Raw genomic sequence first — 246721 nt, 5'->3', positions numbered from 1 at the left:
CAGAAAAAGTTCTTTGTAAGCAGAATGAGAGCTTCACTCTCAGAGACCTGCTCCATCCTTTCCATAACAAACCAATTACTGGTTAGAAGCTCCAGTTGAAAACCAGAGTGGTGTGGACAAAGGGGGTTGAAGTGCCCGTGTACGTTTCTAAGCCCTCTTGACAGATGTAACATTATTCACAAAGCGATGTGGCTTTTGGGTGCTTGTGAGTAATGAGTAGATGTGATTGTTTAGTGTCCCTGTCCCCCAAGGGCACTGCCCTTTGAAGGGAACAGTGTGTACCACTGTGTTTGGCAGCCACGCTCCCAACCTGACGCAGCCGTTTTGGGGGGGCACGGAGCTGGCAGAGATGACTCATTCCGCCTCAGTGGCTCATTGAGGAGCTGCAGGGAGAAGCTATTTATAACCAGACCTTTCAGGTTCAGTGCAGCAGCATCTTCAGCAGGAAGAGGACAAGAATGGGGATGGCACATAAGACTTCTCGGATAAAGTTCAACCTTCACCCCAATATTGTCCCTAGAACCACACAGCCACTAGCTTACTTCAGCCAGCATCTTTTCCAAGTCTTTTGCTCAGCTACCTGGCTGCTGTCGTCCTGGTGCAAGATTCTGGTGATAACTCATCAGCTTCTCAGAGAGCAGGGAGACAACTGTGAATATCATCAGCATGAACAAAACACAAACTCTTTCTCCTGTAGCTTCGAAGCTGACACTTGTTAATTCTTTCTGACTCATGGCCTTAGCATTATCACCTTTATCTTTTCTTCATCTGTGTTTGTCCCTGGCTCACCATTAAGATAAACTCTTGTCATGGGTGTTTTCAAACAGGCTTTATGCTGCCAGCAAATCCCATTTAAACCTCCTGAGGTTTCTCTTTTATACAACCCAACACTATAAAACTGCACTTGGTTTTGTGATCTTGCCATGGACTCATTTCATCTTTAGGTGCTTCCATGACTCCACATGTAAAACAGAGATAATGATACCTCCTGCGTTAAGCACAGTGGGATATATAGTGATGAAACACCACCTAAGTGCTAGTGTTATTATCAGAGTCACAGTACAATAGGAAAGCATTTTACACAACGGTAGAGGACAGCATGTGTTAAAGAAAATATTTACTACAAACACATATGTCTTTGTATCTAGGTAACTGTGGACTTTATCTTGAAGCATAATAGCACACATAAAAATTTTATGTCAAATTAAACGTCTTTGAATTGTCTGTTCTCTTAACTGGCTTGTGAATTTAAAGCCATAGAGCACCAGGGATCCTGTTGTATAAATTCTTACCTTGTTCTTTTTCTACCTCTGTCCTATTTTTAAACCAGTTTGCATGCATGTCTGGAACTGGGCTGGGGTTAGATGGCTCCTTGTCTCCAGTTTCTTCTTCCCATAATTTAAATGCTGCATATCTGAGCTTTCATCTTCCCTTCTTTTCCTCTTTACTTCTTTCTTCCTCTCTGTTCTTCATTCAGTAGACAATTGGCTCAACAATATGCAGCTGTTGCACAGTTTGATCAGTGTAAACACTCTGTGTTAAGGCTATTTGGTTGATCCATGTGGGTTTCCTTGGTGGTCTCTCTTTTGGCTGCCCTGCATCCCTGTGCTATGCACCCAAGGTTATAGTAGTCTTTTTACGGTGGGTTGTGTTGATTATCTTCATACAGAAGCTTTGCTGTAAATAGTTCTTGCCTTCAGCTTTGGCAACCAGTGAAAGAAGTCTACCTTGCATAAACCAAACAATGCTGTTATGGTAATTTATTTCTCCAAGACTGCAGAGATATGTGAATGTGACATGCACCTCATGACCCGGGCTGGAGGTTGCCTCTGCACAGTGGTCCAAACTCTTCCTAGCTGCCACATTATTTTCTGTAATGTCTGTTTCATTTTGGAAAAAGTAGACATTTGGCTTTTATGATTGCAAATAAACCTCCGAAAACATTGACAAAATGTAACTGGTGCAGAGATATTTGTACCAGTGTTGAGAAAAAGAAACCATATTTCAGTGACATGAGGTGCAGTTTTTGGGGTTTTTTTTGAAGCGTAAACGAAGGTGCTTATAACTAGAATGTCAACTTTGTTCCACGTCTTCAGCAAATTTTACACAGTAGATGAAATGGTTCTTAGAGCTGTTGGTTTATCTTTTTAGCAGCTGCCCTGTCTTCCCTTTGGCACTTTAGGTAGCCATGAGTACACGAGTATGGAAGTGCAGCTGGCTCCCCTGAGTGTCTCGTCTTTCCATTTGGCCTGAGGCTTGCAACATTCTTGAGCAGATCCCTGGAAGGGGATCCCAAGGATGGTCAGTTTGATCAGAGAGTGCACAAGGAGCTATGTCCAGGTTTGACTTCATGAACCCAGAACCAAGAGGACTGGGAGGGGAAACCAAGAATGTGCATACATGTCAGAGCCTGAAAGGATTTACTTCCCTGCATTTCCAATTGCTTGTTTTCTATCTGGGGAAAATCCCTTTTGACAGCCCAGGCGGTGAGCTTCTAATTCCTGTCTCCGGCTCATTTTTCACTTCAATCCCTCAGCGAACGGATTTTAATGCTTGATGGATTCAAACAAAATTATTTCCGTTCCTGTGGCTTTGCAAAAGCCTCTAGGGTGTGTGTATGTGCGCACAGGGGAGGAGGGCTGGGGCTTGTTTTCGTTACACTCCAGTAAGCCTCCTCTCCAAGGGAGACCTATTTCATTTCTTCATTAAGGGCTCTCTTGCTGACGGTTCCTCCCATGCTCTCCTCCTGGCTCTTGGGTCACAGGAGGACCTGGAAAACATTTGCTGTTCCAAGGGGTACAGGATGCAATGTTCCAGATCAGTGTTTCTGCAGCAAATGGGGATTCAGATAATATGACCATACTGTGCTCCCAGGAATAGCACTGGGCTGGGGGGAATAACTGCGGGAAAACTTTCATACTCCCCAGCTCTCACTGGGAGTGAGACAACACCACAGGCTGAGGGATGGGGTTAGTGACTGAAGCATTATCTGGGTAATCAGTAGTGTTTCGCATTGACATCTTGTTTGAACATGTGTACAATTCACCCTGCTGCCATTGTAATGGACGAGTGTTACTTTTTATTATAATTTCCAGGCTCTCTTGCCAGCAGAAATCACTGCAGGGAGCTGTGCAGGGGCTCTGCTTGCATAACATTCAGTAATCAGTCAGGATTTCAGCTGCTCAACCACCATGTGTTTCTGCTGGGCTTCTTCCACAGAGTTCCTGTGTCTGGGAGGCTAAACTATTTAAATGGTTAGTATCTCACCCTTCTTTTCAAACCAGGTCATCATAATCATCAAAATGTACAAAACAATCATGCTGTGATACACAGCTCTAATAAGGATTTATAACTAATAAAAGCTAAATATCCTCATTATTCTCAGAAGAATTTAGAGTGTGGCATGAAGTTGACGATATCTGCCAATGTATAAAACTACTGTTGTTAGGGTGTGCTAAGCCCACTTGGTGATACCATATCTAGATTAAGTTGTTTCAACTTATTATAACTGCTCCCAAGCTGTCACTTTGTCAGTCAAGGCAAAAATCTTGTTCCTGGAGTTGGAAATCTATTCTGTGTTTCTCTACAGCATATGCCTATCTTCTAGGACAACCCCCTCTGTTCACAGCCTCCTGTGAGTATTTGTTTAGAGTTACTGATCATCATAAATAATGACACATGTTGTGTCATGTTTGTAAAGCTGGTGGATCTGGTACTGATACACTACAAGGTGTACCTTGTGAGTTTGCTCCTTTTTATGTCTCTTTAAATTATTTCAAACCCTCAGTTTCTCTAACCTCAGTTCTTTTCAGTATAAGTGTTCTAATTCTCATTTTTTATTTTGTTAAATACATTGTCTAGGTAAGATAGGGTAAGAATCCCTATTAGTGTAGTTTCCTAATATGTTCTATCAGAGACTATTATTTTGCATTATAAATACTCAAAATTATATATAAAGTATGTGTTGAAGTTTTAGTTGTAAATACAGTAATAGTACTTCAAGAATTATTTATCTAGTTAATATAGTCTTGCCTGTAATTGTATTTTTATTTCAACTTTGTCGATAATCCTCAAGATTTCAGGCCAAGGATAATAAATTGAAGTGGTAATGAACTTTGGAACTTCATTAATAAAATGATGCAAAGTCTGTTAGATAGAAGAGGACACTAATTTATGAACCAATGGATACTACTGGCCTGAAAGCTTCAGCTAATTGTGACAGCAATGGTACAGACAAGTCTCATTTTGCAAATCTTTAGATTGCAAAAAAGAAATAAATCTAACTGACACTTTCGTAAGGATCAATTAGAATTTGAATTCATTGTAAGTAATTTGGTTTTACTTCCCTCACATCAAATTATCTGATATTAAATACGTATTAGCATCTGTCTGCAACAGTTTTATCAACAGGATTTGCCAATAAATGAGAACTTATTTTAATACTGATTTCCACCACATCATTGAAGTGAGGATAATGGAGACTGAAGGTTATCCACAGTGACAGAATACAGTGTCAGTACCACTGAGAAAGCAGCACGTTGGGTTTTCTCTGTCACTTGTCTTTTTAACTTAGTTAGTGACTGAGACCAATAAACCTTTCCATCTTGGGAAGTCTGAGAGATACAACTGGTGTCTTTCAGCTGGAAAAATCAGTATGAAGCTTTTCTTTGCATTCCATGTAGTGCCAACTTTCCTACCTGTGCTGTCAATGGCTCAAGGCTAGGGCTCGCTGTGCCTCTGGCACACTAAACAGTACTCTTGCCACTACCCTCAAATGCTTTTCAGTCTCCTATTTATCATATGTCTAGTCTCTCTAGCCCTTTAACAGGCTTAGCAGGGTCATCTCTGAATTCTACCGGGATATCCCTTGCTCTATTTGTTGTTTTATTTTTAAATTGCATGTAAGACTGCATCTAGCATGGTGGTCGTGTGCCATTGCCCAGTGTGATAAATATTTTATTTCCTTTAAAGCTGATAGCACGTTCATTTCCCACTGCAACACTGAGCTTTCCCCTATGAACAGTCCACTGGAGGTGGCACTGCAGAGATCTTGTCCGTGTTGTGCAAGCTCTGCTGCTGCTGGCAAAATGTGCAAAGCTGATCCATGACATTTCTGGTTTCTTCTTCTTCTGCATGCCAAATATTTTCTCAGTTCATCATAGACCATGTGTGGTTCTCCACAATTTGATCTTTGAGCTTACATCTCTCAGAACTTTTGTATGGATATTTTGTGTTTTCATGGAGTTTAGATCTGACTTGCACTTAATTCTGGACTGGATGACTGCCAGAGGCTGGTTCTTTGACCTTCTATCAGCTTTAAAACTTTTGAGGGTGAATCGATTTCCTATTAAGAGGACAGACCTTAATTTGAATTTTCTGAAAAAATCTTGGGACAGACACCCCTTAGTAATCTTTGGAAAGGTAAGACTCAGCCAGACACATGCATTTCTTCAGCTTCACTTTCTTTTTTTTAATATTTTCCTAAAGAAAATAAATCTTAACATTTAATTTTTAATGTTAAGTGCACTATTTCATTGTGTATATGGATTTCTAAGGAGTTTTCACTGCCAGAATTGACTGGAACCTCTTAAGCATTTCAAATGCATCAAAATTGAGTATTAAGAAAAATAAACCTTCTGATTGTCTTCCTTTTTACTGGCATACATGGCTTTTAAATAAACATGGATTCATAGCACATACACATGCAATTTACGTTTTCCCAATTGCCTTCTGCATTTCCAAACTTTCAGCTCTTCTGGACATCTCAGTAGCTTCTTTTTTTCCCTTGAAGTTACACTGCTTGACATCTTTTTTATTCCTGATACCATATGGCATTCCTTAATCCCTCTGTACCCAAACTGCTTTCAAAGTTATTCCTTATTAGTGACGCATTTCCAGCTGTCTCTGCTTAACCCAATGAAGGCTTTTGCTGTGTCCTGAGCCTGAGCAATGGAACCATTTACAGCCACAGTGGCCAAGGCTGTGCCTTGGGAGGGAACCTGCTACAGGCAGTCCCTGCAGTAGAAGTCATGGTGTGGGAATGACACACTGGCAGAGGGGGTCAGTCTCCAGACTCTTTCAAGAGGAGGATACCTTGTAAGTAAGAAATATATTCAAAATGCAGCTGATACTATTTGCCTGATTCCAGTGTACTACAACCTGATATTTCAGTAGAACACAATGAAACTATTAGAGCAATTGTTCCCATGAGATTCACAGAGAAATGGCCCAGGCTCTCAAAATAAATACCCTTTAGGGGACTTCCTTGAGATATTGTTTTTGGAAAATATTATCAATCTCCAGAAAATAAATCTAATAAACCTCAGTTTGTTTATGTAGCATTGAGCCCTGTAAACATCCATGCTCATTTCTCTTGGCTGCTGCTCTGGTGTGAGGAGCTGACATCACCAGTGAGTGACAAAAGTACTGAGTGGAATTCTGTTCTCGCATGCTCTTCCCAGGACAGCCAGTACAGCCCCAGGGGTGTAAATGAGCAGATGCTTTTCCCTTCTTGTGCAGGTACCTTCCGTCAGAGGGCACATTGCTGAGCAAGAGTCTCTAGGCTCCACTCCTAAGTTTTGTCTTTCTTCTTCTGCACAAGTAGTTGCTGGTGCTGTTATTATTGTTATTATTAATCATCAGTATTGTTATGTGATGCTGCAGCTCTGTTCCCCTTCTTCTAAGATGTTGTTTCTGCCACAGCCTTCTCTGCCTTTGATCACAACCAAGAAAATGGCTTTGACATTGTATGTATTCCCCTAGCCCACTGCAAAGTCCTAATCCTTCTAATAGCTGGAGGTTTTCGGTTTAAGTCTTTTTATTAATATTCAATCTTAATTGTAAAGCACTTCAGTGATATCCAAAAGCCTGTCTTACATAAGAGTCTTATCCACATTTGAGTTCTTCAGAGATGGAGTGTCAGAAAAAGCCTCTGTTTGATCTGCCTCGTCTGTCATTAGTCCTCACGCCTTTAATGCACAAACCCATTAACAATATATTTCAACTGTCTAAGATCAGACAATGTTTTTTTTTAAATATTTGATATTATTGGAAAGAATTAACTTGCTGTCATGTACATATTTAAGTGGCGTTGTGAGCAGAGTCTCTATAAAGGCTCTTTTCTGGGAGCCTTGTTTGCAGTTCTAAATCATCTGGAAAGTAAAAGAAGCTATAGGAAATTGAGGTAATTAAGACATTTCATAAAGTGCTAGTGTTGATAAGATCCTACTATGCCTTAGGTTTTCCTCAGCAGGGTAAACAGACAAGAGCACCTGGAAACTGGGAACTACTTGTTTCCTGGCAGTGGATATCCCAGAAAGCTGCTGAAAAGTAATAAAAGAGAGACGTTTTTGCTAATCAATAAATTTTTGAATTATGGTTTTTAAGATTTTAATTCACTGTAATTGATAATTCACTTTCCTCTTACAATGATTCAGCTATTTTAGGCAATTTCCAGCTTTTCCCAATCTTTATATATTTTAGTAAAGACTAGGACTGAGCTTGCACACTAAAACTGGCATATTTAGAATATGAACTCCTCATGTTTACTTAAGGAGATGTTTTTCAGAGGATTGATTCAGCTCAGAGATATATTGTTCAGATTGAACAAAGCCCAAAGTGTAAAGATAGCCCAAGTAAACAGAAAGTTTACTGTTTCTTGCATAGTAAACTAATGCAGGAAACAGTTTTAAAACAGTTTATGTTATTAATAAGCAGATAAAAGACACATGTAAACTTGGATTTGAGACAGCAAATACTAACATCTCCTTAAAGCCCACCTAGAAAGACAAAGGACATAACAGCACATGTCCACAGTTTACATTTAGAAGTCATCCAGAGGCAGATTTCTGTTTCCTCCAGCTTCTGTCCATGCTACGTTGAAAGATTTTTAGAAGCCTGCAACACTTGCTCCTTTGCATCTGAACAGAGAATCTTAAGTCCAAAAGCCTGAGAATCCCTTTGGAAAGCAGACATTACTACCTGTGCTTCACATGGAAAGGAACTAAACCACAGTGCAGTAAAGCTGAAATTCCTGTAGAAACTCTTCACTGGTGGGGAAATACCAGAATTTATCATTTGTGATTCAAGCAAAATCATGGGTAGTCAGGGTGGTCATTAACTCATCATTTGAGAGAGCAGTTCCCTGCTTACACACTGGTGTTTGTTGACTACCTGAAAACTGCAAAGCTGATTTTTGCCACTGCACAGATAAAACTACTTATTCTGCATGAGTTAATTTGATCCTTTAATAATTATGAAATAGAAATATTTTCTAGATGTTTAAAGGAATTGTTGGAAATTACTAAAAACTTACATTATTCAATATAACTTGATAATTGTACTAATGAGATGTTGTTAGATCTACTACCAAAACATAGCACCCCTCTGAAATGAGGAAATACAAAGCATTCTGCAACAAACTTATTTATTTATAGTGGACAAAATACTTTATCTGAAATTGAAAAGTAATTTAGGCAGGGTGATACTACCTAAGCTGTAATTTTGTTCAGGACATCAGGTCCTCTATTTAATTATTGAAAAAAAAAATTAGATCCTTCAAGGTAAGGAATTCTCAGTGCCTTTGTCTAGTTTCCTGTCCAGTGACACTGGTAGCAGCATCTCGCCCGTCTCCCTCCATGAGGCTGCTGGCCCAGCAGGGAGGTGGACATGTGTGCCCAGGAGCTGTTCCAGCTGATGCTCAAACAAGGTGTCCTTCCTCCACTGCCATCCTAGGGCTGTTTGTCATCTGAAAGGAACTCTTGCCTGCTAACAAACCTGACCACACTTTGTAACTCAGATTCCTTTGTAACAGCTTTTCTTTCTGGTTATAAACCAGATGTGCCAAACCCTGTCTCTCCCTGGAGCTGTATTCTACTTATAATTGTGCTGGTTATGTACCAGTATCAATGTTCATTAAATAAAAAACTTGAGAGAGAGCAGCTCTATGGAGAGAGAACAGCTGCCCTGGAGATAATGAGTGATTCACTCCAGTTGATCCCAAATGAATTTCAACTCACTATAGTTATTTCATACTCTTGCCTGTTAGTTGTATAACTGAGTTTATGTTGTATAATGGAGTTGTTCCATGACACATTGAGTTGTTTAGCTCATATCTTAGTTGTTGGTGTTGAAAGAGTCAGGGGATGAAAGAAGTATCTACTTTTATTCTGATTTCCCAGGTGCATCAAAAGTGGCAGAATAAAATATGAAGACTGATGTATGATAGTCTTGACACACCTTAATACTCTGCCCACTGGAAAATATCCCTTTCCCAAAATAAATACAAGAGGTCTTCTTTGCCAGGAGACTGGCCTGAGATCAGGCTGCCAGGCAATGAGCAAGCAATAGCAATTTATTCAGGTTTGTCCCTAAACCACTTCCGACCCAAATTGCAAGTATCTGGCCTTCAGTGTTGCTCTCTTTCCATTCCCTGAACTAATTCTTTAGGCACTTGATAAATAACCTTTTTTCTTTTCTTTTCTTTTCTTTTCTTTTCTTTTCTTTTCTTTTCTTTTTTTTTTTTTTTTTAAACTGGCGAAGATTAATGTTCCTAGTTGGAAAAAATGCAGCTGAAGAGTCCACCTGTCACTCTGAAAAGCAGCCGTAATCCTGTAGTCCAGATCACATTTCAGAAAGAGATGACTCCATCACATATGTAGTTTATTGTGCTTGTAAAACATCTGCATGAGCTTGTGAAACACTTTGCTCTTACCAAAGAGCTTTGCTCAGGTCTTCTGCAAAGTGGAAAACTATAAAGTGATTTAATTTTCTCCCTCCTAAGTTAATTGTTGCTCTCAGTGTAAACCAAAGACAAGCTGACCAATTGAGTATCCCTTTGTTATTTACTTTTTGTCACATTATCATTTTATGCCTCAAGACTGTGTCAAATGGAGTGGAAGATCACTGCCACTGTTAAAACCACATCAGTTTTGCTTCAGTGATTTTCAATGTTTGGGTTTTTTTCCTGGAACCTGTACTCAGACCTCTCCTTTGATGTTCTTCCTGCCTGCCTTATGGTTCACTCCACTTGCACAGCAGTGCTTTCTAAGAGATGTGACTGTGAAGTTGACTGTAGTTTGGCAACAGAGATGTCTGATATGAAAGAGGTGACATTTGCCAGCCGTGGGCTCTACAGCTGCAAAGCTGAGCCAGCTATATCAGCTTAATTAATTGCATTCCTAGCTGTGTGAACTGAGACTGAGACTCTAAAAGGTGTGTAGGAAGGAGGTAGGGTGAGGAGTAATTCCAGGAAAATTATTTACTTTTGTTACATTCCTGGAGTAGGAAAGGTTGGATCCCCTCATAGGAGTCTGGCTAAAGTTAGGCCACACATGATAGCTCAGGGAGCCCAGTTGTATCTGCCCCATTGAAAAGCAGAATTTCTGTTACATCTTCTTTCATGTTATTTGTTTTTACAAGCTAAGAAAGGGTTGAGGCATCTCTCTGTGTGAAATGATTTCTCTGATTGGCCTCTCATCCAATGTATCTGCCACTGTCCTGACAAATACAAAGAGAAGTTCTCTCTTTGCAATCTGGATGCAAGTAACCCGAAGGATGGATTTGAGCACAGGGATTACAGCTGGAACAATAATGGCTTTGTAATACTGTCAGGATTATTCTCCTCCTGTGGAGAAAAACTTGAAGAGCAATACTGAATCTTCAGGCAAACAGAATCTCCAGCTGTCAGTGCTTTTGCTTCCTCTGGAGGAGGAGACACAAGCCTGTCCAAATACAATATGCCTGAAGACCAACATTTGGCATCTATATGACTATTGAAACATAATGTGTTTCTTAAAACATCTAAAAGCAATGGAGGGGAAAGGGAAAGGCCATAAATGAAGGCTAGGCAGTTCATCTTCTGTTACAGGACAGATTCCTGATTAGTATCCTGATTCTCAGCCCAGACCAGCTTAGAATTTAATTTGCTTTAGCAAATTGTTTGTATGATATCATACTTATCCTAGATGATTATGTTCTTGAAAATGCAGGTGTGAGAAATAATAAAGACTAGAAAACTAGAACCAAGAGAATTGCAAAACATCCCATTTTGTGCCTTCCCATCAACAGCTTGCTGGAGAGGTTTTTTGTTCTGGTGTGGGGTGTTTTTTTTTTTTTTTTTTTTTTTTTTTAATGGGCAGTGCTCACACATTTTATTCTTCAACTCCGTTTCTAAGCCTTTAACTGAAATGGAATTCAGGGCAGGCAATGCAGCCCTTGTTTATTTTAACAGCATTCCCATTTTTGTCAAAAATTTGCTCTATGCACAAGTGAAGCCAAAAAGAATTGACCAAACCCTTCCCCCAAAAACGCTTATGCATTTGCTTACAGGCATGCTTTTTGATAAGCACTCTTACAGAAAGGCACGATTTTACACTTGCAGGCAGTGCTATTTGTCATTGCACGCTGCAATTGGATCTACCTTCCCCCGCCAGCCTCAGGCTACTCACTTGCTCCAGAAGCCCCCAGGTTTGGGGGAGAAGTGCAGCTCCTCTGGCTGGCCTTGGACTGAATCACACGGATAGTTTAACTTAGCTCTGTCTCAGGAAGCAGCGAGCGTGCATGTTACATAATATAATCTTCATGTCTTGAGGATTCAGGCCTGTCCTCTTTTGTGCTGCCAGATGGAAGAGGAGCCACGGTCTCTCTGGAGAGATGTCCCTGCACATCTCGCTGCTCAGCTGTGCTGGAATTAATGTGCTTCTCTCTGCAGCGGGGCACTGTTGTTCCCTGGCATTTGGCTCCAGAATAACTAGCTCTTTAGTATGCAGTAGATGCTATGCAGCCACTGGGATCCCAAGATTAATTTGTCTAGAAAAAGAGATACACGAAGAACCTCCAAAAGGAATTTGTGGGAGGATGTACTCCAGATTCTCTTCACAGCTGGGGTTTGTTCCCAGCTGACACCCAGATACAGGTGTTGTGGGCAGCCAGATTTCTGCTTTGTGCTCTCACTCTGTCCCATTACACAGTTTTTTCCAGCCGCTGCTGCTGTTTTGTTACTCAGTTCTGCAACATGGCCCCTGCCTGCATTGTTACTGCCTCTGTTAGTCAAGCCGTTTCATGCCCTGATCCCTGACGTGCTCTCCAAAGTGATGAATCACACCTGCACTAGTGAGTCCCTTCTCACTAATGAGGCATATGCTCCAAATTCTGCAGTGCTCAGTTGATTGAGGCAAGGAGCTACAACCCACCTGTAGACAGAAATGGCACTACAGTCCTCAGGAATAGCTCGAAAGACCCCAAGGAGGGTGAGGGCAGTGTTAGTCAGACTAGCGAGGAATCTTAGCTGTGAGACTTCCTCACAATAATGCCTCATCAGCACCAGCTGTAACTCCAAAAATGGCAGCTTCTCTAGGAGCAATGTTACATCCTGATGGAATTAACTTCCCAAGACATGGAGCTATTGAGAAATATTTATTTCAGCCTCCATCTGAGATTCCTGGCAGAAGGACCCCTGTAGTAGCCATGGCTCCAGCAATGCAGGTGTGGTTGGGAAAGCCAGGAGTCATATTCATCCAGCCATGCATAGTGATTATGCACTGCTGACAACAAACAGGAGCAGCCTGTTCTGAAATAAAAATCAGCCCACAACAAAACCCCAAAAGGTACCTTGACTATAAATAGGAGCCATAAAGTGGAGAAATGACACTGCAGGTCTGAGTGAAAAGTTGGTGCTTGACAAACATCCCTGCCATGAACCCCTTCAACAGCCCATTTAGCCACCACAACAGCTGCTGTCAAGTGTCCTAATCTGGAAAGGGGCAGAGGGGCTGGCCTCTCCTGCTCCCTGCCATCCCTAGGATGGATGGAGGGCACCTTGGGCAGGAATTGCACATGGCTGCTGCACATCTAGTGCTGATAGCACAGCTGAGGAGATGAAGCAATGCTCACCCAGGGCTGCAGCATCTTCCTCTTTCCATGGCAGCTTTGCCCTGACCAGCACATGTGTCTGTAGTGATGGGGGCACAGCAGCACAGGCTGCAATGGGACCCCAGGCTGAAGAGAAGTTGCACTTGGATTGTTGCAGAGAAGACTGTCATCACATAGTAACTGCTGTGCATGTGCCAGCAAGAGCAGAGTGAGCATGAGTAAGCTTATTATGCGATAATCACACCTTCATCTTTCTGGGTAGATAAACTGCTGAGGTATCCAAGTCTGGCAGTGAGGCACAATCACTGTCTGAGGATGAGCAAGAAGCAACTGGGACCTTTCCCCATTGGAAACATGTGTCTGATTTGATGCCATTATCTCTTTCTGTTTTTAAACAGAACATCGTTATTGAAGCACCTGTTGCCACTTAATTATTCCCTGTGTTTGATTACAAAGATGTTAAGTAATCGGCTTTTTAGGTACAAACTCCTTCGTTTTTATATCCTTGCATGATGTCCCCTAGCAAAGCTTTTATGCCCATTTCAAAGGCTGCATCAAAACTCCTGTGAGCTGTCAGGGACAACAGAGCAGCCCAGCCTTCTCTCCTGAACTTTGTGATATCTGGATCAAGACTTTGAATCCTCTCTGTTACAGTGATCAGACCTATAGGTGCCGACCTATGGGGCAGTGTCCACCGCGGCCCCGTTACGGGTAGGCTGAGCACACAGGCGGAGCACTCAAGTGGGCCACGGCCCCCAAACCGTGCTGGGTCCTGGTTGCGGCGCGGAGGAGCTGTCCGAGGGGCACACATGGGGGCAGATGGGTCACCCCGTGGGGCAGGGGTGCTCGCCTTCCCGTCTCTGCCCTCGGAGGCACTCAGCTCCTTCCCTGGGAGCTGAGGGAGACTCGGCAGTCAGGCCTCCCCCACCGCCGCCCCCGGGACGCCGCCAACCTCGCTTTCCGCGCCGCCGGGGGCGATGGTCCCGCGGCTCCCGCCCGCCGCCGCGCCGGGGGCTGCGGCCCGGCAGCTCCCACCGCCGTGCCCGGGGCTGCCGGGCCCTGCCCGCCCGCCGCGCTGCGGGAGCGCCGCCCGCCGCCTCCCGCACCCCTCGGCGGCGCCGCTTCGCCTGCGGCGCGCCCCGGCCCGAGCCGGCCCCCGGCGGGGGGAGGCCCCGGCTCACCTGGAGAGGCTGCGGCGGCACTGGGGTGGGGGGTGGGGGTGGGGGGGGGGGCGGCGGGAGAGCCCTGGAGGGGGAGACCGTGCCCGCCAGCCCCCGCCGGAGCGCCCCTGCCGCGGCCTTTGTGTGCGCTGTCACATGGGCCGCGGTGCGGGATTTAAGCGGGTCTCCGCAGGACATGCCGTGAGCGGCGCGCCGCAGCCCTGCCCGCAGCGGTAGCGCTCCGCCCGGCCGGGGATGCGGCTCTAGCGGCCCCGCGATGAGCGGCTCCTCCATGGCGAAGAGCGAGTCCCGCACTTCGCTGCTGAAGGCGGCGGGGAGCCGGCGGGCGGCGGGCGGCCAACCCCAGCCCCGCGGCAGCCGCGTCCGGGACGGCAAAGGACAAGGCGGGCAGATGGGGAGGGAGCTGAGCCAGGAGCAGCTCCCCGGGGAGCCCAGTGCCCGCAGGCCGCTCTGCCACCCGGGCGCCCGGGAGGACGGAGCGAGGGGCGCGGGGAAGCTGTCACATGGACGGGGGGAGAGCCAGCCCGAGCCGGCGGAAGGAGGTCCAAGGAGAGGCAGCGGCAAGGAACCGGTGCGGACATCTAGGCAGCATCACCACCTCCCGCCGCACGCCAGCCACGGTCACCCCCAGGACCAGCATCAGCTCTCAGACAGGGATGGGGAGGAGGCAGAGGAGGACTTTTTCTTCAGTCACAGGCAGAGGTCCAGCAGAGAGTCCCTGAAGCTCTCGGAAGGCGCTTCACCTCTGTCCAAATCCAGCAGCAAGTGCTCCACCAAGTCCAGCGGCAGCGATCGGTCAGTGGAAGCGGATCCCCTCATCCAGCAGCTGCACCCCATGCTCAGCTCGGTCTTCGGCCAGGTAAGGGGCAAAATGCGCCCCTCGCCACCCACCCCCCCCTCTCTTCCCACCCCCTTTCCCTTCGCGCCCCCTCCTCCTGCGGCTCACGGACCTTCGGCTCCTCTCTCCGGAGCCCCCCGGGCGCAACCCGCAGCTGTAAATGCACTGCTTCCTGGCCGCCCCAGCCGAACTTGTGGCGGTGCTGCAGCACGGCCGGGGCGCTGCGGGGTCGGCCCCGAGGAGGGCTCGGCGCCGGGGACGGGGCGCGGGTCAGAATCCCCGGCCCCGCCGGGCGCTGCGGAGGGCGCTCTCGGTGGTGCTGACGGGGGAAGTGCCGGTGCTTTCCCTGTCGCCGGGGGAAGTTGTGGCTCTGCCTGCTGAGGGTGAGAGTCAGAGAAGCGGATTTTTAAAAGCTATTTACTTATTAGATTCCATCTCTCTGGCTTCCCGCCTTGCTTTGCTGTATTTGTTTACATCTCCTTATGGTACATTTCTGTACAATCAGCATATGAATCATTTCTGATGGCAGAAGCTGTCAGGAGAAGGTAGTGGGGAGGACGACAAAAAAAAAAAAAATCCTGACCCAATTCCGAAGCCTTCCCAGTCACTATGTTAGAATGGAACAGATGCTTTTGGTGTTTGCAAGCTCTTTTGGTACAAAGCTGTCGCTTTTAGCTTTTGGTAGTGAAATTACCCAACAGGGTTACCCTCCAAAACTGAAAAGGCAGAGGGAGACTAGCTTAAAATTTTCTTTTAGAGACATCTAGGGATGTTACTGGAAAATGTAATCTCTGGGAAGATTAATGTAACTGCAATCTTCCAGAAACACAATTATAGGTATAAGCCAGTAGCCTGGGTGGCTAAGTTCCATCCAGCCCTGGAAATGATCGATTAGACCAGAGTTATGATTTCTGGAGTTTGTTGTCGTTGAGTTTTTTCTTGCCTTTTTTTTTTTTTTTTTTTTTTTTTTTTTTTTAATGTGTGTTTGGGAGGCTTTACAGGGAGCTGATTCAGACTGAGATTATGGAGAGAATTAGAAAAATTTTTGTAATTGGGTGGAAGGAGGTGATACACCTGTATGTTTAATAAGGGAGTGTTGGCTGCTTCTGTTCATCTTGACTTCTCCAGATAAAAGTCAAAGCACATCTGTTCTCTCCAAAGCACAACACTTCTCCATCGTAACTGACAGTCTGCTGTTTAGGAATGTTACAGTTGTGTTTAACTCAAAACGAGTATTACCTTCCCTGTGCCAATAGTGCACCTGAAGTCTACATTAAAATTTTGCTGTAACAATGAGGAAGAGCCTGGTCAGTGGATTGATGCTCAACCAGGTTATAAAAAGCAATATTCCAGCACCAGGCTTTGAAGTGCGTGGTTTTGGCTCTGATTTACACTGTGGTTCTGAGAGAAGTGCAGATGTATCCAGGAAAAGATTTTAAGTCTATGGGGCTGTATGTCCCCAAAGCATCAGAAATACAAACAAATCCATGTCAAGTCTCCCACTCACAGAAACCCCTCTAGTTTTGAACTCAGTCCTTACCTGAAGAGCATCTTTATTTTGTCCATTCTGCTGCTCGCATTCCAGTGTCAAAAGACACTTCTGAAAGCCGTAAATGTAGCAAAATTTATCTGTGGTGTTGAACAGTGCCCTTCACTGAAACGAGAGAGATACAATTCTAATTTTCACTTTTGCACTGAGTACATTGCACCAGTGTTTACATGCACACACCAGCATCTTTCTTTTGGAGTGTAGTGTTATTTATTCAATTTTCTCTTTGTATTCATCTCTCACTTGCTTTCTTTGAAGTAACTATGACAGAGTGAAAATTTACTGGAGGTTTTAGGACTAGCTTTAAGGGCTGGGCTGTAGTAGATCCCCCTGTACAGGGTCAAGATTGGGAACTATAATTTTTCAATAATTTAGGATACACAAAGAGCTGATTACACAAAGACATACATGAAGGTGTTGGGGTGTTTTAGTTTTTCTCTTTTTTTTAGTGATATCAAAATCCTGGGATGGATAAAGGCCCAGGGGTAAGATGTATGGAAATTCTGTCATGGCACAAAATGATACAATTTTTTTTCTGCTAATGAAGAAATAAATGCTCAGCATTGTGTAAAAATGTGTGTGAAGGTTTGAGACAGGCAAGGACTTGCACCTGCAAGAGCCCAGACTGCAGCCATAGGTGCAGACATGTCCAGGGTTGCAGTCTGAGGCTGCAGGTGCTGTAACACCAGTCTGCTCCACATTGTGATTAGAAGACAGCAACAGCTCAGCAGATAATTCATTTAATATGAGAACTTCTTTCTAGCCCACACAGACCACTGTGAAACAGTTAAAACGGTAATTTTGCAGTACATAGGAGAGGAGCACAGTGATGCATATCACAGCAGCAGAGCACTGTGGTCCAGCAGCACCACAGTATATCTTGTTCCAGCTCCACAGATGTGGAACATCATCACCCTGTTCCATGGTGGTGCGGTGATGTGGTCGCAGATGCAGACACTACGGTGGTAAAATCAGATACACAGAAAAGATTGCAGGGACGACTCCATGGAGAATGTCATTATTGCAGTAACAGCAAAAAGGAGCAGTTCAGGACTAGAGGGTTGTGTCTGAGGGAGACAGATTTGTAGCTGTGCAGAAAAAAAGACAGAGTGAAGGAAGAAGCGCCGTGTTTATATAACCAGCACAGCAATATAGTGCACTGTGGGTGTGTACTCCAGGAGAATGCTAAGATACTGCCAGGATACAGGATGCAGTGATATTTTATTAATTAGGCTTGTGCTATATTGGTGCAGTGATCTTCTAATACCATTAAGCAGTAATACTCTTTCAGGATATTTTACCATTTTGTAATTGAGTGGTACGTGAATTAACAAAAGTAGGGTAGTGTAATGATGCATTAAGTATAAGCCAGGATGTCATCTTAGCCTAATGTCATGTTTGCACACTGGCTCAGCACGGCAGCTGCAGGAGAGACTCTGCTGTGGACTTTATTGTGCCTTGGGATGCAGTGGGGGCAGCTCCGAGTGCCTGGAGAGCACGGCACTGACAATGCAGTGGTGTGGTAACGCAATCCCGGGGCAGAGCAGAGATCTGATACCGGTGCCATGTGGTAGGAGTTTGGCAGTGCACGGGTGTGATAATTGTGGAGTGTTGTAGCCTGACAGAAGAGTTTAGCAGTCTACTGATGTAGTAATACAATATTCCAGACAAGAGCCATTCTGTACAGCAGTGATCACTTCTGGTGTGATATTTGCAAAGGGCTGCACTGATCTGACAGCACCATCCCGCTGTAGCAGAAGGCAGCAAGTGAAGTGTTACCCCCGTGGCAGTTCTGGAAGCGTGGCTGTGAGTTAGCAAGAGGACAACGCCACAGACTTACCTGGTGAGAGTGCAGTGTGAGTATGGGCTGGTTTTATGCGGGACGGTGGGATAGCAGTGTTTGAAAGTGGCCCTGCAGCGGCAGGAGCTCGGTGCAGTGCAAAAGCAGTGCTGTGACTCATGGGTGTAGTTGGTAAGGGGTGTGTGTATGATAATGCAGCAAATTGGGAAAGTGGCAAGAAAAGGGAGCATAAGGGGGATGTTTCATATGATTTTGACCTTATAGGATAGTGTTGGAGGGGCCAGGTGGCTAAAGTGTGTTGTGAAGCATAAGGGAGCATGCTTATTACCCCTGCAGAGCAGAAGAGCATGAGGGTCTTGTGGTGTCTCTGGCGTGGCTACAGATCACAGGTGAGGAGTGGTGACCCGTCAGCAGCTGGTGTAGTGGTGAGGTGGCAGCCTGGCAGCAAGACACAGTTTATTAATGTGACAACAGTAGCAACAGCAGCACAGAGACCGGGACAGCAGTGCGGTGGCAGCAGGACCGCAGTGCAAGTTTTGTGGCATTCCTGGGGCAGCGGTGATGTGGCTGCAGTGCCTACGGTGCAGCAGCCGCTTGGCACCTGGCTCACCGCAGCTCTGAACGGGGACTGCGGCACAGGCAGCCACCGCTCCTCATGGCTTCATTCCTCCCGTGCCTCAGCCCTGGCCTAGCTGGCACCTTCAAGAAGAGCTTTTTCCGGGCATTTGCTATGCAATATTAATTTGTAAGCGATCCCGTCATGTGAGACCTGAACGTCTTCAGAGCCGTTTAGCTTTCACACCCTACCTGACTGTTAAATTTTTCAGTGAAGTGATTCCCCAACAGTTTTCTGTCAATTGCCTCTGGTAGCATGGGGATCAAAGGGGTCAAACAATTGCCGTAGAGAATCATGAAATATTTACAGGGTTCTGCTGTTAGCACTGTGGCCAAAGGAGCTTTTGTATTTCTATTTGTACAGGGAGTTTAAAGCCTCTCCTGCACCATCTCCCATTCTCACTTTAATGTCCGTGTCCACATTACCATTAAAATAGTGAATCTTTCTGCATTTCCTGTGAAAATTTTCTTTTTGTGTCCTGCTCCATGCCCCTTTATTCTTGAGCTTTAGTTCTTAACATGTTTTAATGGACCCTAGAGCAAACTGGGGTGACAGAAGTAGCCTCATTTTGGGGCAGGAGGTTGACCCCAGGCTGCCTGTGTGGAAAGCGTGTGTCGAGAAAATTCTTCTCTGACCAGCCGAGAGCGTGTAGGGAAAAGGTGCCCTGTCCACACTCTCACCTTTCTGGTCTTCTCATCTGCCAGATGACTTTGGCTTCAGTTGATTCTAACGGGCGTTTTGCCCAAGAGCAGTCACTGCATCAGGACCATTCTTGGAGATCCACCCGTGGAGAACTAGGAAGCCCTGGCCAGTCCTGCCAGGGTAGAGTGGCTCCTGGCTTAGTAATGGAAGTTTTCAGCTGGCCCTGTGTATTAGCAGGGAAGGCTGCACCGTGTTGGGCTGCTCTGGAGCAGTGACCCAGCAACGGAAACTTTCCTGTGTCACGCCGTGCCGTGGCGAGGTGAAGGTGAAAGGTCTGTGTTTCCAGGTGCTCACGTGCTGTGTTGTGCTGTAAGGCAGGTGAAGCAGTGGCGTGTCAGGGCTCGTGACAAACCCAGACAGTCTCTAACTAAAATGCTCATTAACACTGTTAAATAGGCACAGTAATTTGGGGTGATCTGACTTCTGGCTTAGCATGACTGACCGCCGAAGTGATGCTGGTCCCGTGGCACGGTCTTGGCTCGCTTGGAGTATGGAGCGTGGATGCACAGATTAGAAGGCAGAAAAAAAACCGGAGAAATGCCGAATGCACCGGGTTTTCCTCCCTGTTTTATGGCACCTCTGAAGGCTTATACCGGCCCCAAAAGGGACCTTAAGGTCGCGGGAGGAGAGGGAAGGGGACACTCCCGCGGACAGCAGTACTCCCTCTGCTGCTGCCCGTCCCGCCGGGGCTCCCCGGGATCGGCGCTACGGGCACTCCGCCGCGGGCTACCGGGACAGCGGGGCGGCGGCGGGCCCGGCCCGGGCTCCGGCGGCCCCGGCGCGCCCCCCCGCGGCCCGGGGCCCTTCCCCGTCCGGCGGAGCCGCCTTGACACGGACCCGCCGCGCTCTGGGCTCCCGGGGCTGCCCTGTCCCCGCGCTGCCCGGTGAGTGTGTCGCACCCGGGGACAGCCCCGCTGCTGCCGTGAAAGAGGCGAGAGCCGCTCCCAACTGCGTGTTCACAGGGGTCCGGATGCCTGCGTGCGGCCCGTACTGCTTCCATGCTTCCATCCCTGCATGAGTTGCCACAGCCCATGTCCATGCATGTAGATTGACATTAAAAGCCTTCATATACATGTCTTGTCTGTGTACACACAGCCCGCTCGTGCAGCCTCTGCTAAATCTTCTACACAACACGCTTATGCATTCCTGTGCTTAAAACATCGCTCGGCGTTTGTGTGCACACCTGCCTGCTGACACCTGCCACACCTCCCAAGGTACGTCTCATGTTTTTATATGTAATGAACTCAGACACAGAGAAACATTGTTCCACTTGAGCGTATCCACTCAGATCCCCCCTTGCTCAGCTTGGAGAAAAGTTCATCACATTTATTGCTTGTAAAGAGCTTGAGGGATGTGAGCCAGACATACAGAATCACTAAGGGGCAATGGATAAGCCTCCTGCCTGCAGTGGGTCTGCCAGCAAACATTAATCTTCGTCAGTGATTTACTTTTTAAACAAATCTGTTTAAAAAGGCTATAGAAAGACATCAAAATAAAACCAAGCTAAAAGAACATTCATTAAATATTCTGTTCATCAAATATACAGCAGTATGATCTAATGCACTGAAATACACAAACCTTCTGGTTAGATTCAGCTTGTCTTTGGAGAGAAAAAAAAAGCACTGATAAATTAACCATCAGTTTTATAAATCCATTTTCCATTTTGTTAAGCTTTACCACCTTGATTTTTGTTTGATGCAATCCTGGGTTTCAACACAATGTCAGGGAAGTTTAGCTTTAGATGTAGTGGCTGGGCTGCAGGTTGTCATCTGAATTAGCTGTGATCCTTTGTAACATTCCAGCTTCAGTAGCTGTTTTTCCCTGATGAGTCCATGAGTGGTATTGATTTCCGATAACAAGCAGCTATATGGTGTGCATTCAGTAAAAGATGCCTAGCTAACTTTGGGCTCCCTTTCAATAATCCTCTGACATTCCTGTGACCTTAGAGAGCAGCAGCAGTGCTCATGAACCTGAGTAATCCTCAAATTTCAATCAAATGCCCCACTTAAAAATGAAGAAAAAGAACTGTCCTAGCTATGGTCATACTTAGATTTTTTGTAGCTTTCTGCAGCAGCATAAGACCATGAACTCAGTGCTATCCACGAATGAAGACATTAGCAATATTCTAATATTTCTTCCACCCATTCCTCCCCTAGAGTACTTTGAATCTTGCAACCATCTTTGGAAAGAATACACAGCATTGTTTCGTCCCACTCAGACAAAATACATTCTCTGCTCTTGGAAGGAAACAGGCAACCATGTAATGTTGTGAGGCATCCTGTCGCAACAGCTGAAGGCAGGAAGTAGAAAACCACCAGCAACCCCAGTGTCTTCTGCTGAAATAAGACACAAAGGGTTTAGATACTTTGGGACCAGCTGTTCTGAGATATAGACCTGGGACACACAGTTTGGCCCTTTTAAAGGTGCTGTCAGATCCTTACTCAAATTAGAAGTGAGGCAGATCTCTGTTTTAGTGTGGCAAATCTCACATAACACTGCAGGGTTGGTTCAGAGTATTTGGCTGATATTTGTTTTCAGGCCTCTGCTCATCTGATGATCAGCCACATTTTCAGTAGCACCTCAGTAAACCAGCTAAACAGTAACTCCCTGTCCCTCTTATTTCCGAAGAGGTGAGAGAGCCAGGCAGAATTAACTACTTTTGCAGTAGTCACAGTTGGACAGAGTGGCACAAAATTCCCATATTCTGGAGCAAAGGGGAGGAACTACGTAAAGTTTATTTTAAACAAACTCCATGCTCCATATACATGACAAGTCCTCCCAGCAGTTGCTGAGCTGTCAAGTTTGTATTTGTCTTTTTGTAGCCCATTGATGATCTTTAGGATCATCATCAGCAAAAATCCACAGTACATTGTGCTCTGGCCAACACATCTCCTGCGTAGGAACTTGGAAGTTGGAGTAATGCGAAATACTTGGATCAGATCTACAGGGAAGGTGTCAGGAGAAGGCACATTCCCATCTATTTTCATCTAATGCAAAAGGAAGCCAGCTATTTACAGACAGAGCTGTTCTAAACAGAAGTTGACAGGCAGTCCAGGCTTTGTTACCTTGAGAGGGATAGAAAATATCCTTGGTCTTTTTAATAAACATTCTGTTGTTTGTGATTGATTATGATCCAATTGCTCTAATGGAGCAGAATATTATGCACAGCATGAGTCAGCAACACTTTCCTCCTGGAACAGCTGACAGCAAAGAAAGTTCCCAAACTCTCTGCAGAATTCCTCTCCCTAGATGAGAATCTGGACTGCATCCACCAATACCTACTGGTGCCTCCCCTTGAGATGGACCTGTGCTTGTCTGACTGGCATATGGAACCATCCAAGGTTCATTTGAGGTTAGAAGACACAACTCAATGTGCAGCAAAAAACACTTGGGAGCTGATGCAGAAGAAGAAAGGAAAATCAGTCCCAGAAGATCAGTGTGCCAGTGCATCTTCCAGTGGTTGGGAACTTGAAAATGAGGTCCTTGACAGAACTGGCAACAGGAAGATGTTACTTAATCCAAATGCTTAGGCTCATCTGTGGTCATTCAGTAAACAAGACAGTTTGTGTAAAACTGTATGTTTCCTGTAAAATAGAGATCTATAGACACCAGATAAAGGGTTATTGGTAGCAGATTTGAAAGCTACTAATCCATATGTGCACTCTCCAGTCTAGAGTAGAGAGATAAGGATAGTAAAAAGTTCAACAAAAAATCCTGCCCTATTAGGATAAATTAAGTAAGGGGATGTATTTTAATATATTAAATGTTTGAAGCATTTAAGGGGCTCTTGGTAGAACTATGGACTTCAGTGAAAAGCTACTGGGAAAGAGTTTTCCCTCCTTTACTGTACAATACTCTCTGCCTACTGACATTGACCTTTAGCAGTATTTATGTTGTGTTGAGAACAATCATGTCATGTTCCAGCACATGAAGGACTGTGCACTGAAACAGGCCTAACATCTGAACAGTCCCCATACAAGTCCATACTTCCACTGAAATTTTTTGCCAATCAAAGCTACAATTTGATAAGCAATCACATGTTTTGGATTGATTTTGTTCTTTCTGTTGTGTCTGTTGGATATTTGCTGCCACTGGATAAAATTTCTGGAGCTGCCAAGTGATTAGCTATGAGGAGTTCCGACATTTTCCTATGAAATGAGCATTTCTGCCAAAGGTGCCAACCCAAAGCACAGCACTGCTGCTTTTTAAAATATCCAAACATATTAAACCACTTAAATCATTCCTTGTTCATTACCAAGTCAGCCAGCCTTCTCCCTCCCCTGTGCTCAGGTCAGTCCGTGTGCCAAATGCTTCTTTCCCGTGAGCTGAGACCTTGCTCTGTGCCAGGCTGCATCCCCTGAGGTCTTTGCTCTCCACCCTGGACCTCGGGAGAAAGGGAGGGATCAGGAACAGCAGCAAAACTTGCATTTCACAAAGTTCTTACAGATTTTTAGAAAGTTTACAACAGAGACTCAGACCTTAAAAGAACAGTGTGATTGCCACAAAGAACAGTGTGGGAAAACCAGTATACATGCATGTGCAGCCCTCCCACATGCATACTGACTACCCCAGATATAGGCATACCCACAGATCAGCACCTACACAGAAATGTTTCTGACACACTTATTCTCAGCATCCTGTTCTCTTACAGCAGCCTCAGTCAGAGGAAGGGAGAAAATATATTCCTTCTAACCTAATCTTTTAATGACCTTTCAGCCAACTCCACTTTCCTGCCTATCTCTAAGCTACCTGTGGTGGTGATGGGAACAAGATCCCACTGTAGCGAGATTTTCCTCCTCAGAGCTCTAGCTGTCTGCTAGATTGTGGTGTCCTGTCCAGTTGCTCTTAAGAGAGTCAGGGTAAATAAGGAGATTAAAAAAATATTTATGATCACATCTCTTGGGCCTCTTGCAGCTCCACTAGAGTTCTTACAGAGTTGAAGGATTGTGACTGTGCTGCAAACCTGGTGAACGTGGGCTCCCATTCCCTCTTCCCTTCCTGGATTACGAACTGCCTGCCAAGCCTGGCAGCAGGTCTCATCCCTCTCACTCTGCCCTGCACATTTCCTACAACTGCCTGTAACTGCAGGGAAGAAAAGCTGGAGAGTAGGCAAACACAGTGTTGTACTACAGTGGCTGGCTCTGAATGCTCTGGTACAAGCCAGTATTTAAAGGGTGACCCTCTTGCTGAGGGGCTTTTTGAGCTCAGTAAGATACACTCCACAGATGTATTCCAAAGCTGTCCTGCAATAGTCTGGGAACAGGGATGGATTTTTCTGGCAGGAGATGTCTGACTCCCTTTCTTTCCCTCCCTCTCTCTGGACAATGTGGGAGATGGGCACTTCTCAGTTGCAGGGCATGCTTCCTGGCCTCCATGCTTCCTGTCAGAGAGAGATTCATTAGCAGCAGAAAGGCAATTCTCCCTCCCCTCTGCTCTGGAATCGAAGTCGTTTGTCTCGGGAAGGAGCCCAGGCGCCTCACTCGCTGTGTGGCAGCTTCTGCTCAAGGGAGACAAGCACTTCGTCAATAAACAAGGAGCCTGGGGAATGGCTGCAGCTGACAGAGGACATTATTAATGACTAGCACTTTGTCAGAGGGTAGATCAGCCTCCCATTAGCTGCTTTAAGAGGGGAAAGAGAAATAGGGCTAAAGATGGAAGCCTGAGAGCAGCTGGGAGTTTCAGAATTCTCCTGCAAAGTCCCCACTGCAAGGCCCAGGGCTGGCACAGCCCCCAGGGAGTGACTGTATTTTTCTTCAGCAGCTCCTGTGACAGCAGGAGACAGGCCCAGCTCAGGAAGAGTTTTGCTGTCCAGCCTACCATGGGTGGGCTCTGCTATGGAGATCTTCCCCTCTGTCCCCCTCTCAGTCAGCCCTGGGTACAAGGGGTAGGCAAGGAGTGTCTTCCAGCATCTCCTGCTGCAGCTTCTTGTTTTGGAGAGCCTGTGGACCTTTGTGCAGCTCCTACCCATGTCATTCAATGAAGAAGGCATTGAGGAAATCTGAGAGGAGGCTGTCCCACTGCCTTCACTCTTGGGAAGCCATTAGTACAATGAAGAGCAAGAAACAGCATTCCCTACAGCTGTGCACTCCTGTCTGTGACTATAACTGGAGAAGCTGTGGACTTTTGTCATGCTTGTACTCCTAAACTCATCTCCTTAGGTGGAAGAAGCCTCTAAGCTCTAAAGCAACTGTTGAGTCACCTTAGAATCATACTTGATTTGCCACAGCACAATCAGGGTGGAAGGAGAAATCCCTGCTTTGTTGTGACATTGGCAATTCATCCTTCTCTGCCCTACAGCCCTGGAGCTGCCAGGAGAGTGAGTCCTTGGCTCCTTCACAAAAAGCATGTGGTGCAAATACTCAGCCTATGGAGCAGGTCCTTGTAGAAGCTTTTGTTTGGAACCACACTTGTGAAGATATATGTCAAATCTTTCATCTCAACACCTGAGTGAGTGTCCAACCAGTCTGCTGCATAGCAGGGTGTAAGATCAGTGTCATCCTGGTCTCCAAGGTATTTGAAGGAGGTAGCTCTTCATACTTCTTATCACTGTGGAGCTGCAGCTGTGGTGCCTTCATAGCTAAAGGTGCATTCACTGTCCTGCTCAGGTCCTGTTGCCTGGGTGTGATGATGTGTTTTTTATGCAATTTAAATCTCTTTTCAGACTGAATGCTCTTATGCTCAGCCTGAGGTCAAGAGAAAAATGTATTGGGGACTCATACTTTTACTTTCAGAGATTATTGTACACTACAGGCATAAAGTTGAAAGTTTAGAGCCAGCTCTAGGTTCAGGTGTCCCTTATTTATTCCAGGATTTAGGCTCTTGCAAATCGAATGGATGGATATGACATCAAAATTCTTTGATTCACCTTATCTAACCTGAGGCTGTTTAGATTTAAGATTCAGGTGTGAGCCCATCTTTGGCAGACTTGTGTGGGTTAAAGTGCCAATTGATTTTTACTTGCAGAAAGCTGGAAAAACTTTAATGCAAGAGTGGCTCAAGGTCTCTCCCTTGTGGTTAAATATGACTGTCCTGGGGCTGAGAGTGTTGTAGGGTCCCAGGACTGCTGTCTCCAGGTTTTCTTCCACCATGACAGGACAAAAATCAGACACTTCTAGGTCTGTTGGTATTTATAAGCTGCAACAGGTCCCACCCAGATAAATGGTCCATTTCTGCTCTGAAACGAGCTGTGGTCTGCTCCAAGCCCCTAAGTGGATTGCCTTCTGGCCAGCCTGGCGCTGAGGTGATTGAAAAGCTGAGAGGAGTTAGAAGGGGGGTGGGTAGGGATGCAGTGTTCAGAGGCCATGTGGACCCAAACTAGCTAGATTCATGGAACTCATCACTGAAATCACTTCTTGCACTGCCTCTCTGTTTTAATTCTCCCTGAAACAGCCCTCTCCTATGAGTGAAACGATCTTGCCTGCAGATTGAGGGGGGTGGGAGGGATTTGAACATTAATCTGATGTAGATTATACATCCGCCTCCCTCTCTCCCCCCTTCTCACTCACTCTCTCTCTCTCCCTCTCTTTCTGTCTGTTTCTCTCCCCTCCCTCTCCTTTCTGCTTCATCTCTTCAAGAAAGTGAACATAAAGTAAAATATGGAGAGAGAGAGGCAGAGAGAGAAAAAGCTCCCTGAAGAGGGAAAGCCCCAGCAGCCAGTAGCTGTTTGGATTTGCCTGGTGCTGCCTTTCTTGCTTTGCTCCCAAGGAATACCTTTAATGGGATCAATTGCTTCAGTTCCTTTATAACCAAGTCCACCGGAAAGGCAGCCTCAACATATTATGGGCAACTGTGTGAAGTCTCCTCTGAGAAACCTCTCTAAAAAGGTATGTTCCCTGAATCCAAGTGCGCTGTGCATTCCAGCCCTGCTTCTTGAGATGGGTGACCTTGTGGGCAGATGAGCATGGGAGGTGGGAGAAACACAGAGATGAGTATGAAGGGTTCAGCTTCTTCACCAGACTTTTTCTGTAAGAGCTGCTCATGCAAGTGCAGCCAGTAGAGCCCAGGATGCTGAGCCATAATATGTATAAATAAATGTGTGTGTAGGCTCATGTCCTGCTCACTGTGTGTGTACAGCTCTCCTCTGGGTATGTGCAAGCATGTGGTTGTCAATGTGCACAGTGTGCTGGCACACTCCTGTCAGGGCATCTCGATGTGCGGGTGTATGTGTGAGCTTGTGTGTGTGCACGTGCTTCACTGCAGAGTGACCTGCCTGAGTAATCACGTGTGTCAGGGCTGTATGGACATAGATGCATGTGTACATGAAGGGTCATGTGTTGCCATTGCTGGGCAAGAGTGTGCACACCTATGGGCCCATCTGAGCTACATGTGTGTCCTTAGCTCTTTGTCTCTGCACAGGCATCCCGAGTGCCTGAGCAGGTTTGCCATGAGTGCAGAAAGAGGGAATTTCTGTGCATCACACACATGCCCTTGCTTGTATGGGGCTGTGTGTGCTCACCTGCTGGTTCATGTCCTCACAGAAGTCTGTGTGACATGCATGTGTTTTTATGTCTATTCATCCATGCATATGCACACAATTAGTTTTGTTGGTATGTGTTTGGGTACAGAAGCATGTTTTTCTCTCTGTTCTGCTTGTCCATGCATCTGTTTGTGAGTGGACACACTGGGCCCTGGCTGTGTGTTTGTGCATCATGTTGCACGTCAGTGTGGCCCATGTTTGGGCCCAGCTGGACTTCATCTGCAAGCTGCCACATGAATCTGTTAGGCTTCAGCCCACAGTCTACTCTGTGCTGAGGGTTTGCAGTGGTCCAGGGACAAATTAGATTCAGGAATAGTTCTGCTGTTATGGTCTGGGTTGAAATGGGAATGACATGCCCCAGAAACATTTCTTATTTGACTGAGGAAGATCTTACGGCACTGTGTACCTGTCAGCCACACTGTTCTCACTTGGCATTCCTGCAAATCTAATAGCTCAGCAAAAAGCTATGCAGTTCATTCTCCCTAAATGATAAAGTTATGCTGATCATCCAAAGTATTGCAATGAGACGCTGCCTCTGTGGAGACCTTGACAACAGTGAAGTGCCACTGCCATCAAAATGCTCCATCCAGGAGACCTTGCCAGCTGGGAAAGCTTCTCTGGGGGGAAGCTGTCTGGGAGAGGACCTCCATCGTAGAGTGTTTCTTTTGGCTGCATTTTGGCCTCTTCTGTATAGAAACACAATTTGCTTGTTATCTTGGCTGCTGTAAACAAAGCCAGTAATGGCACAATGCTTCTGTGAGGGAGCTGGGATACTTGATGAGGGAATTCATCACCAAGCAATTAGGCAGTGCTGAGACCAGTCCTTAGGTCAGGGTGACCTGCAGGGAGATGTAGAAGTAGCTGAGGTTCACCCAAATGTTGCACATATGAAAAACCAACTTGGATTCTTGTAGATTGCCTCCAGCTTGGCATAAAAGGAGTTGGCTGCAGCTGTGCAAGGCGATTGCAATTAAAGTCTGACATGTAGCCAGGCTGCTTGAATCAAAATAGATTCAAGAACCTGTAAATTCCGTGTTGTCAGTCTTTGAGGTAATTGATGCTTTCTTTCCTAAAAGCTGCTTCGAATAACTCACTTTGCGCCTAGTTACAAGACTTGGGACTGAAGAGAAGAAGTTGCAAAGCTGAATTAGAGATTTTCTCAGACATCAGTCTAGTGACCCATGAAATAAGGCACTCATCCTGACAGGTCCTGGTACTCTGCCATCCTTTTGATTGCAACACACGTGATTGTGGAGATAGTGGAGACTTTGCAGATCAGTCTTAGCATTGGCCAGCTTCATTTGGCTGTTATATGATCCCAGTCGTTTTTCTCTGATTTTACTTTGGGCAAACTCATTTTGCTGAAATATTAAAGAGGAGAGACTGCAGACAACATGTGTGGAAGCTGCTCTAGAGTGACAGTCTCAACTCTTGAATACATGATTTCAACCCAAAATTTGGGATTCACTCCCAGGCACCAGCTAGCTTGGTCTGGGTCTGGATGACACCAGGGTACCTTGCTTGTTCAGGCTTTGACCCCATGTCTGTTGTTGGAAGCTCCAGTTTCCTGTTGTCACAATGTCCTCCCCAGTAATTGTGGGAGCCATCCTGCTGCTTTTCCCTCCAAGAGATACTGCAGTTGGGATCGAGACCCCTCTTGGCTTGCTGTTCTGCAAAGTCCCTCTGACACTCAGGCAGGAAAATGAAGTGAATCCTGGTGTGCTTCTGCTGTGCAGAAATTAAAAGCCTTGGCATCCAGGTCCCTCACTTTATCACACCTCTCCACCACTTTGGCCATCTCTAAATCAACCAGGTCTCCTCCCACTCCATAATCTGCTGGTCTGACACAGCCAAGGGCCAGACTTGGCCAGGAAGGTTAGTGGTCCTTGGCTCAGGGAAGGGACTGGGAAAGCCTGATCTCTCCAGTCCTATCCTTGTATTTTCTTTGTCATGCACACTGCTGTTTCCCCTGTAATGGGTGGCGGATGTTTCTTTGCCCCATACCAATATCATAGCTCCCTTGCCCTCTCTTCTGGGATATAGAAGGAACATAGTAAAGGAAACTTGAGTGCATATTTGCAGGAGAACCTATGAAACTGCTGGCAGAGGGAACACTGAATGCCATAAATCCTGCCTACAGTGGCAGGGCAGGGAGCCTCGCTGAGCTGTTTGCCTTGGTATTCTGGCACTGCAGCAGTTTGTCTGGTCACAGTCCTCAGTGGCTCTTGGCAACTGTTTTTTGTCAAACTGGCAACCTCTATTGAGACACAAAAATAATGGGATGACTATTATGGGGTACTGCTGTATAGCTTGGTAATAAACTATTGACTGGAAGTGTCAGCAAGCAAACATTTGGGGCTGTGGGGCTTTGCATCTTTCACATGGCTTCACTGGAATTAAACACAGAACTGATGTGGGGTGTTCTAGTGATTCATATTATTTGGTATATTAAACTGAAAAATGTGCCAGGAAATAAATCTGATAATTTTGAAAATACATTGCACTGATGTCACAAAGCTGTGTAGCTCAACACAGATGTCTTGACATTTAGCTGAGCTAGTAATATGCCATTCGTGGATGGATGTTCATCATCAGTTTTTTTAAGGACAAGTGTCCTATGTGTCAGAATTAATCAGAGACAGATTCCATTCTCATCCATGACTGCAACGAAAATGCTTTTCTGCTTCATCATTTTCTTTCTCCATGGCTTGCTTTTTGAGTTTTTTTTTTGTTTTGACGCTTGATGTTCACATGACATTATACAAGAGCAGATTGGTGTAAGACTGTGTACAAAAAGGCAAATTACAAACCATGCATGCAATGTAATAGCACATGGCAGACACAGCTAGTAGATACAATAGTCTCAGACAAGTGTGAATGGGGGGTGTTTGTGTCTGGTCTTTTAGCCTGAAAATATACCTCAGGCTTTAAGGAAAGGGTTAATGGAGACAATGACAAGTGGCAGAGCTTCTCTGATCACCCCTGGGAACATTGGCTGTAAAAGTAGAATCATTCCTGAAGAGGAATCTGATGTATGATTAATGTTTATTCTGTAAAACCAAGGGTCCTGTGGGTTGTGTCGGCTTTTTATAGCTGCATGGGAATATCAGGATAAGAGGTTTTTTGCAGAGCCAGGGAAATGCATTTCTATAAAAGGAAAGCAGTGCCTCCTTATAAAATCCAGTGCTGGATTCTGTTCTGGAGCCTTAGCTTAGCAGGACGTGTGCACTTAGGAAAATGTGCAAATGCAAACTCAAAAATGTTGTGCCCGTGCCTGATCTCCACTTTGTGACTGTCGGTGATTAAAAGAGGCCAGGGCAGTAAGTGCCTCAAACCCAGAGGATGTAACTAATTAGTAGCTGCACAAGGCAGCGTGAGCCTGCAGTTGGCAGGGCCACCTGATGCTGTAAACGGTCTTCTCATAACGTGATAAAGCGTGTGATGCTGTGTTGCTGAAAAGTAACGTGGAGCCCGTGCAGTGGCTTTGTGCCGGCTCTGCCTGGTCTCCTGGGGCTGCCCTGGCCAAGGCGGCTCCGCCGGCAGCTCTGCCCGGGGCACGGGCTGGCACACGTACTGTTAACTTGGGATGTGCTTGTCCTTTGCAGCTCGTTCAAGGCAGTGTTAACTCCAGGGCTGATTGTGGGAGTGTGGCACTTCGGGCTGTGTCTGGGTAGATGTGAACAGTGCGGAGAGTTTGATGTCATTTCAAAGTGAAATTCTCGTGGTTGGCTGTTCCTCTTTTAGTTTTTGAAAGTGAACTCCTGGACTTACTGCTTCTGTACAAATCCTAATAGGCTGGTGGGGGGGACGCAGCGTGCACCAGATGAAAGAAATTTAGCAATTATGTCTCTGCGAGGCGGTTCAGTAGAACTTCAGAGGAACGAGATGGGGAGGTAACATCCTCTGTTGTGTTGTTTGCTTGCTGCTGGTTGGCTGGGAAGATCCGCCATGACGAGAAGACGAGCTATAAAGCTGTCCAGACGAGCGAAGAGGGGTCGTCGGCTGGCGAGTACCAGGGTCCGCTCATGGTGCTGGCCCAGAACTGCGCCGTCATGCACAACCTGCTGGGGCCAGCATGCATCTTCCTGAGGAAGGGCTTCGCAGAAAACAGGCAGCCTGTACGTAAGTTACACCCAGCGGGGCGAGACACGCACAAAGCCACGCGGACGCGAGTCGGGGATGCGGAGCCGCCCCCGTGCTCCGTCTGCGTGGAGCTCTGTGACTCCCAGCCCTGGATCTCGAGCATCCCGGCTCCAGCTCCAAGTGCAGATACAGTCACAGGCAAATGTCTAACCTGAAGGATGTGTAGATACCCTTGTGCCTAAACACCAAGGAAGGAGGATTCTAAACTTGCGGCTATGGAAGATAGATCCAAGCCTACACTGAAGTAGCCGTAATCATATCAATTCAGGAAAAGGTTTTGACTTCAGGACATGTATAATCATATGAACTCAGGAAGAGTCCAGTGCTCAAAGCTGTTATTCCAGCAAGACACCGACCTCCCATTCCCAGGCTCAGATTAGCATTTAAAGCCTAAATAGCCAGTTAAATGCAGATCAGGGCGTCTGTATTGGGAACAAGGTGTCCATATTTGATACTGTTCCTATCAGTTCACGGTGAGCACACTAGTACCAGCAGAAATAAGCAGACACCTCCTCCTCCCAGATACCCAAACAAAATCTCTTGTGCCCTGGCATACTCAGCCTGACACTGCAGCCATCCCAGCCAGTTAAACTGAGGAACATCAGGCTGTCCTTATATTTGCAAATAGTGCCAGGCTACCAAATGCTATTAGCCTCCCACGTGGAGAGAGAGAAATAGCAAAACCACATCTATTCATTCAGTCACACCTATTGTAACTAAGTGTTCGTATGCATCCAACATATGCATTTATATATAAACAATAAGAATATATGCTTGTATGTATGCACCCCAATATTGTCTTTACAAGAACTAAAACGTATTTTTGCCCCCAGACCTTCTACTCCTGCAACAACATGAATTTAAAGACAAACAGGAACATATGATTAACACATCTTTTATGGATATATATGAGTGAATATGTGAATTGTTAGATATTCACCCAGTGCCTTCCATGTTCCTGGGGTGAAAAAAAGCTCACCCCAATTGCCTCAGAACCAGATGTTTATTGCCTCTGTAAGGAACCTCTGTTTCACTTGTATGTTGATATGGTCATCTACAGCTGTAGGAGATGTGTAGGTCTTTATTTCTGAAACCTCTGCTTCAACCAACAACTCAAAAAGTAGTAATTATGTGTCATTTTGATCAAAGGGCTTTTGTTCTTCCTAACCTACAGCCACTAAGTAATCACATAGTCCCTGTCCCAGGTCACTAAAACATGAAACACACTTGCTGACCTGCGCAGAGCCACCTGTCACAGGAGATAGGTCCACCTCCCCAGTGGACAGCTGGACAAGTGTCCATCCTGCTTAGGCCATGGAAGATCACTGTATCCTAGGAGGTCTCAAAAATAGGATTAGTGATGTCTCTAAGTACCCTGATGTAGAATAAGAGCATCTAATACACAGCTTTACTTTTACTGACTCTCTAGACCAACAGGATTTATTGTGCATAGAACAGAAATAAATGAGAGTAAGATCATTAAGTATAATGGATTTTCTGGGGGCCATGTCTGCTCATATCTAGGATCTAAACTCTTGGAATAGTTTTATTCCTCTTTCTATAGGTTCTCTGAAAGCTTTAGAGTGATTCAGCCCATTTTATCCCAAACAATTTTACTCTGTAATCATTTTAGCAGATCTTTCAAATTTAAAACAGAAAACCTTTTCATGAAGTTAGTTATCACTCGAGTCAGATTTTTGGAGGGACATAAACCCTTCCCCCTCCTTCTTCATTTGCAGTCTGTGGCAAACGCAAACTCTTTGGTGTGCAAAATTAGAGCCAGTGCTGAAGCCCCCACTTCTGACAAGTGTCACCGATGTCAGTTGCAATGTGGTCTTCAGTGAGGGAGGAGGAGGAGGAGGATGGTCTTGTGAGGGCTGTGCTGGAGGGGGGTCCAGGTCCTGCCCTGGCCACTCTCACAAGACAGCAGCTGCCGCGGGTGAGTCACAGCACCCTTTGCACCGCGGCACTGGCGCTCACAGCCCGGCACCTGCTGTGCACCCAGCCTCTATCTCCAGGGATCAGTGCTTGCAGTCTCTGGAATAAAGTGCACAAGGTGCAGGAACTGATCATGGCTGGGTTTCTTCCGTTATTTTATCTAAGGCAGGAGGGCAATTACACCTCCTGCATCCGGTCTAAGGAGTTTGAATTGTTTTATTACTTGGTGTTGATGAAGGCAGAACAAATGGGATGACATGTTTGAAAATACCAGGTCTGTGAAGGATGAAACAGCCGAGCCAGCACGCTCCGACAGTTCCATCCAGCACAGAGATGCCTCTGGGAAGGTTACAAGTGGCAAGCTGGTCATTTCTCTGGCACAGCCCACTTCTGCACAGACGTAAACCAATGTGTGTCCTAGTTTGCTATGCACTCTGAGCAGCTGCCATTAGAGTTTCCAGAGGAGCCTGTGGTTAAATAGCAAAGGATCATCCTTCTCAAATTGATCAAAGGCACCATCTCCAGGCACGTGTGGTGAGGCTGGAGGACACCTGGAAGGCAAGGAGAAACTCCCCACAGTTGAGGGGAAAAGCCAAGAGTGAGACGACAAAAGAGATCGCGTTTCTGTGTTTCCAAATTCTCAGATGTTTTGGATTTGCCTGGGAGCCATGAGACGAATTAGAAAGGGCATTTAAACCAGAAAGCAGTGCATTTCCATGCTCATCTCTTCTTCCTGGTGCAGTGTTGGAACTTTCCTATACTCTTATATCCTCCCCCTTCTTCCAAGAAATTCAAATTGGATGTTTGAAGTTGCAGTGTTTCCTGAACATGGTGAATCCTTGTCCTCTTTCATTTGTAGATGACCTTGATGATGTGTATGTTGTGTATCTGCCTTCATGACTAGTTTCAAAATGCTTGTATATGGAGTTGAGGCTGGGGGTAAGGGGGAAGTTCCTACCTTTTTGTGGGGACAGATTGTAGGAGATGTCACTGAGACATTGACTGTGAGAGACCTCACGGCTGTTGCTGTCCTGCCAGAAGGACAGAGATCAAGCAGTGATCTGAGCAGATGATGGTCTAGACCTGCTGGTTACAAGGACTGCTTCCAGCTGCTTTGATCTGTGTGTGTCAGCGGGAGTGGCAATAGAAATACAATCAGAGCTCCAGAGGAGATTATAACTGCTGCAGGGACAGTCTCTGCTCCAGAACTTGGTGCTGGGGAATGATGAAGCAGCTTTGTGGAGGTGCCAGCAGTAGTACCGTGAGTGGGGAGGCCACAAATGCTGTGTTGGTCCAGGTCTGCTCTGTTCAGGGACCATCTGTCATCCTCCCCATCCACCAGATGAGAGAGAGGGGCTTCCAGAGAAATGTGTGCAGGTTAACACCCCTCTCTTTGGGAAGGAAAGCTGGGAAGCCTTCCTAGGTAGATGGTATTAAACATGTCATCACCTTCTTGTTTCTTCTCTCACTTTCTGGCTTGTTCAAGAACGCTTTGTACCAACAAGTGCTATTTTGAAACTATGTCTGTGGCCAACAAATGTCTTTAACATGATATGTTCTCTTTTTGCAGGATAGAGAACTGCGTCCGGAAGAAATTGAAGGTAAAATTTGTTGCTCCTTCTTTGTCCTTTCTCCCTGCCCAGTGAAAACCTATTGGCTGGCCCTTTCATGTTGGCCCCCATGGGTTAAAATAATTTGGGGTAAATCAAGGGAAATGATTATTGGAATAATTCCTGGAGGTCCCAGCAAAAGAAATAATGTATAAAACTGAAAGAGTTCTGATGGCAGAGGAATTTGCATCCATTCCATATTCTTCAGGGTGAGAGGATAAGTAAGTGATGGGATATTGGCTGTTAGGGAACTGCTGTCCCTCCATCTCCCACAGAAACTGTTGTGGAGCATGATACTATAGTATGGCTCCAAGGAAGCTGTTTTACCTGCTAATTCCTACAGTGAGGGGTATATAATAGAGGGCAGAGGTGAAAGTTACTGGTTGCAGTTTCTTTAGGGAGCACAGTTTAGCAATGAAGAGTTTGTGACACTCGTAGTCCAAGCAAGCTTTCCTGTAAGGAATGGGTCACAGCTCTGCTGACAGAAGAGCTTCATTTTGCTTCAGTCATTACCTCATGCAGGGAAATCTGGTGGGAAAATACTGAGTATCTTAGAGAGTCTGGCTTCATAAAGTGCTGTTGATTCTGGGGAGTTTATTTGGAAAAGGTATTTCAAGCTGTCACTGACAATATTGTTCTTTTATTCTTACAGAATTAAGAGAAGCCTTTAAGGAGTTTGATAAGGACAAGGATGGGTTTATTAACTGCAGGGATCTGGGGAACTGCATGCGGACAATGGGCTACATGCCTACTGAGATGGAGCTAATAGAGCTCTCTCAGCAGATCAACATGAACTGTGAGTAATACACACCCAGCTGTACCTGCCTGTTGCTGCTGCGCCCTGCATCATTGCCTCAGGCTCTCTTGGTCTCTGGCTGCCTCTTTTCCTTTGGATTTTTTCCCCTCTCCTCTTTGGTTCTGATTTTCACTCCTTATCATCTCTGCTGCTTGTTTGTGGTCCCTAGAAGTTGATGCCTTTGTTTTTGCTTATCAAAGGGACTGTGTGGACTGTGGTGTATATGGGAACAGTGGGTGGAAGAGTTGTCCTTCATGCTTATGTTGTCAGGTATAAAACTGCTCTTAATGTTGGCAGTCAGGCACTGGGGCACAGGTTCTGTGTGCTGTCACATTGAAGCTGTTGTCAGACTGAAGAGTAAGCATGGGAAGATGGGGATGCTTTGATCAGATGGGTGATGGATGGGCTGCTGTTCTGTGCTGGTTTTTTTGTGTATCTGCTGTGTGCCTGTGGATGGGCTGTGAGCAAGCTATGCTGGCAGCATCGGATGAGAGCATCTGCTGCAGTCATGGAAAGATGTGACAAATGCATCTGATTCACTGTAACTGTGTTTGTGGCCCTTGTCTTTCACCATTGTTTTTGTCACTTCTCATCTGTGGCAGGGCAGGGTATCACCCTCAGCCAGGTGGGGAGAGGCATATTTAGTGCATGTTATTTCTGACACAGGATTATGTGAAAAGAACAAATTACTTGGTCAAGGGAAGGAAAACAGCTGTGACATATGCAACCAGTCACACACTAAAGCAGCTGATAACCCTGGCACACAAATGCTTGGGAATTTGAGAGTGTTGCTGACAGCTCTCAGGGCACTAACAAGTAAAAGAACTACTACAATGAATAAACAGTTGGACATACATTAGCTGCTGTAATGGAGCAGGACTGCACCACTGCTGCAGGGCACTGCCCAGGCTTTGCAGGAACATCATGCTGTGCCCTTGCCGTGCCCTTTGGCACAGGCGCAGCAGAGAGTTGCTATAAGCACTAGAACGATCAAGCCTCTGATATTGTGTGATGCAATAAGGGTGTGACAGTTCATGGCAGCCTAGGATGGAATAGCTTGGGCTCATTCTGCCCAGCCCATAATCCAGAAAACACAGGGTAAAACTACTTCTCCTTTTGCATCCACTGTCCCACACCCTCCGTGCTTGTGCTTCTGGAGGGCCAAGTGCTCTCTGGGGCACACAGAAATGCAAAATGAGTGCTGATCTTGGCTAACATATGGAGTTCTTACACACAATCTTTCATCTTGTTCCAAGTGGGTGGCCATGTGGATTTTGAAGATTTTGTTGAGCTGATGGGACCAAAACTTCTAGCAGAGACTGCAGACATGATTGGTGTAAAAGAACTCCGTGATGCCTTCAGAGAGGTGAGTGATCCATTCCGCGTGCCCCCAGAGAGGTGAGCAACACAAGACAGGATAGAGAGAAGACCCAATGGAGAAGAGAAGAGGAGGAGGAGAGAGCAGCACAGTGGAAGACCTAGAAAGAGCCCAGTCAGGCATGGAATAAGGGAGGAGCAGAGAACATTGCTAAGATAAGGAAACTCTTGAGGCAAGGAAGAGAAAAGCTGGTGCAGACACAGCATTTGCAAGGGTTTTCTGAGGAGAAAAGACAGGCTGGATCCAAAAGACACCCAAAGGAGGGACTTGGAGAAGATGGAGAAAATATAGGGCACTCAGGATCGGGACAATACAAAAACCAAGCCAGAGCAAGATCTATTTCTATTAACTGTATTTCCCCTGCTGGTATTTTTCATGTGCTTGCAGTTTGACACCAATGGTGATGGGGAGATCAGCACCAGTGAGCTGCGAGAAGCCATGAAGAAACTTCTAGGGCAGCAGGTGGGTCACCGGGACATTGAGGAGATCATCCGGGACGTGGATCTGAATGGAGACGGGCGTGTTGATTTTGAAGGTGAGAAGGGATCAACGCTTGTGTCCATCTGCTCTGCTGTGAGTCAGGGTTTCAGATCAGAAGCTGAAGTGGAAGATTTGCAGACTCAGGGCCCAGGGTTCTGAAGTATGGAGAAAAAAGAATTTCATTTTTTTTTCACTCAGATGAATTGTTCATTTGTGTATCATCTCTTGCTGCATCTCAGTTTTGATTAGGTCTCCATAATTCTAGCATGGTAAGAAATAGAACCTGTCATACAGAAGCTGATCCTGGTGCACACATGCTGTGCCTGCTATTGTTTTATGGGGCATTTTCTTTTCTTTAAATCTACTGCAAGAGCTGTGAGGTGGCTGGATTACTTTGGAGACTGCATTGCACCTTCCATTTCCTCTGGCTCACCTTTGTTATATTGGTTTATAGAGAATTTGTTTCTGTGCCTTTATGCCAGAAGATGGTCACATGTCAGCTGTGCTCACTAAGACTGCACATATCTGATCTATAGGAGTCATGTTAAATCCTAGAGAGAATTAATTTCTTCTAACACTTTCCATGCCAGAAGGACTTTGAAAAAATAAGAGTGGTTAGGCTACTATCCTAGCCATTAGCTGTGGCAGGAGCAATGTTAATAGAGCCCAGGGTTTCTGGCAAGGAAGCAGTAGATATCAGACAGCTAAGAAGATATAAGAGCTGGAAGGTGTGAGAGTGTGTCAGGCTGCTTTTTTCCCTGGTGGAAATCCAGGTGTCCCTTTGCAGTAAGGGTGAAGTACAGGAACTATAAAATTAAAGTAAAATTGACATAATTTTTTTTGGCTCAGCAGCATTCCTGGGTCTCCTGCATGACAAGGCATCTCAGTCCTCAGGATTACTGCAGCCTCTGTGGGCTTTGAAAATATTAGAATACCACCAGTATCTTCCTAGAAAGTATCTGGTAGCTGCAGTTGTTCTAATGCACTGGCTGATTACATGACAGTAGCTCTATTTGTTTCCCACAGCTAAATTATGTTAGACAGCTAAAATACATGAAATGTTATCCCAGTATCAATTTCTCTGTGGGTTACCACTTTAGTTGTCAAAGGACACCTCCATCAATGGAAAAGGAGAAGTCAAGGGGGTAATTTCCACTGCCCTCCTCTTTGCAGAGTCATTACTTCCTCAGGAATTCAAGTGCAGAATGAAAACGCATTTATATTTGATGGCATTTACACTCAATATGAACAATTGCAATTGACTTCACAAAGTGCAGGGGGGTAGTCAAGAAATAGATACAGAGTATCCTTATAGTTCACATATATCTTTAAAAACAAGAAGTCCCTTAAAGTAAACCTTTCTCTACAAGAATGCCACTAACTAGCAAAACTCGTGCTTTCCCACACTGGTATCTCTGTGAAGTGGCAAGTTTACTAAGAAATCATACCGTGTTCCCAAAACTGTAAATCAATGTTCCCTGAAGTTACAGTGAAGGGAGACAATGCTCGCTGTAGTGTTGCACAAAGAGTTGCTTGTGCAAACAAGACCGTAGGTGGCTGGGAAGGAGTCCAAGGCAATGAACCGACCTGCTAGAGGGACCTTATCACCATATCTAATTTGAGGATTAAAGCCCATGCTGTGTGAGCTCTCAGGGCCAGTCTGGGAGTGCACACACTTTGCTGGCAGCCTGGGGACTCCCAGTCTCACCCTGGCTGCTTGCTGTCCCCAGTGAATGAGAGCTGGGTTGGGGACCATGGATGCCTTCTGGTTCAGGGCTCTCTTGTGTTGTTGGTTGCAGAGTTTGTTCGCATGATGTCCCGTTGAAGATTATTCTCAGCTAAAGAAGAATCAGCACCTTAGAGAGGGCAGAAGAGGACCTAGATGGAGCATCTAGCCCCGATGTTCCTACATGAAGGTTTATCGGCTGGCTGCAATTAGGACATTGCAAGATGACCTGCTGCTCCTCCCTCATGGTGGTCCCCATGCCCCTCCACCCTTTCACACTGTGAAAGACTTGCAACTTCCTACAACTGGAACCATTCCTTGAAGATGATTGCAGGAAACTGCAAAGCCAGGACTTGCCATGATGCTTTCATGGGATATTTGCAACTTTAGACTCCTCCTCCCCAGCTTTATTCTCCCACCAGCTGCTGCAGAGCAAAAGCAGGAGAAATCCTCTTGGCTTGGTGGATGAGAGCAAAGCCATTGGGACTGGTGGCAGCCTCAGGGCGTGCTCTGCACTTCTTGATTTCCCTTGGTGAACCGTGTCTGTGTTTGCTGTCTCAGTGTGTGTCTATCTGTGTGAAGTTATTTATGCTTCCCCAATTTATTTGCATCTCCTGTGGTTATGTTTACCAAGAGTAAATTCAAATATATGTCTTGCGGGGGGAAAGTGATAAATATGCACGTTGAAATGATGTGGAGCCTGGATGTCCCTGTGAGAGGTGGTGGCCGGGCTGGGAGAGAAGGGCTTGGGCAGATACACACCCCAGTGTCTGCACCAGGATCCAGAGGCAAGCCCTTGCCACAGAAAGGGGAGTCAGTGCTGGCCACTAAGTGTGTGTCAGGACTCTGCCCTCCCTCCCACTGTCCCCGTGGCCAAGGGGCCTGGAGCTGCCTCACACTGAGGGCAGTGCAAAGGGTCCCCATCTCTGCATCCCCTCCACTGGCACGGGCACAGGTGAGAGCCCCTGCAGTATTGTGGGAAGGAGAAATGGGAGAAAGGGCCCAGAGGGGAACTAGGAGATGGGATGGGGAGAAGGGCATAGTAAGAGCCAACCTCACCCCTTTCAGATCATTTAAAACACAACTGTGAGCACATGTACTGTGGGGCCATGCTGTGGGAGCTGAGCTGTAACTCCACTGGTGCTGGGGATTGGCTGGGAGCCTCTTTGTGTGGCAGTGCCCTGCTCTCCAACCTCTTCACACTGAGAAATGCTGCACATGTCTGCAGCAGTAACAACAGCAGCTTCCATACCCTACCAGCTGCTTCCAGACACATCAGATCTTATCCTCCTTTCTTCAAGATGCTCACAACCTACCACTTCCTTCCCCTACTCTACCAGACATACAGTTGTCTCCTTTCCCTATGCAAAGGTTCAGTCACAAGTTGCCAGGATTGATTTCTGCTTGGCTTCAAAGGGCACCATCATCATTGTGTGTTTCTTGGTGTGACTGGGAGCTGTTCCTCTTGGTTGCCTCCTTACTCAAACTGGGAGGTCAAGGACCAGTGTTTTCCTGCCTCGTGCATCTCAAATCTTTCACTTCTGAGGTTCTCTTTCAGATTCTTGGGATCCACAAATCCATGTCCCAAAGGAGGAATTTCTCTTCTGCTTTCCTGTTGCTGTGCCAACCAGCATAGCTGTAGTGATGGCTGATGCTCCAGTGATGGAAAAACTATGTTGCTCCTTACATTTGTGTGTGTGTGCATGTTTACTTGTGTTTGCACAGGTGTGTGCACTAGGAAGGGTTTGTGTGTGTGCCCATAAAAGCAAGAAGTGCAAATAGGTGCCTGGGAGTGCAGCAGTAGAAGAGTTTGTATGCAAATGGGTGTATGCAAACTGTGTGTGTTTATCTATGGAGCTGGTCCCATCTTGGAAATGTCGGTGTGAGCCAAGAAATTGGAACATGGATATTTACAGATCTCCACATTTACTGGCTCAACAGCTGTATTGTTGAGGGTGATATTGGAGATGAGGGTGATAAACTGAACAGAGTCCAGAGTCCTGGTAGGTTATAAATGTGGTTAGGGTAATACTGGAGGGGGAGCTGTGTGCAGGCTTTTGTCTGCCAAAGGGAGTGCTGGTACAAAATGTGCTTCACTTACAGTGGAGCCTGTTGAGGAAGGAGCTGCCTGTGCCTGTGGAGCAGGACAGCTGTGCTGCTGCCTATGTGCTGCAGGGTGCTGTGCCTGCCTGTGGGCACTGGGAATGGCTCGGGGCATATGCCTTGTGCCACAGCCAGCCTGCAGGAGCCCTATGCATAGTCAGAGGCCACAAGTGTGGTGGCTACCTCTGCCTGTTCCTTCCCAGACCTTGCCCTGAGCAGTTGCATCTTGTGCCCGCAGCATCAGATAGCAGGACTGTCTTTGTTTTAAATGGTTACTGCATGTCTGTGGGCTGGACTGATCCACAGTGCAGCATCACACTGGCTGGGCATCTTCCCTACCAAGTACAGCCACTTTTGCTTAAGCAGGTCCCTGTGTTTGTAGTATGGTGGAGCTGTGCCTGTTATCCCAAGAGTACTAGGCAAAGGCTGGCTGCAGGACACCTTTGTGTCATTGCAGAGGCAGTGCTGGAACCACAGCTACTTCTGAGGAAAGCTGAGTCTGCCAAATCATCTGTAGCTCTTTTCTGCCAGGTCTCACCATGATACAGGTCAGACAGGGCAGGTCTCAAAAGCCTTCATTTTTTTTTCTTCCAGCAGAAACTCTTGAGCTCCTGCTGCTAGCCTGATTTTACTTTCACAACAAACCCCAAATAATCCCAAGGAGTTTTACTATTTTCTTGTGTTTACAGGGGCAGAAATTAAAGATCCAATCTAAATAATCTAATTCCAGAGATAATCCTTTTGCTCTCATCTCCAATTTGGTACCAGTGAGGCTTCCAAAGAGCTCTACATGGCAGGGCACAGCTGGTCCCTTGTGAGCATTTGAGCCTTGTAGCCCTGTGCCATTTGGGAGGGCTATGGGGCAGTGGGGCTGGCTCACGCTGATTTCTTAGATGTCTCATTAGCCATGAGGCCTCCTTCTGATCCACACATCTTTGCTGTTCCTTTTGGACCTCCCAAATCTTGATCCCATTTTCCAGCAGGAAATGGTTAATACCCTAAACACATGCCCTTCATTGCTTGTGAACCATCAGGGTGGTAGGATAGACCAGGCAGGACTGATTCAAGACAGTCATTTTGGCACAGCTGCCAGGGGACAGGGAGAGATCAAGGGATTGAGAAAATGACCCTGAGCCTTTCACTTGTAGGTTACTGGTGTAAATCCAGCCTGCATCAAGGGACTGACTGATGGCTCAGTGGATTAGTAATAGGATGGAGCCTTTGACATCTGGGGCACAAACTGGCATCAAGTTGCTGATGTGACAGCAAATATTGATTTGGGGCAGCAGTGTAGGACACCACGGACACAGGTCAAACAGCATCTGCCATCCTCTGCCAGGAGCTGTGACCAGCCTGTGAGCCAGGGCGAGGGCTCCTCCTGCCCCCAGATGAGCACAGCCACTGTCCCTCCTCACTGTTGCTCACTTAATCCCTATTGCTTTGTGATGCACTACTGATTCTTGGGAAACGATCACCCAAACTGGTTTTTCGAAACCAGTTTTTTTTTTTCCCTGGGGACACCTGGTAAAACTTCAAGTGTTTATGTGCTTCAAAGTTGTGTTCTTGACCCACACATCACTGTTTAAAGTGTAGGATTAGGGAGGATCATTTGTAATCAGCACAAATGAGCTCTAATGAGGCCTCCCTCGGCCTCACCAATTGGACAGCATTGTCCTGGCCACGGCTGCTTGCACTCCTTTGGAAACAGAACTTGGGGGACACCCAAGAGGTCACAAACACAGCAGGGATACAGGAGATTAGCCTGGATTTGATCAGATGCTGCCAGGACTGGGGTCTGTAACGCTGAGATGATTTACCAGCAACCAGCGTGAGGTGGCTGAATCTGGAGAGGTGCTAAGCCATACACATTTCATGCCATAATCTGGATGTGGTTTCCTAAGGCACCCTGTAGTTTAGGAACCCCTTCCTGGCAGCAGTGCTGATGTGGGAGTCCAGCAGTGCCGTATCTGTCCTGGCCCAGTTACACCATGAGCCCAAGAACTGATGTCGCAGCAGCAGGAACATGCTTTGGGGTCCACTCCAACCTGGGCAGAGCAGACTGGAGAGCAGGGGCTGGGTCCTTGCACATTCCCCCACACAGTTCACTTCTCCAAGACTGTGTCTGGTTAAGAAGCCCACAGGTGCATTACAAACACGACGAATGCATTTAATTCTCAGTCTGCAGCACCGAGTCTTTATTTATAAAAGCAAATACTTTGTGAGAGACTTGAATTAATAAAACATCGCTGGCACTTAGAAACAGCCGCTGCTAATGCAGCCGGTGCCAGGAGCAGAGCCCTGAGGCCTGGCCGGTATCTGATGCCTCAAGGAACACCGTGTCAGACTGAAGGGCAAACATTAAGTTATTTGTTCCCCCTTTGTGTAGGGAGTGAGTTTCATTCGACCTCCACCTGGGATATCTCACTCCAGCCACCCAAGACCTTGCCAAAGTCCTCCAGAAAACAAACCCAGGATTTTACATTCCTCTACGAAGCGGAAGGCAGGGATCAGCCTGCTGGCAGTGTCACGGTCACCTCCCCGCCTTCCCCTTCATTGGCCGCTGTGCTTCTCAGGCAGATTTCTGTGCTGCAAGGTGCCTGCACGCCCCGGCCGCTCCGCTCCTCACCGGGCGGGCGGCAGCTGCCTGTTCCCTCACCCCACGGCAGGGGAGAGCCAGAACCGTGTTCTGCCAAGGCAGCGCCCCGGGCTTGGCCGCTGCTGTTCAGAGCACAGCGGGCACGGAGCGCCCGGGACGTGGCCAGGAGCCGCCCCCGACGGCGGTGGAGCTCCCGCTGCCCCAGCTCCGCTTCCAGCCCCTTCCCCGAGCACACCGGGTCCGTTCCGGTCCGCGCTGCCGCAGCGCCGTCCGTTGCCCCGGCAACCCTCCGTCTGCGCTTCCCGCCGCCGCCCCGCCGCGCTCCGCGTTCCGCCGCGCTGGAGCCCCGCCATTGGCGGCGCGGAGGGGCGGGCTCTGCCCACCAGCAGCCGGCGCTCAGGCCGGTTCACCGGGCTGTCCCCGCTCCGGACACGGCGCTGGGGAGCCTCGTCCGTCCCCGCCGCTCCCGCCCGGGGGAGCCGGTTCCACACCCGCCCCGCTCCCTGCGCGGGCGGCCCCGGCGCCGCTCGCCCCGGCCCGCAGGGACCCCGCTCCCCGCGCCGCTCCCGCCGCTGTCCCCGCGCCGCTCGGCCCAGCCCGCCCATCGCCGCCGCTCATTGGCCCGCCGCCTCATGAATATGCAAATAGAGACCCGCGGCCGTCTAATGGCAGGCGGGCAGGTAATTAATATTCTCGTTCAGGCGCGCGGATTGGCCGGCGCCGGTCCCGCCCCGGCAGCGGGGTAAGCCGCCCCCTGTCGGCGGCAGGAAGGGGCGGGCGCGGCGCCGGGAGCGCGACATGGTGGGCGCCGGTGCGCGCGGGGCGCCGCTGCTGCCGCCCGTGCTGCTGCTGCCGCTGCTGCTGCGGGGCGCGGCGGGCGGCATCGCCGACAGCGTCGTCTGGGCCGTCAACGCGGGCGGCGATGCCCATGTGGACGTGAACGGCATCCACTTCCGCAAGGACCCGCTGGAGGGCCGCGTGGGCCGAGGTGAGGGCGGGGGACACGCCGCGGCCGGGGGGCTCGGCGGGACAGCCCGCGGGGTCCCGCTCGGCTCCGCTCCGGCTGCGGGGCCCCGCTGTGCCGGCGGGCTCCGGACCCGCGCCCCCGCGCCGTCCTGCCCGCTGCAGCCCCGGGTGTCCGTGGCTGTCCCCGCAGGACGGCGGGGCTCCTCTCCCCCCGCCGCCCGGGGACGGTCCTGGCCCGAAGCAGCGCCAGCGGAGCCGCGGCCACGCTCCTCCCGCGCTCCTCCCGCCGGGCCCGGCCGGGGCCGCATCTCCCGTCCCCGTGGCGGTGCGGCCCGGGGCCCCGAGGCGGCGGGACGAGCCCTGCGGGATGGTGCTCCTGCCCTCGGCCCGCGGGGCTGTGTAATGCCGGGGAAGGGGCTCCGCGAGGGCTGGACGGGGATTGGGGCTGGAAAGGCGGCGGGAGCGGTCAGGCTGCCAGCCCTGCCGCGTGCGCCCGCCGCTCTCTTTTTCTTTCCCGTTTGCGCTGAAGAGTCCGTGTTCCACAGCAGGGTCCGCCGGTTCGCAGCCCTGTGCGCAGCGTGCTCGGTGCAGCGGGAGCGAGCTTTCCCAGCCCTCTGCAGCCGGATCTGGGTCGCGCACGGTGTGGGTGATGCTTGCAGCATTCCGGTCCCGGCCGCCGAGAGCACACGCTGCTGGCTGGGGCCCGAGCTGGGCCCGGCCGGGAGAAGGGGCAGCCGCTGCTCTGCTCCGTGCCCGGCCATGGCTGGGGGTTCAAGGGCACGGACACGAGCAGGAGTAGAGGCAGATGGGAAATCATCGGCTGCTCTAACTACCAAGTCGGTAAAATCTTCAGCCTACTATTTAGGACAGGATGGAGAACTAATTGCACTGGGGTTATCTTTTCCTACTTCCCCCAAGACCACCACACGGTTTGAATTGTGCACGTTTCTGCTAATTGGTGTACTAAAACTTAGTGGATTCACTAATATGTTGAAAAGCTAGCTATGCTGAGCTGCTCTGCTGTCAGTTACAGGTGAGTGGTGGAATGTGGAGAAGATGAGCTCTCTGTTGACTTTTGAGTCTAACCTTTGCTGTTTCAATGTAGGATGGTGAGGATTTTCCTGTGCTATACAGCTGGAACTGCTATTGCTTACCCTGCATGAGTGCTGTCCCAAATGGAGAGCCTTTTGGGCACACTGGATACAGTGGAGGTCACATTTAAATTCTAATACAGTTTTTCACACCCATGAAGTTGCTGCTCCACTTGCACAGGGTGCCCTGGTCACTGTAGGTCAGCTTCCCTTAATAGACCTCTCACATTTGTGAGTTGAATGTCTTTGTGGACTTGAACAATTTATTTTTGAGTTGAGGAGAAAAAAGGGTCTTTTTCAAGCACATTGTGACATGCACTTCCTTTGTGGAAAGCCTGTGGTGTTTCCTCTGAGCAGCAGGCTGTTAAAGTAATCCTGCTTCAGCCAGTGGTGCCAGGCACAGTGGAGACTTTACCCCTTTGAGCTCTCAGCTGCCTTTCCCTCAATGGCTTTTTATTGCACCATTGTTCGTTTACTCTGGGCTCCTCTCTGTGTTGATGGACATGTAAGGGCTATAGCAGAAATGTATGGCTGGCTGGGAGGAAATGACCTAGGGATAGTAACTCTGGGCTGTGCTGCCTCTGGGCATTTTAAAACCTTTTTTTTTTTTTTTTTTTTTTTTCAAGCCTCTGTTCAGCTGCTGTGCCCTAAAGGACTGACTGTGCTGATGCCAATTACAGAATAGGCAGGTGCCAAACATAGTTGAGTTACAGCTTGGTGTGTACTGCTGGCTCCCAGGGAGGACCCAGTGTGCTGTAAAATCCATCTAGCTTCCACAGCTCTGTCAACAGAGCTCTGACATGCAGGTGACAGGTCTTCCTCTCCAGTTACCTTCTTGGCTATTAAAGGACTTTCTTCCTGTGCAGGCTTTCCTTTAATAGGAGCTGACTTCTGTGGAGTCCTTGGTTTGCTATCACTATAATCTGTAGCTGGCCAGAAATACCTGTGTGGGAGGACAGGGTAAACTTTTCACCCTCTGTATTTCTGGTGGTTAGAGTCTTCAGTCTTTCTGCCCAAGCTCGGGTAGTAAAGAGAAGTGGAAGATTGTCTGAGCAGCTCTGTGTGAAATAGGAGACTAAGAACTGGCATTAATTTCCTCTCACTCGTTTGCATTGGCTCTGTCTTTGGCAATGTGTGCTGGGTTAGTAGTTCTTGCTTTGTCTTGGCCAGTGCAGTGTCTGTTCCCATGGAAATGGGGGTGGGAGAGGTAAGTGCCAGCAGAGAACTTCATCTGGATCAACTTCTGCCTGAAGTGCCAGTGGACAGATGGTGTCCACGGTCTTCCCTCCTGCCTCTGCTTCGCTGGGGAATTGTTTGATGTGCAGCTCTGGAGGCATTGCATCAGTTTGCATTTTTACAAGAACCCTGATGCAGTAGGATACCAAGTGGGGTTAAAGTTTTTGGGGGCTGGTGTAGAGATGGTGAAACACTGAAAAGGTGCAAATTTTGTTATTTCTCTTATTTTGTCAGTTATTGTTGTATTTGGGCATGATGTTTGTGCCCTTCTTGGGGGCTCCTCAGACGCCTGCAGACAACACCCATTTCAGCTGGGTGGCTTTGAGAATATCAGTTGTTGGAGCTGCTGGTGCTCTTGAAATACTTGTGTATCTTTTTTGCTTCCTTCATCCTGTCTTCATGCTGACAGGTATTGTGGGGCTGTGGTGAGAAGAAAGGGCTTTGTAAGATGCCGAATGTTTCTCACCCTTCTCCCATTCCCCAGGTTCTTAGTTGAGTCTCTAAACCCCAATCCTGTCAACTGCTAACTTCAAATCTGTTATGTCAATAAGCCAAGTCAGTCGTATGCTAACTGTTTTAGTTTTGTACTTGGAGTTTGAAATTTGAAAATATTGTAAAAATATTCTAGGTGTTTTCACTCTTTAAAGCAAGAGTCAATGGCCAAGTCCTTTGGCTTTGTGTAATGCTTTTAAAATGGGCTTTTCTTTCAGAAATGGTGCAAGTGAGCTTACTGTGTCAGACTGCAGCAGGTCTCCAGACTTGTTTTCCTACATTTCTTGGGTTTTGGGGCTTTGACTTCTTGTGCTTCTGCTCTGGTAGTGCCTCCAGCCGGTCACAGCAAGCAGGGGATGGGTCTGATGGGTTGTAAGTGCTAATGCCACTTATGGAGTTAAGTGCTTCAGGGGTGTGTGAAGTGTTTCTTCCTCAGAATGTAACCCTTCCTCTCACTGTTCTGTGCTCCAAACCCAGCTTCTGACTATGGTATGAAACTGCCAATCCTGCGCTCCAACGCGGAGGACCAGATTCTGTACCAGACTGAGCGTTACAATGAGGAAACCTTTGGCTATGAAGTTCCCATCAAAGAGGAGGGTGACTACGTGCTGGTGTTGAAGTTTGCAGAGGTCTATTTTGCACAGTCTCAACAGAAGGTAAGCAATAGCTCCTTGTGTGTCTCTGATGTGAGCTCCTGGCTAAGAGTGCGTGTGCTCAGGTTGCCTCTGCTGCTCCACATGCTGGAGGAAGGAATAAGGCACTAATTGTTAACTTAAGTCCCAACCTCTCCCAGGATCTGAACCTTTAGAGCTCTCTTCCACATTCCAGCTATACAATTGGACTGGAAAATTTAATTTCAAAGTATTCAAACAAATACGTGCAGCTAAACATAACTAGCAATAGTTTTATGACCTGTTTAGGCTTTGAGAAGTTTTTTTTTTTCCTTTTTCTTGAGCACTTGCTTCTGACTTGACAGTATAGTTACGCTGGAGGAAATATTGCATAGATTGAAGCAGGGAGGTGGTCTGGGTTAAATAGCCTACTCAAAACATTTTTTACAAATGTAATAAGACTTGATACTGGCTCTGTTTGATCCTGAACATGGAGGTAAATTCAACTGCTTTTTGCTTTTAGAGAAGAGTAATCCTTGTCCACTTTTGAAATCCCTCATGTACAGAAGTGGAAACAAGCAAGCAGAACTCAGAGCCCTGTACTAAACTGGGGTAGGAGTGGTTTGTGTTCTAGTCTGGCTTTCCTCTGATTCCATCAGCTTCTTTAGGGCTGATCTCGTTAAACACTGTGCTGCCTTCCTGCCAGAGAAGTATTTCAGGGAGCAGAACTGGTGGGGCTGGCTTACAGAACGGATGCAAAATGCAGCCACAGATTAAACTGAAGGGCTGAGGCATCTTTGGTTCCTCTTCCTTCATGTGGTTCTGCTGGGATTCCCCAGGTGCCGCGTGAAGCTTGAGTCATTACAGCCCTGAGGAGGACTTTCACTCTGAATTCACAGATGTGGTTAGCAGTTAAACATTTTACCTCCTTCAAACCCTGTGTTCTTCACCAGCTTGTTTCCTCTTCCCTCTTCTGCTGCAGGCTGTTAGTTAGAAATGGCTTAATTCCCTAGGGTGTGGTGTGTCAGCCACCTCAGGGTGGTAAGAGCAGATTTTCAGGCAGGAGAAAAGTTGTGAAAGAGGAGCATGAATAAACAAGAATAAAACTGTGCTGTCCTCCTCAGGTCTGAACAACAGATGTAGGGGCTGTTTTAAAAGGAGAAGGCAGATTTCAGGGTATTTGAAAGCATTGTTAAGGCTTTGGTGTCTTTACCTGGCTGCTTTTGGGCTCTGAATCCTTCCCAAAGGAGTGAGCCAGGACATGTTACAATGCTTTCTGGTCCTGTGTGCATAAAAAGCAGAGACCTTTCCTGTTGTGTTCCCATTTCAACTGTCACGTGCCTGAATGTGCTCTGACTCTCTGTCATTTCTTCCACCCTGAAGGTATTTGATGTTCGCTTGAATGGCCACGTGGTGGTGAAAGACTTGGACATTTTTGACAGAGTTGGACACAGCACAGCTCACGATGAGATCATTCCCATGAGTATCAAAAAGGGAAAACTGAGTGTCCAGGGAGAGGTTTCAACATTCACAGGAAAGCTCCACATTGAGTTTGTAAAGGTAAATAAGCTTTTCAGGGCAGAGCCTTGATCGTGTGCTGGAGGAGGAGAGGTGTTGGTAGGTGGGGAGACCATTCCTTGTCTCAGAGCACTGACTGCTGCCTTTGCTTTTTCTAGGGCTACTATGACAATCCAAAAATCTGTGCCCTATACATCCTGCAAGGAACAGTGGAAGGTAAGCACAGTCTCTGAGCCAGAAGGTTCTTCCCTCTTGGAGAGCAGCCTGTTGCTTCTCAGACTATGAGATCATAGCTCTTGCTGAACCACATCTGCCAAAATTGTTTCTCTTTCACTGAGTTCCCACAGAGTGCAGTTGCAGAGTGAAGTAGGTGTGTACTGTCCTCATTTTCCTCTAAGTCGCAAAGCTTGTGTCATTTTGGAGTGAGAAAAATCAATTTGTTTTGGAATTTCCTGTGTATGGGGTAGAGGAGAAGAGAACATGTCTGGTCAGTCTCAGCATATAGCTACAGATAAATACCCTCTGGCCTTGGATGTCAGCAGCAACCCTGCAGACAAATAATTTACAGTTATTTTAGCTAGTGCTGAGGTATTTCTTACCTGGAGCTTTGTTTTGCCTTCTCAGCTTGAGGACAAGGCAGTGTTTTTTTCCAGATACCAGTTCTTCTGGATAGCTCTGGGGAGTGCTGGAAAGGTCATTGTTCTTTCATCACCCTTTTTATAAGTGAGCTGCAATTGAAGCCCCTCTAGCTTGTGAACTAGGAGGGTTTAGGATCCCTCTGACCAAAACATCCATTTGCTTTACCATGGGATGGTCAGGAGCTGCTGAAGATTTGGTAAGAAATCTTGTGGCTAGGTGGCACCTTGCAGCTCAGGCCCCAGGCTCAGAAGGCTGGATTTGAATGGGGCTTGGCCATGCTGCTCTCACAGCTCTAGCTTTGAGGGGTGCAGTGATATGGAGTAGGACTGATTATGGAAAGGATTGTTCCCATTCCTGTTTGCACCTGTATCTGCTGGTCCTGCAGGCAGCAGGTGCTTGTTCTTAACTAGATCTTACTGAGCAGCTGCTGTATCTGAATGAGTGCTCTACATGTGCTTTGGTGCATTAACTTGTCCACGTGACATGTTGATGGTGTGGAAGGATGTAGTTTTTCTTCAGGCTGGATCCTTGCATGCTCTTATCTTGCAAAGAAAAGGAGTAGTGGTGTGCTCCTCTGTGGTAGAAGATATTCCTGTCTTTTGGGGTGTTCTGGTTGTGGTTTTGATGGAGTGGAGTCTCAGGTGCCCTCTTGCCGAAGTTCATGTTGGATCGGGGAGAGGGGAAGGAAGTGTCTTGAGTGATCTCCCAATTTACATCCTGTCTGCTTGCAACCTTTTGTCTTGTTCAACAGATGTTCCAAAGCTGCAGCCACACCCAGGTCTGGAGAAAAAAGAGGAAGAAGATGATGAAGATGACTATGATGATGGCTCCAGTGTCAAAAAACAGGCAAATAAGAACCGGGTTCAGTCAGGCCCACGCACACCAAACCCCTATGCCTCGGACAACAGCAGCCTCATGTTTCCCATATTGGTGGCCTTTGGTGTCTTCATTCCTACCCTCTTCTGCCTCTGCCGATTGTGAGAGCAAGCCCCACAGTGCATCAGCCCAGGGGCTGGGAGGGAAGGAGTTGGACCAAATATGGTTGCTTTCAATTTCTCCATATTGTTCATAATTTAAAGGAAAAAAAAAAAAAAAAAGAAAAAAAAAAAAAGAGGTGATTCATTTGGAATGAATAGCAATGAATAGCAGGTCCAGGTAAGAGGGAGCTTACCTTCCCTCTACCAGCAGCAAGGCCCTCGCCTTCCCCTTCGCACCATGTGCAGCCTCTGATTCTCCCTGGGGCATCCAAGAGTGAACTGAGTCCTGGCTGGGTGTGTATTGGGCCACTGAAAGCTGATGCTACGAGTCCTGGGCCATGTCCCACACTGAGAGAAAGCCATGTGCTGTAGGATCTCTGCCTTTACTGGTGGAATACAGTTCCTTAAGCAGGAAAGCAGTTCTTGAAACAAGGCCGGGGTACACACTTTGTCCAGGAGTGTCGAAGTGTCGTGGTGCTGTTTGGTGTCAAGCGCCCGCAGAGGACAGAGCCTGGCTCAGCGTTTCCCCGAGTGTGTGCAACACGATGTATGGTACTCGCCTGCAGAAAGATACCAAGGCTCCAGACCAGCCTCCGTGGAGACAGCCCCCTCCTAAGACTGCAAGCTGCGCCAGGAGCAGAGGGATTTATCTGGCCTGATTTGCTGCACCAGTTGGGAGAGACTTTCCTAGTCTGGCAGTTGCAATGTTTGTTCCATCGCAGAGGGATTCTGCTGTAGCCTGCGAGAGGCTGACGTTGTTAGCGTCTGATCAGATGCACTTGTTTTCTGTATTATGGCTTTTGTTTCCTTTAATATCCTTTTCTTTTCAAAGGTTTTGTTTTAAGCCTAGCTCCTTTTTTTTGCCTTTCCTAACAAGTGACCTCTTCTTTGGAAGAAGCTGAGAATCAGGTGAACTAGAGAGGAGGTTCAGGTCTTGTTCCTTAACCTTAGTAATGGTGAGCTCCCTTCTCCATGACTCTGAACAACCTGTGCTGTAGGACAGAGCAGAGCAACCTGGTGGATGCTCCCTGTGGTCTCTCATTCCCTCTGGAGGGACCAGCCCTGGCTGTGGCAGTGGGAAGTGGAGCTGGTCAGTGTTTGCAGTGAGTGAGTTTAGCCTTTTGCATATCCAGGCCCTGTAGTGAAGGGGCAGATGTCAAACATTTCAGTCCTGCAGAGCAGGGTGGTTTGTTGCCATCCAGGGATCTGTAAGTGAGCAATGCACTGGAGACAAGGTCACCTGCTTCCCCCAGGGATATTTCTGCAAGAGGCTTCTGTTTCCACATGCAGAGCCTGTGCCTGCCTGGCAGAGGCTGAACAGAGCAAAAGCTGCTGCTGCGCCTTCTGGTCCAGAGTTGCAGGCCCTGATGAGCTGCCTTCTCACAATCTTGGCCTCCAACGTGTTGAGCATTTCTGGTTGACCAGGAGGGAGATGTTCTGTGCTGGAGCAGGATCTGTCCCAGGCAGGGTTGGGTTTTTGCAGATCAGCTTTGTTGCTGCTGAGCTCTGGGCTCACAGAGCGCTTTACCTCATGGTCTCTCTGTTGTCCTCAGAAGTGTTCTGTCTTTCCCCAGAGCAGTGGCATTGAGTGGTGACCTCTGTGCTGCTCTGCCTCTCTGGGCCTGCATTTTCCTAGCAGTTGTTCCTGGGCCTGATCCCCTGCAGTGGCTCAGCCTTTCTTTGAGCTGAGCAGGGTCAGCAGAATTACTGAGTTTCTGGCAAGGGAACTGGAGGAGCCTTTTCTGTTCTGCTGGGCCCAGGCAGCTGAAGCCTTTGCTTCCTCTAAACCCTCAAGCTGTGACAGGAGCTGTCAGCTCAGGGGCTCCAGAGTGGAAGCTGGGGGAGGTGACAAAACACTGCTCTCTGCAGCAGTGCCACTGAACCTTGCCTTTCTGATCACATCACTGCTACAGGCCTGACCCTAATTCTGTATTGTGAGCTGAAAAACAAGCAGGACCTTAATTACCTTCTCTCCAACTGCACAAGGGGTAGTTTGAGAGAGAAGGAAGAGAGTCCCTGCCCCAGTTAAAGGAGAATACAGGCTTTAGAGAGAGCAGATCTTGAAGAACAAACCTTAGCATGAAAGGTGGTAAGCTTGAAGTTGTCTGCTTCAACTTCTAGCTACTGTTAAAATCCTAATATTTACAAAACTATTATAAAATATGAGCTCTGATACATTCAGTGACAGTGCCTGCAGGGATTCTCCAGCATTTTTGGGATTGCTCTAACTGGATCGAGGAGACATTTAGATCTTTATCAGTATTGAGAACCATGAACTGTGCTGATTTGTTAAGTAAAGAACCTGGAGTTGAAAGCAGGCATCTCTCTGAGGAGCTGCTCTCCTCCAGGCCTTTTAGGGTGCATTTTATTTGAGCATCCTTGAAGCAAGGAACCATTCAGCTTCTTGTATCTCACCCAGTAATCTCAGCACCTTGCCTACCAGGGAGAAAGAGTGTGTGTTTAGATGTGCAGAAGGTGGAGACAAGTCTTCTAGGATAGTTTATCCTGGCCTCTCCTAGCAGCCAGGGCACCCCTTTGGTGCCATAGCTGCCCCAAGGCAGAGCTGTACAGGGTGTGATCTAGTTTGTTCCAGTTGCTCAGTTCAAATGAATTTGTCCTATTTGAGTAAGAATAGGGAGGATAAATAGTTCATCCTTCATGACTTCAATTTAGTTGTTTTGACTCTGGTTTGACATCTCTCACTACAAAGCTGATTTCTGGGGGGGTTCCTGACCCTGTTACTGTCCTATGAGCAGTTTCCTTCCTGGTCCATCCCCTCCTGACAGGTTTGCTTTGGAAGGAGCCTTCAAACAAAGCATGTGGGAGCACTGAGAGTGGTGGGGGATGGCCAGTCAGCACCTTGCTGGGAGTGGAGTACTCCAGCTCCTCTGGCCATCTCTGTCTAGTATCTGCAAGCCAGACTCAGGGGTGTAGTGAGGTACCTGGTCCTGACCAGGGAAAGAAAACGTTTGGGCTGGCTGTAGCTTACCAGAATGGGTGTTTGAGGGAATATCCAAGACACTGTTTAGCTGAGGCAGGTCAGAGACAAGCCTGTTTGTGCTGATTCCTCTGCCAGCACAGGCAGATGGAGTGCAGCAGTGTGGAGAGCTGGGTCAGAACAGACCCTGGATTGATTCATGTTGTGTAGAGAGGGGCAGATATGGCAATTTTAATAAAGCTTCCACTTAATAAAAGGAAAATCACCGTCTATGACGTTTCAGGCCTGGATCCAGCCTCAGCATAGTGGTTTCAAAGCTTATTTTAATTGTCCCATCAGCCCCTCCTTTAAGCCAGTCTATTGAAGTCTTCTGTGTGTGTGACTAAACATCTCTGACCCTTTTGAGTGTCCCAGGTGGCAGTGAACAGAAAGCCAAATGAATTCCCTTCTCTTTTTGGTGCCTTTGTCTCAGGCTTTGAATAAAAGTCTATTTGAGGGAGCTTCTTTTTTTTTAAGGAGCTTCTGAGTTTTTTCTTTTTTCTTCAAGGGACAGGCATTCCCTGCCCTTGAGATCAGATGGGGACTGTCTCCCTGTCCCCATATGCCAGCTCTGGATGTCACAGAAGAGGTCACAACTGAAGTAGAGAACTGTGAGCAAGTATCTTTATTTTCAGCCCTTAAAGTCAATGGAAGAAAAGTCTAGCAGGGGATAGAAGAACTGGAAGAGCTCCTTCAGGTCTGGTCTCCCCCAGAAATCTCCTGAAGGCAGGATGGAGAACTCCCAGACAGTCTGGTGCCTGGGTGTCTGCAGTTCAGGGGTGAGTGAGTCACTCTGGGTCCTGGTAGCTGTGTGGCACTTGCAGCTCTGGGTGCAGAGTGGGGCTTGGGGCCTCCTGCACCCCTAATTTACTCACTGAGGGCTTGCCCTATCCTGCTTAGGTCTGAACAGAGCAGGGACCTGTGCCTTGTCCCTTGGCCTTTTAAGTTGAAACAGGATCGGAATGGCCAGGGAAATGTCTTGCTACAGGAGCTCTGGGCTGAACGAGCCTGTTGCTGGTAGAAAACAGCAGGAGAGGGCCATGAGAGCAGCTTCAGCCTTGATGTGAGACAGATTCTGAGCAGCTGCGAAGTACCAAGTGTTTCAGGCTCTGTTTGGTGCTCAAATGTGGGAGAGATCCGTCTGCTTCTTGCACGTATGGTGGGGAGGGAAATATCCTTGCTGGGAATCCAAGGGGAATGGGAACTGGGCCAGCACTGAGCTAATTTACCTACTGGCACTTCTGCATCTCCACAACAAATGCCAAAGCCTAATACAATTTGAGGATGCTATTTTAACGCCGGCCTGGTTCCACCAGTCTGTCTCCACCGGCTGGTCCCAAACAGGCTCACACAAGTGTTCTCACAATGGCACAAACACACCAGGCTGGAGCTCTGAGCGCTCAGAAACGTGATCACACGGATGGGCCTCCTGTGCTGCACCCCTGCTTCGTGCTGCCCAGCGGGTCTGGGGCACATGCATTCACCTTGGATCCAAATGGATTTGACCCAGGAGTATTGTAGCATTGAAAGGTGCTGGGATGGACGGGAGAGGTGAAAGCAGGTCCATGTCTTCCGGGACTCTGGCTTGCTCAGAGTTTATTGCTGTATATTAAATACTATTTTTGGAGATTGAGGGGAAGATGAGGGTGGGGAGGGATGTGACGATGCTGTCCCCAGTCTGATTGGTGGGATGCTACTGCAGGTTATTGATAGGTTTTGATTTTTTTTTTTCCCCAAAAAGTGCTTTATTTAAAAAAAACAATATCAACAGAACAAGTGCTTTCCACCCTCCTAGAAACTGTGCTGGCTGATTAGAAAATGTGAATAATCTTTTGCAAACATCAAAGGTTTCTGTTTAAGAGTTTGTGTGATGGAGATTTGACGGCAAGGGACAAAGTACAGCTTGAACCAGTTTAGCTGGGAAGAGCGTGAATCCAGGAAATGCAGGATCTCTGCCCTGGAGTTGTTCCCAGTCACACATAATGGGGATGTGCTCTCCTGTGCTACCGTGGCTGTTCTGTCACACCGTGGCAGTTCCTGAGCTGGTGTTCTGGAGCAGAGCAGTGGCTGGAAACTGGCTAACAAGTGGGGGCTTGAATTTTTTGTGGTTTCCTCGGGGGCTTTGTCCATTGAAGGCTTTCCCACTTGAGAAGCAGCTGGGTTGGTAAAGCAGCCCTTTGAGAGCAGAGGCAGGATCTGTGTTCGATGCCAGGAGGCAGCAGCCAGGACTGTCAGAGGTGGTGGTGTTTGTTTCCTGTTGGGATAGCAGAGTCAGCATTGGCACACGGTCCCACTGCTCCATAGTGCCTGGCTGTGGATGTGTGGAAGTGACCTGTGCCACTGGCATGAAGGACACATCACAAACTATGTAAAGCTGCAGGTCTGAGTTGTCTGTAAAGGCTGAAGCAGTGTGGGGAGAAATCTCCCATCTCTACGTGTCACCAGTACAAAGGTTTTTTGAGGAGGATTTTTTTTATTTTACTGCCCATTGCTTTGTGTTATAACAACTTGCAGTGACATTTTTTAGTTTGTTTTGCCGCAAGCTTGGGCCCTAGGTGAAAAGCACAGATACCTATTTCTGATTGCATTGGCTTTGCAGGGACTAGTTTGGGGGAGATGGGCACAGGGGTGGGTTATTTTATTTTTGGTACACGGTAGCAGTTTTATTTTTTAATTTTCCCAGGATGTTCGGTTGAGGGAATGTTCTGAAATCTACTGTCTGGCAGTTTAACCAGCAGTGTGCTAAAGGAAAATAAACAAAATTATATTGTCACTTGGATGAGATGGTTGCTCTTTTCTGGAGGTGGGGGGCAGAGGAGCCCCCTCTGGTTTACACCCACTCGAGGAGGGCTGAGCCTGGCTGACTGCCAGGTGACACCGTGCTGCTGCTTCCAGTACGGCCCTGGTGATCTCTTGCCCCTTGTTTTGAGCGATTAAGTGCAAATCGAATGGTACAACATCCTCTTAAAAGTGCTGGTGTACTTGTCGCTTCCTGCTCAGAGCCGGAGCACCAGAGAGATGTAATCTGCCTGCTGGGGCTTTGCGGGCTGCCCCGCTTTCAGCTTGGAACCGTGTCAGAGGCGGATGGGGCTGGAGCAGAGAGAAAGCAGCACCTTGTGCTCTGGGTGCCGCCTGCTCCTGGGGACAAGGGACCCTGGCCCCACGCAGAGAAGGTGCTTTTCCGGGGGGCCTGTGTCTGTCCTTCCTTAGGGCACAGGATGGAGGCACCAAGCTCGGGCAGTGAGGAGGATTTAGGAGCACTGCTGTGGGCGGGTTTTTTTGAAACAACGTCTGGCTGGCAGCAGGAGTGTGCTGCTCACAAGCCACAGCAAGTGTCACAAACCACTACTCAAAATCTGGTTCTGGTCATCATGAGCTTGTTCAGAGTTGGCTGGATTTTGAAAAGAGGGTGCAGATGTTTATTGTTCGTGCCCCAGTTCCCCAGAGGGCTGGAGGTGACTCTGGGCAGCTCTTGCGTGCCTGCTGGGGCTGGTGGCTGCCCCTCTTTGGGAAGAAACACATTCTTTCCTCCCTGTGTGTTGCTCCTGTGAGTCCCTCCAAGTGGGACCTCCCCAGTTCCTGCCACCAGGCTGGGGGGACTCGTCCTCTGTCTGCCACTGCCCCCGCGCTGTGTGCTGATGGAACTGGCAGCCCCGGGGGCACACGAGCACACGGTGCTGTCGCTGTCCCCTCCCCACGGGCAGAGCATGGTGTGTGTGCCCTCCATGGCATCCTCCTGCTGACAGTGCTGCTCTCCGAAACGTGCTTACCACCGTCCCCTGAACAGAGCGGGGCTCTCGGGGAACACCTGCTCTCTGTGTCACCAGCTGGGCTGCGGTTCAGGCCGTGCCTTCAGGACCGGGAGCCCAGCGAGGGGCGACCACCGGCTCCCCGGTCGATGGAGCGGGAGCGGGATGCGGGCTGGCAGCCGCCCGGGGCAGCGGGAGTGGGGCCGGTTTTGTTTGTTCCTTGTGTAGTTTTCCCTCAGGTAACTCAGCTGTCCAGCCGGCCCGTCCCGCTCCATCCCCGGAGGGAGCGGCCGGCGGTGCCGTGCGGGGTCTCGGGTCACCCATCCGGGAGCGACCGGGGCGGGCCCCGCTGAGCTTCGGGCGCGGCGTTGCCGGGCAACGGCCCCCGCCCCGCCCCGCGCTCCCATAGCTACCGAGGCGGGCGGCGGCCATCTTGGCATCGGCCATGAGCGGCTCCAGGGCGCGGGCGGCGGCGGCGGCGCCGGGGCCGGACAAGAAGCTGCCGCCGGGGTCCGCGGGGCCGCTCGGCCGCCTGCGGGGCCGGCGCGGATCGGCCGAAGCGCCGCCACGGCAGCCCTGGACCGAGTCCGAGCTGTTGGCGCTGGAGACCGTCCGGCCCGAGCACGTCCTGGGGCTGTGCCGGGTGACGGAGAGTGAGTGCGGCCGGTCCCGGGGCGGCGGGGGCTCCCCCGGCGGGGCCGGGCCGGGCCTGGGGCCTGCGGAGCGCCGGGGACGCGGCGGCTCGGGGCGCGCCTGCCGGGAACTCCCGCACGACTTACAGAAACTTTGGGGGCTTTTGTGTTCTTTGTGCGTTTTGATTTGTTTTGTTAGAGGCTTTTTCTTTTTTTGATTTTTTTTTCCTCTGGGCTGCTGGTCTCTGCTTTTCTGTCCCGATCTCATCCCTTTCTTGCTCTGCTACCTGGCACCTACCGTGCCTTTGTTTCTCACATCCTTAATTTTGTGCTGCTTTCATGAAGCTTCTGCAAAACAACGAGCAGTCCATATCTTATCGGGCTGGGGCTAACAAAAAAGGAAATTGATTTGCTAAGTGGTCACAGGTGTTTTGAAATGTTACTATATTTTTTCTCTTTCTTCTAGATTATTTATGCAAACCTGAGGACAACATTTACAACATTGACTTCACCAGGTTTAAAATCCGAGACCTTGAAACTGGAACGGTACTATTTGAAATTGCCAAGCCATCTGCTTCAGGTACAGCATGCAAACGTTGCAAGGATAGAGAGACTCAGAGAGCTGAGAGGTTGCAATGCACGACCCATGCAAACCGAGCAGAAGGGTCCTTTGGTACATGTCCTGATGACCAAATTCCTCTCCTTTAAGCATAGGACTGAGTTTATCTCTGCTGAGAAACTTGTGATAAAAATATGATTATTGTTGGATGCGAGAGAACTATCGACTGGCAATCTTCCTTTTTTGGGCTGGTTATAACAGAGATTAGTTCATGTGCATTGGCAGTTGTGAGTGGGGATATCCTGTGAGATGGAGGGAAGGGTGGATCCAGTTCTGGAGCCACCAAGGCTGGGCCAACTGTCATGGCAAGTCTTTTCTCTTTTACTTTGTGCCAGTAAAAGTCTCAGGCCAATTATTAAATGTGTTTACATTCAGTACCTAAGCAGTAGGCAGCTTGTCCTGATACACCCACTAGGCAGCATCACCTCACGTGTACTCTACAAGCAGAGTAACTCCAGGCTGGTGCATTTTCCAGAGCACGATGATGAGGATGAGGACGAGAGCAGTGAACTGGACACGAGTGCAGGTCGCTTTGTCCGGTACCAGTTCACCCCAGCCTTCCTCCGGCTTCGGACTGTTGGTGCAACGTGAGTATGAGCTCATGGAAGAGGGGAAAATTGGATGTTTACAAAGTGTTACTTGACAGTTTATAACAAAACTGGGTTGAAGACTCGGGAGAGCCTATCTTAGACTACAAATATCAAACTCTCTGTAGAGGACTCTTGTGTAGCCTCATGCCTAAGGCTCTGCTCTTCCCAATAGCTGTTTCTTTCCTGATTCTTTCATGCAGAGTGGAATTCACAGTGGGAGAAAAGCCAGTGTCAAACTTCCGAATGATTGAGAGACATTACTTCCGAGATCGCTTGCTGAAGAACTTTGATTTTGATTTTGGCTTCTGCATCCCCAGTAGTAGGAACACATGTGAACACATTTATGAATTCCCTCAGCTCTCAGAAGACCTTAGTAAGTACCTCCTTTGCCACAATGAGTGATGTTTTGTTTGTGTGTGCATCTGCTCATTCTCTCTCTCTACTTGTGAAAGAAGTTGTGACTGGGATTAAGGGGACAGGAACAAACAGATACAGGTTTCCAGTTTAGCAATATGTAATCTTGTCTGAATTAGAGATTTATGCTGCAAAGTCTCGTCCTTTGAAAATGAAAGCATAAGACAACCTGTGCTAAGTTACAGGCTGCAAGAACTTACCAAAGTCACAGGGCTGACGTGCCTGATGTAGCCTCGTGTAGCCCAGAAGAAAACAAAACACCAAAGAAGGGGATTTTTTTATAGCCATCCATCTGTTTTCTGCACTTGCTTGTTAGGGCTAGAGCCTCCTGCTTTGAAACAGAACTGGCTCTCCCTGAGGTCTGTTTTTAAGCCTGCTAAGATCTGTGCAAATACAAGATTGCACAGGGTACGTTTGTCCTCGGGGGGTGTACAGAGCAGAGGCACAGGGGCCCTACTGGGGCTGCCTGGCTGTGGGGTAGGTTTGGGGTTTTCATCTTGCCTGTGTACCTGTGGGGAGTGCCACAAACAAGCTCCTTCTGCCTACAGATGTGATGGCTGCTTGGCTCCACTCAGTTTCTAAGGTAATTTTGAGTGAGGTTACTTGATTCCCCCCTCTGTTTGCTTTTGACAGCACTTACCCTGTGAACAGGAAGAAAGGAAAGGGCAGGCTGCAGCCTTTGAAGTGTGCTCAGCAGAGCAATTTGCTTCTCTTCCTTGGGAAGGGCAGAGCATCAGCCTTGTAAATCCAGTGGAGCTGGCAGAGTCCTTTTTATCCTGACTGTGGCTGGCTGTTGAATGTAATGGAGCTTTCTCTTTCACAGTCCGTCTGATGGTTGAAAACCCGTACGAGACGCGCTCGGACAGCTTTTACTTTGTGGACAACAAATTGATAATGCACAACAAGGCCGACTATGCTTACAATGGAGGACAGTAATCCTTCTGTCTGCTGGATGCTGTGATGCCCTTAACCGTTCCAGATGTGCAGGAGTGGACTGGAGTTGCTGTCTGGTGCAAAAAGGCTTCTTGCCAAACTTTTTCTCTGTGCATGAGGCTGAGAACATGAAGCAAAGACGACAGCTCCTGGAAGGAAATCTCCCTGCAACACCTCTCTGTCTGACACTCAGCATATCCTGCCTCTCCTTCTCTGTTCCTGGCTGTCTTCTGATAACCTTGGTTAGGTCAGTGATCAGAGGCACTCTTAGACAATTCTTGCTCTTAGTCTTTCTAGTTAGGTTGCACCTTTAGTGCTTCTGATGTTTCATCTCTTGGGTGAATATCCTTTTTCAGCAGGTCAGCGTGTTTATGTTAAGCTATTTTTATCAGGAGAATCTTAACCCCTTCAAGTAGTCAGTGATGCTTGAAGAGCTGATCTTTGGTTCAGTTGGATAGATCATCTCTTCAGTGGCAGTGGTTTTGTTTGTGGCATGACTGACACTGTATTTTAGGATGCATCCCAATATTCTTCAGTGGGAAAGAGACTAGTTCAGCTTCTAAGCAGTGCAGGAATATTCCATCTGCCTCTGGGGACCTGAGCTGCCCCTAAGAACATTTAATCTCTGTTTTGCCAGAGATTTCACTAGAGATATGAGATAGGGGAAAAAGGGGGCTATCCCTCTGATAGCATTCCTGTTTGAGCTATTGTGAGCTAACTGTTGAATATTGGAGCTCAGGTGTCAACCTTAGAGCTGAAGATAATCTCTCTATATTTACCATTTCTCCTTCTTCCCTTTGTAGGAATTTTGGCCCTTGCTGCAGAATGTATTGTTTTTTAGATGGACAGCACATTGTCAGCCTGACTGGGGTGGAGATATCACTCTAGTGGGGCTTAGAGGAAAAAGGGAGAATGTGGAAAATCACTTGAAAAATGAGTAGGAAGCAGAGCTTCCTAGGCTTCAGTCTATACTTGTAAACCTGACTGGTCTGTCAGAGTTGCTGTGAGCAGCACCAGCTCATTTTCTTTGTTGCAGTGGAGATATTAGTAGCTAAAAGCTTCCCAGGTCAGATTACTCAGAGTGGGATCCTTGGAAAGTGAGGATGTACATGGTTCTCTTTTTCATTGTTCCCATCATTGCTCTGCCGGCTCAGCTGCTTATTTATGGTTTAGGAAGTCACGCTGCCAAGGTTGATACCACAGCTGTGTTTGTGATCTGGCAGTGAGATAGCATCATGCAGTGGGAAGAGAAGGACCTGTGTCTTGCCAGTAGCAATGCTGGGGCCCAGCTCGAACTGTGCAAAATCTCAGCTATCAAAACCCTTTTTTGCCAGTTTTGCTGGCTCTCAAGACTGGTACTTTTCCCGTCTCTTGTTAGGGGAGTTAGGTTGTGTCTAGACTGGAGAGCTTTCCTGATACTAATTCCATTTGTTCTTGAGACAGTTAAAACCTAACTCTTTGATGGTTACCTGTTGTGTTAAGAGGGATTCAGCATAGTTTGTTTTAGCAGGATTGAGTGGGGTGGACATCAGAGCCTAGAGCCTGTTAATGCAGACAGCAACGGGAAACCACTGCCTTTACTTCCAGATTAGTGAAAGCAGCTTTGGCATGGAACATCAGCTGGCATCAGAGTAAGCAGTGAGAGTGTGTGGGGTAGCAGCCCTGAAAGAATCTCCAGCTCTTAGGAAGATGTTTAATTATGATTAACCACAACAAATGACCTGTTCTGGGTGGAGCATTAATCATGAGCAACCACAACAAATGTCTTGGGAATGTGGAGGGGCAAGGTCTGCCTGATGGAAAGATGAAGAACAATTCTGCCACCATCGATCCCCTCCAGCATCTCCACAGGCACTAACGCAATCTTGTTTAGGATCTTCAGGATTTGTTAAAGCTGCTGTTGAGGTGGAGCTCGAGATGCCTCTTGCAGTGAACACCCTCAGCAGCCCTCATGCTGTGCCTCTGAGTTGGGAAGCATTTTCTTTGCTCTAACTTACTCAGCACAAGGCAGAACTGCCTGGAAGTGTGCTTTTCATCCTGAAGTGTTCAGAAATAGCGTCTGAAGATCCTATTAGTTACTCCCTGGCAAGTTTTAGCATATTGAGCTGAATTTTGTATGTGGTATAAATCCAGGTGCCTTTAAACGTTACTTTATCACACTTTCTAGGTGAAGCAACCTCTCGCTTTTCTTACGAGTGTGACGATTCCCATCTGTTTCTCTTGTCGCTGTAAAGGTTCCACAGAGGCGGATGGGCTCGTGACCAGGGCGGGCGGACACCGCCGGGGGCGCGCATGGGGATGGGAGCGCGCACGGGGCGCGCGCGCCATCTAGCGGCTGCTGGCGGCGGGAGCGCGCTGCCGGTGCTGGGTCCCGGTAGGAAAAGGGAATTCCTGTCCTCGGCCATCAGCAGAGACGAGGAAACGGCACTGCAGCGGTTGCTTTCACTCCGGTGAACGTGTCAGCTATTCAGCAATAAAAGGGAGAGCTGGAGGAGAACCGGGAGACTCGCAGGCAGCAGCAGCATCCTGCGGTTTTTAGCTGGGTTTGTTTGCTTTGCTAAATCAGAAGGTCTTTGCCCTAAAAGCATGCTGCAGGAAAAATAAAGTCCCTACAAGAGGGCAACCCAGCACTGAAGAAGTTGATTGTAATCCAGAAAGTCAGGGATTTCCAAACTTCTGTCCCTACTTTAGTAGCTTCCCTAGGATTCATTTTCTCTTAGGTACTTTCTATAAAGCCTCTTATCTTTGTGGCAGGGATGATGTCTTTGGTAAATGTGGTTTAGCAGACCAGTTTTCTTCTGGAGTGTGTGCTCTGTTTTTTTAGTGATGGGTCAAAGCTACTCATGCCAGTGAGCTTGGAAGAAATTCCACTGGGATCACATCCTTGACATGTGGATGGTCAGTCCTAGCCTGGTGCTGCAGGCAAAGGAGATGCTTTCAGTGTCAGTTGGAGTTTGAGCAAGGGAAAAGGTATCAAAAACTGTGCTCAGGTTGAGTTGGAAAAAGAAAAAGTTGGGACCATACTGAGTTCTGCTCAAAACTTCAAAAAGAAAGGGACCAAATCCACAAACTCATAGTAATTTTTTTTCCAGTATTTGTCCTCTTCGTACCAGGACCTCTTTTTCCCATTTTTGAAGTAAGGGCTTTGGATCCATGCCAGCAAACTTCCTGGAGAGCTATTTTCATACCTTGAGTGTGGAATACATACTGCACCTTGTGAAGGAAGGTCATCTCTCGTTGTATGGACTGGGCACTTCTGTCCTTGTCCTGTGTTTCTTGTAGGAAATGTCTTCCTTTGTGTGTGTACTTGAGGATTTTCAATGTCTCTTGTTGCAGAGAAGCAGCAGCCTCTTCTCTGGTGCTTGGGGATGCTTATTGCATTATCTGAGGGTTCAGGAAGAATAAAACAAGTGTTCAGTAGTCAGAAATGAAGGAGGAAGGTGGTGAAGCAGTGAGCTCCAAATGTAGCAACTCTACTTCTCAGCTGTGTTTCATCACATTGTCTTCAGCCGTTTCCCAGTTTTCTGCCCTGCTGTCCTGTGACGTGGAGCTACTTCGTGCTACCCCAGAGTCTGGCTCGCTGTTGGGTGTGACCCTCGGACATGAACACTGCCGTCCCCTGTCCTTGCGGAGGACAAGGCTGAGTGATGGCAGCCTGGCGGAGCCAGCACCTCTTCCTCTGCAGCAGCAGGAAAATGAACACCAGCAAACGCCCTCTCTGCCTGCCTGGATCCCAGTGCTGTTACAGGACATGTATTTATATTTCTCACAGTGTGGCCTTGGGGCTGCTGGCACACGGACTCCTCTGTGCTGTCCCCTTCGGACCCTGCTCCCGTGGCCGTGGCAGCGCCGCGGGGCTGTCCTCGTGGCGGAGGTGTCCCCGCGGTGCCGCAGTGTTTGTACCCCCATGGTTTTGTCACCAGCAGTAGGAATAAAGGACCTTCCTTTCCTTTTCTTTCCTTCTCTTTCCTTCCGTCTCCTCGCAGCGCAGGGGGCCCTGCAGGGGCGGAGCGGGGCCGCCAGGGGGCGGTGGCTGCAGGGGCGGGGCGGGGCCCTCAGGGGGCGGGGCGGGGCCCTCAGGGGGCGTGGCGCTCCCACAGGCGGCGCGATGGCGGCGGCGGCGATGGCGGCGGCCATGTCCCGCTGTGGCGGCGGAGCCCGCCGGGGTGAGGGCGGCGGGAGCGGCTTCGCTTTGCTGCGGCTGCTCCGGGGAGCTGCGGGGCACGCGGGAGGGGCGGGAAGGGGCCGCGGCCCGCGCGGAAGGTGGCGTCCCGGTGCCCTTCAGGGCCTGCCTGAGGCGAGTGCCCTGAGGCGGGGAGTGGCGCCGCCCTTGAGCCGGGCCGTGTCCCGGGGCCGTGTCCCGGGGCCGTGTCCCGGGGCCGTGTCCCGGGGCCGTGTCCGGGGCGGGGGGCGCTCCGAGCCCCTCACGGGCCGGCGCCCACCCCTGGCCCGCTCTGAGGGGCAGCAGCGGCGGCGCTGAGTCCCCTCCCCGCTTGCAGCGCTGGCCCTGCGGTGCCGCCGGCTGCACACCGTGTACCAGAGCGCCGAGCTGCCCGAGACGCACCAGATGCTGCGGGAGACGGTCCGCGACTTCGCGGAGAAGGAGCTGATGCCGCTTGCAGCGCAGCTGGACAAGGAGCACCGCTTCCCGGCCGAGCAGGTGGGTGCCAGGGGTGGGATGGCACCCTTCCTGCTGCTCTGGGGCAGCACCATTCGGACCCAGGCAAAATGTACATCCAGCTCCGGTTTAGAGGAAAACTGAAGTTTAGATCAACTCGTTGTTCTGAATGTGGATGTTGTAATTCCCACAGGGCATTTCGAGCTCTTCACCTTTACTTGTGTTTCTCTGTATCTGGCTTTAGTACCACTGACTTTTTAGTTCTCTTACCGACTTACCTCTGAGCTGTAATAGGAATGATAAAATTGATTTGTAAGATTAAATACTTTTACAGACTGCACATAGTGGTTTATGGTGAGGAAGTATAGATGATGTAAATGCATTTCAGATGGTGGAAACAAGTGATCAGGAGGTACATGCTGCTCATCCTCTGGGCCTGTGAATAAATTGAAATTCCAGCCAAACCAGTGATTTCTCTTGTGGAAAGACACACCAGTGCATGTTAAGCAATGAAATACAAAGCTCCAGCAAAACAGATCCTGTTACTTAGCCAAGAGATTCCAAGAGGCAAACGTTGGAGGCATGAGAGTTTTGTCACATTTCTCTTTCTAGTAATGTATAAGGATGATAGCAAGGAAAGTCACACTTACCTGAGGAAGAAAATAACTTTACTTCTTTACTGTTCTCATCTGAGAATTTTATGTTTAATTCTGAGTCTTTTGAATGTGTAGGGGAAAATTCAAGATGCAAACAAGTGTTTAATAAGATGAAGCAACATCCATAGAATCAGTGGGTGCCTTGTTCATCTTCTGGATTTAATGAGGAGAATTGGTGTTTTGAGTGCCCGCATAGGAGGGAAATTATGTATCTCCCTGGGAAATTAAAATTCTCCCTGGTTGCTCTAAAAGCAAGCAGAGGCTTATGATTGTGAAGCAAGGAGTCTAGCTGGGGAACTTGGGGTAGATTGCAATGTAACTAATAAAAAAATTCTCTGGGAAGCAAGATTTGGCTTTATTGGGAATGAAAAAAATCACCTTGAACCACTGTTTTCTGCAGTCATTCATTCTGTAAAATTCTTCCTTTGTGCAGTCCTAGACTGCAGCCTCAGCAGACTGAAAGGTAAAGTTCTGATGATTTTTATCAGCTGGATTTCCCATTTCTACTGACAGGTGACATGCAAGGGTAGGGCTTTGGTGGGAGGCTGAGGAAATGCTGGTGGAGTTCTGTCTCCCTATTTCCCCTTCAGAAGGCTCTCCTCTTCCCAGTACTGAAGAGAGCTCTTTAAACAGGCAAGAGCCTAAACAACAGTGACTGTGTACAGCTCCTGCTGAAGGACCTGGGGACACTTACCCTTTTGTTCAGGTTCCCATTTCACCAGGAGCTGTGTGATCTTTCCCTCTCACGGCGTGTCCTGCTCTCCACGTATGTGTCAGTGTTTGCTGGTGCTGCAGAGGCCGTGACCTGTCTGTTCCCTGTGGGCAGGTGAGGAAGATGGGAGCCTTGGGGCTGCTGGCCATGGATGTGCCAGAGAAGTACAAGGGAGCAGGGCTGGACTACCTGGCCTATTCCATCGCAGTGGAGGAGATCAGCAGGGGCTGCGCCTCCACCGGCGTCATCGTCAGCGTCAACAACGTGAGTGTGAGGGGCAGGCATGGGGTGAGGCACAGGGGGGCTGGGAGAAGTGGGTCTGCTCCTCTGGAGGGTTCTGCTGTGTTGGAGAGCACACATGGGAGTTACCTTGTTGGTTGTACCTTCAAGAAGCACTAACAACGCTAAATTCTTAAAGTCCCTGTATTTAGGGCCAATACTCAAGTTTGGCTCTGAAGAGCAGAAGCACCAGTGGATCGCTCCTTTCACCAGTGGAGAGAAAATTGGATGCTTTGCCCTCAGTGAACCAGGTGATGATGTGACTGTTACCATCCCTGTTGCAAAGCCTGTGGTGTAGCTTCTTTCCTTAGTCAGGTTTAGGATGGACTTTTGGTCTTTGGAACTGGAAGAGTTTGTAGAAGGGTGGTTTATAGCAATTCTGTGTGAGTGAAGTCTCAGTACCCAAGGTATGAACTGCCATCCTATGGTCCCTGCTGAAAATACTCATTCCCTGTGTGAGCAGAGCTCTGGACACATCCTGCAGACATAGGCCTTTCCCTGTCCTGTGGGAGGGACAGTGAGGACACTGGCACAGTTGAGGAGGTGCCGTGAGCTGATGGGGTGCAGGCAGGGCTGGGTTTGCCCCAGGTGTCACAGATCACCGGAGGTTTGGCTGCTCCTCCCAGGGAACGGCAGCGACGCGGGCGCCGCCTCCACCGTGGCGCGCCTGGACGGGGACCAGTGGGTCCTGAACGGCACCAAGGCCTGGATCACCAACGCCTGGGACGCCTCGGCCACTGTCGTCTTTGCTACCACCGATAAATCCCTGAAGCACAAGGTGTGATAGTTTGTATCAGTTTGTATCACAAAAAAGGGGTGGGAGTGAAGGAGCTGTGGAGAAGCACTTTGCCACAGCTGGGCCTCTGTTTTTAAAGCTGTGCAGGCACTGAGCAGAGGAGGGCCTGATGGGTGCTGGTTTTGTTCTGTCTCAGCTCTGCCCTCCCTCCTCCTGGTTACCTGGACACGTGGCTTTTATGTAAAATGGAGGGAGCCCATTGACAGGCAAGGAAGTGGGAAGGTAAGAAGACACCATTCCTAAGAGTTTGGGTCTTGTTGCAGGGCATTAGTGCATTCCTGGTTCCCATGCCAACTCCTGGGCTGTCACTGGGGAAGAAAGAAGACAAACTGGGAATCCGAGCCTCTTCCACTGCCAACCTGATATTTGAGGACTGCCGGATACCCAAGGCCAACCTCCTGGGGCAGCCAGGGATGGGCTTCAAGATCGCCATGGTAAGAGAGGGATGGAGGCAGCCGTGGGTGTACAGTCATAGCTTCCAAGCTTACTGTGTGGTAAACCATTTCCAGAGGCAGTCACTTCAGTCAGGATTGCTTGCATAAGCTCTTCTGTGTCATGTTAAACTGTTGACCCTTCTTGCCAACGTGGGAGGAATCATTCCCAGAGCCTGATGAATGTTTAATTTACACAGATCTTTGACAGCACTTTTATTGTGGCAGTTCTCAGCTGGAGCAGTGCTGATGCCACTGAGCTGCTGTGTCAACAGGGGCAGTATATTTTAATTTTTCTTCTTTCCCAATCCTCTGTTCCCCTAGTTGTACCTATAGATAAAGGGAAAATATGGCATTTCCCCATGTGAATACTGTGGCAGAGGAAAGTTGTCCTGGAGGCCCATGACAACTTCTGAAGTGTCTCAAGGTGAATGACAGCTGAGTTACTGTATTCATGTGACTTCTGAGGAGGAGCAAGGCAGCTGGGAACAGCTTTGTTTTCTACAGTGAAGCACTGTCCTGTGAGAGTGGTCATTGCTCTCTCTGGAGGGGCAAGACACCCTTTGTTGGCCTGACACTTTAGGCCAACCAGAGCCTATTCCATAATGTCCAGAACTAAAAGTGGTTGGTGACTGAGGGATTCTTTTAAAGACCTTCAGCCTAGGGTTGGGAACATGAAGCCTTTTCTCCCTGTGCTACAATTTCTTCCTGTGCACAGAGGGGCAGAGTAGGTGTTTGAGCTAAGTCAGGTAATTGACTGGGTTCACTAATCAGTTTGAAAAGTACTTTCATGTGTGTATCCTAACCATGAGGGTAAAAAAGGAAAACTGACGAGATTTCCAAAGGAAAATCAGCTGTAGAGTGTGTTGGGTCTGCTTGAAGAGTTCTTTCCAGCTCCTTCCAGAGCAGATCCTTGTGCTGTTTCCCCTATTTTGCACCCTCTCATTTTCTCCCAGCTAATAAGGAATTCCTCTCCTTTCTCCTTCTATTGTTGAACTCTTGCCTTCTCTCTGCAGTGGCAGTGCCTGTTATAGCTCTCTATTCCTGCATTACTGGGAACATTCCAAATCAAGGAAGTTTCTGAGGATTCTAAAGCTACAGCAGCTTTCCAGCAACACCAGAAATGTGCATGTACTATTCTTGATCAAGTATGACTTGACTTACACATATTTCGTGTCTTTTTCAGCAAACTCTGGATGGAGGAAGGATTGGTATTGCCTCTCAGGCACTTGGAATAGCACAGGCAGCTCTGGACTGTGCTGTGGATTATGCTGAGAAGAGAATGGCCTTTGGGTCACCCATCACAAAGCTCCAGGCAGTGCAGGTATGAGCTGGGCACACGGGGCAGTTCCACAAGGGGCTGGTGGAAAGTCCTTGTGTGCTCTTGGGCATGGTATCAGGCACACAGTGCACTTTGTACTGACTGGGATAAACAGGGTGATAATTCTGTCTTCAGATGCTGTTAAAACTAATTACAGAGGTTCCTTGTCTTTAGATGGCCCCGGGGGTGGGAGAATTCAGCTGTCCCCTTGTGCAGGCAGAGGCCCTGGACCAAAGGCAGTGTTTGTGTTTGTCATTGCAGTTCAAGCTGGCAGACATGGCTGTGGCCTTGGAGGGTGCACGCCTGCTGACCTGGAGAGCTGCTATGCTGAAGGACAATGGCAAGCCCTTCACTAAGGTATTTGCAGCCCTGCCTTTGTCCAGCAGCCACAGCACAGGACATGGGCTCAAGGCCAGGGAACCCCAATCCTCTATAGTGCTCAGTGCCGGCCCAGCCAGCGCTGCTGGTGTGTGATCCCTGGGGCAGCCCCTGAGTTCAAGCTGTAGCCCATGGGAGGGGGTGGCTGCTCTCATGGCACCATCAGCAGGCCTGTCTCTCTGCTCTGTGAGCATTCAAGCCCCTCGTGCAGACGAGGGTTCCTCTTTGTGACAGCTGCACCCTCAGTGATGTTTTCCTTCCCCAAAGGAAGCGGCAATGGCCAAACTGGCTGCATCAGAAGCTGCAACGTCCATCGCTCATCAGGTAACTGTCAGTTGACAGCTCTGACGTACATCGTGTGCGAAGGAACTTTGGGTGTCTCACAAGTGCTTTAGTAAGGTGGGATGGAATTTACTAATTTATATTTGAAACACACCAACCAACCAAGCAACCAGCCCTATGGCTGAAGCTGATGAGCACAACCATCTTCACAGGTTGTGGGGAAGCAGGAGGATGGTGGGGGTTTGTACTGGCCTGTGGCAGCTGTATTATTAAAGTGCCTGTGTCTGCTGCTGTCCAGAGCAGTGGCAGTTTTAAGAAAGAGCAGCAATGTGGGAGAGAGCATGAGGCCACCATTCATCACCACTGCACCTGGATGGGATCCTCTGTTCCTCTGTTAATTGTCCCCTGTCTTTAAGAAAAGCATCTTAGAATACAGATCACAGATACCAGATACCTCTGAAGCAATAATTGCCCATCTGGAATATCCATATTGCTGTTACACAGATCAGTCCTGTGTATTCCTGTGATCACAGATGAGCTGCAGCCATCCCCATGTGTGTCCCACTCTCCCATTATGCTTGTAGCAGGCTCAATTCCCCTTTAAATGGCCGTGTGTATTCTGTAGAAAAGAGATTCCATTCTAAGCTGCTGCCCTTGTTCCAGGCTATCCAGATCCTGGGCGGGATGGGCTACGTGACAGAGATGCCGGCGGAGCGGCACTACCGCGACGCACGGATCACCGAGATCTACGAGGGGACCAGTGAGATCCAGAGACTGGTGATCGCAGGCCAGCTGCTCAAGGCCTACCGAGGCTGAGGAGCTGCCTGCAGCAGCACACCGCCCCTAGTGCCTCAGAACGGTGCACGGTGATGGAGTTTGACCCTCTTGAATGAGCCTTTTGATGGAGGTTTTCCTCACCAATGAGTAACTGACCCTCTAGTTAAAACGTGCTGATTCTTCTTTGGACAAAGTGTGGCACAGAGAGGCTGGACTGAGCTTTTTTTAAGTGATGGCTATGAGTGCAGGAGGGAGGAGGCAGCCTGTGCTCATAAGGTGGCCTGGGGCTTTTCCTAAGCTGGACTGCTGGAAGCAGTAGTTTGGTAGTGGCAAAATAACAGCACTTGCCAGCCACTGCCTGTTTTGCTAAATTTGTCACTATGTGGCACTGGATAACCAGTGCCAGAGTGAGAGGTGCTGAGAGCCATGACCCCTGTGCCCTCCTTCAGGCTGCTGGTAACGTGCCTCTGCAGATCAGACTTCACTGGAGTTCAGGTGTGGGATGCAGCTGTGTGTGAGCTCCTAATGGGACTTCCAGCAGGAGAGGAGCCAGACAGGAGGACATGCAGGGACAACCCACACCCAGAGAGGGCTCTGAGCACAAACTGTGGTTGCTGTCTGCATAGATGTGAAGACACAAATCAGAAAGAATCCCTCGATCTGGGCCAGCAGAGGCCAGCACCTGCTCACTCAGCTGCTCTGGGATGTAGGGATAGAAGCAGAGGACAGCAAAGCTGCAATACCTAGGACTACTTTGTAAAAAAAAAAAAAAAAAAAACAACACCCAAGAAACCCCTCTGCTCCCAAGTCTGCTTCTGCAAGATAGGGAAAAAAAAATTTCCCTGCAGGAAAGGAAGTGCCTGGTAGGGCAGGAACAGCTTTTAATCTCTACATGTTTTGGGCAGTGAGGGAATGATGAGATGACACACAAACCTCAGCAGTAGCACATCTTCAATCAGTGTTCATTGGTAAGACATTAACTTTAGAAGTGTCAAAAGCCAAAGGAAAAGCTCTAAACTCAGGAGAAGAGCGAGAGGATCCAGTCCGCCTCCTTGTCCAAACAAGTACACTAGAGGGAAATGGTTATTTTCCTGTGGTGCCTTTTATTTAGACTTGTGTGCAGAGAAGAGCTTCTGTTACACGAGAGAGCAGAGAAGACAAATAAAACCTGATTTTAAAGGACCACCATTCCCTCACCGTTTGTTTAATGCAGGTGTGAATTAATTTAGAGTAATTTCTTCCAGTCATAAGACACACGAGCAAAAGGCAGCAGGGCCTGAATGCACCAGTGAGACCAGTTCCAGTGCTGTCAGTCATCCCTGTGCAGGGCGCTGGAGGGCAACAGCGTGTTGGGGCAAGGGCCTCAACTGCTGAGCTGCTTCTCCTTGTTCTCCCATGCTGAAGGATGGACAGAACTTGCCAGGCAGTGCCTTCAACAGGAGCATTCTTACTGGAAAACCATTCCAACGATGATGAATGTGTTTTATTATGGAGGGCTTCTCTGAATGAAGCTTGATTTCAGCCTGTGTCACCACTTTGATTGCTGCAGGCTCACTTCTATGATGGATGGCACCTGAAGATGTGGGGATACTATTTTACACTGACTTCTTGCAGCCACTCAGGCAGAACAGGAGCTGCAGGGATATGAGGACTTCAGCAGTGCAGAGTTCCTGTTATGCTGTGCTCCAGCTGAACCCCCAGTGAGCCAGCACAGTCAGTCACACTGCCCAGCCCATCTCCCCTCTCATCCAGGTGCTTCTGTGAACTCTGCTGTGCTGTCAGTGCTTGCTGGCTGCCCCTCTTCACCCTCACTCTCCCTCATTACCAGCTCTAATTTGCTCCAGTACAGAATGAAACCATCCCTGTTAGCCCCTGTGGTGGCTGTGACCCTCACAGCTGACAGAGAGAGAGAAAACCTACAACCTTGAGGTAGGAGGAAAAACAAAGGGGGTGCAAAAGCTTTCAAACAAAAGGTTTCTGCAAGTTTTCCCCTGCTGCTGTAAGTTCAGAGAGCAAGCTCAGTGCCCTGTGACACTACACTGCTTTGGGGGTACAGCATGGTTACACACAAAGGCCCAGAGCTCCCTGAGCAAAGCAGTGGCTTTTCTCAGAGCAAGATACTTCAAGTTTACTCCTTGCTGCTGCTGGATGAGAGAACTTGGTGTGCTGAGTGTGTGCTGCTCCTCAGGGCTGTTGCAGAGGAACTGCTGAAAGGGCAAAACCCAAACGAGTTTTGCAGCATTAAATCAGCCCTCACCAAGCCACCCCCAGACAGCACAAACCCAGGTGTGGGCAGGGCCAGGCTCTCCTTGGAGAAAAGGGTCTGCTCACACATGAAGCCACAACTTCTTGTCAATTGACAAACTCAGCCAAAGCTGGGGCACAGAGATGGGAAAATCATGTTACATGTAAATCAGAAACAAGTTAGGAAGGAGGTAAGTCACTCTTCAAGAACAAAAGCTACACTTCTCAAAGACTTCGTGATTTTTGCCCCACAGTGCTCTCAGAGTACATGAAACTTGTTTGAGGCATGGAGCAGGTGGAGCCTGAACTAGAATCCTACCTTAGGAAACTCAGTAACAGTAACTAAGAGTTACTTCCTGCCCCTAATAGTTTTTACATCATGGAGCTCAGAATATACCTTGAGAGTTCCCAACAGACCAAAGGAGATGAGCTGTTCTGAAAAAAGGACAAATTTATTCCAATTTTAAATTAGATCTTTGTTGTGCCTAAGTTGAGAGCCCTCACTATCAACACAGACTTGGCAACAGCCACACATGCAGGTTATGTTGGGAATTTGGAAAAGATGGAAAATACTGTATTTGAAAGACATCCTGAAGTAAAAAAACAAAGTACCTGGAAGAGTAATTGAATGAAGATGTGGAATAGTGGTAAGAAAATGTGACAGTGCTGTAACTTGAATGAAAAAATTATTTTCAAATTCAAATTTTGGGACTCATCATGTTTGCAAGGTGAAGTGTGACCTTAGGGAAATGTCAGCATACAAACAGTACCATTTCTAAGCTGACTGTTCTCAAAGATGCAGCAGACAACCAGACCTGTCAGCAGATTTGTACACTATAGTTCTGGTCCGTGTCCTGACAACTGCTATAAGCACACCCTACTGTATCACTTTTTGCCAGCATTTTACCTCTTGCAAGAAGGTTTATGTTAGTCAATTATTAAAATAGTTATTTTTGACAACAGGTGGTTGGGAAATCTCACTGTAAGACTTTGTGTCCAGTTTATTAAGGCGTTCAATAGAGAAGGCATCGGCAACTGTACAGGAATCCAGGTCCTAACACACTCTCCCAAAATCCAGAGGACCCAAAGCACCCTGCACAGCTTCATCCTCAAGCAGAAGAGACACATCAGACTGGAAAGAGAAGGACCAAATGTCCATCTGTGCAGGGAGGGCCCACAGCTCAACAGCCAGGTAGGATCCATTTCTAATCCCCCTAAATGGTTTGAGGAGGGAGAGCTGTGGGACAAAGCTTTGCAGCTTTAACTTAAACACTTCCTCTTAGAACAGTTAAATTTTCAGTGAACCTCTGCCAAGCACCAGAATCATTTCCCTGCAGCTGAAGGGGCAGCAAACCCCTTCCAGTGCAGTGGGTGCTCACCTGGGCAGGGCCCCAGCACAACCTGAGGGGCAGAGACAGAGGGCTCAGTAACAGCTCACTCTTGGTGCAAGAGAAGGGCACAGAGTGCAGGGAGGCAAGACAGATTAACAAGGAAGGCCAAGCTTTTTTTGGTAAAGCTAAATTGATTCTCATTATTTATCAATTAGCACTTCTAGAACTTTCTCCAGGAATTGTTCATAAGGACACTGCAGGCATGGCCTAAAAATGCTGCTGCAAAACAGAGAAAGACCTTGTATTTTAATTCCAGAGGAATTCCAAAGAAATAATTCCAAAGGAGGGAACTTTATCAGCTGTGAAGCTGATGGCACCTGAGCTGTGCACAATTGTCAGGTAGGTGCAAAGGCTGGAGCAACGAGGATCTGAAGTTGTTATTCCACCTCTTGGAACCTCTCAGCAAAACAGAAGTTACCAAAAAAGTAGTTTTTATTTGAAAATCTCCTCGATATTTTATTCACCTTATGTTTGAGGTATAGCTCTACACTGATGCCTTTTTACTGTCCCAAGCAAGTCTGGTACCTAGCACCTGCCATGAACAGAAAAAGCAGATTCTCAATGAAAAACTATTAATTTCATTAAAAAGTGACAGTTATCTGAGGATGAGCACTGCAGGCACATGGTAGAGGGAATGCTTTCAGCTAAGGCAAATAAAAGAACTCAGGGGGTGTGTGTGTGTGTGAGAGAGAGAAAGTCCCAAGGTCCCCCTGCCACACCCACCCACATTTGCTGATCTAAGCCCCTTGCCCCCACCAGAAGGGCTGAGCTGTGTCTTACTGTTTTTCCTGGGACGTCTCAGCTGTCTTGGAAGTGCATCCCAGCCAGCTCAGAGGCATCAGCCCCTCTGCCACCTGTGCCAGACCTGCCTGAGAACAGAGGAAGGGGTTAATTAATGGCATTAATGACAGTCCACACATGTGGGTGGACAAAATTTCCTGCCATGTCCAATATGCTCTTCTTGTACCACCCGACAGTGCTGAGAGCTTCAGGTGTTTGACCTTCCCTTACCTGGAACAAAACGAGTCCCAAAGTCACCTCCCTGCTGAGTCACAGTCACTCCTCCTCCTCCCCTGCCACTGACACTTCCCAGCATCTGTCAACTGACAAGAGCTGTGAGCTCTCAGGAGAGCTCCCCAAACCCTGCTTGGCACAGTGCTTGCAAGAAAAAAGTTTAGTTACCTCAGGGGAGCTTTTCAGTCAATAAAATAACAACTGGAACAGCTGGTTTTAAAAAAGAAAGAATAAAATCCACATTTTAACAGGCTACAGGTACAAAGCAGTCAACACACAAACTCCAACCAGTCACAACAGTAAAGGACAGTTTTTTTCTTTTTTTTTCTTTGAGGGGCAGGGGCATGGAAAAATACAGCACACTAATGAAACAAAATGCAAAAAATACAAAAAAATAGAAAATAGAAAAAATGTATTTACAAGTGATACATTACTATGATCAGAAAGCACAAAGACATTTGCTGCTATAATACATGCACTGGTCAAGAAGGAACTACTAAAAACCTGCAAGGGAGCTGTTTGTAAAAAAAAAAAAAAAAAGTCAAAAAAGGAGAAAAAAAAGAAAAAAGACACCCCCGACCTCCTCCCCCCTCAGACACACAGGGCTGGGTTTGAACTTTTTTCTTCCCTAGTTTGCTACATTGATCAAATCAAGTATCCCCTAAAGTCCATGGTACAACCAGTACAAATACTACACTTGGTTTTAAACTGCAGGTTCAGTTGTAGGAGGGGAGGAAAAACAGCAGCTCATTGTAGATCCATATACATAAAGCCAGAGTAACTGCGCTACATGCTAAAAATTACAGCAAGCCCCTGTCTGCTACACAGCATGATCTTAGCAAGTTTTCCTTTTTATTTATTCATATATATATCTATATGTGTGTGTATATATATGTATAAAAATCGTGCCCTTTTTCACTGCAATATGACATCTGGGTGGAAATGTAACTTGTTACAACAAATTTTTATATGTATACTGCAAGAAGTCACTCAATGTCTGTGGATTTAATAAGTAACCTCACACCACAGGAAATATTTAATAAATCAAAAAAACCCAATATTGTGACAGAAGACCTTCTGTCTCAGTTCTTTTCAAAACCGAAGTCCCGCAGGAAACTGGTCCCAATGTCCACGAGGGGTTCACTGAAGAAGCCTCAGTTTGCTTAACTGTTTTTGTGTTTAGTGTTCACAAGTTTTTGAACGACTTCAAGCCGTTTTTAGTTTCAAGTCTGTCTCTTCCTCTCTCACAAAGGTAATAGTCTGGTGCTAATCCATCCGAGCGAGGAAAAGAGGAAAGTGGCTGCAGTTGCACAAAGGGTCCCGAATTCCACATCTGCAGGGAGATACGGAGTCACACGGAGCTCTGTGATTTTAGCTTTTGTTTCTTTCCCTCCTTTAAGACAAAGTCCTTTCATACATGTTCCATCACTGGTACCTTCCCAAGTACCAGTCAGTCCAGCTTTAGGTGACAACAAAGCCACAAGTTAAAGTGAAAAGGACCAAGGCAGAAGTTCAGGTCACTTCCTGTCCGCTCCATCATACTTCCAGGAAACGGGAGCTGCTGGACTTGGAGTGGAAAGGCTCAGACCACATGCGACGTAGATCGCCCTAGACAGGGAAACAGCACAAAGACCATGTCCTCAGAAACTCTCAGCTCTGCTTAGAATTCACATTTTAAAATGCACACAGAATTGCAAACATGTCTTAGAGCAAATCTATTCTTCACCAGTTTTGCAAATTACAATAAAGGCAGTAAAAATAAATCCTTTCCCTGTCAGGCCAGAGTGTCTTACTTTTAGAGCAGATATACCCAAAATAGGTTTCTGATGGGAAGGAAATAATTACTCAGGTTGAAAATCCTGCCCTTTCTTAAGTTCTGCTCTGCAGAGTGTTAGATGTGTGCTTCAACAACAGCCTTGGAACAGGAAAGGTAAATTTTACAACTTCTGTTCAGAGCAGGTGACTCGGAAAAGGCAAGCAAGGTTCTGCCTCTCCAATCACTTCTCAAACTTTATGCATGTGCTATTTCATGAGCAACTGGACAAGGAGAAACTCACTTATTCAATTAAAGCAGAATTTAATATTTTGGAATTTATTTAGTTTAGAATTACTGTTACTTTATGTGCATTAATGATCTTCTATTTCAGGAACTCATCTCTCAGTTGCTCAGTCCCATGAAATGAAGATTGACCTGACAGCAGTGGCTGCTCTGTCCTGGGCCAGGGCTGCCAGGGACACACATCACCCCTGAGAGCTGCAAGGACACTGACCCTGCTGCCAGCTGGCCAGAGCTCCCTGCTGCCCACGTGTCCTCCCCTCTTACCTTTAAATAGGCCATGGTGAGGAGTGGCAATAAAGTGAATGGTACCAAATAGAGCAGGGCAGGCTGGGCTGCCCGATGAATACGAGAAGCTACTGTTGCAGTTAATAAACCTGTAAGAGAAAGAAGTTCACTATAAATATCTTCAGGTTGCAGGTGGATGTTCTCAGCATTTCATTCACCCCCATTCTGAGAGACAGGTGAGGATAAGTTCCTTCTCTGTGCTTTGTTTTCCCTGAGTGCAGTTGAAACAAACAAAACAGTGAAAAAAATATTCTATTTTAGTATTAGGCTGTGTTGAGCCACTTGATCCAGTTTTGAATCTCAAGACTAAGCCAAGAATGATTCAGACAAAAGACAACAAAAGGTGATGGGGAAGGCGACTGCCCTGCACTGAAATGCTGCTCTTGAGACTGTTGTTCTGTGGCCCTGGGCTGAGCAGTCAGGGTTCAGAGCAAGGCCTGTACCCTGGACACTTGCCAAAAGGGAATGTAGCAGGGGAAAACCGAGGTGTGGGGGAAGGAAGGCTATGGGTAGGAAATGATCTTTCCTTTTCAGCCTCAGAAGGGCTGTGGGAGGTCAGGATAGGCACACCCATGCCCTGACTGGAGGGAAAAGCCTATTTTATATTATGCAGGAAAGGGCTGGCTACAGCAAATTATAAACAGCATTCCAGTTGTAACCATTGATGATTTTCTGTACGTACCATTATGTCAGGATCAGAATATAAAAATGCAGGAATTGCTTAGGTGAATTGCTTAAATTTGCTCTGTACTATGCACAGCATAATTCATCTGGACTCTTCCCTCTTTTTCTCATCACTCAGGTATGAGCTACAACACTTTTTAAGCCAGTGAAGCAAAGTACAAGTGCTAACAAAAACACACTGATATTGTCTTTCATCCTCTAAATAAAATACAACAACTATAAAAAAAATCTTGAAGACTGTAGAAAAGCTTTTGTCCCTAGACCATGCCAATGAACACAAAGAGAGGAGGATTAAAAAGGACAGAACCAAGCATCCTCTCAAAGCCTCTTTACACTTGCTTTCATCATCTTTTAAACCTACTACAATAATCCCACATCTGCTCACTTAGGCAGCTCTTAATGTTGAACTCATTACTCACCTACAAAATAGCCAATAAGTGTGCAGTGAAAGTACGAGACCTTCTGCATACGGCCAGAGATGTTCCCTGGTCCTGGGGCACTGCAGGAATCGCTGTTGGCTTGTTTTTTGTAGTTATCGTAACGCAGGACAAAGCAGAGCAGAAGCCCTGGCATCACAATATCTCCAATCCCCAGCATGGAGAAGTGGCTGCCTGTGGAACTGAAGAGCAACTGGAATTGGGTTCATGGCCAAAACAAAAGGTGACAAGCTCTTAGACTCCACCACTGTGGTTTTGAGCTTCATTTGGCACTGCCCCTCTTTCTACCAGCAAACTTGCACATTGCAGAACCCAGTGCTGGCTAATGAGGTTTTCCTCAGTGATTTCTTCACCACCTCAGCTTTACACAAACCCATTTGGGCAGGGATGACATCGCTACAAACCGGTTTCCTTCTCTCAGTAGTGCTTAAGCTGCTTTAGCCCTTAAATCTCTCAGTGAAACAGATCCATTTTGCCAGTATTTCAGTCCTCTCCCTCCTCAGCACTGATGGGAGGGACCAACTGGCCCTTTGATCTGACTCTTGATTACCACTGAAGTGCATCTTCATCCCTGTGCACGCAGATCTAAAACAAGGCAGCACACCCATTTTGGACATTCAGACAAAACAGAAAACTACAGTCTTGCCAGATTCCCAGAAGAGAGCCAATTGTGAAAAAGATTGGAAACTAAAATCATCCATTATATTAAATCTGAGGTATTTTTCATGAAAATGAAGGCAAATTAAGTTATCACAAAGTTGACAAAGGGAACAATTTTGGCTTTATTGCTGCAGACAATCAACTTCTAATCTCTATAATTTCAGCATCCCAACACAGAAACAAGAACAGAGTAATACCCTGACAAAACTTACTGCCTGATGGCTGCTGCACTGAGCTTACTGCCCCACCAGGCCCTGGGTGTGTCTGCTCACACATCTGAGCCACCAAGGAACCCCTGGAGCAGGGAGGGACATGTGGAATAATCTCCCTTCAGCACTGCTTGCCTGGTTAAGCCGACCTTGCTTAGGTCAGTTTCCAACCCCTTCCCAATCACCTGCATTTATGCAGTAATCCAGACTACTCTGATGTTATAATAAACCTCAGATCTTTTGCTTTTAAGTGTGAGGTCACACCAGCAATCATCAGGCTGCAGAACTCTCACAAATGTCGAGAAACATGTCCTGTTCTGAACAGGGCACTTTCACCCCAGCCAGGGTCGTTTTGCTATGAATGAGCAAAGTGTCCAGTCCTCACTGCTCATTACATTCTCCTCTAGCATGAAGAGGGAAAGACTAAACAGGGATTCTCCAACAGAATTAATACTACTAAGAATATGGAGGGCATATGTTTCTCATGAAGCAGAGTAGAAGAAGCTCTTACCTTGGGAATACAAGTTTGCCAGGCAGGGACAGACGGGGAACATCTCTGCCCACGTTTGGTCCCAGGTGAAGTTTCCGGGATAACACGTCCAGGGGATTATCAGCTGGTTGTGTGGCCACTTTCACCATAACATTGCTGTTAAATATGTAGGCAGAAAAAAAGACCTGCAGAACAAGGTAAATAGAAGTTGCAAACTGCAATTACACAGCAACTCAAGCTGAATGTATTTTTGCTTTGCTGTTCAAGAAAAGAAAGGATATTTTCCTTATACATACATTGTATATATGATGATAAAAGGCAAAATGTATTTCAAAAATTCAGATAGAGCTTTTTACACTATTAATCCTCAAGCGTAACTTGAATATACTTTCTGATATCAAGATATTGATTAATATCTTGAGATCCTTTGACAAGGGATCTGTGTGGACAACAAGAAGACAGTATGGGGCGACAAATGCAGATACCAGCACCCTGAAAATAGAAGAAAGCTGCAGAACAGAGAAGAGGTAAGCACAGTCTCACTCACAAATGGAATGAGGCAGCCCTTGTCTCCAACAGACTTTTATGCTACAGCCCATCCCACTGGAATTGTGGCTGCCAGAGCTGTCAGTGGCTGCTGCCCTGGCTCAGTGTTATGCAAAGGTAAAACAAAACTTTCTTGCTATTTCAGAACACATCAAGTCATGTTTCTTGTAGAAGTGCCCTAAGATTTTATGCCAATCTGTCTGGTTGTCCTGTAAGTGCATTTGCATTCCTGTTCTGCAGATTTCACTGCTAATCAGAAGCAGCACATGTGCTCTGTGCCAGTGTGGACATAGCTCTGTGTGTGGGGGAAATGCTTGTTCTCATCTTCAGCCAGCTTTCAAAATCTGAGGTCCAAATTCCTTTTTCTTTAATAATACGCAAAAGTCAAAATATTCTAATCTTATTTCTGCTTTATTTCAAGTAATTAGTAAGGAAGTAATTCTGTATCCTGTTGTAGAATTCAGCACCTCAGAATGGAGTGGTGGAACCCATCTTCTGGCTTTGCCAGATTTCCTCAACTTCATACCATGAATTCATGTAAAACTGGCCCAAGGCCGATTACAAATCCAAAGCATAAAACCAGTTTTAGCAAAACCAAACCAAACACTTACCCAGAAGACATCATAAATTAGTAACCCAGAGAGCAGCAAGCAGGAAACCTTCAGGCTCGGCAGCCGAACAAAGGCTATCATTGCAACACACAGGCCCATAGCCAGAGCTACAAAATGCAAGACATCATTAGTTCATTAAAAATAGCAAAACAAACAAAAAAATCACCAATCCCAAGCCAGTATCTCCCCCTCCAGGACCCCAAAGAAGCCTCTGTTTGCACCTGTGCAGCTCTGCATGCACTAGATGACTGCCTATCATTTGCAGACAGTGACATTCTTCTTCCCAGGGTTAAGCACAGTCAAAATGCATTCAGTAGCCAACTGCAAACACATCCCCATGAGATCCCTCTGTAGGCACAACTGCCTGTTCCACTCCCACCACAACAAAATGTTTCCATGTCCTCTGTCCTACAGACTCCATCTCCTCTGTACAACTCTGACTACACAACTTAAAACAGAAGCAACAAAACAACTTAGAACTCTCTGTGCCCCAAACACAAACATCTACTTTTCCTCAAATGTTTTTTCTAAGAAATGCCTAAAATAAATAAGATCCTTGACTCTTAATTCAGAAAGGGCATGGTTACATGACTTGTTAGAACTTGGTCTGACAAAAACCCACTCAAACCAAACTTCTGCTTGGGCAAGACTGTGCAAGACTGCCTGAATACTATGAAACATTGTCATTTAGATATCCAGGGATTTCCCAATAACCAAATGTGTGTGAAAGCTTAGGGGAAAAAATATGGGTAAGTTTTTTCCTAATTCCTCCTACAGGTGAGTTTTCAGCCAGATCAATGAGCTGAACAACATGACACAGCTCAGATTTTCACTCTGTACCACAGGGAATTTTGTCAGGATAGAAAGGTAAGATTTTAAACATAAACCCAGCCTTCACATTTGTGTCATTGCCTGCTTCTCTGAGCCCAGCCTCCTCTACCAAGGATACTCAACTGACAACTAAATGTACTTCTACTGGTAATAAGTAAATCCCCAAAGAAATAAACTTACAATAAAACAAATTTTAAAAATACTTAAAAAGCAAATCAGCTTTCATCTATGATATCAGTCTATTTGCAAGGAATAATGGAGCCCTGTTGGGATTAGATTACAGTCAGTCATGCAGACATTTGTCAACAAAATGTCTTTGTCTTACATGAGACAGAATTTGTAAGAAGTTACAATCCCATTTTTGCCAACTGGAACTGCAGGGGAAGCCAATTCATTACACACATGCCCAGCAGTGTGACAGCTGGACTCAGCCAAAAGGGACAAATTCACCTCTGGATTCTCAGGCTGTGAAGCCACCTTCCACTTGCATTTCACTTGGAAGCTGGGGAGATCTTCCATCCACTCACTAAGGAAACACACTCATGGGATAAATGTGCCCTGGGCCTCCTGCCTGTGGCTGCCTGCAGTGCCCAGGGGCTGCATCCCAGCAATCCTGCCAAGCCCACCTGATCTCCGGGAACTGGCAGCTGCAGCACAACCCCAAGGGTCCCAGCAGCCACTTTTAACAAAGCTGTGAGATCACTGACATAAAAATGTGCCCTGACTCATGCTGCACAACTGCAACTAGCTACAAAATGTGAGCAAATTATTGAGGTTTAAAGAATTTGACAGAGCAAAGCAGCAGGAAGAAGAACTGCATTCAGTAATTCAGTATAGCCCTGAGTTACAGACTCTCTCAGCAGAAGAGCAAATACAAGGGAACAGACTGTTTTAAATCAAAGAGGTTTCTCTAAAGCCAGTGTTAATAATAGCTCAAGTAAAGCTATATTTAGGAGAGGATTTCCAGGTTATAATTAATGAGAAATGGAAGTACCGTAACCAGGATGAGTTTTATCTATTGTTCACACACTCCATTTCTCTCTCACTGAAATTAACACAGGCACAGGCACAAGACATCAAACTAAGCAAATACTGTGTAGAAAAGAAGATGGAAAAAATCCTTCAGCTGGCAGTGAAATACATATGCTAACAATTACCCAGTTTTGCAGATGCTTTAAGAAACACCGGTAAAATTTAAAAACAAGCAGGAATGCCCCAGAGCAAGTACAAGTAATATGGGCCAAAGTGCAGGCAATGGACTTCTCTAAATAGAAACCAGCTTTCCTATTCAAGCTCATGCATAGTGTTGACAAACTATGTAAGGCAGATCTTCACCGAAATATACTTCAAATCATTTTAAAAAATAGCCAAAGATGAGAGGAAGTCAGAAAGAGGTAGAGCAGCCACACAGCCAGCAGCTCTGGTTTGGAATTGCTGGGCAATGGGTTAACAAGGCTGAATAAGGAAACACTGGAAGAGTTAACCACCAATTAACAGAACAAATTAACTCCAGAGTCGCTGCAAACACACTCTTTATGGAACATAGATATTCTGAGGATTAAGAATATTCTTGCATATGTGATTAGACCCTCAGCAGCTTTCCAGCTCTCCTGCATCCAGAGCAAGTGAAAGCTCTAAGCAGCTGCTGGTGCAGGGTCTGGTTTACAAAGCACTGCGTAAGCTGGGGAGATTTAAGTTCCCCCACAGGCCACCAGGTGAAGCTCTGATCTGATCAAAGTGTATTTTAAAAGAGGGAATATGAACACAGGCCCAATTGCTGCAGCAGCTCCTGGGGTATCCATGACCATGCAGTTCACTCTGTAGCTACAGATATTCCACACATCTACAGCATTCCAGCTCTGTCCACTGTTTAGGAAAGCTTTTATTTTAACCAGGCTTCACCAGGGCACAGTGACTATCCTTGTGATTCTGTCATCCAACAATCACCTCTGAGAAATTAACATTTCAATACCTATAGAGGTGCATCATCACATGCCAGAACAACCCCTCACTGCCACCAGAGGCTCACTGTGTCCTGTAACACATCCCTGCTTTTAGAAGCACTTCAGCCACAGGCTGTGCAGGCAGGGGCAGGGCAGGATTTGGGCACTGAGAGCTGTTCCAGCAGGAACCGCCACACCTCGATTTCGTAAGGACCGGCAATTACCAAGAATCATTTCCCATGTTCTCCTCAGCTCTCGAGCAGCAAAGCTCTTCCGCACTGACAGAGCCGACTGCACAGCTCGGAGCGAGCGCCCGGAGCTCTCCATGTGCTGCAGCTCAGAAGGAACACCCGGCCCGTCCCAGCCCCGCCCGGCCGGGCAGGAGCAGCACCTCCACAGCGTCTGGTGCCTCCTCTGCCCACGGCCGAACACGGGACCCCCGGGCCGGGCCGGAGCCTCTGGCGTCTCCAGGGCTCAGCCGCAGGGAAGGCAGAGATGATGGGATCCCACATGCAGCAGCACAGGATGAGGACTAAAGCTCCCGGCTGTTTTCCTGACAAAGGCCAACAGAAGCCATTCCCTGTTTAGTGTCACTGGCAAACACTGATTTAATTGGATCTGAACAAATGACAGGAGGATCACCTATACAGTTCAAGCTCCCTTAATAAACTGCATAAAATAATTCCAAGTGAGACAGCAGCAACACAATTCAGTAAATCATAAAAAACCTCGAAGAGAAATAAAAGGCAGACACCACTTTGCACCAGCAGCTCAGAGCTCTGTAGATGAATTACTGCAAAGTCCACCATATCAGACTGAAACAATCACAAAAATAACTATTTTTAACTAAATGCTTCTGCTGATACCTCAGTGTAGACAACTCTTCAGATTCTGCCAAAATCCACACTTGACATTCCTTTTAGCTTTGCAGCTACTGCAGATCAAATGTCCCTTGATTTCATGGTGGGCTGCTCTGCTTATCACAAAACAGACTTTGTCTGCATTTTTTCATTTACCATCTGCTATTTTAAAAGGTATTTCCCTTCCATTCAAGAGGTGGAACTTTTAAAGCAGTTCACACCATGAATGAAGCACAGTGCCCAAATACAAAAGAAAGAATGATGGTGCCAGGAGAGGTTTCGGTGCTAAGGGTGTGCTGCTGCTGCTGCCTCATTTAGGAGGAGTGTGCTGGAAGCTGATGGGATGAATGTTTTCTACTGTAACAATTTCAAGGGTAGGTAATGTTGTTGCAGTTATTTTTCTTCAAGCAATCCCAACCTCAGGGTGCCATTACATGTCCTAAGCCAATTTAGCTGCCTGACAAGCAGAGGTCCTGCTCCTGGCTACCCCTTCATGCCTTTGCTATTACATCCTCTCCATCCCCTCAGATCCCATCATGCTGCCACTTCTGCCAAATTTAGCACATACCTGACTACACAATAATCCAATTCATCTCCCTGCAGCAGCAGAAAAATCTGCTGGCAAAACCCAAGTATGCTGCCATTCTAGTGAGCTGCATCAGTTTACCATGTGATTAAATGAGTGCCAGAGGTAGCACAAGAGATCTGGAAGGCAGGAGGGAAGGACGAAGGCTCCTTTTTGGAACAGTAAGCTCTGAATTCAGGTCAACCACCATGAAAATAACCTAATAAATCACAGCCTCAAGCCAGCTGGCTGACTGCCAGTTTTGCCCATCTCACCACACAAGGTAAAGCATCACAGAGATCAAAGACAACCAGCTACTGTGAGCTGCCTCACAACAAATTACTTCAGCATCAGAACCAATAAACAAGATGTACAGCAAAAATGAACCAGATTTTTAGGATCAAGCTATGAATCATAAACAACCACTGTCTCCACACATCTTTATCTCAATCTGGCATTTACTCTACACCACAGAGGTGCAGAATATCTTTCATGAGTGTTCTGGCACTTCCTTGGAAGCTTTTACAAACCAGAAAAACAAGTGTTCCAAGCACTCCCCTGGCATGTTCCTGGCAGTGGCTCTTCAGAGAGTCTGTCACACAGGCCAGCAGCCAAGCCATTAATATTAGCAAGTATCATCCATCCTCACCAGGCAAAGGATGTGTCAGAACAGGCACAAACCAGTAGTAAAACCCCTTAACTCACATACTCACCATCCATTAGGAGCCAGTGGCCAGTCAGGACCCAGATAAGGACAAGCATCACAGACAGAGAAAATGAGAGCAACTCAGCAGCAGTGAAACGCCCACAGCAGCCAAAGGAAATCCTAGAACAACACACAAACATCAGCTGGAAGACTTTGTGCTTCCATTTAAAGAACAGAAAATGGACACTGTTGGAACAAGGCTCAACTGCTGATGAAAGATGCCAAGAACAACTGAAGGGAAGTTCCTTTGCCACAAATAGGTACCAAAACAGCAACAAAATAAAAAGTCGCCTCACATTCAAATAACTGTGTGTAAAGCATGAACTGCAGAGATGGAAAAAACCCTGTAAATCTTGGCACCTCTCTTGAAATTGCCACCATTCCTAGCACCACCTAAGATAGTGCTTTTAGCAACATGAACTCCAATCACAAGGTTAAAAATAAAATTAGTTTCAAAACATGACATTAACAACTGTAATTTCCATTGGTTTAACTACACTCTTCAAAAGAGCCAGTAATAAAATCCAGAGTCCAACGTTAACAAACATTAAAATCCAGTGCCAAATCCCAAACTCTAAAATCCCAGCCAAAACAAGCCAAACTTATTAAAAATCACTGTTGGGAAATCCAGTTCCTTGTAATGGTATTGCATTTCCCAGGCTGGCAAGTGTCAGTGACTTGTAGAAACTGTGCTTCCTACTTTGAAAGTGGGAACATGATGTTGGCACAAAAAATATGCACAAACATCAGCCCTGAGGTTAATGCTTATTAAAGAACTCTCATTAAAAGAAAGAAATACAACACACAAGAAGAGGAGCAAAGGATTGCTCAAGTCCTTACTTGTTTTGAGGTGAGCAAGGCCGTGTCAAGTACTGGCACATCGGGAGCAGAAGGAAAGCAAAAGCTATTGTTGCAAGGACTATGAAAAGAAGAAAAGGTAATATTAGGACATTCAGACCTAATTTCTACAGTACACAAACAGGCTTCTCCAATTTGAAAAAGCTCTTGCAACAATGTCCTATTATCATATGCTCAGCATTATTCCAGCATGAGCAGCTCAAAGCTCTGAGGTTTTCTGCACAACAGTGAGCTTTCAAACTAAAATAAAATGAAAGCTCTCAAAGGAATGCAACACCCCATCCCCAAACCTTAAAAAAAGTCTTAAATCTATTCATGATCATGTCAGCAAGAAAAACAGTTTTCACATATTCTGAGTAAAAAAAAAAAATCTAGTACAAACTGGTTGTGAGATTTTCTTTTTTCTTAAATTTTTCAACATACAACACAGACTAACTCAGCATAATAAAGGGTTTTTTCCACTTTTCAACTCAGATAGTAATTTTTTCCCCCATCTCACTCAAAACTCTTTATTCATTACTAAAACACAGTACAACTTCAAATAACTTATAGCCAGTAGCTACAATCTCACTTTTTTTAAAAATACAAAGTACTTAAAAGTTTTTGAAAACAGAATGTTGAAAATACATAAATATCCAAACAGACTATTTCCATAAACATTTTCAAGCAGCATACTTATCCCACCCACACATTTGTAAAAATGTTTAGTAACTGCTGGTAGCTATAATCATTTTTCCTTCCAGCTTTTTTAAAGGCCTGTTTAAAAGGCTGGAGCATGAGGGCGTGGAGACACAGACATGTCAGCAGCTCACATCCAAAACTGTGCAGCAAGAACAGACTGCAGTGAAAATGGAAGTCACTTGGAAATCCTTGCATGCTGCAATTCAGATCGTTGTGCTGTCCTCTACTTATTCCTTTTATATTTTTTGTTGCTGGTTTTTAAAAGGGATTGTTCTTCTCTTCTCAAATGAAGATAATGAAGATAAAGAATCAAACACTCTCTTACAGTTTAAGCAATTTTCTACACAGTTTAAGTCAACTGGAGAAAAATTTGTTTTGTCAAACCACATCTTTCCTTCTGGTGGGAGGAAGATTTGAAACAAAACAAAGAGAACTCAAATGATCTAAAAAGAAAATTAAAGAAGTGTCTGCATACAAACAGCACCACAGAAACTCACAGTTCTATCAATATTTCAGAGTGGGGAAGAAAACCAGAAGCGGTGGGGAAAGGAGGAACAGTGTGGAAACTGCACAAACTGAACTCAGAACTTCTCTGGAGGTACTTGGCAAAGAACACTGCCCAAATCCCTGTGCCCCTGCTGCCCCAAGTCCTGCTTCCACCAGCACAGGCTCAGCCCCCTTTGCCCCTGGAATCTCTCCTCCCCTTTCCTCCCATGCAGTTCTGGCCAGCAGGGAACCCTGCACCGCCTGCCCCGGGGCCGGGCTGGTTCATTGTGGGAGTTAAACTGCAATGATCCCAAAGCAGAGCCCACGAGGAGCTGCTTCCAGCGAGCTCCTGACTGTGGAGGCCTCCAGCCCCAAGCCTCAATCCCGATGATTCAGTGGGGAATCCCCTGGCTTAGCTCCTGTCTGCAGGCAATGCCAGCTCTGGGCTCTGCCCTCCGCCGAGCACTGGGTCCTGGCCTTGGCTGCTTGCTGCACCTAGGCTTGCTCCTGACTCTTCCCTGAAAGGCAAATCTCTGTGGGAGGAAGATTTGAGAGGGGTTTAAGAAACCAGACATCAGCTGTAATTTAGCAGTCCCCCACATCAGCCCCTACCAGCTACAAGAGCATGACCTGAGCCTGGTCTGTCCCCCCCAAGGGACAGAGGCACCAAGCTCCACAGCCCCAGGACTGCAGCTCCAGCAGGGTCCCCATCCTGCTGCACAGCCTCTGAGGAAGCTTTGCACTGCAGAGGTTCTGGGCTTGATGACAGCCTCTGATGCAAGCCCAAGGAAAAGCACAAATACACCATAAAACCAGGTTCAAGAATAAAGATACCCAAGAGCACTCACCCCCAGTCCCCTGAGAACTGCAACAAGCCGCAAAGGACACAGTTACACACAAATAAATTTATAAATCCCAAGGTCATTTTAAAAATAAATGGACCAAGAACCCAAACAAATTAAACTTACTCTCTTGTCATAAATCTTTCCTTTTAATATATTATATATTTATGTGGATGTATCTCCCTGATATCTGGCATATACTAGAATCTATCTGAAGTATTTTTTTTTAATAGGAAAGAACATATGTGTCATAGGTCAAAGTTATAAAAGCAGAATTCAACAGGCCTGCAGGAGGTAGAATTAGACAGGAGTCTCAAGACTAGAGATTTAGATTTCACCCATCAACATCAGCCCTCTTTAAGAGGTTGGCACAGCCCAGTAATTAAACCATAAGGGCAAAGCCTGCAGTGAAGTAGAAGATGAGAGGTATTTAGGAGTTTAAAAATCTTCACAGACTCAGTATGTGGACTGAGTACAATTTTTAGAAGCTGCTGTGTATCTGGAACAGTAGGAAGAATCTTACAACTCTCAATAGCAGCTGGTCTCTTGAAGAAATGCAAAAAGATCAAAAGGCCAAAATTTTCCAGAAAGCAATGCCCTGGCATTTATTTAAAAGACAAAATGTAAATGCTAAACAGGACTGGAGGATCTGCAATTTATTTGCAGGTAAGCTTCAATTTTGTTCTAAATTCAAGCAGTGCATAAGACTAATATTCAAATGCTAGTAAGACCAGAAATAGAAAAATTGCATGAAAGCAAAATCAAAATTAAAGTAGGAAGGAAGTCTCTGGACAAGATCCCCAAAGATATTTCCCATGAAGTACTTGAATTATGAAATACCATGTACAGTTCTGAGCTCTATAAACAAGCAAACTTCATGCAAACTAACACATCTGGGCATGTTTAGACCTCTGGCAATTTATAGTTCAGTAGGTTGAGCACATCTCTAAGTGGAAAATACTTCTCAAATAATACCTGTCACTTTATTTATAGCTACACAGACATGAAAATACAACTGTGAAACTTGACGATGCTTTTTTTAATGTACTCTGACACGTATCATAATTGTTACAAACAATATCTAATCATATCAACACTTTCTATTCTATTCCAAGTCTTACAAAGAGAAGAAAACTTAGTCACCTGCTGTGCATATTGTAAAGACAACTTGAACTGAGTCGAAGAAGAAGAACATAACTAGGAGAGACACGGAGGCTCCGATGGGCAGGAACAACGCCTGGGTGGAATCGATGGTTTGAATACCTGCAGGAGAGAGGGAGGGGACACTGAGCTGGGGTTTGGTGGCACACAGGGCACCGGGCTGCTGTTTGGTGGCACACAGGGCACTGGGCTGCTGTTTGGTGGCACACAGGGGCACTGGGCTGCTGTTTGGTGGCACACAGGGACATGGGCCCTGCCAGCACAGGGCAAGGCTGTGGCAGCACATTGCACTGACTTGGTGCCCCCTGAGCCCAGCACAGCTGCCTGTGCAGGAACACTCTGAGTGGGCCCTGCAACAGCCCCATGTGAGAAACACAGGAACTGAAAGTTCAGCTTCACCTCATGCCATAGACAGAAATAATGACAAGTTATGAAAATGAACATTATTTAGGGATTAGAATCACTTTACACTGAGACACTTTATGAACACATTAAATGTGTTGAACAGAGCATATATAAGGTTTATTTAATCTCTGAACACAAGGTGAAAAGCCTGACCAGTGTTAGGCTGACCCAGCGCATGCAAAGAGTGCCACAGCTTCAAATTCCACTTGGGTGAAGGCCACCAAGCTCTTAAATTTCATCACAGCCTGCAATAATGAGATAGTATCAAGCCTAACAATAAAGGGCAGTTTTCAAAAAATACCCCAAGTCATTTACCTGTTTATGAAACCACCAGGTCAGTGAAGTGCACTGTAATTGCCTTTTTGCTAAAAACCAACATGAATTCAGGCTCACATTTCATAGCTGGCAGTAATTTTAAACAGAGCAGAGATCCTGAATTGTTTTATTCTTAGTATTTCCCTCACCTCACCCATGCAGTGTGAATACCAGGGATGTTAATCATGGGAGAGGACAACTTTTACTGTATTTCTGAGTTTTCACCTAACCCCACAAATTCCAAGACTTAACCAGACTCTGTAGCTTTATTTACATTTGATCTCTGGGGGGGAAAGAAGCCACAAGCAGTAAACCAATTAAAAATACGAGACACACTTCTACTTGTGGAGCACTAAAGTAACAATAGGGAACATTTGAAGTAGTCACTTGGTAAGTGACCAATGGAAAATAATACAAGACTAAGACCTAGAAGAGATGTAAAACCAGCTTGACCTCAACTGTGTTATCCCAAAACAATTAAACACTTCTGTATGAAGGAGGTTTTACCAATCCCAGGATTTGAAGGATAAACTTTTAGGACTGTGAGACAAACCCAAGTGTGATAGTTTTGGCTGTAAACATATACACAGATTGTGTGTCTGTGTTTCTGTGTGAAAATGTGTCTCATTTTATTTTTTCCTGTCAAGAGTGGCAAGTCATATAAATAACAGGGTACCTGTACAACTCAGTTGCCAATGTATCTGATTATGTTTATAAACTTCAAACACACATGGAATACACTCACTACAACTTGGTATGTGTTATAAATATTCAATCATTTTCATAAAAGAAAAGCTGAACAAAAAGCATGGAAGTCATGACACTTGCACATGCTCATGTCACTTACTAGTTCACGTTGTGATCTATTACTTTTAAACATAACTAGCACAATAAATTTTAAAAATAAAAAGCAGAAGAACTCAGTCACTTGGTATTTCTACACTGCTGAGGTCTGGTACATTAAGGTCAAGTGCAATGTAGATAGTCCAGTGATGGCAGCATGAAGATATCAAAGTTCTATTCTGTGACTTAGATCTAATTCGTCCTGCTCTGAGAAAGCACATTTATTCACATACCCTACAACTTCCCCAGGAAAAAACCCAACACAACAAAAACCCAGAAATTATACTCTCCACACCACCTTGGAATCTGGGAATTAGTGTCAGCAGCATTAAGTGTCCGAGTTCTTAATTTCATTTCTGATCATTTTGACAGCTAATCCCCTTAATGTGCTTATTCCCCAGCCCCAGACTGTCTCCTCTTCCTTCCCAGATGCCAAAAGCCTCAACTGCTCATTGCTGTATCACCAAGCACAGCAACCTCTTTGCTCTGTGCTGCCAACAGAAGCAGTGCTCTGACAACTATTTAAATTCAAGGAGTCTACATTAAAAAAAGGCAAAACCAGCAAGAGACACACACAACATGTGTTATTTCATTTACCATTTTAAAGCTATACTTCTTGCTTTAAACACAACAAGAAAAGGGGTTCATGCACAGGGCTTCTCACTCCTGTCTTCTATACTCTGGAAAATTATTTCACTCTAGAGCCTTTTCTCAAAATATGGCAATATAAATTGCCTTAAGTTAAACTCATGTATGAATTTACAAAACAATGTGGACACTTAACTGATTGGTTCCATATTTTTACCTGCAAAACTGTGCCTGTCAGATGGCCAAGCTGCCTGGAATCTATTTATAGATTACAGAAGGCACAGTCACCACACAGGAGCTGACATGTTAATCCCACTCTGAATAGACAGTGTGCAGACACATATTTTGTTGTGTATTATAAATGAGCTGCCCAGAGCCATGTGAACTCTCTACTTCGGTTTCTTTACTGATAAGGTGAATCCTCCTTAGGGACTTGTCAGCACACCTCCAATCTCTCCCTGCTTACAGACTGGCCAACAGGCCAAGCAATGAGCTCCAGACAAAAAAGGAATTACACTCCTAATTGTGGGGTGGTTTTTTTAAAGTAAAGCTGTTCCCATTTGCAGTCAAACCTGACAAACTGTGCCACATGCAATGTCTGTGCATTATGGAAATGCTGATGTTTTAAATTCAGCTGGCAGGGGCATGACCCAGACATGGAGAGCAGTGTCAGAGCTCAGTGAGGTGGGGAGTGCCCAGACACAGCCTGGGGACAGGTGAATCGGCAAGGCAGCAGCTCACACACAGCTGAAGCAGGAGGTGCAGCACTGAGGTGAAGCAAAAAGGGTAAGGAGTAAAGCTGACCCTTACTGTTATTGGTGCTGTTGCCATTAAAAGACCCAGCAGTGCTGCTGTTGTCCTTCTCTTTGTCTTGGTTCTCAAAGTCCATGTTCAGAGACCTGCAGGGAACAAAGCAAATGTGACAGGTGAGTTCTAAACTCCTGGTTAGGCTCATTCCCACTGCCACAGCACCCTCCCCCTGGAAAAGCCCTGTAATGCTGGTTATTAGAAGCAACACCAGACAGAGTGGGAAATTAAAATAACTGAAGTGCTCAGCTCTTAATGAGGCCCCACATCCCAGATTGTGACAGTGAGATCAGTCACCACAGTGTCTACACTGGGGAGTGTTGAAGATCTGTGCTGCTGTTTGTTGTTACCTGATTTCTGGGAAGTGTAGAACATGATGGAAGCACAATAAACATTTCAATTCTCTTGTGAATTTGAACTCTTTCCAAGCTCTCATTTTTGTTCCTTTTCATTGAAATTTCACTATCAGGTTTCATTTTTAAGACAATAGTATTTCCTTCCTCGCAATGTTGTAATGAATGACCTGAACTAACTTTTAAGTATTTGCTTAATGTAAGGTCTTACTTCACTGAAAAAAAATTCAGCAAAGCCTAGAAAATAACCAGACATGCACACAGAACAGATGACTAGAGGAAGCTCTAAATAAATAGTACAAATTGATGCACTTTTATTAATCCACAGAGGCTGACAACACTCCCCTGAGTACCCAGCTCAGCTGTTACTGATTAATTGTTTCATGTTGATATAAACCCTTTAAAAAGTTCCAATTTAGCACAAAAGTTCCAATTTAGTATTCTACCCCTTTTGCCACAGTCCTTCATTTTGATACAACTTCCAAATTATATTCTGATACATTTGGCATAACTTTCTGAAAAGGGGAAATTTCACTTACGGTCTGCTTTGACCAGTAATAATTTCTATTGTTAAATTCAACGTGCAGCAATCAAGTTTACCATGACACTTTCTCATTCTGATCCATGTGTGGTATCCACAATTTAGCCGCATATTGATTTATTCAAACAAGCTACAGAGAACCACCAGAAGCACTGTGCATCTCCTCTTGTACAGCTCCTGTCTTCAGCTTACAGCAGCATCCAAGTATTTCAATAAAACCTCCAGGTCAACAGGCATTAAACTTTTCAAGTTTAGCTTAACTGAGTTACACAAAGTAAACAAATTTTATTCCTTTATCAGACCAGTAACAAATGCACCACCAACTTCTAAACCATTCTAGAGGTGTCACAGATATTTTATTGCAGTGCACTGATCATCAGCTGCAATGCACAGGTGAGCAAGTCTGTGCTGCAGTCCCAGAACTTGGAATTACACACAATCAGGTCTATAGGATCAAAATACATGTGGTGTATTAAAGACAGAGGGGTTGAGCAGCTTCACTCCATAAAACAAAACCAATAAAAAGGCTCTTCCAGCACAGAACTGGTTTGTTTCCTTTGCTTCTATTAAGCAAGTGCTCCCCAACAGAGTTATGAGACTAAAACAGCTTTTGGTCTCAGGCAAAACACGAGGAGGCTTCCACCTCAGACCCACAGTGCTTCTACACAGATCATGGATCATCAGCTAAAGAGTTATGGAAAATACAAAGAGGCCATGGAGAACACTAAAACTCTAACAAATTAATCTGTTGTTCTTTGCTTGTTCTTCTAAAGATCTCTCTGCTCTGCCCTTTGTTTGGAGGGCCTCCATCCTTCACTCACACTCCCTTTTCCCCATTATGCATTGTAACTTTGTAATTTTCCTCTCAAGCTATAAAAATCTAGGAGGAGGCTGACAGTCCTCTAGGACTTGGTCCAAGATTCAGGAAAACAAGATAATTCTTTTCTCAGTGCAGTCTTTTGTTCCCCTCTGAATTAGCACAGTTTAGCAAGAACCTCACACCATCATTCTCCCTTTGGCATCAGGCAACTCATAACTTAAGGGATTGCTATCAGCAGAGAAAACTGGAAATAAAACCTATTAGATATACTGCTCATAAACAACCTCAGCCCCTCTCCTTTCACTGCCATAGTGTCAGCAATTATTATTACCTATAAATATCCCTGCCTCCAAAGTAAGCATAAACTAGGAAATTACTTTCACTTAACAACACAGCTGCTCTTCCAAGCCAACCTCTGAATAATCTCCAACTGTTTTATGATTTGGCTCTTCCCTCTGCTACAAATTATCACTAACATAATAAAAAAAATGAAAAGTGATCACTAAAACACCTTTCAAGAACATTCAAAATCATACTGTAAAACAAGATAAACTCAAAACGACTGGGCTGTAGAGAACTGGCCAGCTGGGAAACATTTGCTGTTTTGTTCAAGTTTCTCCTGGGCTCCCAAAGGGAATGTTGAGTCAGCATCTCCCCTGGGGCACTGAACTGCTCCATTGTTTCCTCTGTGGGTCCTCAGAGCTCCAGCTGGTTGCATTTCCAGCGCAGGGTTTCAAAGCAGGAGTCACCCTCCCACAGGGAGCCCCTTGGGAGGGTTACACTGAGGCCAGAGGAATGAGTAAGCTGCTGGCAGGGCACTGCCTGCAAAGTTCAGATTCAACCATGGATCACTCCACTGCAGAAATGCCTCAGGAAAATCCTGCACGAGATGTTCTTATAAACAATGGAGAAAACAGGAGTGCAAGGATCTATCTATAGACAGATGAAATTTATTGAGAAGTTCCTTCTGGCTTTACCAGTAAGAACAGTCACCCATCTGAGAGCTCTGGGAGCAGGGGAATGCCAGGCTGGAAAGCCAACCCTCAGCACACCAGGTTCACATGGCTCTGGGTTCACAGTGTGAGCTACTTTCTACTCACACTCACATTTTGGATACCCAAAGCCCCAGGGGACAGAAGGCCCCAGGGTCATCCCACATTTCTTGGTTTGGCTCAAAAGCAGGTATTGGAACAGGTAGATTCTGGGTTAAACCTGGCTTTACATAAGCTGAGAGCCCATGTCTGGGGATGTGATAGGATAGAGAAAGATTTAGCTGCTACCTGCAAAGTAACCCCAACATTTAAGTCACAGAGAAGCATTTGGACAAGAACAGGTGGCTGTCCTGCCCTTGGAGACAACCTGTTCCAAGCTGAGCTGACCTCTTTAAAAATCCACAACTCACACATCAACTGCATGCTCCAGTTTACAGCTCGTAATGGTTTAAAGGATTAGACTTGCCCCTTTGGCAGCCAATAATAAAAGTATGTCAAGCTCAAGGGCTGAGAGCAGTCAGAATGCACATGAGAGAGTTCACAAGGGCTGGGAGCTAAAACTCCTGACCCGGCCCAAATGTGGGCAGGAAATGCTCGTTCATGCACGGTCAGAGAAGGGGAACTCTGTCATTGCACTTTGTTCTGCTTCTGGGCTTTACCCACGATTTATCAGACATTCTTCTGAGCATACTGGAGGTTTGAGATTCTTTCATTTGTTTTGGACAAATGCTACTTCTATTAATAAGGACAGTGGACCGAGGCTTTCCTTTGTTCCCCTTAGGTTAGATCCACCACACGAGGATTTTATCCTAGTAACTCACCCACCCAATTCTTTCTGATCCTATTACTGCACTTCTGTTTCAGCCATTTGCCAGGAGCACTACAATAACTCTACCTCCTTCTTTTCAGTTGAAAATCAGAAACCAAAGCCACCTTCTGCAACACAAAGGTTAAATAAGGAGTGCTATTATTATCTTTTTGTCTTACAACAGCTCTGCAGGAGACCAGCCCTCAACTCCAGATGAACACACCACTGCTGACAGATGAGAATGAGCAGCCTAAGCTGTAACTTTTATCTTTCCAGCACATCAGTTTTCTAAGAAAATTCATCTACTTTGCCAGAAGTTTTCATTTCACTACTTTAAGAATTTCCAGATTAATATCATTTTGTAACTTAATACCCCATTTCAATTTCTTAAATAACTTACTGTATTTCAGACCACTTTGTTAACACCACTGCAGAATTTTCTGTAAAAAACTGCTTTTGACCTCGCTCACTGATCAAAAACAATCAGAGTTCATCCAAGCCACCAGCACAACTGTGGGTTTCAGGTCAGACACTTTCTAAAGAAACCACATATAGAATTTTTAGGAAAGTAATTTTAAAACTCTGGGACCCTATTTTGGTCTGTAACTCACTTCAGGATACACACGAAGGCAAAAGACTAAAAGAGGACCTTTCCTCAATGGATTTGTGTCCATCACCATCCCACTACTCCATCCAGTGAGTCACATTGCTCTGGAGTTAGCAGTCCTTGTTAGGTGAGTAGTTTTAAATGTAAACTATAGGACAAAGTGCTAAGAGTATCTGTAGGTATCAATAGGAATAGGATGGCAAACAGCAGGGGAAAATTTTGAAGGGCAAGGAGCTCCAAGAAAGACAAGCAATTTAAGTTCACACACTCCTGCTGTTTTATACTGCACTACATTTTCATAATTGAATTCTAATAAACGCTATGGCTTCTTGCAGCCAGATGCACAGTTCCTTTTTACACTATTTCATAAATTCAAATAGTTAAAAATTTAATTAGTCCCTCAACTATATGCTAATCTGACTAAAAACTTGAAGAAAAAAAAAAATACAAGCTCTGATTACTTTTTTATTCCGATCATCTCTAGATTGTTTTCCCAAAGCCTTCTATTTTAATTTCACCAGCAGTGCTGTTACCTAACACTTGCTAACAACAACAGACAGCTCTTGCAAAAAAATTGGCTCTTTCATTACATGCCTTTATTAACTTACAGTAGTGATATAAAACCTCTTATCCTAAAACAGCTGCAGCTGACATCATACGGATGAGCACAGCTATCATCTATTTCAGGAATACTCACAGCAGTTCAGAAACTCTGTAGTGAGTATAAGGTCTTTTATCACAGAGCTGTGAAATGAAGCAATGTTCTTCATGAAGCAGAAATAAAAACATGCTGTATTTAAGTTTAAAAGAAAACCACTTCCATATTGTGGTTATATTGTTTTAATACGTCAGTATGAGCCTCATTCCTTAGGTGCCACTACAGTAAAACAAACTGTATAATACAGCATGCAAGTCTAAAAGGATAAGTGTGTTTGCTCTACATTATACTCAAGTCTCCTAAAATGAGGCAAATTTGATTTTTGAAGACTCAAACTCATCCTGCAGCAGTTCTTAGCAGTGTTTCCCACTTCTCTGTGAGGCTGTTACTGACACTGGAGCAGTGGGACCCGGGGTTGCTGTTCTAAGGACAGGTTTGAAATCACAGGAAAACATTCTCAATCCACCACCACTGGCTAATGCACAGAAAATTCTGCCATTGAGAACATTACCTTCCATCTGTCTCAACAATCCTTTTTTACTCTCTAAAATATGATTTTAGGGAGTTGTCCTCAAGGACTGACTTTTAAGTTATCTTATATGTGCTTGTACCATGACAAACAATTACATTTTTCAGAAACCCCAGCTCGCTATTATTTCTTCCTTTTCCATTTCCTTCTCAGAAGCAAATAATTTTTTTTATGTTGCCTATGTCTGACAAAGATACAATGAAACAAAAAGGCATAAACTGTATTCAGTCACTTGCAATATTTTTACTTGAAAAACAAAACCTCTGTAGAACCTTAAAAAAAAAAATTTCTTACCTGAAACTGCCATAGACGATGAGGAGAATGGAAATCAGGAAGGTGGACACTTGACTGGAATCCACAAGGGAATATGCCCTGGAAATAGGAAAAAGAAGGCAGGTTTGTCATTGTGAGTGTCCATTTCTCCAGTGTCATTTGCTAATTCTTTTTCTTATTTTAATACAAATAAAAAACTGGATGACAAATCATAGCTGCTCCCTCTGAAGTTCTTGTCTCACCTAGAACACAAAACCTGTAGCTTGTGAAGTAACTTATTAAATTCAAGGCTGCACCATGAAAAATCGGTACAACCACCAAAGGACAATTCAGAAACCTTGTGGTAATTTATTCTGAACTCATCAGATTTAGTTTTTTTCATCAAACTCATTAAAATTGCTTCAATTGCAGCTACTGCAAACCTGGATGTCAATAACAGTAACCTGTTTTCCATAACATTTCTTACATCTTCAAAGTGACAGTATGGCAGTTAAGGCTCACTTAGCTGGGGAAAAAGCCCCAAAGAAAATAAACCCCCCAAAAACCAAAGCCCAAACCTGACAACAAGCTGCAACATGCATTTTTCAAACCACACACAGTCACTTCCCTATTCCATCCTGCAGATCACTCAGAGCAGGATTACTGATGGACATTTCAGCAGGAAGCTTAAGCCCAGCTTTACCTGATTGATTTCCTAACGTAACACACTGTGTTTAAAGCATGGAAATATGAACATTAACACAGCAGAGGCCACTGTGCTGGCAGGGGCACAGGGGGCAAGGAGAGGCTCTGGGAGTCACTCTGCAACTCCCAAAAGGTTTTCCATGACTTGTGCTAAAGTAATGGAAAAGAACAAGAATAATACTCGATGTTAATTGCATTAGTCTTATCCTACAAAAGACATAACTGAATATTTCTGAAACCAACCAAAAAGCCTAATTTCAGCAAGGCTATGGATATGGAACAAAGTTAATTGAATTACATGATTGTTCCAAATTAAGTATCACTGAGCAAATAAAAACTGAAGATACGAGACAGTTAAAGAAACACTCATCCTGTTCCCAATTCAAAAGCAATTTAGAGATAATTACCAAACCACTAGACACACAATTTAAAATACTTTCTTTTAATATATAAACACAAATGTGAATCTTCTACTACAGAAATTCAATATTAAACATCACCGACAAACAGACTGCCTCTTTTAGATGAAATTATATACTTGTGCAATAAGCTTTTAAGAAATTAGAAACTACTTTGGTTAATTACCATGAAAAATTTCCACATTATCTCCACACTAAAAGTGAAAAACAGGTATCTGATTTGCTCATAATTTTGGCCAACACATAAAGAAAATCTTGAGCTTTAAGTATCTGATTTTTTTTGTACATATGACCTTTAGTTACCAGGCTATGGAACAGAGGCCTAAAAAGCATCCATGAAGATCAATACAGTGAATTACAAATACATAGAATGTATTATCTCAGCACTTACATCCAGTGCACATATAAATGTTCAGGTTATACACAATTTGGTTCACAGCACATTATTTTCATGCCTTGGTTACAGCTAAACTCCCACCAAAGGAAACAGCCTGAGGACAATCACTCAGGTTTCTGTGATGTTTGTAACTCTGATTTCAGAGAGGAGCATTCCCTCATCCAGCCTTGAGCAAAGGGAAAGGAAAGCTTTGTATTGTTTGGATTTGAGAATAAATAGTGGAACTCGTCTGTTAAAAGAACACTCAGAAAAGTCCACATCTATGAGAAAAACAAAATTAATGGAATTTCAGAATGGATTAAACATGGCCAGGATTATGAACTGAATTTTATTAACTTATGTTCATAAAATTTTATCTTCACAAATTGGCAAATACTTTTGAGATGAGCAATGTTTTCTACATAATTCTTCACTTAGTGACAACACTGGAGGCTATGATAATTAAAATGCCATTTTGTCATAATTTTAAACATTATTCAAAACAATGCTGTAAATGTTAGAAAGATTCATGAAACAGATAAAACAGAGATGATACATGGACCATGGATCAGCCCTATGCATAATCCATAACTTTTGTATTAAAACTGAGAGCTCTGGTTTGATGAAAGAAACTGAAGAAAGGTAAACCCATATTAAACACTCATCCAGCACATCCCAGCCCTGCAGTGGTGCTCAGGACAGCAACTGCTGATTCTGTGCAAGGCACAAATGAGAACTGAAGTCCTTCCATTCTGCACAAGAGAAGTGCAACAGAATAATTAGAAACTTGTCACAGACCAGTGATGTTCCCTGACACTCCCCACAGAGATCTTGTAACGGGACAACCTAAAAGTTGCTACCAGGATAATGGTCTGGGGAAATTCATATTCACTGATATTCCAGCAAACAGGGCCAGGGAGATACAGTCACACTTTCCTTCTTCCTGAGGCAGATGGAAAAAGAACAAGGCAAAACACAGAGTGTGACAGGCCGAACCAAGAGAGCAGCTTGGGCATGTCCAGATTCCATCCAAAGTTTCCAACACAAGTAACCCACAACCAAACTTGAAGAATAATTTTACAATGCCAGGGTGAATCTCACTGTAATAAAACCTCCCATCTTTTAAACATTAAATTTCCCTACAACATTGCACAAGACCTGAAACCAGAACTGCTTCCTAAAATCCTAACCACTGACTGGATGGACAGTTGGTTAAGAGACTAAAAATCCTTGATCCCAAATAAATCCTTCCTAACACATTAATCTGGGTTAGAGGTAACAAGCAAATGGCTGTCACATGAAAGAATCAAAAATTAAGACTACTTCCAAATTTTTAGCATTATTGAAAATGACAGTGTCTTGCAAACCAATGTGTAATTTTAACTGAAATTTAAATAACCTTCTACAAGCCCAGCAGATTCCACATGCACATAATAGGATTCTCCTACAGGCATATTTCAAGCATGCAAGTTCATATATTCTCACAGCCAAACAGCATCAGTGCCATGTTCTTCTCAAATGGCATCAGCCAAAACCAGAATCCACACCAAAGACAGTTTTCAGAAGGTGCGGTCACATTTAACCAGCCTTCCATTGTACATATAAAAATGAAACCAGCTTCCTTCTAACAAGGTATTTCTGTAAAACTGTTCAATCTTGGAATAAGTGATGGAAACTTATGTACAGAAAATGGCTGTAACAAGCTTGTGCACAGTTGTCCTTTGACTTAAATACTGATTTTAGATGTCATTCTCAGTAGTTACAACATGACAATCTACAAAGAAAATATTATTCTTCATCCTCAGTCTGAAAATTAATACTGGATAAGGCCATGCTAAAGGCTCCTTTGAAGACTGACTTCAGTAGTTCACCTGTGTGCCATGTTATAAGAAGTCCCAACTCATTTCCAAACTCTAGCACATGTACAGAACACTCCTCAAAATACAAAGACAACACTGGTTTTCCCAAGGAAGTACATTTTTCAGGATTCTTGCAATACCACACCTGAAATTCAACATCCATGTAAGGAAGCTGGTGTAAGAATTATTATTAATAAAGCTATCAGATTCTTACTTAGTTAAGTAACAAGTAACTAATTATTACACCCCAGTGCTTAACAAAACCAAGCACACCAGTGCCTTAGGACTGTTTTCTCATCCAGCTACTGAGAGGTGACTCCTCAATTGCCTCCTCTGCAACCTGAGATCTCACTCTGAACCTGCATCTTTACATGACTGAGATGAATTTTCACAAATTCTCTGCCATTAGGCATCTATTTCTGGCAACTTCATGGGCAAGTGCTCCTAACACAGAGGCTGCTGAGGCCCGCCAAGGCGGAGACACAGCAAGCACTGTTCCATAACATATTCTGTGTGACCGCCCTCCGGGCTCACAGTGGGAGCATTGTCCCCACAACAATCCCAGCAGCGAGCTCTCCAGCCTGGCACAGGCTGCTCCATGGACCTTTACCTACAGAACAATTCCAGGGATGCCCAGACACTGTGACACACCAGCACTCCCAAACAGTAACCATGCTAAATGCTCCACACCACTGAGAGCTGGCGTTCCAGGCAGCACTCTCCCCTCTTCTGGGAAAACATGAATAACTCCTGTATTCCCAAGGGAACAGAGATCCACTTCATTCCCAGCTAGGGAAGATGGGAACCAGCTAAGGAAAGTTGCCACAACAACAGCAATGGTGATACACTGGAGACACTTGTAGCTCTTCTGTCTGAATCAGCAGCTGCAGGTCAAGCTCTTCTCCTCCAGGTCCAAGCTCACCTGTCTCTGTGGACATTCACCCTATAGAGTCTCTGCCATCTGCCCACTGTTCTCCTATTGTGTTCTCCTTTTGGGGTTTTTTCTTGCGCATTTCCACTCAAGAAAATCGCCCAGTCAATACAGGCACTGGTTTTCTTGCTTCAGCTCTTCCTTATCACCAAAAGATAAGCAGTTTCTGGGTAACAGTCCTTCCAACCTGCAGAAGGAACTCTTGGGCAAAGTCTGGTGATTCATTTTGCCCTCTGTGGTGAGCAGTAAGAATCTGCAACTTGCTTTGTTCAATGAAGACCCAAAGTAGGAACCAAAGGTGTCTCCAGATAACAGAGCAGAGCATTACCCTTTGCAGAGCCTACCTGTCATGGGCAAGCTGAAATGACCACATGCCAACAAAGCTATTACAAAAGCAACTTCTCAGCTTTTCCAATCATCTGTTCTTCATCTCATCTCTGCAAAACCAGACTGAGGAACCTGCCTGCCTGAATAATAATGAAGAACAAACAGGAAAGTTTCTCAAGTGATTCAGACTCCTGATCTGGTCCATCTCTGGACATAAAATCAAAAAGAAAAGACTTTTCAGTGGCAGCATTAGCTTAAGTACCCCAAAATTACTGCTCAAGGTATCAGGGAAGTTTTATGTATTTGGAATAAAAAACCCTTTCTGTTTGCACAAGATGCCTACTAAATGTACGATCATAAAAATTCAGCCCATCGATGTTTCAGTAGCAAATATCACTCCTGACTTCCAGGTACAAGAGAAATTACTGTGAAGAATTCTGCCAAGGGGGAAATGAGAAGCCTGTGCCCTGAAGTTTCCATAGCAATGCACACTAAAGGCCTTGGACATGCATCATTCTCATACAAAAGCTGCTGTAACAGCAGCAAGACAAACCTTCCCTGCATATGTACTGTACCTACACAAGAATGCAAACAACAGAGCAACAAATAAATCACAATGACTTGGAAAGTGCAGCAGATGAACTAAGTTCACTAAAGCTCACATGAAGAGAAATTGCATTTCATCACGGATTTTTCTTTATCGGTGATCAAAACATCCAAGAGTTCACAAGATGAAGGAAAACAAGACTATAAAAGGATGGTGAGCACACTATACAGGCTGGAGTACGGACGGATTAAAATAGAAGAGCTTTTGCTGTGTCCAATGGGACCGAATCTGCAACTTACAGACATCACAGAATCACAAATTCACACTGGGAATGTAATTTAATTCACTGATCTTATTCTGGGGAGAGACAGTCATGACAGGTGTTTATCTCATCTGTTGTTTAAAATACTAACTGGTGAAATTAAGGGACTTCCTTGACATGTAATATAAATCTTTCTGACTGTAATTTTAGTCCACAATTTCTCTCCTATACAAAAGTCCTTTTCAAAACTTACGGAGAGCTTTTCATACTGGTCACATCTTGGGTAAAATGGATCCATACATGAATCCACTCACATATTTCAGTTTCTGAAAGATGTGGCTGCTTGGGAAGTGACCACACAAAACTTCAAATATTCTTCAGCCCACATTAAATCCATGACTATTTACCCAATCAATGTGGTACTCTTCACCTGCATTTCAAATACCACCCTTATAATCAAATGTCCACTGTCTCTTCACAAGTTAAGAGACAATAATCCATGCCCAACAAAAATGCATCCCAATTCTCTTTGAAAGACAATTCCTCATAGGTACCAGCATTGAAAGAGTGACAACAGAGCACCTCCCTCTCCCTCCCTGCTCATCATTCATTTTCAGACCTTGCTGAGGGCACACGCTCAGTGTGAGGGTCCAATCTCAGCTGATGGGCAACTCTTTCAAAGGGAAATAGAAAAAAAACCCCAACAAAATATAAAAAAACCCACCAAACCAAATGCGAACAATCAACTTCTGCTGGAAATCTGGTGTTCAATGTCAAGGATGGAGAAAGTTTCCACTCCCCTCCCTCCAAGGGTTTCATATATTTCAAGGCTTTTTTAGTATGTTTATCCCATCAGTGATTGTCTTAGCAACGGAAAAACAGTCAAGAAATAGCAGTTGGTAAACTCAAGGCAAGTTGAAGAGTATTTCTGCACTTCCTCTGCCCCACACCAGGTTTTTTGAGCTATTAACTCCACACAGAAAACAACATTCACCTTCACACTGCTGCACTGACCCAACGCCTGTGGCTTTTTTGGATCATACAAAAATGTGCCACTCATGAGGGAAACATTTTCCTGAATCTGTTTTGTAAGATTTTAAAGTATTCTACTATTTTATTCCTCAAAAAGAGTGTGTGGTAACTCAGGGATTAGGATAGTTTATTGCTAAGAGCAATTCACTTCTGATGCTCCAGTAGCTGGCATTTGAGAGCTGCCACTGTAGAATTATTTATTAAGAGCACAAATCAAACTCAAGGACTCCAGAGCACAGTCCTAGGGCACATGAAAGAAGAGCACTACCATGGATGTGAAGATCAATTACAGTTAATTGCACAAATACTCATTTTGGCTGGGGAGTGGACTCACTCCATAGGTAAAACCAATAGTACTTTTTTCCTTCACTGGATTCCAGGTCAAGGGTATGACTAAAAAGCCTCTTTCAGCTGCCTTCTGTGTGTAAGATATATACATTTTTAAGAGCCTCCATTAGGCTTGCTGCCAAACCAAAGTTAAATCTGAGTGTAACAGTTAAAGGTATAATTTTAACCATGAAGTCATGGCACCCACAGCTGTAAACATATCTCAACACTATTCCATTCTTTAGTGTGATTCATAGGAAAAGCAGGCAAATTGCCATGGCTTCACTTACGTTAAAGGAATAGCTTTGTTTTCTAAAGTGAGTTTACAATTTCATCCCATTGTCACATGCAGATAAGGTATGTTAAGTATGAGCAATTCATGGAAATATGGGTTATGTCAGAAAATAAACTTAAAACAAGTCTAAAGTGAAATACAACCAAAAAAAAAAAAAAAAGAAAAAGAAAAAAGAGAAAAGAGTAATATGAAATGTCCTGCTAAAATCAGACTTTCCTACACAGACCCTGTTAGGGCTCAGGCAGGCATTTCAACCTGTAACCGAAGAACAATTCTGCTGTTTACCAGGCAGAGGTCTCAGAACAACATTTGCACACTATTAAATACCATACATATATATATATATATATATATATTTCTACCCATACAATTTTAAATCCCAATTACCTCTTCTATCCTTTCCAGAAGGATGTTTTCCTAAATTATCTCTGCAAAACCAAATTCTAAGCTCCCAGCTAAATTGCTAAGAGCAAACACTCCTCTGAGCTCACTTTGAGAGGAAATTGAAGTATCCAGTAAGGCACTGAGAGACACAGTCTTGGAAAAAAAAAAGGTATTTTCTGTTAAAAACATTCTCCGAGCTACTCCTTTGGCTCACCCGACTGTTTGCCAACAGAACAAAGAATTACATGTTTCACAGTGTTTAGGAATTACAGCCACGGGAAGATTTCCAGATTTCACCTTCAGCTTGGAGCGTTTCCTTGCAGGAATGGGAGCACAATTTCCAGTCCCTGCATGGAAGCACAACAATACCGCACTGGTTCAAAGGAGCATTACTCCTAATCAACACAGGATAGTGCCCACATACCTCCAAAGTATTTTCAGTTCCTGATGTCCCCAGAGCTTCAGTGGAACCACAGTAAACAGGATATTTGGGAGCAAAATTTGCAATCAGTGGTTAATGGAGAAAAATTAACCAGCACAGCTTCAAATAAGTTGTACTGGACAAATACATCTGAGTATGAAGTAGCCTGAACCAAAATAAATATCCAAAAATCATACTGATTGTCTTGACACTGTTGTCACAGAAAACACTGCCTTTTTTATTTCACACTGGAATGGGAGCCTGGATACATAATTTTTATCTCTTACCTAAACACACACACAGAGTAGTTTTTTGATGTTCCTTGTGTTATTGAGGAGGATTGGTTGATTGATTTAGATTGGGTCAAGAGTTTTGCTCTAAACTTGACAAATGAAAAAAGATCTGGGAACCATCCCTCCTTTCTTTCTCAAAGAAAGAAAAAATGAACAGTCACAAAAAGCAGGGAATGCTTTTGTTGCCAAATATGTGACCACCAGCCAAGGAATCCTCTCCAGGAGCAAGATTTTGAAATTGTATCACCAGGTTTTTGAAAACGTGAAAAGAATATCTATACAAATGATGTCTGCAATAAGGGACCTCCACTGAAGAAAGAGTATCATTTCCATAAGTTAAACTGAACAAGAATATGTGGAAAAACACATTTGATATCAAGACACAGAGCTTGTTAGTACCAAATGTTTTACTTGATTTTGTATTTTAATTGTGTCATGTTTGTTTTAATTGAGCTGTATCAGATCAGGCAACTTCTAGAACACTGGCATCCTACTGCAGACCAGCCCCAGCAAACTGCTGAGCCAAGGCACAGCCCTGGTTCCATTTCCTAAAACTATTGTTACTTTTATCCCTTCCTGACAATTAAATCTGAAGGACTCCAGCTTATTATAGGATTTCCCCATGTTGGTTTGAAAATCGAAAGTTTGAAGCAAGAAAAGCCTAACAAGGCTCCACTGCAAATTGTACCCACTTCAGTTTGCTCACCTCCGACTTCAGTGGCATTAAGAGTTTTGCCAACAAAACTTGCTTTTTCAAATACTTGTCCCCAACAATTAGCTTGTGTTTTGATACTAAAACTTATTCATGGACAGGAGAAGAAGAAAGAAGTGGAGAAATTGTTGCAGCCCCATTTTTGTGAGTTTTCATTCAGGCCAGTGGCTGCACAATCAGCAGGTGTGATGCAAAGAGGAAAGGAGTCAAGATGTGGCCATGGACAAGGTGGGACTAAAATCCTTTTGGGAACAGCTTACAGTGAGATCTCACTAAGCACATTGTAATACACACACCTGTAATCCAAGCTTTGCTGGAGCTGATGTAAATTAAACAAAACTACCCTTCCTATCTTCCTGTAACCAACCTTCCAGGCAGAAGTAAGCACTGCTTTAATTAAGTAATTTTCAAAACAGACCACAAGCACTGTAGTTGCTGCAATACATGATAACATTTTCATATATTTTGTGCTCTTCCAGTCCTCTCAGATTTGTTTTTCACTAGTAAACTGCAGACAACTTTGCCCCACCACAGTACAACACCTCGAGGCACTGACCATTCACTAACAATAAACCCCAGCAGCAACAACAAATGGGGAATTCAGTGAGGTACAAGAAGTGGCCATACTGCATTTGCAAGGGCCAAACTATCAGTTTGTTTAAAAGATGCTAGAGGATGAGGAAAAAAAAAATCCATTTGCTGAACTAATTAAAGAAACTGTATTGTCTTTAACTCTCTTCATAGTTTATTGCTTTACAAAAGACTTCGGTTTACTGCAGAGGGTAGATTCAAATTTTGCTGTAGTGCCACAAAAATTGCTGAACAAAAGTATGAATACAATGTTTCTGTGGAAGAATTAAAACCAGCAAATATTAGAACAAGATGTAAAATATAACTACGACAGTGCACATAAATATATGTATGAGACATCTGACAAAGCAAGAGAGTTGCAGCTCAGCCACAAGGAAGAACTGACCACACAGGGAGACTTTCCTCATGTAGAAAACTGCTTCCACCTTCCACAAATAATCAAGAGGAGGACTGGAACGAGGGAGAAGTGAGGAGGTCAAATCAAGATCTGTTATGCACAATCCTCTCTTGCCAGAGCCACAAGTATATTTCTTTATGCAAATTTTCAGATTCCAACAGACCAGTGAACTCTGCAAAGGTCAGTCCAATATTTAGCCTGCCCCAAAGACTTGCTGAAACAGCTCTTCTATCTAAATTACCACTTTCAACTGTATGATTTTTCAAAAAATAGCCCTTTTTACATCAGGAAAGAGCAAATCAAGGGTGTGGTTACTGTAATTCAAGTCTACAAAGTAGCACTATGCAAGCTGTCTACAGTTTTATGCTGGACAACCTCATCATGATCCAAGTAACATCGTGCTTCAGAAAGGGCCATTTGGAAATGTCAGTGGTTACCCTTGGCACAGGAAGGTTTTCTGCAATTTTGATGGCTAAGACCTCTTTGGGTTACAAAGGTATCAATTTATATCCCAGTCATATATGCAGCCTGGAGTTTTCAATCACTTGGTGGTACAGCTCTGCATTACACAGAAGGCTGCTCAGTGCTGGCTTTCATTTTATCGCACTTACTCTAATTACAGGAAAAAACTGAAAACTTCCCCAGAACCTTCACCCTAGGCTCCCATCTGTTTTGATCTCTGTAAGTCTTTTTACACTTAACAGGAAAGTTCATTAGAATGACAATAATCCTATAAAACAGGAGGATGCTCCTGACTTCCAGTTTACAGTAAAACAGATTTGCCTTGAAGAGCGAGTCCCAGGCTCCCCCATAGAAGAATCCCCCAGCCCCTGACAAAGCCCCATCCGAGGGGCACAGAGATGTCAGTGACCCAGCAGCTGCTGCTGCCAGCCCAGCTCGGGCTCAGCTCTCCCACCCGGGCCCAGGGGGGCCCTGACCCGTCGGGGCAGGGTCAGAGGCATCCCAAGGCCAAAGCTGACAAGCCATTTCTGCCATGACTCAACGCTGTTAATGCAGCTGCCACACCACAAGTTCTATATTCAGCCAACAGAGCTCACAGGACCCTAAGCCACGAGCTGATAAAATGTAGGAGTTTCTGTAATTTGGAGTTAAATATTTATCCCAGTCCTCACTGCTGCTCCATCTGGATCTGGAAGACAGTGGTGAACAAATATCTCATCTCTGCCTCACAACTACAAGATTCATATTTACTTTGCGAGTTATTGCCAAACAATTCATGCAGCACCTCTGACAGTGTGTTCTGTGACATTCTCTACACACAATAAATTATGTTTTCACTAAAGGAAAATTAAACAAACAGAACCAAATCCAACCTTCTCTCTAAAACAGCGAGAGGACATCAAAACAAGCTCATAAAATTGGCCATAGCCTTACTTTTGAGTATTTTCAAACTATGACACTGAGACTTTAACTTTTTCTAAATTTAGAAAAGTGGGAAAGGAAGACTTCAGCTCTACACTTGTCACTTGTTCATGTCAAGAACTACAAGAAGCTACTTGGGTGTGTAACAGACCCAAAGCCCTGTAAGAGTATCAGGTTACCTTGGCAGACACAAGCACAGAACTCAGCTGAAGCAGTCTGTCTATTTTCCAAACATACAAATATGATCAAAAGGCACATTAATATAAGCAGAAAGTATTATCATTATTCCTGATAATACAAGAAAAATGTGCTGGCAGGGCAAAAATGAGCTTCAAGTAGGTCAAGGAAATACCAGCAACAAATCCAGAAAGTGTAAGGTACATTTCCTTTCTTCCTTGAAGCAGAAGCACTGACTGAAACACCTTTACTATTTTAGTGTGGAAGTGAAAAGCAAGGAGTTAAAAAGAAAAACCAACAAAACAACAACAAAAGCAAAAACCAAACCTTCCATGGAGCTAGAATGAAAAGCTTGAAGTAAAACCTCACACCTGTAATATTGTAATGATAATATTTCATAGTTCAGTACTTCATTTTTTAAGAATAATGCACTGCTATTCACAAAACCAGAAATACAATTCTAAAATAAAAAAGCAACATAATTTGCTTTTTGAAAAGCAAATGCAAGGCAACTTCTTTACAAATACTAAACTCATTTAAACAGGAAATAAATTAGGATCTACATTAGCAGTATGTCAAAGAGCAGCTTTTCACTACTGAATGGATCCCACCCAGAGAGAATGCACAAAGGCGTATCTGAACACACCACGATTCCCATGCTTAGTTCAGTTACAACTGAGGCAGTACAAAGGGGAAATTAAGTTTAAAACTGGGAATTTCCTTCTGTTCTGATGCAATTCACACCTACAAGCACAGGACACACTCCACAAAGTCTCTTAATCAATGGGAAGCAATTACTATTTTACTTAGCACAGAAGGACAACCCAAACAAGCAAATGTGTGTTTATGAGAGGAAGAAAATTTCTGAGCATAAAGCACCAAGATGAGACACTACACACAAATACAGCCAACCAATGCTGTGTATCTGTGCCAAAGGCTGAGTGACTCAGGGTACCATGAAGCAGGAAATAGAACTTCAGCTTCAATTGTTAGCATGGCACTAAATGCACATAAACAGACTCTAATGCAATTAACTTGTTAAAACTGCATATGATTTACTACAGAAGTCAATTAGGGGTTTACATTATGAGCATTATGATCTCCCCATACTGGTGAGCCTACTGATGCCAGTATTTGGATAGATGCTTTTGTTTTCCTGAGGTGTTCTCTTAATTTTCATTCTTTTGAGTCCTGTGGTGTAAGAGCACACAATGTGTCCAGCACAGAAGGGACAGAGGACTGCTGAGGGGGAAGGCAGGGTTGGATATAAATTTAGTTTCAGTGTGAGCACACTTAGTAGCCTGTGACTAGGATGAGGGCAGAGGAGAGTTTCTAAGATGACTAGGAGAGATAGGAACTGAGTTTATTTAGTCTAGAAAAATACACAGTAAGGGGAGAAGCTGCCTTACAGGGAAAAGGAAACATCAAGTGGGAGAACTACAAGATTAAAACAACCTAAAATTGTGTAACTCACAATAGTGGAACTTACACTCTTTCCCAACACCAAACTGTAAACTGATCCAATTTCCCCCTCAAATCCAATTTCTTTTTCCAATTAACATCTCCATAGTCACGGGAACACTAGTGACAACACAAGTAGTGGCAGTTCCTCAAAGTTTCACCCACTGTGCTTTTTTGGGGGAGGGGACACCAAAACCCAAAGAATACAGAAACCAAGTGGACCAGTTCCAAATGTATTACCCAGTATGTTCTTTTCAGCCTTGAGAAACAAGAAAAAGAAGGAGAACATGTCCTACTGCTCTTTTGTACTCACTTATTCTGAACAGTAGATGTTTAATTAAATGGTAATGTTCAGAGATTATTAGAGGCATCTCACATGCTGAGCTGAGCCTCCAAACTCTGAAATGCTTATTAACAGCAAATTTTCTTAACAGCAGCTGTCATGTCTTCAATATTGCATCACATCAACCTTTTGGACAAACTGAAGTACAGGAGTCTTCATGTATGGGACCAAATGAAATCTCCATTTGACCAGCATCACGTTACACCCATTTGAAAACTGAACTAGTTTTATCAGAGATATTGTCATTTAATTGTATCATTCTCCTTCTGCAAATACAGAACTGAAACATACACCCCTGATCCAGCATCAGACAATGCACAGGGTGAGTCTGTAATATTCTGCAAGCTCAGGGATAATCAGGTTTGAAAGCTACTAGAAATCCCAAACAAAACCAAAAGACTGTTTTTACTGGACAAAATGTTTGCCTTTTAAAAAGCAAATTTCTAGCTAAATGCATTCAGATAACATTACACAGGAAAGTAAGGTCTCTCCTGTTTCATGTCATCCACTAATTTGCACCAGTCATTCTAAATACATATTTCATTAATTCAAGCTGTACTCCTTTAATGTGTGTTTGAGGCAAGAGAAACTGCAACACAGCAGAGATCCACTTCTAAAAAGTTGTTTTTCCTTCAATATTCATTAAATGTCACAGCAGAGTCAGATTACATCTTTCCCAGCATAAACTGAACCCAGACAAAATGCCAGTCCAGTCCTGACAGGAGCAGCCACATCAGATTTTTCAAGAGTTAGTAAAAGTCATGACACTTCCAACCACACAGACAGAAAGGAAAACACACAAATGCAAGCCAGGTTAACTTCTATTCTTCTCATCTTTAACAGAATTGCTTTGAAAAGTGCAAACAGACACTTTAGTATGAATCCTGAACCCACAGAAACAATGGTCTCCAATTTTGACAACAACTTAAAATAATTTCCCCAAGGATTAGGGAATTGACAGCTCAATTCTTTTAAGACAAACACAGAACTGCTGGGATGTTCAATAGGGGTGTCCATGCAGCAGCAGGCTCAGAACAACTTAATATATGCCTGGCATCCAGGAGCTAGTATAAAACAAACATGATGTGGTTTTGAACACAGGCTGCTGAGGCCATAGTAGAAGACTCAGCTTTCCAGGAAATTTTACATGCTGGAAGCCTGAATGCTGATCCTTCACCATCTGTTTCAGTTCACATTTTCATGTAATGTATGTAGTGAGTAACAAAATACAAATCTAAGCGAGTGACCAGATTTAAGCAATTCAAATAAACAAAACAGTCTTTTCAACTCATAACAGTCTCCCACTATCAACAGGCAAACAAGTGAAATCAAACTGTGTTTGTGGGGAGGAGCAATCCCTCATCACACCCAAAAACACACAGCTGGAGAGAGCACGTACACACAAGAGTTTTGATATCCTCAAGGGGTACATAAAACATCTATGTATCAAATTGCCTCTTGATAAAATAGCATTTTATCAAGAATATTAGAAAACTGGAATAGTAACCAATATTTGAAAATCTAAAGTTTTCCCTCTTAAGGAAAAAAAAGAGTATAGAGCTAAAGACACTCAAAATGTACTGAGAAAATGAAAAGGGGTATCACAGTTCTTTAAGCAGCACCTGGAAACTGCTATGGGAGAAAAATAACCCTGAGCTGGAAATGCAATGTTTCAGCAATCAACATTTTCGTAACACATTAGCATATTTTCATAAGATTTTTGATCTAGCTATTCAAGGTCCAAACTAGGCAGCCAGGATACATTTTAAAAGCAGCATTCTCTATAATCAAGGGTGCAAGACAGCTCATATAAAAGAGAAATCAGCCTCTTTTTGAAGTTATTTCAGTTTTAATTCATTTAACTTTCACAACTTAACTTGAGGGTTTTTTTCCCATACACATAGAACACACATGGGAAAGACTTAAAGTCATTACAAACAACCTAAATTTTCTACTCCAAATCCTATATCATACCTGTACCATTTTTAAAATTTCTGAATCCAGAAAACTGTTTAACACTGATAGAGAACAATTTTCTCCAATCAACTGATCTCAATTTTTTTTTCCAGCCAGGATGCAAATACTGGAGTCCTAGAAACATTTCAATATAACTTATGTCCCCCATAACCACTCCTAATTTGGCAACTCTGCTTGGTTTCATCCCTGCTCTGGATTCCAAAGTCTCAAAGCCACCTACAAAAATACTACAGACCTAAATCCTCCTGATATCCTTCCATAATCCCAGAGGTACTTTAAGCAACAGACCAGCCTGAAAATACCCAAGTGCCCTGGGAAGACAGAGATTACACTCTGTTGTGCTGCATCTATATTTCTGCTGATATTTCTTGCCCAGAAACAGAATACTTTCTTGGAAAGGGTTCTGTAGTGAACATCCAGATGTTTAACCTTCCTAAAAATAACCAAGTTCACCCTTGGAACAGTCGTAATTCCAGAGCACCCTTCAGGCAAAAGCACTCACATCAGAACTGGAACATAAATTCATTCCAACAAAAGTTGAACTCAGGAAAATGTAGTAGCAAGATGACATAGTTGATCCGAACATTAGAATTTTTGGTTGATTGTTGAAGACACCTACTAAATTTAGACACGATTCACAGTGAGTTTGTCACATGCATTGATTCCTGTACCTAAAAACAACATGCTATTTTGAGACCAAAATAATATTAAAATGCTATTCACTTTCATAGCATTATTCAGATTTGATTGTGCAGAGTGAATAAAGTAAAATGAAAAATTTAAAAATATCCCTTAATCATCCTGAATGTATTATTTGAAAACTACTTTTGCTTCAGAAGTAAAGCACTATGAGGAAGTAGGTAACATAAATTTTAAGCTGTTTTTAAAACACTACCTCATCATTGTTTGGCACTGGGGAGACTTTCAGTTAAGATTTTACACATGAGCAACTGCAGCTTGCGTTGCACAGGATTAAGCACAACAACAACTACAACAGCCCAAAGTTTCAGACATTTTCCCTGCCTGTTTTATTGTCTGTATTTTAAGACAGTTCTAAATAAAAGTATTTGAAATGCAAGAAAAGGCAAATAATTATGTAATATGAACAAAGTTGGGCAACATTTTAATATGAGAAAAAGAGAAAAACGTGACAAAAATGTGACAAATATTATTTGTAGATGAAAAAAAATGAAAATAACTTTACTTCCAAGTGAACTTTTTTTACTCAGGACTGAACACTGGTTTGTCAAAATATTTTTCTCTCTCTCCCAAAATTACTTTTAAATATAATAGTATATCTCTTGGAAAACACATTTTCAACCCCAAACCAATTCTAAAAATACTAAACACATACAAAACCACACACCTCTTAAGGCAAGGGCTCACATTTATTAGTGATGGTGCAGGAAATGTTGAGTTTGCACTTCTGCAAGTCAGAGCCAAGTTCTCAGTCAGCAACCAGGACTTGCTGGCACCTCAGCAGGGAGATGGAAACAGTTCCCTTTTTCTGGAACTGCCTTGCTATCTATAAATTTGTGATGTTCAGTCAAATAGACACAGGTTATTCAAGTCCCTCTTCCCTGAGCACCTAGAGCCCTTCACTTCCAAGAGCAGCTCCCTGTGCAGCAGGTGGAGGAGGACACACTTCCTTCCACCCAGGGCTGACAAGTGTTCTCTGCTCTCTCCATTCCCTTCAGGTACTTCTGCAATCCAAGAGCTGAAGGTTAAAATTCAGCTGATGTGAACAATCACCCCACAACTTCTGATATATTTCTGGTATATACCAGTAAGAATTCAATTAATTTAACTACGTTTTGTATAATAGTTGGTATTTTCTGTCTCTGATTAATAACTATTTGCAAAGGAATGAAATACTAGGATTAAAAGTAGTAAGATTTTAAAGAACTACATGCAAAACATGCATGCAACCCCCTAGAGCTTTTGCTCAATTCAGCTCATGATGAAGTCTTCATTCTTTTCTCTTTCAACAGCTCTCACTTATTATGTTCACCTAAGCAACCCCATGGGAAAGCACAGACATTACTAAATATTAGAAACTCTGTGGAAGGCAAATGCAGGATTTGACCAGGAATGTGATGACAAAGAGTTTGCTCTAGGCTTCTTTCATGTTTTAGAAAGCCAATTTGCTTTCAGTTCATTTTAGGGGGAGAATGACATAGATTCCAGAGACGTAGTCAGCTATATGAAATCTTGTTTCACAAAACAGAAAATAGGAACCACAATGTCTGCTCTCCTGGGAAAAGAGGATAAACATCTAATCACACAGGCCCTCACAAAGGAAAACATTATCTTTTATTAAGAAGAAAGACTAGAAAAACATTCTTTTTCAATATTAGGCATTTGATTTTCTGCAGTAAGTGTGCAACGGCAGTACAACCCAGTTCCAGACATGGTGCAGTATGAACTACCACAATGCCATTGGCAAGGCTGATGATTTTCATCTTTTTCTATCAAGCAAGATTTAGTAATAACTGTTTTTGAAGAGAGAAGAAAGTATACAAATTACCCACCAAATTTCAGGCGAGATGGAATTTAATTCATATTATCTCTAACAACATGAAAAGAAAAAAAAATAGGCAGAAATAGGATCTGGCTTACAGCCACAGCCACAACATAGCACAGAATTATTACTTTTAGAGTCTCCACTATAAGACAACAAAGACATTGCCATCAGCTTTCTTCAGCATTGATACTTCCCCAGTGTTTAACACATGCCTTAATTAGGACTCCTAATTTCTCTTTGAACTCCAAACAACATCAAAATAGTCTGCTGGACTTATTGCTCAGATTGTGCAGTGGCTTCCCACTCATTTCACAGTTACCAAAGAGTCTCCTTTGGGTTTGCAAGACCCGTGTGAGAAACTCTGCTCAGCATGAAACTGCCAGAGTCATCAGTTCCTCAGGGAACTCGTGGCCTTCCCAGTTTCAAGCCCTCAGCACTGAGCAGAAGGGTCTCTTCTCCAGGTGTTTCTCCCCTGTGGAACACAAATCCATCTGGGGCACAGTGCTGCCCCTAACCTGTGTCTCCCTTCAGGAGATAGACCATGAATCAGTAGGTCATGTATCTTCATTGGCAAACCATGAGCCACCTTGGCTGTAACTGTTCTATAAATTTATCAGACAGATAAATTGTGAGTATAAGTAAGCTGTATTTCTTCCCTGCCCATCTTTCTGAGCAATTTTAACAGTGTCTTAATTAGCAGCATGAATTATTTGCCATGGTAATAGGGATATATTCAAAGCACAGAATGATAATTTCCCTGAAAGTTCAAACAAGACACTGGCTGGAGATGCACCTCCTGAGACTTTATTAGGAAAAGACGCATAAAAATGTAATCATCTCTACCATATCCAAGGCCAGACTGTTGCACAAGTGAAAAATTTCCTTACAAAACACAATACAGGTACATGAATGCTGTGATGCTTCTCATGGTGAGCTACGAGAAATGTAAGCAACTAAGCTTAGAAAAGTCCAAGCACAACTGTGCTAGTTCCTAACAAAGTTCAGACAATTGTCACAGGCAAAGTGTGGCAAAACAGCAATTGATTACAGACTTCTGGTGCCACAGCATAAGCCATTCAGTAGCAATTGTTTTCTTTCAAGGGATTAAACAATTATCAATTGCTAAAAGAAAGAAAGAAACAATGAGCCCCCAGGCCAAGCAAATGGCCCAAAGCATAGAAGCCATTCCACCAAACAGAAACACACACCAGCTCCCAATTTCCATTCTGGCTCTATGGAATGTGCCTCAGTGTGGAAATTACACCTGGTACAGAATCCAACTGTTAATAAGCAAAGCGGGTAACTGATTATCCTGTCACTAAACTCTGCTGATATTATGGACTTCCAGTTCTCTCTCAGTGTCATGAAAACAACACAGATCTTAAATCCAACCAACACAGTGACAGAAAGGGTTTCTCAGCCATTCTCTTCACATTTTCTGCTTTAAGTTTTCCTAACTTTGCAGCAGGGAAAGCACAGCTTGGCTGGCAGCAAGGACGGTCTGTCACTCATCTAAACGAGAGCAACACTTCAAGAAGAATTCAGAACCACACCACTACCAAACAGCAGCCAAAACACACCATCTTCCCTCAGCCTTACCCAGCACACCTTCACATTCATGGGATCTTTCTTCTTGGAAAGAATGGAACACTACTCAGTTTGATCAGTTCCCTAATTGTAAAGTCAGAAACAACTTCTGATACATTTAATTCTTACGAAGCAATTCGAAAGAAAATCACTTTTGTGAAGCAAATTGCAAATGGCATTAGAGTTGTGCGGGATTTTTATCACCATTTGGCCTTAGCCCACTTGCCTTGCATCAGAAATGGGTGGGTGGCATATTCTTAAGTTTAGTAAGACTTTTTTTTTTTTAAGCAAAAAAAAGGCCTAGTTACAACATGCTAAAAATTCCCCATCATCAAGAAAACATCCACTCAGCATTGATTACTAAAAATATCTCAACATACATACCCAAGACACGTTTAGTTACAAAACATCTACTACTCAAACCAACTTTTGTTTCCATAATAAGAGCACTACGAATTTCTATTAGTTGGCCATTTTGCAGAGTTACTGTCCTCAGCTGTCTACAACTATAAGAAAGTCTAAATTCTTGTTTCATTTTACAGTGCTTGCACAGAAATACAGGACATCACTCCTCTGATAAGGTCCCACAAGAGATCCATGAATTCACATCATTCCCACAACTATTTTTAAATTATTTCTTTCGTTCCTCTCTCTGTACAAACTGTCAGCAAAAGAATTAATAGTCACAGAAATGAAGGATAAGTTGGATCTCTTTGGATGATTTGGGGCATTATTCAGTGTCCAGAGGGGTCGGGAGATTCTGTGATCTCACTCCAACAAATCTGGAAAGACTATAGCACTGCAGCCTTTCCAAATTAGTCATATAGACACTATAAATAGATTATCACAGAGTTCCAGAACCCTGCTCCTCCAAAGCTATCCATTTCCTATGCAGTAACAAGGTACAGGACATTCAGCAGCCAGTTTCCTAACAGAACTGAAAAACTCCATTACAAAAAAGTTCCAATAGTTGAACTACAATCAGCAAAATAAGGGTGGGATACTATTAGAAACAAGGGATAACAAATTTTCACACTTTACCCTAATGAAAGAGAACTGTATTAGTGTCTTCCAGAAATGGAGCAGTAAGTTATTTGAACCAGGTTCCAGATAACTGAGTCTTTAACATAAGAAAACACATCCTGTCTTCTATTAATGCAATTCAGGCTCATCCCAGCCAGTGACAGCCATCCAAGTCCACAAGTGGCATTTTTCTGAATAAGATCGTTCAAGATAAAAACTCTGCACAATTAATTGCCCAACTCCACCCTTCTCTTGGTCCTCTAACAGCCACATTACCCAAGAGTCAGAATGTGTTGCAGATCCAGGACTAAGTTCATCTAAAGCACAGCTGAGGCAGGCACATCATCCCGGGCACATTTTTTGTCAATGTTCCATCATACACAGAATATTATGGTTGTCATGGTGCCAGCAAGCAGTCAAAAAAGGACAAAAGAAAACAGATTATTATGTGGCAGAAAGGGAAGACTCTCAGGACACACAGGGCAGTTCTTGCTGGCCTGCACTACTCTGCCAAGAACCCCAGAGCAGTGCTGTGCTCAGGCTGTGCCTCAGTCCTGCCAGAGCAGCCCAGGGCCCCGGAGCTCAGCCCGTCTGACACCTGCCAAGGTGTGAACTGAACTCGCTGCTGCTCCCTCACTGCTCCAAGAGCTGCCACTGCCCTGCCGAACAGCACAAATAACCCAGCACCAGAGACAGGACAAGCTGGGTCACCTCTGAAGACCTCAGGAATGACTTCACCTTGAAAATCTTATTGTAATGCTCTGTAAGACAAATGTGTAATAGTTTTGGCAGCTTTGCTTGGACAGGGAACAACACACTGTGCAAAAGGACTACTTCAATATTTATGACAACAAATCTTACTAAATCTGTAACCTGACTTCTTATGGGATGCAGGAGGCGGGTAACAGACTAAACCAAAAAGTTCAGACCGAAGGATGTATCTCCATCTGAAGCAACACAAAGAACACACACAAGAAGTACAGCAGGTTTCCTAACAAGCACACAGAGGAATACCACTACTTGATGCCATACTTGATCACTTATGCTCATCCAGAAGCCAAAACCAGAAGATAAAGTTGATCCTCTCTGATGTGGACAGTTTCACTCAAGACACACAGAAGATACTTGAGTGGCCTAACTTGCTCTCACAGTATTACCTAAAGACAGTCTGCAAATTCCTGCTTAACCTCTTTACCTTTACCAGCTCCATCCTTTATCCCCAGGCTCTCACTCCAGCCCTGCTCCTCGTCTTGCACAGGCATCCCAGGGTTCTAATAAAAGCTGCACTCCAGGAGACCAACCTGTCCCAGACCACCACAAAGTCTGTGCCCAGTTCTGGACTTGGTTACTCTTGACGTACCAGCAGTAGAGAAATTCTTCCATCTAACCTTGTTCTAACTCTCTGGAGTATGATACTCACTGCAGTGAAGGACTAATAGAAGAAGGATTTATTCACATTCATAACATTTCTTTTGCAAGTGACAGAGTCAGTCATGCAGAGCAGAACTCTGACAGCAGAATGTGCTGCAAATCCAATCTCCTTGCTAAGTCACTGCCTCCTCACAAAGCAAATGCAACAACTGAAGAAAAACGGTGGTTCAGAGCAAGAAAGAGCAGGAATACTTGTACTGGAACCACACAGCTGATTTATCTGTGAGACAGAGGTGTTTTTGGCAATGAATGTGACAAAAGGTTAATATATCCATACATGCTGGCACTGCTGGGTTAACACCTAGAACAGGTCCCAGGAAGATACCACAGCAAAGACCCAGAGTCTGGATCTTTTCCCTAAACTAGGAATCATCACTTTGTAGATTACACAGGTTCAAAAATGCAGCTGGCCTAACTGATGGAAGAACACTCACCCAAGACTTAGTGCACAAAGACATTACAGAGTCACCTCAGGTATGGAGGATATTGATCTGAACCCTACATTGCTTCCTAGACAAAACACATCCTTCCATCTCAGTATAAAAAAAAGAAGTCTTTTTTGGAAATTTCATTTCCACAGCAATCCTTGTACTTAAGTTACAAATATGCAGAATACTGTGATACTAATAATGTTTTTAAGTTATCAAGACATAGTGGGTTCTCTAGTATGAAAGAGGTTGGTTGTTTTTATCACAGAAACCAGAAAACAGGATGTCCTGTCACCTACACTGACTCTACCGTTGACTTAAAAAGCCAAATCAAAACCACATCTCACACCTCTGACATTCAGACTGGTATTTATTGATTATGTGCTTAGAAATCCAAACTCTTTTTAGTAATGTATTCAGAAGTCAGATAAAAAAATAAAACTAACAACTAATAGTTTAATCAAAGCATTTAACAATCAAGCCTTAAAATGAACAAGCCAGAACCAAAGTCAAATTGACCAATATGACCTTGTCAGGAAGAGCAGCACTGAGTGCTACTGACAAGTTGTTTTACCCACAGAGTACAGGATTACATACTTTATCACCACGTGCCTGGGTAGAATGAAATATTGTTTTATCAACATTCCATAAAAGAATGAGTTAATACCATCAGCACCCAACTAAGACTCCTCAGTGACAGTGGTAAAAGTACAGTCCTGTGTCAGTCAAAGCTACAGAGTAGCCAGTCTGTCTAGCCAGATTTAAGCAGCTTTCATCATGCTGGCCCTATATTAAGACAAATTTATGTTGTCAGATGATGAGTGGTGAGAATCTGAAACGAACATGACTATTCACAACTGCCCCAAGTCACGAGGGAATTCAGCTGACATGAAAATACAAAATACTGACCATCAAAATGGGCACCTTACTTTAGCCACCTCCTACTGAGAGGCAAACTCAAAAATAAAAGGGCCTTGAGTTGTCCTGAGCTCGACTGGCAAGGCCTGATCCCTGCCTCACAACCTGCATGCAGAAGCACAGGACATTCACACACCCAAGTGCCAGGGTACAGCAGCTGAGTCAGCTCCAGGTGCAAAAAACAGGTAGCAGAACAGGCATAGACTGTTCAACAAACTCTTGCCCAAACAGCAAAGAAGCTTTTCTTCTAAAAACAAAAAGTAGGAAGATTCTTTAAAGAGGGTGTTTTGGAAATCTTTTGAAACTTTTTCCACTAGAGCCCCCCCGCCCCCCCCCCCCCCCCCCATATTTCTGGTTTATGGCAGACTCTTCCCATCTTTTGATTCAGCTTTAAGGTAGTGTGCTTTTTTTATCTGCAAAAATATAAAAAATAAAGAGAAATATAACTAGCTGGAATACTAACATTGGGCTTGTTCTAAGGCACTTAAACATGATAAAGAGGTTCTTTCTGTTCAGTACCATCTGTAACTGCTTACAGCTGCATCTGCTTTAGAAGTAGTCAACCTAGCAGAAAATTAAAGGAAAAAAGTTCAGCTCTTCACTATTTAGCTTTAAAGTTTCCTTTTTCTTGAGGAAAAAAAGAGCACTCTTTAAACTATTTTCAACATAAAGCTTAATTAGATTCTACTCTTCATCTTCAAAACCCTGCAGAGATCATAATATTCCCCATGAGAGCTTTTAGCCCTTTGTGGTAACTTCTTGGAGCAGCTACTGAAGTGAAGGTACAGGATCAGCCACTTGAAGGAGAGTTCAGGGTGCAGATAATCTTTCCTCCAGCACACATCCCATCAATCTGAGCTTCTAAAAAGGACCAACCACAATGACCTTACGCCATCAAACCTAGAAAGCAAGACAGACACACCTCACCTCAGCAGTCTGCAACACAGGCTACAGAAATCCATATAAGCCAGCTCTGTTTGCTCCTTTGCCTCCTGCTATTTCACCTACCTCACCTTTAGCTAACAGTGACCTAGAGAAGGGACTTCCCATTGACTAAATAAGTCTAAGTCACACTACACCTATTTTATCTTGCAAATGGGTCTGACAGAGATGATGGTGAGATAAACCACAACTGTAACCTGAAAGTGGCACCAGTTAAATCATTTCTTTGTATAACAACTCACCATTGAGCCTTGGTCTTACACATCCAATGGATCTGTACCAACAGCTGACTGATACTAACTACAATAATTACTCAGAATTCACTGCTGAATTTCTACCCACTACTAAAGTTTCCAGATAACTTTAAATCAAGTTTTAAGCCTGCCCTATCTATCTGACCAGGGAAGGGATGTCAGATGGCCAGGAGCCACAAGACACCAGAGCTAAGACTGAGTGGAGCCATAACTCAGCTGCTGTGCTCATGTCTGTCCTGCTAATTGCGCTACCGCAGAGCTCAAACATTTTGTAATTCTGGTTCTTGTCCAAGCTGTGCTATCTCAACTGGAGTCAGTTCAGACTGACTGATTACTGGAATAATAAGCTGGGCTTATCATTCCAGTAATGACTGAAATTAAAATAAAACCTGAGGATATACTTGCTACTAGCTTAACGCATGTAGAGAACCCCTCTGCAAAACTGTCTGTGCTGTAGAGAGACGTGCTCCAAATTTACAGGCTGAGATCACCTGGTGTTTTGTACCACCTGAAACTGCACCACAAATCCATCTGTACAAGTTTTTGCTATTCTAACATGAAGCTGCTATTTGCAGGACTAGTGTCGTGAGAAAATGGTGTAAGCAGAGCTCCCAGACTCCTGTGATTCAGTGAAACACTATCAATTCTTAACATTTCTGTTGATCTCGAAACTTCTGAAATACTTTGAAATATACTTAAAATTATGTATCATTGCAAATTTACTAGAAGTTACCTGCTGGCTACTTCTCAGATGAACAAAAGGACTTTTTAAAGATACTTCTGTCCAAAACACAGCAGAGTCCATAGGAAGGAAGAAGGAAATTTGGACTTCCAAAATCAGCAAGCAGAGAAGCACTAACTGTGTACAACTAAGAGGACTGAAGGATGCTGGGCTTTAACAGTCAGTAGTTAATGCTGCACAGAACTATTTTTTCCTTTTAGATGAACTGAAGGATAATCCAGATTCAAACCTATTTCTTGAGTAGGCAAGGTAAACTTGCCAACTCATGGCTGAAGATAAAGACTGTGTATGACCAGAGGGTGGAAGCCCCTGGGCCTCCTCCTGCTTCCCCCACACAACCTTTGCTGTAGAGGTGCCTGCAGGAACAAGGTTATGGCACAAAAATGGAAGAGAATCCTTTCACAGTCTTTGGCTACATACCTGCCTGCATGGGAAAATAACTTTTTGGGTCAAAAGTCTATGAACTAGCTACAGGAAATAAAGGAAGAACATCCAAACCTGGAGTCACAGTAGGAAAAAAATAAGAGTCAAACAGTGCAATTTTCCCTTCAGATTCCACTGGTCAGGGAAAATGCTGCCATATACAAACTCTGAGATATGATTTTTATCCCTCCAACTTCTACATTGTCAGCTTCAGTAATAAAGGAGGAATCTTAAACATAACAGTAAATCTTAAACTGTACAGTAGAGAATTATCTTCTTAGTGCATTCTCTGCTACTTTATGACACTGGCTGTGATGGTTTTAAAGAACCTCCTTTCTGACATCCTGAAAAAACAGTAACTTCAGCCTTATTTCATACATTTATTATTTTTAATCCTCCTTGCTGTAAGATATTAACAAAGTTTACTTGGTTAGTTACCAGTTACAAAGTATCCCTCCAAAAAGACAGCAGAACATTTGGACTCTCTGACAGCCCTGTCTATACCATAACACTTAATGTGACACCCAGACATGGAGGATATCCAAGGGAATCTGAGACCTCAGGCGTAGGTCTGGCCCTAAAAAGAAAGACTCAACAGAATCTAATAATGAAGATGACAGCAACACAGCTACACAATTAATGAGCTCTGGGATAATGTCATCATGGTGGTTCTAGTGGACAGAGAGACACTTAATGTATCGTGAGAGCTGAGCTGCTCTCAGAAGCACAAGAGGGAAGAACCCTGGTCTGGCAGATCAGAGTATTTCAGGCACAGACACCAAAAGATTTACAAGAACAGATCATCAACATAAGCATCCTTGGAAGAATTAAAGAGAAAGGGGATCAGCAAGTGTTGCAATGACACATATGCTCCATTAATCTTATTAAATCATCACCTTTCAGAGTAGCTCTGACTGCCTGGATCCTGTCCAGGCACACCAGCCTGTGCTTCACTCCACACAACTGCTCATCACTGCAAGCTTTAATCCTAATCACTGACACTAAAGCAATGGAGCACCAGAAAGAAAATGTGCACAGCTTTTCTCCTACAAATTTCACCCTTGGTTCTTTGTGGAAGCTTTCTTCATATGCCACCAGAATCAAATTAGATTGTTTTGGCTAAACAACTTGTGCCAATTATTTGCTTTTAGAGTATATTCCAATGCTTAAGAGTCCTCATAAAATGTCAAAGGGCAATAAAAACAATGGTACCTGTGCCACGCATGTTGACACATCACATTATCAAAATAATGAAATAAAATAGCTGAGATACTGAAAAAGATCAGAGTCTGCTCTGCTCTTCTTTCAAATTTTAGGAGATAAGAATCGCTGCATTTTAAAAAGCATGACACATTTTTCAGAGTACTTTTTGTAGGAAGTTTTCCTAAGTACCCATTTTTTGGCATTGTGTTTCTGTGACAAATGACTGAGTTTTCAGCAACTGAATCTAGTATTAAAAATAGTGATATTCACGAAAACACAACTTAAGAACTCAATATCCTCAATTAATTTGTCTGGTGGGTCCCACAAAATTCCTCAAATTCCAACAGCATCAGGCTGCTTAACTCATGCGAAAATCCCAAAGTGCACAAAATAAGTAATCTATTGGATCCTACACTTCAGTAGAAGAAAGAGATGCTCTCAGGTCCATCAAACCTCACACAAACCACAAGAACAAGTATTGATATTGGTGGATCCACACACCTAAACACTCACCTGTGACACAATAAATCATATTCAGGTCACCTTCTGTTCATGGAGATTCAACCTTTCATCCCTAGAAAAGCAGCCTGAACTACCCCCACAGACTACAGACCCTTCAGTCTTCCCAACCAGGTTTTTATCCAGGCAGGAAGTGGAATCCAAGTCCCTCCCTGCCAGTCCCAGGCAGAAAGGCATGCCTGCCTCCTGACCCAGCAAATATTTACAGTATTCTATACCAAGTGAAACAGATTTAAGTGACACACAAAGCTCAAACTCTGAATAACACATAGTTTGGTGAAGAGAACACTCCCCTAGAAGGTGAGAGATGCAAGGCCAGAAACCCTGAGGGATGGACCTGATCTCCTGCATCCTAGCCAAGATCTCCAGTCACTGGGTAAAACTAAAGGAACCACTAACTTCTATTACCATGGTACCCTGAAAAGGTTAAATGCAGAACTGACAGAAATACTAATTAAAATAGGTGACAGAAATCTTAATTAAAAGAGGTACTGCACACCAGCACCAAGAGAAAACCGGTTTATGTTCTCCACTTTAATTTTTTTCTTAAAGAATAATCAATATATTAGTAAATACAGCCTTACAATTACCAATCACCGACAGGAGGATTTTTTTTCCTTGTGCTAATCAGTCACTATACACACATACATTCAAGTAACTGTAAACTTCCACTAATCCTATGCTCTTTGCTTTATTTGTCTTTCAGCCCAGTGCTGTCTGTAGACAGTGCCCTGTCTACATGATACACAGCCTGAGATAGCAAAAGCTCCAGGGAGAGAAACAAACAAGTGAAGTGAGACTGGTCCTGAAAGACAAACATATGAACTCCAAACCTGATATTCTCAAATTTACTGAGGTTTAAGTCACTTTTCTCATGCCAGATACTCACGCACATTCACACAATGACATCCTTGTTCTCAGGAGGCTCCAAACAATCCTTAAAATGGAATGTGGCCGGTAATTTCAGTTCCTGAAAAATGTAAGACTATGGGCCAAGCTCCTGGTTTGCATGCCAGGATTTCATGACAGATTTTTGACAGCAGCACAGCAGAATTTCATCTATGTGCTTTGCAATCTGTTGCCTATCAAGTGCAATATTTTAAAAATTCAGGTAAATTATTTGTTTTCTGTTGTAAACTGCCTCTCATCCTCAAAACACCTTAATTAGACAGTTAAGGTCTCCCAACCTAAACTGAGCAAACAAGTAGAAAATCTTGAATGCAAAAAATTATTTTACTAGTACTTGACAAGTTCTGTCAACAAGCTGTAGCTCCTCTTACTCCCTGCCCTCCCACATACACATCTAATCCAGCCAACTGAGACTTGAAAGCACCACCTGAGTCTTCTGGAAGAAACTGCATTTTAATTCATGGCAGCAGCATGTGAAATGCTAAATTGCAATCAAAGCAAATTCTCAGACCTCTGAATCTAGAAAGACTTCTAACACCAACCAATTTGAATTCTCCCAGGAGCAAAGACAGCACTCTGCACTTACACTTATTCCAAAACCCGGTAGTTTGATTACTCTGACACATCATTAGATTTAATTTCCACACCCTTTGCATTATGAAGAGAAGCTTCTAAATATATCACCATTTCAGTCATGAAACATTTGATGGCTAATACAAGAATCATCCCACTGATTATAACATTTAAGAGGGAGTTCAGTTGTTTTTAAGATTAGTGACTCAATACAGTGCCTTCTTTTTTTGTTCTTAGCTTGCTCTCCCAGTCTGTCTCCTAATCACCACCCTGAGAGGGCACGCATGGCAATCCAAATTACTTATAAAATACTCTTGGAAAGGAAATATTAACAATACATTCGATTTTGGTGTCGAAATCCCCTTCTTTGCTCTTCACAAATGAAGGAAGCTGTGAAAATCTTTTGTGCATTCAAAGGGCAAAAAAAGAACAAAGCAATCTCTATTGCCAGGCTGGCCAGCAGTAAAAAGGGAGGGGGTGTTACATCAGGCCTTGAAAAACACTAAACACCTACTAACTGCAGATAAACAAGATAGGAATGGTGCTGTGCCTTCTCAAGAGGCTCCAGCACAAAAACCACACCACAAAATGCTCGAAATTAGGGACAAACCAAGTATCTGACAAAGTAATGATCGAGGTCCTGCTGCTTCCATACTCATCTGCTGTCACACCTCCAAGAGCTTGGTGCCTGAAGATAAATTTCTTGGTATTTATTAATCTCTTACACACACACACACAAATACATATATTTATTGCTCTGCCCATATTTATTCCCTCCTCTGCTGTAGCAGAAACTTTTGTCACTACCCAGTTCCATTTCCTTGCTGAAGCACCGACAGGAAGCAAGGGGAAAATGGGTATTCAACAACTTCTTTCCTCTCCCATTCAATTCCACTTGTAGAAAACTAATTTTAGCTCCTATTTAATCTACAAAACCATGAACAACCTTGCCATGCAGGAGTATCATACACAGCTCTCCTTTCCTTCTATTATTGCAGGAATTTGACAAAGAAAGTTTCTTTACTCACTACTGAAAAGCATTTGATTCAAACATCCTTTCTTTTAAAAAGTCCATATTCTTTGAAAGAGTACTTTCATCTGGGACTTATCCCACATTTCACATTAAAATTAGCTTTTCCAGGAAAACAGTATTCTTTTTCACCAGCAAAATTCTCAGATGAGCCTCCTTTCAGGATAAGACACCTCTATCTGAAATACTGGCTCAGCAAGATGACTTTAAGACACCTAAAAAGAGTTAAATAAAAGTACGTATAGTTATAGTGTGGGAATTACTGAAGGAAAAAATAAGTTGTCAGGAATACCTTACAAAAGAAGGAAGGAATACCCTACAAAAACAGTGTCAAAAGATAATTCATGTATTTTAAACTATGACAGAGATGGGGGAAAAGCATAACTCTCTCCTTCTTAGATCTTAATAAAAGAAGATAACTGAATTCAGTTCACTTGGAAATTAAAATAAATATATAAGCCTACCTTAAAATCTTAGATTCATATTTACAAAACAACTAATATAGCCATATGACAATTAGTTCTCATCTCTTGAAAACATCATCATTAACAAGACTGTCAGTCACTGAAATAAGCCCTATTTTTCATGTTTGCCAGTGCTCATGTCCCCTACTCACAGCTCGCAAATACCTTTTCTCAAAGTATTTTTAACATAACTGAGGCTTTTTTTTTTTCCCCAAAAAACTCAAACCCAGAGTCAGCCTTTATCATACCTTATGAAGCTACAGTGGTTCAACAACGTGTGCAGACAGTCAGGGACAAACAGATGTAAGCAAGCCTTATGCACCTGGACAAAAGGGAAGTGCTACTGCAGGCAGGAACAATTCACATCCATGCAGAGACAGGGGTATGGAAGGACTTTTCTTAATGCCAGATGATGTATTTTCAGCTGTGAAGTGAAGTCTGTGTACAGCAGCTGGACACTGCCCCACAGAACACCCCTGTTCTTGGAAAGCTGCCTTTGTAACAGAGAAAGGACCAGGTCTGGCACATGGACAGGGTAGGATGGGCCAACCTCCAACGGGAGCTCCTGCCCCAGCTCCTGGGCACAGCTCATGAGCACCAGGGGACAAAAACTCCTCGGGGGACAAAATGCACATTTCTCCTAAAAGTGCCAAAGCACTGCCCAATTTTATGCTGAGCTGCATTACCATAACTGAATAAACTGAGGGAAGATTGCTGTTAAAAGTGTAAGTAATGAAATATCCAGAGAGGAGAGAGCGTGAATGAAATTGGATTTTGCTCTGTCCACTGCTCTCAGGCAAGGCCAGTTACAGGTAAAAATGCAAAGTGACAGAAACCTCAGATCTATGAGGACACCATAGAGACACAGACATAAAGTTACAGTGGTTTAGGACATAAGCATCATGTCCTCATTCTGCTACAACCTCAGTAATGTAAAAGAATTTCCACTCTTCAGATCCACCTAGCACACAGTGAACACCTTAAATCACAATTTCCTTCCCCTAAAATACACAGTCTACAGAAGTGCAAATCCTTCTCCCAGCCTCTGCTAAAAATCCTCCCTTTAGACTATCACCATGGCAAAAACACTCATTCAAAAAGCAAATGAGTTAAGATCAAAATAATGTATAACTGACACTTTGTTTCATTTACTTCTCTCCAGAAAGCTGACAAATCCCAGAGTTTATGAATTTATCATTTCATTCTGCAATTAAAACACACCAAGACACATTTAACTGAACTACATCAAACTGCCTAAATCTGTACCAATATTCATTTACTGTGTCAATACATAAACAATCTTTTAAGTCAACAGAGTTGTCTTTTCACTGCTGTTTTAAAGCAGACCAGACCACTGCCTGAACTGAGCCTGTGAAACAAAATAAGAAAATCTAAAAAGCAGAAGACTGGTACAAATACTGGTTCCTGACAGAGAAGAGACAGGAGAGGGAAGAAGGGGCTGCCAAAGTCTCAACATGTGGCAGAACAGAAATCCCCACTGGGTTCCAAGTTTCAAAAAGTAGTGGGAGCATTCAGAATAAAGATATCTGCTGCATATTCAATCCCTTTTCCACATTCAGCACATACCGAGGTCAAAAACTAAGATTTAACTCCTTTTTAAATAAAGGACTTATTTCAAAACAAGTAACTTTTTTCAAAAAAATTTAAGAAACAACTCTGGATGACATCACTAGATGTAAAATGCAGTGAGAACATCACGATAAATTGCTGCAGTGACCAGGTCAATAGAGATGATGTGCAGGTAAATTATTTGAGATATTTTGGCTGTGATCCACGACAGAACAAACCCCCCAGATTTATAGGAAGAAACTGCACCCCATCTCTTTGATCCACGGCCAGCTAGGCCCGAGACAGTGTCAGGACACAGAAAAAAATGCCCTCTCATTTGCTATACTTCACGTCTTTCCACAGGAACTGGTCTCTTCCCCGTCGTTCTATTTCCTGTACACAGACCGAGCCTATTGTCGCTAGGTGAAAACACACACACATGCCACCGACTTACCAGCCTACACCGGCATAAATCTCCTCTTAGGCAGAGGTGACCTGCAGCCTCACAGTGAATGAGCTCCTGTCCCTCCCCCGGCCCGGCGGATGGCAGGGCCGGCCGTGCAGGGCTCAGCTCACCCGGAGCCCCCCGGGACAGGGGCTGACACAGCCCCGCCGGGGCTCCCGGCGATGCTCTCCCGCTGCGAGGGGATCCGCACGGCCCGGCCGGCCCGTCCCTCCTCCCTTCCCCCTAATCCCTCCTCCTCAGCCCGCAGCCCCTCCGCCAGCAGCTCCCTCCCGGCCCGGCCCGGCCCCGCCGCAGCGCCCCCCTCGCCGGTCCCCCCGCCCGCCCGGGACACCGGCCCCGCGAGGGGCCGCGCTCGGCCCGCCCGGCCCGGAGCCCCCCGTGGCCTCGGCCCCGCGCCTCACCAGGAGTAGGTCTGCTCCGCCATGGCTGCGGCTGGGCGGCCGGCGCTGGGCTCTGCGGGGCGGCCGGGCCCGGGCTCCTCCTCCGCCTCCTCCTCCGCCTCCTCCTCGCGGGCTCCGGGGCTCAGTGGCGGCCCCGCTGCGGCTCCCGGCCCAACATGGCGGCGGCTGCGAGGAGGGAGGGGAGCCGAGGGGGGGTCCCCGCGCGGGCGGGAAGGGCGATGGTGGCGGCGGGGCGGGCGGAGGTTCAGCAGCCGCGACGCGAGGCCGCGCTAGGGCGCCGGCGAGGCCTCATGGCCGGCGGGGCGGCGGCGGCGGCGGCGGAGGCGGCGCGGGGCGGGGCGGGGCGGGGGCGGGAGGCGGCGGCACCGGGCGGCCGGGCCAGGCCGCGCCGCGTGCCCGCGCTCGCGCACGGCGGGGGCGGGGCCGCGCCGGGGGGCGGGGCCCGAGCGGCGCGCGGGGGGTCACGTGCCCACAACACCTTCACGTGCCGCCGCCGCCGGCCGCGCGCAGGCGCCGTGGGGGGGAGGCGGCGGGCGGACGGGCGCTGCTTGTCGGGCCCGGCCGCGGCGGAGCCGCCCCGCGGGCGGGCGGGTGGGTTCGCTCGGACACCGCGGGGCAGCCTCGCCGCTGGCGGGGCCGGGGAGAGGCGGGGGACGGAGCTCCTTCCGGCAGAGAAGCAGCGGGTGGATTTTGGGGCTGGGGGCTTCCCGCGAGGAGGTGAATCCCGAGCCGGCGTTTCCTTTCCCGCAGCTCCCCCGGGGCGTGCGGGGTGCGGGAGGGCGAGCGCGGCCCGGGCTGTGGGCCGGGGAGGGACCCGGGGCTGCCCCCGCTGGTTCCCGCAGGCCGCAGGAGTCCCGGACTGCCCAGGAGTTTGTGGTGCCGCTGTGATGTTTGTGATGTGGCGCGGGGTTCCTCTGGACGGGGGTTGGGTTGTAAATGCACCGTTCAGGTAAAACAGTTTGTAACTGCGGTGTTCATTCATCGAACACACAGTCCGTGTTTCTGGAGACGGCTGTGGTTTTGAATTTGTGATCTTTGAAACCAGGTAAAACCAATATGATCAAATGCTCAAAATGTTGGAGTTTTTTAAGGAAAGAAAATAATATTTCAGATACTTTGACCAAATAAAAATCACGTGCTTCATCTCATGGCCAGCCCGATATTAAACCTGTGCGAGTCTCGGGCAGAGAAACTGCCGTGTGGACATTGGCCTCGTCTCTCCTCGCCGGTCTCTGCTGCCAAACCCTCAGCCCTTCATTACGGTCCTGCCAAATGCAGAACTCGCACTTTCTGCCCGGTTTGCTCGCGTGAGTGAGCCTGACCTCCTGCGAGTTCAGTTGCAGCGATTTTGTGCAAGTGGGGCTTTGCAGAGCTTGGATCAATTGTTGCAGTCCAGCTGTGCATTCCCACTCATTGTCCCTTTCAGAGTGGGGGGAGAACAGCCAGTCTAAACAGACAGAGGTGACGTAACTGCATCAAACAGAAATAGAAAAACAAATGCCCGGGGCTCGTAAAAATAGGTATTTGTTTTAAAAACAAGTATGAAGAAATTCTATTATCTCAACAGAGTTTTGTTAAAATCTTCCAAAAAATAATGGGTCATTGGGACATTCTCATTGCATCTACAGGGATGCCAGATGCCTCTGAAATTTGGAGCCCAGTTTAGCTAGTTTCTATTAGAGGATTGAATAAATTATTCTCATGCTGTCCATCTCATTTATTCTCTTCAATGGAAGAACCATAGGCTGGTGTGCAGTCATGACAGAGGATAAAACACAAGGAACGTCTCTGTTAGTCTTTGTTGTGTCACCAGTTGCTGTGTAACCCTGGGCAGATCACTTCATCCCTGCTAGCTGGGCTCCTTAGTCAATACAGAGGAAACTGTAGTGTTGCAGCCACCTGAAGTTTTGGGGAGCTGCAGCAGGAAGATGCTGCAGCACAGGTTTACTTGGTCTTGGTGGAGGGAACGCCCAGCATTCCTGTGCTCCAGTTAAACAAGGCTTTTATTAAGATGGTGCTGGACTCTGAGGGTTTCTTTCCCTGTATCTTTATGCTTCCAAAACAAGTGATTTGGGTTGTGTCACTTCAGTGTCCAAATCCCCTCTGATTTTCCCCACAAAGCCCTTTGGCCTTGTGGACAGGAGTGACCTTAGAGCTCCTGACACAATCAGCACTTTACCCACTCACTAACACCTGTTTGAGAATCAGATTTACCAACCACGAGGTGAAAATGCTCCAAGGACCTCACTGGGTCCTGGGACCCCTGCTGGGGTCAGTCCTGACAGCTGGGTGTGCAGGAAGGATGAGGGTGAGGAGTGCTAAACTTTCCTCCCATCCACTTCAGGCTGGACTACCTGGAACAACTTCCTGCCCTGTTTGATCTCTGCCCTTGGCATGCACTCCATGCACAGCCCCTGTGCCCATCTCAGCAGATCCCAGAGCTTTGGAGGATATGAGAGGAGAAGGGAGGAGTCAGGCTCAGAGCTGGAGCTGTGGGGTCCAGAGCCCTGTCAGTCAGTTTGGGGGGAAACTCTGGTGTTCCCACATACACATATCCCCTGTCTAAAAAAAACCCAACAGGCTCTGGGTAGCATTTGCACAATAGATAAGTTCTCTGCTTTTGTTCTCAGCACAGAAGAAAGACCTGCAGACATGCTTAAATAATGAACAAATAATTTGGAATCCTCACTCTACTGTGGTGCAAACCTGAGTGCCTGGAATGCCTCTTTGTGTCACCCTTTTCATTGATTATAAGAGAGTAAATGTAAGAAAAAAATAACCTCTCAGTCCTTTCAAATCAATGCAGGGAAAGATAAATCAGGCTTCAGCTTTGTCTAAATCCTAAAGAGCTTTTCCTAATTTTTTTTTTCTGAGAATAAGGATGTAAACCTGATATTGGTATCTATGAGACAATATCCCTGCTTTGTGTTAATATTCAAATAGCTTCCAGTTTCTCAGTCTTGCAAAATTTCCAGCACATTAATTTGGCACGAATGATTTATAGCTGATGAGCAATTAAAGTATAATTTCTTTCCAGCATCTCAGGCTTTGTGACTAGACTATTAAATGATTTTGCAAGCTTGCTCTATCATTACAGGGTAGCAGTGGGATGAATTCACAGGAGAAATTTATTCCTCCTTGCAGACCCAGCATCTGCTCTCAGTGCAAACTGGAGCACTGCTGGCATTCCTCAGACAATTTTCTCAGCACATCTTTTGTCTTCAGTCTTTCTTTGGACATACAAGAGAGCTTTAGTCTGAATTTCAGTGACAGTTTACTCTGACATTACAAAGTCCTCCCAAAATACCTGTTCTGCCTGGAACCTTTGATGTAGACTGATGCTTTACTTAGACCTGTCAAGGTATTTCAGGACTAGCAGCAAACAAAACCATTTTTAAAATTATTTTTGTATTTGGAAGGGCAGCTCCCAGAGGCAAGTGTGGTAGAGAAAAATCAGATTAAAGTACTGGCTACAAAGAGTCCTCACCTCCAAGTTGTTTAAATGTCAGCAGATGACATTTAGCTAACCATGTCTTGATTCTGCTGTAATGGAGGTGGAAAGAACCAGAGGAGCTTCATGTAGATACTTCACCCTTCAGGAAAGGACATGACAGGTAGAGTTTTCAATGCTGCTTTGTTTAGGAAGGAACAAATAGCACGGAAATGAGCAGAAAAAGAAGGGAAAAAAAATCCCAAAATCAAGAGATCCACTTCTGACTGTACAGCTGGGAACTACACTAGGCTATTTGCTTGTAAGATCCTTGTGGGATTCCCCTTTATAAACCTAATTAAAATGTGCACTGACCATGTGTGACACGATTCTCTTCACTACCACCTAGTGGGAAACTCCTTCATAACCCAACTCCAGAGCTGCTCCTGATCTCCACCCTCACCCTCAGCCTGATGGTAGAAACAAGGAATAAGTGGAGGGAGAAAATGACAGATGACTGGGAAGGAGGACACAGAGGAATGTGTAGACAAAGTCTATAATTTAAACCCATTTGGCCCCATGGATTTACCACACCACAATTTCAAGCTCTGCATCCAGCCCAGCTCACTGATGAGAAAACCCAGCTTCCTTCTTGGTAAAATCATATTTTTCAATTATAATCCCATATTTACACCAAAGACTACTACATTAGAACCTAAATGGGTATGTATTGGAAACATTAAAACCATGTATTCAAGCAAGTCCTTCCCCACTGAGATACTCAGGGTTTGCACAAATAGCTGAAATCCAACCCTATGAAAACAATGTAGAAATGGCAATTATCTCAGATTTTTCACACTCCTGTGCGCCTTTTGGGACTAAGCTCCCAACGCACAAATAATAATCAGTTTTGGTACTCATACAGCTTTTTTCCCCCCCAATAATAGAAATAAGGGTGAACATTACCATAATAGCTCTCACATTTCAAGGAGGGGATTACGTTAATGTCATTCAGGCCAGTAAAGCATTTAGCAGTCACAGCAGGAAGAACAGTAAAATGGTAAAGAATTATTAAAAGAACAATTTCTGCGTGTTTCATTTGCCAATGGCAATTTTACCACCCTATTCAGGGAACTCTATGGGCTCTGTCTTGTAGCACTTTTATCATAAATATGCTGGGGGTTTTTTTTCTTCTCTGTATTCTCCTTGAAGCCACATTACGCTGGCTTTGTACCAGCAAATTACTGTATTTTCCATCATGTACACTTCATAATAGACATAATTCAGTAAATGAAAACATCAAAGGTAAAAATGGTATTGATAAAGGAGTCGGGCTTTGGGAGTCTATTCTCCCTTCCCCAGTCCTGCTGTTCACAGGACTCTGCTGTCCCTTACTGTGGGTTTGCCCTTGTGCAAAAGGCAGAATACAGACCAGTAGATGTAAAATAAGAATAATGTTCCTATTGTGTACCCATTCATATTTTCATGCAGTGTTTTCAGTGTTAAGTAATTCACTCACTTTATTAGATGCAGGGAAGAAGTGATTGCTTTGGAACAGTTAATACAAAACCAAGTACAAAACTACAAACATGAGAAAAACAAGCAGGTATCTCTTGGTGTCTTCAAACTTTAAGTTTCCCCTGTTACATTGACCAAGATCATATTAATCAGAGTGACTTGAGAATCAAGCCATGGCCTGGGAAATGGTTACAATTAAGGAAATCAACATATAGTAAGCACTGGTAATAGATAAAAGTAGGTATAGGAAACCCAAGTCCCCTTATTTCAAATATTCATCCTCAAGGCACAATCCCTGAGTACAATTCAGCTACAGGAGAACATTGTCTGATTATGGCACTCTGCAACTGAGCTTTTCCTCCAACAGAACTAGAATCTAGCTTCCACTCTTGACCTCTGCTATTCTCTCATCACCTCACAACTGCACTTGTAACAATCTGAGAAATATGATATTGCAATCCTTAGTGCCAGGCTATAAAACAGGGATGCTGGCTAAATCACATCAGGAATCCCTTTCAGTCTGACCACTGGCTATTTTTAACATTTAAGGAACACTGAAAAGCTCATTGGTTTTCCTGCACTGAGCAATCTGAAATACTCAGTGGGGCTGAGCCATTCACTGCCACAGCCTGGCAGGATGCAATGAATGGAAAAATGAAAGTGGGGAAGTTTATTTGGTTTTTTGCTAATTGTCCAGGCTCCTATAGTTTAAAATGGACAATTCTAATAGACAAGGGAAAAAGCCCTTCAGGATGAAGCGATAGAGAATATTTGCCTCCTCCTCAGTATCTGAAATGTTTCTTTGTTCAGTCAAGTGTTCTCCACATGGCATCCAGTTGTAGCATTCAGGGAGGTCCTATCATACAAACAGATGGGCATTTCTGCTTTTATGGACTTCAAAGTTCATTGGTTTCAAAAAAAGCTTCTACAGCTGAAGGTCTTCAAGGCAAGCAGAAGCAGCAGCATCAGGACTTCTGGGTGCATAAGGAATCCTCAAAACCACATAATATAGACATAATTTGTTGCTATGCTTTCTTCTCTTTACAGCTTCCATTGACAGATATTGCTGTTCTTTGTTTAAACTCAATGATCACTGCCCCTCAAACATTTGATAGGTTTATATACCAACAAAATATGGACAATCTTTTTAAAAAGAACAGTGGTAATATTTTCCACCTTGGTTTATGTAAAGGGGATCACCATGCCAAAGAGAGGCAGAAATAAAGTTACACAGAATGACAGCATGTCCTCTGTCACATATTGCAAGAACTCCACAATCTGTTGTGTCTGTTTGCAAAATCCTTGAATTTTAAGGACATATCATGCAGAAACTGTATGTCATGGTTGGATACTGTAATTACAATTGAAAATTACTGGTTATCAGCCAGTAATGTTGTCATGTCTACCTGAGGGGTGGGAATAATGGAAAACTGTAATAACAAATAAAAAGCATGGAAATTGTATCAACACACTGTCAGTACAATGCCAAAAAATGCTCACCATTCTTTAAATATTCCTGTGATGGGTGCAAAACCAGCACAACTCTTTATTAAGAGTATGACCTAAAAAAACCCCTTTAGAAGCTGAAGTTGTCTTTTTACATTAATGTTCACATGAAAATTTCTTACAATGAATGTTTTTACATGCACCCGAAATTCTTACTCCTTTTTAGCCACACAAAGCCGTCTGTATCCATTAGAGATTTGTTAACACCCGGCAGGGAGGGGGCGTGGTGCTCTGGACGCAGACCACATCTGAAATAAAAAGACAAGAGTTAACACAGTCCCGCCCGGACGCCTTCAGGGAGGAGGGTCCCTCCGCAGGAACTCTGTCCTGCAGCTGCTGACTCGGGAGCCTGGAGAGTTTGGCCAGTGGTGCCCACGAGGGACAACAGGGGACAAGGTCCTCTGCAGCATTGTCTTGGGACGCTGCCCAGTCTGGGGACAGCCCTACCAGGCTCCGTTTAGCTCAGGCTTGATGGGAGTGTATGGACACGGCAGCTGCTCCTGGCAAGCTTCCATTGGGACAACAACTTTACATCCTCCAAGGAACCACTCACATGAGACACTCCTGCATCGAGTCCACATGTGCACATCAAGTTACTCCCTCATTTAGCCACTCAAAGGAGGTAGATTCATTCATACCATTTCAGATCAGAAAAGACAATTTAGTCATAAAGATTCTTGGAGAAACATTTAAATTATTCCGGCCAAGCCAGGGATCGTGTTTTAGGAAATCACCCAACAGGTGGGAGCAGAACCTCAGAGCAGAGCTGGTATCAGGAAGGGATGGAGGCAGGTGATAAAGGGGAACCACAAGCTTGCCCAGAGCACTCATCAGAAGCAGTAGGACAGTTGATGACAGAGCAGGGATTTTGAGCATGACCCAGCACCCAGGGCTATCCTTTATCAAATATATGAATCACAAGCTCAGAGGGGAAAGCCCTGCAATCCCCCAAATTATGTGGGAACACTGCTCCTGCTCACAGTTGAGCAATAAACATGGCAAGGTAAAATGGAGGTAGTACTAGTATTTCCACATCAAGATATTCAACAAGCCAAAGCCAGAATTGAAAAAGCCACTTAAGTCTTGATGCTCTGCCACAGAAATCAGCTGGAGCTTCAGAACACCCTGCAAGGCTTGGGAATGTTCACATAAAGCTGGTGGTCGCCTCCTCCTCTGCTGGGGGTTGCACAAAGGCCAGTGCAGCTGCCAGTGTGGCTTTCTCTCAGCCCAAAGCCTTTGGCAGGGCCTGACACTGGCTGTACTTCACCACTGCCAGAGCTCCGAGCAGGTTCTGTGATATTCCAATGGCAGCACCTTGTCCTGAACCATGGGCAAAGCTCTTCCTTTTGGGTACTCTACCTCTTTCCTTCTCCAAAACTAATGGGGCCAGAAGTAAGCCATGCTTCTCCATCTCCATCTTCCTAGTTTTCTTTCCATACTCACTTTCCCACACTGCAGACTTTTTATCCCTTCATTTTCTTCTCCTTCTCTCTCCTGCTTCCCTCCCTTTCCCCCTCCCCCTGCTTTCTCTCCCTCTGCACTTTGTGAACTGCTGCGGCGGTGCTGAAGTCCAAAGTTCAGTAACTTGCTAAAGCACACAGATAAATATGAACCTTGGAGAATTTACATTTGCTCCAATGTAAACAGATAGCCAAGGGTCCCTTTATCAGCACTGGCTCAGGACAGTCGTGGGGGGTCTGAAGTGGCTCAATTTTGTATTTTGTTTTTTTTTGGGGGGGTGTAAAGGCGGGAGGCTGTGCTGCGCCCACTCTCCTGACAGTCGGGCGCGTTACCTCAGGAACATGGTGTAGGGAAGCTTGGAAGCAGGATAACCTGAAATCCCAAAAACCAAGAGACACCAGGCTGAAGACCATGGTCTCGAAGCTGACTCATCTCCAAGTGGAGCTGCTGGAAGCGCTGCTGGAGTCGGGGCTGACCAAGGAGACATTGATCAAGGCGCTGAGCGAAGCGGAACCCTATGGGCTGCAGAGCGAAAGCCAGCGCGCCATCAATGCCCTCCAGACTGAGAAAGGGGAGCCCTGCCCCGACATCCCCAACCTCCCCAATGGCATCGGCGAGTCCAGGCCCTCGGAAGATGAGACCTCCGATGACGGAGAGGAATTTACCCCTCCAATAATGAAGGAGCTGGAAAACTTGAGCCCTGAGGAGGCTGCTCACCAGAAGGCTGTGGTGGAAAGACTATTACAGTAAGGACAGATTTACTGCTCCTCTTTGCTGCTTTCTTGCACTCTCCCTCTAACTCTTTTCCTTTCCCCTTGGCCTCAGTGTCCCTGGTATTCACAATTGATCTAGCTGCATAGAGACAATCTTCATCCATGCCAGGACTAGCAGCCCCCCAAACACCCCCAAATGCTTTAAAAATGCTCAGATTTTCTTTTCATTTTGCCTAAAATGCATTAAGGAAGCTATGGAGCCTGATTACATATTTGACATGCTTATAGCATCAGGCTTCAGGATAGTTCAAGGCCTGTATAACTCTCACCTCTCTGACTGAATGTTAAGGTTTAGGATTAAAATTTTAATACAATTCACAATTTCAGTCATCCGGAAAGAAAAAAAACCTGGTCACTGAGGTGGTACTATATTTGTATGAATGATACAGTGAAGTTGTAACATTTGAATGATATTGTTAATTTCACTGGGGTTTATGATATTAGATTATTGGCCCAAGTCAAATCAAGAGATCTTGTCGTTGTCATTCTTTTGAGTGTGAAGTTCCCTGGCTTCAGTGGGGATTTTCCTTGTAAAAAGCACACACCAAATACATATAGAGGTTAAAAACTGGACAAAACACTGTGTTTCTACCATCCACTGCCTGTCACAGTTACAAAGTACATATGCAGCAACAATTACAGGGTTTGCTGCCACACAGATTTGCCTTTGCATACAAGGATTTTTGAGATCAAAAGACAGGGAAAGTTCCCTGAACCAATAAGCCTTACGACAGAGTCAGAGAAACATTCACTCAGTTTCCCATTTGGGATCCTTACTGGGATCCCAAATACAGCTCCCATGGGTGACCCAAGAGGTTTGTCCAAGCAAGGATCAGGCCCATCCTACCATCTATCACAGCAGGTTCTTGCCTGTTTTGGGGCTATTTTGAAATGACAAGCTGATACAAGACAGAGGGGCAGCACCATCCTGCACCTTCATTAAATATCCAGCTAGAGAATTTCTCAGGCTCTCTGATCACTCTCTTTCACATGCAAAGGAAATCAACAGAAAATACAGCAGCAGACGCAAACATCAAATCCCACCACAAAAGGCCAGAGCTCAGAAAAGAGCATGACAAGAGTTTGCATTCATAGTAAATACTTAAAAGAAAGCTCCCTGGCAGACTGGGAGTTGATGATTCTGCAGAACCCAAGAGAGGAAAATTCACTGGATCATCTCTTACCTGGTGGGGAAAACATCCCCAGTAATTCAGTCTTCTTCCTAGCCCAGTATGTCTCATTTCTTCTCAACTTCCAGCTCTTCCACATCTTTAAGTTTTCTCTAGTTTCTTCACATCTTTCAGATTCTTTTTACCTACTTCCCTTCTCACTATTGTTTCTGCTGCTATTCCTCCCATTTTGTTGTCCCCTTGGCTGTTTCTCCCTCTGCCTCCCACTGTTTTTCTTCCCCTCATCCTTGTCTCCTTCTCATCCTCCTGAGTCTGCGTACAGGTCTTGGGGCAGTTTGAGCCCAGTGGCACCGGGCGGGCCCTGGCTAGTTACTAATTATCCAATGGCTTTATTATTTCTCTTTTGTCTTATAAATTTATAGATGAAAAGACCCTGATAAGCTTTTTGATCATTAACTTTTGATGGTTTATCAAGTATCTCTCCAGAAAGGAAGCCATGGAAGTTGAGGAAGATCCCCCTGGCTCTGTCCCTTTTCCCTAATGAGTGGGTGAAGCAGGAGTGAAGTGACATCCGCTGTGATCTAAGAACAGACACACGGGTGGAGGGAATTCCTTCCTGTCACCCTCACTTCAGCACCAATTCTGCTTTCTGATCCTCCCTGCCCTTCTAGGATCTTGCTGCCAGTCTTCCCTGTGCTTACCAGCCTCGCCACAAGTCTTACCTCTCTCCCAAAGCTGTGACATTAACACTTTTTGATCAACAGACAGTCCACTGAGCAAAATTTCCATTCCACAAACAGAAACTGAGGCACAGACAAATTCTAGGACCTAAATCCCTGAGACAGCACAGAGGAGACTGGGCAAGGACAGGGATCTCCTAAGCCTCACACTGGCTCTTAATTACAAAGGCTTTACTCTGAAACATCAAAGATCAGAGTCATCAGTCTCCCCCACCACAGGATAGAGCAATTCACTTCTGCTGTTGAGGACAGTTTGAAGATCCCAGAAGCCTCAGTTTCAGAAAAAAAAATACAAATACACTTATGGAGGTCTATAATAGATTGAAATGAACCAAGTTAAAATGAAAATGGTAGGAAGCTTGCATTGACATGTTTCAAATTTCTCATCAAATCAACAGTGTGTCTAAAAATCTATTCAAAGCATCTGAACCAGTATCAGGGGTTAATAATACCTAAAGAAATTATTATCTACTAATAAACTTTTTTTGGTTTTAAGATCAAACCTTTCCATTAATAGATGTCTAAAAGTAATGTCCTGAAAACAGTATTATAAGTATTGTAAAGCAGGGCAGAACAGTCTAGGGTAGAAATGACTTCCAGCAATAGATAAAAGAAAAGCAGGCAAGAATCTCCATGCCCTGGGATTCCCAGCAAAACGTTGATGCTTGCAAAACTATTTCAGCATCTACAAAAGGATTTCAAATGCAGAAACCAGACAGAGGGAATTCTCCCTTTAGACAGAAGCCTCTTTGGGCATTATTAACAATTCCTGGTCTGCAGACCAAATTTTAAGAGATTGACTTCTGGGCAGCTATTGCTGATACAGGAAAGTCTTTGTGGTAACTGCAGCCATTGCTTATAAAGCAGAATAAGGAAAGAGAAAAAATTGACAGTACCAAGAGACCAACTATGTCTTTACAGGACCACTGAAGTTGAAACCAGTTCAAAAAACTCAGGTCAAAGCTGAGTAGAACAGAGAAGATACACCCACAGGACTGGGTACACCCTTGGGTGTTGATTAGATTTTGTCCCCACAGAGAAAACATACTAAAAGCTGTTCAGATAAAGGTTTCTCTAGTGGGGAATTAACATAATTTCATTTCATCCTTTCACAGGTCTCACTCATCTCTCATAGATTTACAGTTTGAATAAAAACATTTTTTCCATATCAATCCACACAGAAAACAAATTGCATCTATGATAAGAAATAAATGACTCAGTAGGGGGGTAGAGCTGTGTGGAGAAACTCCCAGATATTCCCAGAATATAAAGCAAGAAGGAAGGTACCTTGGGGGAAGGGACCACACTGCTGCAGGTAAAGCAAATGGAGAGAGGTATAGCAGCAATCCACCTGGAGGGCAAGGGGTGAAATTCCATTAGGAAAGAGAGAAATTGAGATAAGCAACAGATTTCCCCTGGAGGCAGGGATAAAAGCATGTTTTCCAGGACGAAAAAAGAAAACAAAGATATATCATGACAAAGGTCCAGTTTTCCCCCCTGCTTAGAACAGCTCTAGCTGGAGAATCTGGAGATGAAGCTGCCACACCCCTTTCATTTCCACATATAAACCAAGATGAGGCAAACCAGGCCAAGTTCAACAGAAAGGAACACTGCCAGGATGGATGGTCTTACCTTCCCTGTGCCCAGGCTGTGCTCTGGCTTGTGGAGCAGCTCCAGAGGAAAGGGCCGGGGGATGGTCCTGAGCACTCCACAGCTCTGAACCTCTGCTGGAGCAGGGTCTGGTCCAAAGCAGCAATTCAGAACCCACCTCAGGGAAATGAAGGCTTCTCCCACCTGAGAATCAGAACAGGGAAGAAGGAGAGAGAGAGAATCAGGAAGAGGAGAAGAAAGAAAATAACAAAGGAAAAATAAAAAGTCAGGAAGAGTGAAGGAGGGAGAAGGTCCCCTGAATGTTACATCTCCAGCTCTCTGGAATGGGTTTTCTTTAATGCTAACAACTTGATATTTACTTTCCATTTAAATTTGAGATGTTGCTATAAATTATCAACCAGCCTCTTGTTCCCTTTGAGTTTATAACTAACTACCTGGGTTACTTATTGTTCAGGTAACAAAAGGGAGGTGAAAACGCCCTTAAAAAGTGACCTCAGAACTAAGAAAATGAGAAGCTGACATGGAGACAGGACCCTGGCCCCTGCGGTGGGGATGAGCAATGGAGAAGGGCTATGCTCACATGGCAATAAGCAACTGAGAGCAGGAGAACAAGAGTTCAGAAGAAGGAAGTAAAAGTTACCTGTGTGAGAGCAACTAGGAGACAGATTAGACCCTGGAGAACAAGACCTTGGGGAGACAGTTTGCATCTGAGGAGAAAGGAAAACTAAAAGGCAGGAAAGAGTCTTGGAGATAGAGAAGAAGAGCTTGAGCAAGGCAGACCCATTTGTGCAGTTCTGACTCACTGAAACAATTGAGATTTGACAAGCAGGAGAACTCAGAGTTAAATCCTCCCCTCTGACAGTCAATGATAGTCTTACAGCCAGTCAAAGAGAAAAGGTTTCAACTTCTGATGTCTTAGCCTGTGATGGAGGCTCTGCAGGTGGAACTGTGTATTTGAGCAAGGGTTCAGCTGGCCAGACTGTCCTCACTTGGACTGTGGTGTAGCCTTGGGCCTAAAGGACCTGCTCCATTTGCAGACTGGCCTTTGACAAGGTACAGAGTAACCAGAATTTCATACAGCTGTCTTAGGAAATCACACTGTGCTAAGATTCTCTGACTATTTTGCATCACAAAGCTCCCTGCTGTGTCAAAAGAAGACAAAACCCACAAGTCTTTAACTACTGTGAGAAGAGACTCACAGAACTTACTGATTTATTCCTGCCACAAAGTGAGGATCTCAACAGGGGAGACAAAACTGACTCGACTGGGGTGCAGAAAGGAACTAACATATAACAGAGGCTTCCATCAGTGGCAACAGATTCTTTCCTCTTCCTATCTGAGCCAGAACTCAAATTGAAAAGGCCCAGTCAGAGTCTTCTCCTCTCTACAGCGACTTGGACAATGAACACAAGGTGCAGGTGTTGGCCAGACTATCACAAGTACAAAGGCAGGAGGCTGGTTTAGGCAGCAGGAGGAAAACAAAAACCCAACAACAACAAAAAAATCCCGAACATGAGGAAGGAAAAGCTTTCTTTTAAGAAAGCTCAATTTGAGGCTTTTGAAAGACAAAGACAGTTAAGGGAAGATGCTAAAAATAAGAAGCCTCTATGGCATGTGCTCTAATGTAAAAGAGAAACAAATGTTCTATTTTAAGCAGGTTCTTCAAAAAGCTGTAACTGACACCATTTGTGTCACACTTTAACTGCTGTGGAGCTTGCTCCTTGGACTACACAGGCCCTGGGAGAGGGGCTGCAGGGAACAGAGATAAGGGTGTTTGTACTGAGAGAACAGGTGTGGACTTTGTCCTCCTTATCACTGTGCAGCCTCCGGCAACCTCCTGAGTCAACAAAGCCCTGAACAGCACAGTTGTTGCCTGCTGCTCAGACATGTGTGCTCTTGTGACACTTTCTGCACCAGCCCAGGGACCTTTTCTCCTCCCCACTGCTCCTTTGATGCTGGTGTTGAATATGACACCAGTGTCTTCCTACAGCACTGCAAACCATTTCCTCCAGACATTTCACACTGAAGGCACAGAAGGATGCTCTTGTTCAAAGTGAGCCAAGAGCTATTCTGCAGAGGTGCTCCGGCACTGTCTGGATTTAGACTGATGGGTTTCACATCTTTATTTCTACTGTGACTTTCAGCTGTGGTGAAATCAATACACATAAAGTCACAGTTGTGTGTTCTCTCTTTTCCTCAAGAACCTTAATGGATATCCTAACTGGAGATCATAAAACCCAGAGGATCACATTAATTATAAAATCTCAAACTGTTCCTCAAATTTTGTGAGCATGTCTCAAATGGTTCTATTCCCCCGGCTGTTACCCAAAGGAGGGCAGCAGCAGGAGGAATTAGTGGTTTGCCTGTAGTTCTATATTGCAATTAGAAGCTCTGAGTAGCTCTAGGTGTGAACCACTGTGTTTGAGTAACACGTAGCACATGTGTAAGAACATAGTCCTGGATGATTTGTCACATACATATGCATACAGAGCTGTCATGTCACAGTATAATGACAGCCTGTTTCCACTTACTGAATCATTGCAAGGCAACCCAACCTGGACCAGAATCAGGGCATGAGTCAAGATCAGTCTAGTACCACAATCAATCTGTCTTGGAAAACTCAGTACATCTGCCCCATCTGCTTCAATGAGAAGGGGATAGGGAAGAAAAGTTATGTAAGGAAAGGGAAGAGAGAGGTTGTCTCTGTGTATTGGGAAACTCCCCTGGTAAGCAAAGTCTCCTTCTAAGGGCAGACCTAAGTGTGTACAGACAGCAGTTCAAAGGAAGCCACATCTTTTGCACTTTATTTCCAATGTCATGCAGTTTTTCACTGCACTCAGAGTCAAAACTGAGCAAAGCAGCACACTGAGGAACAGCTTTGTCCCCTGCAGCCAGTGAGCACTCTGGCCTCACCAAACATGATGGTGCTGACTGACAAGTGCCCCTCAGGAGCTACTACTGCACTTCCTTGAAATCCAGGTCTGCTGAGAGCAGGTGTTTGATCCCTCTCCCCTGAGAAACCTTTTCTGTTCCTTCCAGAGAGGATCCCTGGCGAGTAGCAAAGATGGTGAAGTCTTACCTCCAGCAGCACAACATCCCTCAGCGTGAGGTGGTGGACACCACTGGTCTGAACCAATCCCACCTCTCCCAACACCTCAACAAGGGCACTCCCATGAAGACCCAAAAAAGGGCAGCCCTGTACACCTGGTATGTCAGGAAGCAGCGAGAGGTGGCCCAGCGTAAGTATGGCAACAACTGCTCTCCTGTCTCACTTTCATAAAGGCTTCTGCTCCCCTTGCTCCTCCTTATTCCTTATTGTTTTCAAGGAAAAAACTCCCTTGCCCCTCTGTGCTTGCAGAATTCACACATGCTGGCCAGGGTATCCTGACAGACGAGCCCATGGGAGATGACCTGCCCACCAAGAAGGGAAGAAGAAACCGCTTTAAGTGGGGCCCTGCCTCACAGCAGATCCTCTTCCAAGCCTATGAGAGGCAGAAAAACCCCAGCAAGGAAGAGAGGGAGGCACTGGTGGAAGAGTGCAATAGGTAAGGGTGGGTGTGTCTTTGAGGAAGAGGGACACAGCAGGGTCCCTTTGCATTCTTGGTGTTTGCTGGTGCCACTGGGAGGCAGGGCAAAGGTACAGCACTGAGTGGCACCAGTGACACCAGCCATGCTTGAATTAAATGCCACAACTGATCATTCCTTGTCCACAGTGCACAAGGAATGCCTCAGGTCTTGCAGGACCTGTCCACACAGTGTGCCAGCCCACAGCCACTTTGGGGCTGTGCACTTACTTTGTGTCTGTGACTAAGCCCAGCTCAGCAAGGCTCTTCTTGTGCTTTTCCCAACAGGGCAGAGTGTATTCAGAGAGGTGTTTCCCCCTCTCAGGCCCAGGGACTGGGCTCAAACCTGGTGACAGAGGTCAGAGTTTACAACTGGTTTGCCAACCGCAGGAAGGAGGAGGCTTTCCGGCACAAGCTGGCCATGGACACCTTCAGTGGACCCCAGCCCACCTCTGCCCCTCCTCTAACCCCCCACAGCTCCTCCTCCCTCCAGCCACCACCTGCTCTCTCACCCAGCAAAGTCCACGGTAAGAAACAACCAGAGGGGGATCTGAAAGAGGGGTGAACCTCCCCAAACTCAGTCACCCAAACTGTCTCCCAAGTCCAGTCCTTCAGGAAATGAATCTACAGATAGAAAAAGCAGATTTGCACAAGGGAAGAGCAAAGGTGACAGAGAGACCACGTTTCTGGGTGAGGAGAGGGGCTAGAATGTCAGGGGAGATAAAATTCAGGAACAAAACCCACAGCCAAACCTTCTCATCTACTGTGAGGCCTCCCAGCTGGCAGGCATTGCATCAACCCCAAGCTTCCTGTTCCAGGAGTCATCACTGCCTATCAGAAGTCAGTTCCATGCCCTTTCCATCATGTGTGCCCCTTACTCCTTTCAATGCCAGCCCCATCAAATTCTGCCAGAATTTTTAGGCATGAGGAAAAGTCATTCTCCATCCAAAAAGAGCACAGCTTTTTCAGCTTCACAGGCCAGAGCTGGGGGTTGCTCTTGCTCTGAGAAGAGATGATCTCACTGAGACTCCTCTCTACAGCCACATCCAGAGGGGTGTTTTCTGCTCCCTGCAGCACTCACAGCCAGGCAGTGTTTGAGGGGGCAGTCAGGGTCAGGGCAGGGTGTGAGTGCCTGTTCTTCTGGTTCCCTACTGACCATTAAGTATCTGCCCAAATATCTGGTCCAAGTGCCTGCACAGGAAACTGAATTTAGGGCCTGCCTAAGTTTCTCAGTTGTGACAACCAGTTTCCCTCCTGTTGTGATGCAGGAGTGAGGTACAACCAGCAGCCAGCCAGTGAGGCAGAGTCCTCCAGCAGCAACCACCATGGGAACAGCTCCATGGTGACCACCCAAACCATCCTGCATCAGGTTTCTCCCCCTGGACTGGAGCCCAGCCAGAACCTGCTGAGCACAGACACTAAGCTGGTAAGTGATGGATGCTCCCGCTCTGCTGACTGGAAAATGTCAGGCCATCTGCCTGTGGCCATAATATGAACTATTCATGGGTATTTTTTTCTAGAATGTTCTTAAATTCACCTTTTATGTTACACAGTCATATGTAACATATTGTTAGATAACATGTTATGTAACAAATTGTTATATTAGAGTCCCTTTGCACTGAGCATGTAAGATCAATAGTCCTGAGATACATGTGCCCTATAGACTGTGGCGAGGGCAGGTATTAGAGCATGGAAGCAAGACAGTACCTTATGAGCAATTTAAACAGTCTGTTCTGGAAACACAGCACTCAAGGTATGACAAGATTTCCTTCTTCCCTGGAAAACCTGTTCTCCTCTCCTTTCCACAGAGAGATTCTCATCTCATCTCTCTTATTTGGACTCTACCCATCTCAAGAGAGTTGATCAGACCAGTGGGATTACCAGAACACAGACCCATTCTTACATTTATCTTACCTGTAAAAATTAAGCTCAACAGCCTGGATGCAGACATGTACTGGATAACTAGACTGCATCCTCAAAGCCAATTTCTTTCTGAGATCTGACCAGATCTTTTCCCACATCATTAACAACGAAGCATCAGAACTGCCTGACTGATCATTTTCAGTCTGCACATGTTCCCTTGCTTTCAGAGAAACAGTCAGCAGAAGTTTGCATTAGCACAGGCTGGCCAGAGGCAAACTTAAGGTTGCTAAAAATAAATGTATGATTTAAATCTCATCAGTCACTCACTTTGCTGGCTTTCTGGTCTCTTACTGAAGAAAGTAAGTCTTTCATGAGGTCCTGAAAATCTTCTATGTCTATCTTCTAAAACTGATATCAGGTGGTTTGTCCCACTATTTAACTTCTTGGTGCTTATTCTTACTAAAGATTCTTTACAACCTTTTGTCTGAGGGGAGGGAAAAGAAGTATAAGGCATTTAACTTTCTCTATCAGCGAAATTATTAGAATGCTTTTTTGCTTTTCCACAGTACTATGACTACAGGTCTCTAAGGAAACAGGAACTCCTGGATTCTATGCTGAACTCTGCTACTAGAATTACTACATAAAGTTACCTGAGCCTCTTAATTTCTCTGAGCTTCACCTTCAGCTATGAAACAGATGATCTTTCCCTAGAGAGAATGCAGTGGGCCTCATCTCATTCCTACAATGTCTTAATGTGAAATAACTAAACCAGCAGGGATTTACTCTTAGTATGTCAACAGCTGACCTGTGCTAGTTAATTGATGAGCACGTAGAAACTGCAGACTAGGATATGTGGAGCCTTTCCAGTTAGCAAAGGGGAAGAGCAGGAAGAAAGGTGTTTATCACGGCTTTGGGACTTGCCTGGTGCAGGCAGCACATCCAGGGCTCTCCTTTCCCACAGGTATCAGCTTCTGGAGGAACCCTCCCTCCTGTCAGCACCCTGACTGCCCTGCACAGCCTCGAGCAGAGCCCACACACGCTGAGCCAGCAGACCCAGAACCTGATCATGGCCTCCCTGCCGGGGGTGATGGCCATCGGGGCGGGCGAGTCCCCGTCCCTGGCGCCCGCCTTCACCAACCCCGGCGGCTCCACGCTGGTCATCGGTGAGTATGAGCTGCCTGCAGGGACTGTGCCAGCACCCACAGCTACACCTGCCTCCCCCTGGTACAGCTACCTGCCCCATCACTGTGCTGGCAGCCATACAAACCTGAGGAAATGGTCACCAAAGATCAGCAGCACTGTTGGCAAGTACCAGTGGGATTAAGGACAGATGTTCCTCATTTGTGTTAGAATTAAGTTACACATGAAACTCACGTTTTAAGAGTAAGGAGGTTTTACAGGCTATTCCTATGCCAATGTTTTGGTTTGCTGCTCTTCATCTTTCCAAATATAAATACAAAACTTCCTTAAAATGATGAAAATTGAAGCATATTCATGGTCCTTGAAAGACAAAACATCCTGTTTCACTTCCTGCAAAGAGCAGCATATGCCTTTGGAATCTGCAGCAGTAATTACTATTTTTTTATATCTTTCACTTTGACAGCTTTTCTGGACTTTTATGAGATTTCTTTTCATTCCAAGAGTAGTCTACTGCCAAAGTGCATCTCATTAGAGAAAGGAAAATACAATGTATACTGCTCTCTTACATTTTCTTCCCAGGAAGAAAAAGGCCTTGTTTTGTTCCATGGTGACAGCTATGAACTAATTTCCATTTCTTCCCAAGATTATGATATGGATTTGAATTCTGTGCAAACAAAAATCCCAAACTGGAGTGCTGGAGAGACCTGCTCATTTACAGGAGCAGGATCTGGACAGTTGTGGGAAATGGGCAGTAACGTGTGAAACCCTCTACCTCTCTCACTGATCCAAATTCCTTAATTTGGCAGCCCTAGCAAAAAGACTTGAAACCGCATTCCACATGGCTGGACAGCTACAGCCTAGTTGTCTCTGTTGCCAACAGCTTCATAAAATAAAAAGAGTAAATTAACTGGGCAGAGGTGATGCTCTGAATTTACTTTTGAGCAAGCCCCCCCTGGTGATCACTAAACTGGAAAAGGGGCTATAGCTGTACACATGGATGTAGACAGGAACAAACACTGAAAACCAGAGGCAGTTTTTGGACATTTCCACATCGCTCCCACAGGCATGAAATCTATTCTTAATCACAGACAAGCAAGGGAACACCTGAAAAGCAGGATTTGAAATCACCCTGCAGTGACAGGCTGCCACAAGGGCTGTTCAGGTGCCCCCACCGCAGAGCAGCCACACTCCTCCTGCAGCTGGGACACCACTGCCATCAGTCCTTGTCTTCCAGGCCTGGCCTCAACCCAGCCCCAGAGTGTTCCTGTAATCAACAGCATGGGGAGCAGCCTCACTACCCTGCAGCCTGTCCAGTTCTCCCAGCAACTGCACCCATCCTACCAGCAACCCCTCATGCAGCAAGTTCAGAGCCACATCAACCAGAGCCCCTTCATGGCCACCATGGCTCAGATACAGAACCCTCACGGTAAGAATGTGAACTCATTTGTTTAAATAAACAAAAATAAAGATACTGTTCTGAGGCATTTGCTGAGTCCTTGGCCTTACAGCACTCTGTTTTCCTCCTCTGTTACTGTCACTCTAATTATGAAATTATTTTTCTATTGCATTTATGTCCCTGTCCCTCCACTGCCAGCATTTTGGAGACAGAGAGCAGGTCCCACTGCATGAGGAGAACACCTCAGCCAAAGCTCCAGAATCCACATGATGTTGTTTTCTCTCATGTACAGCTCTCTATGGCCCCAAATCTGAAGTGACTCAATACACACACACAGGCCTCTTACCACAAACCATGGTGATAACAGACACAGCCAATCTCAGCGCCCTGACCAACCTGACACCAACGAAACAGGTAATGGCCTTTATTTGCCTTTGTTCCCCCTGCTGAGAGCTGCACCAGTCTGCAGGTAGCTCCCTGCACATCAAAGAGGTTTTGGGTGTGTCTATGCTATCCCAGCAGAAGCATCTTTCTTATCTCCTTGCCCTGCTGGTACCAGCTGCAGTACTGGAGGCACTAGAGCAAGTTCTTCACTGCATCATCAAGGAGGATTTCACCTCCCCAGGAACTGCCCCTGCTCAATGCTTCTCTCCCAGCTGTCAGAAGGGATGTAGAAGCCAGGCACTATTAATTCTCTTTTCTCTAGGCATTCACACCTGACTCAGAGACTCACACTGAGTCTGGGATGCACACACCAGTGTCACAGGCACCAACAATCCATCTACAGAACCAAGACACAACCATCCAGCACCTTCAGCCAGGCCCACGCCTCACCTCGAGCCCTGCTGGTAAGATCAGCAGCCACTATTGTGGCTCTTAAGCCATGTATTGCCTAGTTTTTTTCTTGTTAACACTGCAAAATCCAGTTAGAAAATGGTAATTGGGGTTCACAATTCCCTAAATTGGCTCTGCCAGTGTCCTGAGGGGTTTGAAAAGTCAATACAAGGAAAAAATTCAGAGTCTGAGTCTGAAAAGATTCAGCACAGTCTGTAAGGCCAGACTGTGGAAATTAGCCCCCTTCTAGAATGGAAAATACTTTGAAAAATATCAACAAAATCAGTGTTAATGAATACCCAGTCCTGTGAGCAGTTTTCAGGGCTGAGAAGCCCAAGACTCTCTCATGAAGACTCCAGTTGGGTCTTCCCAGTTCTAAGAGGAAAACTAGGACAATTCTTAGAACTGAACACTCTGGAGACTGCTGCTCTCAATGTTCACAGGCTGGCTGTGGACCCAAGCCAGGTATTTAGCAGCACACAAAACACAGAGACAAAAGCAGTTATGCCCCTAAGCCAGGAGAGCACAGCTATGCTGGGAATGGGGGATGTACATGCACAACAAGGGGATTGATGAGAATCTGCAACTGACCTCTGCCTGTACCTTTGGCAGTGTCCTCCAGCAGCCTGGTGCTCTACCAAAGCTCTGACTCCACCAACAGCCACAGCCAGCTGCTGCCATCCACTCACAACGTCATTGAGACCTTCATCTCCACACAGATGGCATCTTCCACCCAGTAACCACCACCAGCAGCCCCTGAGTGACTGCCACAACCAACCTGCCAGGGGCAACTCCAGCCGTGTTTGCCACCACAGCCTCACACAAACCTGCTCAGCTGCCTCCAGGAGGGAAAACGTCTCAGGCTCAAGACAGAAAACATGGAAAGATTATGCTGGAATTGCTAAAAATCCACTGCCCCTCCCCTAAAACCAGCAAATCTTAACCCCATGAGCCAGCTCAGAATGGTCAGATATCCTTTTGTGGCTGCCTAAGAAGGAATCCCAACAGTGCCAGGATGTGGATGGGACTTTCATTCAGCTCAGCTTTCATCAAGCTGGGCCTCTACAGACCTGCCAGCACCAGAGTAAATCGTGTGGGAAAGAGCAAAGCTGAGCTGCCAAAGAAGGGACACCACTTTTAAACACTCTCCTTTGCTGCAAGGAAGCACCAACAGGAACTATGAGAAACAGCACCTTGGAAGTTCCTGACTTTGCAATGAGAATAACCAAGGAACAGATTTGGGAATGGCTTGGCACAAACCTGTCAGTATGGGATCATTGACAAGCTACAAATCCATAATTAATTACCAAAAAACCAAACATTCTCAGTTAAAAACGACCTGCTCCAAAATCATGCTATCCTAATGGAAATGGCTTGGTTGTTTTTGATATAGCTCTGCTTTGTTTTAAATGCAGAAATTAAAGTTTAACAGCTGCAAGGAGATTCCAGTTCTCTGCATTAACCCTGTGGATTCTCATCCTGTCTGTCCTGCTGAATGATTTGCAGGATGGAATTCCCCACTGGTCCCTGCCACTGCCCAGCACCTGGGAGGTTCCCATGCTCCACACAGAGTAGAGGTTCCTTCAGTTTTCTCTGTAAACACTAAGCCTGGGTTCATTTTACAGAACATGGCTCATTCTCAGCTTCCATGTAGGCTTGTAGTTCTTGGTATGCAAATAACTACCCTGGGGTCTAAAAGTCTTGCTTGTACTAAGTGAAGGGTTTGAGTCCCAAGGATTTAATTATGTCATTCCTCTTCTAATTATTCCTCTCTATTTACTCTCAACATCCACATCTCTGATACAGCATTAGCCAGATGTGAAAACAGCCCCAACTAACAGGTTTTAGTCTGGGACTGAAACTGAGCTACTCTTTCAACTGTGAAATGGATGAAAAACCTTGAGCCTGGAAGGGAGAATTGAAAAAGTCCAACAGTGAACTCTTCAGTTACATATCAGGGAATGTCAAAATTGCAGATGTCTGTGAAAAGTTTCATTGATAAGAGCTTCCTCTAGATACCATCAACAATTTCAGTAACTAGATTCCTTGAGAAATTTTATCCTAGAATTGTTTTCTAATTTCCCATGTACATCAGTTGCAAATATATCTGATTTCCAGTTAGCATAAAAATAAACCCAAAACAAAGCAAAAGGAAATGTTTAGGCCACCATGCATTTGAGAGGCCAGGTTTAAAATTCAGTACACTGAAGTTTTAACTGCACATAAGACAAGTAACTTCTGCTGGCACATTCTGTTACATTACAAGCCAAGTTTCTACTTAGCTTTTCTATTTTTGGATGTCAGCTGTGTTTTCTTGACTAAAAACCAGCAAGAATCTTACAACAGTTTCCCATGCTCAAAGAGCTACACTTCACTCTTTTGGTTTCTCTAATCTGGCTTTCTGATCTTCTGAATTGCGCCAATAAGTTGGATTTACTGAAACCCAGGGATCTTAAAAACAGAAGTATTTATCAATAACAGTTAATTTCCTGAAGGACTGGAAGTTAAGAATAAGCAGACAAAGTGTCATACTGAAAATTACCAAACCTTACAGTATTTCAGAGACAAAAGTCATTAAGTATCCCAAACAAGGACTGAAAGGTGGTTTTTAAATTAGGCTTAAGTCCTTCCTGTAGCAATTCCATAGCACTGATCACCCAGTAATTAAAGAGCCATCCTGAGCTACCTCTATCTCTGCTGGGGAGAATCTGAATACAGCAACAAAGCCACTGTTGTATAAAACCTATCAAATTAAGTAGGTCCAAGAGTGTAGTAAAATTTAATAACAAAAGATGCCATTAAAAAAACCCTATACATGAAAAAAAAATTCAGTGGACACAACTGGAACAGTAGGATGCATTTACACCAAGTCTGAAATCAGCTCACCACACACTGTTCATGTGCAGGGGCCCTGGAGAGGTGAAGATTGCAGAGGGATTAGTAACACAGCAGGTTTGAACAACAGATTGTTATGATGATTGCAGGGAAAAAATAAGGGGCCCTGATTTCTGACAGGATGCTTTTGATAAATGAGTCTCCCAAGGGCTGGAGCTGTTCTTAACAGTCTGCAAAGAGTCAAAGAGAAAAAGCAGTTGATCACCTGTTGCCATGTAAACCAAATTCAATTCATCACATACTTTCTCCAGAAAGGTTTCATGATGTGAAGGAACAGACCAGGAGGAATGCAGCTATGATCACATCTCTCTGCCATGCAAGACTGGCACGGTATTTAATCCTTTTAGATTGGGCCTGCCTAGGCACCAGCACAGACAACTGCTGTGTGAGGAGAACAATGTTCCCTTCCTCAGGGACGCCAGCAGCACAGGAAGTCACTTAATTAGTCTCTCAGGCCACTGAGCTTTTAGAACAGAAGCTTTACCAATTAATTTTCCCTCATCTGCAGCAACTCTCGTTGTTAGGTTTTCTTTCAGTTTCCTTCACCCATCACAACACCTGCTGTTTGCAGAGCAAAATCATCATTCTTTTTTCTTCTTCTTTTTCTTCTTCACAGTTCCTGGCAGCACAGAGCTCTCTCTGTGATTGCTGTTCTGTCTCTCCTGCTGGCCATTTGCAGACACCAATCGAGGCAAATCTGTGCAGATCTGGTCACACTCTGCTGCGTCTATTATTTTCTCTTGAATATTGTTCTCTTTCCTAATTTTCTTCTTCTTTTTCTTTTTCTTCTTGGGCTCTACATTAGCCTGACTCTGGTCCTGGCTGGAAGCCTGGGAGAGTGCAGGAAAAGCACTTTGCTTCAGAATATCCTCAGCTGACACAGCAGCCTCCTGGTACCTCTGCCACTCTTGGTCACTGTCTGTGTCACTGGAAAGGTAACAAGAGGGAAGGAAGTTGTGTTGTAGTTTTGCCTTGAATTCACCCAAAACTTGGGACAGCAGAGTAATCTGAGATGAGAACATATGATAAACATTCAGTGGCTCTGGGACTCCCACGCCCACAGTTTGCATTTAACCAGTCTGAAGGCCAATGTGTTCTTTACACACTCTAGGAGGGGAAAAAAATCTCCCACAAACATTTCTAGTTCCCCAGCACTAAAAAAGAAACAATATTCTGGTCTAGTCAAATGTAAGAGCCGTAAATACACACTTCTCAAGCTCTTCGGTTTCCTATTCCCTTGTGGGAGTCCCAGCTGCCTCTGAAATGTGGGATGCAACAGTATCTGAGGAGCAGAGCAGCTGGCAGCACCTCACCTGGAGCTAACTGGCCTCCTCCTCCTCGCAGGGCAGGGCTCTGCTTTCCCACAGTCTCCAGGGACAGAGGAAGAGAAGAGGCGAAAACCTGAAGTGTGGAAAGGGAGGTTTTAGGCAGAATATAAAACAGAGGTGGAAGCAACCAACTGCTGTTTCCCTGGAAGCCTCAGTGCTGTTACTGGATTTCCACAGTGCTTGACAGCAATAATTTGAGACTGTGTGGGAGGACTCAGGGCACAGAGGTCAGAGCTGCAAGGGAACAGCCCCTCAGAGACACCCAGAGAAATCCTTTTGGTGCAAATGTTCATCAGTCAGTTGGATGAACAGCTGGTGATAGACAGGATCCACCCCACCAGGCAGCAGTTTGCAGTCACAAAACAGCCACCCTGGCTGAGACTGGAACTCACCATCATCTTCAGAGTCAGGCTGTGCCTCCAAAGCCTGTGATGGTCCTGATGAGTCCTTCAAGACAGTGATGAAACTAAACAGAAAACCCCAGTCAGATCTTAGACAGGTTTGTGCAAACTGACCTAAATTTGGGTATTTCTGGGAAACAAAACTAGAGGGAGATGTTGCATGGGTCCCTTTTTGTTAGTGAGGCTGCCTCAGCTCCCTGTTCCCAGAGCAGGCCAGGCCTTCTCTCCTCAGCAATGTCAGCCACAAGAATGATTTAAAAACAGCAATTGTAAAGCCAGCTCTGAACAGCAGGAATTCAAGTTCTCCAGTTCTTGCACAATAGATAGAGAATGGCAGCCCAGCACCAGGCATTCTGCCAGAACAACCCTGAATCAGGTATTGCTAGAGGTTTTAGGAATAAATCAAAGATTCTCTTGCCAGCCTTTACAGGATGGAAGTGCTAAGGCACCCAAACTCTCTTTTCTCCCCACAAGATGTTCACCACAGAGGCAAACAGAGACAAGCAGTGCTGCACAGAGAGTTTTGAGCAGATGGGCACAGGAAGGTTAGGTGACAGAATACTGGAAGCTTGTACTTAATACAGGGGTGAAGGAGAAAAGATGTCGAATTTCCTGAGTTTGGCACACAAACACATCAGTGTGAGTGACCCACAGAACAAGTGTTTCCAGCCTTGCACAGCAGTACCTGTCCAGCATGGTTCCCAGTTTCTTTGCAACGTGTGCTCTGAACTCTGGAGTCGTCTGGAGCTCGTTGTCACCCTCCTCACGGCCGATTGCCTCACGCCCGTTTGAAATAAGAACAAGGATTATCTCATTCGAGTCCAGTAACATCTGGCCCTCTCACCCAAACCTTTAAAAACCTATTAAGTCTGTTCAGATTTAAGCATCATTTCACATTGTGATTGGACTAATTCCCCAAACAGAACTGGCCCTTTCAGTATGAAGTATCACAAGGTCCAAAGTAAAAGCAGCATAAATACTACACATTAATTTTTTTCTTCAGGGAAACATTAGGTCTGAACCCAGAAGCAAAAATACCTCAGGCTTGGCTGATCTTTAGGCTGCAACCGATCCTTTCTAAAGCTCCCTGAAAAGAAAGTAGCAAAGGCACATTAAAGAGCCTGTGGCAAGGACCCCTTTAACCCCTGTCTGACACATGTCAGAGCATAAAGAATAGTGCCTGAAAGACAGCCCTGGCCCACTTCGGGGGAGAACGATTATGAGGGGAAAGGGAAAACTCCCCTCGGGCCAGGACAGCCGGGAAGGGGCTCAGGACTTGGCTGGAGGCCGGACACGGCCTGGGCAGAGCCGCCTCCAATCCTGACCCCGGCACCGCGGCAGAGACAAATCCCCGCGGATCAGGAGGAGCTGCCGAGGGGGCCGGGCCGGAGCGGCGGGGCGGGGAAGAGAGGGGAGGGCACGCCGCAGCGGGGAAAGAGCCCAGCCTGTGTGCCGCCCTCACCGCCGCGCGGCTCCGCCCGCGCCGCCGCCGCCGCCTGCGCGGTGCAGTCCCAGGCAGCCTCCCGGAACCGCGCGGCCGCTTCACCGCCGCCGTCCGAGTCCGAGCCGCTGTCGCTGTCCGGGCCCGAGCCGCCCCTGGGCGCCGCCATCTTGCAAGCGCGGGACACGCTGGGCGCTGTGGTGCGGCCGCGGTGCATGCCGGGAGCTGTAGTGCAGCCGCAGAGCATCCCGGGGGCCGTAGTCCCACCCGGCCCCCCCGTAGCAGAATTTCCTAAACCCATCCTTGTTTTAATCAGCTGCTGGAGGATGTGGTTCATGTCTTTGGGGCCCTGGTAACTTCCTAATCAGTTACTACACTGACATGACAATTTTTTGCTTGAATATAAAAGCTGTGCCCAACCCTGCTGCTTTTCTGACTGGTTGAAAACGAGAGAGCTGCTTTGTTGGAGATTTTCACTGCTCGTACAGGTAGGACTGCTTTGTGTGTTCCTCATGCCATCAGCACTATCACGTTACACACTATATTTTCATCCCAACTTGAAATTTTCTGCTGTGATACAACAACGTGTTTGGTGGTTCCAGGTGGGATCCTGGATAGCCATTTTGCTGTGGGTTTTGCCAGGCTTCCTGCTGAAAGCAGCAGGTTGACTCCTATACCTGTTTTTATCCTGCTGGACCCTTCCTGGCTTGCACCTCCCAACCCTCACACGAGAGCTGTGCGGTCTCAGCCCACCCGGCAGCAGACGGGCTGCTGGCAACATCCTTGGGCTTCTTCCGATGGGCTCCCTTGGCACCAGCTTCCCTTTATTTCTTCACTATTTCCTCATAAAACTCACCTTCTTTACTGGAAGACCTTTAGGATGCTAGTTTAGGATTCACTATTCCCTACCGTATAATAGAACAGGCAGTTTTGTACTGGTTTGTACCTCGGAGTCCTCAGGACTGGTGGGCGCCCTCAGAGCTGGGACAGACCCTCCAGAAGTGCCTTGGTCACCTCCTCTCCCTCCCTCTGCTTCTTTGGTTTCTCACAACTGTAGAAACACCTTTATCAAGCTCCAAATGCCTTTATCAAGCTCTCCGTTTCCATCCCGGAGATGTTCCTCAGCTCAGACTCTACCACTCTACGCTCCTAAGCCAACAATTTCTTTCCCCCGAACTTCCTTCCTTCCCTTTCCGTCCTTCCTTTTCCGTCCTCCCTTTTCTTTCCTGCCTTCCTGCTGGGGCCGAGCTCTGGGTGCGAACTTCCCGCAGTTCCCGGCGGCCGTTCCGTTCGGCCGCGGCAGAGCCGCCCACACCGGCAGCAGCACGGGGGGTTCGCTGCGGGGCCGAGCAGCCCGAGGTGAGGAGGCCGCGGGGTCTGAGCGGGGCCCGGGCCGTGAGGGGCCGTGAGGGGCGGGTGCCGCTCGCTCGGCGGGGCGGGGGCCGGGCCTTTCCGCCGGCCGCGCTTCCGGGGCTCAGCTGACGGGCCCGGCGGAGCGGCGGCCGGGCACGGGCGGTGCAGGAGCCCGCACTGCCGGTGAGCAGGGCCGGGCCGGGCCGGGGGGCGGGGGGGGAGCCGGGGCCGGGCTGCGGCTCCAGGGCCAGGCTGTGGCTCCGAGGCCGGGCCGGGCGCCGGGAGGCCGGAGCCGCCTGCTCCAGCCGGGGCGGGGACGCCGCGGGAGCCGCGGCCTGGCCCGGTGTCCCCCGAGCTCCGGCCCAGTGCTGCCGGTCGGGGTTTTCCCCCGAGGCGCCGGCCCGGGCCCGCAGGTGCCGGTGCTGCGCTGCCGGCGCCGCCTCTGTCGCGATAGACGGGTTTGGATCTGGATATGTCGCCGGGCGTCGGTTGCTGGTACATGACATTACTCGTATTTCGAGAATTGCTCGTGTATTAACATTCGCTTGTTGCTTCTTAGATCATGTCTGTTGTATATAACAAATGTTGTATTTGATATTTTTGCTGCTAACCTGGGTTAGGCGGGTACATCTGTCTCACACGGCACTGCAGACCAGGAAAACTCTGGAGCAGCATTACCCAACTGGTTATATTGTGTGGGTGGTTTTTTTTAATTTTTTTATATTTTTCCCTTTGGACTTTGTGAGGTAAGAGGATAAAATCTTTGTTGGAAGATTTTTTTCTCTGAGTCTCTATTAAACCTTTATGGAAAGGATAATAAAGCAGCTGCTTTAATCACCTAAAGGCTTTTACTGTTTGCATTTACACATGGACTCCTCAGTGTTCCCAAAACAGCCCCTGAGCCGGGCCCTTGCCCTGGCAGCATTGACTGTAACACAGATGTGCGTTGCAGAATCCCAATTAATGAAACGAGGCCAGGCAAGGGCACGTTGGGCTGGAAGGCACAAGGCTGGTTTTGCAAGAGCAAAGTGATCTCATGAATTCGTGTTTTGGGACCGCTGCAGGGTGATATTAAAAAGCAGGTGCCCAATGCTGTGCAGGTTACAGGAAGTGGAAGGATGAACTCAAGAAATGTTTCCAAGGAGTTAAAATGTAACATGTTTGGGAGACAGAAAAAAGTAAAAAGGTAGTGAGGGATAAATATGTATTTAATGATTAACAGGACAGTCGTGTGTTTGTTAAGAATATCTAAAATGACTGTCAAGAAGCCAGTGCATTTTCTTCTAGGCACTGTCAGCAGTTTTCAGCTAAGGTTACCTGGCTGTTGTACTTGAAGCCCAGGTAATTGTAATATGTTAAGTATCAGATTGTTGTTAAACTTAGGAGTGGGCATATTTATATAAACTCTCCGTAGCAGTTTTAAATTTAAAATTATTTTCTAATGTTTGTATTCCTTTTATAAAATTTTTAAGTGTCAGAAAACAACACTGTTACCTTAGCGATAAGAAAAATACACTGACCAGTCTTCTCTTTGATTTAAACTGCAAAAGGTTCAGGGACTAAATCAAAACTTGTTTCATAAACAAACTAGATTTGGATTATTTTAATTTCAATGATCTTAGCTAAAATAAGATTCATTAGGAAAGAAATATGGAAAAGGGTCTTTCCTGTGAAATTGACATCCAATGTGCTGCTCTTTTTATTTCATTGTTATGGCAAAGAGGAACAAACTTTGGGTTTTGTTAATAAACTAGCCAGACTTCTATATCCTCACCAGAATTTTTCACATTGTTCATGAAAAAAATTAAATACTTGAGACATCCTAATGTCATGCTGTGAACACGTATTCCAGACTGTTTTGTATAGATAAAATTACCTTCTAATTTATATTCCCTCTCTGCCTTTCCCAAGTTGAATTAATGTTCAACTGCTGTTTCCAGCAGATTATTTTTTGTGTGTACTTTAACTTATGGTGAAAAGTACAGGTTAGACTCCTCTAGCCTGTCTTAAAGTGTTTTTCCTGTGTTTTGAGGGTTGGGCCAGTGTACTTTGGCAAACGCAGTCATTGTCATTTACTGAGTTCAGAAATGTGATCTTTGACAGCAGCCACTCAGCCCCTGCTTTCCTGCTGTGCAGTTGCTCGCAGTCGATTTACAGGTGAAGTTTTTAAAATTTTAGAGAGAAATGTCTTTTTTCCTGGCTGTCAGTGAGATCTGTACCCAGTGCTCACACCTGCACATACTCCTGTGGTGGGTGTCCTGTGCTCTGGGCTCTCAGGACATGCCAGGTCCCAGCTGCCCCTGTGGAGTTTCACCCTCTCCTGCAGCTCCACTGCCGTGTCTTCACGCCCCACCAGACTCTTGTATTTATTTAGGAAGCCTTCCTGCAAATTGCTTCTTAACCTTTCATCTGCTGCTGCGCTTGGTTCTTGGATGTGGTAAAGGTCATTTTCAGAACAACCTGTTGGGATATGACACATTGACCATGGTTTAAAGGAAATAAACAGCTAATCTGGATGGGCTCTATGAAACAGCAATACTGTTCTCCTGTAAACATGTAGAGAGTAAAGAAGTAAGAAAAAGACAAGATCTCTGAGTGCCTGCAGTTAGGTATCAGCTGATTTTTATATCCTTTCCCTTGTTTTGTTTGCTGTTCATCGGGCTTCTAGGGTTGGTTTGGAGACCTGATCTGAAGGACAAGGATATGGCAAACCTTGGCTGGCATCTCTCAATTGTGTTTACTTAACGCCAGAAGTCATGTCATGTCCCAGTGTACTCATAGGCTTCCTCCCAAACCCTAAAGCAAAATGAAAATGGGTTTGGTTTGGCCTGCTGTGTTAGTTGTTGATTTTTTAAATTTGTGATTTGCTTATGGCTTGTTGGTTTTTTCCCTAGAGAGTTTTGTCTCAGAGTTTAAGTAGTTTGAGTGACTGTTCAATTGTGAGCTCATTCTACACTCAGAACGTGTTCCATTTGCAGTTGAATTCCTACTTTAGGATTCTGAGTACACTCACAAGCTACACAATATATGATTATCAAATGTAAATGTAGCCACTGGAAGCTGTTTCACATTTGCTTCTTTGTATATGTGCAGATGTACAGAGCCCAGCAGCACTCATTACAGACCCAGTTATGTTAAACAATATTTCAGGGACAAGAAGCCTTTTATTATTTTTACTGTAGCATTTTGCTATAGTTTTGATATTTTTAATTGGTTATATCCTAATGGATTGCTCTCCGTTAGCCAATGAACAGATACTTAGGAGAGGATCCCCAGTGGAGATTAAGGAATGACCCTCTTCTAGGAAAGGAGATTCAATGCCTGTTGCATGATGTCATTTTAATCTTTCTTCTGTCTCAGACATCTTTATTTCGTTCCATTACTGATAGTTCTCTGAATTTCTTTGTCATCCTTCTTCATAACATTTTGTTTATTTGTTGTAGTTACTAAAAACTGAGGGTTTTTCTTTCAGTAAGTTTTTGTGGAGATACAAATTTTATCTTTTTGACAAGTCTCCAGATTCATTGTGTTAATATACGGAATTTCTATTTGGAAAAAGGAACTTTTTTTCCCACATTGGTAAAGACTCAGAATTTTTTTATTTGCCCCTTGTACACGTCCTTTCCTTGTGTTACATGTCAAGATGTTTCTTGTGACCATTCCTTAAAGACATGCTGTATTTTTACAGTGTGTTGAACTCCTTTAGTTTTAAGGAGGTTTTCTCAAATTGTATATTAATATATATAGTCCAAGTTGATAAGTTTTCACTTAAACTACTGAGCAAGACAGGCTGAAGATTCTGGTTGTAAGGACGTGTGAAAAATCCAAGTGTCTTTGGCACACAGTTTGTGGGTTGGCAGCACTTCCATCTGCCTTGATCTAACAGGGATTTTAATTTTGTACAATGAGCTGAGTGTAGATGGAGTGGTGGTGTGAAATGCTAAGAGTCAGCACTGCTGAAAGCAGCGTATGTTGAAGTGCAGCATCTGTGAATACAAATCTGCCCTTCTGGGACACCCTGTAAAATGATGTAACGGAGTGAAAAAGCTCTGCAGAAATAGATTTCACCTGCTGGAACTGAGTCTTTGCTGCAATACTTCACAAGGCTCCAGTGTGATGCTTTCCTGACTGTGCAGTGGGATTGTATTGTAGGAAAAAAGCTGTTGCCAATAACAGCTGGAGATCCCGAGGCTTTAGTTTGCTGCCCTGCACCTGTGCTGCAGCTCTGCTACAAAGAGGCAACACTAAGGAAAGCCCTTAGTGCCTGGGGGGTAAGTTTGCAAAGAAATTACCTTCTGAAAAATTCAGGTTTGCCCTTTGAAAGCACTTCACTATTTGAACATTTGCAAAAAGTTCAGATAATCACCTGTTGGTTTCTCACAGCTTTATCTAAGTATTCCTGTTCTGCAGCATCAACATGATGTTAGAGTTTCATGAAAACCATAGTGGAATAATTGAAACATTTTTATTTTAGTGAATTAATTTCTGTAGCTACTGAAGCTCTTTTAGTTCCTGGATTAAAAAAAAAAATGTACTATGTTTCTAGAAATGTAAATGCCTTGTGCTGAGTCTCAAAGTTTTAGGTACTGTAGAATTTGCATATCAAGGAATTATGCTGTAGAGGTTGTTGCTACTGAAATAAAAGCTGTTCTTTGGTAAATATGATTATGTTAATGAGAGGCAAAAGCATTGAAGTAAAATTCAAGCACATAAAGGTATATTTTAAATACTTCTCCATTACTGCCTTACTACTAGGTTAGAAATGTTTGATAGTTTGAGTGTATTAGGAATGTTTGATAGTCATATCAACACTGCTGTGATAGCAGCAAGATACTGCTCAGGAGACAATTCAAGTTCTAAGCCACCTTTGCCATTATTGTCATTAATATCCCAAACTAATGAACATTGAACTTAAGACTCTGCATTGGCAGTCTGTTCAAACTGTTAATTACTTCATGATTAAGGTCTGCTTCAGGCTGCATTCTCAGATATAATTTGTGTTGAATTTTGGAAGAGCATGTATGACTAGGTGAGCTCATTCTCATTACAGCAAATGGCATTTACAAGAAAGTACAGGGGGGTTGTTTTGGCTGTGGATGCTTATCAGTAACAGGAAAATAGAGGTCACACATCAGCCAGGTCATACTATGGGACTGTAAAGTAGCTTAGTTTCTAAAAAAAGATCCCTCTCAGCAACGTTAAACTAAAACCATCAACAGCAGGATTCGAGAGCTTCTTAGATAAATCACCACCAGTTTGGAAAGGGGCCAGAATGCAATGTTTATAATGCCAATAAGTTGTTTAGGTTTGTTTGGTTTTTTTCCCTTTCTCAGAACTAGGATCCCAGGAGGAAAATTCTCTTGACCCTGTGTGGGTGGTTGTTGAGGATGGCAAGCAAAGGACCCACGGCTTCTGCATCGACAAAGAGCTCCAGTACTGGAGGGACCAGTGGCAGCAGCAGCAGTAATGGCTCTGGGGACAACATTAATCAGGACAACACTTTTGAGTGCAACATCTGTTTAGACACTGCCAAGGATGCAGTTATCAGCTTGTGTGGGCACCTCTTCTGGTGAGTGCTGCAGCCCCACACATCAGCCAGAACACCCTCTACCTGATCCCATAAAAACCTGTTTGTAATTCTAGAGGAGGGACTTTGGGTTTGGTTTAGAAACTTGGGTTTGCTCCTCAACTGTTTTTCTTTGCTTGTGTTCCAGGGAGTGGGTTTCCTGTGTTTTAAATTCCCTGTATTTCTGGATTATTGTGTAAAAGCAAACAAACAGCCCCACACAGACAGTTCAGTGCTCATTGACACTGTTTGCTTTTGTGTGTTATTTTGTTTGTGCTGTCTGGCCTGCCACAGATAGGTTCTTTAGACCTAAATTCCTTTCTAACCTCTGCATACCTAAACCTGGATATGAATCTAGGTTCTGGAGGCCAAATTGTAGTTTCTCCTACAAGCTTGCTCTTTTTTCCTTTTAAAACATAAAAAAAAAAAGGAATAAAAAGGCAATAAGCTTTTTACATATGGGCTATTTCTCTTTTCCCATGATATTGCACTTGTGTTAGGAACTTTTCAGTTCTTTAATTTAATTTGGAAATAATGTACAGCACAGATAAAATTAATGTGCAGAATTTCTGATGTGGGTAACCTGATTTGAGTATACCCTTTCTTAAATGTTAAGAAGTTAAGGATTGACATGGGCAAATGTGGGAGGGTTGGAGTTTATTTTACACAGTGGGCTAGCTAACTCTTTAATAAAAAGAGCCCTGAAAATGCTTTTCTCCTGTGTAAATATACATAACATCTGAAAATCCAGATTTTTATTTGGGGAGATGGAAAATCACTGGCTTAGGGCATGTTAAGATAAACTAAGATTAAATTATTGCACAAAAGGATTTGGAAGAATGGAACCTTAAAAATACCAGGTGTCTTGTCTGAATAGGGTTATTGAGACCATTTTGAAAGCAGATGGCTGTTTAGCAGTTTTATCTTGTAGCTTGCTTGTCTTTGACCTTTTTTTAATTTGCCATAGCAATTTAATCTGTAAATGGGAATTTCTCTGCCCTAAGCAACTGAGTCTGATCTCAGTAGCTGACCCTGCTCTGAGCATCAGGCTGGACTAGAGGTTATCTGAGGTACCATCCAGTGTGAGTTATTCCATGCTTCTGTGAGTGTGGCTGATGTTTCAGCTCAGTCTTCTAAGGTCCTAAAGTCTCGTTATTGACATCTTGCTCATTTGCATCTTGGCTCTGGGATATTTTTTCATGGTATCAGAAGAGAAAATTTGTACAATGAACCCTGAGATTAACACAGCCTCCATTTGGGCCTTTGGTATGGATGAGGACCTGGGAATGGGAGATCCACGGAACCACATTGGGATTTTAGATTGTGTAACCTGAAAAAAAAACAGTGGAGATCAGTCTTGGGCTGTGCTTTCAAAAATTATTTTAATGGGAGGCTACAGAACTGGCCCAGCTGGATTCCAGGGTTCTGTTGTCACCAAGCTGTGCTGTCCCTGTACGCTGCACGTTCGTCATACTGAGTTCAGTAACTAATTCCATTTTCTTCTTTTTTCCTGCTCTGTGAACAAATTATCCTGGGAATGCTCACAGTTGGCCTTGTTTACACCAGGTAAGACAGGTTTTCTTTTACTTTGTCTTTCATCAGCTCTAGTTGCTCAATAAAGCCCTTGGTTCTCTGGAGTATCCCCCTCTTTTCAAATGTGCTTTTCTCTCCAGGGCAATCACAGCCTGCTCATGCAGCTTCATGTGCAACACCTTGCAATCTGCTCTTTGAGCAACAAGAAAACTTAGATTCTGTTCCACTTGCCTCCACTTTTGAGTTTCTTAAACCCTGTGTGTAATTTCAGTTTTGGTACAATTACTGTTGGAGCTTGCAGGGTTTAGCTTGCAGGTTTAAGTGCTGAGTGTACTTCTCTTTGTCTGTATAGTGTTTTACATTGTGGTACCATTGTAGAAAAGGTGGATGACAGGAAGGCTGTCTGCCCTAGCCCTTGGCCTATGCAGGACTGCTGGTAGTCTTTATTTCTTATTTTACTCCAGCATAGATCTGAAGATGTACACATCAGAAAGTTGTTCCCACCAGAACAATAGCCAAAGTGCCAACTCCACTTTGGGGAGTACTTGGCACTTAAATGTTTCTCACTTTGTGAGAAATTGCTAAAGTCTTTCTGCCTGGCTGCAAAGGAGGTTTGCATAGTTGTTTTTGTGATATTTTAGTAGTTTTCTTATAATTTCCTTTCTTTTAGTGGCTAGAGACCAGGCCAAACAGACAAGTGTGTCCTGTGTGCAAAGCAGGAATCAGTCGAGATAAAGTTATTCCTCTCTATGGAAGAGGTAGCACTGGGCAACAGGACCCCAGGTAAGAAACCTAAATGCAATTATTTTCATTTGAAAATGAAAGGTGAAACTTCAGTTTAGGGTCTTGAGATTTAATTGTTAAAGTGCTGGATTCACAATTTTAAATACTTTGTCGGAAGACATAGATCTGATATTTCTGCCAAATGCTTTAGGCTTTTTCAGAGCCTGGGTTTGCACACATTTCTTGTTCAACTGGCAATTCATTTTAATTTGAGTCAAGTATTAATTATCAGTTACAAGTGACAGGTTGCAATGATTGTTATCTGGCCAGAGAAGCTTATATTAAATGTTCATGTCCTCAGCTTTTAGCCTTTGCAATGGGTGTTTGTTACTCGGAAGTGCGGCATTAATTCAGTGATGTGCTGCTGAAGGTCCAAAGCTGGGTGGTTGGCTCTTTCACACTCTGCTCCAGCTCTGCTGGATGGCCCCAGGAGACTGAGTTTTGTGGAGATTTGCATTATTAGCCAGGCTACTGCAGATACTGTTGTCACATGTCCTTGCACTTGAGCTAATTTCACAACTTCCTGCAGAGAGAAAACTCCACCACGACCCCAAGGACAGAGACCTGAACCAGAGAACAGAGGGGTAAGTGATCAAACAAGCTTGAGTGGTTTAGTTGTTTTTATTGATAGTGAGATTTATTCATCCTGGAGGACGTCAATGTTTGTGAGAGATCCTGCAGCTTACACATCCTGCTCTTCCCAGTTGGCTGTTCATGGATCATTGATAGCTGTGGTGTGGCAGAGAGCTCCATTCCCTTGGTACACTTTATCTTCCCAAAGAACAGCCCGACTTGGATCATGCTTCATGAACAGAGCCCAGTGTGGTATCACTGGAAAAGCTTTTCATACTTGATTGTTCTCCATGTTTAAATACAAGAGACACTTGGCTTTGGAAGGTCTTTGTGCAAGTGTATTTCTGTTAAGATATATGTATCATTGAAATGTGTAATCCACATATGGATTTAGATTTTTGACACTGACAAAAACCTGCTTCTCTCATTTTGATGGGATGTAACTGTACACAAGAGAAAGTCAATATCTATTGGATGCATGCTAATTTGAAGAGGGATCTGTGGTTCTGTTGAGGAGATTACATAGGGTGAATGTAAACAGCAGCTGGCACAGATGGAGCAGACGTGGGAGTAGGTGGTAGGACAGACCACAGTGTTCTTCAGCACGATGACAGCAAGCATGACCTGATGAAACAATGGCACATTTCCATGTAACTCAGCCCAGGGTCCTTGGAGAGGATCATCTCCCTCATGCTTCAAGCAGACAGCTCTGCAGGGTGTGATTAAGGTGCATTTCTGTATTGAATGTATTGGGAGCTCTTTCACTAGGGCATTGCTGCCTTATTAAATCAGCTCCTGTGCCTTACTTGAACTTTTCATCTGGTGCTGCTTGAACTTTTCATCTGCTGTAAATCAGAGGGATGGGGTATAAAAGCAGGGCAGTAGTGATGCAGCTTCCTTGTTCTCTTCAGATCCTGTAGCTGCCACAGAGAGCTTTGCTGTCCCTCAGAGTTAGTGGCAAAATGCTTGAGAAGAGTATGGGCAAAAGACCAACTCCTCAAATCAAGGCTCAATCAAGAAACACTTGGCTTTTATTAGATGAGTAAAATCATCTTTGTCCTCCCACTGTTAGTGGTGATAAACCAGAGGACCTTTCAGAACTGGTAATCACTGTTTTAATCCTGAGGTAAGAGGAGAGATTGCTGGGTTACAGAACTGTGGGCTCTCCCCAGTTGTTAGGTGTGACACAAGCCCCTGAATTCACACACGCTGAGTTCTCAAACAGCACACTGCTTCTGCAGAGCAGGATTCATCTCAATTCAGAACACTTATCTTTGGATGTGGTATTTTAGTCTGGATCCCATGAGGTCAGTGTTACTGCATTGCAACTTCCTTTTTTCCTCCTTTCCTTATGTCTTGCATTCCTCCCCCAGGTGATTTTGCCACCTTAATTTGAGTCCCCGTGGTAAATGTTTTTTTGTACTTTTCCTTCAAATGCTTGATGCATCCCACTGCCAATTAAGCATTTCACTGAGTTTTTAAATAATGCACATGTATCCCAAAAATCAATTTAGATTGTTTTCTTAAGTACCTTTCTTATATGGCTAGCAGCTGTTAACACATGATACATTGTTAAGACACTTTAAATATAATTTGTTCCATTGATTTTGATACATTGGCAGATACCCTCTACTTAAAGTTGAGAAAGGTTACAGTTGAGAAACACTGTCCTAATTTATGGCCCTCAAGCAAGAACTGCAGTTGCTAGTTTTCATTTTTTACTCAAACCTTTGGGTTGCTTGGCAAATTTGCTGCTGTCTGAAACATTTTAAACCCAGGAGAGCTAAGGGGAGATCTACAAAATGTGTCAGACTGAAAGTTGCCAGACAGCATGGCCCTCCTTCAGCCAGGGAGAGGGAATGTCTGCACTTCCCACAAAAATACTCTGAAATATGCTCTGAAATGACTGGTACCTTTTTTGTCTTGTGTTCTTTGTTCTCTGCAGGGATTCCAGGGCTTTGGGTTTGGTGATGGTGGCTTCCAGATGTCGTTTGGAATTGGGGCATTTCCCTTTGGTATATTCGCAACAGCCTTCAACATAAACGATGGGCGACCTCCTCCAGGTACCACGGATCCTTCTCCTCTCCTGTCACAAACAGACATTTTGCAAACTCTTAAATAACCTGCTGAATGACAAAGTAGTCTGAACAGTAACCAGTGTTGTCAATAGAAACATGAAATGAGGGCAGAAGCACTCAGTAGAGAACGTGGTCTGTGGCTGATATGTTTTGTACACAGACTTATAAAAGAAGCAGGTTTGTCACTTCCATATAATTTGCTGAAGGCCCTCCTGGGAGACCAGTGACTGCAGAGAAACAGAGGCACTGGAGAATACACTCCTTTAATTCAGATCTCAGCAGACTCCTTCTGAAAAATGAGACAAATTGGACTAGACTTCCTAATGATAATAAAAAGGAGTCACGAGAGGTGTAAGAAGGAGACCCAGATTTTAAGAACAGCAGGAAAGGACCATTTCCTGAAAGACTAGAAGGAAAAATTTAAACTGGTGCTCTGTACCACAAAATAATGAATACAAAGATCGTTCATTTTTCAGAAATTTATTTCTGGGACAGTCATCTCTATTCTATAAGAAGTAACTTTCCAGTGAAATTACTTCACATTTTCGATTAACAAAACACAGTTGGGTTACTCCAAGGGGTGACCTTGCTCTCTAACAATTAAATAATCCCTAGAGAACCTCTTCCCATCTTCACTGTAGACAAAATGAATCTGTTTCGAACAAAAACATCTACTGTCCAGGGTTTTCTGAACTTATTTTATGAAAGGTTATGCCTGGCAAACCTTCCAACATGTTGTATGGCACTGGAATTATGAGGAACAGACTCATTCTTCACATCACACCAGCGTTGCCATGGTCCTGTGCTGTCCTTGGGTCAAATGATCTTCCCTATTAACTGTAGTTCAGTGTTCCCTGAAAATCTGTTGAGGATGGGACTGAACTAAGGAGTCCTTCTTCAGGGATGTGATACTTGTCTTCCTTCTGATCTTCCCATGCAGCCAGCCAGGCTGAGGGTAGGAAATAGCAACTTTCTCACCAAGCAGATTCTTTGCATATTTTTCAATGTATGAATATACTATATTCAGAATATACACAATCACAGAGAAGAGGAAGGAGCTGAACTGTTGTTTTTTTTTACTTCCTGTTTTCCAGCTGTTCCAGGGACTCCTCAATATGTGGATGAGCAGTTCCTTTCCCGCCTCTTCCTGTTTGTGGCACTGGTGATAATGTTCTGGCTGTTGATTGCATAAGTCTTTTCCATTATTCTATGTATTCATGAACAACAAGGCCACTGAAACAGTTACAAACTGCATCCCCATCCCATTTTAAACCTCTTGGTGTCTGGTTCCATAGCTAACTATGGGCTTCAGGAATTGGTGGTACTACAGCACAATGAGGAATCTCACATTTTGCACCAGAGTTGGGAATTAAAACATTGGTTTAAAAGTGTATTTCAGCTCAGATATCTTGTACAACAGGTTCCTGCCACAAACCACAGGCCTAGTGTTGAGCTGCACTCTGAAAGGGAGTGCTGCTTTGAAATCCTGTGCCAATCAGTGACACCAGGTCTGTGGGATAGACACTTATCCCATTGGGCAGGTAAGGAAACTTCTCCAGTGCGACCAGTGTCTCCTGCTTTGCAACCACGATGGATCTGCCAGAGCTGCAGATGTTATTTAGTATCTCCATCAACATCTGACCTTCAGGAAATCACCTGCAGCACTGCTGGGACTCTCTGGGACACAGCACGTGGTGTAGACAGAACCAGGGCTGAAGCCTGGTTTCTTTTCCGTCTGTTATTTCCCGCCGTGATGGAAAACCCTTCCTGATGGTTCTGGTGGCTGGGAGAAGAAGGGATACAATTTTATGCTGCAATTTTTTTAAAGCCTGAGCATGCTGGAGCCAGACACTGGAAGATTCTGTGGCTGTGGAGCCAGGTGGGGCTGCTGGACCCAGCCCAGTTCCTCACTGACAAACAGTGTTGTCTTCCCCAGCTCTGTGCAGCATCTGTGGCTGCACTCACGGATAATCCCCTCACAACCTCATCACTGTAGCCACATTTATCTTTCCCAAGGCTTTGAGACTTCCTACACAAGGTCATGTACTCCAGATTAAATCCTATTACAGCTCTGAGATCAGCTTGTTTGGGGAGAGGAAAAAAGGGCATCTTTACTTGAGTTTTGAGGTAAAACTTGTCATACTGTAAAATTACACAGGAGGAGACATGAGGTCCTGCCTTTGCCAGCACATGCTCAGTAGGGAACATTTGGAAGAGCTTCTCTCTGCAGGTGCACACAGAGCTTCTCCCGTGCCAGAACAGCCACAGCACAAGAGTCTCTGCAGTATCTACCAAAGATTTTAATTTGAAGTGCTGGAGGAGACGACAACCATTCATGTGCTGAGGGGATATTCCAGAAGGTGAGCACTCTGCAGGCACTTTGGAATCCTGTTGGGTATTCAGCTTTAAAGAGTACTCCTGATGTATTTGTGTAGATTCCTTCAAAACAGGTATGAGAGATTCCCAAGCAAGATGAACAGTTCATATTTCTCTGACTAGGCAATTCCATTTTTTTTCTCTTAAATGTGTTTAGATTTTTTTTGATTCAGGACGCTCATAGTCATAATGATTTCCTGCAAGATGAATGTTGTGACTTCCCTGGCAGTAGACCGAAAACTGATAAATCAATTAATAGAAACTTTGTTTCAATAGCTTGGGATTTTTTAGTGTATGGAAGAGTTTCCTGGGCAGGACACCTTTGATTAATTGCTATAGAACTTTATTTATGTAATTATAAACTGTTCCCTTTTAGTGTCAAGGCAGAGGATGACTGAAGTTTAACTTGCCTACCTCCAGAATTCCATCTGGCAAGTAGAATGTTGCAAAGCTTCTGCAGTGTTTTGTCACATCAGATTAATACCTGACTCGATGATAATCTGACAGAATATATTGCTCAACTATTTATAGTTGAGGTGGTGCTTCAGCTTTTGTTGTTTGACACTTGTGAGAAGTTGAACTTCGGGATGGGGTTCTTCTCGAGTGTATAACTGAGTAACTGGGGCCCTTCCCAGGAGAAAGGCTGGTTTTTTTTGGTTGTCCTGCAATGTCGCAGCTTTGGGTCCCTCTCCTGCGCAGTCAGCACCACCTGCTGCTGGGAAGGGAAGGTTCATGTGGCAGTAAGGGATGGATTTCTTCTCCGTTCGTACGGAGAAACTGCGTGCTGAGAGGTTATGCAGGGAGGAGAAGGGTAGCCCTTTGAAGCCTTTATCCCATAAAGAGGATAGAGAAGTGACTAAAATAGAGTAAAGAGGTACTGAAATATATTTAAGTAATACATTTTAAAAACCACAATTTTAGTGGCTCGGGGGGATTTCCATCTAGGAGTGAGACAGATAATGGATTTAGGGAAGGCTGCAGAAACATGACTGAGAGCTCTTATTTTCCGGCAATTCAAGGATGAAATAGTCTAAAAGTGTTAACGCTTGGTTCCCCCTTTCCCTGGTGTGCTTTTGTATGTACCCGTGCCCCGTAACCCGACCGCACACGGCCCGGATGGCTCGGTTAGTGCGTTACCGTTCCTCCTCACTAATTTTCACTGTTGTGAAAGTGATTTAGAATTAAAAAATGGTTTTACATTGAGCGGAGTGCGCCGCCGTTCCTTTGCGCTGCCTCGGGGCCGGGAGCGCCGGGGCCGCGCCCTCCGCGCCAAGGGCGGGGCGGGGCTGCGGGCGGGGGGCGCTGCCATTGGCCGCGCGCGCGGAAAGGGCGGTGCGAGAGGGGCGGGGCAGCGCGGGGATTGGCCGGGGCGCGGAGCGGGCGCCGCCGATTGGCCCGTGGCGTGGGCGGGGGCAGGGCGCGGGGAGGTGGGCCCAGGTGCGGCGGCCGCCGCTGGCGTCGGGCGGGCGGCGGGCGCGGGATGGAGGCGCTGCCAGGTGAGCTCGGGCCGGGCCGGGCGCGCCCCCGCGGGAGGAGCCGCCCTCCAACGCCGCGGGGCGGGCGCGCGTTCGCGGGGCCGCGGCTCCCGTTATGCGGCCGCCGGTGTCGCGAGGTGTCGCGGGGCGGCCCCTGCGGGACTCGGCGGGGCCGCTGCCTCCTAAGCCCGCGCCCCGGCCGGACGCCAGCCCGCGGCTGGGGAGCCTTCTGGAGCCGGCCCGCGGCTCCCTCCGGCGGGCGGCACCGCCGCTCGGCCGCCACACGCGCGGCCCGGGGGCTCCCGGCGCGTCTCCGCAGCCCCGGTGCGGGAGGGCCGTGGGAGAGGCGGCGCGGGGCCCGGCAGTGGGGCCCGGCAGTGGGGTCCGGCAGCGCGGGGCCTGCCCGTGCCGCTCCCCGGCCCCGCTGTCCCGTGCCGGGTCCCGCCGTGTCCCCGCCGGGCCGCCGCTCGCTGGCCGTCCCCGACACGTTCCTCCCGTCCCGGGGAACCCGACAGACCTGTTACATGGATTATGTCCGTTCGCGTTTCCTCCGCACTGTTTCCTGCTCTGTTTTGTTCATTTCCGTCGTTTCTCCTGCATACTGGAGCAATTTCTGTTGGATTGAGGACTGTTGGTTTCCGCTGGGCACACTTACACAGATGTAGCACTGCAGCCGAGAGTAGGTGACGGCTTGGTGAAGTTCTGGAGCTGACGGGTCAGAGTCTGTAAGATGGTCGGGGAGTAATTTGTTGCTTTCCGTCAGCGGTGGTGTAGCCACTGAGCTTTAAATGTCTTTAGTAGGATCCACAGACCATTCAAACACGTGTGTGTTGTGCGGGTGACACTGAATGGGAGGGGATGTTTGGTTTGCAGGTGTTTTTGGCCTGCAGCTATTTCAGAACTTCAGGTGACTCCCAGGGCTTGTCCTGCTTGGAGAGGAGAGTGTTGGCTGCCCGTGGATGGAGGCACAGGCACACGCAGCTTTGCCTTTTATTCCCAAGCTTGGTGTGCTGAAAAGCCATTTCCTTTATAGGACAACACGGGGGGGGGGGGGGGTGTGTCAGGTTTTCCCGAGGTTCTCCCAACCTTGACTCTGCTGTGCAGGTCTGAGCTCAGGTGGAGTTCCCGGTGTTCTGGATTAGCAGGAGGGCACGGGGGCTCCAGGTGTGGAGCTGGTGCACCCTTGGGAGCTGAAGTAACAACCTACACCACCTGTCACATTTGAAGGAACCCTCTGAGCCTTGCAGTCTGCATGGAAACCTTTCTGGGTACTGCTGGTCTGCTGGCAGTAGTGGTGCTTGTAGCTGAGCAGCAAATGTTTTTTTCCCCTGAAACAGCTATTCCTGTAAAAAGTGCAAGATCTTCACCTTGGTTAATTTTAAACGTTCTCGTTGACCTACACAGTGGGTTAAAGGTGCATGGAAGGCTGATGGCTTCTGTTTTGTGTAGCTTCAAGGAACTTAACAGTGGCGTCAGCTTGCCTAAGCAACTACCAAGCTGTACAATTCTTTGGAAAAGGGAAGTCCGTGGTTTGTGGTTTTCCTTGTCTAAATGCACCTTTTTCTTTAATGCAGCCTTGCTGCAAGCAAACTGTTGGTAGCAGAAAGAAACAGGTTTGGGATCTGCTCAGCTCTGTGACACATTTCTTGTGCCATCCTGTGCTGAACTGAGATTCTTGACTCTTTAATATGCCTGTGTTGCCCTTGGGATTTTGGGTAGCATTTATCTGTGTGCCAAATGTTCTTTTGTGCACAAGCTTTCATTCTGTTTTCCTAGCTTGCTTGCATCTAAGTAACCAGCTCTCTCTGGGGCTTTCTGGCAGTTCTAGCAAAAACTATTATAGCTCTATTATAACTATTATAAGTATTTTCTGGAAGGGCAATAGGCCAGTAGCATCACTCCCCCTTCCCAAGTCTGACAGTAGTCTGGTGTTGGCTGTACAGTCTCTATGGGAATATTCATTCAAGAGTGTAATTCCTTCCTGGTAGTCTAGTTGTTCTCTACTGAATAAAGTTTGCCTTTCCTTTCTTTCAGTTCTGGGAAATCCAGTTAATTATACAAATGAGAGCAAACGTTATGTGCTGAGTCAGTGGTGTGGGGGAAGCAGCAGTGTGGCTTCCTGGCCTAGCATGGTTCTCTGTTGGAATTGTTGTACTAGACCATGTTGCTTCCTGAAATATCTGCTCTGACAGAGCTGTAACTGACCTGTTTTATGTGAAAAGTCACATTTTTTTTCTTCTGCAGAATGTGAAGGAGCAGATGTCACATCTGGAGGAAAAAAAATATACAAGATACCAGAGTTTGATTTGGGAGCTCCCACTCTGGGGTTATAGGCTGCCTGCAGCTTTCCATGTGGGAAGGCTTTCCTGTCAGTTACTAAACTTAGGGTTGTTCTTTATGAAGGCTGCACCAATCTTTGTTTTCTCTGGTGTAACCCTGTTGCTGTTTGTCCCCTTATTGCTGCATGCAGGTGAGGAAGTCTGGAGATGCCTGGGATGTGGGGACAGCATTGCTGCTGGGCAGCGCCTCCACAAGACCGTCAACGAGGCCTGGCACATCTCCTGTTTCCGGTAGGTGAAGCCTTTAAGGGTTTAACCCTCCTGGGGCTTTTCCACTGGCTGGGACCTGCTGGTGAGGTACCAGCATGAGCTGGGAATTCCTGCAGTGATGTGTGTGCCTGACCTGTTCCCTGCTCGTGTTTGTGGCCGTCCCTCAGGGTCACATCCAGTCCCCACAGCACTGACAGTGCCTGGCAGAGCACGGCCGTGCTGACGCAAATGGGACACAGATAAAGTGCAAATAAAAGCTCTGATTTACCAGTGGTGGCAGAAGCCATGGGGTTGCATGTTTGTCTTCTGCAGCATTCCAAAGCAGTGCCCAGGCAATTTGCACAGCCTGTTGCTTTTTCCATGTGTGGTAGGTGCAAGGGTGTTATCAAGGTGCTGATAAGAGAGGAGGGAAGAGAAATCTCGCCTTTTGCCTTCTCTCCTTTTCAGGCTCTTAGGACAGACAAACTTATGAAATCTCCTAGATAATGTTGCTGTCAGCAAGGACGAAAAGGGGTGTCTGCCATGCCTTTTCCTGGTGGTAGGAGTAATGCCTCTTTTTGATGTTCCATGAATACTCAGTCCAATTTTCATGCTCCACAATCTCATTTCTGTATTTTTGAGTGAGGTTGAGTACCTGTAGCTTCTACTGGCTTCTTTGTTACCTTGAATATGGGAAGTCTAATGTTTTGGATACTGTTAAAGAAAATAGGGGGAAAGGAAGACAAAGTGTGGTTTTGGAGGAATGTTTTCTATGCCAAAACAAGCATCTATAGTCCTCGTTTAAAGAACAAAAAAAACCCAACAAAATACCCCAACTTTGTTGAAGTGAGGATTGTGGTTATTGGTATCTTTAAAAAAAATAAAGCATCTCATGCTGCTAAAGCAGTGCAGGCTCAGTTGACTTGGAAAATGTTGTTACAGTGACACATTAATAATCACAATTACACTTGATATCATGACAAATCCCAGTATTTTGGATTTCTGTTGGTTTTAGTGTTCATGTTTATCTATAATGAAGCAGCTTTTCTTAATCCTTGTTTTCTCTTCTCCTTGAAGGACTAGTATCCTTTTGTTGAGCTTTCCTAGATTGTGCCAGTAGCCAGACCTCAAGCTGTGTGTCCTGGGAAATCTGTCCCTCTTGCCATTGAATGTATTTCTCTTGTGGGTCATGATTTGCAAATGTCTTGGTTCTTCCTGCTGTTGGGGCTGTTGAGGTGAGGAACAGCTGAGCTGGAGGCAAATCCTGCCTTTGGGATGCTTCACAGAGAATTTGTTTTCACAGCTTATATTGTATAATGGAAGTTTGGTTGTTGGTTCTGGGCTGGTTTGTTTTATACAAGTGGTGACACCAACCTTTCTCTGAGCTGTGTAGTCACTTTTTGCATTTACTGATCCACTTGTTGTGCTCTGTGCTTTTGGTGAGCTCGAGCACCCACCAAGGCTGCTGCGCTCAGTGAGCAGTTGGAACCTGCAGGAAAGGAAGCTGCCCTTCCCTTTTTCCTAGTTCCAGGGAAGGACTGCACATGAAAACAAGTTTCCTGTTTGCACTGTGCTCCTCCTTTTCTTCTGCTGTCCCCAAACCATGCTGAGCAGCAGTCTTGTGCCTGGTATCCCAAAGGCAAACTTTAAAAAGCCTCCGAGGGTAGGAGGCTTTGGCAGCTGGGAGCTGTGAGTTCCGGCAGCTCTTGTGGAGTGTTTTTTACAGTCTTCCTGTGGATTAGCTGACTCCCTGGCCTGGCACATAATTTCTCTAATGCTGCTTGGCACTGCTCCAGGCTCGTTAGCTCTGTTTATTCTTGGTCAGGCTTGGCCCTGGCAGGAGCTGACGTACACGAGTCTCTGAGGATTGAAGTTTTTGTCGCTTCCCTCCTTCCTCAAGCTGCATGGACAGGAGCTTTTGTCTCTGAAACCTGCATTTTCTCTGCTCTGGTTTGAGGGAAGAGCAAATCCCTGTTCATAGGTCTTGGATATTTTAAGCAGTTCTTTGGCCAGCTGGTTCCTTAGGCTTGAATCTGATGGGTTGGATCTGGCTGAGGAAGTTTCTTAGATGCTTCTGTCACAGTGTCTATTGAGCATTAACTCTGAATGTGCTTTTGTGCCTCTGAGTCCTGTTGAGACAGCACATGCTTTCAAAGGTCACTGCTTTGCACAGATTGACTGGATTTGGAAGTTGCATTGCAGAGAACTTCAAACATTATACCAAGAAAGGGAGAGACAGAAGTGAAAAGGTGCCTTTCTCCTAGATCTGGATCACTTTTACCTCAGGGGATTATTGGAAAAGCTTTTTTTGACCAAGATCTTGCTGGTTTTATTGTTTTCAGTCCAACTTTTTTCCATATTGCAAAATAGAAGGTAATGCCTTGAATTATACTTTTGAATAAAGTATTATTAGCAGTGTTTATTTTTGGTGTTATCTGTTGTTTTTATTTTCCTGCAGTTAATGACAAATCAAATTAAAAACAATCCCAGTTTCTGTAGGGACATCGAGATTTGAAGTGGAGTAGGATGAAATGAGAAGACTCAGACACAGCTGTATGGCTTTATCTTAAGAACATGATATTTGTTAAAAATCCAGTTCTGATTACTTGAAAACCACAATTTCAGATCAAGACTACATCCAGGTGGAAAATGGATACATAGGAAGAAAATCATTGGAAATGGTGGCAGGAATTCCTACTCTAGCAGGGTGCTTAAGCACTTTTTAGGAAGGAAGACAGCTGAGGCTCAGTTCCTTCCTAACCATGAAATAACAGAGCATGTCTAGTTCTATAGTCTATAAAATAAACCTAATTTAAGTAGCCAAGCAACACTGGCTTGCTGCAGAGATCTCAACCAAAAGCCAAAGCCAGAAAAAATGTTCACAGTATATCTTCAAAAGTAGCAGAAAGTGATAGATTACTGGTGATTTTACAGTCACATATTTAAAAAATACTGTTTTGTTTATACCCAAACCAGTTAATTAAAAGCTGAAAAATCATCAGGAGTTTGAGGAGCACTGGTATCCATGGATAAAGGGGGTGCTCTAAGTTCCAGCCTACTGAACAGAAAAAGAAACACTATTAATTTCCCAGCTCTTGTGATTTGATTGTCTTACAAAGATGTGATTTTTCTATGCTAAATGCCATATTTTGTGTGCTACCGAAATATTTTTTTCTCAGCAAAACTCAGTAAATCTCTTTGATTCTTTTTACATTTGGGGGCAGGGGAAAGCAAGCCAGGCAAACTTGTATGAAGACTGTATATAATTAAACCTGGTCTGGGGGTGCATGATAAGCGAGATGATTTCTGAAGGTATTTTTATAAATCTGTTTTCTTTTTTTAGTGTATCTACTATCAACTTACATTTGAAGCAAGTACTTTTTGTAGCTTAGGGATGATGAAGTTGGTAATCAAACAATCTCCAGTGACTGCAGGATTTTGGTCTCCCAGACTGTCCCGGGGTTAGAGCCTTTTGTCCGCTATCTTCAAAGATCCCGTGTTGCAATTTTAATCCATTTCTTCTAGCCATTTTCATGAAAAACAAGCTTTTCCCTGCTGCTGTTATGCACATCACCTTCCCCTGACAGAAAGCAGAATGTGTCTCCCATCAGTCCCTCGTACAAGGCAGAAGCCCTGCACTTAGCAGACTTTACCTTTTCTCCAGACTGGATTTTCCAGATTTTAGATCACTTCTGTCAATTCAGTCTCTTTGGCACAGGCCTTCATTTTCCAAAAGCAGCTCCCTCCCCAGAAGAGAAATTATTGAACAGGATTTGAAACACAAATGTGGAGAAATGAAGACGTAAGCAAAGATGTGTATTAGGAGAAATTTAAATTGTGGGATGTTTGGTGCTTTGAATTTTCCTTCAGCTTTTCACCTGTGAGCACAAGGCAGGTCTATACACACAGCAGCTGAGTTTGAGAGCAGGGAGAAAGAGCAGTAGTAACAAAAGGAAACTGAATTAAGGTAGAAGCAGGAAGATAAAAATCTCCTCTTCCCTCTCTCCAGTTTCTGGCAGTTACAGAAAGTTAATGATGAGGCCTCAGAGGTGAGAACTCTTCACTAATCCTGCAGACTCCTGGGAACATTCCTGTGCTGGTGTCTTCTTCAGCATTGAAATTCAGGAGCTCACTATCAGATTCAGGGAGAAATAGTTGCCTATTGGCACGCAGATCACTATGGCCCAAGAGTTTACACATTCAAAGGAACAATGAAGCACTTTGCAGGTGGCCGAATTCCTCAGGGGGATCTATCAGCTACAGGGCATCAATGACCAGCCTTTATATTTAAGGAGGAACGGAGCATTCCACTCCAAACTTCCTTTTGGTTGAATTGGCAGCTTGTCCTTTAGGGCACTGTTATCGAGCGTTATTATATCAAGGTAATTAGAATTACACAGCCCAGAATGGGGTAGGCTTTCACAGGAGTGAGGCAGGATCCATCCATGAAGAGTTCCTGGTCTTCACAGACCAAAGCAGCTCTTTAAGAAGGAGTCAGGATGCGGTGCTGTAGGTGCCAGTCTTACTGCCACATCTGCTGCATTTACAGATCAGGAGCCACTGCTTCCCAAACCCTGTATAAAGTTTCAGTGAGTTGAATTTCCTCGCTTTGCTTCTCAGCCTGCACACATTCAGGAGGGCTGCAGCCATCGGGTGGGGATAAAACCTCTCCTTCCTAATGTGCGTGGTGATGTCCGGAGAGCATCACGGTGTTGTTCTGAACTTGTGCTGCTGCTCAGAAGTGAGATGCAGTGATGGAGCCGAGCTTCACGGCACTGTTTGTTTTAGTTTACTCGAGATCCTCGTACAAGAGCCCTCGGAGGTACGTGCAGATCCAAACGGTGCTGCTTTCAGGAGCTGACTGGATTGGTTTCAGAAGCTGACTCTTGTCTTTCATCAGCAGCAAAGCACGAGTTACACGTTAAGTGCCCTGGAAATACAATGAGGTGTTGGGATTGCACTGAAGTATTTGGAATGTCTCCAAGCTGCGCCCATGCTGAAGGAAGGCTTGCTGCAAACTCTTCAGGCATCGAGCAGATTCCTCTTCCCTCAGTCCCACACATCTCGAGGTGTCTGTCTGTGCCAGGATGAGTTTGTGTATCTTAGGGCTGGCGGATGTGCTGAGCAATACATCTGTCTGCAGATCTGCAGCGCGGGATGTGTGGCAGAGAGTGTGGAGAGGCTGCCCAGCCCCAGCTGGCTCAAGCTATTCATCACTGCAATATCACAACAGCTGTGTGATTCATTTCTGTGGGGATAAATCTCTAATGGCTGAGACTCGGTGATAAATATCATGTTCAGGTTTTTCACGTGTTCCTTTTCATTTGTTAGTTATAGTCTTTCTGGCAAAAGTTACTGTGCAGTTCTAAACCATAATGAGGAAAAAAGCTCCCCCTGTGAGGACTACCTGTTTGTAGTGGAAATGCTGTCAGCATTTCCAAGAGAGAAATTGCTGATGTCTGACTTTACTTGGTGAAAAAGAAATTTACTCCTGTGCGTCTTGGCCCCCAGAGATGGTATCGGTAAAATTGCAAAAGGTCCCCCTCCCCCCCACACACACCTGTTATCAGCATTTTTGAAGTACAGTCATTCTGGCAGGAATTCAGATCTAGAATGTATGAACATATTAACACCTTTTCCAGAGCCCTTTTATCAGAGACATTGTGTTCCCAAATAGGTCATAGAGACAACAGAAAGAGCAAGAAGTAACAAGACATTTCTGTGTAGCCAAAGTAACTTGCTGGCTGCTGCTGCTGGGTCTTGCTGCAGAAATAAAATCATTTTGATAAGAAGTTTCCTGTTTAAATAGACATTTGACTATGTGTCCTTTGGCTTTAAGGAAGTCTTAAAAATCCTTTCCTAGTTGCTTAGCTGTCTGGGTGGTTTTTATTACTTTGAAGTTGGGCTTTATCTGCTGGCTTCATTCACAGACTAGCTGGCTGCTTATCACATCTGTGGATCAAATCTTCAAAGGTTTTGTCTGAAGAGCTGGATTTATGAGGTCAGGTGGAATGCCCCTCGGAGGGCGTTGAGCCCATGGCAGCAGGACAGTGGGGGAAGGCTTTTGTGTGTAGGTGCTAAGGGCGGGAGGTGTGTGTGTGCCGGGGAGGTGCTGATGGCCAGGGAAGCGCAGGATTGCCAGCGCTGGCCCCTTTTCAGCACGCAACATACAGAGATTGTGGGAGACCAGAGCGCATTCCTAGACACAGACTCACCGTGTTGCTGCTTCCAGTAGAGCTGTGTGAAATGTCAGAAGGAATTAGACCCGTGCTGGAACTGACGAGCACATCGGGCTCTGCAGCACTGGGCTTCGCTGCACTTTTACAGCCAAGCTTACCAACTACGCTGAATGGGGAAAATGCAGATTTTGTTTTTTCCTTCACAAAGGTGGCTTCTTATTAAAAGTAAAAAAAAAAAAAAAAAAAAAAAAAAAAAAAAAAAAAAAAGTTTAAAAAAGGAGAAAAAAGAACACAAAAAGCTGCCTAGATTTCTGCATACTTCTACAGCGAGCAGCAGCTGTCAAATCTGCAGCCAAGACTGCCTTGTTCCAGCCCCAAGCGTCCCTGGAGCAGTGTGCCAGCTGAGACGAGCATCTCCAGGAAAAGCACACTGGAGTGCTCTTGCCTCTGGAACAGAGCATGGTTTTCAGGCTGTGTTCAGGCATGCCAGGCTTTGCTGACTGTACAAAAATGGGCGGGCTTGGTGCAGCAGCATCTGTTTGTTGCATTTTTGAGTGTCTTGCGAGCAGCTTTAGCTGATTAGGTCACTAGAGATCATGCTTGGCTTCACACAAGCACAGTGATACAACTCCGTGTGCTGGAGCTGGAGAGAGTACTCCGTGCTGATTTATACCTCTCAGCTTCCATTCAGGAGATGATGATTCAGTGAAAGGATTCTAATGATCTCTTAAAACAGTATTGGAAAGAAAGCAGTTTTTCCTTGGATGAAGCACACTGTGAGTTACCTCCTGCGGCAGGGTGAACAGGTGCTGTGAAGGCAGGATAACCCCACTCACTGTGAAGGGTTTAGGAATGGATATAGTTAATTTGATATACTTGGAGATGTGTCTGTTGCCGTCTTTGACTCCTGCATTAGAACACGCGGCTGTTGCAAAGACAAGTTTCACGTGTGTGTGCTTGTATTCTTCGGCCAAAGCTACTCTCTTTCAGCACTAAATATACAGCCCCTCTTTGGGTCAGAGCTCCACCCCTGTGAAGGAGCAGAGCCTGTTGAGGCTCTGGAGCCGCCGCTGTCCGCCTGCCATGGCTCCTCCTCCCCTCCCACCCTTGGGTGGAACCGGAGAAGGGAAAACTTGCCAGTAGTTATCCGGCAGCAGAGCTCTCCGAGCTACGGCAGCAGCATGTCCCACTAGCCCGGTTAGCAGTGATCCTGTCCTTCCCGAGGTGCTGCTGCCGAGCACAGGAGAAGATGGTTACAGCAATGGGAGCCAGGAAAACTCTGGAAAGGAATGAGCAGCCGAGAGACCTGGCATTCCTTGGGCAGCTTCAAAGGGAGGTGAAGGATCTGAATCAGCGCAAGAGTAAATGAGCACTGGCTGCTGCCATGTTGGCAGAACAGAGCTGTTCAGAGGCAGTTGGACGAGTTTGTGGCTGATCCGGTTTATCCAGTGTTGAAGATGGGAAGTTACTTGTCTGCTCCAGCGTACTTTGCTCCCAAGGATCCCTTTCGGTAAGTGTTGCACAGGTCAGCAGTGGGCCTCCAGAGTGTGGTTTCCCCCTGTGATGCCATCCCAGGCAGTCAGTGTGTGAGGCTGGAAGAATGAGGTCCTGTGCTCGTGTACCCGAAACAGCCGGCCTCAGAATGGGATCCCATATTGCTTTGAGGAGCTGACAGGGAAGATTCCTATTGGCAGTCCCTTCCCAGCTCCCTGGTTCCAGGGAACAGCTCCAGTGTGTGCACAGCCAGGCAGGCTCTGTTCCTGAGAGCACTCGATGTGCCACTGTACCCTGTGCCCCTGTGCTTTGCTCACCAGCAGAGGAATGAGATTAATGTGGCTGCTGCTGCTTCTCTTCCAAAGCTCCTTGTGACTGGGTGAGGTGAGGTGCTGCTGTGGGAGTTCAGGAAGGCGATGTAATCTGCACAGAGGCAGCACATAATCCTGTTTAAGAAATCAGGCACTTTGCAGGTAGCTAGGGATGAGCAGCACACTTCCCTTACATGGAAAGGATTCTTCTGTGATATTTTGGTTGATTCAACTTTTAATCGGTTTTGGTCCAATTGAACAAGTGTGAATCGAGAGAGGTGATAGTTCCAGAACAACACTGTGATTGCATTGCATCTGCACTGTGAGAGATCAGTGGGGCTGAACACAGCCCGGCTGGTGATTGACACTGATGTGCTGATTAGGTGGATGGATAGGGAAAGGCACAGCTTGCACTTTCATTGTCTCCCTCCTATCCCCTCTGCTCGGATTTGCTTGTTATTGATCCTGTTCTGCAAACACTTTTGTACCAGTTTGGGAGGAATTGGTAAAACAGTTTAGGATAGGAGTAGATAATGCTGCACAGTTGCTGAGCTTCTTTAGGTAACTTTCTGAAGCAGCAGCTGCTTTCAGAAGAAGGAAAGTGAGCAGACACTCATTATTTGTAATGTGTAGGATTACACTAAGCCATAGATACACCTTCCCCTGTGTGTGTGGAAATGGTTTTGCATAGTCAGAGCTTAAGCACTCTGTCTTTCTAGTGGTCTGTTTTCTACCGTCTGTTCTTCCTTGTCTGGTGTTTCTTATGTAGCCAGTGCACACACTGCTGTAAGCCCGGGTGAGTAAGCCTTTGGGTGAGTTACAGGCTGGGGTAATGCTTTATTCTGCAGCTCTCTGGCTGTGTGACTGTCCTCTCCCTGCCCTGCCTGCAGCATTGGAACCACGGCCCTCCCGAGCCTGTCCAGCGTTAACTGATCTGGCCTGACAGTGTGTGAGGGAGGCATTTTGTTAATGAGCCCTTCTCGAAGGGATCTGTCTCCTCAGTGCCAGGGAAGTCTTTGCTTCCACAAAGGTATTGGCTTTCATTTAGCTATAAAAGAGATGCCACCAGGCACCAGTGCTGCTTTTCAACTGAAATGAGGCTGGTTACCTGTTGTGACCTGATCCTCCTGCCACCCCCCACAAAACCGAGAGTCCATGGAGCAGTGATTTGGGAGCTCTCCCTGCACTTGCTGTGCTGGAGAGCATCAGGGCTGAACCCTGCACCCAGATGCTGCCTGTGGTTCCTGGAGGATGGCTGTGGGAGGCAGATTAATTTACAGCCAAAGCTGGGAAGTGAAGGATTATAATGTCTGGTCTGTAAAATCAGAGCAGGGTTCTGCAGCTCTGAAAATGGTGGCTGGGAAGCAAGAGGAAACATGTCAGGTATGGCTGTTACCAGTCCTCCATGAAACTTGATTACCATGGTTTGCTACTCTGTAATAAGAGTAGCAAATAATCCAGGAGAAGATTAGTGGTTTCTAATCTATATAAGATAGAGGAGCATGGCATACTCCTTCCTTTTGGTTGTGGTGGCTGGCAAAGGTTTGCTTCCTTAATACTTGTAGCAGTAATTGTATTCCTGTCTCAGCCAGTGTGAACCTTGGTGCAAGGGCACAGCTCCAGTGAGGCGGGAGAGGAAGAAATGGCAACTCTTGTATCTTCTGGGATAAAATTCTGACATATCTCTTCAATGAGAGCCTTGTGGAACACTCATGTGATGCTTTTATTATTTGGTGAAGGCATCAAAGCCGTACCTGTGTGCTGTTAGCCAGTTTCCCACACCTGCCAAATCTAAGCCTTTTCAAGGGTAAGTAACAAAGGTGCTGCTGGGCAGCATGGGCTGCAGTGTCCTGTTCTTGGCAGGGATTAACCAAGCAGCCAGTTAGACCCATTCCAGCATCCAGCCTCTGCAGGGCTTGCTCTGTTCCTGTTGCCTCATTGCCCAGGGTGGGGTTCTGAGCCTTAAGCTGCAAACTTGTCCTGCCCAGATTTGTTTAATTACATAGCAGAGAAGTGACTGCTTGCTGGCTCCACCTCCTCACCTTCATTTTGCTAGGGGTGTGTTCCAAATTAGATACCAGTGCTCATTTCCGGATAGAAGCAAACTTAACTAAGTGCTATAAGGTTGAATCAAACAATTTAGTGCTAGAGGAGGGGTAAAGGGAAGACAGATGATTCCCATGGAGCCTACCTAAACAGAATTGCAGTTTGTATTGCTTTTGCAGAAATTTTACATTTACTTAGGGAGAAAAAGGAAGGGGTTGAAGGTGAAATTGAAGAAGGATGAGGAAGGGAAGGTGATGTGCTTAAGCACAAGTAAGTGACCTAGCTGCATGGAGAGAACATATAAAGTCAAGTCTTGAAGTCCTGGTGAAGCAGTCTCCAGCATTGCTGTCTGCATCCCAAGTGCAGGTCTGGTCACAGCTCCCTGATTGAAGATGTAATCACTCCTGGAGCACACACACTGGTACAGGCATGCATGGAGGAGTTGGATAAGTCTCAGGGATCCGATTTGCCCGTGCTGAGCCTGATGTTTCTGCCACAAAGTGATAGAAATCTTTGCTGTTAGTCTCCACTTGCTCTTTTTTCCCCTCCCACTCACCTATTTGCTCATTCAGCACGGGGTATTTACTGGAAATGGAAGCCAAAGGCCAGTGGTTCAAGGCAGAATGCACTGGGATGCCCTCTGGGTCTCTTGCATACCAGGAGCAGGGCGTAACCATGACAGTGCCCCCAGGCTGGGGCTCTAGTGATGTATGTACCATGTACAGCAATCTTAAATTACTGTTCTCTCTGCTTCACACAAAATTGGCAGGGCCTGTTGCATGTGCTGGAGTTCTTTCCCATCACTTGGAGAGGGGACAGGACTTGATGCTCCTCAGCTGGGAGAACAAACACTGTAGAAGCCAGATGCATTTTAAGGAGCAGTCTTCCTGAGGGGAGGGTATGGCACTGAATACTCCATGCGGTGTGTTTTTCCCTAAAGCCAAAGGCTGCTTAAAGCAGCTTTACCTCGTTGCTTTGCAGTCTCTTGAGATGGAGCAAATAACTCTCTCCGTGCTCTCCTGGAGCACGACCAGCCTCCCATATCATCGCGCTCATTACAAGCTGCTGGAGTTTACAAGGAATGTCTTTGGCACAAATAAGCTTTCAGGCAGCTCGTGAGAGGTGAAGTTAGCTGTAGCTCTCATCTTAGCTCTGGGAACATGTAAAAAGTGCTCCTCCAGTGCCACCAGCAGACTCCAGCACTCTGAGTGCTGAGGGACACCAGCTGCCTGGGGGGACACCCACCTAAATCCCCACCCCACTCAGTGGTTCCCCCTTGTGCACCAACTGAGACAGGCAGTGGGGTAGGGGATAGGAGAAAGTCTTCTCAGATTTGGGAAAACATTGTGCCAATGTCACCATTGATCCTCAAGGTGTTTCTTTGAACCAGTTATTGGTGACTAACCTGCTTTGGATTCTGCCTGTGCCAGACTTATTTTCCTTTTTAAGTCTGAGAACATGCTGCCCAGGGCTAATGTAATAATCCTCACTGATGCAACTCCTGTCTGTGCCTTATCTTTCCAGTAAGTCACACCTTCATGCTGCTGAAGTTAAACTCCCTTGCCCAGTGCATCTTGCTGAGGCAGGATTATTTTGTATTCAGCAAGCCTGGGTTCTACTTGTGATTTGCTGAAAAGGTATCTGCAGTAGAATTTCTGCTTTTTTTCCTTGATTTTTTTTATTTGAGGGGGAGGTTTGTTTCTTGAAAAGATATAGATAGACAATTTATAATGGTTTATTGTTGAAATAGAGGCTGACAGATACGTGAAGGATTTGGGGATTCTCTTAATGAAATCAGAGAATTAGTTTTATTTAGGGTTTTTTGGTGGTTTGCTTGTGGTTATTTTCTCATACACTGTGATCAGCAGAAGGGAGAGCAATAGCCTGGAAGAGGTGGATTTCATCACAGTTAATTGGTGGATGCAGTAAGTATATGGAGCTCAGGGGATGAGCTGCTTTGAAAACTCTCCCTCAAATGCAGAGTGCTGCAGTTTACTTTTTGGGAGAGGCCTCCCTACAGAACAAAAGAAAAGCTTTCCAGAAAGGTTGGTGCAAAACTGGCTTTGTATTTCAAAGGGAAGTGGATCCTGCCTCTCTGTCCCACTTCCTAAACTGGTTGAGGAGGCAGGTGCCCTGGTCCCAGGGTGATGCTATAGAAACACTGAACAGAAACAGAGCAGAGCTCTTGCTGTGCTGGGCAGCCCTGCAGCTGGAAACTTGTATCCAGAAAGAGGGAGAAAGCAGAGAAGCAAAATTACAAAGCAAAACTTATAAACCTACTGATGTGTTTCAATGTGTGGGATTTGTTTTAAACTTTGGAAGCTTCTTTTTCTTTGTACTGTTTGAATCCACCTCGTGTTACAAACCTTGGGTTTGGTGCTAATTCTCAGATCAAAGAGCACTGGGAAGTGGAAGGGTTTAGTACATCCATAACTGACAGACCCACCTGGTGGTGAGCTGCTGCTGGATGTCTGTATTTTCCATGCAGGAAAGGATCGTTGATTTTTGACTTGTTACCAACTGGAACTTTGTTCCTTTGTTTCCTTCAAGGTGCTCTGAATGCCAGGATCCCCTCACTAACTGGTACTATGAGAAAGATGGGAAGCTGTACTGTCACAAAGACTACTGGGGGAAGTTTGGGGAATCTTGCCATGGCTGCTCCCTGCTGATGACTGGACCTGTGATGGTAAGGACTTTGAGGGACTCCTGCCTGGGGGCAGGACGTGCCTGCCTCCATCTCCTCAAACTTAGTTGTGAGTTATCTTAGTTATTCAGATAACCTGATAAACTGAGGATAATAATCTCCTTGTTACTCTAATCTCTAATCAAAGATTAGAAATGAAGCTTGTGTGTGCAGATTCTAGATAAAAATTAATTTTGAATGTGGGTAGCTGTTAAAGGAGGGAGATGTGAGGATCTGAAGCATATGAACAAATCAGGTGCTGAAAAGTACAGACCTGAGGAGCAGAAAGGTGATTCAGGGGACATTGTTCAGTTTCTGTAGCACAGTGCCTCAATGTCTCTGGGGTGATTTTCTACTGCACTGTGGAGTCAAAGCTCTTGGCTTAGGGTAAGCAGCAGGTTCTGGCTGTGGCAAAGTTGCCATCCAAGTCCCACCTGGGTTGTGGCCAGAATGCTTTTTCAGGCTGATGGTGTCTTGAAGCAGTGTTAGCCCCAACTGCTTTGATGCACTGAATTCTTCCTGCACAATATGGGCTCGGCTAAATGTTCTCTTCCTGCCACAGCCTTGCAAATATTTAAACTTTAAAACTGCCAAGAATGAAATAAAACGGTTATTTTTTCTAGTACTTAAATAAAAAGCAGGATGGTACTCAGTAATGTGATTGCTAACTCAAAAGGAAATATTGAGAAATGTGCAGACAGTTTCTCATTGCCTGCAAAAGTCTTTGCATAATAATGTCATTAAAGGAAGTTCTCGTAAGGAAAATAAAAAAACAGAACAATTAATAAAAATATTCTTTAAAGGTATTTTTTGTCTCAGTTCACACTTTTTTTTCCCTGTCAGCTGGCTGGTTAAATATCTGAATTTGTGCACTGTCTGTCTGCCAAAAAAAAGCCCTTTCAGCTTTATTAATTCAGGCGTAACATTAGTTATCTTGCCAAGAGCAACTGAACAGGAAGGTTTAATACCTTGTTTACTAGTCTGCTGCAGACTATTAACTATTTTTGATAGTTGAGCAACTGCCAAATATAGCAGTGGTTCCTGGGACACAAGTTTTGCTTCGAGTGTTGATGTGTTTGTTTTGGAGTTCTGCAAACAAGGTGCCATGGATGGGGTTGAAGGAGGACAGAATAGACTAATACAACTCTCCAGTAAAAAACTGCCCCTTGCCTTGGAGATGGGAATGAACACTTTAATTGGAGAGGAAAGCAGGAGCTGTATCTGCTGATGGGTTTTGGCCCTCCTAAGCTACTCCCTTTTCTGTCTGTAGGTGGCTGGCGAATACAAGTATCACCCCGAGTGCTTTGCTTGTATGAGCTGCAAAGTGATCATCGAAGATGGGGACACCTATGCACTGGTGCAACACTCCACTCTCTACTGGTAAGAGGAGCTGCTTCCTGCTGAGTGTAAGCCATGTGCAGCTGGCTCAGAGTGGTTCAGCCTATGCTACTCTGAGGAATGCCAGGAAGCTGCCTTGGAGGGAAGGAGAAAGGACTGGTGTAAATACTTAAACTATGGCTTGCAGTCAGTGAGAGAACTCAGATGTGTGAGTTTGGCAGGGAGGGATGGGACATTGCTATAATGACTTTCTTCACTTCTTCCAGTGGAAAATGCCATAACCAGATTGTGCTGACACCGATGATAGAAAAACACTCCACTGAGTCCCTGCGTGAGCAGCTGCCTTATACACTGACCCTCATCTCCATGCCAGCAGCCACAGATGGCAAGAGGGGCTTCTCTGTGTCTGTTGAAGGTGGCTGCTCCAGCTATGCCACTGGTGTCCAGGTGAAAGAGTGAGTATGAACAGATTTTTGTACATGTCTGTGACAAGGGAGCTGGTACAAATCCTTCAGCACTGTTCTGAGAGAATCTTGGCATTACAGGGATGTAGGCTGGCTAATAGTAATTTGTGTTTGGGTCTTAATTTTAGTCTTGTGACAACCTTAACTGATAATTGTATCTGTCAGTGCTGTCTTCTTCAGTGAACACAAAACATTTGGACTAAAATTTTACCACTGGTGATATGAGGAGCTCTCTCCAAACCAGCGCAGACCTAAGCACTTGGTCTCATGGTGGCTCCCCATGTTGGTAGATTAGCATTGTTTTATTTCAAAATACCAATACTTTGAGCATATTTTTTGTAATTTTGGCTAAGCTGACTTGACATACAGACTGTAATTCCCATATTTAGAGTGAACAGGATGCACATCAGCCCAGATGTCCGAAATGCCATCCACCCTGCAGACCGTATCCTGGAGATCAATGGAGCTCCTATTCGTACACTACAGGTGGAGGAGGTGAGTACAGTTCTACTGTGAAGCCTCCTTCTCTTCTGCCTTCCTACATCTTTTCTCCTTCCTGGCACTGTTCTCCCACCCTACATACAGTGTGTGTACACCACTAGTACTTGTGCTGACAGGAGGAATAAACATGAGGGCAAGCTTTGCCTTCCAGCTGGAGAGGAGAATTGTAACAGATGGAAGTGCAGTTAGGATTCAGTCCCGATTTTGTGGCATTCAAATCTGAACAGAGGTAATAAGGAAAGTCTGGGGCTGTGACAGAGGACAGAGAGGCTGTGAAGGCTTTCCCATGTACTGCTGGTGAAGTGCACAGCTCTGATCCTTTTTGAGGCACTGCTAATACACAAGGGCCCAGGGATCCTAGGGACATTTCCCATTGCAAAAAAACCATTTGCTCTGTGTATTTACAAGTAGACAGATATCAGGTGATGCTGCAAGAGTATAAGGGGGGGCACCATTACCTTTCCTTCCCAAGGGTTTTATTTACTGCTGGTGCTGAGGAGAACACGAGGAGCACAAGGCATCTCTCAAATGAATCTCCATGTGGCTTTTGCAAAGCTGTTTTTTGCAGCACTATTTGAGGTGGAAACTTGTGTAATTTTTGAACACTTCTCAGAAAAAGTATTTAATAGAGTCATAAAATACCAGGATGGAAAGCACCTCAAGGATCATCTGGTCCAATCTTTCTTGGCAAAAGCACTATCTAGACCACTATGTCCAGCTGAAATATAAATGTGTCCAGTGTTGAGGAATCCACCATTTTTCTGAGGAGATTATTCCAAGGGCTGATTGTTTTTTGTAAAAATCTGTCTTTGTGTCTACCTGGAAGCTTTCCAGGATTAATTTGTACCCGTTACCCCCTGTATTTTCCATGTAACTCCTTGTAAAAAGGGAGTCTCCTTTGTAGCCACTCTTTAAATACTGGAACATGGTGATAAAGGTCTCCCCTTAAACCTTCTCTTCTCAAGGCTGAACACACCCAGTTATCTCAGCCTTTCCTCACGTGGCAGCTTCACAGTCATCTTTGTGTCTTCAGTCATGTTTGTGGCCCCTCTCTGGACCCTCTCCAGCCTGTCCACATCTTGTTATATGGGTTACTTGTAGCTGACCAGAAAGAAGTATTGGCTAGCACAAGGAACTTTGTGTTGCCAGCCTGATTTGTCTGGTAGACAGTTGTGGTGCACACAACTAAACCACAACTATGGAGTGATCTCACTGAACTCTCTCCTCTGATTCCTGAGGGGCATTCCCTGTGTTTCCTCTCTCTCCTGTCATTTGCATTCCTCCTGGCTTGCTGCTATCCTGCTCTTTGGTTTGATTTCAGGTGGAGGAGTTGATTCGCAAGACAAGCCAGACCCTTCAGCTGCTGATAGAGCACGACCCGGTGTCGCAGCGCCTGGACAGGCTCCGCCTGGACTCGCGTCTTCCCAGCCACATGAAGACACCCATGTCCCCACGCTCCCTCTCTCCCCTGGACATCAAGGAGAACCTGGAAGGAACACTCCGACGGCGCTCCCTCAGGTAGAGGCTTGGAAGCACTGCCTCTGACCTGCCTTGCCTTTGCCCTGTGTTCCCTGCCTGGACAGCTTAGGCCTTGTTATCTCAGTGACTGTGGGGACAGGGCTTATCTCTGATGTGAGCTGTGGTATAAACCACTGGAGAAGTCATGGAGAGCTTTGGATTCTGCTGTTGATGTATACTCTCTCTCCATTCCCTCTCAGGATGACAAACTTTCCTTAATAAAATAAGAAGCTCTACTGTTAACAGAGAAAAGCTACTAAGTTTCAGAGTCAGAAAATGTTTTTACCAGCCTCAGATGACTGGGAAGAACATGTCCTTAAGGGGAATCTGGCTGAGATCTGGGAAAAAGTGTTTCTAAGAGTGGAGCACTCAGTTGCACATTTAGTCTTTTACCTGTACTTTGTTTAGAGTTAGCAAGTGATGTGTCTTCACAGCTTCCTCCCCCTGTTCTCAGAGCTCCAGCCCAGACTGCCAGTGCAGGAGAGGTGGTAGTGGTTGTTGTTGTTGTTGTTAGGCAGCTCTGACTTGGAAGCTGCTATGGATTCATAAGGAGCTTTCACAGTGCTGGGAGAGCATCTGGCTTTGGAGACAGTAAAAGCCCTGGAGCACATTAGAAACTGGTAGCAGTGAATGATGGGATATGCTGGACCAAAGGTTACCCAGCAGCTTCCCTGATTTTCCTGTCATCCTTGTTTTCCAGGCGAAGTAACAGCATTTCCAAGTCCCCTGGCCCCAGCTCTCCAAAGGAGCCTCTCCTCCTGAGCCGTGACATCAGTCGTTCTGAATCTCTGCGCTCCTCTTCCAGCTGCTCCCAGCAAATCTTCCGGCCCTGTGACCTGATCCACGGCGAAGTTCTAGGAAAAGGATTTTTTGGGCAAGCGATCAAGGTGAGGGAGGTCATCAAACAGTCATCAATTACTTTGAGTCCAGCAATATCTGCCTGTCCTGGCATCCTTCACCCAGTCTCAGTGGTTTTGCCTTGCCAATAGTGATCAGTCTTGGATCTTCCCTGGTTTGTTCTGAGATCCATTTGTTTCATTCCCTGACCACGAGTGTCTCTGACTGCAGATGGTTTTGACTTTGTTCCTTGGAATGTCAACCTTGGCCATACATGTTCATCTCCTGAGTCAGATTTAGCACTCCAGAGTGTCACAGCAGCCTCCTGGGTGAGGTGGGGAGAACAGGGAACAGACTACACTTCTCTTATGAGCATCTTTCTTATGATGAGGTGCATTCAGCTCACCAGCATTTCTTACCCACCCTTAGTGGGTCATGTTCAGGGGTTTGCTAGGCTGATGTAGTGACCGAGTCTGAACCCCTGGCACAGCCTAAATGGCTTGTCAGTATGAGGGTAGTGGTCAGGTCTTGCATGACTCTCACAGTTCTAATTTCAGTCAATAGCAGTTCTCTTGCATTTAAGCTCTGATCTTGACTGAGGGTACTCCAGCAGTTCCCATCCCAACGTTCCTGACAGCATCAGGGGCAACTTCCTCTGCCTTGTTAAGGTTCTGTGAGGTCCTCAGGCTGCACTCACTATGGGATGGGACTTCTCCCCTTACACTGGTATAAACTTGAGGTGTCCAGCCACCATCTTCATCTCATGCTTCCATGGGAGGTGATGACCCAGCACTACAAACCCAATGCTTGATCCTTACTAATGAGCATATTTCTCTTCTCCTCTGCTCATAGAGAAATAACAGGTGCAGGTAAGTGGAACCTTTGCTCTGTCGCATGCTTTTGTCATCTGTGTCCCAGCAGTTACTGGCACAAAGACATTTCTTTTCTGCTCAAATTACCCCATGGCTATCCTGTTCTGGTGCATGCTCTGGGAGTTAAATTTGCCCCTGTGGAGTTTCATGTGACACTTGTTTCAGTTTTGCTGGTATGTCAGCTTAAGAATTCCACTTAGCCTTGCCTTTGTCTCTTCACTTCCCTTTATCACTGGATATTAGATGTCCCTGGCTTTCATATCCCTGGCTGAAACATGCAGCCTGACTCATTACTTGTGTATGGATGCTTGATTTCAAACAGGAGCAGAAGAATATTTTACTCTTGCTTCTGTTGTGTTATTCCATGTACTCACATTCCACCTTTGTCAGCTTTGTTATGTCCATGGCTCCAAACAGAACCAGTGTGTCACAGTGTTTGCAAGAACTCGTAAGCTTCCTAAATACCATAGCTGGGTCATGTGTTCTGGATTTTAGTTCTAGAGGTTTTCTAAAGGACTTTTTTGCCTCCTACCTTTAAAAAAAAAAGTGTCATTTTTCTTAGGCTTCAGATTGACTGGGTGTGATGCAGCAAGTGCTGTATCTGGTCACATAATTCTCTTCTGATCAGAGAGCCAAGGTGGTTGTTTAGTTCCGGATATCTCAGGGAGCCAGAGCTGTCCAAGTTAAGCAAACAAAGAGGAGAGGATTTCCAGGAAAATGTGCTCATAGGAATTTGGACTCTTTCTGCTCACTCCTGCACCCCATGCAAGCAAGCCTGAGCTGGTTACAAAAAACCTCCATAATACAGCAAAATGCCAGGAACTCGTTGGAGACAGTCAAACAGTTATTGAAGAACTGGAAATGCTTTCCATGTCAAGAGCCAGGAAATATATTACCTTTTTATTATGATGGATTTCTTTGTGTTTTCCACTGTTCTAGGACATTCCTTGCAGGTTGAGACACACTGCTCCAAAGGAGCAAGGTAAAATTAACTGCTTCCTGCCTTAACCAAACAGCCTGTGCACTCCAGTTCCACTTGCATGTGGATGAGATTCAGATTCCTCATAAAACCAAAGCATTTGTAATGCAGTTTTGGGTTGTTTGTTTTGGTTTCTGATGCAGGTGAATATTGATTTCTTTGCTGATGCACAATGTAGCTGGTAAAGCCTGCGTACAAAATCTGAGCATCCTGCTGGACAAATGTGTTCTATAAGGGAAATATGAGGCATGCAGCAGTGTGGAGGCTTTGGCAGCCTGTGTGCACACTCAGCCCTGTGCTACCCAAACTGGAGCCTTCAGCTCTGGGTCTTGGTATGATCCTTTCTCAGCTTTAGGTAGTTTCTGTTTCACATATAGCATCTTCAGTGAATTCCAAAAGGAGAAGTTTCATGTGGTTTTTGGCAGATCCCTGGGCTCTGAATTTCCTCCCATCTCTATTCTCTGGAGGGAGGGGAATGTTACAATTTTTCAGAAGTTGCAGGAGCTTTGCAGCTGTGTATTCTTGAACCTTGCCTGTAGTTGTGGGTTTTGTTTCCACCAGGTGACTCACAAAGCAACAGGAAAGGTGATGGTGATGAAGGAGCTGATTCGTTGTGATGAGGAAACACAGAAGACTTTCCTGACAGAGGTAGGAGCAGGATTTCAAAAAGCTTCCGAGCCAGTAGTGTGGTGGAACTCTCTCATCTTCTCCAGAGAGAGGGATCCTGCCAGCAACCTGGCAGGAATGAAGGTGCTGAGGAGGGAGACATTGCATGGGGAAAAATGCTGACATGAGCTGAATGTTTGCTGCAGTGAAGTGTGACTCACACTGGGCAATAGACATTGCTTCAGCTCCAGTTCATTAATTTTTCAGTGATAAGAGCAGCTTCAGTCAGAGGCAAATTGAGCTGTGTAGTACATAAAGGATTTATCCCTTGAGCCTTGTGCATAAGTACAAAGGATGAAGGCCAATATTTGTAGGATATTTAAGACTCATGCTGTATTTAAGCAAAACTATTTTCTTGGTGGCTGCCTACCATGTGTTTTAAAGTCAGATTTAGCTCCCTAAACACCTGACACTGCTGTTGTGGCCCTGACACACACAGCACAGCTGCCCTGGAGAGTTCCTCACTCTGAAAAGTTAGCCAAACTCAAGGGTGCTCTCCTTAAAGACTAAGATCAGGTTAATTGCACAGTATGAAAATGAAGAGGCAACAATTACCTGACTTGCCTTAAGGTTGGGGGTTGAATGTTCTGTGTGATCCTTGAACAGGACTTTGAGCACTGCAGTGCTTTTCACCACAGAATGGATCTGTCAGGACTTGTTCCATTCACTCTCTGGGGTGGGATGTGTGTGCTTGCAGGTGAAGGTGATGCGCAGCCTGGACCACCCCAATGTGCTGAAGTTCATTGGTGTGCTGTACAAGGACAAGAAGCTGAATCTCCTCACTGAGTACATCGAGGGGGGCACACTGAAGGACTTCCTCCGCAATGCAGTGAGTATGGACACCTGGGAGACCTGTGCTCAGTGAGCCTGACTGTGCTGATGGTTGTAGTAGCCTTATGTACTCGTTACTAGTCTTCTTTGGAGCTGTATAGTAAAGCTGCTTCATAGCTGTGGGTGAGCTTGAGGCAGGAAGCCTCTTCTTTCCAGGGCTGTATCATATATCTCTGACTGCTGTAAGAGTCCCTCTTGTGAAGGAACTGCTGTCACCAGTCCCTGACAGATGGTCCCTGACCATTGAGGATTTGTCTTTCAGGACCCATTCCCCTGGCAGCAGAAGGTCAGCTTTGCCAAAGGGATTGCCTCTGGAATGGTGAGTTGGACTGTCACTTCATAACAGAGCAAACTCTGGGGTCAGGCTTAGTGGCTTCAGGAGGGTGGTGTATGAGAGGCCGTGGAGGCTGCCTGACTACTGGAATTGGGTTGTTGAGTGTGTAAATGCTCAACTGGGAAATCCCTAACACCAGCTTTTCACCTTCCTGTTCCAGGCTTACTTGCACTCCATGTGCATCATTCACAGAGACCTGAATTCACACAACTGCCTGATCAAGCTGGTAAGTTACACCTCAGTTCCCACAGCATGGGGAAGTCCCTTCTCTATTTTGCATCTTCCTCCCTTGGTTTTCTCCACATGATGTTCCCTCTTTTGTCAAAGTGGAACTGATTACAGAGAGGCTTTGTGTCCCAGGCAAAGGAGCTTTATTCTCACACAGGATTTTCCAGACTGATCTAGCTTTCACTGTTTCTGTGTTCTGTTTTCTTACCACCCTTCCTCTGGTAGCAAGACTCCTATAAGAGTCACTTTCTGAGAGTTGGTACAGCTCTGTTTTTTATCTCAACTATGATGTTCTCTGCAGCTGTTTCTATTCTTTTAACCACTTGATGACTTTTTATTGGCACTCAGGATTCAGGCAAGTGTGTAGGTGTGTGCATGTGTGTGTGCTCTCTTTTTTTAAATGCTGGGTCACAAGATTTTTTGTGTAGTTTCATTTCCTCAAGCCTACCCTTTTTCACTTGGCTTCAGACAACCCAGGATGAAAGTCCAAGTTAATTCCTGATCAGGTGAAAGAGGAAGAGCTAAAAGGAAAGGTCCAGGTTTCCCCTGGCAAGTGTAGTCAAATTGATGGAATAATTGCTAGCAACCACACAGTAAATAAGACAATGAAGGGAGGGAGTGATGAGCTGGGATCATGAATTGGGTATCTTACACCTGTCTGGACATCTTGCTATGCTCACATGGCTGCAGGAAACCTGGATAGTTGCCCTTAGACTACAGCTGGTAGTGAACAGGAGTTGCAGCCTCTTTGCTCCTGAAAGGGGCTGAGAGTAATGAGTGGCTTGTACTAAACACCCTGTGCAGGATAAGACAGTGGTGGTGGCTGACTTTGGTCTGTCCCGGCTGATCGTGGAGGAGAGGAAGAAGCCCACTCTGGAGAAGCCGTCCGCCAAGAAACGAACACTGCGCAAGAGCGACAGGAAGAAGCGCTACACGGTGGTGGGGAACCCCTACTGGATGGCCCCAGAGATGCTGAATGGTAAGAGTCCAGTAGCAGGGAGCAGGCAAGGACACAGCCTGTGACAAGGTACAGGATTTATAATACTTTCAGGATATATAATGTATATAATACTTTCAGGATAACTGAAAGTTTCTGCGCCCAGTAACAACGAAACCTTATAGAGCCTGTGGTTTTAGACCTGCTAATGTGGAAGCTTTTTTATACACACAGAGGTCATAGCTGCAGTCCTGCAGTACCTGACCTGATAAGCCTTTGTACCAGCCCAGGTAATGTTTCTGGCTTGACAATAGGATTCTTCAGGAGGACAGCAGAAGTAAACTTGCTACAATCCAAATAAAAGGGAAGACAAAAGAGACCTGAGATAAAACTGAACATAAGATCAATTTCTGTTAGAGCCTCATGCTTTGGAAGTGCCCCTTGGAACAGGGAATCATTACACTCTGGGATGAGGTTTACATGTGCTGTTACGTAGATTTAGGGAGAGGCCATCTGCTGCCAGGTTTGCTGGAGCCTCAGGGTTCAAGTGGGAGTTATCCAAGTGCAGGGAAATCTGGGTTTTCCCATGCAACCCTCAGTTGAGCTGTGACCCTAAGAGGAAAAGCTGCCCTGCAGGAGTTGATGTGAGGGTGACATATAATGGATACAATTCCCTCCTAATGAACATGTCTCTCTGAGCAGCTTGGGCAGTTTAGCTGGCTGGGATATCAGCACTGACCAGCACAGTCTACTGGGGAAGGGAGGACTAGGCTCCTCTCCCCCAGCTCAGTTCTCCATGTTGCTTTCTTGTGCACTATTCTGTTTGCCTTTCCTCAAGGTCTCCAGCCCTAAAGGAGTCTGAGGCTGCTTCTCAGAGTTTGTCTCAGTCCTGGCATTTGCCAAGAGAGCAGCAAAGGCATAGTCTGACATCACCTCTGAAAGCAAGGCTGTTTACCAGCTCCTGGCTTGGGAGGGGTGTGTCTGTAAGCAGAGCATGGCATGCTGGAGCCTGCCAGCTTTCCAGGATCAAAGTGCTGCTGGTGTGTAATTTATTATCTCTGCAGTCACTGCAGCAGGGACTCGCTGCCTGCTGGGGAAGCCGAGCACTGGCTCCATGCACTGTAGAGATGCACAAGAACAGCAATCAATCGAAATGGGCAGAAGCTTTCTATAGTCACTCTTCGCATTTGCTCAGACCTGATAATGTGTTATCCTGTAATTGCCCAGTACAAGAGAGAATCAGGCTTAAACTCTGTAATGGCAGTGTAGTGCAGTTGGTATGTACACATCTTGGGGTTGCCGATCCTGCTCAGGTTTAAGCCTTGCTTTGTCTCCTCTTTTAGGGCCCTCCAGGGAATAGTCTTAGTTAAGCTTTGTACTGGTAGCTCCTGAAATAGCTCGATGGGTAACTCTCTCTTTACAGAGCTGAATGTCTCATGTTTCCTACAGGACAGAGCTACGATGAGATGGTGGACATTTTTTCATTTGGGATTGTTCTCTGTGAGGTAAGACAAGAATATTGCATGACACCTTTAATGGACCTTGTCTCTATCTCTGTGCACACATGGCATTACCCAGATCTCTGCATCTGAGTGTGCAGCCTGTGACCCAACAACACATTATTAGTGAATTAGACTGGGAGAACAAGCTTACCCTGCTTCTGTTTCCTCACAGAAGATAACTGTCTTGTAGTTTTCTGGTCCCAGTTTCTTCCTGGACTGAGAGAAACTGTAAAAAAAGTCATCAGGTTCTGACTGAGCCTGATATCCATTTGAAAGTTGATGTATTCCCTAGAACTGCGATGCTTTTTTCTTTTTCTGCCTGATTAGAAGAACAATCAACTGCATAATCTCAGCAAATTCAGGGCCTCCACTGGGGATGGCACTTCACTTCAAAGAAGTGGAAACAAAAACCTCTTTACAGGTCGATTAATGAAGCTTGCACCCTGAAGTCTGTTGGCTTAGTTTATTTCTGAGCCAACGCAGAGTCTGACTGTTATATCAGGCTTTTCTATCTGCAGAACAAAAAGCAGCACTTGAAATCTGCAAGGTATTTTCAGTTTAAAAAGTGTGTATGATAATGGAAATACAGATGAAAGGTGGGGTGTTATATGTAACACAGCAGTTGCAGGAACACCAGGGGATGCCAGCACAGTTTCATTTTTGGATGAAGGGGACAAAGAAAATGCCTGTGCATAAATCTTTGTGGCCTCATCTGGAGCTCTGTTTACACTGGGCCCTCCTCTCAGAGAATGTTGTGGTTGTGAGTGATAGATTTAGGAACTTGAAAAATCTGTAGGTGGGATTAAAACAATTGTTTCATCTAGAAAAAAAGACAAATAAAATGGTAATAGCATATGAACATTCTCCTTGTCACCAAAACAATGATGCTAAAAAAAATAATTAAAATTAAACACTCAAACAGATAAGGAAATAAACTTGCCAAAATACATAATGGGTGTTTCTGTCTAGTTACAGGATGTGGCTGTCATGCTGAGTTATTGGCATAGAAAAGCCTGGGTGGTTATAAATAACACCCCTTCTGTGGTACTCGATGAGGCTTTAAACCTACTGCTCTGTCCATGTGAACGTTTGTATTGACCTTGTGAGTCCAGATGAGCCCACAGCTCTCTGCTGAGGGCTCCTTCCCTCCTACACTGGTGCAGGAGGTGGTGAGCACTGGGGCAATTCTGGGGCAGGGCTTCCCTGTCCACCCAGCTCTTTACTGGCCCTCCTTTACCTGCAGCCTCCTGGGTGTCAGGTATGGTTTTTCTTGGCTGTCCCAGCCCTCTGGCTGTGGTGGGGGTTCAGTTTGTCACTGGCAGAACAAATCAGAGTTGCTGTTGGCTTCCCAGCATTGTTTAGGACAGACTCTGTACCTGGGGGCTTTGCTGATGGTGTGGTAAGATGGTTAGAGGGGGGATGGGATGGTGATGCAGGTTGCCTTGATAACCTGCAGTCAGGAGGGGCTGCATCATCCCCACCTGCAAGACACTGTGGAGCTCCCTGAGAGGGGGCACATCATGCTGTGTCTTCTGGCAGAGAGACCCTGGGCAGAAGGAGAAGGCATCTAGAACTTCTTTAACAGTCATAGACACATCACCAGGTCTTGAAAAAGATTCCAGTGAAGTTTGTCTGTACCTAGTGCCATGAGCTAGTGGCTTCATTGGGAAGGAAGAACAGTGTTTCTGTTGTTTCCACCATAATATTTTGAAGGAGCCCCTGCCTGATGCAGAAGTTCCCTGGTTGCTAACTCTCTGGAACTGTTGCAGTACTTAAGTGCTTCTCTCATTTTTCCCTAGATCATAGGCCAGGTTTATGCTGACCCAGACTGTCTCCCACGCACACTGGATTTTGGCCTTAATGTCAAACTGTTCTGGGAGAAGTTTGTTCCTGCTGATTGTCCTCCAGCCTTTTTCCCTCTGGCTGCTATTTGCTGCAGACTGGAACCAGAGAGCAGGTAGGTTTGGGGTCTGGAGGACTCCTCTTTAGGAGCCTGCAGGATGTGTCTGGGTTCCTATAGTGGAAGGACTGCACAGGGGGCAGCTCCAGCCTTCTATGGGAATGCTCAAAGGCTTCCATGAGGGAAAGACTTGAAGCTCAACAGTGTGGGAGAGAGACTGTTTTATGGTGGAGATGCTGAAACAACTCCAAGACGGAGAGAGTAAAGGAGGAATGATTGTTCAGGATTTCTCAAGTACAAAGAGTAGGGGCAGACTTTGACAGTAAGGTAAATACTTGATTTGATTTCAGTTATGAAACTTGTAGCTTCAGAACAGTGTTGCTGCCAAGTAGGTTCCAAAGAGCCAGACCTCCCTGGTCACAAAAATGGGTAGCCCAGACAGATGAGAGCTTTGCAGTCTTGGAAGCTGAATCGGGGGGGGGGTGGGTGGAATCATGGCCCTGTTCACCACTCTGTACATAGTACAGGGACCTGGATGGACAACTAGCTTAGCCTTTCCAGATGTTGTTCTGCTTCCTTATTCCTACTCATGTTTCCTTACTGCTGCTTCCAGGCCCCCTTTTTCCAAGCTGGAAGATTCCTTTGAAGCTCTCTCTCTGTACCTGGGAGAACTTGCCATTCCCCTTCCATCTGAGCTAGAGGAGCTGGACCACAATGTGAGTGTGCAGTATGGACTGAACCGTGACAAGCTACCTGAAAACACAACTTAGTTTGCTGGTCCTGCTGCCTGCATCACTTCCATTGGAGCTGGGAGGAGCGTCAGGGAGGGAGATGCACTTCAGCCACTTCCAGGGCATTAACGGGGCACCACACTGTGCATCTGCTGCACTGCCTCTCTCTCCCCAGCCAGCTTCCCTCCTCTTGGATATCCTCATTCACTGTGGATTTCTGGCGTGTTTCAGAAGCAAAAAAGATTGTTTCCTGCCAGCTGCACCTAGGAAAGCCGCTCAACACTACTTTTCTGGCTTGAGAAATATTTCTCTGGTCTTTTCAGGCTTCTTTACTGTGGTGCCTTAGAACTTGGCTGCAAGCTGTGAAGCCACCCTGGCCTGTCTGCCAGGGAGGGAATTGCTATAGGAGACTCTCCTGGTAAGGACCAGCACTTCTGGAACAGCTTCTCCCACTGACTGCCCTGCCCAGAATGGTGGGGAAATTGGACATCCAGCAACGTGTCCCACCAGGACAGCACATGTATGTATTTGCATGTGTTTCCCAGAACAACCCACTGAGATTTTGGCCTCTGACATGCATCAGAGGAAGGAGATAAAAGCCCCAGGAATTGGGCAGCTCTCCTGAAATACGTCTCTGGGGAAGCACATATGAATTGTTGTTTTGGTTTTGTGGGTTTTTATTCCTCCTCTGTCTCTGAATACCTCCAAAAGCCTGCCTAGAAACACTAAGACTGAGCTCTGCTTGCCCCTCCTGACGGCAAATGAGGCAGGCTGCAAATGAGCCACTGGAGCATTTTCAGACCCTGAGCCTGCAGTGAGTTTGCCTGCCCAAAACCTTAACCTAAGTTAAAGTATTGGACCTGAATGTGTAGTTCTGCACTAGGCACCGGGTGTGGACATTCCTGAGTGCTTGAGCTCTTGGCCTGTGGATGTGAGGTGACAGAAACGGCGGCAGAAGGTGCTTGTCAAAAAGCCAAAGGTTTGAAGTGGCCCAGACCTTGGGCATGGACAATGGCAAAAGGGGACTTGCCCAAGGTTAACTAAAGGATGGACTTGTCATGAATAGAAAAGTGCTGGAGAATGTCCCATCCTCCCTGCAGTGGCAGCTGAAGAATAATTCAGTTGCCACTACCTCATCCTTTCCCACAGATTGTGCAAGTTGCTCCCTTTGAAGGTCCTTCTTGCAGCTGCTGCTGCAGCACCTGAGCTGATTCTCCAAACAGAAATTTTCCTCAGGGTCATTCCCTGCTCTGGGGGAGGGGGGGCGAGGGGTAAAAAAAGGGCTTGGAGTCACTGGGAGGTGGGTAGGGGTGTATTTTCTTCCAGTACTTCTCTTCTTCGTCCCTTGGTGGGAGAAGGAAGGAAGAAAGCTACTGCTGCAGTAGCTCACATGGTTGGCAGAACTGAACAAAAAGCTGGATCAGGTTCTGCTCCTAAGTCTCACAAACATCACGGTTTAACTGGATTTCTCCTTTTTCCCTCCTCCTCCCTTCAGCAGTGAATGGAGGGGAGTGGGTGATAGTCTTTGCTGTTACTTTGGTTCCCTCCCCCTACCCATGAGTTTAAAGTATTATGTAAAATAACATGGGACCAGCCATCAACTGACATCAGGTATGCAAGGGGGGTGGTTTTAGTCTGTGTAGTGGTGTTTTAGAAACACTGGGGACTCCCTGTGCTGTGAGTCAGGCAGGAGCCTCTCTAAACTGGGTCCAGTGGATCCAGGATTGTTAACAGGATTTGCCCTTTCATTCCCTCTTCCAGGCTGGTTTGTGAGGGGACCCCTGAAGGGAGAGTCCTGGTGATGTGTGGGTGGGGTTTATGAACTGTGATTTGCACAGCTCCACGTTCTAGCTAAATTAAAAAGCAGTAACTGTATGCTGTTGAGAACAAGATTTTGTGGTCTCTGTGTTAAATAAAGCCGGAAGCTGTAACTTTCTCGAGTTTCTATTGTTGTCACAAAATGGCAACACCAGCACTGCCCAGATGAGGTACCAGCTAGAACACTCTTTTTTGAGTCAATGGACTCTGCCACACTCACAGAACTGCAGAATCGCAGTGCAGTGCTCTGGAGGACTATTTACCTGGAGTGAGGGAAAGGGAAGAAGTTTAGTTCTCTTCTTTCATTGGTTGGTTTTTAAGGGTGGACGAGAGGCAGCAGATCATGGAGCCTCTCTATATTTTCCTTTCCTAACGCAGGGATAAAAATATAGCCTGTTCTTGGAAACATCTTACTCTGAAATATATAGTTCAGGGGCCATTTGTTAAGACAACAAGTGAACAAAAATGCTGGCCCTGTTAGTACCTCCTGTAACCTGCTGTGCTCTCTCTCCATTGCACTTCTCAGGGATGGAGTTGCTGTTGAGCAGCACCAAAGCAGGACTGACCCAGGTCAGTGCAGGAAGGGGCTGTAACCAAAAGTGTGTTCCCATGGTCCAGCCTGCTGAGGTTACCCGCAGCTCACACCCCTCACAGCTGCTTTTTAGGAACAGTCACAGTCTGAGAGCAGCTGCTGGCACCAGGGAGACAAGCTCCATGCCCCTTGTCAGTGCTGGTGAGTGCAGGTTTACCTTTGGGCCTGGCAAACTGAAGTAGCATCTTCCCTTCTCCTCAATTCACAGTCTGAAACAAGGCAAAGGATGCTGCTCTGGCAGGAGGAATGCACAGATGAGCCACAGTCCAGACAGCTCTACAGAGCATTCTTCTTTTAAGCTTTAATACAAGCTAGCACAGTCTTTACCTTATAATGAGGTATTTAAAACATTTTACAAAGAAATGGTATTCAAAGGCATTTAAAAATAAAATATTTCCCTTTTCTGAATCAAACATTAACACTAAAACCCCTGCTGCCAAGTGCTGCTCCCTGTTATGCCCACAGCTAAAAAGCAGATGGCTAGAAAACTTACTTGAATGGCTTGAATCCCTGAAGCAGGGACAGATGTTTCCCTGAACTGGCCTTGCCTTGATGCCATTAGGGAGACACTGCAGCAACCATCCCTTCCAAACCCCCTGAAATGCTAATAAAAGTTGTTACAAAACCTCTCTAATAGGACCAGGCTCTGTAAGTAAGTAGTCTTGCTGCACAAGCTGAGTGTGTGACAGAGGCTGGGCCAGGAGACACGCCAGAACTTCAGGATCTTACGAAACAGCTGCCCCATCCTGCCCTTAGAGCCAGAGCTGCTGCAGTGTGATCAGGGTGACCTCCACAGCTTGGCCACTCCGTGGCCCACAGTCCCACAGCACTGGCTCTGTAGGAAGCCAAGGGAGTTCAAAAGAGGAAGTTACCTATCCTCAGTGGTTAACCTGCTGTAAGGAACTGAAGGGCAGTTTCTTTTCTTCACTCCACAACTATCTACCACTCGTCCTTGCTTTCCTGATCTGTCTAAGTGAGCAGGAGGCACAGACAGACCCTCCTGGACACCTACAACTGTGGCTGTGCATGTAGCACCACAGGAGAACGGAGAAGTGGCCTCAGCCCTGGAAGACCTGGATTTGTCAAGAGCTTGAGGAGAGCACTGGGGCTAAACATACTGCTTCTGGCCAAAGACATCCCTCAAATAAGCTCTTCCTTGGAAAAAAAACTGATCCAGTAGCAGGATTCTGGACAGTGCTTCCAGCTCTCAGCCACTAAAGCAAAAAGGCAGGAACTACAATCAGAGTGTAATTATCTAGTTAAATCTGACATGAAGCTCCCCTCAGTCCCTGCAGTACTGTTCTCTCCTGAGGTTCCAGGCTGAAACTTAAGTAACAGTGCACACCATTAAATAGGAAAAGAACAGAAAAAGAGGAAGCCACGACCACACTCTGGGCTATGGGATCTGTGGCCAGTTGTAAGCCTGGCCCATCATCCCTCCCAGCTCCTTGGCACACCATGGAGATAGGTGGGAGGAAGCAGCAGGGTCTACCACACCAGTCCCCAGCTGGTCATGCACTGAATGGTGCCCCTCAAACAGATGATGAATAGCCCATTGTTCTGTTCCTCCATAATCACCTTCATCCGGCGTTCATCAAAAAGAAAACAAAATAGAAATGAACACACGCAACCCCTGCACTCAGTGGGAAACTGGAGGCTTTTCTCAGCCTGTAGAGCTCCTGCCTGAGCTGCTCAGGCACCAGGGGTCCCTGCCTGCCCCATGAGGGGGCCGCTGCCATCCCGTGTGTCCTCCACGGGTGTCTGGTTGGTGTGCACCACGATGGTGTTCTCGTCCACCAGCTCGCACGCGGGGTTGGAGAACGCCGACAGCGGCAGCGTGATGCGCTGCATTTCGCGCTCGTAAACCTTCTGTTCATGCTTCTCCTTCAGGTCTTTCCCCCTGCAATAAAACAAAAACCAAAACATACACGTGGGGTGAGTGCTGCTGCTTGGGGGAGAGTCTTGGTAAAGCTGATAGAGTAGAAAAGAAGGGACTCTGCTCTTTAAGATAAACAGAGGTTTCTGCTGTGTATAAAAGGGCCAGAAATACTCCCTACCGTAAGCAGAGGACCACAGCTGAGCATCTCTGAAAAACAAGCAGCCAAGTGAAGTCTGTCCCTCCCTCAAACTGGCTCATTCAGTGACATTGCTGCAGATAAATGACTGTAAAGCCAGGCCCCTCCTTCAAACCACAGAGCTGCCATATGTTTTCTTATCCTTTACAGACCCACAGCACTGCCTTCTGCAGGCCCAGGGGAGGAGTGAGACAGTGCAGAGGCCACTGCTGTGGAAAAGAGCTTCTGGAACCTGCTTCATCTGAAACAAATATTGGAGGTGCTGACAGCTTCTGCCTTTTGTTGCAGCAAATTAAGCTGTCCAGAAAGTATTAAAACTGACTTCAGAGCTGACCCTGCTTTCTGCCACTGCAGCTATAACAGTTTAATGCCACAACCAGCTCCTCAAACTTACCTCAGTCTCCAGCCTGTTGCTAAGGGAAGGAACACCTCTGTAATTTGTGCTGCGGAAGAACTGCCTTGCTTTAAAAATGGATTTGGCATTAATAGCACGTTGTCTCCAGAAGAGCTGTGTATACCAAAAACTACTAAACCCATTAAAGGTTTCTCACCACACCTACTACCCAAACCTGCCAGCTTGCACATGCAATTTTGAGATCAAGGCAAGGAGACAGTAAACCTGCACTACAGCCCTGCTGTGAGCTCTCTGTGACTGGAGAAGCCCATTTGGACAAAGCCCAACATTGGTCTATTGCTTCCTCCCACTGAGGACAGGAGAGAGGTGGGACAGGCTCCTCCTGAGGCTCGTGATCTCAAGCAGGCAGAGCTGCTGGGGTTTCCTGTCAGCATTTTGGCTGCTTTTCAAAGCTGCCTACAAGCATGCAGCAGTGGCTGCCATTCCTGCCAGCACACAAGACAGCGTTCTCTGAAGTGACACCTCAAATCAGATTCCTCGACAAGCAGCACTCTGTGTTTTGCCCCTTATGTAACACTCCTCCCTCTGCCTTTTTTTCTGTCAGCATTTATTATAAACACTTACATAAGGACATGTCCCAGCTTGGGAAAGGGCTCCTTCTGCTTGGTTGTGTCAGACTGTTGTCAAACAGCCAAAACACAGAACAAACCCTCCCAGAGGAGGGAGCCTGGGCCTTTGCTTGCTGCAGGGACAATCACTGCTATTTGTTAATCCTGCCCTCTTCTCTTAAAACTAAGCAGCTTGCTACTGCCACTACCCTCAAACTCTGCTGAGCTATAGAAACATTTCTGCCCAACACAGTGAAGTGGCTGAAGAAATAGTAAGTGAAGTCCAAATCAAAAGTGACTCTAAAATATACAAGAGCTTTGCTAAAATGAACTTTAACCAAATAAAAAGTGCTACCTGATAGTCAGCTTCAGAAGACACAATGCCTGAGTTGGAAAAAAAAAACAAACCAATTGTTTTTCCTCTAAAGATAGACTAGAGAAATAAGGGGAACAGGTGGCCTGCTAGAAGAATTGTTCTTTTTCTGATCAAAAGAAACTTCCTGTGAGGGCACCTGGAATCTGCTCTTTCTAGTTCTGACAAAATCCAGCTCTCCTGGATACATCTGAAAAAGCCACATCAAGGTGCACATGCACACACAACCTCCCCAGATATTAAAGAGGGCAATTTGAAACTTTAAGTGAGACAGAACATCATAATAATGGGGGAAATGGAGAAGAACAGAATTAACTCTTCAGTAGTTCTTTCCTCAGTGTGACAAGCAAACCTGCTGAACGTCCAAACATATACTTCTGTCCCATTTCCTTGGGATCTGGTTGGCTCTGCAGGTGCTCAGACATTCCTGCTCTATATACACCAGTTTTTGAACAAAGAACAGCCACTCACCTCTTATAGATGTATCCCACGACAATGCCAGCCCCAATGGCAATGATTATCACCATCATGATCAGCCCCAGCACATAACCTGTGAAAAGAGGAAGGAAAGAGCCAAAATTAGAGGCAGCAGATCCAGCTATAATGTTGCTTTCAGAGTGTCAAAACAGGTCTGTCCTGCCAGAATTGCAGGAGTGGATCCATCACATGGTCCTGGGTTTGTACCTAGTGTCCCTAAGTCCTTCTTTTCTTTGGAGTTCATCTGTACCCTCTGACTGATGCCAATGACGGGCTGCACCGCGGCTGCCTCGCTCCGGGAGGGCAAAGTATCAGCTGGTTCAAACACCTGCTCACCCTCCTGGGATGTACCATCTTCTGCTGTAGGGGCTGGGGCTGTGGTAGCTGTAGCATCTGTTGAGAGGGGGAAAAAATATATATACAAACATACCAAGCACTTACGAGTACTTCAAAACAACATGTGTCTTGAGAGTGGAACAGCTCTAGACTGGTATCACTGAACTGCCTCCAAAGCACACTGAAAAACACTTGTTCCTCCTTAAGTTGTTGCCAGAAATTCTTCCAAAGTAAACAAGAAATGTACTCCTCCCCCCATTTTCCTTCAACATGAACCTATTTAACTAAGAGTCCAAGGCACCACTACACACGAGAAGAGTCAGACAGCAGAATGAAACCCAAGTTCAAGGCATGAGTCCAGAGGATGCACAATGACTTCATTTAGTGTATAGATCGATATACAGGCTGCAGCTTCAATCATGCTGAACAGACGTGAACAAGATTATGAGAATCTCCATCTCAAATCTCCCAGGAGCCTATTTACCTCTCTTCTACCTCAATCTTCCTGACACAGCAAGTTTGACAGGAGGCTGCAGCTGGTGTGAAAGCAATCTGGGGATATTCTGCCCCAGCCTCTCTTTGCAGTGGTGTACCAAACTCTGATAGTCTGAGACACCACTGGACAGGCTAAGTCAGAGCAGCCCTTAGGCAGCACAGCCACTGACTAAGAAGGACAAGTTGCTCCTCAGCCAAGGCCTAGAAAAGGCACCAAAGGATACGGGTTCCTTCCCAGCCCTGGTTTTTATCAGTGCTCTTTTTCATCAACAGCATTGAAAGATAGTCAAGGTAGCTCCTTCTTTCATGACATAGAGTTTAAATAGAAGCTGCAGCACTGTAAAAGCTGTGACAGTGTAAAGTAGGTATCTATCACCTGTTCTACACAAAGCTCCTCCTTTTTGGAAATGCTATTCACAGTATGCATCCACACCTGAAAACATCCCACCTGCATCTCCCCCCACAGCAGGCAATAACTCCATGTGGATTTTCTACCTGCAGCCATTTTGAGTCCTCGGTGGAATGTGAAATGGAAGTACAGAAGGGAGTCAGAGACAGGAAATCAGGGTAACTTCAGACAGTAACTTCACGTAGGGTCAACCCAGGCAACTCAACCAAACTGAACTGTTGGGCCATGAAAAGGTGCCCACTCTGATGCAAAAATATGAAACCTATTAAACATACAAATGGCTGAAAGGTCAGGTAATTCTTCTGATCCTAAAGCTGCAAGAGTGTTTTGAGTAAGGATCTTGGCAGCAGAACATTTTATTTGTTTCATCTTAAGGGAAAAACAGGCAAAAAAAGAGCAAAGTGAAAAAAAGGGGAAGGGTGAATGTGCATGGGAAAAGTATTGATATGCAAGGATAGCAGTCTCAAGGGACAGTGGTGTGAGTAAATCTTGCAGGGCTCAGAAAATAGTAAACAGTTCAAAAAAACCCCAAGTGGTTACTCTGGTGTCAGTCAATACTGACACCTCCTCTCCCTGAAACAGGCTTCAGCTACAGTTCTTCTGGCAAACTATTTCTCAATGTGACTATACAGGAGGAATCCAGTGTTTCCATTTCTTACTGTCCTCCCTTCTAGTTCTCATTTTTTCCACATTCTTCCCCTGCACCCCATACTCAATCCCCACTGGCGATCCTTTAACAGCAGGAAGCCTCTCTAGTCAGCTGTACCATGTCCCACAGCAACAGCCTGCCCACACCTCAGCCTTTTGCAACACAGCTAGAGAGCGCTACAGTGAATAAGTGAATTACGGGGGGCTGGGGGCTTTTCACAGGCCTTTTCTGGCACTAATGGAAAAGCCATTTTCTCGGGGCGGAGCGCGGCGTAGCTGGGAGGCAGATGTGCACAGACAGGCGGGGGCGGAGGGGAGCCCTGGGTACGCGGTGTTTCCGAGGGAGGTGCTGGCGTAGCCCGGGGTTGTTTGTGCGCATCGGGGACCCCACCCTGGTGTCAAACCAGCTCCCCGCGGTAGGGGGCACGCCAGGGAGGGCAGGAAAAGAGTGGGGGGGGGCGACAGCGGCCACTCTTACCTGAGCACTGGGCGATGTCGCAGGATCGCCGCTCGGGGGTCCCGGCAGCGCCTCGGATGTAGCACCAGGGCGCGGCGTCGCCGTCCGGGTTCCTACAGCTGTTGTGGTCCTCATCGACTGCCAGAGAGCAGCGGGGCCGTCAGCGCGGCCGCGGCGCCCTCCGCTCCCCCGAGAGCCCCCCGCCGGTCCCCGGGCCCGGACCCACCTGCCGGGAGCGCGGTGCCGGGGCCGCTCCGCACCGTCAGCCAGTTGAGGCACGGGGCGCCGCCGGAGGCCACTTGCCGGCTGCCGCGGTAGGACGCGCCGTTGCCGCGGAGGCACTCTGCGGAGAGACGAGCCGAGCCGAGCCTTGCGGGCGGCCCGGGCAGCCCCCGCCGCTCCGAGCCGCTCCCCAGCGCGGCCCCCGCCTTTCCCACGGGGGTGCTCCCCCTCCCGAGACCGGCCTTTGTCCCCCACAAAGCCGGGCCGGCACTCACCCTCGGCGCCGCGGGCGGCCCCCAGCAGCAGCGAGCCCAGCAGCAGCACAGCGCGCAGCGCTCGCCGCGGGGCCCCGGGCAGCATCCTCGGCGCGGAGGGCGAGGAGCCGCCGCCAGCCCGGCCGCGCAGCTCGGCTCCGCTCGGCGCCGCGGCGAGACCTGCCCCGGCACTCCCCTCCCCGGTAAACAACCGCCGGGCTGCGCTCCCCCCCCGCCCCGCGGCCGCCGCCGGGTCCTAACGCTGCCGCTGCCGCCGCCCGCCCCCAGCAGGGGAAGGGGCGGCTGCCGCGGGGCAGGGCTCGGGCAAACGGGAACCTGCTGCCGCAGAGGGTCCTCTGCCCCGGGGCCCGGCACGGCGATGGGTGTCCCTGCCGCGGGGCTCTTTTGGCTCCAGAGAACTCTGCGTCCCTGGGCTCGTCTCCTACAGTCGCAGGAAAAGACTTAGACCAGAAGAGGAGACTTTCCACACGGAACTACGCTTCAACTACTGTCTGTGGCAGGAAAAGTGTTTATCTGCAGAGACCTAAAACTGCTCTTTCTCCTAGAGAATTATCATGAAGGACTAAATCCTGCTGTCCTTACTCTCCTTTTGGGTTCCCTTAGCTCTAAAGAGACGTTGTGGGGGACACACACTGCCACGGAGGCTGTGCACCTCCACCTTAAAGAGGTTTATGTTCTCGCCTCTGCTAATCCCTTACTTTTCATTTACTCCATGTACTTACTCTAAGAGCTGTGCCTGCTTATAGAAAAAAAAAACAAGGTAAACAGCATGAAGCTGGTTTAGAGTAGCTCTACTGCAGGCACCCAGCCACTGTGATAAACCCTCTCTGCAGGTATTTCACACGGCTTATAATAGATACTTCTGTTTCTGAACATGCCCAGGGATTGGGACAGTGCAGTGCCAGTGTCTGTACACAAGCATCTGGAGTCCTCAGCACTGTTTCAGTTTTACACCAGTGAAAAACAAGCCACTGAATAGCTGGTCCTGTTGGACAATGAGCTTGCAAAGCAGCCTGGGCCAACTGATGGGTTTGTAGCCAAGGCACAGGCCTGCAGCGCAAGGTGCTATTTCTGGCCTTTCCACAGAGTTTTTCCTGACCTTGGCCAACCTGCCTGCCTCATTCCTTTGCACCTTCCCTTCCTTTCTGTTACATGAGGTACAATCAAACCTTTCTTCTTAGAATAGGACAGGGAAGTTCTCTTCAAGTTCTTTGAAATCACGTGGAAACCATTAAACACATAAGAAGTATTTCTATGCCAGGAAGCTGCTTCAGTGTTTGATGAATCACTTTGCAAGGCAGTGCTGGCTGGAGCAGTGGTCTTTCCCTTCCACTCCCAGATGTTTCCATCCTGGCAGTGCTCTCTGTCAGGCTGCTCCAGGTAATTGTGTAACAAACCTGCTCAAGGTTTGATCCAACCCAACTTCTGCCTCTTTTTCACCAGGTCATGAACACTTTAAGCCCTTTACAGCCAGGTCACCTGCTGCATCCAGTCCACAACGGAGCCACAAAACCCCAGATGTACCAGCATGAAAGATGGGTAATGAGGAAACATGTCAATTTGAGGCACTACTGCCAAGTATGAAACCACAGGTCTTAGCACACATTTGTGTGACTCATGCTTTAACAACATGATTTACCACTAGAGAAAATTTAGTTTAGTAATGTCAGACTTTAAAAAAAAAGTTGCAAAAAATCAAAACAGAAAATCAAAAACCAACTGTATGTGCCAGTCCCAACTGACATCACCAGCTAAGATGCAGCCTTTGTGCCATTATGCTCACTGTCTGCACAGACACCCTGTTACTGCATTCCTGATACTCTCCAGTTACTCTCTGTAAAGGCAAGGCTAACTGCAGTCAGCAGGAATTTTTAATAAGGGCTATTCAATCAAGCTGCCTGTTTGTAATAGCTCTTCATCACAGATTTTGTGGGACAAATTTCATTCAGCAGAAACTGCAGGGCTACACATGCATCAGAGGCACTGGATGCAAAACTTTGCAAATGGGCTGCCAACCTGCACAATTAATTTCTTTTTGCTCATTTCATGAGACTAACTAATGCTTCCATGCCATCTATCACAGAAAGCACCTCCTTCTGTACATACTGATCCAAGAACTGCAGTAATCTCTGTGGAAACAAACCTCAGACCTTCCTAGCTCTCTTTCTTACCATGTAACAAGATAAATTTGCACTTCTCATTACACTCAGCCAAGTTCCAGCAAACAATTTGAGTTTTTAGTCCACAGAAGGACAATGGGGAATCTGGGAGAAATGCAAAAACCCTTCACATTAATGGTAAAGATCAAAGTCTTTTCTACAACTGACTTCTAAGCATAATTTTTTCTTTCATCTCTAGCTTTCTCCAGGATGAAGGAAGATTTATGCCTGGCAGTTTCACAGAGTTAAGTTTAATAGGATGCCAGGTGGCAGCTGTCAGAGGCAGACTCAATTGCTCTTTCCACTGCTTGGGAATGGGTTTGCTCTTCTTGCTACACTTTTAGAGAGATTAAACATGACATTATTTCCTAGAACTTGATTTTAAACTACCCAAACTATAAGTAAGTTAATAGCTTTGCAGCTACTTCCTCACATAGTTTACACTTAGATGTCTGTAGGTATATAAATATACATGTACCACAACACATCCCCATGTTTTACAGGAGAATATATATATGCTATTTTTAGGAATGAGGGACATCAAGCATCCTCCCTAAACTCAGTGTGAACCAGTTTCAGCTGTGAGATGGTACCTTTCTTTATACAGGTTTCAGAATGAACAATGTCTGCTTTCTCTCTCTCTCTCCTGTCTGTCAGCTGCTCACTCTTGTTTGTTTGTTCTACTTTTTCACCTGTGGAAAAATTCAAAATGTTTTGAAACTTCTATTTAAAAAAAAAGAAAAAAAAACCCCACAAAACAAATCGAACATGTAACACTCTGTGCCAAGGGAGGTAGCCCCACACCTATAGCTCTCGAATGATTCCATAAGAAGCCATCAAACCCACCCTCCTCCTCTGGCCACAGCCAAGTGTGTTCAGATCTTGTGAGGCAGAAGCTCATCTAACCTCCTATGCAAGAACAAACATGCTTCATTACTTAATCTTACTAAATAAGACACTGAGGGGAGTAAACAAAATGAGTTTTCTAATCTGAGTAATCCCTCCTAGCCAAATTAACATGGATTGCTTAAAATGGAAAAAGTTGACCATTGCCCTCCTTTTAACAGGACATACATCATGTTCCCATAACCTCCCCTTCTTCCTAGGTAACCAAAATAATTCTTCCAGTTTTCCCCAAAACTCATTTTTCTCAATTTTCTGTTTCTTTCATAAATGACAATGCTTGAGAATAATGATAGTACAATTCTGAGATCTCACCATGAACAGTTTGTGCTTAAGCTTAAAAAGCTGCAACCACTGAGTGTTACTAAACACTATTAAGTACTTGAGCATTTGCAACTCCAACAAAAGCAGGGGGTTTATTTCTTGCCTCTCTCTTGATCATGAAAACAACTGTGTATCTCACCTGTAAAAAGCCTTCTAAGGCTGTAAGCAGTGATGTAGGAGTTGGAAACAAATGTGTTTCATTTCTAACCTAGATAGAATTTGAACTTAATAAAGGAACATCAGGGCTGCAACAAAAGGATCAGATATTGACTTTATGAAACTGAGCCGAGTAAAACCAAAAATCAAGGCAGTGACTACAAAGGAGTCGGTGTGGAGCGACAGGAGTAGCTGCTGGCACTGTTGCATCGTGCTGCTGACATGCTCAAGGAGAGGCTTTCTCCTCCCCCTTCAGTCTGACAGCATGAGCTATTGCTAAGTAAATGCCAGCCACAGCCTCCAAGGACTAACAAGGAAGTCTGCAGAAGCAAAACAACCATATGCGATATTTGAACTGGTTCAGACTGGTTCAGAGTTTGCTCCACTAACTCTGAGTGCTTTCTCAGATGAGTTTTGTGTGTGGGCTGTAATAAAAGGCCAGAGGCCTCGGGAGGGCAATCTGGGTCCTATTGTTTACTGGGGAGAAGCACTGCAGCTACACTTCTCCAACATTAAGAGCTTATCACTAAATACTCTCGGCAGTCAGTGACTTAAGAAATTTCACACACAGACTCCTCTCTAACAGCATCATTTTTTTGTCCTTTTTTTGTCTAGAACTACCCAGTGCCTTTCCAGTTTTCTCAGCAGTTTTGAAGAGCCCAAGTGCTGACAGGCATCTGTGTTCACACTGGCCCACTGTAGCAGTTGTGAAGGTCCCCATGGATCATCCCTCAGCTCTTCCCCTGGCTGCAAATTCCAATCTCGGGATCTGGACCACAGATTGCTTTACCTGCTATTCAAGGGGTGGGTGTGTCTCGTAGCAGGATACCATAAAACCATAGCAATATTGTTAGGAATTGGGTACAGCTTCTAAAGATGTTTTGGTCTTCAGTTGCACTGGTTGTTGTTGGGTTGTTTGATTGTTTTTTTTGCTACAGATGCAGGCTGCTACTGACAAAAACCAGAGCACACATTTCTAAGGGTGGAGGAAGGGAAGCTATTTTGAAACATACTGTGATCTACTCAGAAAACACATAAGTCTGAGCCAAGAACAGGAGCTTTACTCCCAATTCCTTAACTGATCTTTGCCTGACCTTAGGGAAGTTTCTGCCTTGGTTTCCCAAGTTAATATTACTTATGTCACAGAGGCAGAAATTATTATATGCAAAACTCTTTGAAAGCTTCAGACATCCAATACCTACCTTATGAAATGGTTTTGTAGGGGAAGGAGTCCTGGAGACAGATATGCATGAGATGTTCTCAAGTTCTACATGTGTAGTGCTGACTTAGATGAAAGTACAAATAAGCATTAATCCAAGAATTCATTAAAATAGGAGAATGTGTTGTTTGGTTGTTTTTTAAGGTATAAAAATACTTTTGTAACTTTCTTGTTTCTCAAACCACAGTTGTGCCCAGCAGTACCTGGCAAAGCTAAGCAGTCTGATAAGCCAATTTGTTGTTAGAAAATGCCTATCTAAAAATAACTGTTTATTATTTGCACACAAGGAATGTGAAGAGGCAGCATCAAAACATCTGGAGACTTCAGTCAAAAGAAATAAAGATTTCTGTTCTGATATCTGTTCAAATTAATCTCCAGTGAATTGGATGGGATTATTAAAAATCCTTCTACCAATCTTCCACTCCCCATGGAAGCCAATTGCACAGTTAAACAGAAGTGGAAGCCAAAAACTCTGTTGTTTAAACTTCAATAGTAATGGAATATTACCACAGTAATAGTTAGATTTCATTGTGAAAAACATGAGGTTAAAGTTGCACTTAAATATGCAAAACTCCTACTCTAAATAGCACAAACACTCATGTGACCTCTATCCCAAGCCATCAGAAAGGCTGTAAGGTTATAAACTTGAACACATAAAAAAGCCAGACACGTATTTTCTTCTCTCTTTAGGGCTTTGGGACTAGGGCTGGAGTCATCAACATAAGAGCAGAAGCAGAAACTCATTTTGTAATGGATCTCTGTAATTCAACATGTGAGCAGAGAAGCAAAGACCAAACCTTGCAGTGGAGCTACTGCTGTTTCCTCATAAAGAGCAGGATCCAGGGACATATACAATGCAGAGCTCACACCTCTGGGTTTTATTTCTTAACTGACCTGAAAGCAGATAAAACCACTGGTACTGCAAAATATCTCTCTCCACAGGTGGTTGTCTGAAGGCTGTGGGAGGAGTTGTTAATTTTGAGAAGTTGCCCTTTCTTTCCTGTGTAGAAAAGCAAATCTGTATTTTCTCTGGGTCACATACATGCCATAAGCTTGCAGAGATCCTTTTTCATTACTGACATAGGCATGTGGACTTTTTTACATCTATTTACAAAAGCAAAGACACTGTTCCTTTAAGTATGTTTGCAGAACAGGGCAAACTTTTATTGCTATTTTGGTCTTGAGTTTGCCATTCTTTTAGAAAGTTATGGCTCCAACTGGTAACACCATGAGGAGGTAAAAAGCCAGGAAGAAACAAAGGCTTAATAAAGTTTCACTTAATACTTGCACTTATTTCTTTAGTATGTAAGGGTGTGGAGTTAAAAAACTGCATTTCACCACACCCCAGCACCTGAGGTAGGCAGGCCAGAAGCAAAACTCTATTTATATGACCTCAGTTTTATTTCACTGCCATTAAGTGAGGACAATACCAAATTTCACAGATACTTGTTACTCCACCCACTTATGCTAAACCAAGAAATCTCACCACACAGTGCCAGAGAAAGGATTTCCTAGTTGAAACAAGGCCATCCTGATACAGTGTTGTAACCTGCCCACAGCACTATGAATTCTCACATGGAGCTGTGGAAATGTGCAAAGGCAGAACTGTCTCTGAAAAGGGAAAGATTTTGAGATATGAGAAGCCCAGGCCATCTCTCTGTGCACTCATGGTCTCTACTCTCCATCTCCAGGAAATGAATGCATGCAGCCTGCAGAGTTTAATTCTCTTTTGGTTTATTACTATTTAAAAATCAGGTTTTGTATCCCCTTCTACAGAGGCTTCACCTTCCAACAGAACATACAAAAAATACACACAATAGAAAAAAAAAAAAAGATAGGTAGGTAAGTTGCTTTATACAAACAGGTCCCTAAGAACCCAAAAGGCTAAAACAGGCTCGGTTTCAATAGAAGCAGGCCCATAAATAGGCAAGAGACTTCATTCAAGTAGGGAAAGAGTCATCCATCCTCACCTAAGATCCTTTCTTGCTCCACTGAAGACAATGGGAGGATTCCCAACAACTACAGTAGGAGCAGGATTGGGATTCATCAGAGCCAATGGCAAACTTTTCTGCTCCTTCCCTTCCAAGGCACTGTCTCTTCCATATGGCATGCAGCCAGGGAAAAATACCAGTTTTCCTGACTCATCCCACACTCATGTTTCAGTTGTTCACTCTACAAGACATCTAAGAACAGCCTTTTATTTTCTCTCTTACTCTGGTATTTGCACTAATTGCAGCAAACTTTCAGATTACAACAGTACCGAAGAAAAATTCTAAGCCCAAGAGCAAGGCTTGGTTGGTTCCTTAAGAGCCAGCAGTCAGTCTGACAGCTTTGCAGAGGGCATGTCAAATTTGCCTGGAGAAGGCACCAGTTTGTAGACAAAGCAGCCAAAATGGTATTAGCAAGCAGGAGATTGATTTATTCTATAATCACTTATCCAAGGTCACACTATGTGACTGCAGGATGCTCAAGAGCATTCATGGTTGCCAGTGGCTGCATGAAGTGATTCCATGGTCCACATGGAACACAGGAGCTGGGAGGGAGTCACTGGAGCATCAGTGAGACTCCAGTGACCTCCTTCCTTCAGCACATCTTGGCTCAGAGCACTTCCAGGTCTCAAAAATTGCAGTACAAGTATGGAAGCCACCCAGGAAAAGCTTCATTCACATAAACCCTGAGAGCAGTTCAAGAGTGCCAGGCAGTCTTTAAATAAATTTAAATATCACACCTTTCAGGAAAAATGTGGCCAAATGTTTGTTTAAATTTGCATTACACCTGAAGTCAGTGAGGCCACATGTGCCAAAGTTCAGCAGCACAATTTAGCATATCAATTAAATATTGGCACATTCTTACCCAAAGGTTATTATCATCTCATCTTACAGACAGGAACACAGCACAGGAAGAGGCTAGAGACGACACAGGGTATTAATTCTTGGCAAACAGGCCATCAGTGCCTGCCTGTGGTTTCCCACTGATGTGCCATAACCATTCCAACCATCACCACAACCCCTCACAGCCTGGGCTCCTGCTCCTGGGCTGCATCACTGAGTTATGTCATAGCACTCCTTTTCACTGGCGCTCTTTTTTCTTTTTAGCCAAACAGCTCCCTGCTTTGTTTTACAGCCAACATCTGCAGAGCAGCACACATCCAAGCAGGCACCACAGTGCACAGGATGTGTGGAGGGTGAGGGTCAGAGCAGCAGGCAGACACTTTGGCAGTGCTGGTGGCTGCAGCCCAGGAGCACTGCCTGCCCCCCTCCCTCTGGGTCCCAGGCTCAGCTCTGGAACATGCTGCCTTCTCACAGGGACAGGGAGCTGCAGCACACTGGGCTGGAGGCCAAATCTGTTCCCAAGGGCTCATTCACAACAGCTGAAGGATCTTGTTTTGAAAAGGATGTTCAGGATAAAAAAACATGGCTCTTTTAGGAGACACTGGAGCCTTCCAGGATCTGTTTTCCTTTTTAAGTTTTCCTAGGGTTTTTTTCCTCCCTCTTTGCTCATTTGTTTTGTCTCTCAGGGCGGAACTGAGAGCCTAAGCTCAGAGATTCTCTGTGAGCTTCTGCTCTGTTCAAATAAAACTCAGATATTCTGCCCAAGGAAAAGGTGAGCAGTAATAAGCTGGTTTAATTTACATTCAGGTATTGACAATGCTGTTAAGGTATTACCATAATGCTGAAAAAGCCAGCACATTCCCTGGTGTTGTTTGGCACTTGCTCTCAGATTTTCTGCCATGGTGACAATTGAAAATATTTTATTATTTTTGTGGGTGGCAAAGAAAAGCCTTTCCTGTTTTGTTACTTAGAATTTTGGTGGCTGTTTTTTACTTTGTCCATTTATCTCTCATGAAACCCAAGGAGAGCTTTTGCTCCCCATTCATTCTTCCAACACTGAAGTCTGGAGTTCCTTTGAAGTTTACTTTGGCATCTACTTCCTCAAGCAAGCACCTTAAAAAAAATTAAAGCTGAAAGTGGTACCCCACTCCCGACTCAAGACGTAAGTTTAGATATTGAATTCTAGGAACAAAGATTTAGTGAAAAAACAAGACACTAAAGTTACAACAGAGCCTACAAAATCTAGGTTAGCTTTCATACTAGCAATTCAATTAGTTGAGTTATAGACATTCAGTTACACAGCTCTTCTATTCAAGTCATTCCTTACTGCTGACAGCAGTTGAGGGAGGAACAATAATTTCAGGGAATACATGGGAAATAACAAATATTCCCTAAGTCACTGGCACTCAAACAGGTCTAAAATTGTGACTGGGCAATTACAATTATTCAAAAGATTGGTAGGAAGACCAACTCCACACCATCTTAATAGTTCTAGGCTTTAAAAACAAAAAAAAATCATCCCCCCAACATATAATACTTTGCCCTACTATAATTAAGGCACTGGATTGAGAGAAGGAAAAATCTGTGTTCAATTTCTGGTTCTGCTATCAATTTCCCATATCACCATGGGCAAATAATTTAGGATTGAGAACTCACAGGCACATTGCCATGTGTCAGGTGAGCCACACTGTTTGCACACATTTCAGACATGACAAATGCAAGGTCACATCACTTAATTTAACTCAGTATGGAATAAATTCACATTAAATTGCTTTACCCTGCATTTGTTCTGGATTAACATTTATAAATTCAGGCAATAAAAGACGCCTGAGAAGTTTGTGCCCCTACATTTAACACAACACTTAAGTATGCATGCAAGTTGTTTTTAGTCCTTTATCTTTCACTCATTGTCTTATAAGCATCTATTCCTTTCTTGTCTGTCTTTAATATTTTGATTATGAATTACTGAAAATGTTTTCATCATACCTAATACACAAGGCTCTGAGCCTCAGATGAGAGGTTATGGGACTCCTATAATACAAATACTACAACTCTGATTATATAAATTTGCATGAACTGAAGTTTCCTTCTTGATATGTGCACCAACTCAAACATGGGCTTGCAGTCCCTCCAAAAGGGAAGGTGGCCCAAAATCACAACTATCATCTATACACTTACACGCCAATTAAAAATAAAATGTAATAGCAACAAGCTGCAGCTCAGGGCATGTTACATACTTCCCTTTGAACTCTGAACTTGTGAGGCTGAGTTTTCTGTTTGGATCTGTCTCATGTTCTATGAGAAACAGGCATTTCCCAAAGTACAGAACAGAAAGAATTTGCATGTAGATTAAATTACTGTCCAGAATGGAACAGTATACCCCTGAAGAAGCAAAAAGCACTGAAAACATCTCACAGCTAAAGATCTGCCCAACTTCCTACTGACACTAGCCTGCACCAGCCTCCTCTGTTGGTACAAATCTCTCCCATTTACACTAGGATGATCTAGAACTGTCATTTCAGGATTGTTAACCTCCTGCCTAATTGTTTCCCTGTCCACTAGACTGAGAAGTAAGTAGTTTTCATTCAATGTATTCATGACAACTTAGTAAGCATTTTCTTTGACCAGCAGAATACACGGTGTTTTAGAAGGCTTCATTTTCAGATAAGGCTTTTCTTTTGTTTCACCAGGTCAAATTCTCTAGCATTCAAAATTTAATTCTGATAGATACAGCCAAAATTCAATCCACTTGTAACACTAAAGTCAGGGGAGCTAAATGTAAGATGAAAGTATTTTATACTCTGGACTTAGCTTTTGAAGTTGAATTTTATGACTAATGCACCTTCTTTGAGTGCATATAGGAACACTGGGGACAAAAACTTCTGTCTTTCAGCTTACAGCCTCAGTTCAACAGAAATTTCCCTTGTGGATTAATTATGAGCTATTAGTAAATTAGTGACTGCAGCTGCATTTGCTAATCCAAACAAATTGTTATGCTGACTGGAAAGCCTACTCTCCTGATTTGCTTGGCAGTTTACAAGGTTGTCTCAGCACTAGATTTGTAAGGTATTTTAAAATGTTTTGTCATTCTTCTAAGATGTTCTGTTTTTACCTGTCTACTAATCTTACCAGTACAAGAGAAATTCCATGAAGCTTTAGTGGTGGGGTTTGTTTGTTTCACTGTTTTTTCCTTTTAAATGAGGCTCATACCTATTCCAGGATTCTGGAAGGAGATGACTGGAGAAGAACATGTCCTTCAGTCTCCCAACACAGATTAATAGCAAAACATCAAGTCCACTGCAACATGCTCTCAATTTAGAAAGTGGTGGTGCTATAAAGAGAAAGCCATTGATTATTCATCCTTAGTTTATAATAGTCCAGAGCAAGTACAAAAAGTAGCTTCTTACGAGAGGGAATCTGGGTCTTCTAACTCTGTAGAATTTAGAATGTAATTCCAAAATTACATATAATACTTAAAAAGGGCTCTCTAATTTTAACATAAAAACAAAACAGGAATATCAGTTAAGCATCATCTACAGGGTTTGGATTAGAAGCACCTGGGCAATGCAGGTTGTGGTACAATAACAGTTTGGGTCTCTGTGCACGTTTACACAGACAGATCAGCAAATGAGAACCTGGTCCAAGGAGATAGATACTGTTTCATGGGATGCAGGTTTGGTGCAGGACATGGGCTCTTCAGAGTGGCCTTTAGGAACATTCAGTACAAAAAGCAGTTTACCAAATCACTGCTAAGCCTTTGCTCAATAGCCCTCTCAGCAATTGTGATGTAGAGAGGATTCTTCACGGGTATGAAATTAAGGAATAAATTCAGGAAACTGTTCTATGTGACCTTGAGCATCAACAGCAGAACCATAATTAAAACTCAGAGTATTCCTAACTCCTAACCCTGTGTTAAACAACATTTATACCTGGGTTTGGTACATAAAACCGTGACTAGTTACATGGAAGGAAAGGGAGGGTCAAGAAAGGACATTATTTCTGCACAAGTGGTATTTTCACATTAAATGGAATGTCCAACAGCCTGGAATGCAGCTTCTTTGCATTTTGTAATCAATTCTTTTTCAAAGATATGCTGTTTGCAATTCCCACCTCTTATACTAGAAACCCTTCTCATTTGGAAAAGAAAGGAGTAACAGTGGCTTTTGCAAACCTGACTAGAGACAGATCAGGAGAGCACGACTGTGGCCAAAAAGCCCAGCTCACTGAGAATATAGCACAGTGCAGAGTGGGATTCACATATTATTTACTGGCTCTCATTGGCACACCTTTTGGACAGGTGGCTAAATTGCTCAAAAAACAGACAAAACGAGGGGATGTAAAGTAAGATACTAACTTCTTTAATAGCGTCCAATCCAATTAAACCAAAATCACTCTGTGAACCCCTGGGTTTATTCACACTAAACAAGTCAGTGGTACATCATGTTAACCCGATAGCTGATCGTGTTCATCCCCTAGGTCCCCACATGAAAAATGAGCACCAGCCAACCAGACTGTAATGATATTTTTCCTTCCTTTTTTTTTTTTTTTCTTTCTTTTTTTCATAAAAACTATTTCTTTCATAAACTTAAAACAACCAACTAGCCAAGTTATTAATTATGGTGCATCTAAAAAAAAATTAATACTAACCCTAATGTGACTGCTGCTTTACGAGTGCTCTGTGTATCGCCTTAGACTGGCTTTTCAGTAGCAATTCACTACAACAGGTCCTAAAATAATAATAATAATAAAGAATTAAAAACCTGACAGCAAGTTTAATGGTCAAAAGTAATAAAAACAACCTGTTCTGAAAGGTGATTTTTCTCAGCAGCTCAGTCCTGCTGCGGCACTCACAGCCTCACAAAGGCAGAAGGGGTTCAAATTCACCTTCTTTAAATGTTTCTGGTTTTAAAAGGACAACTGCATTGTAACCTGCTAGGAACCATAGGGCATTTTACTTAACATTATAGTCAATAATGGGTCTGGTTTTTAAACTTACTGTTTTTCTGGGGAGAGTTTAGGGAGGGTGGGGGAATAGAGAGAGGACAAAATCACAGCTCCCTGTAGCTGCAGCTCCCCAGGTGCCTCGGTCACTAGGACTGTCTTGTTCTCAGACCAGTGTTGGTAACTTTTGATTACTCTCAAAGAACACAAACAAAACACCAGCAGCAGCCTCTAAAGCTCCATTTGTTTTGGGTCATGTCTCCTGTTCAAGGCCACCATCTTCTGTAATTTATCAGCTAAAGAAGCATTTTCTCCCTCTCCCCAGTGAAGGTTTAAAGGTGGGGTAGGGCATGAGACAAAGAGGGAAGCTAAAATGAATAAAAAATTCTCAGCTATAGAACCAAATTCCATTATTTCCTCTTTCATTCACAGCATCTTATCATTATAGCCAGACTGCTGCTTTGCTTTGTTAAGATCCAACTGATCTCATTTCCCCTCTGGCCCCATTGGTTGCTGGTCGACCTCTGGATCCACTAGGGATGATGCAAATGCTGACTGGACGATCTGAAACCCAAACGACTCCAGGAGAGACATGTTCTGTTGGGGTGAGAAGGGGGATCCTAGAGCAGGACCCAGGTCCCCCAGTGGGCCCCCAAGGGCCCTGACGTGAACTTTCTGTATGTGTTTGTTCAGATAAGACTTGGATCTGAAAAAGCTGCCACATTCAGGGCACGGGTACTTCTTCTCTCCTTCCGTCTCCATTTTGTTTTTGCTGACTGCCAGGTCACAGGAGAAGGACCCATTGGTGCTCTGCTTCTCAGGAGTCTTGAGGTCACTGGTGTCAGAGAGGTCTCCATATGAGTCAGAACTCTCAATCGGGTCCGAATGTGAACATTTCTGGCCTTCTATGGGAAAAAGAAAAGAGAGAAGTTTTCAGAATCTTGGCTCCCAAAGGAAGATATTTAACATGCATCAAAATAAATTAGATTGGTCACCATCTGATCACAACAGAATGATACACACTTAACATCCAGTCCCTCATATTCTAAAGCCCTTGAGCATAGGTCCCCTTTCCAAACCACCAGGCTGCCAGCAGAGCAACAGCTGGGGTTTCATTAGGGATTTGTCATGACACTGAATGCAACCACAATGGGTCTCTGGTTTATGTAACACTTCTTGAATCTCAAGGATGTCTCACAATGTTTACACCTCAGACACTACAAAAGGATGGACCTAATGATGAGTTTTCAACTGTGCAATTCACTGGCACAATTCTGAAATGCTGTTGATACTTTGGGGGAGAGCCTAGAAACTTCATGAAGTCCAACAGGCTGCAGTAAGATGTGAAGAAACCTGGAAACACTCAGCAAAACAGCAGTGAGCTACTGCAATTTAAGAAGTGCAATTCCATTTAGTCTCAAAGAAACTCTTTTTCACAAGTGCAACAGTATCAGAAGTTCACTTCACAACCTAAAATTGCTCTATCTTTAAATACTGCAGTGTGAAACAGCAGAGAGGTTAGGGATGTTATTTAAATTACTTGGATATATGTCCTGGCAAAGCCATTGGTATGTTTGGAGTCTTCCCCATTCTCCTCTGGCATTATGCCAAGGAAGTTTGTCCACACTTTTTTGCTCAGTGCATGTGAATGAGCGTGAGAAACCCAGACGTGCTCACTAAAGGAGTCTCTGAATACAAATAGGCTGTACCTACTATTAGCCCTAAGAGACCAGAGAACCGCTTGGCACAACCCAAAAGACAGATTCGCTCTGGACTCAGCATTACAAACCTAACAGGATATGCATGAAATCAATACACCACTGAGCTGGAATAAACCTCTTGTTAAGTCAGCACACCACCCAAAACTAAAGGGCTTCTGTAGTAACTCTATCAAGTCTTCAATAGAAAAAAATAACACAACTCGAGCTTTCTGCTGGCACAGACTTTGTTTAACCCAGCTCACTGTGCTCTCCTGAGCAAGAAAAAAAACCCAGAAAACCTGGGGCTTTGAAGAATTTTCTGATGTTTCACTTTCACCGGAATACTGACAGCTCAAACCAAGAAGCAAAACCCTACTCTACACAGATAAACACACTGCTTTACTTCTTCAGAAGTTAAATACTCCTCAGCTATGCTTACAGTAACACCTTTTTCTCCCTCCACCCAAGTTAAATGAATGTCAAAACCAACAAGAAAGCACCAGTACTATCACCCTTTACCTCTCCTCCCCAACAACTGCATCTGGAAGTGTAAGTTTAGCTACAGACATCTGGCTGCATGTACAGTATGGGTCCTATCAAAACCAGAAACGGGGTTTGACTGACCCAAGATTCAAGTGGAGTGGGCCTAATGAACTTGCCCTCAGGCAAAGTTCAGATGCTGACTGCTCCAAGGAAGAGGATCAAGATGAACTAACTCGGCTTTTCCAATTTTCCAAAGTGAAGAAGCTGCCAAAACTTAACATACTCTTCTGTGTCCATTTCCTTCCCCTAGACTTGTTAAATCGGCTATCCAATGACAGGTGTTACATCCTACGTGATGCTCTGGAATATCTCTGCATCTCCCTAAGCCTCTCTCCATTGTTTTCCCTGTCCTTCCTCCCTCCCCTTTCTGGTGCCCAGCCCAACACCCCACAACACAAAGCTCTGCCCAGAGCAGCAAGGTGCAGAGCAGCGAGTCTCTTGCCTTTGATGCCATAGGTCCTGACGCAGTGGAACGCTGCTCCCCCATTCGGGATGGACTCCTGGTGCCTGGAGACCTGGGGAAGGGGAACACCGTGGTGGGTTTTAACATGGACCTTTAAGTAGGAGGCAGAGGAGAAACCTAAACAAGATAAAAGGAGATGAGATCCTGCCACCAGCAAAGACACACATCTGCCTTCCCTGTTCCTTTAATATTTCTCTTGCTCCTGCTCCCTATTGCAAAGCTGCTGTTCCACCAGTTCCCTCTGACGTGCTCACGTAGGAGTCCTGCCATCATCAGGCATTAATGCAATGCACACTTTTCATCAGACTGAGTTTGCTTTTTGTCAGTCACAAAGAGAGAACAGCCTCCTTAAAAAACAAATTCTGTGTAAGCAGACCTACCAGGTGACATGAAACTTTCTGGAAAAAAAGGCGGAAGAGACATCATACAAAAAGGCACCCATGTCTCTTCACCATTTTTGTGCTGTCTTATTTTTTAATTAAAAATGCTTTTGCCGTCTGATAATACTTTGGAAGATAGTTCCAATTAGTTGATTTTATGCTGTTAAGATCTGAAGGAATGCTATCTAGTAATAATCCTCACTGGCTTTTAAGCCCTTTCCCCTTAGGTTTCTAGCACTTATACTGACTTCTGGAAGGCAGAAAGCTGAAACTACTGACTTTTTAAGGCATACAGCTTTTGCTCTAATTTTTGAAAAACATTTCCTGCAGTCAGCTCATCTTGAGTTTAAAAAAATATACTAGAACTCATATTTTGTCTACAGTTAACAAAAAGTACTAAAAATAAATTCCAGTATTTTTATTAGCTCAGATCTGTAAGCACCAAACACTGAAAACAAAAACATATATATCAAACAATTGATTTCTGAACAAACCAGATTTTTACATTTGTGCATGTGTATTTTTAAGTCTCACAAATATGTTGTTTTTCTTTAATGCAATAAATTATCTCACATATACTTTAAATTATCTCACATATACTTTGGAATGTTTTTAAATTCAACCTCAGTAAGATGTGCAATCACTACTAGTACATTTGGACCACATATGAGGCACAAGGAGGAGAGAGTTTTAAAGGCTTCCTACAGAGGTAAAGCTACCACCACTAACCAGCTACATTTTCTGTTATATTTTGAACAGAATATTATGGCTCTTTCATGTTAGAAACATTTCCACTAACAACTAAGAACACAACACAAGGTTCACCATCACAGATCCAGAGGTGCAGGTTCCCTTTCTGGAGAGAGAAAACCCAAGCCCTGGATTTTTTAAAACCAATTTTTAAAAACCATTTACAGCCAAGTCCTTGCAAGAGAACTTTCATAACAATACTTTGCTTAAAATATGAATAGATATTCTACCATAAAGCCAGTTTTGTAGCGATATAACTGCATTTACATTTGATGATCTATAATAATACATTAGGAAGCCTGCAAACCAAACACTACACACCTCTCTGGGGTGGATTTTCTGACTGCAACTGTTAGTTTCAGGTGCTGAATTTAACAATGAATGTGGCTTTACACTAGATTTCCCTGTGCCTAGCATACAGAATATCCCTCTACCCTGACTTTTATCCAGGGGTTATTAAGAATTACATATACAGGACCTGCAAAGCAAGAACTCCACAGCAACCTGCTGAAGGGAAAAGGGGCAGGCTGCTGAGAATGAACAAGAGGTAGTTACTGTGGACCCCTGAGCTGAAGATAAAAGTACAGGAAAGTAGACACATCACAACTGAAGAAACCAAGAACATACGACTCTCAAAACACAATGGAGTAGAATCACCAAGGCCAAGTCATCCAGGGAATTAATGTAAGGATATTATCCTCTGAAATAATGCAAGACCTACCCTCAGACACAAAATGCTGCACTGAAAATTCCTACAAATACCAAAAATTCACTGTAGACCTGAAAGAACCAGTCTTTGACTGGTAGAGAAAAGGGCACAGTGTACAGATACAATGGTGACACTTCCACCCATGAGATGCTTTCCTTATTCACACATGAGGCTAATAACCACATGCATGCTGAGATCAACCTCTTTGATGCAGCAATGCATTAAAATCTCACTGCCAATCATTAAAAAGGACTACATGCAGGTATTCAGTGTTTTTTCTACCCCCCAACTGACACAGGAAAATCTGAACTTGTAATCTCTCCACACAATATTTTTTCTGAACTCTGCAGTTCTATTTGTAGAGTGCATTGTTTTATATAATGAAAACTGCTGCAAAGTGTGTTAGCTCCCCTTTATGCACTTGGCAGATGAACGTGTGAGTCATCAACTTCCATCAAAACCATAAGAATGCCAACTGCTCCATGGGAAACTGTATAAAGGGAGACTTTTTTGGGGGTTGTTTTCATCCTAATTTTTTCCTGAAGCACTTAGCATTGGCCTTTTAATTTCCACCAGACTTTAATTATGAACGCCTGTCCTAGGAAGATGGGGGTTCATAGACCATAATCCTTCACTATTAAATTCTCTTTCAGAGCAAAGTCAGACTAATCCAGAGGATAAAGTGGCAGTATTTTTCAGAGAAGGAATGATTTATTGCTTTACTCATACACATTTCTCTACTTTGCAGGACAGATTATTTCTTCATACTAGAAGAACCAATATTAAAAATATGTGTAGTGAGGAAATTATCTCCTTTAGATAAATGGGACCTATCCCTTGATCTCTTAGATAAGATCTATAAGGAGAAAAACTATAGAAATAATTGCAGGATGCTCCTTGTTCAAAAATGGTAATTGGATTTAGCTGGAACATGAGGAGAATGTGTCTTGCTTTAATGGACTCTATCCACTATGAAATGTACAAGAACTTGGAATTTTTAATTTTTTTAAAAACTTAGAATTATAAAAATAAATTCTCATTTGTGATTGGAATATTTACCCTTTTCCTAACTAATGTGATTATGTGAAACAAACAATGTGTATGTGTTTGAAACACAACCCCAAACTTCTGAGTTGCAGGTGTTATTACTGAGTACCAGCTCTAGACCTGCCAAAGTCATTAGACTCTTGAATTCTTTGAAAAAGCCCACACAAGCAAATAAAGTTCCTAAGGATGGTAATAGAAGATTGTATAACAACACAACAGGGGCATGTCTTCTTCATTTAAACCGATTAAAGAGAATTTGTCTTAAAAAGTGAAGCTTGAGGATTAGTTTTTTAAGCACATTTTAGACAAATTCTTTAAGAAAAAAAAAAAAAAAAAACCAAACCCAACAAAATACCAAACCAAAAAATAAGAAAAACAAACCCCAAAATCCCAGGGGGGAAAAAAGAACCAACACAACCCCCCCCAAAACCATTTCACTGTTTCCCTGATTTAACAAAATTTAATTGCTGCCATGATTACTCTAAGCATAAAACCCTCAAGTAAGAAAAAAAACCTGAAAAAACCACCAAATCACAGCTGGTAGTTTTTTTAAATTATGCTGCCAACATTGTAAAAGAACTAAGTATGATCAACAAATGAACCCTCATGAAATGGCAAACCACTGGCTACTACCTTCTGCCAGGTACTGAGATCCATTCCCATCTCCTAAACCCATTAAACCTTTAAAACAACACGAGACACTTCATGAAGTTCCACAGAAAAGCTTTCAGTCCAGTGGGATAAACTGAGGGAGTCTAAGCTCTGTCATTAACACTGTGAATGTTGAGCTGTGTAAAGAGTCACCTTTTCATCCACTTTTTTTTGTCAAGTGGCCAACATCCAAAATTCTCTCCACAAGCAGCCTGAGCTTGTAGAGCACTCTTGCTTGACAATTATTATATCCAGAGGCTGACAATTACTATATCCAGAACCAGCTAAGTTTCAATCAAAGAATACATCAGCACATTAGCCAAGGGAAGAACAAACAAAATTCCACTGCACAAGCACGTCAGCCATGGCACAGCTGTGATCAGGTTACTGTGTGGCTTCTGACTGCACCAATGCCTATCAAATAGATATCTCTAATCCAGAAATTTTCCATTACACCTAATCTTGCCAGGGCTCTACAATTTTAAAAATAACTATTTTAAACAATGAATATTATACTTTGATTCTAGAACACCTGGGATTAAAAATTCTGCTCTCATTGACCAAAAATCTATAATCAAAATTTACGGCATAAAACAATGAATTTACAACACAATCATTGGACAAATCCAGTCTTGTAGCTTCCCCCTATGAATTTTAACACTTCCTATGAAATTTAACATTATTCATTATTACATTTTTAATTCTGATGTCAACTGAAATTCACAGAAGACAATTCTGACAACTCCCATGAAATACACCAACTATAAGAAGAAAGTAGTTGCTTAAAGTTTGCTGTACAGCAAGTTCCCCATCCTTTTACAGAGGTGTACTTTTTATTTAAATTGCCACTGTACATTTAGACTTGTAAAATATGAATAAACCACTTAGTCATTTTATTGTTTGAATGCCAGGTCTGTCTTTGTCACACTGGCTCCATTTCCAAAGAGCTGCACTGACATCCAGTGGTAGTTAAGCTGAAATTCAAGCCTACAAATCGTGGAAACGAGACAATTCCTCCCAACCCATCTGAGTTTCTGTTTGGCACCATGTTCAATGGAAGGAGAGCAGGAGAGCACCTGGATCTCAAACAGTATCTTCCATGTTGTTGTCACAGAAAGAACTAGGATAAACTTAAGCAGTTTATCAGAAGCCAGGCCTTCAGCTAGAAAGGAGGGCAAGCTTCATTTCACACCATCTACCTGGAGCTTCAAAACCTGAAGATTTTCAACCCAGGTGCCTTTTCCACTCAACACTGATAACATCACTTTCAGGATTTACAGACTGTTCAACTAGTGGAAACACCTCCCTTGCAATTTAATGTCTCATTATTCATCAACTTCAAAAGCTCCCTGTACAGTCTGCACATTAAACACAGAAGAGCTTTATTTTCTCAAAAGATTTCACCTCTCTTAAACCAGAAAACAGAACACAGGTCAGGGAAAAAGACTCATCAGAAAAAACAAGATCCCAAAACACAGCAGCAACCTCTTCTAACACCTACTAGCTGTGTATACCTGTTGTACACAAAAAGGCATTTTGAAGATGTGAATTAGTCCCTCAAATGAAAGACACCGATAAGTCAAAATATTTTTTCCAGCTTGGCATGCATCCCACAAAGCCTAAATTTCCAACTCTCTCCAACTGAAGAGTACCACAAAGAGATGGAAAAACTTCGTAAGCTTAGTCATATGGTTTAGTTTCACATGGTGCTGCATGGAGCAGGGAGTTGGACTCGGTGACCTTTATGGGTCCCTTCCAACTGTGAGAAGCCATATTTGTACAAATAAAGGTAAAACACATTTCTAGTGCTCTTTACAAAGTATGCTTTAGAAATGTACATCAGTACAGAGCAATTTCTTGTGTTAAAAGGGAGAAGCAGCTTGACTCTAATGCACCAGGAGGTTAAGTAAGACTTAGTAATATAATGTAGATAATGTTCAGTGTATGATTTCAACTTGATGTTGAAAGATACAAAAATATTCTTCTTCCAAACTGACTGCAAGGGCTCAAGTCTAATCAGGTATAGAAAAACAAAAATAGATGTATGTTGAACAGCAGCAAGGCAACTTATGGTTATTGTATAGGGATCTGGCTATTCAGCAAATAAAATTTGCTTCAGATTAAAAACTGAGTTTCTTTGGGAAGGATCTGCCATGTGAAAAGACCAGACCTATACTCCATCAGTTTCAGGGTTAAGTGTTCAGTAGGAAAAGCAGGGTATGTACACCAATAGGGTATAACCTCCTCCTGTTGCAGAGAGTCACGCAGCCCCACAGCTCCCCTTGAGTGCTGTCCCATCCCACTGGAATAAAAAAAGAGTTTCATCATTACCTCGGTTACAGATAGTGCAGAAATTGCTTGGTCCTTCGCTATGCTTCTTCAAGTGATCTGCCATATATGCTGCTCTCAAGTACTTCCCACACACCTGGCATGGAACTTTGTCTTCATGACACGCCAGGTGTGAGCGCAGCCGGTCACGGGTGGCAAAGGAAGCATTGCAAGTCTGCAGGTACAACGAGAACCAAGTGACTCATCAGCTCTGATAACAGCACTGATATTCTAGAATATATTTAGTATTCTTTAGAGAAAATACCTTAGATCCTGTGCAAACACAAAAAATGACATGAGGCACAAGCCATTTGGCCCCAGATAAATTCAGAACACCAGCACATTGCACAAGATGTAGTGTTACTACTCAAAAGAACTAAAGCAGCAAGAAAACAGCTCTGACACACTACAGACAATAAAACTTACACCAAGATAGACTTGTAAGGCTGTAGCTCCTTTCTGAGGATGAAGATACTAAAATTTTAAATAATTTTTAACAGAAGAAATAGCAGGAAGCACTTTGCTCCATTTACAATAAGTTCTGCCATTTCACTGAGCCATTACAATCACTTTAAACCACTCAAATGTCCTCTCTGTCATTTTCCTAAATTCTACTCCTTGATGAGACAGATCTAACTGCAGTACACAGAATTCTTTTGGAGTGTGAAGACATACCAACAAAGGCTCAGAGAATTATCTAGGATGACAATATGACGAAAGACAGTAGAAGAGTCATCCTGGCATCCACAGCAGCAGTGCAGACAAACCGTAGAAGTGAAGCCTCAAAACTGAGCAGGTATCAAAATAAGTGTATGACATTGTAATCTGTTTTAACTTACCCCTGGTCAAGGTATCATATTCCACTTACTACCACAAAAGAAGCTTGATTTGGCATAAGATAATATTGATTCTATTTGCCACTCTCCAGCTGAAATCTGTATGATAAGTGGAGGCTCCCTCCCATTTTTATAATCCCAGCAATGGGCAGGCAGGCTGTGCCCACAGTGGCCTGCCAGTTCTGAAAGGTTTGCTCTGCCTCTAATGTGTGAAAGGAAATAAATCACCTGCACAAGGTATTAGAGTTATAGTCTAAACCATTTCACAAGTGCAAGAGGAGAAACAAAAGCAAACACACATCAGAATGACCAGACCAAGCCAGAGCAGTGACATTCAAGAGTTTACAGTGTTTTGTCTATATCAACTTCATATGAAGTAACACAGTTTTAAGAGCTATAACCAGAATCCCCAAAGAAATAATATGAGGCTGTTCAATCTCTTGGGAACTGAGTATAATCTGCATTTTTAAATATCAGTGTGTAATTAAACCACTGTTTCAATAGAGATAAGACTTGTTAAAGTAACAATCTTAGTAAAATTCAAAAATTGTAATTCAAGTAAGTGAAATTGATAATACAGAAGAGGATAACATAATTACATAAAATTCAGTTAATCAAGAGCTCAATCCAAAAACCATTGAAGGCAGCAGAAAAGCACCTATCAATTTCAACAAGCTTTACACTCATTCAATCCTGTGAGATGCTTAAGTGTGGAAAACTCTCATGGAGCTGAGGCTGCTCCACAGCAAGTATGAGACTTAACACCTCAGAGGATCAGGACTTAATGAAATTAAAAAGCCCACAGTAAAATTATCTGGATTTCTGCAACATACACAGTTTAACTAGGCCCACCAGACAAAGACATATAAATTACAAGTATGGAGGTTTAAGAGGCAAATTCTTGAACATGAATGATTTCTCTTCATTTGTAATCTCAGTACACAGCGCTGAGCAAAACAGGTGCAGCTTTCACTTACTAAATGTTCTTAGAGGTAAGCACTCTCCTAAGGCAGGATTGCAGCACTGATACCGACCAATCTGTTGGGTATCAACTAAAGATATATGACTGGACTATCAACAATGACAGCCAAGAGATCCATCAGCAGTTACTCTAAAGCTATGGAGCTGCAGGAAGGTCCATAGCCGAGCATTGGGAGTGCATTGGCCGATGAGAAGCAGACCAGAGACAAATCACATAAATACAGCAATGCCAGAAGTAAAATCAAATCTATCCCACAGTGAACTTAGCAAGCTGAAAGCTTAGGGAAAAGCAATATAAAAATTCATGTGTTTAATTTCTCAGTGTTGCTGCTGAGCTGTGTAAAGCTCACCTTTGGATAAGCTATATAGTAAATATATCTGCAACAAAGCTTAAAAACAATAATTAAGTCCAGTGGAGAAAGTAAGAACCAGTTTAGCTGAATCATAACAATGGGAGACAGACTAGGGTTAAAGAAAACCCCAAAGTTAATATTCAAATAGTTAATATTTATAAAAGTTATAGAGAAAAAAAAAGTTTTATTTTATGAAAGATGTGAAGTGCTAAATGAGTGCTAAGTATTTATCATTAATTGTTAATTATAGAAGAAAACTCTCCAGTGCTTTCCTATCAAACATTGCACAGGTATATAAATAGATCAAAAAGAATATATAAAGTTTAAAAAACATTGTTTAAGAAATACCTCTTGAAGTTTCAACTTTTCTATGGATGTGGATGTCTCTGAGCTTATTCCATGGTGGCTGCCATTTTCCTGCTAATAGGCAGGAAGTAAGAGAAATTAGGACAGGAAGAAACTCATTCTGCATTGAAATCAATGGGATACGCACTGGACTTGGGATGCCAATTAAGTTGTGCTTTAATTTAACCTGCATTTTTCTTTTTCCTTTAGTATGACAGAAGAACAACCTGTCTTGTCTCTGAGAGGAGCAAACTTCTGTTTTCTCCCCTTGTTCTTTCATGTCCACAGATTTCCAGATCTGTTTGCTCCCAAACTGCAGCCTGACTTTCATACATTGACACACCAAAGCTGACAGCTTTACCCCATCCCATGGGGTCAGTAACTGAGCTGCCCCATTCTGGCCATAAAAATGACTCATTCCTTCTCCTATAGCCAGAACTCAACTGTCAGACTGGGGGAAAAAAAATAAATTCACCAGTGCAACAATCCAAGGAAAAAGATCCTGAGTGCCATTTGCCTGGACACCAAGACAACTTCTTGGATCTGATTTCTCAGCTGCTTTGGCTCTGTGGAGATCTTCCCTAATCTGAGTCTATCTTAACAGAAATGAAAAAGCTAGAGTCAAGACTTTGGCATCAGGTGCTAGAGGTGATGGAAGTTGGGATACTTGTGAAAGATCTGTGAAGCACAGCCATTATTTCAGGGGGATGAGTCAGGATTACAAACTGAGCACTGAAAACTGCAGCTGTTGCAGGAATGTTCAGCTTAAAATTCTCCTGTTTCTCATACTTTCATTTATTCTGAAGTTGAATTGACACCTTCCCACTTTTGTTTTGGTACTCCAAAGTGTACTGTGATGACACACCAATAAAACACGACATATCACCAGTCTGCAAAGACATCGTCAGGTAAATGGCCACTTCGTTTAAATCATAACAGAGCACAAATTCCAAAAATGCCATTACAGTAAAGGATTCTGCAATGCTCTTCTTTCTGTTTACTGATGGAGTAATTCTCTTTTCCAGTAAACATAAACAAAGCATGACAATAACAGGAATTTTCAGCAGGAACTGAACAGATTTAAAAAGGATGCTCAGTGCTGTTCAGGCTACTCTCAGGGGGAGCTAATTTGCCAAACAAAATCAATGGAAAAAGAGAATGGAAAATGGGCAAACAACATTAATATTTTCCTTCTTGGTGGCCAGATCCTGTGTTAGATACATATAAGGGAACAGACGCATAACTGGTTATGAGATAATCACAGGGAGAACTTTATCCATTTATACATCAGTTTTCATATTTGAAACAAGTTTTCAGTGACTGCATCCCTTCTGTGGTTTCTACAATGTATAGCAGATCTGTGCATATTCAAGAAGAGTTTCTAAATCTGATAGGATATTACAAAACATTTTCTGCAAAGACACACAACAGCTCATTAACAAATTTTCTGCACCTTAAGATTCATAAAAAATTAACTTTGCAGAGCTAAGCAATCAAAAATCAAGAACAACCCAAGCCTGAAGTTCAGTCTCAACTCTGTCCTGATGATTGTAACCTATAGCCTATACCTTTTAACTGAACTGAAATGAACAGTGCATACAGTATTATGGCACCTTAGACAACACATGGTAAGAAAGACTGTTCTTGGAAACTGCTATCACAAAATACATGTGTGCAAGGAAATAGAGTTGAGCTTGGCTGTGCCATCTTAGCTTCCATGTTTCTCTACTTCTGAGCTCTTAGTGTATCCTGTGATTCACACAGAGTTGACATTTAATATTCTTAAATCAATGTTAAACTATAAAAGCATTATCGGTCATCACCTGGCAAAGGACAATTCACAGATAATAATAATTCTGTGTTATTTGTAAGCAGTGTTCATCCAGTAATCTCTGCATCAACTAGCAAAAGACTGATGAGTGTCTGTCCATGTCGGGAGGTAAACATTCATCATCAGTTCATCCACAGACCTCTTGCTGTCCCCACATTGTGAATTCTTTTCATGAGTGGAATTTTCCAATTTGTATAAATCTGTAACCCATAAATCATCTCAAGAAGCTCGAGCCAATCTAAGGCTTTATATAGGACAGAGTTAAATCAATGTGACAGCTCTATGGCCTGACTTTCAAATGTGCTGGGCTTTCACAGATCACATGGATGGCAACAGAAACCTTTGGATGGCTCCAGCTGCCTGGAAAACTTCTCAGGATTCTTAAAATTTCAAAATGTTTCAAAACTCTCACAATTTGAAGGAAATATAGGTGTGTCAAAACGTGCAACAATGCAGATCAGGAGGCAGCAATCATATAGGATTGTCTAGGTTCATAAAAAGTGGTTAAATATTTTAGAAGAAAAAATCCTCTAACCTTCACTGTCTTCAAAAGATATAAAAAAAAAAAAAGAAAAAAAGAGAAAAGAATCTTGCTCCAGCTTCTTTAAATAAATATTAAATATTTCTTCAGAAGCGAAGCATGGAGATTGTTAGTCCAACAACTGTTTTAAAAGTTTGCCCAACATCTCTGTGATGGCAGTGTGTGATGGTGGAAGCGGATTCTCAACTTTGTTTTAATTGACACTTCCAGGCACCTTTTAAATCTCTCTATAAATGGATTACAAAATATCTTCCTTCATTTGATCTTTCAAACCTTATTAACAGTAAAAAACTATATACAACATTATGACATTGTACAACAAAGGCTATTGTGATGTCATTATTTATATTCTCCCTGAGATAAAAAAGCTTCCAATTTTGCTCAGTGCAATGTTCTGAAGGCTATGAAATTAAAAAAAAAAAAATAGCATCCTGACAAGTTATGGTAATTACAATTTACTAATTTTTTATTGAAGTTAATCTAAAAAAATGAAGTCAGCATTGGAGCCTCCTGATGGCAACAACTGCAATTAAAAAAAAAACAAAACAGGAGGGGAGGGAATCATCAGTGACATGGACTCCAAGCCCAGGTGGCTGAGTCAGAGATCCAGGGGGAGACTGGGACAGCACAGGAGGGAAGAACATCTGGAAGAAGGGGAGGAGGCAGGAGGACCAGAGCTGTAGATGAGGGGAGGGAGAAAGGGAGGGATGTAAAGCAGATGTCACCATGGAACTGTTCTTTACAAACATTCATCCCACATCACATATACGTGGTATTTCTACCGGTACTTTAACAGTGTCTGCACACATAAATGCAATGCCAAAGATTGCCCACAACATCAGTCTGGCTCCTACCTGACACTTGTGAGGTCTCTCTGAGGTATGCACCTGTTTGATGTGTCCATTCAAGTGGTCTGGCCTTAAAGGAAAATACACATAAGCACACTTAAAACAAATACTAAAAATAAAATTACAATTTTAGCAAGAAAAATGAAAATAAAAGGAACAAAAATATCCAAGTGCTGCATCTACGACAAATGTAGTGATTTTTAACTTTCCAAGAACCAGATAGCCAACAACTGGGACTCTGCCTTGTTATGTACCCTCTCCAACTTGCTAAAAGGTAGCATTTTCTAAGGAAGAAATCATGACTGAATGATCAGAGGAAACAGGAAATACAAGTTATGATTTCCAAGCCTGCATGTCCCCATCCGAAACCTTATTTAGACCTTAACAATCAGGGCACTTTGATTTAGCTGCTGAATACTTGAAAATCAGAACTTTTTGGTTTATGTCCTAAACAAAGATGTAAAGAGCCAACTTTAAGCACCTCCTGCAAAAAAGACTATCTAAACTCTGTTGCTGTGACACATTTTCCACCTGCAAGATGAAAAAATACTCCTAACTTACACCTTGGTAGGGAGACTGCATTAATACAAATAAAGTGCTCTGAACATTCCAACTAGAAGGTGCAATGGAAGAGCAAATTATTATGGTAAAAAGTTAGACCATTCTTCACAACCAGCAAAGCCTACTCGGGAGAAAGGACTGAAGAGCTGCAGATTGTCCTGGTGGGAGTTTCTCCTAGTGGGAAGAAAGCTTTTCATTGTATGAGACCAAAACTGCTTGGAAACAAGTTCCCCACCCTCTCCTCCCCCAGCTTGCCGGCCGCACCAATGAGAGGGCCCGGGATGGAATTCACGCACTGCAGACACAAAACAGGCTGGGCTTTGCAGGGAGGCTCCTAAACCCGATGCTCCGGCGCTGGGCTGGAGCCGTGTAACCGGACAGACTGGTTGGGGTCCCTCGGGGTACCTCAAGCCCAGCAACCTCAGTGCTGCGTTACTGAATACAGGAAAGGACACTAAAATCAGACATCACACTCCCAACTCCCTCTGGCTGCTCCTAAGAGTGAATACTGAAACTGAGGAGTCTCCAGTTTTCATTCATACTTGGGTTTTACAGATACGCAGAGGGATTCGTTGATAACTTCTGTAACGACATTCCCGCCTGTTCACATTAACTTAGTGGGGGAAATAGGACCTCAAGATGCATTTTTCACTTCCCCTTAATGACAAAAACCTTTCATACAGCAACAGCAGAGATCTTTAAGTGTCAGTAAAAAACAATAAAACTTGGCACACGATCCCAGGTAGTGCTATAATAAAAAAAGTACTTTCACTTCTAGCCACAGATGCAATTTTCATTTTGTGACCTTCAATCACTGAATCTGCGGTCCTTATGAAGAGGCACCCCTAATTACTGCCGATTTAAAAGAAAAACGGAGGGTGGGGCTATATTTTCATAAATTATTTCAATAACAGAAAGTGCCTCTATCAGAAAGAGAGCAGGGGCACAATTCCACAATTTACACAGCCTAGTGGCCTTTTGATTTGTTTTCAGATCTCGATTCCTTCCCTCGCGTTACAGCAAATCAACTGCTGCAGAAAACCGACTGCTGGCACAGAAATAGCAGAGTGTATGCATCCCCCTCCCCCCACTACTTCTACACTCAAAGCGAGCGGCAAACTTCCAAAAAAAGTTTCAGATTCATTAACTCAGACTACAAGATACCACTAACACAACTACGTGTACCAAACTACTTATTAAATTAGCTCCCACAAACAGCGACAACAAAAAATCAGCAACATTAAATGCACAGATCTTACGTATGTTGCAGGGCAGAAACAGGATCCCCTTCAGAAGGATGTAAACCCAAAGGACACAAAGATCATGTATTAAAAGATACTTGATGCTGCAGCCTTTGAAATCTCACCTCTTCCTTCACATTTGGGTGATAAAAAACATTACGAACTAAGAGAAATGAAGGGAAGTTAAGAAAAAGAAAATTTAAAATGGATACGAGAAAAATAATAATCTTGAGATGTATTACTTTGCACTTCAACAGCACCTTCAAACTACCTACACATCAGCGATCTCGAGACACTTCTGTGAGGCAGGTAATTATTTCAATACCCATTTCACACAAGAGTCTTCTGAGGGAGAGACTAACTGATTTGCCCAAGGACACGCATACGACCAGCTCTGGGACAAAGCTGGGAACGTTAGCCAGAAGCCAGCTGACTCCCAGTTTAACGTCTTAATTACTTTTAAACCCTTCCAAGAGACTGCAGGAGAGCATCCCAGAGGAAATGATGGAAGTCTCATTCCTTGAAACATTTTAAAGCGCAACAGTCAAACTATCCCTAAGAACATTTCCGAGGGATAGGAAAATCAGCTTCATAGGTCTCTGTTTGTGTCAGTGATCCATACAAGCACTCTCTTACCTGGAAAAGCCTTTTCCACAGCTCTGGCAGATGTAGGGCTTTCCCACAGAGCCATCGTGCGATCGAACATGATAGGACATCCTGTCTTTTCGCTTGAACCGCAAGCCACACACCGGACAAGAGTAAGGCTTTTCGCCAGAGTGTGACAGCTTGTGCCGATTCAGGTGGTACACGTCCCGAAAAATCTTGCCACAGATCTCACAGGCCACCTGTTTCCTCGTCCTGCTTCTTTTTCGAGGTGCGTCGGGGTCATCCTGACCAGGAACACCGTTTTCACTCAGTCGTGGGGGTGGGATGTCTATGTAGCCCAGCTGCAAGCTCGTCACCCCGTGCTGAGCCTCGTGCTGCCGAAGACGATTAGCATCCGTGAACACCTTCCCACAGAGACCGCAAGGCAGGATACCCGCCTCTCGCAGGCCCCCTGGGGTACCAAACATCATGGAGTCCAAGAGATTGGCTTTACGGGGACGCCCTCTGCCCCTCTTGGTGCTTAAAGTGGGGGCACTAGCAGCAACATTCTGGAAGGGCGAGGCCAGCAGCGGTGGGGACAGAGGTCCTGCCACCATGGGCAGGCGGTCCACACCCTGCAGGACAGGGAGGGAGGACTGAGCCGCGGTGAGCGCGGCCCGCGTGGCCTCGTCTTCGGGCATGCCGGCGATGCCATTGCCATTGGGCGCCAAACCGGCACCGTTGGTCATGTCCAGAGGGAAGCCGAGGTCAGCAGCCCCCGGACGGAACAGCATGATGTCAGGGCGTGCGGGGGGCACCAGGAGCTGCACGTTGGACTGCTTGATGACCTCCTGGCAGATGTCGATCACAGAGCGCATCAGCAGGAACTTGGCGGCCGTCATGAGCTCCGGGAAGCTCTCCAACCGGACCACGATGCGCGACGTGTAGGCGAAGTCCAGGATGTCTCCGAAGACCTTGGAGCTGATGGTGTGCATCTCCAGCTCCCGCCCGCCCCCGGGGGCGCCGCCGGCCGCCGCCGCAGCCCCGCCGGCCGCCGCCTCCGCCGCGCTGCCCTCCGCGCCGCCGCCGCCGCCGCCACCTGCCCCGTCGCCGAGCTGCGCGCTGAAGACCGACTCGAAGTACTCGCTGCAAGCGGCCAGCACGGCGCGGTGCGCCGGGAAGCTCTCGTCGCCCACGCGTAGGAGCACGTCGCAGAAGCGGCCGCCGTTCTTGCGCTGCTGGTTGAGGCTGTGCAGCACGTCGGCGCTGTGCCGGCTCACCTGGTAGGTGTAGCAGCCCGCCGAGGGGCCGCAGGCGGCGGCCTCGCTCACCCGCTCCATGGGGGCTGCGCCGCCCCGCCGGCGCCCGCAGGGGGCGCGCGCGCTCTCGGGCCGCCCGGCGGCGCGCGCCGCCTCCTCCTGCTCGTTCCCCGCCCCTGCCCGGGCCGGCGGCGGCGCGCGCGCGGCGCTCCCTGCACGGCGCGAGGGGCTCGCGCGGCGCGGGGGGGGCGAGACAAAAGGCTCGGGCGGCCGAGGCGCGCGCGCGGCCGCGCGAGCCCCGCCCGGGCCCGGCCGCCACGAGGCGCTGCGGGCGCGGGGCCGCCGCGGGAAGGGGCGCGCGCGGCGCGGCGGCGGCGGCCGGGAGGGACGGGGGTCCGGCGGCGGCTCCGGGCTGCCGGCTCCGTCCGTCCCTGTGTGTTTGGAGCGGAGGAAAGATGGCAGCGGCTGCACTTCCTCTTGCACTTTCACCCCTGGGGGGAGGAGAAGGAGGGGGCGATACCACCCCCCCTACAAAAATCCAGCGGGGGCCCCCCGGCTGCTGCTCCCCGACCAAGCGCCGCCGCCGCCGGCCCCGGTCCGGGCCCCGCCCGCTTCGACGCACCCTCACCACCGGCGCCGCAAACTTTCCTCTCTTCTTTAGACGAGAAGACCCCCACCCTATTCACGGAGACCCCCCCTCCAGCCACTCGGGCTCCCCCCCTGCCCCCCCGCTTCCTGCCCCCCTCCCTCCCCGCATCCGCCAATGCAAGAGCAGCCAGAGCCAGCAGGCCGGCCCCCACCCCGCCCGCCCGCGGGGGCTGGGGGCTGCAGTCTCCCCCTTCCCCAGCACCGATCCTCCAATGCCGAGCCGGCAGCGAGGCCCCCGCCCGCGGCTCACGGGGGTGGTGGGGCTGCGCTCGCCCCCTCCCCCAAATATCCGGGCTGCAGCTCGCCCCCCAGGCCCCCCTCCCGCTGGAGAGAGGAGGAGGGGCCGGCGGGGGGGGGCTGCAGGCAACCTTCCCCCCTCCCCAGGCGCGAATCGTCCAATGCAAACCCTCCCGGAGCTGCAGAGGCGCAGAGCGGCCCCCACCTCCTCGGCTCGCCTGAGGAGAGCCGATCCCAGAGGGGCCAGGGGCTGCAGCGCGGACCGGCCTCCCCCCGGTCTTTCATTGCATTTCTCACCCCCACCCCCCGTACGCGATCAACTCTCAGCCTCGCTGGAGGAGCGAGGCGCCGGCATTGTGGGGGAGGGAAGGGGTACAGCGGGAATTCTTGCAGTGCGAAAATGCCCTCCCCTCGGGAGCGGTGGGGTGGAGCGGTACCCGCGGGCCGGGGGCTGCGGGCGGCACGGGCACCTCGCGGCCCCGAGCGCGTCCATGTTGGGGAACTGCCTCCCGCGAGCCCGCCCCGCGCAGCCGGGGTTCCCACGGCCCCCGGAGCGCCCCACGCCCCGCCGCGGCCCCGCTCCCGCTCCGCAAGTTATTCTCCCCCGGGCCCAGGTTAAACGCTCCGAAATGCGCTGCCGAATGCACAGCGCGGGGCTGCCTGGACTGTCCTAGTGCTGAATCTTCCCTGTGTGCTCGAGGTCTCTATGAAGAGCTGCTGTTTCAACATCATCATTATCATTACTCGTTTGCAGCTGAAATCTGCTTTCTGTCTCAGACAAGAATTTTTCTCTACTTTTGAAGAAACATCTCCCCCACACATATCGCACACATACACACTCCCCAAACAGAGTTCTTTGTTTTGTTAAAGACAACGCTTGGAAAAAAGTGTTCAAGGACACTTTTTTGCATTTGTAACGTCAAGCCTAATTAAGAATGCTTGGGCCACCTATTCACGATCTAATATCGTCACTTAAACTATTCTGTGGAAAATACTGAACTTGGCACATGTGAGGGCATCACAAACTACAGAGCCTTCCAAAAGCTTAAACCCAGCACTTGAATTAAATAGTGGTGGAACTGAAAAAGCATTCTGGGTACTGATGTGCTAATGAGCGCACCAAGCTTCTAACTTCCAAAATACTACATTTAACACTTCAGGCCACACAGTGCCCTCAGCCTGTACACCAGATTTCTCCTGCTTTTGATAGGAACTGTTTGTCTCTACTGCAGTCAGAATATTACTAGTAACTTTTTATTACTACGCTATGTGTGCACACATCCTGATGTGAAAATATACTTGAGAAATTCAAGGTGCAGTGGAAGCAATGCTGACAAACCCAGTTTAAATACACCCTATTAT

General features: G+C 45.3%; 10 protein-coding genes and 1 long non-coding RNA gene across 30 annotated transcripts; 6 read left to right on the top strand and 5 right to left on the bottom strand.

Moving 5' to 3' along the window:
* Positions 1-14307: 14307 nt before the first annotated feature.
* CABP1 (calcium binding protein 1) lies at positions 14308-40758 on the top strand (the record flags this gene model as incomplete). Of its 2 annotated transcripts, XM_083873653.1 has the most annotated exons (7): positions 27336-27380; positions 31975-32151; positions 35685-35715; positions 36377-36520; positions 37777-37886; positions 38286-38433; positions 40178-40758. In XM_083873653.1, the coding sequence occupies 7 exons, from the start codon at positions 27336-27338 to the stop codon at positions 40201-40203; spliced, it is 681 nt and encodes a 226-aa protein (XP_083729779.1). In that variant the 3' UTR covers positions 40204-40758. The 2 variants fall into 2 exon arrangements, with proteins under 2 accessions (XP_083729778.1, XP_083729779.1); XM_083873652.1 differs by lacking the exons at positions 27336-27380; positions 31975-32151 and adding an exon at positions 14308-14910.
* A 4843-nt stretch (positions 40759-45601) lies between these two features.
* On the top strand, positions 45602-58089 carry MLEC (malectin; the record flags this gene model as incomplete). Its single annotated transcript, XM_083873799.1, has 5 exons — positions 45602-45791; positions 49066-49244; positions 50583-50759; positions 50876-50933; positions 52108-58089. The coding sequence occupies 5 exons, from the start codon at positions 45602-45604 to the stop codon at positions 52335-52337; spliced, it is 834 nt and encodes a 277-aa protein (XP_083729925.1). The 3' UTR covers positions 52338-58089.
* Positions 58090-59485: 1396 nt separating this feature from the next.
* ACADS (acyl-CoA dehydrogenase short chain) lies at positions 59486-73278 on the top strand (the record flags this gene model as incomplete). Of its 2 annotated transcripts, XM_083873678.1 has the most annotated exons (13): positions 59486-59712; positions 60158-60271; positions 60786-60897; positions 61101-61273; positions 66747-66907; positions 68348-68497; positions 68652-68763; positions 69139-69290; positions 69572-69742; positions 70926-71063; positions 71322-71417; positions 71706-71762; positions 72384-73278. In XM_083873678.1, the coding sequence occupies 13 exons, from the start codon at positions 59505-59507 to the stop codon at positions 72534-72536; spliced, it is 1797 nt and encodes a 598-aa protein (XP_083729804.1). In that variant the 3' UTR covers positions 72537-73278. The 2 variants fall into 2 exon arrangements, with proteins under 2 accessions (XP_083729804.1, XP_083729803.1); XM_083873677.1 differs by lacking the exons at positions 59486-59712; positions 60158-60271; positions 60786-60897; positions 61101-61273 and adding an exon at positions 66356-66413.
* Positions 73279-76298: 3020 nt separating this feature from the next.
* Positions 76299-145041, bottom strand: SPPL3 (signal peptide peptidase like 3). 4 transcript variants are annotated; one of them, XM_083874144.1, is made up of 11 exons: positions 129884-130206; positions 100621-100698; positions 95016-95110; positions 92043-92162; positions 88873-88951; positions 88040-88152; positions 83128-83234; positions 81992-82155; positions 80594-80793; positions 79470-79579; positions 76299-78754 (listed from the first exon to the last, which is right to left on the bottom strand). In XM_083874144.1, the coding sequence occupies exons 1-11, from the start codon at positions 130036-130038 to the stop codon at positions 78683-78685; spliced, it is 1293 nt and encodes a 430-aa protein (XP_083730270.1). In that variant the 5' UTR covers positions 130039-130206; the 3' UTR covers positions 76299-78682. The 4 variants fall into 4 exon arrangements, with proteins under 4 accessions (XP_083730270.1, XP_083730271.1, XP_083730272.1 ...); XM_083874145.1 differs by having other exon boundaries at positions 76300-78754; positions 95022-95110; positions 129884-130205; XM_083874146.1 differs by lacking the exon at positions 129884-130206 and adding an exon at positions 133204-133283 and having other exon boundaries at positions 76301-78754.
* HNF1A (HNF1 homeobox A) lies at positions 139914-155609 on the top strand. The gene is made up of 10 exons (XM_083874143.1): positions 139914-141864; positions 148412-148611; positions 148731-148917; positions 149224-149462; positions 150204-150361; positions 151760-151961; positions 153173-153364; positions 153627-153748; positions 154041-154182; positions 154781-155609. The coding sequence occupies exons 1-10, from the start codon at positions 141530-141532 to the stop codon at positions 154906-154908; spliced, it is 1905 nt and encodes a 634-aa protein (XP_083730269.1). The 5' UTR covers positions 139914-141529; the 3' UTR covers positions 154909-155609.
* Positions 155610-156265: 656 nt separating this feature from the next.
* Positions 156266-160424, bottom strand: LOC310916540 (protein CUSTOS). Its single transcript, XM_083874155.1, has 6 exons — positions 160255-160424; positions 159831-159879; positions 159478-159576; positions 158784-158857; positions 158377-158464; positions 156266-157990 (listed from the first exon to the last, which is right to left on the bottom strand). The coding sequence occupies exons 1-6, from the start codon at positions 160400-160402 to the stop codon at positions 157645-157647; spliced, it is 804 nt and encodes a 267-aa protein (XP_083730281.1). The 5' UTR covers positions 160403-160424; the 3' UTR covers positions 156266-157644.
* A 1034-nt stretch (positions 160425-161458) lies between these two features.
* Positions 161459-178534, top strand: RNF185 (ring finger protein 185). 8 transcript variants are annotated; one of them, XR_014591313.1, is made up of 8 exons: positions 161688-161769; positions 166920-167155; positions 168700-168718; positions 169356-169468; positions 169998-170052; positions 171987-172104; positions 173214-174479; positions 178441-178534. XR_014591313.1 is itself a non-coding variant. In XM_083874151.1 (8 exons), exons 3-8 carry the CDS (start codon positions 166974-166976, stop codon positions 173309-173311), a joined length of 585 nt encoding a protein of 194 aa, XP_083730277.1. In that variant the 5' UTR covers positions 161713-161769; positions 165739-165857; positions 166920-166973; the 3' UTR covers positions 173312-175688. The 8 variants fall into 8 exon arrangements, 7 of the variants coding, with proteins under 7 accessions (XP_083730275.1, XP_083730274.1, XP_083730277.1 ...); XM_083874151.1 differs by lacking the exon at positions 178441-178534 and adding an exon at positions 165739-165857 and having other exon boundaries at positions 161713-161769; positions 173214-175688; XM_083874150.1 differs by lacking the exons at positions 161688-161769; positions 178441-178534 and adding exons at positions 164006-164195; positions 165739-165857 and having other exon boundaries at positions 173214-175688.
* LOC310916542 lies at positions 167174-176685 on the bottom strand. Of its 2 annotated transcripts, none has more exons than XR_014591314.1 (3): positions 176488-176685; positions 171955-172127; positions 167174-168482 (listed from the first exon to the last, which is right to left on the bottom strand). It is a non-coding gene; the product is annotated as an uncharacterized lncRNA (long non-coding RNA). The 2 variants fall into 2 exon arrangements; XR_014591315.1 differs by lacking the exon at positions 167174-168482 and adding an exon at positions 170066-170665.
* Positions 175932-206777, top strand: LIMK2 (LIM domain kinase 2). 5 transcript variants are annotated; one of them, XM_083874141.1, is made up of 16 exons: positions 175932-175991; positions 178441-178540; positions 191079-191214; positions 192482-192591; positions 192816-193004; positions 193403-193508; positions 194836-195032; positions 195733-195919; positions 198282-198368; positions 199084-199215; positions 199480-199536; positions 199712-199777; positions 200584-200758; positions 202166-202221; positions 204018-204175; positions 204732-206777. In XM_083874141.1, exons 1-16 carry the CDS (start codon positions 175976-175978, stop codon positions 204886-204888), a joined length of 1929 nt encoding a protein of 642 aa, XP_083730267.1. In that variant the 5' UTR covers positions 175932-175975; the 3' UTR covers positions 204889-206777. The 5 variants fall into 5 exon arrangements, with proteins under 5 accessions (XP_083730267.1, XP_083730265.1, XP_083730264.1 ...); XM_083874139.1 differs by lacking the exon at positions 175932-175991 and adding an exon at positions 176491-176649; XM_083874138.1 differs by lacking the exon at positions 175932-175991 and adding an exon at positions 177385-177499.
* Positions 206778-207543: 766 nt separating this feature from the next.
* On the bottom strand, positions 207544-214098 carry PIK3IP1 (phosphoinositide-3-kinase interacting protein 1). Its single transcript, XM_083874002.1, has 6 exons — positions 213990-214098; positions 213719-213835; positions 213514-213630; positions 211355-211540; positions 211142-211220; positions 207544-209159 (listed from the first exon to the last, which is right to left on the bottom strand). Exons 1-6 carry the CDS (start codon positions 214072-214074, stop codon positions 208952-208954), a joined length of 792 nt encoding a protein of 263 aa, XP_083730128.1. The 5' UTR covers positions 214075-214098; the 3' UTR covers positions 207544-208951.
* A 12621-nt stretch (positions 214099-226719) lies between these two features.
* On the bottom strand, positions 226720-244555 carry PATZ1 (POZ/BTB and AT hook containing zinc finger 1; the record flags this gene model as incomplete). 3 transcript variants are annotated; one of them, XM_083874101.1, is made up of 6 exons in its annotated part: positions 226720-227427; positions 229208-229345; positions 235097-235268; positions 237612-237683; positions 240835-240898; positions 243267-244555. In XM_083874101.1, the coding sequence occupies 6 exons, from the start codon at positions 244553-244555 to the stop codon at positions 227009-227011; spliced, it is 2154 nt and encodes a 717-aa protein (XP_083730227.1). In that variant the 3' UTR covers positions 226720-227008. The 3 variants fall into 3 exon arrangements, with proteins under 3 accessions (XP_083730227.1, XP_083730228.1, XP_083730229.1); XM_083874102.1 differs by lacking the exon at positions 237612-237683; XM_083874103.1 differs by lacking the exons at positions 229208-229345; positions 237612-237683.
* Between the last annotated feature and the right edge of the window lie 2166 nt (positions 244556-246721).

This window comes from Zosterops lateralis (assembly GCF_965231275.1).
Source record: "Zosterops lateralis genome assembly, chromosome: 17".
In the NCBI taxonomy this organism is placed as follows: domain Eukaryota; kingdom Metazoa; phylum Chordata; class Aves; order Passeriformes; family Zosteropidae; genus Zosterops; species Zosterops lateralis.
Note: the sequence above shows the minus strand (reverse complement) of the source record. Positions and strands in the feature narration are given on the sequence as shown.

Bases quoted from the DNA above. Each gene is read 5' to 3' on its own strand.
- SPPL3 (XM_083874144.1), bottom strand. From the start codon at position 130,038: ATGGGCAGAGCAATAAATATATGTATTTGTGTGTGTGTGTGTAAGAGA. The intron at 82,156-83,127 runs GTAAGTGTTTGG...CTTGTTCTGCAG, and splicing joins TAATTTATGATGTCTTCTGG to GTCTTTTTTTCTGCCTACAT. The intron at 78,755-79,469 runs GTAAGAGGGGAG...TTCCCTGTCTAG, and splicing joins TCACCATGGCCTATTTAAAG to GGCGATCTACGTCGCATGTG.
- PIK3IP1 (XM_083874002.1), bottom strand. From the start codon at position 214,074: ATGCTGCCCGGGGCCCCGCGGCGAGCGCTGCGCGCTGTGCTGCTGCTG. The intron at 213,631-213,718 runs GTGGGTCCGGGC...GCTCTCTGGCAG, and splicing joins CGGCACCGCGCTCCCGGCAG to TCGATGAGGACCACAACAGC. The intron at 211,541-213,513 runs GTAAGAGTGGCC...CCCTCTCAACAG, and splicing joins CGACATCGCCCAGTGCTCAG to ATGCTACAGCTACCACAGCC.
- RNF185 (XM_083874149.1), top strand. From the start codon at position 166,974: ATGGCAAGCAAAGGACCCACGGCTTCTGCATCGACAAAGAGCTCCAGT. The intron at 169,469-169,997 runs GTAAGAAACCTA...AACTTCCTGCAG, and splicing joins ACTGGGCAACAGGACCCCAG to AGAGAAAACTCCACCACGAC. The intron at 172,105-173,213 runs GTACCACGGATC...CCTGTTTTCCAG, and splicing joins CGATGGGCGACCTCCTCCAG to CTGTTCCAGGGACTCCTCAA.
- LIMK2 (XM_083874139.1), top strand. From the start codon at position 176,502: ATGTCCGTTCGCGTTTCCTCCGCACTGTTTCCTGCTCTGTTTTGTTCA. The intron at 195,033-195,732 runs GTAGAGGCTTGG...CTTGTTTTCCAG, and splicing joins CTCCGACGGCGCTCCCTCAG to GCGAAGTAACAGCATTTCCA. The intron at 204,176-204,731 runs GTAGGTTTGGGG...TGCTGCTTCCAG, and splicing joins AGACTGGAACCAGAGAGCAG to GCCCCCTTTTTCCAAGCTGG.
- HNF1A (XM_083874143.1), top strand. From the start codon at position 141,530: ATGGTCTCGAAGCTGACTCATCTCCAAGTGGAGCTGCTGGAAGCGCTG. The intron at 149,463-150,203 runs GTAAGAAACAAC...GTTGTGATGCAG, and splicing joins CTCACCCAGCAAAGTCCACG to GAGTGAGGTACAACCAGCAG. The intron at 153,365-153,626 runs GTAAGAATGTGA...TCTCATGTACAG, and splicing joins TCAGATACAGAACCCTCACG to CTCTCTATGGCCCCAAATCT.
- LOC310916540 (XM_083874155.1), bottom strand. From the start codon at position 160,402: ATGGCGGCGCCCAGGGGCGGCTCGGGCCCGGACAGCGACAGCGGCTCG. The intron at 159,577-159,830 runs GTATTTTTGCTT...TATTTCAAACGG, and splicing joins AAAGATCAGCCAAGCCTGAG to GCGTGAGGCAATCGGCCGTG. The intron at 158,858-159,477 runs GTACTGCTGTGC...TTTTCTGTTTAG, and splicing joins CTGGGAACCATGCTGGACAG to TTTCATCACTGTCTTGAAGG.